At 38.3% G+C, this 288358-nt stretch overlaps 5 protein-coding genes across 6 annotated transcripts; 4 read left to right on the plus strand and 1 right to left on the minus strand.

The window, feature by feature from the left end:
• The first annotated feature begins 22179 nt into the window (after positions 1 to 22179).
• Positions 22180 to 48183, plus strand: rhobtb1 (Rho related BTB domain containing 1). Of its 2 annotated transcripts, none has more exons than XM_065242791.1 (10): positions 22180 to 22431; positions 27277 to 27472; positions 27606 to 27709; positions 33227 to 33412; positions 33573 to 34531; positions 36921 to 37039; positions 42622 to 42772; positions 43389 to 43477; positions 43667 to 43772; positions 43866 to 48183. In XM_065242791.1, the coding sequence occupies exons 2-10, from the start codon at positions 27293 to 27295 to the stop codon at positions 44033 to 44035; spliced, it is 2064 nt and encodes a 687-aa protein (XP_065098863.1). In that variant the 5' UTR covers positions 22180 to 22431; positions 27277 to 27292; the 3' UTR covers positions 44036 to 48183. The 2 variants fall into 2 exon arrangements, with proteins under 2 accessions (XP_065098863.1, XP_065098864.1); XM_065242792.1 differs by lacking the exon at positions 22180 to 22431 and adding an exon at positions 32585 to 32636 and having other exon boundaries at positions 27455 to 27472.
• A 19247-nt stretch (positions 48184 to 67430) lies between these two features.
• Positions 67431 to 72119, minus strand: tmem26b (transmembrane protein 26b). The gene is made up of 6 exons (XM_073816334.1): positions 71932 to 72119; positions 71670 to 71766; positions 71326 to 71409; positions 69676 to 69884; positions 68736 to 68815; positions 67431 to 68578 (listed from the first exon to the last, which is right to left on the minus strand). The coding sequence occupies exons 1-6, from the start codon at positions 72117 to 72119 to the stop codon at positions 68334 to 68336; spliced, it is 903 nt and encodes a 300-aa protein (XP_073672435.1). The 3' UTR covers positions 67431 to 68333.
• Positions 72120 to 79936: 7817 nt separating this feature from the next.
• Positions 79937 to 99728, plus strand: cabcoco1 (ciliary associated calcium binding coiled-coil 1). The gene is made up of 8 exons (XM_065242793.1): positions 79937 to 80022; positions 82194 to 82282; positions 82677 to 82846; positions 82972 to 83122; positions 85000 to 85072; positions 91509 to 91622; positions 92590 to 92718; positions 98522 to 99728. The coding sequence occupies exons 1-8, from the start codon at positions 79951 to 79953 to the stop codon at positions 98666 to 98668; spliced, it is 945 nt and encodes a 314-aa protein (XP_065098865.1). The 5' UTR covers positions 79937 to 79950; the 3' UTR covers positions 98669 to 99728.
• A 13672-nt stretch (positions 99729 to 113400) lies between these two features.
• arid5b (AT-rich interaction domain 5B) lies at positions 113401 to 232449 on the plus strand. Its single transcript, XM_073815854.1, has 10 exons — positions 113401 to 113464; positions 113734 to 113988; positions 127300 to 127534; positions 149332 to 149562; positions 191754 to 191875; positions 197017 to 197227; positions 203914 to 203966; positions 205471 to 205568; positions 223268 to 223463; positions 228920 to 232449. Exons 1-10 carry the CDS (start codon positions 113444 to 113446, stop codon positions 230972 to 230974), a joined length of 3477 nt encoding a protein of 1158 aa, XP_073671955.1. The 5' UTR covers positions 113401 to 113443; the 3' UTR covers positions 230975 to 232449.
• Positions 232450 to 286628: 54179 nt separating this feature from the next.
• adoa (2-aminoethanethiol (cysteamine) dioxygenase a) lies at positions 286629 to 287950 on the plus strand. The gene has a single exon (XM_065257796.2). It carries the CDS (start codon positions 286865 to 286867, stop codon positions 287597 to 287599), a length of 735 nt encoding a protein of 244 aa, XP_065113868.1. The 5' UTR covers positions 286629 to 286864; the 3' UTR covers positions 287600 to 287950.
• Positions 287951 to 288358: the final 408 nt, after the last annotated feature.

A 288358-nucleotide genomic window follows, 5' to 3' on the forward strand; every position in this document is an offset into this window, starting at 1 on the left:
CTCTGTAAGAAGCATATCAAGGTTCTGGCATGGCCTAGCCAGTCTCTAGACCTAAACCCAATAGAGAATCTTTGGAGGGAGCTCAAACTGTGTTTCTCAGCGACAGGCCAGAAACCTGACTGATCTAGAGAAGATCTGTTTGGAGGAGTGGGTGCAAACCTGGTGAAAAACTATAGGAAATGTTTGACCTCTGTAATTGCAAACAAAGGCTACTGTACCAAATAGTAACATTGATTTTCTCAGATGTTCAAATACTTATTTGCAGCTGTATCATACAAATAAATAGTATTATACATTGTGATGTCTGGATTTTTTTTTAGATTATGTCTCTCACAGTGGACATGCACCTACGATGATCATTTCAGACCCCTCCATAGGCCTGTCACGATAACAAATTTTGCTAGACGATAAATTGCCTTGGGATTTATTGCGGTATACGATAGTATTGATGTGTGTGTAATGTATAATCAAGCTCATATAGGGGGTCATGTTTGAACTTGACCACATATCCGTAGTGGCAGAGTAGTGCTGGGCGATAATTTGATAACGATAATTTTACCGATATAAACTTTTTCGATAAACCAATAAGGATATTTCGATAAGTGATCGATAATGTTTACGCACTGTGCGTAATGTTGCACGAGCACTTCCGGATGCGGCACGCGCTCTTGGTTTACAATCACAGTGACAGTTAGACTTGAAGGAGTGGAAGATGAGGCAAGTTATTATTTATTAGTAGAGACCTATGATTTTCGCGATGCGGATAACGCGGACGGAATCACGGAATCCAAATGCGCGGAAACATTTTCTTGTGTGTAATGTTGGACGCGCAAACAGGGTTCGTCAAACACAGCAGACACAATAGGTGCAGTATACTGTACTTTCATTCAGCGTCCGCCTTGCGCACGCACACGTCCGCACAGCTTTAAAAGTATATTTACAGGACATTCACAAATTAAGGAAACTGAGGAAAAGCAGCAGATCCACCACTGCAGTGAATATAGTGTTTGCGTATGTGCGCTCCCACAGCAACGTGACACTCTTGACATCCATTTATCAGCGTGTATAGCTTGTATATGTATAACACACGCTTGATCACTGAACTAAGTTTTCTTTCTTGTTTAAGTGACCATAAACAGCTGTTACTCAGTATATTGAAACTTAAAGCAGTCTGTCTTGGGTGACAGTAGTCTGCTGCTTTTGTGTCAGAAATGTGTTGATTTCATAACAAATAGATTTACATTTAATACAGATGCATTAAAACAAGATTTTAGTATTTGTATTTGTCATGTTCTGAATAAAAACCAGTTTAAAACCATTATTAACTGTCTGGTTTTTACAATTTTCATTCAGGAGCAAAAATCTGCATTTAAATTTGACAGGAGTAAAGATTTGTTATTTATCATGATAATTATCGATATCGACTGATATGGAAAACATTTTCTCGATAATTTTTTGGGTCATATCGCCCAGCCCTATGGCAGAGTAAAATTGGATGTCTTGGATCTCATTTAGGATGTCGTCTTTCACTCTATTGTACAGTTAAGGAATTGCCGTTTGTGACACGTATGTTTTCCCAGGCAGTTTATACTGGCTGTCAAATGTTTGCAGCATTCGTTGAAATGCCGGCTTTTCGACGATACTAAAGGGCAGCATCTCTTTAGCAATGAAGCGAACTACACTGCCTGTGTCTTGTTTGTACTTTGTTTGTCGACTAAAAGCCGCAGTGATTGTGCACTGTGGGGAAGAAGGAGACGGTGTTTTAGGTGCATATGCATGTTTGTCGTGTTGCCACTTTTAAGTGCTATGGTTTTACCACAAATGCAACATAGTGACTCGTTCAAGTTTAGTGGTTCACCTCGGTCATTAGGTTTAAATCTAAAGTACTCCCACACTGCAGCGGTAGCGTTTGGTTTTGAAACTAAATCCATCTTTTTCTCCAACTCTCGTCTCAACCAGTGTTTTCTCCTGCTACACTTACGCTCCTCAGTCCCCCTCCCCACACAGACCATGCGACTGACAAATGACTGACGAGGGTTCACACTTCCTCGCCACTCGTCACACAGGAGTGGTCATCCAGTCTCTTAGGTAGAGAGAGAGACGAGGAAAACAAACAAGCATGCAAATGAAAATTATCACAGCCAAAAAAAGAAAGAAAGATAAAGCTCATTTTATTTATCGTGTGATCAATTGATTTATCATATATCCAAAAGGCCTACCCCTCCATGATTTCTAAGTGGGAGAACTTGCAAAATAGAAGGGTGTTCAAATACTTATTTTCCTCACTGTAGCAGTGGCTCTCAATTCCAGTCCTCTGGCCCCCCTCCCAGAATGTTTTAGATGTCTCATTATGAAAAACGTCTCGGTTACGGATGTAACCCTCGTTCCCTGAAGGAGGGAACGGAGACGTCACGTCGTGACCGACGAATTGGGAACTCGCTTAGAGGGACCAATCTGCTTCGAATACTACTAAAACGCCAATGAACTTGGCATTGAGATATTTGCATAATGCTGGCGCCGCCCCGCCAGGTGCGTATATAAGCAGCAGGTGCAAATAGGGAAATTAGCTTCTTTTTCGCTGAGAAAGCCGGAAAGTGTGACCGGCCGTAACAGCAGGTGGCAGCACCTGTGGCGACGGGACGTGACGTCTCCGTTCCCTCCTTCAGGGAACGAGGGTTACATCCGTAACCGAGACGTTCCCTTTCAGTCGGTCACTACGACGTCACGTCGTGACCGACGAATTGGGAATCCCTACCAAAACGCCACTAGGGGCTGACCTCTTCCAGTGTCTGCAGAAAATCCTCCAAAATCCCCTCGGGGACATGGAGAAATAGGATAGGGCAGAAAGGCCGGGCACTAGATGTTCCTTTAACCCACAGGAGTGCCAGCGACTGGGAAGCGCCCTACCTGAGCGGGATAGGAACGCTGCGGAAGCCACCGCCCCTCTTAAGGGCTAATGGTGGACGATAAGAATAAAGACAGCCGTGGCTGTGTAAGCAAAGCAGTGCTCTGCTAAGGGAAACGTGGGCTGGTAGGATTAACCCCACGGAAAAATACTCACAAAGGAACCCGGTGGGACACAATGTGGAGCCCGAGCCAACACGTAGGTTCGCGAGGATACAGCTAGTGAAGGCTGACAGCCAATGCTCCGCAACAAAGGCTGCCAAGGCAGCGGAGGAAGAACAATTCAAACCATTACGCATTTTTGTTCTGAAGGCCTTCCATACTGACACAGTTATGAAGCATCAGTTGGAGGCTGCAAGCCGACCTGCGAGTCTGCTCTCCGTGCCCTCCCTGGTGAGGAAAGAACACGAGAGGATACAGGCTCGATACGAACACTGTAAAATCTAATGAACGTATTAGGTGTCGCCCAACCAGCAGCTCTACAGATGTCTGTTAGCGAGGAACCACGAGCTAAAGCCCAAGATGAGGCAACACTCCGTGTGGAGTGCGCTCTCAAATTAAAGGGGCAAGGAATACCCTGAAGATTATAAGCCAGGGTGATAGTATCAACTATCCAATGAGACATCCTCTGCTTAGTGACAGCTTTCCCTTTCTGCTGGCCACCATAACAAACAAAGAGCTGGTCTGAGGTCCTGAGGCTTTGCGTGCGATCCACGTAGAGTCGCAGTGCGCGTACGGGGCACAACAAAGCCATGGTTGGGTCTGCGTCCTCCGGAGGCAGCGCTTGCAAGCTCACCACTTGATCTCTGAAAGGAGTGGTGGGAACTTTGGGCACGTAGCCTGGTCTGGGCCTCAATGTTACGCTTGAGGCAGCAGGACCAAACTGAAGGCACGAGTCGTCAACAGAGAATGCATGTAAATCTCCTACTCTCTTCACTGAAGCCAATGCTAGCAGGGTCAGAGCTTTCATTGATAAAAGCTTCAGACTCGCAGACTGCAAAGGCTCGAACGGGGGGGCCTGAAGGGCTTTCAGCACCATGGACAGGTCCCAGGGAGGAATAGAAGGAGAGCGCGAGGGGTTTAGCCTACGAGCGCCTCTTAAAAATCTAATAACTAAATCATGCTGGCCAACTGATCTGCCGTTGATAAGTGAGTGATGAGCAGAAATAGCAGCGATATCAACTTTAATGGTGGAGGGTGACAGCCTACCGTCTAACCTATGTTGAAGATATAAAAGCATGATGTTAATAGGGCATTCTCTGGGGTCCTCGCGTTGCGAAGAGCACCAAGTGACGAAAAGGTTCCATTTAAACGCGTAAGCCCGTCTTGTGGACGGAGCTCGAGCCGCGTCGATTGTGTTAGATACCGCTTGCGGTAAATCACCTAAACCTTGCGCGCGCTCAACGACCACACATGGAGATCCCACAGGTCGGGGCGCGGGTGCCATAATGTGCCCCCTCCTTGAGAAAGAAGGTCCTTCCTCAGGGGAATCCGCCAGGGAGGGGCTGTCGCGAGGAGCATTAACTCTGGAAACCAATTCTTGCTCGTCCAATATGGGGCGATCAGTAAAAGGCTCTCCTCGTCCTGCCTGACTTTGCACAGTGCCTGTGCGATTAAGCTCACTGGGGGGAATGCGTATTTGCGCATCCCCCGAGGCCAGCTGTGTGCCAATGCGTCCACGCCGAGGCTGCCCTCGGTTAGTGAATAAAATAGGCGACAGTGGGTATCGTCCAGCGACGCAAACAGGTCTATCTGCGCACGACCGAACTTCTTCCAAATTAGCTGGACCGTCTGGGGGTGGAGTCGCCATTCGCCGGGGCGCGCAGCTCGAGAAAGCGCGTCCGCCGCTGTATTGAGCGAGCCCGGAATGTGAATGGCACGAAGGGACCTCAGATGCTTCTGACTCCAAAGGAGGAGATGACGAGCGAGATGCGACAGGTGACGGGAGCGCAAACCGCCTTGACGGTTGATATACGCAACGGTCGCAGTGTTGTCGGTGCGTACTAGTACATCCTTCCCTCGCAGCTCCGTAGCGAAGCGTACAAGTCCCAGATATACTGCCCACAACTCTCGGCAATTGATGTGCCAGTGCAACTGGGGTGCTGTCCACACCCCTGAAGCTGTAAGCTCGTCGTACGTGGCACCCCAGCCCGTGTCGGACGCATCTGTGTGTACAACAGCATGCTGAGCGATCTGTCTCATGGACACACCGGACCTGAGAAACGCGGGGTCCGACCACGGGGGGAATGTTAGGCGACACGCAGGTGTAATAGCTACAAGATGGATGCCGGCGCGCCACGCTCTCCTCGGGACTCGATCGTGAAGCCAACGCTGAAGCGGTCTCATATGGAGCAGTCCGAGCGGTGTCACGGCCGCTGCTGCTGCCATATGCCCCAGGAGCTTTTGAAATTGTTTCAGCGGGACCGCATTCTTCCCTCGGAATGAACCGAGGCAAGTCAGAATTGACTGGACGCGCTCTTCTGTCAAACGCGCCGATAAATCGATCGAGTCCAGTTCCATCCCGAGAAAAGAGATCCTCTGCGTGGGGCAGAGTTTTCTCTTTTCCCAGTTGACCCGAAGACCCAAACGGGCGAGATGCCGAAGCGTTAAATCTCTGTGCTCGCACAGCGTCCGTCGAGAATGCGCTATTATAAGCCAATCGTCGAGGTAAGCCAATATGCGAACGGCGCTCTCTCTGAGGGGTTTTAACGCCGCCTCCACTACTTTCGTGAACACACGGGGAGAGAGGGATAGCCCGAACGGTAAAACTTTGTACTGGTATGCCCGTCCCTCGAATGCAAACCGGAGAAACGGTCTGTGACGAGGGATAATGGACACATGAAAGTACGCGTCTTTCAGGTCTATTGCCGCGAACCAATCTTGGGGGCGAATTGAATTGAATATTTGCTTCGGTGTTATCATCCTGAAAGACCTCCTCTGCAGAGATTTGTTCAGAACGCGCAAATCCAAGATCGGTCGCAACCCACCGCCCTTTTTGGGTACTATAAAATACGGGCTGTAGAAACCCGATCTCATCTCGGTTGGAGGGACCGGCTCGATCGCGTCCTTCGCCAGCAGGACTTCGACCTCTGCACGCAGTACGTGTGCATCGGACGCTTTCACCGTGGTGAAACGAATGCCCGAGAATTTGGGTGTGTGCCGGATGAATTGAATTTCGTAACCGAGGCGAACAGTGCGTAAAACCCAACGAGACGGGCTGGGAAGCTGAAGCCAAGCCCCCAGGGACCGTACGAGGGGAATTAACGGCACTGTCGGGGTACCCGCGGTGGGGCGGCTGAGCGGGACAGGTGGTACTGCCGGTACGTCTGCTGGGACAGCATAAGTATCTACAGTATGTGTGTGTGTGACACTGACCTGAGCCCGCTGAGGGTGACGGTCGTCTGGTCTCCTCAGCGGAGAGCACAGACTCCGAGCAGGGTGCTGGTGGTCCCGTCTCCTCAGCGGAGAGCTGGAACTCCTCAGAACACCCGCTGGCGATAGAGGAGAGGAAGGAAGAGCATGTAAATGCCCGCTCACATCTCTCTCGATCCTCTGGAGACCTGGAGAAGGAATAGGAATGCACTCTTTTTGTGGTTTTGTGGGTGCCGGCTGAGAAGCCGGCGGAACAGAAACAAAACGAAACCAAAGATTCTCCACCCGGCCCTCTACCGGTGGAGGGAGCGATGCCATCACCGTCTCCCGTAGAGTGATCCCATCCAAATCCAGGTCGCCCGTCTCAGGGCCGCTTCGATTTCCGTTTACCACGGGAAGCGGGTGGGGCGGGCTGTCGACGGCTGTTCCCCCTCCGTGGCCTGGAAGATGTTCTAGTGGGGGGGGCGGAGGCAGCCGCCGCAGGGCGCCCTCGGCGAGGAGCAGACGGGCCCGCCGGCGCTGGAGGGCGAGATGCAGGTCGCTTGCGCCGGGGCATGATCTGAGCGATCGCCTCCGTCTGCTTCTGGGCGGCGGAGAACTGCTGGGCGAAGGACTCCACCGACTCACCGAAAAGGCCAGCCTGGGACACTGGAGCGTCCAAGAACTTGTTCTTCTCCGCATCCGACATGTCCGCCAGACATAGCCATAAGTGGCGTTCCTGGACCACCATCGTGGACATGGCACGACCAATTGCCTGCGCTGTCACCTTCGTAGCGCGAAGAGCCAGATCAGTGGCAGCCCGGAGCTCCGAAAGGACAGGCGAGTCGTGTCCTCCCTCGTGCAGATCCCTCAAGGCCTTTGCTTGGTGAACCTGCAGCAACGCCATAGCATGCAGGGCTGAAGCCGCCTCTCCACATGCCTGGTGGGCAGCGCCCGTTAAACCGGAGGACTGTCTGCAGGCACGAGAGGGGAGGGTTGGGCGGTCCTTCCAAGAGGGAGCGTTGGCCGGACACAGCTGCATCGCGACCGCACGCTCCACAGGAGGGATCCCCGTATAACCCTTAGCGGCTCCGCTTGTGAGGGAGGTGAGGGGGGAGGGCTGAAACGGCCGTAATCTCATAGAAAACGGCGACTTCCAGGTTCTAGTCAGCTCCTCGTGCACCTCGGGGAAGAAAGGCACCGGTGGAGAGGGTTGTGAAACCCGGGCAGCTCCAAAGAACCAATCATCCAGGCGGGACGGTTCGGGCTGAGGGGGGGGAACCCACTCTAACCCTACGGTCTCCGCCGCTCGAGCGAGCACGGCCACCATCTCTGGATCGAACTCCGGCGTCCCAACCCGACCAGAGGGAGGAAGGGCGTCGGGGTCCACGTCAGGGGGAGGAGGCCCACCCTCGGATGCTGCGGCGTCGGTGGACCCGGAGGGCGGCACGATGGATTCTAGAGTCATCGTAGAACACGACGCTGAAGTTTCCATCGGCACATCAACCGGCTGTGGATGAGGAGGCTGAGAGCTGGAGGACGAATCCCCCGACCGGCTCAGCACAGTGATGCGGAGGTCGTCCTTAGAGAGCTTCACGGCCGCACCATGGCGGCGTTCAGCACTCGCATGACGAGGGTTGCGCTTTTCCCGGAGGAAAGACAACCGTCTCCGCAAATCCACAAGGGACATGTTCTCGCAGTGAGAACACTTACCCCCAGCGAACGCTGCCTCTGCGTGCTCGATGCCCAAACACGAAAGACAACGCTCGTGACCGTCCTTCTGACCCATATATTTGCCGCACCCAAGATCGCACGGACGAAAAGCCATCCTGAAAAGGACGCTGATGTCCGGATATACGAGAGAGTGGCTGCCTTTAACAAGGCACAAAGCTCTCTCGTATCACTCTTTTAGGGAAATTCACTCAGATGCTTAGTTGATGAGCGCACAGGAAGGCAATGCACACACTAAACTCAAAACAATAAACAGATGTAGAGTCGTGGAATTAAGCGAAGCGTCCGCTGTGGTACTGCTAGTCCAACCAACTTCAGCAATCGAATCCCACCAGAGTAGAGTAGCTTCTCAGTAGCAGATACTGCCGGCTTTCGAAGCGATAAAAAGCTAATTTCCCTATTTGCACCTGCTGCTTATATACGCACCTGGCGGGGCGGCGCCAGCATTATGCAAATATCTCAATGCCAAGTTCATTGGCGTTTTAGTAGTATTCGAAGCAGATTGGTCCCTCTAAGCGAGTTCCCAATTCGTCGGTCACGACGTGACGTCGTAGTGACCGACTGAAAGGGAACACCTGATTTCACTCATCAGGCTCATACATTCACTATTAAGGTGAGCCTGCCCTGAAAGCCTTATGTTTATTGGACAGTGATATCACCTTTTTTTTTGTATAAAAGGTTTAACACAAATTAAAGGTAAACATTAATATATTTATAACTCCTTTATTTTTTAAATAGTTTTATAGGAGGGGGTTTCATAGGAAAATTAATTTTTTCAGAGGTTGGTGTTTGGTACAGATATCCATGGTGGGAATTCTTGGCAGTTTTTCCTCAGGCTTTTTTATTTGCATACTGTTATTGGATTTATACCGTATTGACCGAAATGAAGAAGTACATTATAATAAAAATGTTGCCCATATCGTCCAGCCCTAACTATATAAATTCTATTTCGCAAGAAAACAGAATGACCCTAATATAAAAGCATTGATTTAAGAGGAAGTGTGCACAATAATGTAAAGCAGGTTTATAATCTGTCAGGTATTGGTTGGACAGAACCCAGCCGCAGACAACAGATGAACGCAAGAGAGTTTTATTTAAACAAAAACAGGAAAACAAAAACCCACAAGGGGACCAATTACCAACTTTGAAAACAAACACAAGACCGACAAGAATAAACTAAAAATAAACTTGACACTAAACATCGACTGAAGACTTGACAATTTTACTAGATACAACAAGACTTGACATGAATCAGTTTACAATTAATGATAACAATTAATGACATTGTAATCATTAATTACAAAACGAACCGGCACAGGACAGCAAACACAAGGGCATTAAATAAGGGAGCAAATCAAGAGGGGAACAGGTGACAATAAGGAAACGATAATGATGTGATGAACAAGGAGAAAGTCAGGAGACGAGACAGGAAACAGCACATGGCCAAAGTCAAACAAACAACAATGACCTTGTGCTACAGATAGCATACATGGGACTATCACGATCCTGACACAAAACTAGAACAAAAAAAAAAACCTAGGACCATTAAGCCAGGATGGTGACATAATCAGCTCAAAGCGTATCTCTCATGTTTACTATGAGCTCAAATATCAGCAGGCCTTCAAGCATTAAAATGCTTTTGCTTCATTGCCTAAGGCAAACCATACAATAATCACAAACACAACCAACCCATTTCATCACAACAACTACAGGCATACGCTGTAAATGTGAATTATAGTTCTACACATTCAGCAGATGCTTTTATTAACACCCTTCCATACTGTGCTAAAACAATCCACCTGCACCTAGGGTTGCAAAATTCAAGGAATTTTGGAAAGTTTTCATAAAAATATTACTGGAATAAATGGTAATTGTGGCACACGTATAAAGACGAGTCAGATGTCGAGGAATGTTTGTATATCAGTTTGTACAGATTACCCAAAATCTGCAAATAATTTCCATTAATTCCTTAAGCTTCCAACTTGGAATATTTCCATTTCTAGTTCAACTGACTTGCTGTAAAACCTTTCGTTTGATATTTTACTATTCTTTGAATGTTCTATTATTGCACTATAGTGGTGAATAAAGTGACCCTGAAACTGTGAATTCCAATAAAACAGTCAATTCATTGGAAAGTATCAAGGAAACATTTCTGTCCATGTTGAACGATCAGTAGATCTTTCAGACAAGATCATGTTTACATAAAGATACCGCAAATAGAAACACATTACGGTGAAACCATGGTGAGGTTGACACAAAACAGTCAAACTGCAGGTCTGAGCCTCCGAATTGAAGAAGGTCAGGTTTCCAAAAAATTCTGTGGAAATACACAACCAAACTTTATGTCACGTCGTCTTATAACATAAATAAATTTGTGTGTCACTGAATGTGTGACTGTATAATGCAAATGATAATATCAGAACAATAAAGAAATATAACACAAACACACCTGTCAAGCAAATGTTTGTTAGACTTCCAACAGAAAGATTTTTTTTTTAACACTTTTTAGATGTTAAACCCAAAAGTAACTAGTTCGAGTATCACGGCCACCAGGTTGTGATTGTTGTGCCCTTGAGCAAGGCTCACTGGTATGAGTTAAATGTAGGGATGTGCATCTTCATAACTGAGTCCGGTGCGATACGTATCTCAATGCATAGCCTACAATACAATACTTTAAAGATACACATGAAGCAGCTATCGATGTGATTTACCACATAACTATTTTGATTCGTTTCAACACGATGTCATTCAATGTATTATGATGCAATACATTATGATGCCTAGCCCATTCATTCCTTAGGATCCAGGGATAAATTTAGAAGCCACCAAACACTTCCATGTTTTCCCTGTTTAAAAACATTTTACTCATGTTACATGAGTAGTTACACGAGTAGGTATGCTGGCACAAAATAAAACATGGGCTAAATGCTAACACATTCAAGACACGATGTACAAAGATTAAGTGTATGCATTGATTAAAGATAGGTATGTATTTATTTGTCTGAGTTGAGGTAAGAATATAGTAAAATATTGAAAACCGGTGGTGTTTTCCTTTAAAATATTAATCACTTTTTAAATAATACAAGTATAGCGCATCTACTAATAATCATACATAAATAGGGCCCTATAATTTCCGCGATCACGGAATCGCAGACGGAATCGCGGAATTGGCTAATTAACACGGAATCTAGTATTAACGCGGAATTTCGCGGAATTTTACATATTTAGAAAAAATTAAGAAATTCGACGCTAAGCACTTAGTTCCGAGCAGGTCTCACATGACTTTTATGTGACCGGAGAACTGTTATTTTGTAAGTTTTGTCAACACTCTGTTCACGGTGAGCGCAAAGATACATGCACTCTCTCATCCACATCTGTCTCACTGCACCTCTCACACGTGCACGCGCTCATGCATCTGTCCGAAGTGCGAACACAAATCCTCATGTATTTGTTCAGTTTTATGCATTTCAAGCGAGCTGAGGCAAACTAACTATCCCTCGCATTTAAAATATAATCATCTGCATCATGGCGCCGCTCTCTCTCTTTCGCTCGCACGTGCAAAGAGCTGCGTGCTCATGCTGTCATAAGTCAGATCACTATCCTGTGTATGTTTGTAAAGTTATATGCATTTCAAGCGATTGTGTATAAAATATGGATCGCTTTCCGCTGGATTGATGTGTTTAAGGCACTTCTGAAGGCACCACTGCTTTGACACCTTGTTGTAGCCTCCTGCAACAACACTAAACAATGCATTGAATTGAGTTGTGTGTGTGCGCGCGCGCGTGTGTATGTGCGTGTGTAAATGCATTTTTATAATCATTAAGTAATCCTGTTATCCAGTTTTTCCCCAAATCATTTACATTTTAATCATTAACATTAAAGGCATACTCTTTTTATGACTAAAATAACAGTAAAGGGTAAAAAATATAATTGCCAAAAATTAAAACGGATAAAACGGAATTTGCAAAAATTAAAACGGAGAAAACGGAATTTGGGAAAAAATAAAACGGAATTTGGGAAAAAATAAAATGGATTTTATAGGGCCCTACATAAAAAAATACATTTTTAACTGATACAAAATATGTTAGAAACGATGCATCGCAATGCAAATGCTAATTTGTATTTAAACCGATGCATTGCAATGTTAACTTTGTATGCCGATGCACAGAGTGAATTGGGGAATCTTCCCATCCCATTTCGTGTGTGGGTAACACACTTGGCATATAGGTCTTACTTTCACTAAATGATGACAGCATTGTCATTTTCGGGTGAACAACTCTTTAAAGATGCTGTGTAGGTAGTGTTTTACACTACAGCGATAGAAAGCAACATGGCTGCATAGCTATTGTGCAAACATCCACAGCCACTTACTGTAATAGCAGGAAGCATAAACAAACACACAGCAAACAGGATACAGAACAGACAGCTCACAACTCGGAAAGAAAGAAGTGATGAACATCAGCGCTTAAAGAATTTTAGGGCCAAACATCACTCAGATGGGCTGCCTTTTCTCTTTTACGATTTATAGCTGCTGCTGCTGCTTTTGGCTCATGTCATCATCTATTGCACAAAAGACATTTTTTAGCACTTCAAATGGTTGCATAGCAAAAGTCAAAAGAGCCATAGTACTTTCTCTTTTCTCTTTCCCTCTTTAAAAGCTCCAGGCATTTATTTTACTGACTGATATTGTCCTCCCCAGAAATGTTGCCAGATCATTAAATAATTTGTCGGTAAAATACTTGATTGTGCACAAACCTTCAGGATAGACTGACTGTCGAAATAAGCATTTATTAGACACTGAACATTAAGGGTTTAAATCCAGACAACTGTTCACTAAGTTGAGATATTCTTTCAGATAATTGAAATCAAGATGAGTCGAAATGTCTCGTGGTTTCTACATTGGCGATTATTGTGGCATCATTCAAGATAAATTTACACCACAAACTGCACACTTTTAAATACTGACAACAGTTACTGAAAGTTAATGAAAGTGAAGGCAAGATTACAATATTACAGTAAGACATTAATATTGTATCTTTCCTAAATATATTTTTTACATTATTACTTGGCTCTCTAGCATACAGCTGCCTGTCACGAGTGTACGTGTACTAGTGCTGGGTTTCGATTCAAATTTCAAGAATCGATTCTATTCCAATTCTCATGATCTTGAATCGATTATCATTATTCGCTTCGATCCGATCTGATCCGATTTTCAAGATTTAGATAAGTGTTTTTGAAAAAGCATTTTTTCCAGCTGTTACCTGAATTACAGTTTTCAAAACAACCGCTGCTTAACGTTACCGACCGCCAGTGGCGGCTGGTGACTTCTTTTTCTGAGGGCGCACGATGCGAAGTTCGTCACAACATGTATGTAGCCCGTCATGTGTGTGGTACGTAATTTCAAAATATGTGTTCTGCACTTTGAGAGATCGTATGTGCATCACGTGTCCTGCCAAAATAAGTGTCTGCTGCAGACGCGTCAAAGGGTTTATGATAAAAGAGACGCTCGCGTTTGCCAGATACTCGCATAATCTCATGCGTAATCAGAGTTTAATGTTAAGGGAGTGTCTTTTGGAACATGAGCGTCTCTTTTATCATAAACGGTTTTGATGCGTGTGCAGCAGGCACTTATTTTGACAAAACACGTGATGCACACATGATCTCTCAACACGCAGGACACATATTTTGGAAAAGGGAACCACACACATGATACTCCGAACACTTAATTTGAATTCGCGCCCCTCGGATGAGGAGTCACGAGCCGCCACTGCCGACCGCCATGTTCGTTGTTTTAATGTCCTTCCACGCATGCGTGAATTCAATGACGCGGCAAGTTTAAGTTATTTATTATTAAATCGATCCTCTGAGTTACGGATTGATCTTTAGAAATTAATATGAAAATCGATTCAGAATTGATTAATCGATTTTTTCAACACAGCCCTAACGTGAACAGAGCGATCTCTCTAATGTGTGTGGGTGGGTAATTTTAAATTAGGGGGTGAATTTTTTGTGTGACAGTTGAACAGCGACTGCTGTCACTGGAGTTGACCTAGGCGGGCATGGTTTCAGCAACCAGTCAACTCAGCTTCACCCACGTCCCACCTCTTTACCCATTTTTGGATATCTGCGAGTGATGCACAGCCAAGATGGCGACGACGACAGGCATGGCCTACTTTAAGCTTCAAAAATGATCTTCAGAAACCTATGGGTGATGTCACGGACACAACGTCCATCTTTTTTTACAGTCTATGGTGCAAACAGACCTTATGTTTGAGTCTGTATCAGAAGACGATACAGAATTTCAGGAATAATCAATTATTTGAAAATTGTTAATGAACGTTCCTGAGTGGTAAGTTTGTGTTTTTTCAGTATGAACGTGCAAAACGTAGTCTTGGCTTAATATAAACCCTGTCGGAAAACCGACCCTTGATATTTATTTTATCACCTTGCATATTCCTTTGAAGATCTTCCTGAAAGAAATATGCCCTTAACTGAGGCTCCATAAACTTTAATGGATATTAGCAAAATGACGCAAGTTCTCTACATTATAGTGGACACAATAGATAACCTGAGTCCAAAGATTAACGTCTGTGCACTGGGGTGTTGTTTATACGTACATGTGGACATATGCAAATGTAGTTTCACCCTGGGCTGTACTGTCTCATATTTCACAGGCATATAGTTCACCTTTCTTCATTCATTACAACATAGAGCATGTCCTGTTTGTGAAACAAAGGGTACTTATAACTAACATCTACTGACATGCACTGTAATTTAATATATCCCTCCTTAAGTGCCTGAGGAAGTGACCAGGAGGTTGTTCATCTTGACAGATTAAGGTTCCAGAATATACTACCTACAGTAAAATACTGCATCATCCCGTACAGTATGTATTAGTGAACTCTGAGTAAAAAAAAGTACTAACAGTGCATTCACACGGGACGCTTTAACAGCGTTAACGCTTGATGGAAGGTTTGCCTGAAGCATGGCCAACAGCCAATCACAGTGGTCGCAACCTATGCTCTGGTCTTCCATAAACATAACTGGCTGGCTCTGCATAAGGCGATCTAATTGGCTGATGCATGCGTTTCCACTTGAAAAGTTGATAAATGTCCAACTTCTGCCGTGAGCAACGCCACTGACGCTTCGCCGTTGGATCCACAATTCAGTTCGGCAACGCATGGCATCACCCATTAAAAGTGAATGAGAAGCGTTAACGCTTAAGCCCCGTGTGAATTCACCGTGTTTCTTCTGTCCTTTCTAAAATTACCAGAGCTGTGTTGTAGGCTATATGGTATAGATACAAAGGCCTTAAACTAAATTTGATATACAATATGCAATAGAATTAATGTTTGAAGTTTTTTTAATTATAATAAAATATATTTAAAAATTGAATAACCAACATACCTGTTTCACATTCTTTATGAGAAAAGACAGCATCCCTCTCTCTGTCTCGCCACTCTCTCTGCTATCTGCATCCACCAAAATTTTACTACACATTACACAACTTTTTAAAGTAATAAAATTGTTATTGCACACCATTAAATATGTATATTACCTATTATTGGATTTTTGTCTCAACCTATATCCTACTGGGAAAATTACAGACATATTACGAAAACTTAATATATATTTTAGCCCTAATTTAGCCTTCTTTGTGGTAGTTAAAAATCTGACTGGCCTTGCAGAAAAGATAGTTGGGCTCAATTCAACGATTATGGCCCTATGAAATCCATTTTTTCCCAAATCCCATTTTTTTATTCTTACATTTTTTCCGCTTTATTTTTCTTAAATTCCATGTTTTCCGTTTTAATTTTTCTGGATTCTGGTTTTAATGGTTAAATTAAACTTCAGTAATCAAAAAGTTTATATCTTATCAACTGAAAACATTAAACAAATACAATTTAACAACAATTTATTGAAAGTTTTAATAAAAATTACTTATAGACCAAAGTAATTTGCTTTGATGAAACCTGATTGCGCTCTGATAAGGAAACGCTTGTCATTTTTTACAATGCATAACGAGAACTAACCTTTCTTTACGTCCAACATTACACAAAAGGAAAATGTTTCTGCATATTTCCATCATTTGCTGATTAATGAAACAAAAAACTACCATTTGAAAATAAAGGGTTTTATAAAATGACTGAATGCAAAATTTGCATTGGATTCCGTGATTCCATCCGCATTTTCCACATTGCGGAAATCATAGGGCCCTAAATGATCTACTAAGTTTGAATCCAGAAAGTTAGCCAGTCATTTGACAACTGTAAGTTGCTACAAGATCTCATAACCAAGTGCATGATGCAAATGCTAATGACTGCACAACTGGAGTCATCCGCACGTAAGACAAAGCAGGACATGTGGTCTTTTCAACCCTGTCGCTGGAGGTCACTGCTAATAGAGTCTCTCATTCAGCATCTCTGTGTCACTGCCAGCTCACAGTCATAGAGCCAGTGGACGCCTGTGTGTCATGGACCAACACATATATAACGTTTGCATCATCCACGCATCACTGGCTCATTTGTTAAACTCCTCCAGAAGAGTAGACAACTTGAATGGCAATCATAACAGTGCTGCATTCAGATTATCCACTGGAGCTCCGTTGAGGATCTCATAATAACCGCACATGCTGTGTCGCAATGAAATGTGAACAAGTACCAATTGTTCTCATAAAAGAGAAATACATGCAAACTGATCATATTAAGAAATCCCTTACTGGGCCTGTGGAAAGCCTGCATTTGTCAGACTCTTGACCAAGTAAAAGACACGCTCTCTTTCCTTTTCACTTGACACAGATGAGATAATCTCCATACATGGGATGGAAACACAGCCGAACCTCTGTGTTAGCCGATGCATGTTGCTCAAGGACACAAGAAACAAACGCCTGTCAAACTTTACAGGCACAATTTCTTTGCACAACCAGCACTGGACATCTGAATAATCTCCATTTACTTACAGTACGTTCTGCACAAACTGCAGTTAAACAAACCAACCATTTTAAACTACAGTACCAATAGAAACTGCTACTTTATCTGGACAAACATCCACTGTCAACACATTAAGATGACTTCAATAAACTGCAGGTGAATTTAGATTTGGCTACATTAAATAACAGAATAACGTAGCCTAATTTGGCACATGAGAAACTGTTGACTAAGTCAAATACAAACCTTTATGTTAACTTTAAATTAGAGACTGGTAAGCACTTTTTTCAATGGGCATTCATGTAGTTTAAAAAGTCATTTAACAGTGACTGATGTACTTTCATATTCTAGAAAAACTGCTGATCTGTCAAACATGCTGCTGTTACTTACAGTAATAACGCATTCATGAACGTGAATCTATAGAGTCACTACAATCAGGTGGATTGTATGACTAGCCTATATAAGATGTACAATATGTTGTGGTGATGTCATCTAAAAAAATCGTAACACTGCAGGTCTATTAATAACACAATGCACATTCAAATTCAAAGACACACCGACATGCGAATGCGTCAGCGAAAGTATGCAGAAGCGCGCGAACATTAACGAGTTCTTCACGCAAAGTTCGCGACTGAAACTTTATAAATAAAAATGCTGTGATCATTTATTCATCTCAACCAAACTTTACACGTCTATAAACCCATTTAAGACCAGAAGTATGAACAAAAATACAATATGGAAGGTCAACCTTCCGTCGTTTCACAGTCTGTCGTGCAGTCTAACATATGTAGGCTACTAATATAAATATAACATGTGCATTAATATTCCTGTTTGAATGACAGTAAAGGTTCAGGTGTGATGTCTCCTTACCTGTGCCGAATCGTTTTCACCTGTGTTCGCGGTGGCCATGTTGAAGTAAATCCCAAAGCAACTGTACACATTGCAATATCAGCCCCAAACTTCCTGTTCTGTGCGCTCACTCTGTCGCTCTGTGCCAGCATGCAACACCTTTAGTACGCATTCTTGTTTTCTATAAGTAGTGTGTGTGCTTTCTTTTGACAGAAACAAAAAGAAAGAGTCTGGAATGAATAAAAAACGAATTGCTTGTGCTTGTGTTTACTGTACTATAAATGCAATTACCTGCTGCTTTTTCAAGAGTGGTAGCTGAGAGCTGAATATTTGAGATTTGATGTGTAAAGCCAAGTACTGTAATGTTAAGTATACTATTATTCTCATTAAAGTATTGTAGTTTCTAAAAAAGATGTGTGTTTGCATAAGCTATTTGCTTCATAACGTTTATGATAGTCTGTTTCACATTTATCAGGGAAATAAAAATGATTGGGGTCTTCTATTTACTTAGTTGTTGTATTACTAAGTTGCATTGTTGTAGTATTTCTTTTATAAATCTAATAAAACTGATATTTTAAAGTGTGCGTCTTGATTTAAGTTACAGGCTTGGAGTTAATATGTTTCTTTAACACTAGATGGCGCTATTGAATGTATTTTCATTAAGCTCTGTATAACATCTCTCATCTCCTCCAAACTACAATTTATGGAGGAGATCAGATGAAAGATTAATTATGTCATCATGTCTTTGTAATAATTCTTGTTTAAAATCACATTGGTATTAAAAAGTGTCCCACTTCACCCCAATCCACCTTTATAAGTTGATAGACAGCTCAATAGCAAGTCTCATTGTTCTGACTTGTAATGCTCTGCAAAAAAGGTCATGTATATGTTCAAAATCATTGTTGAAGCAAAGATTTTTATAAATATATAGCTATAAAGAAACTGGCTTTGCTCTGGAAAAAAGTCTGATGCCTAGCCTCAGTCAAGTGTAATGTTTGCTGTTTATATAATATAATGGAGTGCTGTCAAAGAACTGTCAGCAGAGTAATACTACTTAAACTTACAGTAAATAAACAGATTAAGATAACATTGTTTGGCATGTGCTATGTAAATACTGAAACTTCTAAAACACTAAGAATGATCTAGTGCTCTCTATTAGCCTATATGTGAATTGTCTGTAGGTCAGAGACATGTCTGAACAGTGCTAGACATTCCTGTCAACTATCTCTGTGCAAGGTGTTGAATTACATCACGTTAATAACAACAAACCCGTCTGTTGTGTGATGGTATTAACTTTGGGGTCTTATAAAAGTATAAAACAATGCAGGTTCTGAAGAGAAACTGAAAGCCTGCAGATGTGAAGAAAAACTGACATGGTCGTGTGTCCCAAGTATTTCATTTCTTTTATGCCAAAGGTTTATTTTTAAGTAATTTTAAAGAATATCCTTTCCACCTTTTCAAGAACTAAAACTACATTGGTGTCAAGCTGTCAAACATCACAATTTACTTTAATTACTTTACTTAAGGGGACATTTCATGAAAATGTGACGTTTTACATGTTTAAGTGAGTGGTTTACTGAGTGGACTTTTATGCATTTTGGGGTGTTATTGGTGGGGTCTAGGTAGCTGCTGGGTGCTTAGGCCCAACCTAAACGTCAGTTTCCCGGACAGGGGTTAGATTAATCTAGCACTAAACCTTAGTTATATTAGGACATTTAAGTAATTTTTTAACAAACATATATAAAAGAAAAACATCTTTGACAAAACATTGCTACTGGTATATGTGAAGATTTGTCACATTTTAACACTCCATTTCTCTGTTGCAGGGATGGTTGGATGGGCCAGAGTGGAGACCAATGCAGAAGAGGAAGGTGGGCGTCTCCCCGGAAGTAGCGAGGAAAGGCCTTGCGTCTAGGCATGCGCTGAGTAAAAGAAGTTGGCCTGCACCCCCGAGATCATGGTTCAATGGGGGAGACAGAAGGGGAGGATTTGCTCCCAGAGCCGGCAGTTTGAGAAGAGTGATTTATCATCAGATGGAAAGAGATTGACTTTAGATAGGCAGCACTTTGACATGGCCCATTGCTGCAAAAAATGTTAAGGGACAGAGGTGAAGGACAGCTATATAGACAAACCTCTTTGCACAGATGGGTTGGAATACATGACCCTCCTGAACTTAGTAAAATAAACTTCATAGATAGATACTACTCCTCACTCCCTTACCAAATGAGACAGTGAGCGCTTTTGGTTTAAATAGATCAAATATTACATGACCCTCCTGAACTTAGTTAAATAAACTTCATAGATAGATACTGCTCCTCACTCCCTTACCAAATGAGACAGTGAGCGCTTTTGGTTCAAATAGATCTGATACAGTCTGAGAAAATACTATCTCACTATTGAGATATGGCAGACACTGAGTTTTGACACTAAGGGTGGAAACTAGTAATGCAAGACTGTCAGTCAATGGCAGTGGGAGGGGCTTTATTAGTGTGACGTCGTATTAACAAGAGAAGGAATACGGCATGTCTAATGAGACTGCTTTGGCTTAATAGGAATTAAAAAAATAAGAAGAGGCTGGATTTTTTGGGTGATTGTATCCACACACTGCCAACACATGTTTATATCCAAACACCTTGTAAAAGTTAATTTTGCATAATGGGTCGTACACACCAAACGTGAAATGCAAAAATACAAAGTCAATGCAAAGATGCAAATAGACGCAAACTTATGTGGGGTTATGCGAATGACGTGAATTGGGCGGCGTAATTGCCACAAAAACACATGCTATAGGCCTCAAACGCTTATTTTCACAAGTTGAAAATATTTAACTCCAGCAAAAAATTGAAGTTAAATCCTAAAAGTAATCTAGAGCGAGTAATGCAATGCTTCGTGTTTGGTGTGTACGCAGGTGTTATTTATTTGGCGCTGCTAGTCACAATTTTTGTATATGCAGTCATAATGAGAGGCTCAGTTTTTAAAGAAATGTAAATGCATTGCAATAAGATCTTTTCTCTGATGCATGAGAATATAATGAATATTTTTTATATAAAACTTTATTTGTGAATAAAATATATATTTAGTACATTAAAGGTAGGCTCTGCATTCATAGTAAATGTGCAGATATTTAACATGAAATATTTCTCTAACTTCACTGTTATGTCATAAGGCAGCAGGTGATGCATTTGAGGGCTAGAGGATAACTAATCCTGTTTACAGAATGTGTCTTAACTTTGCCTCCAGCAAACCAGGAAAAGTGGATCCTGCAGCCCTCCAGCAGTTTTAAATAGCTTATACCAACATCTCACACACACTCGGATGATTTACAAACATCCTTGGGGATCATAAGCAAGGAAAGCACATCTCTTGATGTGGATCAGGCTCTGCTGTCCTGACTTCATTCAAAATCTTTTCTATTGACAAACAAGTGAAGAGAGAAAATAGCCAGTGTTAGGGCAGTCTGTCCATTTTCTAAATTCAAAGGTTTTTGACACACTGACTATGCTGTTATGAAATAATCGGCAAGCCATTGAGGTTTCTCTGATCATATGTACAAGATAATATCGGAAATGAGGGGATGGTAATCTTCTTATATAAATTAAAATGATGTACTGTAGACCACATAGATGTGAGTCATTTAGCCTGTAATAGTAAAGCGTTAATGCTGTGTATGTGTGTCTGTTTGTCTTTACAAAAATAAACACTTTATATGAAGCCAATCTTTATATGGCTATTGACAACAATATAAAGCAATTCAGTTATTTGACAAATAACTAAATCTGCATTGTTAAGAAGTCGTAACTATAATATAATGACATTATAACAATGCAGGCTGCGTCTCTAAAAATACACTCATGGAAGTGTATAACTGTGTAATTGATACTTATAAATCATTGTAGATTATGAGCATGCACATTGGAAAAAAGCAAATGCATCACTTATATTAAGTAATAATAATAATAATATTATAAATGTAACTATTTTTTTATAATAGGGTATGGGTGTTGTTGTGTCTTTATAAATATATTTATAGAATAGAAATTATAACCTATAAACAATTATAAAGAGGGCTATAATTTATTATAAAGATGGGCTTCATAGAAAGTGTACCGATATCTTTATATACAGTCAACTGAAGTGAGAAGACAGATCAAGATAGGCTCGCTGCTTTACTCATGTGTTTATATTTATACATAGGCATGCTTTTCCCAAAGTGACTTCTGTGTATTCGAACCCAAATCATTTGCTCCGCAAACGCACTTATCTACCCACTGAGCTACAAGACCGAGGAGTTGAATGGGTTTTTAGAGAAAAGGGCGGCTGGCTGCTCTGATCTGACGAGCCTTGTTTTCCTGAATGAAACCGTACGCGCGCGCTATAAATAGCAGCGGCTCACTGACGTCACAATGGAAGCTGACTCGCGACGGACGAATGATGATTCTCTCGCGGTCAGCACACACACGCCGCACATCATCGATATATGCGCTCGGAGGTAAATAGAAAATAAGTTTCTGTCACAGCCGGGGACGTTTTACGGATCAGGAGATGCTTTTGCAGCGCTATTCCAGCTAGCGACGAGCGATATTTACCATTAATAACATCAGCAGGCTGCAGTAACTCAACTGACCGATTTCTGCAACATAAACATACGCGCGCGCATCCTATAGGCACGGTAGGTGTGCTATGCATGTATACCTAACACCTTACATGACAGCCGTAGGCTACTTCTTAAAAGCAAACAATGATGTTATTGGTTTTCAGTCATGTTTGAATGTCATTGGTTATAAAACAATGTCTAGAATTACACAGCTGTTCTAAATGCATTACAGTTGGGGTAAAATGCGTCTTGCTGTTTGCATGTTTTGCACAACAATGTTTTGTCAGATAAGCTAAAGCCTTTTTTTATATATAAATTACACAGTATCTTTCAGTGATATGACTGTAGTTTTTTTGTCATCCTCATTCAGTGCTCATGTGCATAGTCATGTCTCTGTCTCTTGGGAGCTGTAGTTAGTTGCCTTTGCAAGTTCAGACTTGAGTGCTATAGACACTTCACTGGATTTGACGTCAGACTATATGCTCTATTTTCTTATAGGTTCCTATACACAGCAATTGATTTTGATTGCACTGTATTAAACTTAAATTGTAAATCTATTATTCTATATAAAGAGATTTGACTGCTGCACGATGGATATGATTTTGTTGTACACTGAAGAGCATGTGCTTTTTAAAGAGACAGCTGGGGTGTGTGAATGTAGGTGCATGAATAAATGAATGAAGTGCTGTCATTATGTATAAAGCATGTGATTTACACCGGTATTTCATTCACAAGTTAACATACCTTTAATGGATTTAAACGTTAGGAAACTGTCAGTATAAAAAGTCTCAATGTGTATTAAGATTTTTTACTACTGTAAATGCTCTCAGCCCACCTTGAAAATGATTTATTTTTAACTTTGTAAGAGGATAGTGTTTTAAATTATTGCATATTAAAATGAGAAATTATTTAAGCTTTTTCCTTCTTTTCTACAGACACTTCATAAGGGTTTATGATAAAAGAGATGCTCGCATTTGCTATAGATACTCACTTAATCTCATCAGAGTTTAGTGTTAAGTAAGTGTCTTGCAAGACCTGAGCGTCTCTTTAATCATTAACCATTCAGACATGTATGCAGCAGTCATGTATTTTGACATGACACGCAATGCACATAGGTTCCCATGACACACCAAATTTTGACATGAAGAGCCACAAACATGACACCCGAAACACATATTTTGTTTTCTTTAGCCGCCACTGTGTAGTTTTAGTTTTATTCTGTAAAGATAAAGACTTTTTAATGTTTAATGTTCATTTATTTTTTAACAAACTGTTGCCAGTAAATATCATACATTTAAAGGGGACATTTCACAAAACCTTTTTAAGATGTAAAATAAATCGTTGGTGTCCCCAGAGTACATATGTGAAGCTTTAGCTCAAAATACCATATAGATAATTTAAAACATGTTAAAAATGCCACAGCTGTCAGTAATACTGTAATTTTAACCAATTTTTTTAAAGAACAACTATACCCCGGTTCATGTATTTACATTTCCTTTGGTGTGTAAGTGTTTATTAGTACATGTTAACATGTTAGCAAAAGGTACAAACGATGATGCGAGTTATCGTCTCCAACACAAATCTCTTTTCTTGGACTACAACAAACACACAGTATCTGGGCCTGTTGTTGACGTGGACAAGACCGACATTATAATAATTCCTCCCCGCTTCGGACTCAGCCTGTATGTTAAAGCAACACCAAAGAGTTATTTTAACCTTAAAATAACGTTTCCAAAAAAGTTTAAGTCGTTCATCCACACGAAACAGGGTGAACGGCACTTTCACATTCGCTTTGCAGCCCTCTATCGGCCAAAACCGCACTAAAGAAGTTACCAAACTTCGGGTCGCGGTCCTGTAATTCGAGTGAAAAGTACAAAAACAGAGCCAGCTTTGCTGCAGTATGCTAAATTATTTACAACAATGGTAATGGATAATTCTGCTTCCAACCTGTAGGGGGAGCAAAGAGCAAAAACTCTTTAGTGTTGCTTTAACTCCTATCAGCATTGCATTTCAAACATGGTAAGGAGCGTCACATTTCCGGCTGACGTCAGAGGTATTTAGGCCAATCACAACGTACAGATTAGCTGGCCAATCAATGACACAGCGCTTTTCAGATCGATGAGTTTTGTACAAAATCAATGCGTTTCAGGAAGGCAGGATATCTGAAGCTACAAAAATGTACGGTATGTGGAAAATAATGTGTTTTTTAACCGTAAACAACCCAAACACATTTTATCATACCAAATACACAAAATAACATTGTTTTTTAGCAATGAAATGAGTGCACTTTAACAGTGAGATTGATTTTAAAAACAAGCTAAATAAATAACCAGTAAATTACCTTAGTTTTTTAATCACGGCTAAAGCATATCAACCATGAATCTATGTTACTGTGTAAAATGAATGTACAGTATACAATGTTATCTACAGATCGTTAAAATCTTGCCTGGCTGCCAACTCCACACAGCGGTGAACCATCCTCACTATCACCCCTCGTCTTTTGTAAATGGAAACCAAAACATTGTTATTTTGCACAAGTATCTTGATCTATTCCTTTTAGAGTAGTTTATTTCTGATAACAAGCAAAATAAATGACAAGTAAATTACCTTCGTTTAGATATTATATCTAACGCATATCAACTACTACACTGAGCTAATGTTGCTGTGTAAAATTAATGTTTACAATCAATGTTAGCTACAGATCCTTCAATTTTTGCTTGGCTGCCAAACCTCTCTTCACAGTGGTGATCTATGCTCGTCATTTTCACTTGTCTTTAGGAAACATAAACATTTTTATTTTCGACAAGGTATTTGTTCCAAAGGTCAGTTTAGCCACTAGCCACACTGATAAACATGTAGTTAACTTCGGGCCAGTCTTGTAACGGCTGCAAAAAACCTGCGTCCAATAAAATTGTTTATAGTGAAGACGCGATTTTGAATCACATCTCGAGGTCCTTTGCTGAATCCGTACCATCAAGTTTTTCGAGCGAATGATGTTGGTTCTGGCAACCTCGTAACCAACAGTAAATAAAACAAGGCACACTGTAAAAAATCCGTAGAATGTTTGTTGAAACTACAATGTTGAAATTACAATGTTATTGTAGCTGGGTTGGCGGTAATTTACCGTAGATTTAAATTTATGCTATTTACTGGCAAGAGTTTGTTCAAAGTTAAATAAATTTTAAATATTAACAAGTCTTTATCTTTACAGAATAAAACTATACAATAACAGCCTCATGCAAAGCATTCTGGGAACCAGAAATCATCATCAACTTTTTTCTTGTTTCCCAGAATGTTTTGCTTGATGCTGTTTTTTAGTTTAACTCTGTAAAGACAAAGATTTGTAAATGTTTAATGTTCATTTAACTTTGAAAAAATATTTGCCAGTAAAAACCATAAATTTAAACCTACGGTAAGTTACCGGCAGCTGCAATTTCTACGGAATTTTTATGGAGACAGTAGTGCATTTGTTTGCGATTTGGCAAGTTATAAATTTACTAGCAGTGCAGCCTGTAATTGCCAAACTGAATGCTGTGCACAAAAGAAATGCAAAATTTTTGATGAGGCACTAGCAGCAAGGGCATTATGACAACATCGAGCTCCATATATAAAGACAACATCAGCTGATCAGCTAGACGATCAGTCACATTGCTTGCTACGTCAGAATTTATCCAACAAATGCATTTCCACCTCCCATTTTTCCCAGTTTACTCTTTTTCGCATAAATCAAAAGCCACCCCAAGCGATGAATACATTTATTTTGCAAATTAAAGGATTTTTATTAGAAATTTGCTGTTTCCATCACTCGTTTCTTATGCGATACTTCAAAATGTGCATAAAATCAGGGTGATGAAAACACAGCTTATGTTTCAGGAGACTTTTAAGAGGAAGCCTATAACTGCAAAGAAAATTGTATGTACACCTCAAACATATTTAACAATTTACATGATGTAAAGTGTGTCACTTTTAATTCTTAATATGGAGAAATAAATGAAAAGTTAACAAAAAGGGTCAGCAAAGGCTATGCTTTCTTAGGAAGATGGTGCCATTTAATGTAAGCTTTCCATTGTAAAAGTGTTTTATAATTCTTGTATTGAAAGTTTTGTATCCGTTGCTGGTTTGGAAATGCTACAGTCGAACAAAAAAGTTTGCTGAGGAAAATCATACGCTTTAGTAAGGCTATGAAAGTTACATTTAATTATATGGACCCATTGCATGATGAGTATAAAATTGTTCCTTCAGGTCAAAGATTTAGGATTGCCAATGTTTCTTAAAAATAGGGGGGAAATCTTTCATACTACAAGCAGTAAAATGCATACATGACAGAGATGTTTATCTTCATTTTTTTACTATTGCATTGTTTTATATGTGAAACGCATGTTGAAACACACTGAATCAGAATTTCCCCAAGGGGATAATAAAAAGTATTACTGCTACTTAGAATAGGCTTTGAAATAGTCCTCATGTAACTATTTGTTCCTCCACAGTTTTCCACTATGTTAGTGATAGCGTCATAATGCTTGGGTCCATCATTGCTGCTTGCAGCTATATTGTAATATTTGATGTGCAAATAGACGATAAGTCAAGCATAATATTAAGCAGAAGTACACAAATGTCTTTACGTTTATGCAGGATCAGAAATGAAACTCATATGGGTTTGGTTTTGTCTAGCTCAGCAGAACCAAGATGCAGCAATAATATAGAGCAACTATTTTAGGAATGTGAAAAAAACTAATCGTCCTGTGTTATATTGAGCTTTCACTGACCGATAGCAAGGTCACTTCTCTCTGTAGCTTCAGATTGAATAGACCTGTAATGAAATACCTCCTTTATTCACTGGGTCTGTGTGTGTGCTGCTTTATGAAAATCCTTTACAGGATACAGTAATAATATTATTCTGACCAGACTTCCCTTGTGTAGGGTGCTCAAGTTTAGTATGGACTACGAAAGACCCAACGTAGAGACCATCAAGTGTGTTGTCGTTGGGGATAACGCCGTAGGAAAGACTCGTCTTATATGTGCCCGGGCCTGCAATACCACCCTTACCCAATACCAGCTGCTCGCCACTCATGTACCTACAGTCTGGGCCATCGACCAGTACAGAGTCTGTCAAGAGGTAAATCTTCTTTCTGTTATGTTTTTCTGACATTTCTTCTGGCCTTATGGTTCAAGAGAAATTTTAGCTAGCGGTGGAGGTAGAGATAACGGATTACACTTTAAAACAGAATAAATGCTTTGATTTCTCACAGGTTTTAGAACGTTCCAGAGATGTTGTGGATGAGGTAAGCGTGTCCCTCCGGCTATGGGACACCTTTGGAGACCATCACAAAGACAGACGCTTCGCCTACGGGAGGTATGAATAGAAACTGTTTGATTTCCACTTCTCGTGTTGTAGTGAGGTGGGTCTTAAAGGGACAGTTCTCACAAAATTATGTAATATTCACCCATGTCAAATGTAACCTGGAAGAACTTTATTATTCTCAAATGGAGAAGTTTAACATATTTTTTAAGCTGCTGTTTTAAATCGTGGTCAAAACGGCACAAAATAAATATTGTATAGATAAAAAATAAGGTCAAAAGAAATCTACATTGCAAACATTGTAAAGCCATAGGGAAGCTTGTAGGGGAATTTTTTAAAAAGGAATTCCATTTTCAAATCTTAAATTCACAGTTTTGAATGTGGTGCATAAAGACACCAGTCTGTCAAGGTCACCTTTTTGACATTAATGATGCCAAATCTATTGATTTCTTTTTCAACACATCATATTGGAATATGTGAATGGCCAAAAAGATCTGAGAGCTATAAAGGACAAGAAAGTGCAATGTTAACATTCAGTAATTTGTATTCCAAAAAAAGTAAAAAAAAAGTTTGGAACAATGCAGAGACTATATATGTACTTTATGTACACACTGAAAAATGCTGAGTTATTTTTAACCCAGCGTTGGGTCAAAAAGGGACAACCCATTGGGTTGTAATTTAAACCAGTAGTTCTCAAACTTTTTTGGCGTATGGCCCCCCTTGTGTACATGCATCCCTTTATGGCCCCCTTAAAGAACATTTGTGACAAAAAGCATTCCAAACAATTTTACAATGTAGTTTTGCTGGTTAGTAGCCTTTTTTTTAAACTGGGCACCATCTTAGGGGCCCCCAGTTTGAAAACCACTAACCTGTGCTTGGTTGTTTCTACCCAAAATGCTGGGTTGTTTGCATTGTTGGGTCAAATCTTACATTTTTCTTTTGTGTTTGTCCCTTTCTGACCCAATGCTGCGTTGAAACAACCAAGCTTTTTTATAGTATATTTACATAAAATATGTACAGTATTTGGGGGGGTATTTAAATTTTTGGGGGAGAACTATCCCTTTAACTGTCCTCATTTCTTCTGACATCAGACACTGAATAATTTGCATTTTAATGCTTGTAAACATGACGGCGGAGTGCTGTCATGTTAACGTATAGCAATTTTGTGTTAATGAGATCTTTATTTGCTTTCATCACACGATCACAGTTCGTTCTGTTCATGCTTATCCTTTTCTTTCTATCATTTTCAATTAGAACAACAGCTTGTGAAGGTTATTATTGCAATAACATAATTAATGTCAGTTACTGTATGTTCATCATTTGTGTTTACAGTATTTACAGCTGGTTTGAATATGAATCTTAAGCCCGTATAGTCTGCTTTTTACGTGTACAAACGTTTGACTTGTACATGTACACAGACATTCAACGCATGTGCATTGCGACAAAATGCAATGCATCTCCTGGGCTACATAGTACATTCTTTTGCAGGGCATGCGTGACCTACGCATACAATGTACACAAAGTTCCAAAAATCCGGCAGTGGGCGTACAGTACTCTTCTGATAGCAAAAATTGCGTCATGCGCACTGTACGCATAAAAATGGACCATACTTTGGCCTTTAGCCTCCAGTATTGAATATCATCTCATTTGCTGCGCATTTTCCCTTAACTGTTAATAAATCTAAGAAATATATCATGTCTTATAACTGGTTAGTGCAGTGGTTGCTAAAATGGCGGGCGGGTCAGTTTTACGGCCTTTTATGAACTCCGTTAATTTATTATAAATTCTGTGTAATCATACCTAAAAATATATATAAAGCCGCCAAGCAACAGCACAACACAGTTTTCGTTGGGGGGAGGGGCCATGCCACTGGGTTAGTGGTTACAAAATATATAAACAATGTTTACTTTTTAATGCGCCTTCCTGGTATTATTGTGCAAACAGAATTTGTTTTAGAGGCGGAGCTAGTGTAATGATTAAAGTAGCCCCACACCCATTTCCATGTGATATCTTATTTTGATAATATTTAATATTTAACATGTCGCCTGGCCCTACGTTGTAAAAAGGGTTAATGTTAGGAAGTCACATAAACAAACTGTAAAACGAGTCTCATCACATCCAAATATTAGTGAAAATGGTAAGGGGAGTATGAACTGATGCCTCTTTTTTTTACATAAATAAAATGAGGTCAGAATGCTGTTTCATGTTGACTTTTAATGCTAGTGTTTTAAACAGCATGAGTCTGACCTGATTCCTGCCAATGAGAAACCTCAAGAATTATTTTAGGATGTCTGCATATGAAGAGATTAGTTCCAAAACGAGATAACTCTGTTTAATAATTTTAAAAAATCTTGTTTTTTGTTTGTGCATTCAAATTAATATCAGTCAAACTGTAGTTGGTTTTGTTTTTATATAAGCCTTAACAACAAAAAATACACAATAAAAACATAATAACAAAATAATAAACATGTTTTGAAAATTTTAAAAACTGAGTTATCTCCTTTTGGAATCAAACTCTTCATATTTACCCTAGATTGAGTGATTTAGCGCATTGATTTGCACTCCATTCAAACGCTGTAGACTGTTCCAATACGAGACACCTGACTTGTTTTTGGCCAGTCAAGTTCAATAGAATTGCCTTTTCAGTCTTCCCTGCTTTATTGTGTCCTTAAAATAAATCAAAGGCACTGAGGCCTGCAGCATGAAGCTCCGAGAGTAACCTCTGAGTGTCTGCTATTCTCTTTAAACCAGATCATTAGACAGTAATGCATTCTGATTCAGGTTCAATGGATTATGCGTGTCTGAAAGCTTTTCAGGTTTATGTTCTGTTGATAAAAGATGTATCTTATACTATAAAAAACGATAGGTTGTAATTTAACCTATATGCTTTGTTGTTTTAACCCAAAATGCTGGGTTGTTTCAACCAATTGTTGTATAAAATAAATATTTTCTATAGTTTACTGAATGTATTTTAGAGAAACTAGAAGAAAATGAGTGCTCCTCTCTTTTCTACTAATTAGCAAGTAAAATTTCTAGGGATGCACCGATGAAACGGCCTATAATCGTCATGGGCCGACATCAGCCGATTGTTTAAAAACAGGGAGGATGATGCTCAAAACACTCAAAAAATGCTGCATTATTTTCAACCAAGCACTGGGTCAAAAAGTGTCAAGCCCAGCCAGCTAGGTTGTAATTTAACCCATGCTGGGTAGTTTTAAATGTTGGGTCAAATCAAAACAGGTTAATTTCAACCCAGCTGCTGGGCTCATCCCTTTTTGACTCAAATAAAAATAACCCAGCATTTTGTACAGTGAGTGTTTCCCAAAAGCATCGTTAGCCAACTACTGTCGTAAGTTTCAACGATTTGGTGTTTCTCAAAATCATAGTTCAAACGAACATTCGCAAACTGCATCGCAAACTTGTGTAGTTTGAATGACAGCTCTTCACCTGTGGTTAGAAGCATAGTTCCTTGTTATTCTAATATTTAGACTTACGTTGATCATGCTTTTGAACAAAATAGGAAAAAAACATGTAGTGCATTCTATATCCATCATTTTAAAGGTGCAGTGTGTAAATTTTAGTGGCATCTTGTGGTGAGGTTGCGAATTGCAACCAATGGCTCAGTCAACTGCTCACCTCTTGCTTTTGAAACACATAAGAGAAGCTACGGTAGCAGCCACCGGTCAAACACGTCATTGTTGGAGAAAACTTGGTAAAAAAATGTGTCCGTTAAGGGCTTCTGTAGAAACATGGCTGCACAAAATGGCGACTTCCATGTAAGGGGACCCTCTGTGTATGTAGATAAAATGTCTCATTCTAAGGCATAAACACATAACGGTTCATTATGAAAGGTCTTTATACACCCCTGATAATTTAGTTTTGTATATTATTTTGCATTTCTGTCAAGAGATCCTTCTAAAAATTACACACTGCACCTTTAAATATATAAAAAATTTAATGTAAACACAATTAAAGCGCTTTATTTGAAAACTTCGCATGTGTGTTTCTATAGGAAAATGAATGGGATTTGTGGCAAGGGAACCAGTGTCCCACTAACTTCCGGGTTGGCCTACAAAAATACATCATCCCTCATTTTATATTTTCTCATTACTCAATATTTTATTAGTGCGTTCGCATGTAAATAACATTTAGGAGTTCCACAAACTGACATTTCAATATATCGTTTCACCACCCAGCTCGACCTGTCAGTTATCGTCTCATTTAGTGATAAACAAAGAGAAACAATGTTGTGAAGCAGCAAGTCATAAATCTGCGTGACTACCTGACATTGTGAGAAAATACAACCTGCAATAAGAACATTCAAATGAACCTGTGTGATTTTTCTGAAGGAGGATGAAAAACCTTTGCATGCATGTTGCAGCTTTACAAATTACTGCTGCTAGTCTTTTAATTAATGACACGCTGAGGGTTTTAATCCCAGGTTAATAACGTCAATTGCTGCTATAATATTGCACTTTGCTCTCATATCCAGGATCAGACAATCACAGTTGTCGAGTTATTGGGAGGGTGAATTGTTTCTGCTTTGCCCCCTAGACATTCTTAACCCAAAGTAAATACTGAATGTCTTACCAGAAGTGCATTGATTCTGGCTTTCGATCAAACAGGCTGGTGAATAGAGCTCAGGATTTGAATGATCTGCCAAAAGCCCCATTTTGACCAGAGATGTTTGGTTTTCAGGAGAGGCTATAGCTCAGCAACTGTTCAGACATCGTCGTTCCATTTCAAAGTGTTAAGATATCATCAACCTCACGTCCCACAAAAACAGCGTGATATCAGACCTCTGTATTAGACTTATGTTTTCATTGTTAGAAGAGATATTGGTTGTAATGTTGTTCCCAAGATGTTTTGCTGACTAAAAAGGCAAATTATTATGTAGCTTTGTTTTTTTTTGCCTCTTTTTGTTTGTAGGGCTCCTACTGTATGATCTTTATGCAAGCCTGTCAATCATAAGAGAGACGCTGTAAGTTTTCAAGCATCTCCATTATTATCTGCACTGTTTGGTGTGGTAGCTGTGACCTTTGCTTGCCTGGTCAGCAAGTAATGCACGATTTTTTTCGTGGACGATGGCAAACCAGTGATGGGACATTATTAACTTTTCTTGTGTGGTGATGGGTGTTGACCCCTTCCCCTCCTGAGGACAGACTTTGTACTTACCAGGAAGGTATGCCAGAATGTCTGCATGCCATCCAATTCATGCTTTTGTTTTGTCTGTTTTGTTGATCATGTATGTTCAGAGAATCTGCCAAAAAAGCATTGCCAATGAAGTGTTGGTCATGAGTCTGTCTAAGAGGGCCTGTATGTAAACCGAAGGCAATCTTTTTGCGTGCTGTTAACTGGTCAATGTCAGGTCGGCATTGAGATTGCAAGTTCTTCTTTTGCATGTCCCGCAACCAACCAATAAAGGTGATGCTATGGATACCGCTTAGCACCTGTCACTGTACAACACTCTTGGCTTCAAATTCTGTTAGCATGGGTGTTACGTGGTGTCTTGTCTTGTGTTGGCCTTATTCAGTCCGTTATTTGATATGCTTCTTACTTTTTACACCGAAGGTCCGATGTTGTGGTCCTCTGCTTCTCCATCGCCAATCCAAACTCTCTACACCATGTTAAAACCATGTGGTACATGGAAATCAAACACTTTTGTCCACGTACACCTGTCATCTTGGTCGGTTGCCAGCTAGACTTGCGCTACGCTGACCTGGAGGCAGTCAATCGAGCCAGGCGACCATTATCAAGGTACAAACTCGAAACTCACGGTACACATACTGATAAAACAATCACTTTGGATTAAAGTGGTGTCAAATACATGCCTCATCTAACATCTGTCCAATCATCTTCAGATGGTGTGTTAGTCCTAATCATGTTAGGGTAAAATTTTAATTGATTTTTTTTACAGGCCCATAAAACCTGGAGATATTTTGCCTCCGGAGAGCGGAAGAGAAGTAGCTAAAGAGCTTGGAATCCCATATTACGAGACAAGCGTGTTTGACCAGTTTGGCATCAAGGATATCTTTGATAATGCCATCCGAGCAGCCCTCATCTCCCGACGTCACCTGCAATTCTGGAAGTCTCACCTGAGGAAGGTCCAGAAGCCGCTGCTCCAGGCACCGTTTTTGCCCCCCAAAGCCCCTCCACCGCTCATTAAGATCCCAGAGTGCTCAGCCAAAAACCGAGATGGGCCGAGACAGCTGCTGGAGACTCCTCTCTGTGCCGATGTTATGTTTGTCATTCAGGAACACATCCACTTATTTGCTCATAGGATCTACCTGTCTACCTCGTCTTCCAAATTCTTCGACCTATTTCAAATGGACTTCTCAGATGACTCCCAGGGCTTGGTGGTAACCGAGCGTCACAGACGGGATCAGCTGATGCGCACCCTCAGTCTGGACACGGAAGAGGAACTGGCAGTTCTGCCCAACCTTTCGCCGTGCTCGCTCAGGACATCGAAAAGCGACGGTACCCTCAAGATGATGAGTTTTAGTGGGATGCACCGATGCACCAGGGTGTCCTTGGCCTCTTGGTGCAAGGCTTTCTACAGCATCCACAAAGAATGCGTGATCAATCCGGTCACGGATTCACCAGCGCTCATGACCGTGGTGAAGATGGATCATTCTATCCACCATGGACCCTTCAGTGCTGTCCTGCGCTTCCTCTACACCGGTGAGCTGGATGAGAAGGAGAAAGACCTAATGAAGATCGCCCAGATTGCAGAGATGCTGGAGGTCTTTGACCTTAGGATGATGGTGGAGAACATCATGAACAACGAAGGCTTCATGAATCAGGAGATCACAAAGGCTTTTCATGTGAGAAAGGCCAACCGAATCAAAGAGTGTCTCGCCAAGAATAATTTTACAGGTACTGGGCAAACCCCATGTTATTTTCCTTTATATTAAATATATTAAATTATCCTTACATCTGCTAGCTTTTAAAAATGTGTTTGTGCTAGTTCATAGTGTTGATAGCTACTCATAGGCTGTGTCCCAATCAAAGGCTGCGACCTATGAGGCTGCATTCTAAGACCGATTGTATTACAGCAACGCGGCTGAAGGTCAAATGGTGTTCACACCAGATGCGGAAGAGGCAGCAAGTGCAAGTGATTTACATTTTAAGTCAATGCAAAGACGCGAATAGGCATGCTGCGTCGTAAGTGCAAATGGGGCGGAAGGCGAGTTCCGAATTGAGCTTTGACGCAGGAAACTTTTGTTGATATTTGTGCTGCGTGAACCAATCTGTTGCTTGCTTTACTAGTGATGTGACTACAGGAAGCAAGCGGAGTCGCAGAAGCCCCTCCCATGACACGAATTTTCATGTGAATGTCTCGAATCACTAGAATTTCACGTGCAACTTTCATGAGCAAAAGAAGCAAGTAAATAAAAAATGTTTCAAGCGTCCAACTATGCACAAACAGCGCAGTTTTGCCGCCTCTACCGCTTCTGGTGTGAATCCACAGTAAGGTCGTCCCAATTCGAAGGCTGCTTACAATGCAACCTCAGAATGTGTCCTTCTTTCTCCAGGCTGCGAAAGATAGAACTAATGGCAGCCTAGGCTATCCCGAGATTCATTGTGGGCCAGCAACAGCTGAATATAGCAGCTGGATATTTTAAAATAAACATTTAAAACCTTTACTAAATAAAAGTGTGTATTTAGCGAAAAAGTTTAGTAAATTTTTTGTATTAATATTATTCTGTGTATGTTGCGTATGTTTTTAAAATTTATTAATTTTATATACTGTTGGTTAGTTTAATCTACATCAATATGTCATATTTTCTAAAATAAAAGAAATATTTTTCTGGTTCCATCGTTATTCTAATGAGTCACAAACGTCTCTGCAGGTGACGCAAATTATAGATTCTCAGAAGACTAGGCCGACTCATTTCAGTTCTCTTCGTGGACTTCGAAGGCTGCGACCTTCAAAGACCGAGTGCTTGCCTTCTGAGGTCACGTCCTTAGAAGGTCGCAGCCTTTCGAAATGGTACACACCTATAGTTTAAAGTAATTCAAGTGGGGTTAAAATTTTTTAATTCTGTCATCATTTGCTCATCCTCGTGTTGTTGTAAACCTGTATGAGTTTCTTTATTCTGTTGAACACAACAAAAAGATATTTTGATAAATTATGGTAAGCACACAGTTGACGGAACCCATTGACTTTTGTAATATTTTGTTTATTCTACTATGGAAGTCAGTGGATGCGGTCAACTGTTTGTTTTGTCTCTTTTTTTAAAGAAAAACATTTTTCAATATTTTATTGAGGTGTTCTTACCTCAACTTAGATCAATTAATACATACCTATCTTTATTCAATGCGTGCACTTAATCTTTGTACAACGCGTCGTGAATGTGTTAGCATTTAGCCTAGCCCCATTCTTTCCTTAGGATCCAAACAGTAGGCCTGGCAAACTCGATTCCTTTTAAGGATCCGGGTTATTGTGAGTCACTCACTAATGTGATCCGGGTTGTGTGAGTCACTTGAGTCAGTATTGCTAAATCGCCAAGGAAACTCAGTACAGACCCACTTGTAACCGGCTGATCCATGCAACTCGAGATTCTCAGAGCCGGAAACATTGCAGACTCGCAGACCATGGGACTCATGAGACTTCACTCGCTCTACAGATCCACTAACCGTCTCCGGCTGGTCCGCGCGAATCAGCCGTTAAGTGGATCTATAGAGCGACTGAAGTCTCCTTAAAAGCAAATCCACAACAAAAGCCTTTCACTTGTGAAATAATATGCTTATAGGTTTTAGGTTTGGTGTGTATGGTCGACCACTTAAAAAAAGGCCTAATAATAATAGCATAATAATATAGAGAAAATATAGAAAAAAACTGTGTCCTGATTATGTAGCCCCCCGAGCCGGAGAGTCTCGACTCGAGTCTGCAATGTTTCCGGCAGATCTGCGAATCTGCAATGTTTCCGGCTCTGATTCGAGAGACAGTTTGCGCGGATCAGCCGGTTACGAGTTGAGAGATTCTCGAGTCAGAGCAGATTCACATGTCTCTCGAGTCTGCATTGTTTCCGGCTCCGAGTGAGAATCTCAGGTCAGTTCAAGGCTAACTTGGATTTAGATCCTAAGGAAAGAAGGGGGATAGGCTAAATGACGCGCCGTACAAAGATGAAGTGCACGCATTGATAAAGATAGGGATGTATTTATTCTTCTAAGTTGAGGTAAGAAAATTGTAAAATAATGAAAAACGGTGGTGTTTTCCATTAAGATCATGTGCTCAGGTGATGTTTGCCTGTGTGTGCAGATGTGGTGTTCAGGTTAGATGATGGGACAATTAATGCCCATAAGCCTCTACTCATCTGCAGCTGTGATTGGATGGCTGCGTTATTTGGAGGATCTTTTATGGAGAGTGCAAACAATGAGGTGAGCTAGAGTTAAATCTATGACAAGTTTACAGAGTATTTTTTATTTTATCCTTAAGCATCAGTGCATAAAGTCTAACAGATGGCTCAAGGTCACTTTGCATAGACATTGACATTCAGTTTAGTGTGCTTTAATACACACACATACACTTTACAAACACACTCATTTTACAACAAATTATCAAGTTCTTGAAATAATTCATTGCTGATTTTTCGACATTGCATAAGGAAAATCCATTTCTGAATGAATTATCTATTGGCCTAATGTTTATTTAAAAGTGTGTTTGGCTTTAAAAACAAACATTATTTGGTGCAATAAATTTTTTTTATTTTTCACACATCGTACATTATTGTAGCTTCTTTCTGCTTTGTCTTTCTAAACGTGACATTTTCTTAAAATGATACATGCATGTGTGTGTATTTATATATACACAATTATTATACACAATACACACACATACATTATGTAAACAAAAACGTTTATTCTACAAACGATTAGTTGCGATTTATTGTTATGTAGCCCTACATTAAATATAACATACTGTATATATCCTTTAATATTCAAACAACAGTTCAGCTAATGAGATTGAAGATGCACTTGTCAAGCAGGGAACAGTTACAGGGTCCTTCTGCTGTGTTTTCATGTCACGTACACAGTTAATCTGGTTTTCACTGTCTATTTCTGAGTGTTTTATTGGTCTAATAGGTTCTTTCATCTTAAGCATGTTTGATTCATTAATTTCCTCACTAACAGGTGGTAAAAGCAGACTGAGTTTCCTCCCTTAGGAGGAAAAGTGGACGTCATTCAGAGACACAGATCTGTTTATCTCTGCGGCTGATCTTTACACAAGAGACTCAAAGCATGATGGCCACTCTTTTTTATTTGCCCATTTCATGCCCATGAAACTTTTGGAACAGCTTTATTTTAGGAAAGATGACGCCCTACTTTCTGACTTGAGTCCATATTGCTTATTCAAATCCAAGCAAGCTTCTTTCCTTTCTCTGTGAGAAACCTCAATGACACACATCTCCTGAACTCGCCCTTAAAGAGCATTATGTAATGGGTTACGTAGCAGCGTGCACCTGTGTCTCCTGCCCAAATGTGCTTAGTAATGCTAGTCAGTGAGTGAGAGATTAGAGGATAGAAAGTCCCGTCTCCAGAGATCAGCTGTCCACATACTGTCAACAGACATTTACTAATGCTCTGAAAATGTCTCTTTTGATTTTTAAAAATTTTGTTTTTAAGGGGCCTTTTACATGGCACTCAAGCAGAACACTTTTTATTTGTTTTGCCATTTCATTAATATAATAACAGCAGTTTGGGGGCCTGAAAATGCAATAGGGGAGAGCAGGGGCGATAGTTCAATTTTTCAGAAGAACGTAATTTTAAAAAGGATATATCATGAGCATCTGACTTTATTCATGTTTAATTGCTATAATTGCATCCCCAGTGCTTCTGTCAACCTAGAAAATGTGAAAAAGAAGTAACTTAGTAACTCTCTGTAAGCATGTTAAAAATAGGTCATTGAAATTTGGCTCCCCTTGTGATGTCACAAGGGGATAATACCGCCCCTTAATCTGCACTAATCCAACCACAGCACTGCCATTTAGTGCAGAGATCAACTCATTTGCATTTAAAGGGACACACCACAAAACGGCAAATTTTTACTCACACTTACAAAGTGGCAATTTTAACATGTTATAATAATAAATTATATGGTATTTTGAGCTAAAACTTCACATATGTACTCTGGGGACACCAAAGATTTATTATACCTCTTACAAAAGTCTTGTGAAATGTCCCCTTTAAAAGATAATGTTTAAGACATAAATAGATTTTTGCTGTGGTCAATAACTTACAAGTGTGCTCTATCAATACCAGGTGAAATGCCAGATTTTAAACAAAATGTAAAACGACTTCAGTATAATTTCACTTTGAAGAAGTAGTGCATTGTTAGGTTTGACCCTGCCAGAACAAGATAGATTTTTGTGTTACACTTGTTTTTAGGAAATATATATATGACTACGACCTTGTTAATATGTAACTGCAAACATATTGGGCCTGATTTTAACGATCTGAAATGCAAGTGCGAAGCGCAATGCGTAAGTGACTTTGTGGGCGGATCTTGGGCGCTGTTGCTATTATTATGACGGATTTACCAGGCGCACGCCAGGAGCGGTTCACAGCCGAGGAGACCCACGTTCTTGTAAGAGCAGTCAAAGACAGAGAAGTTGTTTTGTATGGGTATAGGAGAAACCCGCCCAAATCAGCGTAGGTTAAACAGGCGTGAGAGGAAATAGCCACAATTGTCTCATCAGCTGGCATCCCCATCGTTGCGCCAAGCGCTACAATGATGTCAGGAGACGGGGGAATCCCAAGCTTGCCAGCATAAATCGGGCACGCCGTGTAACGGGAGGTGGATTTGCATCTGCGTCCACCCTCACCGCTGAAAGGGCTTGGGGGCTTTGAAATCGGACCCAAGAAACGCAAGCAAGGTCCAACCCCAAAGAACACTTACAAATCAAGTTCATATACATTAAGGTTTCTTATGAAAACAATTTAATTATTATTTACATAAAATAAACGTAATACAGCCACACAACAAACTTATGAAAATATTTTAATCGTTATTTGCATGATAATTTTTTAACGCAGCCACACAAAATAAATAAAAACTATCACCACAATGCTCACCACTATGATTTCCCTTATCTCATGTGTTAATATTTTTTATTGTAGCAATTTATGATTTGCAAAAATAACTGTTGCATCTGTGTAGATTAGATAAGCAAAGTGTGTGCGTGTTGCACGCTATACATTATGGTCAAGCATGCGCCCTTAAAATAGCATAATGAACCACGCGCAACGCGCCACTGACTTTAGAGTAGTTTTTTTTGGTCAGTGGCGCAATTGTTTTATGAAACTGCAAAATAGCATCAGGGATGGTTTGCGCCGGAACACGCCTCCTTTTTTGCGCTGAACCGCCCAGGGAGCGCAAGTTTATTCCCTAGTTTGCCGACGTGCGTCTATGGAGGGAAAAACCCGCTGTGCGCCGGTGCAAAATACGAATGATACATGCGTCACTGACAAAATCAATTGCACTGGGTGCAAGATAGGGCCCATTTTGTTGTTTATCTTATCATCAAATGTTTTAAAAGCAACCTGACAGTACCAACTTGAAATGTTTAAAATAAAAAATTCAACAGTATGAAATTAAATTAAATTACCATAATATAAATTGTAAACATAATGCAACCGTATTAGCAGTGGGACAAATGTAACAAGTGTTACTTTCATCCCGACAGAAACTCCTGACATTTAAACTCAATTTACTTTAATTTCGAAAAACTCAGAAAATCAAATTTCAGGATGTGTTACATCACTAAATAACCTGTAGATTGATCACTACTGTAACACATTAAACCAGAAACACAATGCATTATAAGAAAAAAATGACCGCTTTATGAATTTACTTATCATGGTCAAAAACGGCTTTCTGGACCTACACGTGGGAAACGATGACAAAATAACACAATATTTTCGGCTTTGTCAAGGGTTGTACTGAAGATGCTGTCATAGTTTGAAATGCAAATGTAGTCAGGGCTCGGAGAAAATCACTTTTTTTCATGTTACTTTCATCCCGCGTTATTTTCGTCCCAGTTCTTCCCTACTTTTGAAAACGGGTTTTGAGGTGCAAGTGAGTGTTCGAAAAAAGATACTGTTATCGTCTCTGTGTAAACTACAGAAACTAGAACTTTTAAAAATGGCGACATCATGCACAGGCCTATTACATGTTGTCATCTATGCACAAGAACACAAAAAAACTTTTTTTTTTATTACATCATCTTGTAAACATTAGAGCCAGACCCATATGTTTTTTTTGGGGGGGGGGGGGCTGATGGCGATACAAATATAAGGGAGTTATAAAGGCAGATAATGATACATATCGGCTATATTATACTATAGTACCGTATTCTTTGTACAGTATCAGTCAAAAGTTTGGGCGCACAAATGGGAAGTGTGTCCAAACGTTTGACTGATGCTGTATATAAGATACAGTACATACAAAAACATACATAAACCAGCCACCAGCCAGTCATCTGTGTGGACGTTAGACTTCAACCTGATCTCACAAAGTTCAGTGGGATAATCACGGAATTTTTTCTTATTTTTCCGTGGCATTCTCACGGATCTCCGCATTTTTCCGTGGCCCTGCTACAGACTGTCTTTTTCCGTGGCATTTTCACGAATTGGTTACTCAACTGCTTTTTCCTATTTCCAAACCATTTTTGCTTCGGTTTAGGGTTATATTTGGTGTCTGCGTTAGTATTTCACTTTAACTATTGGTTTATACTATTTTTTCTGATTTATTCTTTTATATTTTCTAAACTTTAAACAAACGTCACCTGGCATTGGGGTTAGAGTTGGGTTTGGGTAGGGATGCCATTTCATGTAAATCTAACCCTAAACCGAAGCGAAAATGGTAAGAAATAGGACAAAACATTTGAGTAACCAATCCGTGAGAATGCCACGGAAAAAGACAGTCGGTAGCATGGCCACGGAAAAATGCGGAGATCTGTGAGAATGCTACGGAAAAATGAGCAAAAAATTCTGTGACTATTTCACGGAAATTCGTGAGGCTGTTATAAAACTAAAGCATCTTCTCTCAATCTCTTTCATTTTGAGCTATGTTTATACTCGACGCGTCCGCAGAGGCACATTGGTGCACGCGGCAAAAATGACGTCAAAGCGGAGTGGGTGGTTTTTTGTAAACTGCACGCACGGCACCACATCTGAAAATGACCGAACTCGAGGCGATTCTGTCCGAGCAGGCAAGCCTGTGACTTATCTCTTTCATCAATCCATGCAAAACAATGCATATACTATTTATCTGACACTCTGGAAGTAAAGTATGGAAACTTTGCCATTTAAAACATTAATTCTTTTACATATGATTCAGAATTTTTGGCTTATATTTGTATTTAATGAACCACTGGACGAGGAATTAAAATACAATCCTTACGATGTCTGTACTGTTTGTTTAATAAAAAAAATACTTGATTGCTCGTGTCGCACCCTGGCGGTTCAAAGAATAGTGCAACACCGAGCGTGTCAGCTATAAATGCCTTGTCCGTTTGTTGAGGCTCACGTTGCGGAGCAAAGCTTATGTCCATGCTATCCTTTGCAGTGGACAAATGCAGAAGTGGATGTACACCATGTAATATGCTGCTAAGTTATTACGATGACATAAAATTATGTCACAAACAATGATTCATAACCTCATCTGTAACGTTTAGTGAATGCCATACGTCTGTGCATGGTAAAAACAACATCTCGCATAGTTTTACACTACTTCATTACGTCATTAATTTTCGCCTTTGTTATTGTTTTTAAAATGCGACCTCTAGGGGTGAAATACTACATATTGTGCCCTTAAGCCAATGTCTTTGTAAACTGATCAATGCCTCTGCACATAAAAACTGAGAAAAGTCACACATCCCCTTTAAAAAAAACATCACAGGTTTCTCACATATATTTAATCTCTTCTGTTCTGTGTGCGTGTGTGTGTGTGTTGTTGCCAGGTCTCATTCCCCAACACCAGCAGGGTGTGTATGCAGGCTGTGTTGGAGTATCTCTACACCAATCAGCTGTCACCCATGTCAGACCTGGACCCAATGGAGCTAATCGCCCTGGCCAACAGACTGTGCCTTCCTTGCCTCATCGCCCTGACAGGTGAGCCGCACGCAAGCACACGCTTTTCTCGAACACGGGGCAGAGTCGCGTGGCTGCTCCATTCAAAGAGGCTTTTTGCCCTTCACTTCTGTGTTGCCTAGCAACCAGTGATGTCAAGTCTCCTAATAAAAGCGACCGTCTCTGCAGAGCTCTGTGTGGCACGCGCTCCAATCTGTCCGAGGAACGTCATCAAATGACGTTCTGGTAACAGGCTGAAATTCATCTGCGACCTCACAGTTTGCATAGTCTCTGCCACATTCCTATTGTGTGTGTGTGTGTGTTTGTATTATTTGCAGTGTTAAATGAAATGTTATTAGGTTATCAATCAATGAAACATTATAATCAAATTCATTTAACAAATTGGTGACATGATACAGTAATGAATTGATCAAAATGAATCCGTATCAATATTTGCTGCAGATGAAGATCATTCACAACAGCTCCTAATCTTTGTATTTGACTCAATACTACACATTACATTGATAAAATAACGTGCAAACAATGCAAAAAAAATTTCTGGTGGCTTGCTTAAATTAGACTAGAAGCTTTATATTATCAAAACAGATCAAAAGAGAATGATTGGGAGTTAAATATCCATTAATGTTTCTCTCCTCAGAGCAATACGCCGTAAGCGACTTTATCAAAGCATCTAAAGAAGGACAAGATATTGATGGAGAGGTCCTCACATATCTGGAGCTCGCTCAGGTAAACTTAGCTTTCTTTTTAAATTATATTTTTAAAAAATACAATGCAAATAAAAATATTTACATGTATGCATTTGGCATTTTAACATTGTTGCATTCAGCTTAATGGGACTTGATTTACATAAATTTACTCTGCTCATATGGCCTGATGATACATCAGTTAATTTCATGTTGTCTGTTCTGAGAACAGTTTCACAATGCTAATCAGCTGGCAGCATGGTGCTTACATCACATCTGCACCCATTACAACCGGATCTGTGCCAACTACCGCAAGGAGATCAAGTCCAAGTCATCCGGTAAACACATCAGTCCAAAATGTTGAAATGAATGATCTGCATGAATCTTGACTCCTTTAGTAAAGTCTGAGTGTGCCTTTGATCTGTGTGCAGAGAACCAGCTGTATTTCGAGAAGTGCCGCTGGCCTCCGGTCTGGTACCTGAAAGAGGAGGATCACTATCAGAGAGTAAAGAAAGAGCGAGAGAGAGAGGACGTGATGTTGAATAAACATCATTCACGACGTCACTGGTGCTTCTGGAGCTCATCTCCCGCTGTGGCTTGAATCCTTTATGAAGCTGGCCTGTCTGTCTGTCGGTTTGTTTCTTCTGTCTTTCTATCCTGTTAAGATGAAATTGGCAGCACCAAATGAGCAACACTGAATCATTTTTTAAGCACAATCTCTGTGTTCATTCAGTACTGACCAATAAATCACAGATGTCCACTGAACCTCTGGAGGTGATGGAATAAATCCTGTTATTAGTATAATATTTAGTATCGGTTTTGAGTGACAAAGCAACGCTCAATCAGTTTCTATCCAGCCATCAATGATATTTTAACAAATCTTAAACAAATGATTAAATCAAAAATTAAATTTCTGTCTAGCTGTGACGAGAAACTTGACTGCTTGTTGGGTCACAATGTTAACCGGCGTAGTGATCAGCAGTGACGGCCGGTGTCTTCTCTTCAGAGAGGCGGGAATTCAAAATATGTATTCGGTGTGTTATGTGAACCTATGTGCATCATGTGTCATGTCAAAATAAGTGCCTGCTGCACATGCGTCAAAAGGGTTTAAAAGAGACGCTCGCGTTCACAAAATACTCACAAGACACTAACGTAACACTGACTTTGATTACACATGATTAAGCGAGTATCTGGCAAACGTATGAAGCAGGCATGTATTTTGACATGACACATGATGCACATAAGTTTACATGACGCGCTGAACACATATTTTGACATGACAAGCCACACACACGATTGGCTATATACATGTTTTGACGAGAATCGCATTGTGCTGCCTCGAAAAAAGATGTCACAGGCCGCCTGTCTTACTGGGGATCAGTAAGACTGTAAGGGGTGGTTTCCCAGACAGGGATTATTTTAAGCCAGGACTAGACCTGAGTTTAATAAGGAAATATGGCTAGTTTTAACAAACATGCCTTACTAAAAACAGTACTTGTGTGCATTTTGAGGCAAAACAAAGGCCACTGATGTATTTTAAGATAGTGCAAGTTGTTTTCAGTTTGGACAGGTCCTAAATTTTTTTAAGTCTAGGACTAGTCTAATCCCTGTCCAGGAAACCGCCCCATGAGTAAAAATGTAGGCTTCGTCTATTTTTCACTTAGGTGCTACAAGTTTAAATATTTGTGTTAAAATGAATTTTAAACCGTTAAATTATCTAATTGGACACCGATTATAATGGCACTAAATCTGATGTATTAAATTTGCATTGATTTACTGAAATCTTTTAACTACATTTCTGCATTCAGGCGAATTTTGGAAACCGCGATAGGTCCATGTTTGGAGATCAGACCAACACTCGAGGTTTGGGCTCACTGTAAATTGTAATTTAATGGATGTGGTTTGATTGTTGTGTTTGTAAGAGCCTATATAACTGTGTAAACATCAGGGACAGGTACACAACTGGGTCATTCGTGTTCTGCAGTAAAATATTTCTATAAAAGTGTACACCAGAATATAATCTGAGCAAATTCAGGCACTTACAATAAGCTATTCGTTTGATAATAATTGAATGGAATGTTTAAGATTGAGACAAACCAACTAAAACAAAAAAACATCACATGTCCCACAAAAAATGTTCCTCACTCTTAATATTAATATTCCACTTTCATAAAAACAATTCTGGTAATTTACTCACCCCCATGTCATCCAAGATGTTTATATCTTTCTTTGTTCAGTCGAGAAGAAAGTAATCTTTTTGAGGAAAACATTCCAAGAGTTTTGGACCTTGCAGTTTACAGTTTCAATGCAGCTTCAACGGGCTCTAAAGGATCCCAACAGAAACATAAGGGTCTTATCTAGCAAAACAATTGGCATTTTTGCCAAAAATTTATAAATAATTAAAAGTACTTTTAAACACAGCTTCTCGTCTTGCACTAGCCGTGTGATGCCCCAGCGTGACCTTACGTATTATGTAATTGTGTCAAAAGGTCATGCATGATGTATGCGAAACTTCCGCCCCAGTGTTTACAAGTGTGGAGAAAGAGGACATTGTTGTATGTGGAATGATACTAATTAATGTCTTTGTGTGAGTTTATTGGTTAAAATGGTCTGCAAGTGTGCGTTTCACATATGTAACGCAAGACCTTTCCACGTGATTACGTAATACGTAAGGTCACGTTGGTGCATCACACGGCTAATGTAAGATGATAAGTTGTGGTTTAATAGTACTTAATTTTTGGCAAAACATTATGACTGTTTCGCTGGATAAGACCCTTATGCCTCGGTTGGGATTAGAGGCCTTTTAAGCTGCATTGAAACTGTAAACTGCTGAGGTCCAATAAAGTCCACTATATGGAGATAAATCTTGGAATGATGACTAAATGACTAAACAAAGAAAAACATATTGGATGACATGGGGGTGAGTGGCATTTGACATGTTTATGAAAGTGGAGTAAAAATAAAGGTGCTTTATGAAGCCATAGAAAAACGTTATTGCCTAAAAAAAACGTCTGAAGCACCTTTAACATCTGAAGCACCTTTCTGTTCTGAAATTCCCTAAAAATGTTTTTTAAGATTATAAAAAGGTAAGAAAGAAATGGTTCTCCAAAAAACATTTCACTGAATAGTTCCTCTAATGCATCACTGTGAAAAACCTTTTAAGGACATATCTTTTCAAAATTAGTGACTGAAACTAGCTTTAGCTAATTAAATGGGACATTTCACAAGACTATTTTAAGATGTCAAATAAATCTTCGGTGTCCCCAGAGTACATATGTAAAGTTCTAGCTTAGAATACCATAAAGATAATATATAACAACATGTTAAAATTGCCACTTTATAGGTGTGAGCAAAATTGGGTCTTTGGGTGTGTCCTTTAAAATGCAAATGAGCTGATCTCTGCACTAAATGACAGTGCCGTGGTTGGATAATGCAGCTTACGGGGCGGTATTATCCCCTTCTGACATCACAAGGGAAGCCAAATTTCAATGACCTATTTTTTCACATGCTTGCAGAGAATGGTTTACCAAAACTAAGTTACTGGGTTGATCTTTTTCCACATTTTTTAGGTTGATAGAAACACTGGGGACCCAATTATAGCACTTAAACATGGAAAAAATCTGATTATCATGATATGTCTTCTTTAAAGGGATGTCACAAGAAAGAGTGATGGAGATGTTAATGTAACTAAATCTAACAATTAAAAAAATTCACAATATCTGAAACCAAAGCAGTGAATTTTTTTCAAATTTACCAAATTGTGATTTATGCAAAGGACAATAAAAAGGTTTTCACCTTTACAAATCCTGAGCTTAATATTGTATTAAATATCTTTCAACATGCAGGCAAGATGAAAATGTACTGCATAGCACGAATCACTCATTTCTGTTTAAATGGATTAAAGATCCAAGAGATTTCGCAGGAACGAATAAACAATGACATCACGTTCCTCTCACTAGAGTCATCTACTGTACAAGCTCCACTTTATGTTTCTATAGACTCTTTTGTGTCTTGTAGCGTTGTGTAAACCGTTACAAACATACAACACATTGACTATATTAGAAGGGCTTAACACCATGGCTTAATTAGTTCAGGGTAAACCTTAATGAAAAGATATAAATGTAAGCACCTTTCACGTAGATCATATAGTACGTATAATACATTAGCTCCACCATTGTCGTGCTAGAAGATACATATGTACTGTAGTGGATTGTAACTTTATTTACACATCAAAGATTGTCGTGAAAGAAGCGATGATTTAATCAGCTGTGTCCTACAACAGTATAATGAAAACGTATGTAGATGTTTTAAGGTAGGATGAAGAATGTACTGCAGTCTCTGTGAATGTGAGGATGATGGACATGCTGGGTTGGTGTCAATCAATGTATGGTAAATGAGACCAGACGAATGGTTAACTGCCTATTAGTAAAGGATAAATATACATACTTGAAGAAAAACAATAATGTTTAGTCATCAGTATAGTGTAGATTCTCTTTAGTTGACCAAAGCAATATGTAGATGATGGCACTCATAAGATCTCACGATTGTTCTTCTTTAAGTGGTTTGGCGAAATTGTTGTTAACTATCGTTAGCTGCTAAAAACCAAATGGCTGGTTCATTTGGTTCCTGCTGTCTAAATGCCTTTGATCTTGCTGGTCATTATCTTTAATGTTGTCTGTTTGATTATTTATGTAAGTCATTAATTTATTTTTTAAAAATGGAAGATTGTTGAATAAATTATTGATTGTATACTTTGCAGTGAGTTGTTGACTTTTGTCCTGCACCACATCCACATAGGGTTTAGAGTAATCCAGGACTAGGTTATTTTTTAGGACATTTAAGTAGTTTTTACAAAAAAAAAACGTACAAAAAACTATACTGGTGTGCAAAATAATGGCACTGATATATGTTAAGATATTTAAAATGAAAGCAGCTCAAACATGCATTTTAGTCTTGCCCTGTCCAGGAAACCACCGCCCCATAGATTTGGGAAACGCGTTGTTAAATGCATTGCTCAATCACATGTAATAAAAATATTTTATTACATAAAGCTTCAATAATTCTTTATACAAAAATGTGACATCCTTGTGTCTGTGTGGCTCTTTGATCTCAACCTAATCCTTCAACAACACAGGCATCCGTCACAGCGAGATCTCTCCAGAGCTTCAGCTCAAATCTGATTATATAACTTGACTTGTATGGCATGTGTGAAAGCTTTGTGTGTCAGTTTAGGATCCAGCTAATGCTGTTGCCTGACAGACGTGGGATTCGCTGGGTCACAGAGGGCTCGAGTTCAGATCCTGAGGTCAGGACTGCTGCTGAGAGACAAACACATTAGAGATGTTTTACTGGCTAAACTACTACAAATAAACATGTAGTTTTACTGTCCTTAATGTGGACATTTCACTGTAAAAAAAAAAACTGTAGTTGCAGCTGTTTTCTAGAAACTTACTGTAGATTTAAAAGTATGTTATTTAGTGGTAACAGTTTGTTCAAAGTCAAATGAACATTAAAAATGAACAAGGTTAATACAATATCAAGGAAAATAAATCACAATGTGATATTGTGGATATCTATCTATTATGGGCAGATATATAAGCAATATCCACTTTTGGTATATAAACAGAATTTTATTGAATTATTTGTGTTTAATCTAAATTTTCTAGCAGGTGTTACAACAAACCCTCTGTTTGATACAATGAACCCCACCTATGGGTTAAGTTATAACGTTTGCACACCTGTCACTTTCTGTGTAATTGTAGGATAATGGCAGGTGCCACAAACAAACTTTTAAGTGTTCATTTGTTGCCGAGATGTGTGTGTTGATTGTGTAAAAAATTAATAATCTAACTTAAATATTTTAGATATTTTATCTTGTGCCCCGCTTTCCTTCTTATTTTTTATTTGAATTTATATTCATTGCATGTTTCATTGGAACTCTAAAAAATGCTGGATTGTTGCAGACTGCTGCATTGACAATAGAAAGAGATTTACAGAAGTCAGATTCTATTTATGTGAGCTGTGTGGATATTGTTATCCTGGAATATTTAGTTACTGTCACCCCATGCAGGACAATCAATAGATACTTACTGCTGCTATTCATAGACAAGCACAATGTCATATAAAAAACCACTCACACCCACATCTACTTTTTACTCTGTGTATTCGGTAGTGCATAGCTAACTAGTGCATTATATATCATATCCACATGGAGTGTTTAAAAAACTGAGATCATAGATCATTTGTCTTTTACTTAAATTCAAATCAAGCAGCTTCTATGCCAAAGTGCAATCCTTAATGAATGCATTATTTCATATTTGCCTTATTATTAAAAAATGTGTTATTGTTCATTTTTCTACAAGATAATAGAGGTCATGTTTTTGTTTTCTTTTTGATGAAAAATATTAGAAAATTGTAAAGAAAACGTTTTTATATAAAATGTAACAAATTTTACACAATCATGAATAACCTTATTAGAAAACTGCCAGGAGAAGGCTTGGAAAGCAGAAATTAAAATTTACGTTTATGCATTTGGCAGACGCTTTTATTGATACACTGCAAAAAATGATGTGTTAATTTTTTACACATTGTGTGTGTGTCATGCCATTTAAGGCGTTATTTCATGTTAAAGGGATAGTTCGGCCAAAAATGATATTAAACCCATGATTTACTCACCCCCAAGCTGTCCGAGTTGCATATGTCCATCGTTTTTCAGACAAACACATTTTCGGATATTTTAGAAAATGTTTTAGATCTTTCAGTTGATTAAATGTAATGTTACGGGGTCCACGACCTTCAAGTCCAAAAAGGTGCGTCCATCCTTCACAAAATAAATCCAAACGGCTCCAGGATGATAAACAAAAGTCTTCTGAGGGTAATCCGCGCGGTGTTGTTGTAGAAATATCCATACTTGAAACTTAAAGCGTAACTAAACCCCTGGTCAGAGGCTGACTCCACCCACTGGCAATATTTGAAAAATGCAAGAAAAGTGGGCAGATCCCTACGAAGATAGAGGGGACGAACTAAGCTTGTACCAAGTGTGTGGTGAGATCGTAACAAGGGCGTGGTGATCTTGAACCTGCTTACGTCACGAGTCATTTTTTGGACCCAACATCCAATGGGAAAATTCAACTGCAGTAGCCACCGTTCAACCTGAAGAGGGCAGCACTCAGACGTTTTTACACCATATATTGCAGTATTGAAACACTTTATATCCAAATGTCAAAAAAATTACTAAAATCAATAAACAGCACTAATAAAACATAATCCTTACAGATCATTAACTAAAAAAAGTTGGTTTGGGGTTTAGTTACTCTTTAATTAACGTAAATAACTACCTTCCGGTAGCGCGGCCATCTTAGACTCCTCTGTACTCAGGAGAGAGTATTAGCGTAGTGTACGCACTTTTCTTAGTGACGTATGACAAATTTGGAGGACGGGGGCACAGAGCAGCAGCAGAGTAGCCTCCATAGGCTGCGTAAGCTCTCATCCTGAATGCCGACGCGACTAAGATGGCGGCGCTACTGGAAGGTAGTTATTTACGTTAATAAAGTTTTAAATATGGATATTTCTACAACAACACCGCGCGGATTGCCCTCAGAAGACCTTTGTTTATCATCCTGGAGCCGTTTGGATTTATTTTGTGAAGGATGGACGCACTTTTTTTGGACTTGAAGGTCGTGGCCCCTGTAACATTACATTTAATCAACTGAAAGATCTAAAAAAAATTCTAAAATATCCGAAAATGTGTTTGTCTGAAAACCATGGACATATGCAACTCGGACACCTTGGGGGTGAGTAAATCATGGGTTTAATATCAGTTTTGGTCGAACTATCCCTTTAAAATAAATGAAAGGGGCCACACAAGTTGTGTTAAAAATAGTGATGGGAGTAACGCGTTACAAAGTAATTACATTACTGTAATTCCACTACTTTTAGTGGTAATGAAACTGTAACAAAGTATTTTTTTTAAATCAAGTAACACAGTTACAATTACTGAAATTTAAATGAGTTTGTTGCTCGTGTTACTCTATTTTGTGATAAATGAACAGTTGCAGACAAGACATTTCTGATCTAATGTCGCGGGACTGTGGTGGGCAACACACAATGAATAATAATAACACAGAAGGTGTGTTAGTATCGGGACAACACATTAAATTAACTAAGATTAATTAATTAATTAAAAAATTAACACATCATTTTTTTGCAGTGTAGCAATGTAGAGTGAACTGCAAATTATATTTTATTCTGTATGTGTTTTTCTTTGTGTTTTTAAACCCATGACCTTTTGCACTGCTAACACAAAGCTCTATCACTGCGCTATACACATCCCACAGAAAAAGTATTTTTTTAAAATATTTATTTCCCATGTCTTTAATGTTTCAATGTGTTTTAATAATAATTAGTTTGTTTTTAAGTAAATTCTTCTCTTTATTTCTCCTCCTCTGGTCATCTGATGCCCTCTAGTGGAGATTTTTTTACACTGTCAGCAAAATGTACAAAAGCTGTCACTGGGAAAGTACCCTTTAAAAAGTCCTTATATTTAGGTACAAATATGTATACATTTGATTTGGTACTAATATGTACTGTAGCATACCTTTGAGGTATGTGCACTCTTTGCACTCAACAACTTTGGTTGTTTTTAACCCTGGGTAACTATAGGACAGAACACATTTCTGGGTTAAAGTGACCCAAATAATGGGTTGTTTTAATCCAATTTATGGGTTGTTGCAACATGGTTGATTAACAATAACCCAGCAGTTGGTTTAAAACAACCCATTGTTTGGGTCCATTTTAACCCAGAAATGTGTTCTGTCCTAGTTACCTAGCCCTGGGTTAAATATTTTTTAGAGTGTGGGTAACAGCTTTTGTACCCTTTTTCTGAGATTATAATTAAACAATTAAACTAATTTATGCTACACAAAGCTACTTGTACAACATACATAAATATTAGGGATGTCCCGATCAGGTTTTTTTGCCCTCGAGTCTGAGTCCGAGTCATTTGATTTTGAGTTTCTGCCGATACCGAGTCCCGATCCGACTTCTATAATACATAAAAAAAAGAATAAAGAAGAGCGAAAAAACAGAACCAGTCCAGAATGTTCCTTATGTTATGCCGCACGGATTGCTGTTTCTGTGTGGAGTCAAAAGAGTCTAACTCTGTGCCAGCGCATAACTACAGATGTGTTAAAAAATAATGAATATATACTATATATGTTCAGGGGTTAAATTGGGGTTTGTTTTGTGGGGAGGCTCTGTTGGGAGGGAGGGTTCGAGAGGTAACATGTTTAATCCTGATGACAGCAAAGCCACTGGGTGTGTTTCAATGACATTTTGTATCTCTGATAGGATTTTATTAGTTTCAGTTTTAAAGCTGTAACACAGGTTGACCCAAACTTTAAAACCTGAACTTTAAATTATGCAAATCTATAAGTCTGACACCCTATATGCATTTGTTGCACATGTCATTATGCACAATTGATCAAACTTTGAATGAAGTTATAAGACTTAACCTCCTTGACTCATTCTAGGCATAAGATAGGCTACCCCAAAAGACTCAATTAACAAGAAAAACAACATACTGATTCAGCAATATATCTTATAAATTAGCCATAGAGATTCCCTAAGCTGGTCAGCAGTTAGTTATAAAATACCTATAGTTAGGTCGTGATTCATTTGTATAATCAAAATACATTATTTTATTAAACTATACAATCAGTTGTATCCAGTTATCTAGTTAACATTTTGTAATGAGATGAGTGACATGGCTATATACTTTGTTTCTAGACTTCTATTAAGTTTTTTCGACATGGGCACCATTCTTACCTCTCTTCTCTCTCTCTCTCTCTCTCTCTCTCTCTCTCTCTCTCTCTCTCTCTTTCTCTCTCTTTCTCTCTCTCTCTCTCTCATCTCTACAGTAATGTCAAATGATTCTGTGCGAATGCGCGTTCTTGAGGTTCTGAGTGAGACGCGGAACTGCGTCTGAGCACATGTTGACAATAACGATCAACGCGTCGTTTAAATGAGCGGTTAAAACGCGGTTTTGTCGTGGGTTCCTTGCACGCACGAGTGTGAAGCCTATGAATGAAAGCACATCAATAGGCTTGTTCGACTTCAAGCGGCGCCGCAACAATCGACAGCCGGGTGACGTCAAACTACCGCGAGAGTGATCCGCGAAATCATACGGAGGAGTTTGCTTTTAAATCGTTCTCGCGGAACTTTGACGTCATGCAGCACCACAAGAACCGGCAGCCGGATGAAGTCGAACAAGCCTATTCTCTTCAGTTCACACGAACCAGCGCAGCGCGTACACTGGCGCGAAGCAGAGCGATAACTTAATGGATTTTAAACCCTGCATATGTATCCGAGTCCTGATCGGGAGGTAACGTCCGATTCCGATCGAGTCTGAAACCACGTGATCGGGGCCGATTTCCGATCACGTGATCGGATCGGGACATCCCTAATAAATATATATTTATATGTGTAGGCCTACACAAAAAGCCCAAAAATGATTCTAATATAATACAATCTAACATTCAAAGTAACGCTACATTACATACAGTATATTAGTGAACTTATATATATTTTATTATGTATGGTAATCTTACTGTATGTGTGTTAGGTCAAAATAAAAGAAACATGGTGTGTAACATTTCCCTTATTATTTGATTAGATTCTTCCTTGACGTAGTTTCAGATAAGCATTAGTTTAAAGAGGAAGACAATAATTTTCAGCATCCGTTCATTTAAATTTACAGCCTTTAGTTCAGATGGGCTCAATCTGAGTTCTCAATCTCTGTCCAACAGGCAAAGGAAACTTCTTTCATACGCTATTAAGTTCTTTCATATATGACAAACACTTTGCCTGTATAAACATGCTCTTCCCTTAAAGAGCATGAGTGCCAGTAAAGTGTGTTTCCCGACATTTCCCAGCAATCTTTGATTTTGTGTAAAAATAAACAAACTGATTGTCAGGCAGTAGGGAACAGTGGTGAATTGACACAGTAAAGAATTATTATTATATATATACTGTAACATGTAGGGGAGAGCAGGGACGAAAGTACCATTTTTCAGAAAAACATAATTTTTAAATATATATTTTTGCAGTGGTCAATAACCCACAACTGAAATTTTTATCAAATGTAAAACGACTTCAGTATAGTTTCACTTTGAACATAGGGAGTGCAATTGTTACTTTTTAGACCCTGTTAGATGGGATGAAAGTAACACACAGGTGGGTCAAAAGTAACACAACAGAACAAGAAAGATTTTTGTGTTAACACTTGTTTTTAGTAAATATACATGACTATGACCTTGTTAATATCTGCAAATATATTTTGTAATTTATCTTTGCAAAAAAATTATGAAATTATTTTTAATTTCAGTTTCATCAAATGTTTCAAAAGCAACCAAAAAGTACAAACTTAAAGGTGCCATATGTAAAACTGTATTTATCTAGGCATAGATGAATAATAAGAGCTTTGTACATGGTATCATTGTGAGCCTCAAACGTGTTTGTTTTCTAATTTTTATGTAAACCTTGTGCTCAATCTCAACATAACACCGACTGTGACGTTACAGTCAAGATGTACACCCCAACATTAAATTACACATTAAATTAAGTACAAAGTTCTTACAATGCTAAAAAAACCAAAGTTCTGACTGCCAAGTAAGCGCTACATGCTTGCTATACGCTTACATTTAGACTGAAGTTTTACTACTAACGTTACAGTTATTTTGATACAGGCTCAAACATATAAGGTCTGCTCAATATTATTATTCATGACCCTTTCAAATAGGTAAAAATGACTTACTTTCTTAGTATTTTTGTCTTGTTTTCAGTACAAATATCTAAAAATTCTTAAATCAAGACGGATTTTCTTGATAAGCAAAATGACCTAAGAAAACAAGTCTAGTTTTTAGACAAAAAATACACAACTTAAGTAAATATGTGCTTAAAACAAGCAAAACAAAATCTTCCAATGGGGTATAAATAAATAAATAAGTGAAATATGTTTTCCTTTATCTTAAACACTTAATTCAAGAAACATTTTCTTATCCCATTGGCAGACTTGTTTTAAGAACAAATTCACTTAAATTGTACTTATTTTCTTAGGGCATTTTGCTCATCATAAAAATGTAAGAATTTTTTTTATATTTCTACTTAAAGGGATACTTCACCGATTTAGCATTCAGCTTTGTATCTGTAGAAACCCGGCAGTATTACTGAATGACCATGTTTCCCTCCCTCATTTCCCCCTGAGAGGAGAGATATCTGCATTTTGGTTCTGCAAAAAAGTCCTCCGATGATGTAATATGACGATTTTTGCATCATCGGAGGACTTTTTTGCAGAACCAAAATGCAGATATCTCTCCTCTCAGGGGGAAATGATGGAGGGAAACATGGTCATTCAGTAATACTGCCGGGTTTCTACAGATACAAAGCTGAATGCTAAATCGGTGAAGTATCCCTTTAAAGCAAGACAAAAATATTAAGTAAGAAAGTCATTTTTTGCAGTGTATTCAATAGGAAACATGCAGAAAGCGGCAAAGCGCGGGTCAGTCCGCACACATTGCTCGTGCACCTAAAATCCCGCCCCTTCCATGGACACGCCTCTTCATGGCAGTGACCGTTGAAGACAAACATATTTGCACTAAATGCTGCAAAAAATGCTTCCACTACACGAGAAAAGCTGTAGCCACACATCGATTTCGAAGCTTGCCGCAGACCATGTGAAACACCCATTATGCTATTTTGTACCTGCTCAAAATTCTGAAAGAAATAAACATGGCTTGACTGAATAGGAAAAAAATGCATTAGAAATAAATGTAAAATAGAATTTTTTTTTGCTAGTGGTCTTTTTTAATAAAAGCTTCATATTACCATGCAGGACCTGCAAGAGGAAACAAACATGGGGTTTTTCCGAAACCACTCCCTGTCTCCTATTAGTGTACTATATTTGGCATCCACCATTTTGTAGTGTCCAACATTTTTTTTCACAACTTTTTACCCACAATGCACTCTGACTTTAAGATGACCATCGGATGTACACTCACTTACCAACTATTTCGGAAGTGGTCGTTGAAAGATTAATGTATCAGACTGGAAACGCAAGCTCGTGCGATGATGGCTGTGTCTAAAGCTTAGGCAGCTGACTTGTTGCCTCGTTGCCTCATGAGTTCAAGTCTGGTGAACTCTGATCCGCGAATTCGTATCCTTTGGAGCATTGTGACCATTACAAAACTGGTGTGTCATTTTGTGACCTTTCTCTGTAATGAAAAGCACAAATGGACGATGTCAAAGATCATACTGATGAGCTACTCCCATCAGCAACATCTGACAAATACTTGCATGCTCAAAGTTTAGTGGGACCACCGCTTAACTGGAATCAGCTGAAAGATACTGACAATAAACACCATAAATTTAAGTTTTTACATGTTTATTAGTTCTTGTTGTATAAACAAATTAAAAATAAATGAGATATCTTTTATTTAAAATAGAATATGTTTATTAAATATAATAAATAAACAGTAAATAAATATGACAAGCAGATGTTTTGTTGTCTTTATTATCAACTAATACAATAAACATTATAAATATGAAAAACAGTAAGAAAGTAAACTTTACCGTTTTAAAGTACAATCCATAAAGCCACACAGGAGATGAATCTCTGTGACAGCTCTCTGACGTATGATTTTTACGTCAGTGTCAGACTGCTACATGTGCTCTGACACGAGTCACACGACACACAGATGTTCATGTGGGCAATGTGTGTTCGAGTCTGACCCACAAAATTTCCCAAACTATTTCACCTCTTTTCTCCTCATCATATCCTACACTCTCCTATTTTTAAAGTGACCAAAAATAAAATACGGTAAAACCGTAAAGCTATATAGAGTATAATAGCAATACAATAGGTTCCTTCCTTGAAGCTGGGACTAGCCAGACAATTTCCTTTTGAGTCACTTTAGGGCTTCTGTGTAATAATCACATAACCTCTTAAAATGCACTTTCAAAATGAAATATGTAATTTAGGAAAATAATCAGGCTGCCCCTTTTTACACAACAAATACAAAATATTGCAAATGTGCATATGGCAGTATGGATAACTCACTTTAAAATACTTTGTCATGCTTTAAAATACAATGTCATGCTTTTTCCCAGAAATAATGTAAACATGTATGTTAGTTATTTATTTTTCCAGCTTTAAATATATATCATTAATCCAATAATATATAGTTTTATTTAATAATCTCTTGCATTTTTCTTCAGTATTTTGCAGCCGTACAGGACAATATGCCTTTCAAATAACTGCAATTAAGAATTAAGAGACCCTGTAAAGCCCACCTTCTTTACCGCATTTGGATCATAAAATCTAATGCTGTAATTACAAGTATTATTAGTCATTACAAATTATGCAGAGAATAAAATTCCCATTTCTTTTCCCAACAACAAAGTAAAAAACAAACCAACTAATATCGATTCAAGCATGATTGTTTTTAATTTTCTAATTTAACAAACGCTATGTATGGGCATTTAACATGTCTTGCAGTGGAAATTACTAATCGTAAATAAAATATGGCATACAGTATCATTTCTGTAGTATCAGCCCTGGAACGTAACAAAAGAATGTTGCTAAGGAATGACTACTGGACTTTCCCCAAAAACATGCAGACAGTCCAATAGCCAACAAAAACATTTTGACTCAAACCAAGTGTGTACAGAACAGCTACCAAAAACTAAAGGAAGATTCAACAATACAGTAAAAACACAATGAAAAGCCTTAAGCTGACCATCTCTACCAGAAAACTGGCAGGACACAGAATAGTAGCATCACACTTGCGTCGTATGAATTTACCCAGCCAGAACCCAAAAGACAGTGTGGCTGGCTGTGTCCCAGTTCAAAGGCTGCGACCTTCTAAGGACGTATTTTAAGACCGATTGCGTCACAGCAGCAACTTGAGGCTAGAATGGCCCTGTTCCAAATGGCACACTTCATGTGGACTTTCGGTCTCGTGGCCTTAAATTGGGCGTGCTTGCTTAGTCTACGAGTCCGTAGGGTGTCCCATCTGTCATTTTTACGCGTTGAGGGGTGCTCATCAGCGCCTCCTACTGTATGCCTCCTTGATGCGGTCTTCAGCGAAGCCCGCACTGCAGCAGGCTTCGCGCACTTTACTAACCCAGAAGTCCTTGCGAAAGAGCAATCAGACCAATCATATGACGGAAAGGGAAGAGTTCACACTGATGGGCAACTTCTCTACCTATTTCCGGTGTGACGCTCGAGTCTGTCCCAAAATACGACTCCTGTGCACCCATGTGGACTCGCATCAAGGGTCCCCAAAGTCTGGACTACATGATGTCATCAAAGTGTGGACTCTGAGGAGGACCACAAGTCTGGAGTGTGACATTTGGGACAGGGCCTAAGGCCGTCCCAATTCAAAGGATGCTTAGAATGAAGCCTTAAAATGCGTCCCCATTTCTCCGCGCTGTTAAGGATAGAACTAATGGATCCAAAGAGTCATTGCGCATCTGCAACGGCTGCATATAATGGCTGGATATTCTAAAATAAACAATTACAACCTTAATTAAATAAAAGTGTATTTATCAGAAAAAACAATTTCTTGTCACTGTTTTAGTATTATAGTTATGTTTTGTGTTAATATTATTCTTTTTATGTTGCGTATATTTCTAAGGTTGATTAATCTTATATACTGTTGAATAGTTTACTCTACATCAACTTGTCATATTTTCTAAAATAAATTAATATTTTTCTGATTTCATATTTATTTTAATCAGTCAGAAATGTCTCCGCTTTCCAGGGCTGCGTTCAGCCCCGACAAAACGTGGCACATGTTTATAAAACAGAAACGGTGATGTGTTAAACACCCTGTTGTGATGACACAAGAGTTGCAACTACGGTAGCTGAAAGGCCATTCTTTGTGTTCTTTTATAAATGTTTCTGAAGCCTGATGAAATCGTTATAAATGTGTGTTTTAATACTGTAGAATACCCTCAATGTTACAGTCACTGATCTTGCTGTCCAGAATGAAAGACAAAATTCCAACTTGAACCCATTGTGCGAGCTGTCTCTTTAGTACCGCGTGGTTTATATACATCTTGCCGCTGATTGGGACGACATTTCTGACACATCCACCAAACAAGAGAAAACGCATCTAAAACCTGTTGCACACCGTTTCCAGGAAACATGTCGTTTAACCCGGAAACCGTAGCAAAACGTTGCGCACCGGTGTGAGATTGAACGTGCTCCTGCTGACAGGCGCGGTGGGCGCGTGCAGCAGGTGACGCCAATTATGGGTCCTCCGAAGGTTAGACCGTCTCATTTCAGTTCTCTTCGCGAACTTCTGAGGCTTCCACCTTGAGGACCGAGTGCTCACCTTTTAAGGTCTCGTGCTTATAAGGTTGCAGCCCATGAATTGGGACACAGCTTGTGTGTGATAAAAGGAAGGGTGTTGTTGTTCCCACTGTCAGGTTCCCAAATCATAACAAAGGTTAGTAAAATATTCCAGAAAACTCATGCCAGGCAAAGATGAGAATTGTTTGGTGGGGTACAGAATTTTTCAACACATTATGCTCATGGGAACCATACACATGGAATTCAACAGAATAGCACAGTAAAGTGACATTTCCTGGAAGTGCTCATTCTAACTAATGCATGAAAGATAAATTAAAGACAGAAGTGTTATGTTAAACTGAAGCTGTAAATAATGTCACCTGACATCACTCATTTTCATTTGCTTCTCCTCAGTTGTCATTTGCTATCAAGGGCGTAGGTTTGATTCTGGCATTGGTGGGGACATAAATAAAATGGTTGCATTGCAAAAACTGTTTATCACCGTTTACTTGACACAAACAACAGACAACTCAGTATGCACTTTACTCAGTAACATCTGACTCGCCACCCCCGGCCATCCCAAATTTATAATAAACAATTCGTTATGTCCTAGATCCTAATAAACAGTAACTGTTTAAGTCTTTGTCAAAAAAAAAAAAGAAAATCACATTGTAAGATATAACCATATTTACTTTATAACATTGAAGAATATGCAATTAATATTTAATTCTTAATTTAAATTTGCCAAAAAAGTCCCAGTGTTGAAGATGGTATGTATATCATGCTGTTTCCTGAACAACGTTTATTAACGTTTCTGTAGTTCACATTAAATCTTCTTTTCATTAACAGACAGTTAATCAGTGTGAAAAAAAATAATTTTAAGTTTAAAATGCAACCTTACATTATGTCTACATCTGTGCAAGTAATGACCACAGTGCAGTAATGTAAAGTATTCAGCAATCATGACATGAATTCATGTTTTTACCATGTTGGGGATGTTTCAGGGATTAGGGACCCCCTAAATAACCTTGCTACCCCATTTATAAAAGGTTGACACAAGTTTGCAACTCCTCAGGTTAACATGGGATTGTCGTGTATTGGTGAAAATACTTTCCTTGAATCATTATGTGACACAACTTGTTCCGTATTTTGTGAATGAAACAGTTACAGTGGGTATAATAATACTTTCTTCCTCACTTACCTGTAGCCCGAATAATCACGCGCGTCTTGAGTGAACTTTGGCGCGTTGTACAAAGTGAAACCATCCTATCACACGTAGCGAGTAAAGACAAGCCCATAAAGTGATGTGAATTAGAGAGGCGGGACTCAAGAAATGCTAATCCAATCATATTAGCAATAAGATTAGAGAGGCGGGACTCAAGAAATGCAAAGCCAATCATATTAGCGATGTAAGTTACGGAGGCGGGCATTGCAGAGAACGAAAGTTGTTAACCGTTTGTGTACCACATAGAGCGTCATTTTTACAGAACGGGATTGCAAAAGATTTCTAGTCTCATTTAAATGATTCCTGAAAAAAAATATAATAAGTAAAAAATAGAAAACACAAGAATAAGAAGGACATTAGTGGTTATATATAAATACAGATTAATTGTTTGGTCGAAATTATTGCTAGGGACAATTCAGTCTTCCCTGAATATTGCTAGGGACATGTCCCTAGCGTCCCACCCTAAATCTACGCCCATGTTTGCTATATAGGGAATAGTGAATCAGTGAATGAGGGCCGTTTCGGACACTGTGTGGAAGAATGAAATCCTACAAAATGAGCAACTCAGCATAATTAACACTTCACCTAGAAATGATAAACCACAGTCGACTGCTGGGGGCTGAACTCTAACCTCACATTGTTGTTCAAATAAATCAATTCTTTGTCTAGAGATATGCAGTGTAGTCTGAGGTAATATTGATAACCTTAATAGCATGGAAACGTCTGGACGGTCATGTGATAAAACAAATATAATAAATGACACTTAATGATTTAGCCACTGATTTATAACTGGATAGGTAGTTGAAACAGAAAGCATGGGAACGGGGAGGTTAAATCATGTCACAATGACCTTAGTTGACTAGTTCATTTTGAGGTTGTGCATGTCTAAATATGAAGATATGATTGTTTGACAAGTCAGGCAATGACGGTAAGCCTCGTGGTTCGGTACCAGCAGCTGCTTAGGTAGCACGCCGGTTGTGTTCTTGCGCAGCGCAGATGGTGCTTGCCCATGGTTATGTGACGCTTCTGTCCTTTCTCACCCCTCTGTTTTCATCTCTTCCTGGGGGATACGGGAGCCTGGACTCCGGCTTCTCCCACCCTGACTGGGAGTTCTGTGTACTGCTCTAGCTCTGAGGAGTTAGATGTAGTGAGTGTTGAGTGGGAAATAAATGAGTTTAAAGATAATAATTTTTACCCCGGGTATGAAGAGTAATTGGATGTTGTGACCTGAGCGGAAGCCAAACTTGATATTGACTGGCCAGTTGATGAACAAAGAGTAAAAACTGCCAGCAAACTAAATGAGAGATTTCCTGTTTTACACAATCATGGAAAAAAAACACTTTCCTCTCACCTTTAATTTTATATGTCATCCAGTTGCTCCTCTATTTTGGGGTTTAGAGAATATGGGTATGGCACAATGCCCAAAATCGGGTGCAATTTTGCATCTTATCTATTGCCAAAGATAGCAAAATTTTTTAAATCCCCAACGTTACCCACCACTAAATTGTGACGTGTGACCTCCGGCTTGGTAGGCAAAGCATATATGGCTGCGGATTGCGCTGGAGCTTGCCTTCACACAATGGACATCTTCCTAGCATATTAGACAGATTTATTGGGGGAAATCAAAGAGGCTGAAACTGTGAATTCCGATTTATTAGATGAGCTCAGGAGAGCAACAGACCTTTCTCTCCGTGCCAGTAAGGAAACGCTCAACTAGTCAGTCATTCTATGTCAGCCTTAACAGCCATGGAAAGACTTTTGTGGTTGAATTTATCAGGCATTAAAGAAAAAAGCTGTTCTTTTAGATGCGCTGCTCTTCAATACGGGTCTGTTTGTTTTTGACTTCCCACTTTTCCCCCCAGAAAACTGTGTTTAATCAGCCCCCAGTCTTCCACAAGCACATTTAGACAGTAGCAGAAAAGTGTTGCTTCTGATGCCCCCCTCAGAGAGCTTGATTGACGAGACAACAGCCTCAGAATCTGCCCAGACAATTGAAGGCTGAACGTAGAACAGTTATTGTGGCTAACCATAAGGCTGCTTCTGAGGGCGCCCCCTATCGGGGATCAGATAAAGTCTACACCCCTGATGTGCTCTAGTGAATTTTTTTTTTTAACCCACTGTGTTCTGTCTCCTTTGATAGAGAAAATAAAATAAAAAATGTTTTATAGCAGCTTAGCTGTGCCCTGCCGGTCCTCCGCTTCAGGGCAGCGAGCATCACATTTCCAAAGTCAGAGCCTGTTGCACGAAAATGCTACAATGATGGCTAAAGAGCAAATGGTTTTTACCGAGGGGCAACCCGTTCCATACGTTCAGGGTAATGCCCAAAAGCTTTTGTTCCCTAATGGTATGAAAAAAACACTGGTCTGTGAATTAGGGTCTGATGCTGGGGGTGCAGTGTCACAGAAAAACAGTGACAACAGATGCATCCCTCACAAGCTGGGGAGCGGTCATGGAAGGCCACACAGCCAGGGGACTATGGGATCTCCACTGGCATACTTGTCTGGAGATGCCAGCAGTAATTCAAGCCCTCAAACACTTTCTCCCAGTCCTCAGAGGTAATCACGTCCTTGTGAGGACGGACAATACATCGGTGGTCTCTTATCCGCTTGTTAGGTCATGACGTAAGGAATACCGTCAGCTCCAATCCACCACATTTTAACAGCCATTTATGAGCACTATATATTTATAGCACACATTTAAGCAACATTTTTTTTTACTCAAATGTAAACTGAAGTGTCATACTCCCAGAATCAAAGACAGCACAAGATATTAATAATTTATAAAAAAAAATCTGCATTCATAAATCCATGTCTGGTCATCTCGGATTTTGTTATGGAGATAAAAAAAATAGGATTGGGTGTTTTTTTAGATGGTCCTCACTGCGGAACACAACATCCAGGGGGCGGGGTTGGATCTAGATCCAACTCCTCCCACTTTATATACTTTGTTCCGCCAAATGAACCAGTATATTTGCGTTGTTGCAGCCCGCAATTAGTTGCAACCTGTGGTCACCAACATTTGCTCTTATCAATTTAAGTGTACGTTTGATTAATAATATAGTTGAGAAAGATTCATAATTTAGAAAGTATCACAGTTAGGTGTAAGGGGAGGTAAGGACACGTTCCCGACAGTTTGATATCACTGAAGGGATTTATTTGTACATTATCCCACTTATTACACAGCTATTCCTATACGAGTAAATATATAAACTTATTTATTTGATATCTTTTATTAGCAAATTTTAAAAAAAAGTAAACCTGTTTCCTAATGGCTGTAAGCAAAGACGTTAAAACAAGTTCAAAGTCCATACAAGATAAACATTCAATTTATTAATTTCTAAATAACATGCCATAGCCTATATATCTTAATAATTATGCATATTAATACTGTATCCATTAATAGGTCTTAAACTGCATGTGGTAAGATTACTCGTAGTAGGCTTACCCGAAATGTTTTACTCCAAAACATTATAGCAAAAAACTTACATTTCACCCTAAAGGCACTACTTTTATTGTAGTCATAAGTGAAGTTAGTTATTATGTCAAAATAATAACTTAATTTAGTAACGACTAAATGCGGAAATGGTAACGCAGCAACACGTGTATGACGTGTCTTGTGGTAAAACTGGCGACCAATGGGATCTCTGGATCGGGATCCAGCTCCGCCCCTGGATCTAAATCCAACCCCGCCCCCTGGATGTCGTGTTCTGCAGTGAGGCGCTACTGTGTTTTTTGTTGTTTCTCATTATGATACAAGTGTATCCCGGACCCGTTGCATGACGTCAGACTTAACAACCAGATATCAATCACCAGGGAGGCCTGAGGTCGCACCCTCTGTGCAGCCTCGAAAGGGAAGGTCTTGGTTACAACTGTAACCACAGTTCCCTGAGATGGGGAACAAGATGCTGTGTCTCTTTGACATAACTCCTGGTGCCTGTAGCACTCGCTTTATTCTAGCAGAAGCTATTTGACCTACTTTTCACTTCCGCCGGCGTCTATATATAGACCTAGTTTGACACATTTTTCAACACATCATGCTGCATAGTGTTCCCCAAAATGTCATTAACATGACACAGCGTCTCGTTCCCAATCTCAGGAAACCGTGGTTACAGTTGTAACCGAGATGTTTTTAAACAATTTCTGTGTGTCTCAATAAGTAGCTAGTTCGTGAATCAGTCTGTGAATAACAATCGGAAGTGATTATCCCTATGCCACAATCCCTTCGAAGATCAGAGCTCTTGGATGTAAACTTTCAAGGGAGGAGCATTCTGTGAAAAATTAAAATTCACTTGGCGAATAAAGCAATGAAAATAAAGCTTTCTTTTATCTTTATCTGGAGCGTCTGTTTACGCATCTCTCCTGCCCAAAGTGCCCTTAAAAGGAGACTTAAATGCTGTTTGAAACTCACCCTGTATATTATTGTATACAGGGGCTCTTGTACTGGTAAGGTTTGACACTGTCTTACTATACATTGGGACACTTGATATCTTATTTTCCAGTGACGTGATTATTAAAACACGTTGTAAGATATATCCACTGATATTTATAAGCAGCACACAGAAACATCTCTCTGATTTATATAAAAAAAAATGGTTACAATATAAAACTCTCACTCAAAGCACCAAACAACATTCTGGGAACAAAAATCTGAGGTAAAAAAACAGAAAATGTTAATGAGGATTTCTGGTTCTCAGAATGCTTTGCATGGGGTTGTTATTTTATAGTTTTATTCTGTAAAGACAAAGACTTGTTAATGTTTAATGTTTATTTAACTTTGAACAAACTGTTGCCAGTAAATAACATACGGTAAATTTAAATCTACAGTAAGCAGACATGTATAAAGTACCAGGGATCCAGACTTGAGTAAAAGTACAAGTGCTCTATCAAAAAAGTGACTTTTTATTATGTATTAAACATGTGTTGTACTTAAGTATTGCAAGTAGTTTATGTTAAAATATACTACTCAAGTACTGAAAGTAAAAGTACAAGTATTGTGTAATGTAGTTATTAAAGAAAACAGTCAAAAGTTTGAATATAATATTGTTTATATTATTTCAAATGTTTAAGCTAAAGGACACTCACAATTCCTTTGGCTTTAGCAGCAGTACAAGGACAGGAATGTTCAGATCAGTTCAGATGAATTTAACTGATATGGCGATAGAGAAATCAGTATTAATGAAATATTAGTCTATCTAATGGTAAAAGGTAAAGGTACAAAGTGTTTCAATTTATTTAGGTTTCCTTCTTTTGCGCACACTCGCCCTTTCTCGCGCATTCTCTCTCTCACGCGCGTGCGCGTACGCAGACTGCGTCCGAAACCGCATACTGTATAGTAGGTACTGAATTAGATGAAGTACCTACTTACTTGGCATTAAAACAGTAGGTACTGTATAGTATGAATCCTTGTAGTATGAATGAGATTCGGACGTACTACATCCGCCATGTTGCTACATCACGTGACATACGTCGTCATCACGTCATGTCATTTCAGCGCGAAAACAGCCGCGTGCCTCTTCTTCTTCGTTGGATAACTCCTCGTCCGGGGCATCATGGAAATTGAAGCGTCCATCGTATGCACACTGCAAAATCTAACCGGAAGTAGTAGGTCATCCGGGTACTTTTCGCATACTGTTTTTCGAATACTATGTATTCGGACATACTACTCGCCTCGCCTACTGCTTTTCGCGTACTATATAGTATGTAGTAGGCGGTTTCGGGCGCAGCATCTGTCTCTTTCGCGGATGTTGGCTCTGTCTCGCGCACTTTGGCTCTCTCTACGCGTCACATTTGTCCACAACCGCGGCTATACATGGGTTTAAGCTGACGTCACTCACTTGTCTTCCGCCATTTTGAGGACCTGAGGTGGTCGCAAAAGAACTAGAATCTATGCCTTCAATATGTTGTGAGCATCAAAATCGCTATTTTTACAACACTAAGAAGGCTCGACACAACATGATATTTTGCTCGAAGTCTTGTGTCTCTACAAGTGAACTCGAGCATTGAGAACATTGTTTGTGAACAAAGAGTTTACTAAAAAGAAGTTTTGAACAACTGACTTTGGTTGATTTGGCTTCCGCTCGCCGCCATCTTCCCAGTCAAGATGTATCGATCTGCGAATGCAACGTAAGGAGGGAGGAGAGTAAAGATTGATAGCTCCTAAAGCGTAGTTCCATATAAATGCACAGATAATTCGTTGTTTTGTCGCAAGTGAAAAACAATATTGACCTTCTAGTTGAAAAAGGAGCCTTATATGAGATTTTTATTCATTCGCATTCAGAAATCGATTATTTCCGTCTGGCAGAGATGACATGCAGACACCATAACAGCCAAAGTCAGTTGTACAAAACTTTCTTTTTATTAAACTCTGTGTACACAAACAATGTTTTCAATGTTCGCGTTCATGAGTAGAGATCCAGGTGATACTTCGAGCAAAGTTTCATGTTGTGTCGCGCCGCCTTAGTGTTGTAAAATAGTGGTAGTTCGGTAGCAGCGAACAGCGGCTGGAAGAACGTATCAGGGATTGAGTAGGCATCACACCCTAACCAAGATATATTTTTTTAAAGTCGCGTTTCTTTTGAAAACAGTCAAGGTGCGACTTGTTGTCTTTCGTAGCCATTTCCCGTATCCATAAGATTCATAGACAGTAAAAGATAAGAAATCCGTAAATCGTAGCAAGTCAGCCAATGCTTGTCAGTAGCCTACTGGTACTCGGTAGGTCCTCAAGATGGGGCATGACGTAAAAAGTCACATGACTGAAACCCATCTATTTGTGAGTGAGAGGGAGGGAGGGGTCCGCCCCTTACTATCTCCGATTGGTTTGATAATGTGGTTTTGGAATGATTCGTAACATTTTTATAACGAGTGTAACGAGTAACTATGCAGGCTGCAGCACATAAAAAATGTTTCGGAGTAAAAGTATTAAACTCATCGAAAATATGTACTGAAGTTAAAGTGGAAGTAGGAGAAAAAAATAATGCTTCAGTAGAGTACAGATCCGGCCTTTTAGTACTTAAGTACAGTAGTGAAGTAGTTCTACTTACTATACATCTCTGACTGGCAAACAGCTGCATAACTACAGCAAATTTTTAACAGTGTACAGTAACCATGTTTTTAACTGTAGTAAAACCATGGTTGATTTTCGTAAGGGGGGACCCTCTAAATTCTAATAATTGTATAATCTACAAATCCTGGAACTTCACAATAAGACCAAAGGTAAAAATTTGGCATATTACAGGACTGAGACAGGTACAGTGTCTCACAATAACATCAATGACACAAATACTCACTGCATTGGCTGTTTCGCAAGAGACTCTGTTTTGACACGTCAAGATCTGTAATCTATGCAAATGACCCACAGTCTGTAGATGTTAAGCATCACCACCAAAAAGTTCTTAAAGGCAAAAAAGACCAGCATTTGATGAAAAACAGAAAAATGCATCATGACCGTCAGTCGAACAAAAAGGAAGGGGCCGTCTTGAAGAAAAAGACTCTCCACAATGTTGCATATATCTGCCCTGTGTCTGGAGAAGAGAGAGTCTCCAGAGAAGTCCTCTGTTCCACTGTTCACCACTGAAACATCCATACAGAGACAACATGACTGTTAAATACACACATCATATATCATATCATTAATCTACACAGTGACAGCTTGAATGGCAATTGTCGTGCGTACAGTACTTGTGGAGTTTATTGTTGAACATGAAACACACAAACAACAGATACGAACCTGAGATATGAAGAGGAAACTGAAGCATGCTCCATGTCCATACTCCGAGAATAACATACACAAACTGTGGGCTGTTCTCCCTGACAAAATATTACAGATTCAAATTAATCAATATACCATAGTAGGAATATCTGGGAACGTTTGATTGTTTCTATGGGTTGTAATTCATCAATTTCAATGTTTGTTGGTCACAAGAGTCATTTATCCTTATTTTTTTCTGTTTATGACTTACATGCACCAATAAAAAATTCCACGGATAGCTAATTATTCATAGGCTTATGATATCTGCTGGTAGCGATGACTCGATACTGATGACTATACCGATAGTTTGGGGTTATATCAACTTGCATTGCAACTGAATACTGAAGAATAAATTCTGAATGTTATTCATAATGACCATTTATACTGAACATTTAACTAATGATTTTTCTTTACATTTTCTATACACAGAGCTCAAATTGCATTATCCTTTTCTCTTTTGATTGACAAGATATATTGGCCTATGCCGATTATTGGAGGATATATCAGTGCATCTCTAATATGAACCAATTATCAAGTCAAACAAATCAACTGTATGTTTACGTCATGTGAGCAGTATTACTCATACATGTTGGTGTCTGAGTGATTGTTGGGGTGTTGCTAACCAGTCCCTTACGGAAATTGACCATGGTTTTACTAGTTAAAGCAAAAGAAAATCATTAATGTATGGTTTTGCTAATAGTAATCAATACACCAATAAAACATGGTATACACTTTTACCACAAAAAAAAAACATGGTTAATTTTCGTAAGGGGTGTTTTGTAGCATAATGGTTTGCAACTAATCTTTTAAAATATAGTTGTATAAGCGCATTGCAAACATGGGCTAATGAGATCCTTTACCTTCCTTGAGAGACCATTCAGGTTATATAACTTCAAAATAAAATACACACAATACTCACTTGACATCAGACAGCGTTTCACTTATAAACTCGAGAATATCAGCAGCTATGCCCACAAAGATGAGCAATAACTGTGACATTTCATCTCTGGTGACTCCTCCAGCGATTGGCAGCAGCCACTTGCCCACTATCAGAAGGATCAGGAGGATCTGGTGGAGCGCCAGGATCCAGTCATTGGCACAGACTGATGACAACAATTTTAGAGGGTCCTAAAATGGCACCAGAAAATAAAAATGAGTTTTTGAATACGTGGGTCTGCTCAAATGTTTTAATTAATACACTTACTTTTTACCACATAGTAAACCTTTATAGTAAACCTATCTAATGCATAACACAATTGTAACTAAGAATTAAGTTATGCTGTGACTTTGTGATTTATTGAAGCAGCTTCTTAAGATCTAATTCTGAGATGCTTTTACAGTACATTAAAGTTGTTGAATCTGATCTGGATTCATATTGGCTGCTTTTCATTCATTAAATAGTCCAAGCAATCAATTTCATTGTATTTCTTTCATATGGTCACAATTTGTTTTTGTCTACAGGTTATTTCAAGAATTAAAACATATACACCTTCAAATTAAAATATTTTAAAGATTATAAGAAGTGTTTCTAAACTTTTGAATGGTAGAGGTTACAGGGACGAGCAATTTGTGCTTTTGTTCTTTTTCTCTGCATGTGTTTTGGTTTACTTTGAGTGAGTTGGGTGTGTAAGTCACCAAATCCAACCTTATTATTATTTAAGCACGGTCTTAACAAGACACCATTTTGAATCATGCAACTCCTAGTAACTTCTTGATAGCTGGGATTGAAAACATTTTTACACAGCGGGGTTAGTTGTCACACAGCGTTACAATTAAGCCTCAGGTATACAATGATAACAAAATGAAAACAAAGTAAATACTGTTGATCAAAATGATAACTGTTAATACAATATTAATGGAAATAACTCATAATTATGATTTTTTGTCTTAATTGTGCAGCTTTTCAAAAAATCTATTTGTATGCATTGATGCACAACAAGGATGTTTAGATGAAGGATCATGAATGAATGAATGTGTCGCTATCTATCTATGGCAATATCTATCTATTATATAAACAATATCCACCTTTAGTGTATAGACAGAATTTTATTGAATTATTCATGTTTAAACTAAAAATTCTAGCAGGTGTTACAAAAAACCCTTTGTTACAATGAACCCCACCTATGGGGTAAGTTGTAACGTTTGCACTTCTGTCACTTTCGGTGTAATTGTACTATAACGGTCCCTCAAACAAACTTTAAGTGTTCATTTGTTCATTAATAATAGAGCCAAAGCCAAAAAACCATACTTTGTGTCCTGCTCTCCCCTACTGTACATATACTGTAGGGTGTCTGTAAACTGCTTACAGTCTATGAAGGTGTGGTAGTTTATAAATAAATAACGGTACAGTAGTTCTTTCAGAAACCCCTATAAGAACCGTGTGTTATCCTGAACACAGCTGTTTGTGTTAAGGGCTTGAATTGCGTTTGTGTTTACACATCAAGAGAGACAGAAGTTGTTACTAAAAAGCAAACTCTGAAAGGTTTGTAAGGGTCTTTCAGTATTTTCATCTAGACTTTCATGGAAAATGTCTGTAATGTCAAAGATGACGACAGTGTGATGGCAGAACCTGTGGATTCACTGTTCCATTGGTCAGATTTCTCCATTCATCAAAAAACGCTTGAATGCTGTCAGTTGAATCCAGTTTGTTACACTGTAATATGATAAAAGACATTGATCATGACATACATAATGCATTACACAGATTATAAAATCATTATTCAGTCAATATTAAAGATATCAAGATTATTTACAGAATGTTTTTTACATTATGTAGGATGATTTGATGTAGAAAACAATAATCACAAAAAAATTAGTTTAGTTTTCACAGACAGGGATGTGAAATGCATTTAAGGACAAGAAAAAGTGCTTAATTATCACTCTTTTCTTTCCACTTTCTTTTTGACGTATTACCTTTGTTTCATGTGAACTGTTTTGCTGATGGTGCAACTCAAGGATCCATATGGTCGGTATAATACTCATGAGGAAAAACAGAATTGCTGGAGAAAACCTAGGAATAAAAGAGTTACTCAATACATCCCAGCTTTAAGTTCAAATAATTGTTTGACACAAAATCTACTGGTAATATGTCAGAATGGTGCCTCTTCATGAACCCAAAAAATCCATGTTTGGCTGAAGAAATTCTTAGGCGTGCAAAAATTCTCATTGTACTTACCATTTGTAGTCCTTCCCTTTTCTCCTTTTCAGAGTTAAAATCATTTCAGCCACGAGGGGCAGATAAAGAATAGTTAGGAACCAGTATAAAGTGTTATTTTTCACCCACGTCACCCTCCATACTCCGATAAGAGAGACTAAAATGAATAATATCCTGGTGACTACAGCGCAGGTAAATTTGACAAGCATGATTTCTTTTAAACTATTGTTTTTGAATGGTAGGTCATAATCTGATGAACGTAGCTCTCACTCTGAACTGCTCTCTGTCTGAATCAATGAAACCTATTTAATGCTCTTTTTTCATTTCTCACACGAGTAAGGCGGGACTTTTTCTACTGTACAACAACACTGCCCTCTGACTGTTTTTTTTAGGGAAGGATATATGTAAAAGGATAAATAACAACTTGAAAAGAAAATTTTTTTCTGCCCCCAAGGTTTATAATAATTCAAAAATAATTTTTTTATTGTTACACAAATATTTACAGTTATTTTTACAAAATATTGATGTAACATATTTCCTACAAATGATATAGTTAAGTTTTTTTAAAGATTATTAATTAAAGATTGGGGGTTTTTCCTGATATGATTTTTGTCGAAGTCCATATATTTGGCAATATACTGTAGGGGCAGTTTCCCGGACAGGACTTAAAGGGATAGTTTATCCAAAAATTAATTCTGTAATCATTTCCTTACAAACATGTATACATTTCTTTGTTTTGAAAATAAATGTTTTAAACCAAAACCAGTCAGAGGGGCCATGACTTTTATAGTAGGAAAAAAGAATAGTCAATGGAAGTCAATGGGGCCTCAAAGTCAATGGGGTCAGTTTGGTTACCAACATTTCTCGAAATATCTTTCATGTTCATCAGAACAAAGAAATGTATACAGGTTGGTAACAACATGAGAGTGAGTACATGATAACAGAATTTTCATTTTTGGGTGAACTATCCCTTTAAGCGTAGCCCCAGACTAAAATGCATGTCTGGGCAGTCCTAATTATAAAACAACTTGGGCTGACATATCTTAAATCATATCACTGACATTGTTTTGTCTGAAGATGAACACCTGTAATGCTTTCTGTAAGGTACATTTATAAAAAACTACTTAAATGTCAGTATAATCAAGGCCTATTACTGGCGTAAGCTAAACCATTTCCGGGAAATGATAAGGTTACTCACATAACCCTGGTTGCCTGAGATAACGGGAATGAGCATTACGTCAATAACTGAGGCCATGGGGGAAACTTCAGTTTACTCCGTGATTGAAGCCTATTGGTTAAAGGTACAATTTGTAAGATATTTGCAGCAGTAAAATATCCAAAAACTACTAGTCTGGTGTTTCAGTGACACAGGGCAGTGCAATCGCCTGTAAATGACATTAATATCTACGTAACCCTTTGTTACCGCCTTTACTGATGTAAAAACCACATGACAACAGTGTCGTGGACAAATGCGGAATTAATAGTGTCTGTCTGGCCACTCGCCTTTTTTATGGTAAGTTTGTTAATCTGAACACTTAATTCTGTGCTGTGTTAACAAACCATCTTATTGGACTAATACTGTAGCATCTATGACTAACAATTGCATTTTGAACATTACATGAAAGCTTACATAATGAAAAAAAAAAACGATGTCATCAAACACAACATTTATAAAACTTGATTACTTTACCTCATTTGTAACATGATTTCTCATTCCCGTATGATTGTTCGCCATCAGCATTTGAGTTAAAGACAACAAATCCCATCAGTCCACGCTGATTCAGAGCATCATTAATCTAAGTCATTGTTATTGATGTGATCTGGCACCCTCTAGCGGCGCAGATTATACAAATTGCATCTTTAACATCTGTGAAAATAACAGACAAATGGCGTTTGAGCCCGTCGGAATCGACGGGGACTACACCCTATATACGTCTGGGTCGAACATCACACAGTACCTTTTTAGACTGAAGTGCAAAGGCAAAACATACATTGCGTGACGTTAAAGCACCGCCAGCTAAACGATGCCTGTTCACGATATCTCAGGGAACCAGGGTTACGTGAGTAACCTTATTATTCCCTTTCAATACAATTTATTTTGCCCTGGGTCAGTAGCTGACGTTATGGGGAACATATCCGATCATGCTGGGCTCATAATGGACTTGAAGTGCCTTTGCTGCAGAATAGGCGTCAAATAGAGCCCCAATTAAACCAGTTTGAGAAACCGGAAATGTAAAGTAGAAGACTTATGGTTAATGTGTAGATGGGTGGGCCAATAAGGCGCACCGTGTATGCAGACACGTTGTTATTAAGCTGACAGGACCTGAGTTTGTAAGGCAGGAACATCCTGCTTGCCGTCAGCCGAGGGGAGGGGACGTACCCCGCCCTCGGCCTAAGGACCGCTTTGTTATCGTTAAGGCTGAATTCCAAACAGGAAGGGTCTGTAAAGAAAGCATGCAAATCCCCCACTCATTTAACTGACCCAGTGCAAGAAGTAGTGCAATTTTAAACTAGAAGTGCTTTCAGAAATGCAGATCGCAAGACAGGATCACTCAGTCTCCTAGTACCTTTGAGAAATCTAATGACAAAGTTGTGTTTCCCAATAGACTGGCCAGCGACAGGAGCGTGATTTGCTACTATAGCCACCACATAAACCTTGGGTATGGAGGGCGCGTGGACACCATCCAGCAGCTCCAGCAGAAATAAGAGGATTTGCACAACTCCACAGCCCGCGGGTTCTAAGCTCTTCGCTGCACACCAGTTAGAGAAGATCGACCACTTTTGGTGCATAAAGGCACTTTGTGAAAGTTGCCCTAACCTCAGTTATAGTGTAAAATATCTGTCCCAAGAGGTATAAAGGTTGCCGTCGAAACCACGGCGCTGATTTCAGCTTCTGCGTTACATCTGGGAACCATGACTGTTTCTGCCATAGGGGAGTGATCTGCAGCACTGCATGAAAGACCATGTTCATGCCCATGTTTTGTACAGCTGCATGTCATTTTGAGCATTTGCCATCCCGACCGTGATGCTCAGGGTGGGACTCTCGCTTTTAGACAGAATTAAAGAAATAAACAGCAGGCCCAACGGAATGAACGGGGATGCTTTTACCATGAATGGAACGAGTGAACCTGCTTTGAATGAAATCGCTGCACGCCTGACCATTAATGCGCGTTCCGGTGTCAGCCAGGCTTGAGCCCTGTTGGAGTCGAGCGTCATGCCTTAAAATGCAATCTGCTGCGTTGGGGTAGGCAAGCTGTTTTAATTATCTCCTAAATTCTCCAGGTGCTGGTGCAGCTCTGTGTGCACAAATTTTCTGCTTTAATTGAGGGGTGAACACAGCATCTGCTCTTTTGGTAAACGTACGTGGGGCTAGAGATAATCTGAAGGGCAGGACCGTGTATTGGTATACTATCCTGTCAAACACGAATCTCAAGAGCGTCTGTGATAAGTGGCTATCAGGATGTGAAAGTAAGGGTGAACTGACATAAATTAATGTCATAATTTGTCTCTCTGTGAGCATTTTGAACGGCTGTTTTGAGAGAGCACTGTTCAAAACTCATAGGTCCAGGATCTTATTTCGGAATGAGAAAATAGTGGCTGTAAAATCCTGACTTGCTTTGTGCTGTGGGGACCGTCTCTATTGATCAGTGTTCTTTATTTCTGTCAAATTAAGCCACAAGTGCTGTTTCAGCACAGCGAAACTTGCCATGGCACGGCCAATGCCTGGGTGGCGATCTTGGTAGGGTCTTCACCATGTACCTTCACCTTGTGCCTCTGCCGGTCAGGAGGAATGAAACAGAACACTAGTTACAAGCTTTCTCGTGCACACATTTAAGGCGTTCCCTCTCGGGAGCAGGTAGAGTGTTTCACATGTGCGTTTTTTTTTTTTTTTCAAAAAGTGGATGTTCTTTTCAAAAATTCTGGAAAATCTTCCGCTATACCTTTAAATATGACATAATTTCTGTATTGTTAAGTATTGAATCTGTCACAGGGTGACTTATGCCAGTGGAACCAAAATGGCGGAAATAGTTCCGCCCAGACCTTTTTCACTGTAACACCAGGCCGGTTCCGGCCAACTCCGGGCAAACAAATCAAGCGCTATTGTGATCAGGTGTGCTTAGTAAGCGTGGCAATTGGCGATTGGGCATTGCAAAGAAGAGGAGGCACATATATAGGGCGTCAGGAAAACCGAAAGAGTTTATTCCAGCAAGCGCTCTGGGGGAGACAGAAGTGTTTTGGAGAGATGGGTTGATGTGAATTTGCAGGCTGAGCGAAATCAAAACGGAGGATTGGGCTGAAACAGAGACGAAGCTAAGTGTGCAATCATTCATTCTGAAGTAATTGTTACTGAACTGACTGTGTGTCTTGAAGAGATTGAGTACTTTGGAAGGACACAGGAAACGGATCTATGGGGAGAAATTAGCAACGGAAACCATGAAGTCATTTGTGTAAACGAGGCCTCGGATGCATGGGACATCTGCAAGAAAGAGGGGAGTATTCAATAGTTAATGGAACAGTATGTTACGTTGGAATTCGTCTTGCTGTTTGCCTTGCCATTTGCATCATTGTTAATACTGTTACCCCAGTTATTTCTATCTATTGAGTAAGTGTGTGGGCTGCCTCATTTGTGTGGAGGATCTGTGGGTGTGCTGGAACCGGCTGGGAAGAGGAAGGAGGAGCTCAAGGATTGTGGCCTTGACGTTTACATTGGGTTGTCCTCTGCCCTAGTCCCTCGACCATTCAGGACTACAATCCCGGCCCAGCGTTGTGACTCTGACCCTATATCACTGTTAGTGTGTGGAGTGCTGTGGGTGAGTCTTTTTGAAGTGTGTAAACTTGGACATGTAGTGCTGTGCTGTTGTCCGTGTTATCAGTGATCACCTCCTAGGCTGAAGAAAGAGCCCTGTGTTAGAAGAGTGGAATGGTGGCGTTGGGCAGCTGCTTTACATACATACACGACTGAGACCTGTTAACCTCCTTCCCCGCCTGGTGATGGCGCTTCGACCATATGAAATGCCAGCCCCTGTCTAAATCTCTTGCCCTGCTGTCTGAAGGAAAGGAGATCCAAAGCGATTGGCCCCACTCTGGCAGTACGCTGCATGGTACGACTCTTTACCTCCACTTACATACTTCTGTGATACCATCTGTGGGCATGCTAGCCCAAATACAGAAGCAGCATCGACCTGTGTCTCCATTTGCCCTTCCCTGCCTGAAACAAAGAGGTGTTGTATCCCTCCCTGTATGTTCACTGGAGTATTATATTGTTGAAGGAAATGTGTGTGTTCTCTGCTGCCAGTCTGCAGATTTGAGCCAAGGGCTCTGTGTCGTCATGGGACTGTTCCACTATATGCTGGGAAGTCAACGTCCAAGTGTTCATCAGAAGTCTGTCCTTGTGAGGAAGACTAGAAGTTGCTGTGTGCCTATACGTCTTCTCCAACCATCTGAGTCTCAAAGAGCTAAAAGCCCCATGCATGCGCCCATCCACTTGTCTGTAATTCAAATCCATTCAAAGCTAAAAGCCCAGGTACTCCCCTGTGTACCTCTTTGTACGCCCAAAGCTAAGAGCACAGTGTACTCACCTGTGTACCTCCCTGTACGCCCAAAGCTAAAAGCCCAGTGTACTCACCTGTATACCTCCCTGTACGCCCAAAGCTAAAAGCCAGTGTACTCACCTGTATACCTCCCTGTACGCCCAAAGCTAAAAGCCCAGTGTATCCACCTGTATACCTTCTGGACGCCCCAAGCTACAAGCCCAGTGTACTTACCCGTATACCTTCTAGGCGCCCCAAAGCTACAAGCCCAGGTACTTACCTGTATACCTTCGGAATGCCCCAAGTTCCAAACCTAGTGTACTCACCTGTATACCTTCTGGACGTCTCAAGCTCCAAGACCAGGTACGCACCTGTATACCCTCTGGATGCCCAAAGCTCCAAGCCCAGTGTACTCACCTGTATACCTTCTGGACGCTCAAAGCTCCAAGCCCAGTGTACTCACCTGTATACCTCCTGGATGCCCAAAAATCCAAGCTCAGTGTGCCCCCTGCACACCCAAGGCCACCAGTTCAAAGTACTTACCTATCTACTTACCAGTGTGCTTACCTGTATCTGTCCCTTGCGTCCAGGAAGAGAGGCTGAAAGTGTCCACCTGCAGTTCACCTGGGAAACACAAAGAGAGGAAGCTGAGAATACTCACCTGTAATTCACGTGTGGATAAAGAGAAAGAGGAAGCCAGGAAGACTTACCTGCAAGTCCCCGTGAGAGTCAGAAGCGACTCGGACGAACCACAGATCCCCAAGTCCAGAGAGCTTGTTTATTTTAAAAACCCTTTCCCTTTCCCCTCATTTTAAATTTAATATACATTGTTTTATTTTACTTGTCTCGTCCGTCTGGTCATTGGGGTGTTTCTGGGACCTCCTCGGGGTGGAAACTGAGGGAGGAGCGCGACGCACGATAGTGGTGGTCCGCTCCGACCTGTGACAGATTTACTTCATGTAGTTTCAAACAAATCTACTTGCTTTGCTTATTTTGACTTTTACAACAGGTAAATTAAACCACTGGATTACAGATTAAGGCCGTTACTCAATTTGAAGCCTGCCAGCTGCGACCAGGCTGCACGTCATCAAGCCTGGTTTATTAAAGTTAACTGAGCATTACATTCGCAAGTCAGAAACATATTACAACAATGTTAGTCAATTTGTTATGACTAACAAAGGGATTACCTTAAAGGCGCAAAAGAGGATGTTTTTCACCGACTGAGAATCCAAAAACGGTTACTGAGTTTTTTAAATGAGCGCATGCGTAAGAACAGCCTCCCTCCTTCACAGCTCATTTCTAGGGAACGCCTTCCAAAACTCGTGCACGAATATTTGAACACGAGTGTTTGTTTAACACCGGCATATGCTGTGTCGCGTGACTCGCGTCAGTAGATTCATTATGTGAAATGATGATAATAAACAAATAAGACGTTAAAACGTTAGATCAGTCTACGCTTCTCCCATTTCAACTAGCATGTAGCAGACTGGTCACTGCCTTCCAACTACAGTACAAGAACAACATCAATATACTTGAATAACAGTACAACAATAATTATTCCCCAAAGAAAGAATAATCACTGTTACCTGTCGGGAAGAATTTTGCGAACTGCGCGTCTGTCTTGACACCTCTCTGTTCCTTCATTGCTCTCCAGCGTTGAAATGTTTCTCCAATAACGACTCTGTTTACATTACATTCTTCTGACAATTTTCTCCTATTCCCAGCGGCTTAAAGAAGTCTTTCTTTTGCGTCCTCCTTCGAGTTTCTTCTCTACCGTGGTGCAAATTCGAGGAGGAAAGCAGGATCCACAATGAAAACAAAACGAAACTTAAGACGGAGTTTCATGCGCTATGTGCATGCGTCGCCTGTGTTTAGTTACTGGAGCGTGCACGTCTCTCACAAGGATCGTAATGGCAGTGATTGACAAGCCAGAGGGCCAATAGCTTATGCGATGACCGCATGAGCAGTTGGCTGATGTTTTTAAGGCCCTATCTTGTGCACAGATGACGTATATTAATAATATTACTTTCAGTGCAGCTAATAAATAGTCTTTTATCATTTAGTAAAGACAAATTCAAGTAATATTGCAAAAATGTATTAAACAAACATCCTCTTTTCCACCTTTAACAGGACTAGGCCTTAGTTTAATTAGGGAATATAACTAATTTTAACAAACATTTCATGCTAACAACTTTACTTGTGTGCATTTTGAGGCAAAACAAAGGGCACTGATGTATTTTAAGATATGTCAGTGCAAGTAGTTTTCAGTTTGGACAGCTCTTACATTTATTTTAGTCTAGGAATACTCTAATCCCTGTCCGGAAAAACCGCCCCTTAAATGGTTAATATTCTGAAATAAGACGTATGCAGCCTGCAAATGCGACCTCAGGAGGCTGCAGCCTTCAAGTCTTTTGAATGAATCGATCAGACAGACATGCGCAGTTGTGTAACACGCGGGAATGATCACATGCTCCACCTGCTGTTACCTGGGCAACAGCGTTTAAACGACATGTCTGAGGGAGAGAAAGCACGAACTGAAAACTCAAAAAATATAGACGAGGAAGAAAATATGCAGCTCAATGTATGTAAACACGCAATTAGTCATTAACACATTGTTTGGATAAACCGTGGGTTGTTGTCACGCGGGCAATATAATGTGATAACTAGTTCAATTCGCCATGTTGTTAATTCTGTCTTCACACGAAAATAGTTTTGTATTACGTTAACGAATTATTATAATATAGTTTGTAGTACAGTATCTGCTCAGTTTCATGTATTGTTTTGTCATATAACAGGACCGAAGTTAAAATAGAAATGGAGAAATATTCAGTGCAGTAACGGCGTGACAACTTGCGAGTCGGGTCTGTCTGCGTCCTGCAAGACGGAGGCGTCAGTTGTAGTAGGGGTGACTTGTAGTAGGAGGCGTGTCTTGTACTTTTCTAAATCACGGTCCACAACGCAAGATCTTCCTCTTTCACGGTAAAAAAGCTCTTCTAAATCCTCTATTACACACTGCAAACTTTCGGGAGTGACAACCGCATTTAAATGCGGGAGTGAATCCCTTAAATGTTCGTTACATGTCTGTATAAGACTCACTCCCGAAAATGTGATGATTGACCCAGAGATAACCATAGCAACGTTCTGCCGTCTCGCGTCTCAAAGCTTTGACCAAAATAATTTAACAGCATTATGTTTTGCATTAAACCACCGTCTTGGAGTTGTGCATTGCACGCATTTGTAAAACAGCGCGCTGTCATGCAGTGTTGCCAGGTCCTCGGGTTTTTTGTACGTACTGTTTTGGCGCTTAACCGTTTATGGCTTGCTTTTTGCTCATGAAGCGAACAAGTTTTTGGTGCTATTAAAGTGTAAAGGTACCGGGACCCAATATTTTGATATCAGCACTTGGATTTATTTCGGTTTATTATTGGAATTTTCCTGTTCGCTTTTTTTAGTGCAATATGGCAACACTAGTCAGCAAACGCTCTCTGTCAATTTCTGCACCGCACGCAAAAGACTTTTCCCCTTTTAGGAATTTAGTTTTTCAGAAGAGAGACCTGTCATATCCATGATCCACATTTGAACACTTTAGTTGTAATGTACACACTATGCAGAGTTTTTATAAATGCGGTTGTCCCCTGCATTTTGCGGAAGTTAATGCGGTTGTATTATGCGGTTGTCAGAACAGGATTAAGCATTAAAAGGTGAAGTGACAACCGAATTAATAAGTGACAACCATTTTAGTGACAACCCAATTAATATGCAGTGTGTACGGTACATCGCGGTTCACGGATCACGCGAGCTCTCCTATACATCTCGAAAGTTAAGATGATAATCTTTTCCCAAAATTGCCTAATTTGGAGGCTTCAGATGTAATGCAGAGGTCAGGGTGTTATTATTAAAACGGGAGAGAGTTTGTAGTAGGCCTGCAGTATAAGCTTATAATGTTTATAATGTACTTGACTGTGTGCTGTGTATGTATCTCATACGTTTATAAATATACAAAGGATAACATAAAAAATATTCATAAGGCACTTCTTTAATTTATTATAAATTATAATAAAACCCCTGGCTTAGTGTCGTTTTCTTTTTGTTGTAAATATAAACATCTGATGAAAAATGCCATTGTCATCACTTTCAATTATTATTAATCCCTGAACGTGTTAAAATATACATTTTATTAATACGAGTAATTAATAAATTAATTCATTGTATTTTATTTAATTAACCAGCAGAATCACAGTGCCAAAAACATTCCACCCATACGTTTTTTGAAATATGCACATTGCACAAATGTATGCACAAAACGAAATTTACCATTAAAAGGCTTTCATCATATATCCTCAGCTTGTCCTAACCTGACCCGTTTTCAAACAGACTCTAAATCTTATTTAATGACAAATTCACTACAAACACATTGATGCCCAAATTGCTAACATACAAGCTTATTTTTAAAATAAGTATTAAAACTTTCATAATTTCAATTCTGACTTAGAGGTAGATCTCGCGTGGTGGACCGCGATTTAGAAAAGTACAAGACACGCCTCCAACTACTACAAGTCACGCCTACTACAACTCACGCCTCCGTCTTGCAGGACGCAGACAGATACTGTTGCAACTTGCCCCGGTCTTCACTTTACATACACTTTACACAGACGTGTTTGACATTACATAAGAAATGTTATTATTATAAGTAAAACTGAGCTTAAATGACATTGCATCAGGTTGTGATAATTGTATCGTGTCATATTTAAGACAATGAAGATACCATTTCCTCAGTGGAAACTTTTAGACCTCAACCAAATGAAGAACTTGCTTGATCTGCCTGTGGAAGAAGTGCAGTTGTAAGTTTCATCACTATTTTTTTTTTGTCAAATGACTAAAACGTTTGTAAAATAAAAGTTTTGGTTTACATTATATATGTGTGTGCATAATATACAGATGTGTCTATATATTAAGTATTCATATTTATTTATAATATAAATATATAAATATAAAAATGTATATACTGTACATATGTAATTTTCTAAAATATATTAATGCATGTGTGTGTATTTATATTTACATAATTATTTTACACAAGACACACACATATATGATGTAAAAAAGCCTTTTATTCTTCAAACGATTAGTTGTGATTAGTGGTATGCAGCCCTATGTCATATATTAACACACTGTACTAAATCTGTATATAATTTCCACAAATGTATTATACATTGCACTGTCCATCTGTTTCAGACAGTTTAAGGGTATACTTGATTTGAAAAACTACCAGACGTGTATGAAAGATGCTGCTCTGTTGGATTATTTTGTCAATGGATTTTGGTGGGCCAAGGAGATGAACTTCAACTGTCCACAAATCTCATTTATCATGGCACTTTTACAGCAGTTACTGGACAACATATCAAGTGAGCTGAGCTTTGATTTATTAGCAGTTGCTTACATTTTCCCCACGGTGACTGTTTTTATGTTTACCACATTGCTGACTATTCAGTGTGCTTGAGAAAACTAAGTCTGTTTCACTTTGTTTCAGATAAACAGGCATCATTTGCTGATAATGTCAAGGTATTTACTCAGACAATGGATGTCACCGGACACCAGTCATCATCATCAGCAGAGACTGATGCCATTGTTTTATTTGATGCTGTCCAGATCAGATCCATCACAGATTACTTCAGGAATGGGTTTATCTCACATCTTTCCTCATGAATACACTGCAGTTGTGCATGTTTGTATGTTGAATATTGATTAGGTCATTCTCTGTCCTTGATACGTTATAAATAGATGCGATATGCTTTGCTTTGCCATTAGGAACAAGCAACAAGCTCGATCTCTTTTTATGGCCTTCATAATTAATGTTATGTATAATTCATAAAGCAGTGGATTGTGAAGCACGCAGAGACTACAGTACGCTGGTGCATAACAAGCTGTATGGAAATCATCTATCTTTTAGAAAGCAAAAGGAGAAAACACAGATGAACACTGTAATCTGTTAAAATGACACATATTGTGTTTATTGTAGTGTTCACTAGAGCTAAATTCAGGCCACTCATTAGTGTTCAACTTTTATTTGTATTTACACAAAATCAATTCTCATTCAATTTCTAACAGTGTTGATAAATCATTAAAAAAATCACATAAATAGTTTTTACCCTTTTCCTTTTAAAAGAACATAATTTACATTATAATGAAGACTGCTTACAGATTTCTCTATTAGTTTTAAAGGATTACTCCACTTTCATAAAAAAAAGTCAGATAATTTACCCCCATATCATCCAAGATGTTTATGTCTTTTGTTCGATCGAGAAGAAATTGAGTTTTTTGAGGAAAACATTCCAGGATTTTTCTCAATATACAGTAGTGGACTTTAGTGGACCTCAACAGTTTGCAGTTTCATTGCAGTTTCAAAGGACACTGAATGATTCCAACCGAGACAAAAGGGTCTTATCTAGCGAAATAATAATCATTTTTGCCAAAAAAAATTAAGAATATGTACTTTTAACTTGCATGACCTTAATTATTATGTAATCAAGTTGTAAGGTCACTCATGACTTATGCCAAACTACCGCTCCAGTGTTTACAAGTGTGGAGAAAAAGGACCATTCTGACGATGTTGTATTTGGAATGATACTAATTAAAAGTAGTTGTGTCAGTTTATTTTTTTAAATGGTCTGCAAGTGAACATTTCAATTGTGTAACGCATAACCTTTCGACGTGATTACGTAATACGTAAGGCCACGCTGGCGCACCGCATGGCTAGTGGAAGATAAGAAGTTGTGGTTTAAAAGTACTTCTTTTTTATTTCTGGTGAAAATGATGATAATTTGTCTAGATAAGACCCTTATGCCTTGGTTGGGATCATTTGGAGCCCTTTGAAGATACATTAAAACTAGAATTTTAAACTGCATTTAAACTGTAAACTGTTGAGGTCCACTAAATTCCACTATATGGAGAAAAATCATGGAATGTTTTCCTCAAAAAACGTAATTTCTTCTCGACTGAACAAAGAAAAACATAAATATCTTGGAAGACATGGGGGTGTGTAAATTAACAGGATTTTTTTATGAATATGCAGTATTCCTTTAAGTGTGTTTTGAGAAGGGTTAGTTCACACAAAAAATGATAAAGAAAATCTTCATTTACCCTCACAATGTTCCAAACCTGAATTTTTTTGTTGTGCTGAACAAACTCAAAATAAGCTATTTTTAATTAAGCAGGAACCTGGAGATGCACCACTGACTTTTATAGTAAGAAAAAATACTATGAAAGTCAAATGGTGCTCATAAACTTTGGTTGTAAAACAAATATCTTCATTTGTGTTCAGCAGAAAAAAGATATTTATACAGGTTTGAAACAACTTTAGAGTGAGTAAACTTTTTTTGACATTTGTGACCTACAAATTATGTTGGGATTTGGGATTACTGCCAGATACCTAAAGCATCGATCATAACTTCAACATTACAAACTGCATGCACAGGCACATGAAGTCTGTTTGAATATAATCAACAGTTGTGACAGATCTTCTCATGCATGGTTCTGTTTGTCTGTATCATATACACAGTGTTTTCCAGCATTACAGATTATATGAATCACTGTTCACTCACCGAAAACAGCAGCAACTCGTGAGTATAGAGGTAAGATTTGGATTTAACATGACTAGATTTCTGTAAACATGCAAAAAATATTGTATTATTTATTTAATCCATGCATTGGTGGCACAAAAACAGCATTTAATTCCAGGTCAAACTTTGTCTTGTCTAAGTGTGCAGTTCTTGGCTAGCATAAATGTCTGGTTACACTACCAGAAATAAATGGTACAGAAGCTGTCCCTGGGGTAGTACCCTTTCAAAAAGTACACCTTTATACCTAAAGCGTGCATATTGGTACCTCACAGGCACGTATCTATACCTAGATGGTACATATTAGTACAGGGGTGTCAAACTCATTTTAAGTTGAGTGCCGAATGGTAAATAATGTCACCATAAGGGCCGGTTATTTTTTTAAACATAGTTTGCTGATCAGTGCCGCTGCTAGACATTTTGGTGCCCTAAGCATAATTCCTTTATGATGCCCTCTAATCTTAAAAATAAATCTAATCTAATCTAATATAAAAGCATAATAGAATGAGGTTCAATAATGCACACAATTCAACAGTAATGTTTGCTTTATATCATTCATATTAATTTTTTATATATATATATATTAGCCTATATGCACTGCACTGACTGTTCACGTTAACTGTTACTGAAAAAGTATTAACCATGTCACCTCAAAATAAACCAACTGCTGCTCAATATCTAAAGAAAGATAGTAAAGAAACAGCTAGCTGGCATCAGTTCTTTGTGAAAAGCATGCATAGGTAATGTTTAACAGCAAAATCTCAATTTAGCTTGCACCGAAGTTATAAATTATGACAACATAGTTGCTAAAATTAACGTCAGCAAGTTTGAGGTGCATTACGATTAGCAGCAGCGCATACACATTTCCCGTATTTAAGAATGATTAAACATACTGTAGACTTAGCTGCAAGTTATGCACGGGCACCATCTCGCAGTTTCTTTTTCTTTTTTTCTCAGATCCTGACTCCTGCTGTTTTTTTTCGGGGCCATTTCCATAAAAGTTGCCTTCTGTCTGTCAAACTTTGTCAGGCGCCCGCGCGATCAATCGGCACAGACCATCCAAGATGAGGGGGCATAATTTCTAGACTAGAGCAATTAAATTATCTTGTTCCCCCTTTTTTGTTACATATACATGGCTTCAAAGTGCCTAATAATATTTCTATAGGCTTATGAAATAATATCAGCATTATCATTTTTTTTCATTAGGCTATATTTTTGGTGCCCCCTAAGCAATTGGTACCCTACCATGATGCGCGTGGTGGGAGCGGCGGCGCTGTTGCTGATAATTGTGTTAATGTGCCGACCGTATGTTTTACACTCCTTTATTAGGACCTTTCTAAAGGGCAGTGTCCTAGTGACAGCTTCTGTACTTTTTCTGACAGTGAATAAAGCCTGAATAGGAAAGCAGTCCATGAAAACCTTTACTGTTTCTTTAATTTGATTGATGACTATACTGTAGCTGCCTATGATGACACAAGCTGTTATCAGAAGGCCTCACTAAAGTGATTTCAAATAAACTTTCTGTAGCTCAATAGCATAGTGCAGGTTTCCCAAACATGAGGTTCACCAGGGAATTGCAGGGTGTTTGTGAGTTGATGAAAAACAATTAACTAAATATTTACAATGAAATCATAAAATGTAAATAAATAATTTTATTTCAAACGTCTTTTTTATTAAAGCATAGGATTTGACATACAATTCACTTGTACATTCTGAGAGCCTTTTTATAACTAAAAAAAATATAACAACAATAATAATATAAAAGTGGTTAACATAAAAAAAATATATTTTTAAAATTAAAACACTTACCAATAAAAGAAAAATACCAGATGAAGGTCAAATAACAGGCAATAATAACAAAAACTATGTAAAATATTATAAAAAAAACCCTTTAAAATGGATGAAAAGTAAATGTCTTTAAAATTAAACATGCAAATGTGCATTTAAATTATTGAAATATTAACTAACTTCTAGGAAATACACAAGGTTAAAGGGGTTTGGTGTAAAATAAAAGTCTGAAAACCCCTAGCATAGAGTATTGCATTAGGAGTGCACACATACTAATAAAAAAATGTATAACTAAGTCACTAAAAGTGTCTGCCAAATGCATTAATGTCAGTAAATGTAATGTGTGCAAATAATCTCGGCTGAATCAAACAGGTGAATCATTTTGTCAACGTTTCTGAGTGTTTAGTCTAAAACACAAAGCAGTCATTTCTCCAGGTTTCTCAATGGATTCCATTACCTCAGAAGTAAAGTACATAACCCACGGGTGTAGAATAATAGTAACTTTAGCCACAGATTGACGTTCATGTTAGACTGGACCCCAAATGACGCCCTTCCCTTTTCCTCATCTGGGGTATTAAGAATATTTTGTAGTCTCAGAAAAGAAACACATAAACATATAAAAACATCTTAAAGTAATGATAACCTCAGTTATCATAATTCTCAAAATGAAAGATTTTTTCTAAGTTAATTTAAATCCATCATACAAACCGAGTGCTCCGAAAGCCTGGGCAAACTTCACCCTCCACGTCCATCTCTGTTGTGCGGATGCTTGTGTGCGGAGCCGGGCACTGAGAGTGAAAAGTATGCATGGGCCAAGAGTGCTCGATTCGCATGACGGACTGATTGGGAGATTAGAGAATGATGTTTACTCACCACCTACATTCACTAGCTGGCCTCTGTTACAACAGAAAATAACATCTTCTATAGACTTAAAGGAAAACACCACCGTTTTTCAATATTTTACTATGTTCTTCCCTCAACTTGGATGAATTAATACAAACCTCTCTTTCTCAGTGTGTGCACTTAATCGTTGTACAGCGCGTCCATTTAGCCTAGCAACATTCATTCATTAGGATCCAATCAGGGATGAATTTAGAAGCCAGTAAACACTGCATGTTTTTCCTATTTAAAGACTGTTACATGAGTAGAGTGCACTTAGTTTGCAGCATTTCGAACTCGAGCGCAGTAATATCATCACTCCTGACTTCGGAAGTTTGAGCGAGAGGGGCAGTTCTCAGGAGTGATGATTGGATCTGTTTGGATCCTAATGAATGAATGGTGCTAGGCTTAATGGACGCGCTGTACAACAATTAAGTGCATGCATTGAGAAAAGAGAGGTGTGTATTAGTTTGTTTAAGTTGAAGGAAGAACATAGTAAAATATTGAAAAACTGTGGTCTTTTCTTTCAACACATTACTCGTTTGTAGTATATATTGTGTCAACGATCGCAAGGTGATAAAAAGATTAATGAATGTAAAAGTGTATTCGCCCTCATAATCTTTAATCAAAAATGCAAAACTCCTCCCCTCTTCGAAACGATCTCTTTTTACTTCCAGTCATATGGTAAGGCAGGTGGACAGGGTCCGGGAAAAGATTGTAGCGATTAGCAATTATCAACATGATACAACTTAAAATGATCCAATCAGTTCTCGATGGATGAATTCAAGTCCTACTTTTTTTTAAATTTCAAAAGCCATTTCACTCGGATATACATCACCACAGGGAAAATAAGACAATTGCTACTTCCGTTTCATGGCGACTTTAATAAATGTTCAAAAATTGCACTTTCAAACATTCTTACAAACTTCTTATAATTTATCTAGGGCTGTTCCATTCCAGATTTTTTGGAATCGATTCCTGTTTCTAAGAATCGATTCCTTACTGTTATTTTCGATTAATTTTTGTAATGCAAACAATGTGTCCAACATTGGTGCAGCTTTTACCATGCCACACAGTGAGAAACTCGCTACACTGGGCGTAACAAAGCGACCGTTGAGTGCTGCTTGGTCATAAATAGAACGAGGCATTTACTTCGAGGATTTGTAATGTTGTGCTTCTTGCGTCAGGTGTAAACAGTATAGTAAAGACTAGGAATATGTTCATCTTATACATATATGCGGTAGATTCACACATACATTCCTACCTACACACACTTACCTATACATACACTTATGTAATGTGAATAAATCGATTTTTATTTATTTGTTGTAGCTACATATATTTCATCCAGTGTCTTAAAACTATAGCTAAAATTACAGTTAAATTCTAAAAGCATTTTGTTCAGGAACAGACCTTATGCTTACATATACAAACTTTTTAGGCCTTTACACATATACACTTTTTTAGGGCCTTTTCAAAAACTTTGTTTACCTTGGAGGCATTCTTCTACGTGTGAGTGTGTTTGATTGTTGTTGTCGATCGATTTATTCTTCTTGTCCTAAACTACAATGAAGATCAAACCCCGCCCAGCAGTCAATTCTGAAGATTTTATTCAGTCAGTCAGCTGATTGCCTACACAATGCTAAAATAATCAACCTATCCTAAAACATACTCTGTGTCACAACTGAATCCATTTATTTAGTCTGAACTTTATTTCTTTACAGGTGACATGATTGTGTTGACAAATGAAATCGGCTATAGGCCGCAGTTTGTTTAAAAATAATTTTTTTAAAGGAATCGATTCCACTAATGGAATAAAATCCAGCCTTTGGAATCGACTCTCAATTCCCAACGCCTCGGAATCGATTCCCAGCCATAAACTTATCTTATCGTTCTTATTTCTTGTCTTAAGAAAGTTTTTTGAAATCTGGCCCTTCTCGGACAAGAACACCAGTTTTGTATAGACTGTAGATTTTTGAGTAATGGGTTAAAATAAGATTAAATAAATTAACTTCTATCTTAGCCAGAAGCATATATGAAAATTAGATAAAACATGCAATAAATTTAGACGTAGAGAAATGCTTTATGAAAAAGCATAGTGTCGTAGTGTTGAAAGTCTTAGTTTAATTCAGTGAACACATTGTTAAGACATTATTTTGTGATCTGGATCAAACAATTAATCTAAAAAGAAGAATGTTTTGTTTATGAATCCACCATGCTAATCATGTCCATACACGTCTCTTACACTCTCTTACTGTAAATCCTCCATTGCTCTGATAAGAAAACAGTCATGCCGGTTGTCATTTTCTCTCTATTTCAGATCAAGCAGATTGAAATCTGCCTTCCAGCCGATGCGCTCATCTATAATTAACACGTAATGATCATACTGCAGAGAAGACTGAATATCAAACCAGAAGAACAAAACCAATATTTCCATTCCAATTACATCCTCATTTCTGTAGGGCATATTTGCATATCTACATTTTCTCAAATGGGAAAAGGTAATCAAATATCAAAAGGCAGGTTAGTTTAGGATTTAAACGATGCTTTATGCAGTAGCATGACAGCTACTGTTGAGTCTTACTGTAACTGAATGATCAGAAACAAAATCTAGGTCAGAGATACAATGAGTAGCGCACATAATACATCAGAAGCATTTTTATTGGTTTGAAAGGGACTTCAAAGCACCCTTCGAATATTAATGTACTTGTTTTTCCCCCAGCTATTGGAACCATTTTAGTGAATCAAGATGTTTTTACGAATAATTCAAAAGTGAAGCGCAGGACAATGAATTGCAGCGGGCTTTCTATTTTTACTCTTATTAAAATGATACTGTTGGCATTAATTTGTTTATTGCTGGAGATGGAAAACACATGAATCATGTCGGTGGGAATAATGAGGAACAATGCAGTAATGAAAGAGAATTGTTCTTCTTGTCTGCCTCAATTTGGCTTTGTAATTACATTCGGTATATAAAGCACAGAGCTTTTGTTTTGTTGTGCGCTGGTTTTGGATTGTGGTTGAAGGGTTTCCTGCCAAACGAATAGTAACATGTTCCAGTCAGATGAACAGAAAAGTCTGCTGTTAATGCCAACCGTAATCTTTTCAGACACACCTTAATTTTTAACAAAATTAATATGTTTCAAGACTTTTTTAAGATGTCAAATAAATCTTTGGTGTCCCCAGAGTACATAATGTAAAGTTTTAGCTCAAAATACCATTTAAATAATTTATTATAGCATGTTAAAATTGACACTTTGTAAATGTGAACAAACATTTGCTGGTTTGGGTGTGTCCTTTTAAATGCAAATAAACTGATGAAATGCAAACACTGATCGCCATAATGGTGGTTTGTTGAAATGACAACTCAATTGTTCTGTCAATTATTCTCTCTCTTTCTTTTTCTTTCTCTCTTTTTCTCTGTATAGCTGGATAGTGCAGCATAAGGGGTGGTATTATTATAATAAAATCCCCTTTTGACATCACAAGGGGAGCCAAATTTCAATCACCTATTTTTTCATATGCTTCCAGCTACTGGTTGTTCACATTTCACAATTTCTAGGTTGATAGAAGCACTGGGGACTTTATTATAACACATAAACATGGAAAAAATTCGATTTTCATGATATGTCCCCTTACATGGCATATGATGTCATATCATAAGATACAACACATATGTTGTATCTTTATTGAGATTCTATGATAAAATTCTTCTAGCAAACCCATTCCTGACATATAAAACTTCATTATAATTGATTTTAAAATGTGAAGTGTTTTATTTCAGAAATGCATTGAAGTGGTCACTCCGTTTGATTTTGTTCCACCGCTGGAGGAGGGCATGCCCGCTGATCTCTATTTCCAATATGTGGCTCCACCTCGCGTCCAAACGCCCGAGCAGGTAAAGTGTTCTCGATTTTTTCTGTATTAATCCAAAGTTATCTAGCAGTGTTTGGTTTGTATGAAACAGTCCCATTCTTTGTGTGGTGCAAAGTTTTTCCTTGGAATTACCCTTTTAGTATGATGCGTTTCACATGTTATTAATTTCCAAAGGAAACATGAATATGCTTTCAAGTTTGAGTAACGCTTTTCCTGACACTGACACTTCTCTGTTTGAGCTACACAGACACAGACTGTTCTAAACGGGGGAGATTACATCACATCTCTCAGCCCATTATATCTTACACAGAGGACGATTTTTATGCACTTTAACCATTTATTTATTAAGTACAGAAAACGACATTTTACGACATTATAAAAGTTTCCTCTCATACAAACGAGTCCCCAAAGCCATGCAAAACCTTGAAATATTAGTACATTTTTAAATTGTGATTTCAGTGCCTGGAAACCTTTTTTTTTGAAAGATCATGGCAAAGTCATTAAAAATTCTGTTCGGTAAAAATTGTCTGATTATACCGAGCTTTGAACTCAACATAAACTTAAGATTTACCATAAAAGTAAAACAGATGTGCGTGCAAGATCTTTATTAAATGATTTTAGTCAAAAATCATAAACGCAGCTTTACTTTGTTCTTGAGTTCAGTGCTATTCACAAAAAGGCCACATGTAGGTGCTGTGCGACAACTAATGCTTCCCACAAAGTTTCATCCTACTTGAATGCTCTCTAAATTTTCTTATTATTCCTGCAGTGGTACATTAAAGATTATCATAGATAAATCAATCCCCGCATAGTTGGCATATATAACAAAAATTTGTTTCATCCTATAAAAATAAACTTGAAACCTAGTGATTTTTATTGTACTCATTAATTTTCTCCTGTAATAGTCAGCATTTATCTGCAGATGTAACACCTGACAGCAGTGCAAAACATCTGAAGAACATTTATCAAACTGCTCCTCGTTCATGCAGGAATCTCTCGAGCAGAATCCTGGAAAAGCTGAGCTGGAAGAAAATGATGAGGACCAGACAGACTTTAATGTAGGAGATGTACGAGATGTGCTAGAGGAAATTACACAAGAGATGTTAGCACAACTACAGGTACAGTACTGTAAATAGCTGTAAGCAAATAACAACCTCAGCGATACCCGTTGTATGAGAAAAATGCTTTTCATTCGCTTGAGCCAGTTTTGTTTACACAGAAATATTATTCATGACCTGAGGGAAGGAATATTGCAGAAAATATCAAAGGAATACTTCACCTAAAAAATGAAAATTTTTGTAGAACGACGGTTCATATTGATCAAATCTGTCAGTCTGTGCAATTCATAATGAAACATCATAAAATATCATCAAGGTAGTCAAAACAAACCCTATACTGAAGTCCTGCCTGCACAGAATCTGTGAGTTGCCCACCAAAGCACATTCTATTAATAGCCTCGATTTTTATATTTATATATTGTTTATATAATAATTTTTTTTGTGTATGTATGTACTAGGGATGCTAAACAATTAATCGCGATTAATCGTTAGCAGAATAAAAGTTTTTGTTTACATCACATATGTGTGTAAACTGTGTATAATAAATATATATATATATATAAATATGAACACATTCATGTATAATTTTAAGATTTTTTTTTTATATATTAAGTATTATAAATTATACATAAATATACAAATATATATACTCATGTAAACATTTCTAAAACATATACATGCATGTGTGTACATTTATTTATACAAAGTTATTATACACAGTTAACACACATATATGATGTAAACAAAATCTTTTATTCTGCTAACGATTAATCGCGATTAATCGTTAAGCATCCCTAGTATGTACATTTTAAGTAAGGGATAATGTAGAGGCAGCCGGTAGTTATTGGGAAATAAGCCCCGACAGTGTGATCAGGACCCGACGCGAAGCGGAGGGTCTTGTATCACACTGAAGGGGCTTATTTCCCAATAACTACCGGCTGCCTCTACATTATCCCGCTTATTACACGGCTACTTGCCACATAAGAAAAAAAACTGGACATGAATATGAATTTGAAACATTTTATTGGCATATTTGTTTTAAATTAACATTTTTATCCTTCCGCGAAACTTTGCACAGATGCATAAAATGATCGTAATACCTTATTAAGATCCTCTGCTTCATACTTGTCTGTCTCCATTTTTTCCTCTTTAACCAGTCTTTGAGAAGTTTTAATGCCCATTCTGTATTTTTTTTGTGTGTTGGCTTCGTAGCTGTCATGCTCTATTTTGTCAAGTTCAGTGTCAGTAAGCTCTCTGTGTCTTGTCGTGGTTGTCGAGTGTTTGTCACAAGATGGCGCCAAACAGACAGTAATCTTTATTGATCTTTATTGGCGCGGAGCGATTTTACTGGTACAAGTAGTCCGGCTATGCGTTATTATTTTGGAGCGGTTATTATTTGAAAAGAACGAACCTGCAAATGTCTCAACTGACCAATCAGAATCAAGCATTCCAGAGAGCCGTGTAATAAACAACGATAAATCATTAAACAAAAATGTTTTAAGTAGACTATATATTAAAAAAGTATCCATCCAGATTATTTTATGCATTGTGGTAGCCCTTGCTCACAAAAAGGTTGGAGACCCCTGCTGTAGTCTATTATTCAGAGACTTCTGAAGCCATACGATAACTTATGTGAGAAAATGATCAAACTGTAAATCATTATTTAATCATCTTGACCTCCCCAGAAAGACACAGGCAAGAACATGTGAATCAAAAAAAAGCATGAGACTCCCCACTCATAGCTATCATGTGACTTCATCAGACACACACATATTGCTGTACGTTTGGTGTTTTGGTCACTACGAACTGTTGTTGTGTGGCAAGAGTTGCATAACAATCTTTAGTTTTGTGTTCCACAGAAAAAATAACAACTTGCAGGTTTGGAACGACATGAGCGCGAGTAAATAATGACAGAATTATTCCTTCAATAAAAATGACTAACAGACTTTGCTTTGGAAAACTAATTCTGAGAATATCAATGTTTAGCTGATTCTCCCACAAGCCTCCACCCACAGTGTGTGATTATGCCAGGAAATATTAAACCTGGATAACGCTCCCCGTTTCATTTCATCTGTATTCTCGGTGTAATGCAAAGTACATCAGACAGCTGCTGGCAGATATTCTGGCAGAATTGGACGCCAGACTTAAGGTGGAATCGAATTATTGTGACTGCCAGAAAACAATTTGCTTTTTGGATTGCTAAATTGTGTCATCTCTATTGCACGTTTTTACACGCCACGTGTTTCAAAGGTTTCGGGCGGCAAAGGTTGCCGTGCGACGAGACCTGAAGAGAAAGGGCTAGGAAGACATGAGTAATTTTTCACTTTGATGGGATTAATGATTATGGGGTTCATACAATTCATCTGCCATGTTCCATGAAGACCTTTGTCGTTTTTTTGACAAGCTTTTCTTTCAAATAGCAGCTCGGCTGTAATTTGAGAGCCCATTTGTAGTGGCTTGTGTGTGTGCATCTCACATCCGAGCGATACGCCGTTGAGCCGATGCTATTTCCATCAGTTCTCCTGGGCTTTTCCTCTCCGTTTAATGTCGAAGGAAGGTCAATTACATATATCACTTTGCTAAATATAACCTAGTGAAAAACGATTAGTGAAAAGCTTAAATCGGTTGTATCGAGATGTTTTTCTCTATGCTAATTGTAACCAATATCACTCTTGGGAATGGATAAAATCACGTTCAGTCTGAAGTGTTTGCTTCATCCATATTTATTTCCTTCTATTTCTCCCTTGAATATTATTTTAGTTTAAAAAGTTCCCAGGAATGTCAGGCTCTGTAGATCTCATCATACCTAATATGGTAGAAAGACTGAAAATTACTGATGCTGGAATGAAACTTCCTTACCAATGTTGTTACCATTCCAGATGTTCAGAGGAGCCATACGATATGCCTGTGTAGTGTACTGCACACAACAGTTGTGTATTGTTGATTTAAAGCTATAACATTGTGTAAACGTATTCGCAAGTGTATACAGTACATTGATCTTGCTAAGTTCACTCGCTGTCAATTTAAGACTGTACTGTACATGTTCAGGTCACATTTCAACCCAAAGTTCAAAATGATATTTTGCATAAAAAAATGAAACCTATTTTAGGACCACATGCAGTCATGTCACATTGTTTAAATTACAAATCCCACCCATTAAAATACAGTTTAATGAGCTGCTTATAGATTGGTTTTGCTATGTTTGTGTGAGCATTCACACCAGCATGACTCAGCACTGAGTTAACCAATAGTATACAGTAGGTTTGAGGCGTGACTCTGTTTGTCCAACCAATGAGTAGTGTGTTCAGAAAACAATTAGTTTTTCAGCTCATTATGAGGTACTCAGACAAAAATGCCTAAACGGCAAAAATGAGATACTAGCCATGTTTCCATCACCAAAATATTATGCACATTTTGAAGTATCGCATCAAAAATGAGCGATGGAAACGTCAAATTTTGAATAAAAATCTATTAATTCCCCCCAAAAGTTTTTATGCTCGTTTATGCTCGTAGTTTTTGACTTATGCGAAAAAGTAAATGCGAACAATGGGAGATGGAAACGCATTTGTAAAATAAATTCTGACATCGTGAACATTTAACCCACAGGGCTGATCATGTTGCCGTTTCCGCTGTCATTGTCTGTACCATACATGGGGCTCGACATCGTCTTCATGCCCTTGCTGCTAGTGCCTGCATCAAAAATTCTGTATTCCTTCTTCTGTGCACAGCATTTAGTTTGGCAATTACAAGCGGCACTGTTAATAAATGTAGAACTTGCACAATCGTAACTAAATGTAGTCCTGTCTCCATTTTCCAAACATGCCTTGTTTTATTTACTGTTGGTTACAAGGTTACCAATACCCGTCATTGCATAAAAAAGCTTGCATGCAGTTTTTTAGGGAAAGACATTTGTAAAAAATTTTTTTAAATAGCAATAAATTGACTTACGTGACATTTGTGAAAATAAGGCATTTCAATTACTGACTAATAATCTATTTATTGCCTTTAAAGTGAAAATACTGAACATAAACATAAGAGCCTGATAAAAAAATGCTAATTTACAAGAAAACATGTCAGACGCACTTAGAGCATTTTGCATGTTGATGCTAATTGTACAGAAATTTCACTTACATTGGGACATTATTTACATTTATGATAAACACATATTTCTTTTAGCCCCCGCACTTAACTACTGTACAATGATATTTTAATCAACATCAATTAAAGCTGCCGTCGGCAACTCTGGAGGATTGAGCATTTTCCAAATCGACCGCATCTTTAAATGCAGTATGCAATACGCCTTATTCAGCCTGCCGCCATGTTGATTTCAAAACGAGGCTGTAAAGGATGGACATCCAGAGCGTGCGTTTTAAACCTATTATTGGGTTTGTATCGGGATTCTGGTCATTCAGCCATCAAAACACAGAAAATACACCATTTTACAAATTTCCACAGGACAAAGAACCTCAGAAATAATGAATTGTTAAAATTAGAAGGGACATATGACCTAATTTTGAGATAAGAGCAGCACAATGTGTACATAAAATCTGATTTGTATTAGCCTGTTGGCTAATCATTAATTTCTGACATGTTTAATGTTGTAAGCATGCTGACTTTTTTTTCAAAACACTAATATAATTCTTTGTTTAAGTACATATTTCTAATTCGTACAGATTACAAAAAACGGCATGAACACGCTAAAGAGTTTTCTCCGGGAAGTTTTTTAAGCACATTGTCTGGAATCAACAGAAGCAGGATTCATTTCTAACTAAATAACATTTGTACATAACTTTGGGTGCTCATGTGGGGTTTTACATTTAAAAATGAAAATATCATGTAAATAGCTTGTTATCAAGTCAATTACACATTATTAAGTCAATGTTCATGTCTTTAAAAAACATAACGGAGAAAATACATGGAACATACTCTTATGACCTATACAAACTAGAGATGTATACTCAGTTGTTGTCAAAAAATATTGTATTTTTGCACTATATTGGCGTTTTAATGGGGTTATATCATGAAAACATGAGTTTTTCCATGTTTAAGTGGTATAATTGGGTCCCCAGTGCTTCTATCAACTTAGAAAATGTGAAAAAGATCAACCCAGTAACTTAGTTCTGGTAAACCATTCTCTGCAAGCATGTGAAAAAATAGGTCATTGAGATTTGGCTCCCCTTGTGATGTCAGAAGGGGATAATATTGCCTCTTAATCTGCACTATCCAACCAAGGTACTGCCATTTAGTGCAGAGATCAGCTCATTTGCATTTAAAAGGACACACACAAAACTGCACATTTTTGTTCACACCTACAAAGTGGCGATTTAAACATGCTATAATAAATTATCTGTAGGTAATTATTCTACAGAACTTCACATTTGTACTCTGGGGACACCAAAAATGTATTTGACATCTTAAAAAAGTCTTGTGAAATGTAAGAAAAAGTAAACATCTTTCAACATGAAAAACCGCGATTAGCTAACAAGCTAATATCTAAAACAGATATTATGTACACTCAATCTCAAATTAGGTCATATGTCTCTTTTCATTTTAACAACCCACATTTCCTAAGGTTCTTTGTCCTGTGGAAATTTGTCAAATGATGTATTTTCTGTGTTTTGATGGCTGACCAGCATCCTAATACAAAACAATAGGTTTAAAGCGCACACTCTTTATGTCCATCCCTCACAGCCTCGTTTTGACATCAACATGGCGGCGGAATGAATACTGCGTATACACCATTATGTTTAAAAATGGGGGGATGGTTAATGTGAATTCATTGAGTTCATTGAAAAACAACTGTATCATCCAATATCTTTTTCAGTATATATAATGGATCAACAAATTCTTGTGTGTTCAACAGGCGGACTTCACAGAGAAGCTGCAAGCTCATGAGGAGATCTACACCTCGAGGTTAGAGCGACTTCAAGAAGTCCTGCTGAGAGGACCGGACAATTTCCCACCAGTACCCACTCATTCAGTCAGAGGAAAGAAAGTAAACCCAGCATAAGAGCATTGAATCACACAGTCCAAAACTTCCCCCAAGATTTGATTAAGGTCTATATCAAGGGTAATAGCTTGAACAGTTTCTGCAACATTGATAATAAAACGAGTGTTAGGGCGACGCTTTCGATTTATTCAGCGAGATAAAATGATGAATACGAAATGCAGGTTAGTCATGGCAGTCAAGGAGAAAAGTGAATGTGTAATTAAGTTGTTTGTGAAATGTTTTTGTGCACCGTTCCCACAAGTCATTCGCTGTTTAAACGCAGCCCAGCACTATGGCAACACAGTGTAACTCAGACTAAAGAGCTGAGTTGCCATAAAAAGTGATGTATTATTAAAGCTGAATAGTTACTTTTCCAGCGCATTTGAGAAAGCCCACATAAAACTATAAATACACCCTGCAATATATACTATAAAAGAGTGCTGATCGTTTTTTTTTCCATTTCAAAGCACCATTATTTGCACAATGTTGAGTCTGCATATACAGTGCCAGAGATTATTAGTGTTATATCAAATCAGCCTCATAGGAAAACTCACATAACACTTTTGATCTTTATGCTCAAACAGGTTATGATTAATGGTGAAAAACAGGTCTGATTGAATCAGCACAATATTAAATTACAGCAATTTTCCTTTATGTGTCTCTTGTTTTTACGCCCTGTTGATTTAGCTCTTCATTAGCTTGCCGCCCCCATGTTGACTTGTTGCGGTGAAGTTAGCAGCTCAGTTTGCGTGCCTTGAGAAACATGTTTAAACACTTTAAGTGCTCTTTATGTTCCCAAACTGATTGATTCTGTGGCAGGAGTAAGATGACCTTTCAGTACACAAACAATAAACAGTGGTGGATTACAGATGACCTGTATCCTCCTCAAAGTAATGACAACTTTTAAGGAATTGTTGAGTTTCACTTTCATTCATGAAGCATTTCAAAACATGCATGACTGCATTGATTTGTCCTTTAAAGGTGAATTGCGTAATTTCTGTGCTAGCGACAGCATACCAAATAGTGAACATAATTCTTATCCCGGCACACCACAAACTCATAACATTAGTTGAGTCAATGTTTTATAAGTGCATTATTTATATTATATAATCTATAATCTATAAAATATTTACAGCTGTGTATGTATACTAAGCTAGTGGGTATGTTAACTCTTTGTGTTTATTTTTTTTACAGCCAGCACCAGCATTACTTTCACAAAAGTTTAATGCCTTTCAAATATTGTTCTTCATTACATATATAACATACAACATATCACTTGAAAGAACAGACCATCTGCTTAAAAAAACACGGTTTATCCTATCTTCATTTGTTCTCTTTTTATCACTTTTCAAAAATACAAAATTTGGAGCAAAAAGCTAAAAAATTGCATCTTTGTAAAGGAAGTTTGTTAGAGATCAGATTCAGAACAATGATCAAAACATACAGAGATTTTACTGTTTTTGAATTCATTGATGCTATAAGTTGGGTAAAAGCACCACCTAGTGGATAATAGCGGAAATATGGATTGCCGTAAAACTCGTTATTGGCAGGGAAGCTTTTTCTCTTTGATGAGATTGATGAGGTAACTTGTCAAAGGCAGGGAAAGAGTTAACATTCTGTAACAATCAATCACGTTGTTCCTTTTGTCTGCGATACAAAATGTATTACTCTTTGAAATGTTAGCAGTGCGGTTGTCGCGCCTTCAGCGGATATCATCAGCAAACATGTTTTCAGTTGCAATCTGGGCGAGATCTAAATACATGAAAACCTTTTGTTTTACAGTAACAAAGAGCTTACACTTCCAACCAAAGTATTGCAGATCTGTGGTGAATGATTAAAAACATTCCCACTCATTTGATGATGTGATGATTTATAGCTTTAATCGTCCCCAAAATAGCTGGAAGGCGTCTGGTATACTAGCAGCAGATTTTTCCATGGTACTTATTTCACAACAACCCCACTTGAAGCTGAAGAACACATCACAACCCGACCCATCGTGCTTTGCTTTTTATTGAGTTGAGCTGTACACAAATCGAGGACAATAACAAGGTCAGATGTGCTCTGGGCTTTCAGTTGTTCATCTTGTTTTGCTAGCTATTGAATTTGTCACGCCGTGGCAGAACTGAAATACTTTTCCTGCATTTGCCGAAATCCAGCCCCCACCTCTTCTCTTTTCCAGGCTGATTTCATTGGGAATGCTATTAATTGAGATCAAATGCTGTTCGGAGTACGCTCTTGTTGCACATGGCTGAATATTTGTGGTGCCCTGTGAAACCTAATCGGCTTGTTTCTCAAGCAATCAGTCAAGATGACAAGCTCGAGATATGAAGTGATAGGAATGACACACATCTGTTTGTAGATTATACAGGCCTTTTTTAAGCATTAATACTAATTTTAACACTAAAAGTAAAAACTATTACAAAGGTATTTAGGTATATGTCTTTTAAAGCATGGGTCCTGCGGGGACAAAAGAACAAAAAATTATTATTATTATATTATTTCATATATTTGTGACATTATAAAAGGTGTCAAAGCATTATAAAAAGGTGTCTGCTATTAATAAAAATAAATAAAGTCTTACTTTGATACACGTACTGGGGAGTGCTTTCTTCTCCTCTCTGTCCAGTGGGCCCCTGGTGGTTTGTTGGGCAATTGCAGGGGGTTTTGTGAGTTGATGAAATAAATATTAATAGTAATAGTTATAATTAAATCCTAATAAATAAGTAAATTAATAATTGTAGATAAACATATTTACTTACAAAATTATATATTTTATTTGTTTAATCTGCATGTCGTGTGACCATAACAAAATAAATACAACTGAGAAATGGACAGATGCGTTTTATGTAAAGAAAATGACCAGATAAAGGTCCAATAACAGGTAACAACAGCTATGTAAAATACTACTGATAAAAACGTTAAAATGGATGAAAAATAAATGTTTTTGTTAAACATGCATATGTGCTTTTAAATAATTGAAATACAGTACATATAAAATCTCACGGGTTACTTTAAGTAAATAGTTAAGGTCAAGGGGGTTCAAAAGTTTGGGATTAGTAATGAGTTGTCACTCTTCAAAATTAATATGACGTAAAAATATAACAGCATATGGCAGGGCTAGTCAACTGGCGGCCCGCAGGCCAAATGTGGTCCTCCATTCATCTTTATCTGGCCTGTCGGTCATCTCTGTCTGATTTAAGATATCGGATACAATTTGAGCTTTGGATGTATTTAAAAACAACTTGTGCGACTGCACTGCATGTGTATTTGAGTGCGTTCCAAACAAAACAAGGTGAAAATTATTAATCATTTTTTGTTTAACTTTTCTGTAACACTTGATCCTTTAAAAACTATTGATTACTGATAAATAAAATTATTAACCATAAATATATTCATAGATTAAAAAGGCTGGAACGAGCTTCCCTCCCATGTTGGCACGGATTTAAGATTAAACTGAATTTTTATTACGACTGCCACTAGGGGGCGAACTCCGACAGTCGTGTTCAAATGTAGGTACAATGGAAAGGAGGTTTAGCCTATAAATCTTTAAAATATTGAAAAAGAAAACCTGAAGTGCAATTTTAGTCATTAGAAGAAGACTATATTTTGTGAATACTTGAAATGTAACAATTTATGAAAGTTAAAGGAACAGTATGTAGGATTGTGGCCAAAACTGGTATTGCAATCACAAAACTTGTGGCTAAAACTGGTACTGCAATCACACAACTGGTGGCCAATACACAAAATGACAACATAAACTTCAGTTGAGGGCTGCAACTACACTTTTTAAATCACAATATCCTGGCCATACCACTGTTGTCAGTGATATAAGTATTTGAAATGAAAATGATTTCTTAGTTTGTAGTGACATATCAGGGACATTTTATGATTAATTGAAATAAATTTCTTACATACTGTTCCTTTAAACAATAAACAAACAAAAGCAGTTTAAGAGTTCTGCATTACAGTTAGTGCTATACAAAAACTTTTTTTTACACTTGCACTTTTTTGCGCAGTGTTCATAGTTGAACTATTAACATTTGTCTCTTGCAATGTTAAACGGCAATTGTTTTTTAAATATTAAAAATAGTAATTAAAAGGCAAAATACTGAATACAAGATGTGTGATATATAAATAATAGGTAAAAGTGAAAAATTTATAAATGGTAAAAATAGGGTTAAAAGTTTGGCCTGCATCAAATTTACATTTTTAAAATCTGGCCCTCGAAGAATAATAGTTGAAGACCCCTGGCATATGGGTTTAATGCAAGTACACTATGTTTCTCTGAATGCTATAAAATAGGTAAAATACAACAGTAATTCCTATTATGAGGCTTTTATTTTTATTTTGATGCTTTCAATTATCTTAATGTAACGCAGCCCAAGAGCACTAAATTGAATTTTTTTCCCTCTTCTTATTGCCACAAAAATCATGTGAGATGTGAAAAAAGAAACAGCTGTGCGTTGAAGCCAGCTGTCATTACGCTTTTTTGCTTTGCTGTCAGGCCCGGCTAGTTTTGGCATAAAACTCCTCTGGCGATGTAATATGTATCAATTTTGCTGCATTACAGAGAAAAGAAAGACAAAGTAAAACATTTTTACAAGTTAAAAGGATAAATTAGGATGGAAATGATTTAAGAGTCAACATTTGGGCTCGGTCCTGGGACCAGATGTTAGATTTTCCTCCAGTGGAAGAACGTTACAGGGGTTATCCAGAATGCTCGACTGGTAGCCTTCTGGCTTTCCACACATTCCTAAATTGCCATGTAATTTAAGACCTTGTTTTCATTGCAAAATAGTGCGCTGCGTTCAATTCAGTGCGGTTACGGTCAACTTATAGGACGCAAAAATAATGTTTGCATTGTTCAAGGAAGCTGCAGCTTTGGGCGGGTAATAAATGTGCCGAATAGCTGTGTTACGCAGTAAAAGTGAACAGGTTTAGTGTTTTCCCTGGATTTGTCAGCCATACACCCATGCAAATGTTTAAGAGCACCAAGGCTGGTTTGCATTAAAGCTCATGACATTTCAACCGCTTTCCCCTGTATCATTTACATAAGAATCGTTCCTCTTTAGAAACCTGAGACTTAAACATGAACAATGTGGTTCCTCTTTGTTTCAACAGAACTCAATAATAACAGCCCATTATCTTCAGCCATAGTTTATATTCATTTGGAGTCCTGGTGGGCGCCATTAGCGTTGCTTACATAATGAAATTCATTGAGTCTTTAGGGCTCGTCGTATAAATCATTAATTTCCTGTGGCACTGCAAGTAAAGTAAATCAGCCCCACCCTGTTGTTTCATTTTAAAACAAGCATTTTGTTGCTTTATAGTCGATCCTATCTGTGTTTAAAATGAAACAAGACAAGGAAAGAAAAACATTGCAAAAGGTCAGATTTTATTGATATAACATTACCAAACGCTATCCAAAGATCATGATTGTATGAAACGTCATATCCTATCATTCCTGACTGTTGTTCTGAAATTTCCACTGTGTAAATGATTAGATTCAACTGTATTTACACAGTATATTAAGATAAACTTATTTATGAAAAAAAAAAAAGGCGGTGTGTTTGAGTAATAGATGTGATCCATTCATCTGAAGCAAAGTTTTACACCTCATACTTTCTTTCCTGCTACAGTACATCAAAGTTGTGAAACTGTGTGACACATTAATAGTGTAATTGTATATACGGTAAAGCTTGCATACATTGCAGTGTCTCAGGCTTTTCATGCGTGTTGTGAAATCATTGACTTTACTGTACAGTATGTGTGGGTGTTTGTTCATGTCACAACCAGAGATGATAATGAGAAATATTTGCCTTTATACAAACTGGTATTAGCTGCACCTCAAAGGGGCTCTCAGATGCTGTCATGCAACACGATAATTCCTGTATGTGCAGTATAATTCAATCTGAAATTTGATAACCAAGTCCTACAGTAGTACTGCTGGTTTCTCTGCTTTTCTTAGGCTCATACATTGTGTTTCATGCATTCTGGGCGTGATACTGTTAAGTTTCATATAATCCAAAGCATCGTTTTGCTTCTGTTACAGATGAAGCGTGTTGTATAACAGGCTGAATAATGTATTTTTAATATCGCTCCTTAAGGAGTATGAGCTCTATTGTAATGACTTGCATTATTATAGGCAGTAGTGTAAATTATGCACAAGCCTCTGTATTATGTGAACTGTATGGTAATAATTGTATCCACTGGCCTTGACATGAGCGTATTCGCCCTGCGCTCACAACTAAATAACGTTCGATCATTCACTGTCGGATCTTATAAATAAAACAATGTTGCCAATTAGTTGCCTTTCAAAGCCTGAGTCTTTATGCACTGATGTTGTAAAATCCATTAGGTGCTGCTGAAGGAACAGACATGGATATTGATCTCATATTTTCAGTCCAGTGTCATATTCCCCAAGGCACAAATTGATGCTTGCCAGCAAGCAGATTTATCTGACCAAAGTAAACAGAGGGGGCGCTGTTCTACTGAAACATTTGTTCTTTAAAGGGCCGTTTTAAAACAAATAAGGTCTGGGCTGCTCGTTGGAAAACAGGAAAAGTCATTTGATACCACAATTAAGATGTTCAGTTGAATTTAAATGTCAATGAGATGTGAGAGCTCCGGCGGAGTAAATATTCCCAGTGAATAATGACCTCTGTTCATAAAACAAGTCCATGTAAAGTGATATTAAATATGTGTTATGAGTTTTTCACACCACAGAAAATGTGTTACTAATAGGGTTGCAAAATTTTGGGAATTTTCCAGGCTGGAACTTTCCATGGGAATTAACGGGAATATATGGGAAATAATGGGAATATTCTGGGAATTTGACCAAATTGCAGAGTTGCCCTAACAGGAAAATCTTGCAGCATAGTTTTGCTTAAAACAACACGATTTTATGCGATTTCAGTTGAATTTCTACCCTGCACATTCCTCAGTCACATGCACACAGCACACTGCAGGGTCATTGCGGCCACATTCCCTGCATGTACTTGGATTCTTCTATAGCATACACAGATAATTTTTTGAATCCTGCACACAAAATAATAAAAAAATGTCCATCTTTGCATGTATTGACATAAATTTCATAAATTTGTTTAAAACTTCCTTGTGCTGGGTATAAGCTAGTGTGCAACAACATTAAACCACTGTAGAGACAAATACACTGAGAACTTTTAGGTAAAATAATGGTCTAAAAATGACCCTCCCCCTCACACTCACTTCCCTTGAAAAAAAAAAATCCTCCATAAATCACTTAAGGGTATATCACTCCAGGCCTTGACTACCACAGAAGCCACACTTTTTGCTTTTGTGTTACTCCAAAAAAAATCAATTAAATATCTACTTACAATTAAATCGTCAATTTTTAAATTTTTATTACCTGTATGTCTGCTTATGACCGAACAAAATGTTTTTTTTTATGTTTGTATATGATATTTTATAAAAATTTTCAATTTAACTTCCCAAATAATTCCTGTAAATTCCTGTTAAGTTTCCAATTTTTTATATTTCCAAAATTCCCCATGAATAGTTTCCGTAAATTTACCTGAGAACTTTTCACCCCTTTGCAACTCTAATTACTAACCATCCAGCCAAATGTAAATGATAAAAACAGCATGTAAATAAAATAAGTTATCAAAATCTGGGAAAAATCGGCAGGCTGCTTTCAAACACTGGGGGAGTATCTGCTGTGAGTGCTGAAACCACGCCCACTCACAGGAAAGCTGGAGAGTCTCTCAAAACTTTCAAATACAGCTGCAAACTGAATGGATGCTCACGATTATGTTATGGGCGAAGCCATGCTTAGTGGCTCCAGTGCGTAATCAAGCAAGCGTTTTAGCTACGCCCAAATATTCCTGAATATAACAATGGGTAAAAAGGCAGGACATGGGTCCCCGCCCGCCTAGCTCAACTCTAGTGTTAGCAGTGGCTGTTCAACCATCACTCAAGTGGCCATTCCCTTAATTATGCAGAACTTTAAGGCTTAATATAATTTAAAAGGATGAGTTACAAAACAATTCACCCCCCACACAGTTGTCATGAAGGGGAAAATTAGCTATATAGACCAAAAACAATTTTTGTACCAGGCTGTAAACATTTTTTTTTGCTACTGTAAAGTTGGCCATTTTAACATGGAGGTCTATGGGAATTGACTCCCTTTTGGAGCCTAGCGGCCAGCAGTGATGGGAATAACGGCGTTATAAGTAATTGGCGTTAGTAACTGCGTTATTTTTTTCAGTAACGAGTAATCAAATAAATTACTGTTTCCCCCGTTATAACGCCGTTATCGTTACTGACATTAAAATGCTGCGCGTTACTAAAATTGATCTTACTGTAGTGATTTTCAGCCGCGTATGCTCACTCTCTCAGCCAAACACTGTTTTTCTCTTGTGTGTGTTTTGAGAAACATAACGAATGATGATTGGCTTAATTTCCATCGGTAGCCAACCAGAGGCAGAGTTCACAAAAAGGCCCGCCCACACGCGCAGTCCAAGTCACGGCTGCGTCCGAAACCGCATACTGTATAGTAGGTACTGAATAAGATGAAGTACCTACTTACTTGGCGTTAAAACAGTAGGTACTGTATAGTATGAATCCGGGTAGTATGAATGAGATTCGGACGTACTACATCCGCCATGTTGCTACATCACGTGACATACGTCGTCATCACGTCATGTCATTTCAGCGCGAAAACAGCCGCGTGCCTCTTCTTCTTCGTTGGATAACTCCTCGTCCGGGGCATCATGGGATAGTGAAGCGTCCATCGTATGCACACTGCAAAATCTAACCGGAAGTAGTAGGTCATCCGGGTACTTTTCGCATACTGTTTTTCGAATACTATGTATTCGGACATACTACTCGCCTCGCCTACTGCCTTTCGCGTACTATATAGTATGTAGTAGGCGGTTTCGGACGCAGCACAAGTCAGAGGAGCAAGCAGCAGTGTTAAAAAGTCTGAGCAACTTGGTCACTTTGTCGCTAGATTTAGCAACTTTCTATCACTTTAGCGACTTTATTGGACAAATCTAGCTATCTTTTCTGGCGTGGTTGGAGACTTTTGTAGACTGACATGAAAATACGCGTCGTTTTCTCTTCTCAACGAGCAGCGGTGCTGCTGCTGACTGTGCCCCATCTCAAAGCACAGACATGCAGCCCGGTCATCGCGCATCAATCACTCCGAAAACACCGGCGACAGGGCGATGGCAAGTACAACAAGCTCAAAGGTAGCGGTCGCAAACACGAAGTATAAAGCACTACTTTTCCATTGTTGAGGTGAAAGGCAGGAATGTTTGTGTAATGTGCAACTTATGCCCATGAAGAAAAAGTCTCTCCACTGTGGCAAGTAATTCTGATCTAATAAAGCACCTCACATCGTCACATGCTGCCACAAAATTAGTGATTTCTCTTTAGTATTCATTTTATTAATTTAACATATTTAATTTTGTAAGGGGCATTCAAGTTATTTGAAATATTTTTTTTTTTAAGTAACGCAGTAATTACTTTTCCTGGTAATTAATTACTTTTATAATAATGTAACGGAGTTACTAACTCAGTTACTATTTGTGAGAAGTAATTAGTAACTATAACTAATTACTTTTTAAAGTAACGTTCCCAACACTGGCGGCCAGTCAATGAATTGCAGTTTAAATCTTTTCCGTATTGGTTTTATCAGAGAGATTGGAAGGTTGCCCCTCGGGTGTAACTCCACAATTTATATTGTAGTTTACTTTTACGTGTTCCAGCATGCATAATGTTTTTAGAAACTGTGTTTTCTGAATTGACTTTACATGGACTTCAGAAATCACGTAGACTTATTTCATACTTATTGTGTTGAAAAGAGTAACAGGAACCATCTACAAAACATTTCATGTTGTGTTTCACTCCAGAAAGAAAGCCAAACAGGCTTGAGAATATGTAAATCACAAGAAAATTGCATTTTAAGTGGACTTTAACACTTTTAACTCAGTAATAAGTCTCGTGCCTGGCTGATATCTGTGCCATTAAACAACGTTGTATTGTAATCTTTCCAAGCTAAATGAGAAAGGTGAAACCCTTAAAAACATACAAGGTCTGTTTTTTAGAATATCCGTTGTTGATTCAAGCGGATCTCGGCCGCTATTGTACAATTCCCAATTTCCCAACTGAATGATTCAAATGACTCATATAGTAACTGTTGTAATTTGTTGTCATGGTGAAATTCTCTCTAGACCACTACATACAATACCAATGGCATCACCAAGAGTGGAAAAGGATTTGGCAGTGACACAATTCAAATAACAGACATAAACATCTGAAATATGAAAAGGCCACAGAGCTTTTCTGAGAATCCCCCATGTTGTTCTGCAAATTAAAGCCATTCATTCTTGTGTTAATGATAGCCCTCTGTCAAGCTGAGCCGATGACTGTTACTTTCCACGGCCTTGCACCATTAACAGGAAGATATTTATGCTGTACTTATGTATGTTTACATTTGCCTGTTAGCTTCACACATTTTCTCTTTAACAAAGGTGTTGTTCTACACAAGCACCGGTAAACAACAAAGCTTTCTGAGAAATGTGCCAATCAAATTATTTCGAGTGAATACACAAATCTGTGTTTGTCAATTCAAATTAAGTATGCAGCGTAAAGAGAGCATGTGTTTTTCATCTTTTAAGATATACAGCTCTTTCATCTAGTGAAACACAATCTAGCAATAACTGAGATGTGAACTATAGTGTGAAATTAGTCAAAGGTTTCCCATGAACAAGCATTTTAGTCCTCCTGAAACAGTCAAATACAATCAATTAAAATAAATACATGTTCAGTAGGCACCCAAATGTCAGTTGGTAAAAAGGAGCATTTGCAAATATATTTAAATTATCAGTCAGACTCTATTTTCAAAACAAATCTATTTTTAAATACCATGGGGAGATACACAACATTTCCTATTTTTAGTTGAGAATCATATTTGCTTTGTCTGGCTGGTGTTGTCATTTGTGCCCGTTTCATATATCATCCTGCTTTGTATGTATGTATCCAAACAAGGGAACAGATGCACCTGTTAAAATGATTGATAAACACCTCCTCTAACAGAAAATTACATTGAGAGATTAGAAATATTCTGATGGAAAACAACACAAACAAACAACATGAAGATGAATCTTAACTTGTTTGTCTGGTGATTATTTTACTTTCTACATGTCACTCTGCCCGTGTGATGTGAACATATGCTCATTTGTATTTCAACGCGTCCGGTTTAAGCACACCTGACGGTTGTCTTTCTATTACACCATACATCTGTCAGGCTGACAAAATAAAACTTAGGGCATCTAAATCTTACTACTATTATTGTCCTTGAGATTGCAATTATTATAACTTAATATGGTTCGCACTGAATTATTTTAAAGATAGCTGTAAAAGTGATATTATTAAATAAGGCTCTACAGTTTAAAATGTGAAAAAACACTTGTAATGTATTTAATTCACCAGAAGAGGAATATGGGTAAGGATGCACCCTGAGGTAAAATAACCCCCCTTTCATTTTTCTCTTGACCACAGATGGCACTAAATCTCATTCCATATATTTAATATATGACTATGCACTTCATTTTTCATGTGTGCATCAATATTTGTGAGGTTTAATCCATCGTTTTGAAGTCCAGCTTTTTAGTCATTTTATAAAAGGTCAACATTATGTTGTACATAAAAAATGTCTGTTATTTAATGAGGGATTTGTGTAGATAAAAGTGTTATTTGGGTAATTATTTAATGATTCCATGCATTTTCATATCTTTGAAAGAAGAATATTTGTGATATGTATATGTGATTAGTCTGTTATATCATGACATATCTTTTTGTCCTGTAAACGAGATTATAATGTGTGTTATTAAATTAACTTTTTCATATAAATATATTACAATTTATCAGCACTGGGTCTTACTCCATTAGCTCTATCTTGTTTGTTGAACTCTTTGTGTTAGAGGTTGCAGTGTGTGTTTTCTGCCACTGGTGGCAGTGTGGAGTTAATATAGCAATTTGTCATTAATTTATGTGTTATCTCTAAAGAGAGAGAGAGAGAGAGAGAGAGAGAGAGAGAGAGAGAGAGAGAGAGAGAGAGAGAGAGAGAGAGAGAGAGAGAAAAAGTGCTGATGCCATTTTTACTACTCGCCTTGTAAATTACTGACGGTAAAGTGAACATGCCTCAGAGCAATCCTAAGAAATGACTTCACTTCTAATTCAAAATATCTTCTGAAAGCAAAGAGGATAATATATAATTACAGGTATAATTATAGGTAAGAAGAACACTTGTGAACACTTTTCAGTGCATTTTCAGTTTCTAACTTGTAAGTTTTATTCAAATATAGCTTGGATGAACAAAAAATAAAGTACATTTTGTGTTGCATTGTTCTGAAAACAAATATGGGGATTAATGGAGTGCTGAAGAGCGCATAGTCATGCAAAAAACATTGACAGGCAAAGCAGCGCGTTCAGTCTCACGGTGAGAGGGAATTCATTTTTTCCCACATGCTTTCAAACTGCAAATGTTCCTTGCAGCTTTGAGAGTAAGATTAGACTATCAATCTGCTCTGCTCATACTGTCAGCATGCACAAAAATCTATGGTGCAGCAGATACTGAAACAGGCAAATTATTCTTAACATCCTCATCATCATTTATTATTACAGCTCTGAGCAATCAGGAACAGCAGTAAACCGCTTAAAAAGAAGGGGAAATCACCAGAGTTTTGAGGCATACTGAAACTAAAATACAATAAAATACATATCTTATAATTATTGAAGGAACTTAATAATAATAATGACATTTAACCAGACCAAAGCCTTTAAACCGATATGTATTGAACATGTCGTTTCAGCTCTCGTCCACATTCATTTGAGTGTCTTAAGATCTCATGTCAATGTGTGTTACAGTGCACGAGGATGACTGATGGTGTGCTTGAATGCATTTGCTACATACCGTTCACTGTCTCAAATAAAGAAGTTTAATCATAGGCTGACATGACGTCTACAGCTCCACCTTCCTCCAATCACAAGGACGGTCACATACTATCACACTGCGCTGAGATAATATCTGCAGTGTAAACTGACTTATATACTGTATTGGCTCACTACCAATATGATAAGATTTAGGATATTGGTAACATTTTATTACCTTTATTATTCAAATATATATATATATATATATATATATATATATATATTCAATTGCCTCACATTTTAAAGGTCATCAAATTTGTAGTCACATATGTTTGCATTTGATTTCAATATTGAGTTAATGATTAATTAAAGTGATTTTAATAGTGTTACAGGAATAACTTACATTAGTAACATTTTAACTATTATCCTCTTTCAAAATAAGAGAAGTCAGTCGTTTTGTATAAATTATGTTTTGATCCACATTCTTTTCAAGCTGAAATGTGTGTTTTTTATTATTTTGTTTCATCCCCTTTTTCTGAAGAATAACCCCGCCTCCAAATAATGTTTTATGATTCAAATAAACTAAAAATCACATTTAAGTGTCAGTTTATTTGGTTTGAGCTGTTACATGAAGAACAAATGTGATCATATCTATAATCACCAGCTACCCCTCGTGACTGGGGATAAAACATTGCATAAGACATAAAAATAGCTGACGTAAATGTTACATCCTGTAATTTAGGCCATATGCTACAACTTTTTTTTTAAGGGCACCGCCATACATTTTTAAACAAAGCGAATAACTACAAGAGCGAAACCCTATCTGCATCAATAAGCTATGAAATATGCAAGACGCATAAATGTTTATAAATATTTATTAGATTGCTCTTAGATCTGTTTTTTATTCGTCTTTACTGTACAATCCCACCATATTTCTAAAAAAAAGCGCGACTTAAATTATCGGTAAAACAACTGTATTTTCACATGAACACGAATCCTTCAAAGATCGCCTCATATAGCTTTGATTTCTCATCTAATCTAACAAATTCATTTCGTAAGCGACATTTATTCGCTTCTAGCACGAGATAAGGATGTATATTGCATTCGTACGGATCATAAACGAATCACAATACCCATAATGGCATCAATTCATAATGCGATATCACAATGTTTCCATTTGTCGCTACAGCACAAGATACCTTTTAACCGCGCTTGTCATAATAAAGGCGATTCTGCATTGTTACAATCTCAGTTGCATTTCCCATATCCATATACTTGACACACGTTCGCTTTACTGCATTATAATAACGATTATATTAAATGATTATTGTATTTAATGCATTCTCAAAATAAGAGGAAGAATCTCTGCAGGAAATGTTTTTTATTACACATACAAACCTCCTTTCCACAGGACCTGGCAGATACATACAACCACCATTACACATTTTATCACAATATAGCCCTTCGTTTTGTATTTAAAAATTAATGTAATCTATCTTTTAAACTTAAAATATAAGCAGTTTTAAAATAAGTATCAAATTACGTGGTAAGAGACGCTTCGATTTTTTTAATATGACTCCGACATGCTCACCGATTAGAAATAGACGAGCCTCCATATGGATTTACGAATTTAATATGAATACCTCGCGTCAAAAATGTGATAAAACTATAGCACGTGAAAGAAAATAGTGTGTAAAAATATTAGACATCAATCGCCGACATTTTAGGTGAGTTTATTTCGCACTGTGCCGATTTCATATTGAAGGTCGTGACGTGTGTGAGCGCGCTGATATTGTTCCCTTCCAGGACCTTGAGAGATCCATTCAAGCCAACAAGTTTGGAGAGAATGTTTGAGTTTAATCAATTCAGAGCGACGAGATGGAGCCCAACTCACTCCTGGTAATATCATCTACACCGCTTTCATTTCATACCATTAAATGTATTTATTATGCGCGTAAATCCGCTAATATGACGCGAAAGGGAATCAATGGAGGAAACTTTAGAAGAAAAGTTCATATTGAACGATTCATATTACTAATGTAATTTATCATGTGATCAGTGGATATACATCGGTAGCCTCTGATCCCATTATGTAAAATGTGTTTATATGTACAGTTCGGTTTATATGGCGCATATGACATGAATGCACTCTGTTTGTGTTTCCGCAGTGGGTAGGCTCACCTTGTGGTTTGCACGGACCTTATATTTTCTACAAGGCGTTTAGGTTTCACCTTGAAGGCAAAGCGAGAATTTTGTCTCTGGGAGATTTTTTCTTGGTCAGATGTAAACCCGAGGATCCCATCTGCATCGCAGAAGTGCAGCTCCTATGGGAGGAAAGGACGACCAAGCAACTTTTATCCAGCTCCAAACTTTATTTTCTCCCGGATGATACCCCTCAGGGCAGAAATGTCACGCACGGGGAGGTAATTGCACATTATTTCTTATTTCCTGCTTGCTATGACGGGCTCCGTTCCTTGTGTTTATGAAAGTATGAATGTAATACGAGCCGTATGTGGCTTTGCATTTGCTATTCCGCTTTCTGTTCGCGATGCATTTTTTTCCACATCTAATGCATGTACAGAAGATTGCATTGCGATTAATAATAGACGCGCACTCATAGCGCCTTGTTAATTTCGCCTCGGCTCATTTGCATATCGGCGTTTAGCGCATGCATTTCAAATAGCGCGTGAGGATGAGAATGATGCCATTGTGTGAAGTTGTCACATCAGTGTTTGCTTGTTTAATCTGATGTACAATAGTGCGGAAACTGAGAAAGGCAAAGGGGACTGAAGCGCCTCGTTGTGGCGTTGCGTTCTGCTGATTGTTGAAATAACATAGTGGTGATGATGATGATGATGATGATGAGAAACACAGATCAGATCGAGACAAACGTGCATGCGCTAACAATCGCTTTTTGCTTTTGAAACGTGCCTTATGCTTTGGGATATTTGAAATGTGAGATATGTGAAGTACGCAGACGTTTGGCGGGGAATCAATAGGAATTGATTAATAATAGCACGCTGATCAAACAGCTGGTGTGACATTTATGAAGGTTATTACAGTATGTCAAAGTCTTGCACCTTCTGTTCACATTACATATAGACTGTGTATGCCCAAAAGGGTTTAACCCATTTATGCACTAAAGCATGTCTATTTGTTCCTTTGTATTGTGTTGTTTATGGCACTGTGTAATATTAATGAAGTAATTAATATGTAATTATATTCGGATTACACATTGATTATTCATCAAGTCATCAAATAGAATAGCATAATATTTGGTAAAAATTGTATTTAATTTGAGACTTTAACAAAATTACTTGTTTGTTCTTGCACAAGGCATAGTTGTGCCAGTTATTTAGATCTTCAAGCTATACCTTAACAAAACACAGTGTTGTCGACACTTGTGTACAGCATTCATTGTGCTCTGCCAATTGTGTTGCAATTGCTATTTTAACAGAGCAGCACAGCTGCGGTCTTACATGGGTAATGTAACAAGGTCTGTACCTGTTTTATCTTGCACTGCTCATGTAATCACCAATCCCGAATACAGAAAGACAATCGGTTGTGTGTGTTGAAGGGCTACAGCATTGTCCCGCCCCCGTGGAGTGGCTTAAATAGCCTTTTCAAAATAATCAACAGGTTCTGCGTGAACCCCCGGTGGAAATGTCAAGGTTACTTTGCCGAATTATTATCAATATTGGGGGAAACACAAACCGTCGACCTTGAAAGCTCGGTGTTGTTTACACAGTGCAGCGAGGTGTTATTGAGGAGAAAACATTAGTCTTAATGCTCAGTGTGTTTAGTGGATGAGAGCCGAGCCTCCCTCCCCCTCTCAGGCAGAGATGACAATTATTTGCTTTTCAAATTTATTATGCATTCTGCTGATTTCTGAGATAGTGTTATGAGCGGAGAACAATGCCTCCCAGCTCTAACTTGGTTACAGTATTGAGAGAATATGGTGCGCTAGATTCTGACAGCTGTACTTTTTTGGGCCAAGTGCTATTTTAGGAGCAGTAGCATGCACTTACTAACATGCAAGCTTTATTGAGTAATAATAGTCCAGTGTATTAGCAAAGCAGATTGACTGAATGGTATTTTTTTTTTTTGCATCAGTTGAAAACCATCTAGCAACAGCTTTGTGAACAGATACGGTTGAATTTCAGTGTTTTGTGTAAATTCATGCTCTAGATCTAGCCATTGACTATTATAAACTAATATTTCATTTAAGAGTATGAAGTAAAGCTTGTTTTACACATGTCATAACAGGTATTGTGCAAAAAGACTGTGAAGAATGTTTTGTGCATTCCCAGTGTAGATCTTAAATGAGACATGGCGAATTTAAATAACAATGTGATTATGTGTCAGCCAGAGCACCTGCAGTAATGTGAGATTCACAACTGCACAGCCTCGCATGCACTCAGCAGATTGGCCAATTAAATTACATTTGCATTTGCAGCGAATAACCTGAGCGGCCGCTGATAAAGTTAATCGACTATCAGAGAAACTGGCAGCATTTGCAGAGCTTGCACTGTTCTGTGTTAATGATAAAATAACAAACACGGTGAATCTTTAAAATGGAAAAGAGCTGAATCTGCATACATGATTTATAACAGAGGCACAGAATTGATTGACAGGTGTGTTATGATTATACATTTAATGATACGTTTATCAAATCATATTATTCAAAATGATCAATGATGAAACACATGGTTATAAAATAACTAGTTTACGCAAGCCTATCATTAAGTTTTAAAGGGCGTATAAAATGCTTTCCATATCTTTGGTTTTGTCAGTAAAGGCTGTGCATATTACTTAAACTCCACAACATTCATCATCTCCCTAAATTAGACATCCCAAACAGGTTGAGTGACATGAACAAAAACTATGCAAGGTATAACGAAAATACATCCTAGATTATAATATAAATGCATTAAATATGCCATAAATTTGTCACCCTGCCTCCCAGCTGAGGTCATTTTTTTGTGATTTACTGTTCTGTAGATAAAACTATCCTACATAATTTAACCCCTTAACTGGCACAGTCCTTTTACACCTTCAAATTAATATAACTCCTAATATAAAGCCTAATCTTAAAGAAGCACTTTAAAGTTTTTCACAGGAGTGTCTGGAGGTGAAAATATTAAATGAAAAATTGTTATATCAGATTAATTAAAATATATATTTTTTGGACATAAAATTATTAAATTATTATTAAAAATTATTAAAATTATTAAAATGATAAAAAGTAGGTTTGTGTCACACTTTTAGTGGTTTTACCAACATCGACCACTAGGTGTCAACTCAAGACGTACTCTTTTAACAAATTAATAAATTACTGTCACTGCATTATTATTACTGCTAAAATGTCTTTAAATATAAAAATGACATTCTTAGAACTTTCAACGATATATGTTTTTTTGTGATAGATGTCCCGCCCCCCGGGACAGTGCCATTTAAAAGAACATTCTGTGAAAATATAACCTTGATTTCTAATAATAAATGAAGTTAATAATTGAAATTAAACTTTAATGCTTATAAAACTTGAGCCTGAACTTCACAGATAGGGTCACAAATATTTACAGCGAGAAAACAAAATAGTTTATGTGTTTGATTATTGGTTTCTTCAGTTTTTCTATTTAATATTGTACTTGTATCACACATTAACATTGGACGCCAGCCTGTCTTATTAGGCTATTTGAACAAAGAGTCACGATAATAAACTTTTACATAACACGAGAGGCAATGTGCTAATGTTTAGCCAGTGTGTGTATGCAAGCAGGAAGGTATGCAAGAATGATTGTGTGATAAAACAGGGCCACTCTGCGAATGCCTTTTTGTTTCTACACCCATGTGATGTAATTTCCCCTCTGGCTGGGGTTAGTCATTCATTAGAAGGAGAGCAGTGGGTAAAACGGCAAGGCCTGCAGTGATCTCTTCCTGGCAGCCAGCCGATAAAATTTAACACTTAGAGTTTGTGCCTAGAGAGGGCAACCTAACACTCTTCTGAAGACGTGCCGTTTATAACTTTTTAAAAAGTGTTTCTGACAAATCCTACAATCTTACAAGTACTGTCTGCAGTTGGCGCACGTCTTCGATTCTGTATTTCCTAATTAAATTTTTATTTTTGTAATCTTTCCCAAAGCATAAAACTGTTTTCCAGAAATATACGCCCCCTACCACAGCTATGATTGTTTTTCTGAGAAATATGTGTCATTTTAAAGGGAGGACTTGTTTTGGCAAGAGTTTTAGCCCGCTCTCACAGTTTTTCAGGTTTTAATTGGACCCAGTTGTTCTTGAGTCCCATAGCTCATAATATCATTGTTTTAGTGTGTGTGTGTGTGTGTGTGTGTGAGAATGTGTGTGTTTGTGTGTGTGTGAGAGAGAGAGAGAGAGAGGAAGGGGGGGTGTCGACACTGGCAATACTCTTGAATAGCATTTTTAGAGCAGAACTAAATGGGGGTTGCTGCTTTATAAATAGATTCCATATCAGACTCCACCAAGCACTGCGCACTTTGTTTAACAGGCATAGTTTGCATATACATATACGGTACATTTACAACCCTGTGTATGGAAAGATAATGTCAGTGTGTGCAAATACGCTTGCAAATTTCCCCTTTCTGAACGGCAGCTACTTCAAAGGATCCCAGGAATGGTGCTAATGTCGCATTATTGCTGCTGTTTGGATTACAAACCTGAAAATTGGGAGTTGGGACTGTTATGCAGAAAGCACGTGGCTGTGATCCAGACACATCTCTGCTTCTTGGCATCAGTCCATGTTGTTTGACTTTGAATCTCACATTTATAGTTCGAATGAAATCGGCACTCCTCTTGTTGATAACATCCGTAACGTGTTTACTGTATAGTGGCGGGGATGTGCTAAACTACGTATTTTCATAATAAACCAGACAGGGTAGGTGGGTTTTAAAGGGATAGTTTACTCAGTCACTGTTACAATTTACTTACTAAGTATCATGTCACTTTGTCATTTGAGGTTTTGGAGTGATTTAACAGGGTCAGTTGTAAATGAGTGCACTGTCCCTTTAAGTAAATCCTGTATAATTAGGCTTATTTTGGGTCACTTCCAGAATGCACCAATCAGACGAGATTAACATGATGATGCGTATATGATTACATCAGAATGAAGCGCATGTATTTTAATGACATGCCATGCAATGCCTGTCTGCATATTAACAATAAAAAAAGAAATGTCGACTAAATATAACTCTGTATTGCACGAAGCCTGTTCGAATTAGAAATCTTTTTGAACTTCTTAAACCTCAAAGTGTGGTTGACATTGATAGTTGATGTTTTTCTTTAACCCTCATCCATGCATTCAGAAGAACAAACATTTGCATTGTCTCTCAAAGCTCTCGCGTTTCATGACAAATGGCTTTAATTTAGCAAGGCAGCGTCATCATATTTCACAGCGCTGTCCAATCAGTGTGCCGCTCGACACGTTCACACAAACGTTGAAACTGCATTTGATTCAGAAAGGATGTCAGTCGGACATCTGTAAGTTATTTCTGAATCACTTCATGCATCTTTGACGGAGATTCAGCTAATTGCAGCAGGATGGAGCCACAGGTCTCCTCTTTAACCTGAATGTGCTAAACACTATAGTATAGGGGAAAAAATTAAACTGGGACTGGTTTTGTCTGAAGTTGGGTGCTTTGTAAGTGTATTGTTTCTTGTTAAGGATTAACCTTTGCCTCAGTGGCCTTGTTTGTGTAATTTTTGCTGATCTTACAGTAGATGAATGATGTAGTTGTGGTTCAGTGTAAATATGGATTATTTATTATAATAGGGTTTAGGTAGTATCACACGTGTTAATCTGTAAAGATTTGCTGTGTTATATTTTATTAGCAGAATTATGAAAATATTTGCCTGTAATAAATACATTTTTGTCCACTGATATCACAGTTATTTACTTTTAAATCATGTGGTTTGTGTCAGTCAAAATCTATAAATATAAGTGAACATAAAATACAATTAAATAACAAGAGTATTCAAATATTACAGTACAATAATGTTTTTTATTATTAATCTTTATTCATACTTTTTGTTTATATTCACTCTTAGAAAGGATGTGTTAATTTTTTACACGTCATTGTGCGCTAAACTTTTAACACATTATGTGTAATTTTAACACATTATGTGTCATTTTGTGTTGATTTTGTATTCAAGTATAACACATGTTATGTTAAAAGTAACACAAAATGTGTTGTTTCAATAATAACACAGAGATGGGTGGATTCCAGGACAACACAATTAGTGTGTTGTCCCAGAATCAACACTAATGTGTTGTTTTTAACACATTAGTTCTAAGAGTGTTAAAGGGGACGTTTCATGAAAATCTGACTTTTTCATGTTTAAGTGCTATAATTGGTTCCCCAATGCTTGTATCAACCTAGAAAAAATGTGAAAAAGAACAACCCAGTAACTTAGTTTTGGTAAACCATTCTCTGAAAGCATGTGAAGAAAAAATAGGTAATTGAAATCTAGCTCCCCTTTTGATGTCAGAAGGGGATAATAATCTGCACTATCCAACCACGCCACTTCCATTTAGTACAGGGATCAGCTCATTTGCATTTTAAAGGACACACTCAAAAAATAGCACATTTTTGCTCACACCTACAAAGTGGCAATTTTAAAATGCTATACGTAAGGAATAATTGACGACGGGCCATTGAATTTGTAAGAAAATAATGCACACCCAAGGTGCAATGCGGCACGACGCGAAGCGGAGCATTATTTTCAAATATTCAAAGGACCGGAGTCAATTATTCCTCTTATACCACGGTTACCACAAACATTGCTCTGGTGCCTATTTTAAGACATTTGACAAGTTAGGTGTGCGGTTATCAGAAATTAATGCATACCCACGGAACCTTTCTCAGCCAATCAGAATACAGCATTCAACAGACCTGTGGTATACTAAATTATCTATATGATATTTTAAGATAAAACTTCACATACCTACTCTGGGGACACAAAATATTTATTTTACATTGTTTAAAAGTAACAAAGTGCATACGTGTATGCATACAGTACAGTACACAAGTGTTTGTACATGAAACAAACTAATCTACTTATTCATAACTAGTTGTCATCTTCTTAACTGTTGTTTACATACACAGTATTTAGGGACATCTAATATCAAGTGGTATTAGGAGAATCTCGGGATGTTTTATGTAATCGGATAAACAGATTAAGATGAGAGGGCCTCCATATGATCAATTTTAATCCCTTAAACAGAACTGTTATAATATTTTCAGGTATGCGGGAAAATATGTGACCCTACCTATGAAAACCCATCTACAGTCATTTATTTTTGATTTACTGTTTTTTACAATCCGACATTGTGAAGAAATATATGTGAAAGTATATTGAAGACCATGTCAAAGATTGATATCAATGCGTGAAATTAAACTTTGATGCCTCCAATCTCATCATTAGATTATGAGACTTTAAAGGATTACTCCACTTTCACAAAAAATTCTGATTATTTACTCACCCCCCATGTCATCCAAGATGTTAATGTCTTTCTTCAGTCGAAAAGAAATTAGGTTTTTTGAGGAAAACATTCCAGGATTTATCTCCATATAGTGGACTTTAGTGGAGCTCAACAGTTTGCAGTTTCAATGCAGCTTCAAAGGGCTCTAAACGATCCCAACCGAGGCATAAGGGTCTTATCTTGCCAAACCGTCCTCATTTTCACAACAAAAATTACGTAATGACATTGAAAGGTAATGCGTTATATTATACACACTTGCGGACCATTTTAAACAATAAACTGTAATAAACTTTCTCCACACTTGTAAACACTGGAGCGGTAGTTTTGCATATGCCGTGCTAGGGCAAGATGATAAGTTGTGGTTAATAAAGTACTTTTTTTTTTTTGCAAAAATTAGGATGGTTTGCTAGATAAGACCCTTATGCCTCAGTTGGGATCATTTAGAGCCTTTGAAACGGCATTGAAACTGTAAACTTTTCCACTATATGGAGAAAAACCCTAAAATGTTTTACTTAGCGAAAAAAAAAGACAAAAACATGATAAATTGACATTTAGTGGTCTCTGATTTAAAAATCTATTTCAGAGGACTTTATGAACATGTTTTGTAGCTTTATTGCTTTCTACATCCAAGAGGAATACTTGTTTGACACTTGATTTACCTTTGAACTTGTGTTAAAAATAGTTTTTAAAGCTCTGCCAGGGACTGTGTTCATGTTAGCAGGTCAATAATTGAATGGACATGCAAGCAGGTGTACAAATCTGTGTTGACCTGTAGAATTCTTGGGATGACCCCCTGAATCATTGGGGTGAGACAGACCCAGCGTGACGCTGTCGAGGGCCTCTGCTTTCCTCTGCTCATATAATGCTGCTCCTTAAAGACCCTTAATGTCAAATAACAAGGAGGAGATTGTTAGGAACGGCTGAAACACAGAGAGCTTTTAAAGCATTTGATTGATCTTGTTCATAACATCGCTTAATGCATGGTAAATAAAACAAGCAGGAAGCTCTGTTCATTGTTTTATTTGTTTCCTCCTAAATGAATTTGCACAGTGAAGTATATTTCAATCACAGCAATGGGGCAGCACACGTGATCTCATAGTAAAGTTTGCTCTGCCGCCGTCAGGATTAACAGTGTTTGAGCTTTATAGCGGTGTAAAAACAGATGCGTCTGTGCTTGCATGATCATTAGCGTTTCTGCTGAAATCATTTGAAGGGTCACGTGAAACCGTTTCTATTTAAACCCTGCTACTCAGATGGCTTTGCTTTAAGATTACCCAACACACTACTGAAACTGTTTATCAAACAAAAATGCTATCAAACACTGATATGGACTGAAGAGCATACAATTTACATAAACAATATCTGAAAACTGTGTCTAAATCTTGTTATAAGTAAACCTGTAAAAACAAAGTTAAAGTCATTTTTTTGTGATTTACTATTTTTTTAGTGCATAATGATTAATAAAAGTAATTGTTTGCAGAATAAAAGTTTTTGTTGTGTGTTTAATAATTATGTAAACATAAGTACACACACATGCATGTATATATTTCTGAGATTTTCACATTTTAAATTTTATATTTATATATAATTTATATTATATATAAATATAAATACTTAATATAAATTAATATATTTTTTCTTAAAATTATACACGAATGTGCGTGTATTTATATATACATAATCATTATATGTAGTAGTACTCACATATATATGATGTAAACAATTATTGTGCAACAATTAGTTGCAATTAATCCTTATACAACTCTACTGTTTTGTCTTTAAAATCATCCTATATAATGTAAAGAACAGTCTGTAAAAACCTTAACATATTTAATATTGATTGAGGAAGATAATATAAAATATTAAAACCAATGTAAAAAATCAAACTCTGATGCTCCAGATAAAAAAATTAAATTATGAGTCTGGATTTCACAGATGGCTCACAGTTGGCTTTTACAATAAAAGAAGAATTTGCAAGCTTTTTATTTTTACTGAGAAAAAACTATAAGCCTATTATTTTCCTATAACTATGCACGATTATACGGTTAATTACGTTTTATTGGTTGCATTCGAAATTTTTATTCCCTTCTGTCTGTGATTCTGTTAGAAGAGACCTGCAACCAATATTTGGGTCGTGACCCTGCACTTGTGAATTGTTGCTCTAGACTGCAGTGATACTCTGATGTTACTGTGTAAACTGTGAGGAATGCACACATGCACCATTGGAGATTAGATCAAAACTATAGCAAATGCATTCATTAGATGCTTTTATTAAGACTTAACCCCTTTTTAAGTTGTATTTTGTACGTTTTAGAGATGTAACAATTACCAGTTTAATGCTTAACCGCGATAAAATTGTTAGTACTACCGTGTCATTTTTTTATTTCAGTTTAACGTTGCCAGTGTCACAGCTCGAAAACCCTTGTCCAGCATTAACCAATTTAGGCAAAAACATTAGAAAAACACATTAATTCACATGAGAGTCTGCTCCCATGTGTTTGTGATGACAGTGCTTCACTGACTGAATTTAAAACCAAAACATTTTCACATTTAGGGAAATCTAGTTGTACTGTACTGACACATGTTTACTTAAAGGAATATTCCATTTTCTTAAAGGAAAAATCCAGATAACTTACTCACCACCATGTCATCCAAAATGTTGATGTCTTTCTTTGTTCAGTCGAGAAGAAATTATGTAGACACCAACAATTAACAATTAACTTTTTTTCAACAGAGTTTCAAAGGACTCTAAACGATCCCAAACGAGGCATAAGGGTCTTATCTAGCAAAACGATTGCCATTTTTGACAAGAAAAATAAAAAATATACACTTTTAAAGCACAACTTCTCGCCTAGATCCGGTCCAGCGCGACCTAACTTAAATGCGTAGTGACGTAGGGAGGTCACGTGTTACATATATAAAATGCACATTTGCGGACCATTGAAAACAACACAAAGACATTAATTAGTATCAGTTGACATACAACAACATAGGAACGGTCCTCTTTCTCAACACTTGTAAACACTGGGGCAGAGTTTCGCGTTCGTCCTCTGTGACCTCTTGACGTCATGACGTATTGCGTGGGGTCACGCTGACGCATCACGACCGGATCTGGACGAGAAGTTGTGGTTTAAAAGTGTATATTTGTTATTTTTCTTGTCAAAAATGACAATCGTTTTGCTAGATAAGACCCTTATGCCTCGTTTGGGATCGTTTAGAGTCCTTTGAAACTCCGTTGAAAAAAACTGTTACTTGTTGAGTTAAGTGTTAATTGTTGGTGTCTATTAAAAGTCCATTAAAATGAGAAAAATCCTGCAATGTTTTCCTCAAAAAAACATAATTTCTTCTCAACTGAACAAAGAAAGACATCAACATTTTGGATGACATGGTGGTGAGTAAATTTTCTTTTAAGAAAATGGAATATTCCTTTAATATTTCCTAGGACAGATCCATCTTTTCTGTTTATTTTCTATTAAATGATGTGATCTGATGAGTTTAAAGTTCCTTTCTACTCTGTTTGTTTCTTTCGCGATTGCTTTGAGCACAGGTGTCATGCAGCTTACTCCTGGGTCCTAAAGTACACCCGATCTCTCACAGCAAACACAAACAGACTTGCTGATTTTTCCTGTGTTTACATAAAAATCTGATTTACTCACTTGTGTCATCTGAACCAGATAAACATTTATCTCACGACCCTAATGTTCCATGATTAATGGTTATGTTATTTATTTGATGTTTATGCGAACAAAAGTGCACTTACATGTAAGACCAATAAAAAATTTGGTTTGCATCAGTACTTTTTTACATTTCTAGAAATAGTTCAGAAAACTACAATAATATTTATATTTTTATAGGGGTAACTATAACCAAAATGTCATAGCGTTTCATCTCTAGTAACTTTATGAAGCTTTTCATATAGAACAGTTAAGTACGCTGAAGTGAATTTCAGTTTTTGTCCCATTATGCTGTCTGTACAAGAGATAAATGATTTGCTTGACAAAGGAATCTTGTCTATGGAGTAAGAAAAACTAAGAAGATCTTTACTTAAAGAGAAAGTAATTAGACATGGTGTGTTAAGCAGAGCATTGGTGCTGCATACAGATCCATTATAAGACTGTTTTTAACAAAAAGGGTCCTGCTTGTGATCTACGCATTATTTTTTGGAAACTGCAGGCCCTTGTCAATCAGGACATTTGGTGTTCATGTATTCAGTGTGCTTTATATTGTAGTATAGAGTCATTCTGCACAATACTTACTCATCTGTTCCCCAGACTCCTTTTGTAAGCGGGAGCAGTATGTTATCTTGCGCCAGGTCACAAGAAAAGCATTTGCTTTACTTTTATAAACGAATAAGTCCAGCAAGGTTGCTAGAGTCACTTGGCACAGGCATTATAATTCTTCAGTGCTGTGACGCATTACAATTAAAGTGCACTCCAGATTACAACATTTCAGACTTGTGCAACATACAGTACTTACATTATAAAAATAGAGAAATATTCATAGCTGTGTCATGAGTTTCTGCTGATGTTATCACATAGGTTGGTGTGTGTTGCTTACGGCTTACGGTTTGAGAAGTGATGTGTTTGTTTGATTTAGAGATGCTCGCTACTATTTGAGAACCACCATTATTGTGAGATACCCAAATAAACTTAAACCATCTCAGTGAAGATTGAACACTTCTGAAGTGACCTGATGTGTGATCTTATATGATTTAAACAAGTATTAACAAGACACAGCAATTGTACTAGGGGTGTAACAATACATGGATATGGATTGATGCATCAATGACTTTTCTATTGATGTCACACAACATTTTTTGATGTGCGGTACCTTTATTTTGACACTCTCCGCATCCTCATTGCTTGACATAACGTCCATTTATGCATTTCCGCCAAATCGCACCTTTTGGTTTATTTTTGTGTGCTAGTGTCAGCAAGTAACACTAAATACTTTGACTGTCACTATCATAAGCTTGATTTTATGTTACATCTTTTTTTTCTTTCTTTTTTCTTAGTTGTTTGTTGTAAATGTCCCAAATAGAGATTGGACCATTTTCATACTGTAGAGTTAAATTAAATGTTGATGTTATATATATTTTGGTTGCATTCGTGTGTTATTTAAAATGTAACCACTTAACTAGGCACGTAATATTAAAGGAGACATTTCACAAGATGTACAATAAATCTTTGGTGTCCCCAGAGTACATGTGTGAGCACTAAATACCATATAGCTAATTTATTATAGTATTTTAAAATTGCCACTTTGTAGGTGTGAGCAAAAATTTGCCATTTTTGGGTGTGTCCTTTAAAATGCAAATGAGCTGATTTCTGCACTAAATGGCAGTGCTGTGGTTGGATAGTGCAGATTAAGGAGCGGTATTATCCCCTTCTGACATCACAAGGGGAGCCAAATTTCAATTATCTGTTTTTTCACATGCTTACAGAGAATAGTTTACCAAAACTAAGTTATTGGGTTGATCTTTTTCACATTTTCTAGGTTGATAGGAGGAGCCAATTATAGCACTTAAACATGGAAAAGTCACATTTTCATGAAATGTTCCCTTTAAAGTATTAAAAATTGTATCGAATTGAATCGTAATTGCATCGAAGAAATGTTTGATGCATAGGCAAATATTGCATTGCTGGCAAAGATAATCCAATAAACGTGATATTATCCAATATAAAATGTTTAATATTCAGGTTATTGAAACACATATCTTACATTGTTTCAAGGTGTATGTGTTTTATTAGTTTTGCAAACTTGTGCTAAGAACTCTTTGGGTCCAAGTGACATGAATAAAACCAGTAGTTTTCACATCCCTGTCTTCTTTTGGTGGGATAAGCAGAGAGTTCCTCCTTAAACACACAACAATGGTTGAAATAGAGGTGCTGTGCTATGCTACGTACACACCAAACGTGAAGCATAACATTTTTTCGTTCTAGAATCGCTCTTTGTGTCATGGAAATGTTTTGCTTGAGTTGAATATTTTCAACTTGAGGCAAATAGCGCGTGTTTTCACGACAATCGCAACGTCCAATTCGCATCAATCACATTGCCCCACACGAGTTTGCATCTTATTCGTGTCTTCGCATTGACTTTGTATGTAATCTTCTTGTGTGTATGGCCCATTAGACCGGTCAAGAAACTGAAAAAAAAAACTGAGCAATGTTTTTTAAAAATTGAGACAGAAGAGTCTCACATACTGTATTTCACTTTACAGGATGAAGTCATCGCTGTTTCAGAGAAGGTCATAGTAAAGTTGGAAGATCTGGTGAAATGGACGGTGACCGACTTGTCGTGCTGGAAGAAGGGTCTGCGGGCCATACCCCTAAAACCCACCGTCCTGAAAGAGCTCGGGAAGAACGGCCAGAGAGAAGCGCTTCACAGATACAGAGAGTCCACGCTCAACAGCGGCCTCAACTTCAAAGACGTCCTGAAAGAGAAAGCTGAACTCGGTAAATTGCACGATTTCTCATTCCTTTACATTTCTGTATGTCAGGTGACGATTTTGCATATTGACACTGAGTCTGTGCAGTTTATAGTAATGCAAATAGTATTCATGTTTAGTTTAAATATAAACTTGTTTATGTATGTTCAGTTGTGTAAATGTACATTTGTTCTCAAACAGACTTGAGATAAATGAAAATCTGCTCGTCTTCCTTTGCTTAGACAAACAGAAAACCGCGCCGCCCCCACCCTAAATGCATGATATTGGTTCAGCTGGTCTGGATATGCAAACAAAACAAGCAATATTTAGATAACTGAATTTACATATTCATCGTGTGTAAAACAAGTTATCTTGTTAAACATTAAGCTATTTTAAGAGAGTATCATTTATATGAGTTTATGTTTAGGGTCACCACTTCACACTGCAATGTAAAGTGAAACAGTACTGTAGTAAAACTCAAAACTGCATGATGATTGGATTATTGCAGTATGTGCAACTTATTGCCTCTGAATGTCACATGATAGTTTTATGAGAAAACAGACAGACAGATCTTTGATGTGTGATTTGCTTCTGAAGACATCTAATATTAACATTTATTCATACTTATGCCAACAATTTACTTTGCATGTATGTTTAACTAATATGTAAAAAAAGTGGGTTGTTTATCATTGCTAACCACCTGCTGTTCGTGATTATAACACAGCATGCATGTTTCTTTTATCATCATCATCAGAATTTTTTTATGGTAAGCAGAAACTAAATGTTTGTACAGGATACAACAAGTAAAAGTGTAAGTGTGACACTTGTTTAAACAGGCAGGGTGTCGCTCACATTTATCTCCTCCTGTGATTCTTCTTTCATTGGCTGTTTGTGGCTCTCATTAACTGCTGTGTTAAAGATCATTAATCTGAGGACAGATCACACCCGTAGGGTTGCACAGTATTATGAAAGTATTACATCTTTTTAAAAAAGATTTCACTCAGTTTTAACAACAATAACAACATCTTATGCATTATATATACAGTAATAAGTGGCTTTGTTCTGTAAAACACATCAGAGATGCAATAAATATTTCCTTTAGCTACTGACACAGCTTAGGAAAGAGACCAGTGCAGAATTTTACTTTGCTGATGATGAAGAATGAAACAACACTGTAAATACCTCTAAAATATGAATGCATTTGTTATTTTTAAGTGAGCTAAAAGAGTACCGAATTTGACGTGTTTCATGTTGACGATCGTTGGTCTTGTGAGTATAGCATCTCTTATGTATAGTACATTTTTTTGCCTAAAAACGTATGTGCACTGTGTGTAATTGTTTTTATAAATACACGTATGTAAAAAACATTTACATTACATATATATATAAATGTGTGTGTGTATATATACATAATAATTACACACAATACACATGCAAATATATTATGCAAACACATTCTTTTATTTTGTATGCGATTTATCGCGATTAATCTTTTGACGGCCCTACTTTTAAAGGAAAAGTTCATTTTATAAAAAAAAATCCAGATAATTTACTCGCCACCATGTCATCCAAAATGCTGATGTCTTTCTTTGTTCAGTCGAGAAAAAATTATGTTTTTTGAGGAAAACATTGCAGGATTTTTCTCATTTTAATGGACTTTAATAGAGCCCAACATTTAATACTTAACTCAACACTTAACAGTTTTTTTCAGTGGAGTTTCAAAGGACTCTACATGATCAAAAACGAGGCACAAGGATCTAGCAAAACGATTGTCATTTTTGACAAGAAAAATAAAAAATATGCACTTTTAAACCACAACTTCTTGTCTAGGTCCTTTTCTGCGCGACCTAACGTAAATGCGTAGTGACGTAGAGAGGTCACGTGTTACATATATGAAACGCACATTTGCGGACCATTGTAAACAATAAACTGACACAAAGACATTAATTAGTATCATTCCACATACAACAGCGTCGGAACGGTCCTCTTTCTCAACACTTGTAAACACTGGGGCGGAGTTTCGCGTTCGTCCTCTTTGACCTCTTGACGTCATGACGTATTGCGTGGGGTCACGCTGGCGCATCACGACCAGATCTAGACGAGAAATTGTGGTTTAAAAGTGCATATTTTTATTTTTCTTGTCAAAAATGACAATTGTTTCGCTAGATAAGACCATTATGCCTCGTTTGGGATCGTTTATAGTCCTTTGAAACTCAGTTGAAAAAAACTGTTAAGTGTTGAGTTAAGTATTAAATGTTGGGCTCTATTAAAGTCCATTAAAATGAGAAAAATTCTGCAATGTTTTCCTCAAAAAACATAATTTCTTATTGACTGAACAAAGAAAGACATCAACATTTTGGATGACATGGTGGTGAGTAAATTATCTGGATTTTTATTTTAAGAAAATGGAATATTCCTTAAAGAGAACAATAGCATATGCGTGACCTCGAAAGCCACAAAACTCCTGTTTTAATTTCATGTAGGTAATTTAGTAAAAACTGTGTAAAAAGCATACTTTTATTTCTGCCATTTTACTGTATTATTGCTTGCTACTATGAATGCAGCAAAATTTCGGCCACCAAAAATTTTCGGATGAAAATGGCCATATCGGTTTATTATTTCATTGGATTGTAATTATTTGTTTTTAGACCAAATAAAATTAATGAAATTAAGTCTAATATACATATTATAATATATATATATAAGTACATCTAAAAAAAATTTTTCGGCCCAGAATATTTTATTTCGGTGGATTTTTTTATGCTTTTAAACCAGATCAGAACAAATACATAAATATCTAAATATACACTGAATATGGTCAAAAGGCTAGACATGTGATTATATTTCATCTATTTTACTCTACTGCTGGCAGTTAAAGCAACGCCTAACAGGAACTTGTACTACAAATAGGCTTCATTGAAACAGAAAGCAGTTTTTATTCCATAGAATTTGAATCAGGATCAGAAACCATAAAATGATTAAATATCAATTCCTTCAATTCAGCAGATATAACAATTATGCAGTGAATCTTTTTTACTATGCCAGTTACTGGGATTTGCATATGCCTTTATCTAAAAGCACAGAAGCAAACATGCAGTTGAGTTTGCAGAGGTTTCCTATGAGATGCAGAAGAATCAATAATGGATGCATTGTTACTGTAGCTTATGTGCAGGCTACAGCTGCGAATGACAATCAATAGCTAGCCAAAAAGATCTGTGATTTATTTCGCTGTCAGTGTTGTAACCTTATTATTTGTTTGTGTATTGCGAGTATACACTTTTGGAATGTTAATAAGTCGCTTTTAATGACTATATAAAAGTGTTTGTGTGTGTCAGGATGCTAAATGGATTTACTCAGAGTACCTTGAGATCCACTTGGTAAGCAAAATATTCTGGCAGTGCTCCAGGAACCATCTCTCTCTCTCTCTTTCTCTCTTACTCACTCACTCACTCCCTCACTGTTAGGATTATTCAGTATTAGATTTAAAAAGCAACTTTACTGATTGAAGTAAACCATTAGTTGAAACACTCATTTGAATTTAACATCACATAATCTTGGTGTCCAGGGCTGACCTTTGTGCATCTTCTCTGAGTTCCCATTTATCATTGAAAGGTGTAATAAATTATCATAAATTACTGTTCCACAGAGTAAACTAATTTGCCTTTTAATATGAGATCAGAGGCGGTTATGAAATGGATTTAAGCTCAGGAGAAAGATTCCCTGACATGCTGTGCTTTATGTCTTTGACCCGGGGAGCTTTGACGCACCCTTTCTCAGATTTTAAAGGGAACTGTCTGCAGGTGATATGAAAATGGGATTAGTCAGTAATAAAAACAACACTCTGCTTATGTTGAAGTGAAAAAAGACATTTGCTATAATTGATGCAGAATGAGTGTTCACCTGTACAAATAGGGAGTGTTTTAATAATTACAGTGTTTTTTTACCATCTGGTGATGTGTGGACAACAGCCAACAACAGACTGACAAGACTGGCAAGCATTTCACTTAAATTAACAGCTAGGCTGGTTGGTTGTTGCAATAACTATTCAATATGTAAAGGCTTTAACCCCTTAACTAGGGCAGCCTTTTTTGAGTGAAGGGGGGTAAAAAAGGTGATGTACACCTTCAAATTAATATAATTCAGATTTTTTTATCTAACCCTAATCTTGGTCTTGTTTTAAAGAAGACACTTTAAAGTTTTTCATAGAATTTTTTAATTTTTTTAATGTATAAATAAAATGTATACATAAAATACATAAAAATGCATTAAACACTAGGGGCTCTATCTTGCACCCAGCGCAATTGACTTTGTCCGTGACGCATGTATCATTCGTATTTTGCCCCGGCGCACAGCGGGTTTTTCCCGTCACAGAAGCACGTCGGCAAACTAGGGAATGAACTTGCGCTCCCTGGGTGGTTCAGCGCAAAAAAAGAGGCGTGTTCCGGCGCAAACCATCCCTGATGCTATTTTGCAGTTTCAAAAAACAATTGCGCCACTGACCAGAAAAAAAAAGTTTAAAGTCAGTGGCGCGTTGCGCGTTGTTCATTATGCTATTTTAAGGGCGCATGCTTGACCATAATGTATAGAGTGCACAACGCGCATACACTTTGCTTATCTAATCTACACAGATGCAACAGTTATTTTTGCAAATCATAAATTGTTACACTTAAAAATATTAATACACGAAATAAGGGGAATCATAGTGGTGAGCATTGTGGTGATAGTTTTTATTTATTCTCATGCAAATAACGATTAAAATATTTTCATAACTTTGTTGTGTGGCTGTATTACGTTTATTTTATGTAAATAATAATTAAAATGTTTTCATAAGAAACCTTAATGTATATGAACTTGATTTGTAAGAGTACTTTGGGGTTGGACCTTGCTTGCGTTTCTTGGGTCCGATTTCAAAGCCCCCAAACCCTTTCAGCGGTGAGGGTGGACGCAGCGATGTCCTCTGCTGGCGTCAAGTCCTGAGGCAGATCCACCTCCCGTTACACGGCGTGCCCGATTTATGCTGGCAAGCGTGGGATTCCCCCGTACAAGGACGTGGGTCTCCTCGGCTGTGAACCGCTCCTGGCGTGCGCCTGGTAAATCCGTCATAATAATAGCAACCCGCCATGGAACTTGCGCCCTTGCGTTTAAAGGGAATGTTGGATAGCGTTCTGATTGGTTTATTTGACGTTACGCCCAAACCACACCTATGAATAATGAACCTACTTCAGACCAACCCCTTATTGATTTGCGCCCGGTGCAAGAGTTATTTCTCACGCCGGGAAAATAGCAACAGCGCCCAAGATCCGCCCACAAACTCACTTGCGCGTTGCGCTTCGCACTTGCGTTTCAGATCGTTAAAATAGGGCCCTAGGTGTTAATTGTTTTTTTGCATACTCTTGTGACAAATTAACAAATTACTGTCACTGCATTATTATTACTGCTAAAAGGGTTTAAAATATGAAAACTACATTCCTAGACCCTTCCAAAGATATAGGGGTGGTTTCCCGGACAGGGATTAGTCTAGTCCTAGACTAAAATAATTGTAAGAGGTGTCCAAACTGAAAACAACTTGCCCTGACTTATCTTAAAATACACGTGCCCTTTGTTTTGCCTTAAATGCACACAAGGAATGTTTTAGTAAGACATGTTTGTTAAAACTAGTTATATTTCCTATTTAAAATAAGGCCTAGTTCTGGCTTAAGCTAGTCCCTGTCTGGGAAACCACCCCATATAGTTTGTCGTGACAGATAAAAATTTACATGCAAAATATTGAAGTAAACTCCAGTGTCCTCCTCACAGAACGGCACCAGTTAAGGATATAATGTAAACTGATAGCTTGTGTTTTAACCTTAAAGTCCTTTAAAGGTTTCGCCTTGTTGTTTTGCCCCGTCTCGAGAAAAACTATTAGGATTCTGCCATTTTAAGATCGCTACCTTATAATAATGCAGATCTTTACTTGCCCTTGAAAATCCCGTAGATTTTAAGATGTTTCATTTTGGTTCCGCCCCCTCTCAAAAAATAAATAAATGCTCCTTTGTGGCTCTCAGAAATATCATTTTCAAACTGTGATGAGGATGCCAGGTTCATAGCAATGTTTTTGGCAAATACTGAGAAAATCTAATAAGAGCCTAATATATTGCAATATATGTATGCTATCTTATAGCGAGTGCATGTTTAGGTTGCAAAGCAAGTGTCAAGTAGCTGGCGTTGGTTATCAAGTCACATTTGATTTCCACATTTGATTTGCTTTTGCTGGCTCATATTCTGTGTCAGCTGCCAAATTACTGTCTTGAACCGAACTGAGAAAAAAGAAAAAGATAAACAACACTGGAAATTGACTCAATGTTTTTTTTTGATCTCGTATTTAACGGATCTTCCCTCTGGCCTTGATTCTGAATGAAGCATGGAATATATTTTTTTAAATTAATTCTTGATTTCCTGATTTGCCAACATGAAAAAGCATCAGGTGACAGGAAAGAGATGATGTGTATCTGTCTGTAAGAGTATTATATAAGCCTAAAAATGTTGCAAGGTTAAGTGTAGCTTCAATATGATATGTGAAATATGATATTTAAGAGTGAGGTGTTGTTTTTGAACAATACATGTGTGTTATGAAATGCACAGTGTATGAACACACCCTGTCTGTATTATGGAAGATAATGAGTATATGGCAACCGGACGCCGGATGAGAAATGCTTAAGATGATCAGGTGTTGATTCGCACAGAGCGTGAGAAGTGAATGTCTTATATTTTTAAGTGCTTGAGAGATAAAGGGATATAACCTTGAATACAGGTGTGATTGTCTACCTGTGCAACTGAACAATAGAGCTAAAAAAAACAGGGCTTTCGGATGTTATTTTAGCACCCCACAGCATGAGCAATAAAATGAACTTGTAGTGTAATGTAACTGTATTTGTCACGGACTTGCTGTATTTGGCTCTTTGCATGCTGGGAATATTGACAGACTGTGTTTGCTAAATGACATCCATGTCAGATGTGTTAATGCTACAGTACAGATGATTTGTGACAGTAATTCGTGTGATTTTCACATTGTGCTGACACTGAGAGAATGAAACAGATGAAATGTTGGCTTTCAGGCTAATATATTCCACATGAAACACAAATGATGTTGCTACATGGGGATCGTGGGCAGGAAATTGTGTCCTATATTTAGGAGTACATATCAAAGCGGATTATTATGTAGATAGGGCATTTTTCTTCATACATTATTATTATACAGTAACATAGCGGCTCGTTTTTGCATTTGTCGTCAAATTCTGCAGTCAAATTGAATGTAAAAGGCACTTTGATATTAAATTTGCACCAGTTTCATTTGGGTCTGTTTATTTAGCTGTCAGTCATAGTTGATGTTATTTTATTCTTTGTCTTTTTCCCAGCAATCATGTTTCTCATACTGGATCTGATCGTCCAATTCTCTGATCTTTATATCTCATTGTTCTTTGACTGAATCCAGACCAGCGTTTCTAAATCTGTTTAACAGAAATTGAAATGGAAAACACCTGTTGGTTGGCTAATAATGGAGTCGTTTATTGAACACAGGACAGGGAATGCTAATGGGAAGTGATTGCTGGGGGTGTCAGCATTCCTCAGTTAGTCCAAACCTATTTGTTTCTGTAAATCTGACCCGGTTTTGTCATCTGCAGAAGTAGGGCTGTCGCAGTGAAGGAATTTCCCTTGTGGTGATTTTGCGTGGCTCACCAACACGGTATGCGGTTTTACCGCCTTTATTTAATACAATAATTATTTGAAAAAGGGCGTAGCTTCATGATTTTGACGTGAAAAGTTGGCTTGTCAGTAGTGCGGTAATACGCAATTGCGTTTTTTTTATCCAAAAGCAAGACTGTCTGAGCTGAAGTATGTGAGGTGAGATTGCGTCCGTGCCAGGACACACTTCAACAATGTCCACATGTTCCTTTGAGGAAATGAGTACTTTTATTGACAGCCTGAAACAACATTTCAAGTTATTAATGTGGTAAATCCCCCCTCCCTACAATCTGATGTTCACTGATACACACACAAAAAAAAAAGTTACCAACAACAGATGGAAACTAAGTGTTCATTTCAGAGGACTGCATGTTTTGTGTGTGTGTGTGTGTTCCCAAACAGCTGCATTTGTTTCGGAAGAAGGAAATTCAAATAAATGTTAATGCGGTGTGGTGATCTTTTATGAAGTTCATCCCTCCCTCCGGGCAGCTATTGTGAAGTTTTATATTTTAAAGTGAAGGGGCTGACTGCATTTGTCAAGAAAGCACAATGTGGCTTATTGTGGTGTCTGGTGCCGAACCCCAGTCGTTCACGATGACTAATCTGTCATTATCATCAGCCAATCATTTCATGTTGAGTAAGCTTGAGGGAGTTGCGAAATCCAAGAAGGCTTCCTTAAATATTAAACGTCTGGGACATTGTGAGTGTTACATCTCTCAAACTAATGAATGCCTTGTTTGGCTGCAGCGTCCTAATGCCTTTAAGGACAGTAATTCATTTTGCTTAGTCATATGGCTATGAATATTGTGTGCATGAGGGATTTAATTATTTGCTAATCAAATTTGTTGCGCTTGCAGTTTTATCTTAATATCCAGAACATGAGCTGGGGTATGTTGGAAAGTTGACGCCATTTAAAGGAACAGCACAAATTTTAGCATTATATACTCACCTATAGGTTAAAAAAGGACAATATCACAGTGCAATCGTATTTCATAGTCACCAAAAAGTTGTCTGTATGATTCCATACGATGACCAGACCATAATTTCAATCAAACAGGTCTGCCCAAAAGCGGAATAAGACTTCTAGATGCATACAATACGATAATTGCCAAATAATTATTGTATATTGAGGCTACAGAGATATTGCGTAACACCCAGATAACTTTCTCATCTGCGATGCATCGGCGGTTCGTGTAACAGCGCTCATCAGTGACATAAATGTCAAAATAGAGATGCATTCACACCACATCAGAATTACTGTAATTATGAGATTCTGAGTTATATAAAGTCTTAACATCCTCGTATAACTCATGATTAAGTTTGTTCGGAGTTGTACCATCTGTCGGCCGCAATGTCATGCAGATGCACTCAAAATGGTGGTGTCTTTATGAGTAAAATGTTAAGTAGTTATCTTGTACAATGGTCGATAATTCCTGTAATTGACTATTATTAAGATGGGCTCATGTCTTAAAGGGCACATATTATGCAAAATCCTCTTCTACAATGTGTCTGGACATAAATGTGTGTTGGCAGTGTGTGAACACATCTAAGGTACAATGAAAAAATCCACCCACTCCTTCTTATTTAATCCCCATTAAACTAAAGCAGTCTTATTAAGTTGTTTTGATTAATGTGATATCACACTGATAAAGCCCCGCCCCTGGCCAGGATACTGTACATGGTATTAGGGTGAGGTACTTTGTCTTTTTATTTGTTGAATAAAGTTGTGTTGTAAGCTATAAGTTTAGATATTTGAAAATATGTTATACCAGCTTAAAGTGAATTATACGTCAATGTTTTAAAATTGACTACAGTAGCATAGCCGACCCTAAAGTGAACACAAAATTACTACAAGCACACTTTTATTTGAGTCTGTAGGTAGATTTCTTTCTGTGTATTGTCACATTTTTCCCTTTATTGATGTTTTGGTTTTTAAGTGGATGATGTATTGCTCTTGAGGGGAATGGAGGAAGGGGGCTGCTCCCACAATCCCAAAATGTTTGCATAAGCTTGCACAACAAAAGTAAGAGAGTATGTGTTCAAAGCAGAAAGAGCATGTTCTCATAAACAGATATTTTTATTTGACTGATGAAACTCTTTTTTTTCTGCCTAATAAAATAAAGTCATGTTTGCCCCTCGCACCCCCTCTGCTGCAGGGCAGTTGTCAGTTTGACCTTTAACCCTCTAAGTATTGGGGTGGAATAATGACTGCCATTAGTGAACACCAGTGTTTCCTTTCTTCTTTAAACATATTGTGACTCTTTAAACACATATCGCACAGCAGTTTTCAGGTGTTTACAACAAGATAGACTCTTTTGAATTGAAGAATGTCGAGTATGATGAGATGTACTGTGAGATAAAAGATTTAGGTGTTTAGTTTATACAGCTGTAGATATATCTGTGCATGTTTTCAAGAAAAATGCAATAATATAAAAGTACAGAGCGTGTTTTTAAGATTGCAATCTGAAGGCCAAACATTTAGATCTGCGTTTTTGTAGTCGCATAAAGGGTTTCTGGCCTCGGTCTTTCATTTTAACACATAATAGTTTTACCTAACGTGAAGCTGTTTTGGGAAACAGACCAAAATTGGTATATAGCCTATGTGATATAAAATTACTTATCTTAAGATTTTGCTCATACTATGCACATTAAACATTGTGACAGATCAAAATAAATGTGACTCTTGCTGGCAAAATGAGTCGAAATGCGCAGTGTGTAATTTTGAGCTAGAGGCAAAAGAAAGCATAAATGTCAGTTTTGGTCGAAATTGAGGATTTCATAAAATAAGTCCATTAAGCCCTCATCTAGCGATCCCAATTCTCTAAATAGTCATTAGACATCTAAAATTATCTCTTTTTTTGTATGTTTTCTGAGAGGTTTGCTGTCCTAAATGCTTAATCTAATGCATAAATTCATCTCCATCAACATGCACGTCTGACATGTTAGTCTTTGTTTTAAAACATGCAGGAATTAGAAAAGAAAGGGCAAGAATTGCTTGATATTAAAAAAGTAATTAAGACAGATTAAGTTCAGGACCTGATTGATGTTAAAAGAGTTATAAAGAGCGATAAGACATGAAAACAATCTTCCTTGTGCTGACTAACAGATGCGAACCGTACGCGCGAAAGCAGCGAATAAGCGCAACCCCAATATATACACATATACAAAGAATTCGTTTAAAAAAATATCTGTTTTGACAAAAATTCAAGCATATATAATCTGTTATGTCTTAAAGGAATGTTTGGTTAACTGTTGGGATAAATATGAGATGTGTAACATTATATTACATCCTTACATTACAGTAGGTCTCAATGTCAATCAAACAATAAAAGAAAGAAAAAATGTTTTTTTCTTATAGATATTGTTTTTTACTTTATTTGTGCCAAATTTATTAGTTTTACCAGTTATTTTAAGGTATAGATGCAGTGATTTTGCTTTTAAACCACAACCATCTTTAACTTGATTTTTTACAATTGACTTTGCTGACTCTATCAACTTCAAACAGGTGTAGCTCTGTCATTTTTTTGCCAGATTTCAACAAATCATACATCGTTTAAAAGTTTAATAGAGATTATTTTTGAAAATGTGCTCATTCTGACTTAATTTGCCAGCACGGGTCACAAATGATATATGTTTGTTGTTTACGTCTGTACTTCCCTGTAAAGGAATCTGCATCGTCGCAGAGCTCACGGTCGGAGATGGATGGAATTATGCATTCCTGTGTGACAGCTCATAGTATTATGAATGATTAATTCTTTAGACAGTAATTGCAAAGGCGCTTGTCTGCCACCGAGTGCAGCAGATACAGAAATGAGCACAATGGTGCATTGATGGCAAACTATCTTCTTATCCTGTGTCATCTAATCCCTTCTTTTGTGTCACACTCAAAATGCTTTTTAATTAGTTTCATTGGGTAATGCGCTGCTTTGCCTCTGTCTGCGGCTATTGTCGTCAGATTCGGTCACATGAGTAGCGCCATTGTTTCCATCGGGGCTCCCCAGAATACACTTGCCATTTCCCATGAACGTGCACAAGTTAATCGCCTTGACAAACGTGTCACTCGTTTGCTGTGTTTCTTAAATAGAGGTTCATTAAATTAAATCCGTTTGGCTTGTGATGTTGTGTTATGTGGATGTAATGATCTTTACAGTGTTTACAGAGACCAATGCATTATTTGATTTCAATTTCTTCAGATTAAAACTCTCACGCACAATTTATTGAATGACTTTACAGTTATGTATGAGCGATATGCATGGGTATAATTAAGATGTTTTATCAAAATTAGCCACGGTTGGCTTTTTTGTATGTTGCATGAAAGATAGGCGATGTATTAATCTGTAATTTCTATTGTATGAGTGCTTTGAGATGGACTCAACTGGAGATGAATTTAGCTCAAAGGGAGCTTTTTTTGTTAAATATATGGAAATATGTTCAGTGATATTAGGTTAAAAACAATCCATGCAGTTTTGCATTAGACCTTTGTTTGAACCAAATAAAAAACATCTCTTCTTAAGTTAGGAATCATGTTTTTAATAATGTGAAAAGCTTTCTTGCTCATGTTGTGTCCCAGCGCAGACCTTTAGCTCTGAATCATGTGTAAGAAGTGTTCAACAGCTGTAGAAACATTTGCTCTGCATCAGTCGCTCTCTGTATTAGCACTTCTCAAAGAAGCTGTTTATTTTCCTGCGTATGACAGTGGTGTTTTTTCAAAATTTGTTTTGATCTTCCACTTAAAACCAAAAATATTTTCCCGCAATGATAAACAAACATTATAGGTAACAGAATTTCAGACTGATTTAGAAAGAATACATATAGATTGTGTGCGTTAGACATGGACTGTACCTGTATGTTTATTTGTAGTTATTAGTGAGTATTTAATCTTTGAGAGAAACATAAATACAATACACACTCTTAAAATGGTTGTGTTAATCAGTGTTATTTTTGGGACAACACACTAGAGCTGAAGATCTTTGCCCGAACCCGACGGGACCCATCGGGACCCGACGGGTTCGGGCGGGTTCGGCTTTATTTCTAACATTTTACACGGCTCGGGCCGGGCTGGGGCTTGCGCTTCGGCTTTGCGCAGTAAATCAGTGGTCAAGTTCAATGCTGCTGGATGCACTATCAGTAAGCGCAGGACCGCACTGAAGCCATTTACAGTGGATTTAATAATTTTCCTCAAGAAAAACATGTAGCCTAATCTTGGTGAGTAAAGGTTTTTCAATGTATAACTAAATATTAATTGAGTCTTAAATACATAATTTAGACAGAGGATACTAATGTTGGCATTAATGGAGAGAATGTATTATCTTAATTTAATTCGTTAAGAAATAATAATTTTATTGGCATGTTGGCCTATTTATAGTGTATGGCATAGGCCTATTTAGAGTGAGATGTTACAGATTACTTATTTTATTTCTTTGTTTTAACTTCCAAGTTGCGTAGCCTTGTTAGTCATAAATAAATCATGTTAAAACCTGTGTTAATTACTCATTCTTGACAAAGCTGTGTATGTGCGCACATTTAAATAATGTCGGGCTGTAAACGGGTTCGGGGATTTAAAAAGCTGTCAATCAAAATGTACTTTCGGGTTTGGGCCGAATTCTGTCGGGCTTCGGTCATTTCGGGCCTAACTTTTAAGGCCCGATTACAGCTCTACAATACACTAAATGTGTTGTCCCAAACTAGACACATCTCTGTGTTATTACTGGAACAACACATTTCGTTTTACTTTTAAATAAATACATTTGTAAATACTTTTTTCGTATTAAAAAATTACATTTGAAGTTTTCTGAATGACTAACTAGTTTTTCAGACTAGTTTTTCGGATTGGCATCCGCATAAATAACTTAAGTTTGGACAGTTTACTGTATAGTTTAGTGTAAAATGATGGCAATTGACTCAAACCGCGAGGGTGCGAGTGCAGAATTTGCATTGTTGCCAGGTCCCATTGTTAAAGAGTTCCTATTTCATTGCTAAAAAACGACATTATATTGTGTATTTGGTATATTACAATGTGTTCGCGTGGTTAATGGTTCAAAAAATCATTTTTGTTGATCCAGATATCCCTGCCTTCCTCAAACGCTCTGGGTTGCGTTTCCCGAAAGCATCGTTAGCCAACTACTGTCGTAAGTTTCGTCATAACTGACAAAGTTCAACGATTTGGTGTTTCCCGAAACCATAGTTTAAACGAACATTCGCAAGCTACATCGCACACTTGTGTGGTTTGAACGACAGCTCCTTACCTGTCGTTAGAAGCAGCGTTCCTTGTTATTATAATATGTAGACTTATGTTGATCATGCTTTTGAACAAAATAAGCAAAAACATGTAGTACAGTCTATATCCATCATTCTAAATATATGAAAATTTTATTTTACGTCTTTAAGTTTGTAAACAGAATTAAAGGGCTGCATTTGAAAACTTACGAGCTTTAAGACCCTAGGGGAATCCCTGGGAGGAGTGACGTTATAGGGAACTTGCGCATGAATTGAATATCTTGAAAATAAAGAACAGGTAACTAAATCACGTTTACAAAATCGTCTGATGCAATATATGTTATTTAAAGCAATAATCTGACATTAAATCGATTTGCACAGATTAATTAGTACTTCACCTCCCACATGACATCTTCAACTATGTTGTTGAACCAACATGGTTCAAACAACGAATGTCCGACAAAGTTACTATGCTTTCGGGAAACAGTTGTAACAAGGTAGTTCGTTTTCCAACTATGCATCGTACTGTGTTGGTTCAGCAGCGAGTTATGGCGTTGTACAGAAAAGCACCCCTGATTTGTTACAAAGGTCATCGATCTGAAAAACGCTGTGTGCTCGATTGGCCAGCTTACCAATACGTTGTGATAAAAAATGCGTAAAAAATTAACAGTTCTGGATAGCTTTCAAATTAAAGCCTTTGTTCTGAATAACTTTAAAATTAAACCTAAATTAAATTAAGTTTTTTATTTGATGGTTTCTAAAAAAATTGCACATATATTTGCAATGTTATAGCAACATATGATAATAAACGGCAGAAAATATACATAATATTATTTTTAATAACCAGAAAAAATCTAAAACAGATGTTTTTGCCAAAGTTTTCCAAACACTCCCCATGTCTGCCAATGGTGGGCTACCAAATAATCCAGCCGCAGTCTGTTTTAGGTCAGTTATGCAGGTTCTTAATATTCCACAATTACACACATTTGGGAGGTTTTCCAGACAGGGCTTATCCTAGTCCCAAACTAAAATGCATGTATGCGCTGCCTTTATTTAAAAACACTTGCACTGACACATCTTAACATATAGCGATGCCATTGTTTTGTCTCAAGATGCACACCAGTAATGTTTTTTTTTAAGGTTTGTTTGTAAAACTACTTAAATGTCCTAATATAACCAATGCCTAGTCCTGGATTAATCTAAACCCTGTACGGGAAACTGCTCCATTATCTTTAAATCAAGACATATAACAAGTTGGGGCATACAGCTCTGTATATACTGTAAGATAAATAATTTGTAACCGTTTCCTATTTCTGAGCTTTGCAACAATGGTGCCCTTCCTCTCCCTGTAACAATATCTGTGTCTTTTGTATGCGATGACACCTTGTTATTCAGTTCTCTATATAGAGGCATCATTAGAATAATAGGCTGGACGCGTCTCTTTTCAGAGGATAGACCGTTTTGACATAACCAAATTTGTTCTAGGCTGTCATGTTTTACAAGAGCCATTAAATGCAAAGTTTGCAGTCTGGTAATCAATAATACAGACAGTTATATTTGGAGCCGCTCCCTCTGTAGGAATATTACAGCTTAGGCTTGTTGCTAGGGAGCAACACAAAATGTGCTGAAACTGTAGTGAACGCATGCCCACCGCTGTAAAACATCGGCAGGTGCCATAAATCATCAACAAAAGCTTTCATGTTGACATCGGGGGATATCCTGGAAAAATGAGCTCAGGGTAATCGAAGCTCGGACACGCCGGAATCAAATAAAGACTAATATCATGGAAGTATGAGTAGAATTGTGCCACGTTGTGCCGCCCACATCTGTATCCAGTGAATCGCAACATATTGAGTTTAATCATCAAGTGTTTCTTTTGGCAATTATACAAACTCACCAGAGAAACAGGAGTGTTTCTGTAACTGTGTGCAGGAACATTGTGTTGTTAGACGCCCACTAGGAACTGAAGGATTTCTTTTAATTTAGAGAAAATATGATATGTACTGCAGTAGTGTTTATCACCGAATGAAGTAAAGGCTTGTTGTGGTATAATGTTGAAATCTAAGGGGGTCTCTGGCTTTTAAAACAGTCCTTGATCTGGTGGAGGAAGGATTAATAAAGACATTTGACAATAAAAAGCTTTATGTATTAAAAGCCTGGCAGGTGATTGGTTGTCTGGGGATTCCATGCATGTTATTTTACTGTTGTCCTCATATCTTTTGTAGAAAGACAAACAGTTTGAATGCTTGATGCGTCTCACAGAGAACAAAATCATCATCGATAGCTGTGTAGCAGGACCTGAAAATAGTCTTTAAAATCCACCTATTATGCCCATTTTCACAAGATGTAATATAAATCTCAGATGTGTCCAAAATGATTTAGCTCAAAATACCCCTTTTTGGGTGGGAGCGAAAATGCACTGTTTTTTGTGTCTGTTCCTTTAAATGCAAATGAGCTACAGCTCCTCACTCCCTTACCAAATAAGACAGTGAGTGATTTCAGTTTAAATAGACTGATTTCTGTCAATACAGTCTAAGACTATTGAAATATGATGGACAGCCTACAACTTGCTGAGGGCGGAAACTATGATAATGCAAAATTGTCAGTGGGTGTGGGCGGAGCTTTATCAGTGTGACATCACATTAACAAGAGAATCAAAACAGCATGTCTAATAAGACTGCTTTGGTTTAATGGAGATTAAAAAAGCAGTGGGTGGATTTTTTTTTCATTTGTAGGATGGTTGTGTTCACACACTGCCAACACACATTTATATCCAAACACCTTTTTAAAGTAGATTTTGCATAATAGGTGCCCTTTAAAGCTTTAAACTTTGTTATCATTATAACACTGTATTCAAATGTTTCCAAAATGCAGTTGACTGCCAACATATTTTTATAGTAACTATAAATACATTATGCTTTAAACAGGTACTGAAAATAAGCATTTAAATGAAAAGTGTCTTGACACCTTATCAGACGTACAAAAAGAGATCTGAATGTAAAGTCCCAGTACAATGTGAACAAGAAGTGTGTATTAATATGAGAAGCGAGAGATTTGTCTTAAATCAGATTATTTATACACCAAGACCAATCTGCAGTTGGATTTATTTCAAGTCTTTATTTGATTATTTGATCTTGTGTAACTGAGAGTGAACACCGGCAAATGCACAGCGCATCCTGATTTGTGCTATGAATTGGTTTAGATAAAGTGTGAATGTAGATATTTCTGTACATTGATATTCTGCATTTACAACGCTTTGATGGATATTGCTCAGGGTTGCGTTCGCTGTAATCTTTTCAGGCAGTCACATCAGAGATATTGAGGCATCAGAACAGATTTAATGACCCAACAGTCGCTCAGAATCCCAGCAGCTCGCAACATTAATAGATGAATGTTATTTGACTCATTAAAAGGGTCGCGGCTGTGAATAATAATTAGGGGAAGACAGATCAACGCTCAAGCCAACTGTAATAAGACATGCATTAAAGAATTCTCCATAATCTCGGTTTTCACTCCAACGTGAAGCACAAACACGCACACAGGAAATTGATTTGTGGGTTTATGACCGAAATGTAATTTTGTTAACTGTTATTGACGGGGAGTCTTCCATTAAAACAGTTGCCGTGGCGATGACACACATTTTCCTTTCATTATTGTGTTCTGCGGTGCAGAGAGCGCTAATAATAACTCACGCCAATAACTTCAGCATTAATGCACGCTTATTTAATACAGTAACCAGGACAACAAATAAGCAGCTGCTGTCAGGATTCCTGGAGTCTGTTTTTACGGCTCGATCTTCATCCTCATGCTTGAATTGCATATTTTAAAGAGACAGGTAGCTATTAAAGCGTGTTTGTCGAGTCGCTGACGGGGAGATTATATTGGCTAAGGTTTGTTTAGGAAGGTGGAGCTATACAGGAATGCATCTTAAGACCCATGTTTGACTTTCTGGGAATTCACCAGGCTATTTGGTGAAACTCTTGAAGGTTTGACATAATGTATGTGTGTGCAGTGGTTGTTTTTATTGAAGATTAGTCACCCTGGTGTCTGCTGAAGATGTTCGTCTGATAACGAACAATGGCGTACCGAGAGCTTGGCTTTTATTGTGATATAATCAAAGGGGCTTTTGATGTCGTATGCTGGGGTAATGGAAGTTATTTGTAATTGTCGATTGGCAAATAAGCACACGTAAAACCTGCTGACAAGCCATTTGAATATGTGGCCCTGTAAACTCCTATCACAAGCTCAGGCAGGTTTGAGAGTGAACTTGAAACATGCATTATGTTTAAAGGATTTGTGTTTATTTGTCATGTTACTCTTTACACAGAGATAATAGTTCTTGAACTGAAAAAACAGGCTAGGAAAAATGTTAAATAGGCTCAAATTGTTTTCTAGACATGCAAAATATTTTGTCAATCCGAATGTATTTAATCCGATAGTTTACATGTACTCTAAACATTGCAATCTGATTAAAATGTTTGTTTACATGAACATTCTATATAATCCCAACCACAAGACAACCCAAGCGCACAGCCCGGGTTGCCAGATTTGCATATTAAAACCAGCTCAATTGACATTAAAACTAACCCAAAAGCATCCTAATGACAATTCACAGCCCAAATACCAATATCTAATCAACAAAATCCTTCGATCTTACACCAGAGGACTTGGCAACGCAGCACACAGCATCTCTTTTCAAGTTCACGCTTTATCTCTGGATATAGGTACAAAGTCAAGGATGAGTTGGAGAAAGTTGTTCTTAAGAGGTATTCAGGTATAGAGTTAAAGGAACAATATGCAAGAAATTTATATCAATTAATCATAAAATGGCCCTGATATGTCACTAGACATTAAGAAATCATTTTCATTTCAAATACTTATATCACTGGCAACAGCAGTCCTGCCCGGATATTGTCATTTAAAAAATGGAGTTGCAGCCATGATGTTTATGTTGTCATGTTGTGTATTGGCCACCAGTTGGGTGATTGCAGTACCAGTTTTAGCCACAAGTTTTGTTGGTGCAATACCAGTTTTGGCCACAATCCTACATACTGTTCCTTTAACTCGCCAATTAAGATAAAGTTGGGCTCTTACCCAACTTATATAACCCAGAAGTATCCCCTTAGGGCAATCAGTTGAAACTCCGTGTATGTTTTGATCATCGCCCTGAATCTGATCTCTATCAAAAGTCCTTCACAAAAACAAAATTATCTCATATTTTGTATTTTTGAAGAAACCTACACTGTAAAAAAAATTCTGTAGGAATGACAGTTTTACTGGCAGCTGGTTGATAAACGAGTGTGTGATAAAAGAGAACAAAATAAAGGTAGGGTGATTTTTTTGTTAGTTTTTTTTTAAAGCAGAGGGTCTGTTTTTTATTTTATATATTGTTTGTTTATGTATTTAAAAAATAACTCATAAAAAAGCTGCTGCTAGCTGACAACTTTTTTAAAAACGCTGGCGGGGAAAGAGTTAATATTTGGTATTATTATTTGGTTGCATGTAAACAATTGACTCTTAGGAAAAATGAAACGCTACATACAAATTTTTTTATTTACGATTGATTTTAAATATTAAATGTGCAATTATTTAAATGTTTTTAATAGCTGATTTTTGTGTGGTTTCGTTATTTTCTAGCATAAAACATTAAATGAACAAACTTATGAATAAATAAAAAACATGCATACGGGATGGGTAACATGTCAGTAAGGATTAGTTCATTAGGATCCAGGTGTATTGGTAAAGCTTAAATGAGACATGCCATTTGTTTAAGTATCCCTTTAAACTCCTATCACAAGCTCAGACAGGTCTTTGAGTGAACTTTCAACACATATTATGAGGTGTTTATCTGAGCTGCATTATTTTTTGTCATGTTACATGGTAATGGCAGCGTAAAATACGCTACTGATTTTTATTTTGGAAACAGCATGTAATGTAAGGTGTAATTTTCTACACTTTTCCCTAAAGTATCCATCTGCTTTGCCTTTTTGATCTGCCTTGTATCCTGACATACTGTCCCGATGTAAAAATAATGAAGTCATGAGTCAAAATTTTCAATCTTATCAAAACTAAAAAAAGTTTAAAAAACGGCTTCAATCTTTTGATTGATGTCAGAGATCCTCAAGAAAAATAACATGAATTATTAAAACTCGGGGGCATTTTAGCGCATACATACGTCCCGGTTTTATGTTTAATTGGCTCTCTTTGCAGCAGAGGTGTTATGTAAATATATCCCACAGAGGACCATTTGACATTTTTGTGGAGCACTTGAGCCGTAAACTGAGTTCTGTCGCTCTGATCAGATAGGACATGTGAGGATTTTTCATGCCGATTTCAGACCAGTCAGGATGTTGTCCTTCCCCATCTCAAAAGCTTTTTGTCAAGCGTATATAAAGAAATGTACAATGTGATTTTTCAGATTTATCATAGTGTCGTTCTAGCCAATTAAATTGCTAAAGATAAGAAACCTTTTCTTTGGAAAAGGTTAGATTTTATTAACAGTGTGTATGTAAAGCTCATCTTGACCTCTTCTGTAACCCAAAGGAAAATTGAATCAAGAAATTGAACATAAGATTCTGTTTGATTAATGTGAAGGATGTTTTAAAGTCAACTTTGAAAGAAGAATATAATGTCTATATAACGTTTAAGAGAATGATTAAGTTGTTTTTCTCTTCAGCATTGTTCTGTGAATAGAGACACTTTACCTTAAGAGTTCAATCTTACTCCCGTTGACTAGTCCGATGGATGCACAGACGCACAACCCTGATATATACACACATACACAGAATTACAGTTTTAAAAATATCTTATGTGTAACATTATATTAGATCATTACATTATACAGTAGATCTTAAAGCTGTCTGTCTCAATGTCAATTAAACAATAAAAGAAAGAAAAAATATAGATATTGTTTTTGACTTTGTGTGTGCCAAATCTATTCGTTTTACCAGTGATTTTAAGGTATGAATGCAGTGACTTTGTTTTAAGCCTTTAACTCGTTTTTTCTCAAAATTGACTTTGCTGACTCTGTCAACTTCAAACAAGTTTTTGTCAAGATTTCCACAATTATACATTGTTTTTTTAGAGAATGTCAAAATATCAATAACTCATTTTTGAACATTTGCTCATTCCGACTCTGTTTGTCAGCACGGGTCACATATAATATTGATTAATATAGTACAGCTTGTGTTAGTTTAGTGTAACAGTAATTGCCGTAATTTAGGTGACAAGGTTGAATTGTATTTACTAAACAAATCCTTTCAATGACGTAAGGGCTACAGACATGTTGGGAGATTGTGTGTTTTATGGCTCCTGCCAGCTGAATGCTTGCAGTCATTGTGTCTGAATAAAGCAAAGTAGTTCCTTCTCTTTAGGGAACGCCAACCATTGGGCTTTGCGACTTCCACGTCATGTAATATGAGCTCGTATTGCAGGTATTTGAGAATCTTAGATTTTTCAGGTTGGGATGGGAACAGACATACACAGCGTTACTCTGAGCTCTGATCTCCAGGAACTGAATCACATGGCTTCTTGCCCAGAATCTTTTATACTGCCAATCCTAACACAACGCTGTCATGTTAAACCAGGAGTTCAGGCTGTAGTAAAACATAATAGCCCACAGATCTATATCCCAACCCCTGGGAGCAGCTCTACTCCACAATCCTCCATTATACAATGAGATTAACCGTATGAACTCATAGCACTTGCATTTGGATTGAATTATCATTATAGCAAATATAATATTGAAGACGGGCAGATTCATCAATGATCGTTCTGGTGCATCATGACTGATCAATAAATCAATTCTGGCAAACATTGTCTTTACAGTGAACAACGAAGGGAATTTGATCGCGTTAACGTGATGATTTTTTTCTCTGTGGTGTTCAGGTGATGATGTGGAGGATAAAAGAGTTCTGGTGTTGAGTTACCCTCAGTATTGTCGGTATCGCTCCATTATCGTGAGACTTCGGGAGCGACCCACCACTCTGCTTACGGACCAGGTGGTGCTAGCGCTGGGCGGCATCGCCTCCTTGACCAACAACACCCAGATCCTGTACTGCAGGGACACATTTGATCATCCCACGCTGGTGGAGAACGAGAGCGTGTGTGATGAATTCGGTAAGTGCTCGTGTCTGTGACCTTACAGAGGCTGATTATGGCTTATTAGTTTGTTTAAATACTAATAACTTAATAACTTGCATAACACGTCCTGCTCCCCTGTCTGTGTTATAATTGATAGCTGCATTATACTGTAGTTGATGTCATGTGGCTGTTAGTTTTCAGGTTTTTTTTTTTGCATACACATTTTATGCATTTGAAATTTTATCTAAAGTGACCTACAGTCTATTCAATGTATCTTGAGAGGACCCAAGACATATATAGAAAACAAAATAATGTTGGACCAGTAATGGTGCGTTCACACCTGATGCAAATGAATTATGTCTCGTGCAAATCGCGTCATTTTGTGGGAAACATGCTGCAGGATGTTTACCGCGTCTTTGCATTGACTTAACATGTAAATCACTTGCGATTAATGCTTCCTTCGCAAATGCGATTTGCACGAAAGACACGGCACGAATTAAGCGTTTTCCGACGTTTAATGCGCAAGTTGAAAAATCTAAACTTTGGTGGATATTCGCGACACATTTACCAATAAGGAGCTTGCTTTAGTAGTGACGTGATTACAACGTAGCGAGCAGAGGCAGAAATACCAAACAACAATAGAGGACGAAATCGTCTTCACTGTTTGTGGACACCCAGAGCTGTACGACACATCTTTGTACTTTTATAGAAACAGGAATAAAAAGGATCTTGCTTGGAAGAAAGTGAGCAAGGAGGTCGGACAATCTGGAAAGTTTTAAAAAACGCTTTTATTTTAGCTATATATATATATATATATATATATATATATATATATATATATATATATATATATATATATATATATATATATATATATACATATTGAGACTACAAGCTAGCTAAAGCCGACCTTCTCACGCATATTCGTGTCTAAATTTAATGCCCGAATGACGCGAGTTAACTTAAAATGTTAAAGCATTCAAATACGTGCGAATAGCGTGATTTATTCGCTTCATTCGCATCTGGTGTGAACACACAGTAAGCAATCACATAGCAACCATCAGAACATCCCAGAAACTGCTTAGCAACACCCTGGCAACCACCGAGAGCCCTTTAGCACCATGTAAATGTAGTTATTAGCTGGAAGTTAATTTAAAGATGAATTGGTGTAATTGAGTGAGAGATACAAATGAATGAATGAATGAATGAATGAATAATTGGATGATTGATATTAAATGATTCAGTCAGTGAGTGCTATATCTTCATTAGTTAAGAGATGTAGGGTTGTGTATGAGGACAGACAGGGTTATCATTGTTGTGTTCCCTACAAACACGAAGAAATGAGTTGAGCCGGTGATTGAAACGGACACTCTTAGTGTGCGGAGTCAGGAGCTCGCTTCATGATCTAAGCTGAACTGAGAGACTGTATTTACACTGAGGTCTGAGTCCATCATCGCCCGTCTACTCGTCGTGTCAGAAACATATCCCTCCAGAAGAGCTGCTGTGATATTAGAAACAGTAACTCATGCCATCTTAGCTCTGTGCGTTAGCTGGTTGTAAACTGCGGTCAGTCACTGACTGAAATTTAAAGTTTAATTAATAAATGTACACGTTCGTTTGTATCTACTTGTGTATAATGCACGCTAATGGTATCGGCCCCTATACAATGAAAAAGCTGTCAAATGCTTTATTCTGATTGGCTGAGAAATGTTCCATAGGTATGCATTATTTTTCGATAAATGCACACCTGACCTGAAATCAAATACCAGAGCAATGTCATAGCAGTGTTTGTTGGAACCCTTGTATAAGCAGAATAATTGACGATGGGTCGTTGAATTATTTGAAGAAGAAAAAAACGCACACCCACGGTGCACCTAAGCTTTGTATCATACCGCATTTCTAAATTGGGTGTGCATTATTTTCGAATATATCCATTGTCAATTATTCCTTATATAACAAACTGTGCTATTTACATGACGTACAATTAAACTTTTATCCAGAATTTAAAACAGCCAATAGCAATGATATCAGTGTAATATTACTAGATGATTTAGTACTGGGCATCTGTATACTGTACATACCAAATGACATTTTTTTTGTTTTTTGTGATTTACTGTTTTCTACATAAAATCATCCTTCTTTGGATTAAGTAAGATCATGTCAAATGATTGAAATCAAACTTTGATGCTCTTCATCTCATCATTAGATTATGAGACTTCAGACTGGATTTCACAGACAGGGGCACAATCGGTGTTAAGCTTGTGCACAAGACAAGCCTAATGCTGAGAATGTAGAGGTCTTCTTGGGTCCAAAGAAATGAACCTGACCCGAAATGACCGAATCACTTTTTACCTGAACTCGACGTGCATAAATCTTTTTTTATATAAAACCTGACTCTGGTCAAACCTGACAAAATTAGACACACATTTTTTTTAAACCTAACTGGACTTAAATGTAAACGGCACCGGTGTGTGTACAGTCAGACAGAATGAAATCTCTGTGGCCTCGCAGCCCATTTGGCCCACTGCTTCATTTATTTTCATTTGTTATCTGATGATGACACCAATGTAACCAAATGTGTTCTTATAAATCTGCATTCAAAATTGATTGACAGGTCTCGCTTCATGAAAATTAACCTCCCGCCTGTCACATAATGTTACAAGCGCTCTTGGCAAACAGAGATGTTTGGAAAAGACTTAATGCACACACGCGAGATAGATCGGGTCTTCTCAGGTTGTCTTGTTCAGCAACAACACATTCATTTTAATATACTTGACCCGTGTCCGAGGCACACATGAAACTTTTAGACCCGAACACGCTCGGGCACCAGGTTTCGGATCTAAGTAAACCTGCGAAGACCTCTAGTACCATTACATTGGCAGCAGCTCTGAGGGGTGTCCCATAAATCTAAGTCCCAAATCGAAAACTTGAACACAGTTTTGTTTTGTAAGCACAAAAATTGTTCCTTTAGGAAAAGCAAATTGAGTTACACTGTCTTATGGGTTGTAAATCTTTGTGTGACATACACATCTCTTCCAGATCTTGTTTTTGCATTCCAATGGTTTGAAGCTTTCAGCGTGTGAGATGAAAGTGTATTGTCAGTATGATCACTCACACATCAAAGTTTTTTTATTTAATTGTCTGATTGTGATTTAGCTTAAGGTCGTGCTTATGTATTAATTTTAAGCACCCTGCACTTCAGTGTTTGCGTTTATTATTAGATCGGATTTGAAGGTTATTTCAAACAATACAGTGATTCATGTGTGGTGCAGTTTACACTGAGGTCGAGTTACACGCTAGGGGGCCTTTGGTTACAAAATTGGATATTGAATGTGGTTTTGATAGAGATGCTTATGTAACGTCATTTGATGAGAGATCAGAGAACAATCACACACAGTAAAATTGCATAAATGTGCTCCAATGTCTGTAATGGATGTCCATAGGTTCATAAATAAAGAAGAGTTAAACACTGTATCATTCTCAAAAGCATATTTGAATGGGGGCCTACAGGGATTTTCGTGCGCTGATTAAAATGTCTTTGTTCTCACCAGAGTTTTAAACAGAACACTGACATGCTGTATTACAACCCAAAGAAGTCATTTTGTTTAACTTAGTAGGGTGTGTTATTTATTAAGGCTTTAACTCAACGTATGAAGTCATTGTTCACAAACTCTGGAGGAATAGATCTGATTTGCGAAGCCGAGGCAGATGAGAAAATCTGAGAGAGAGAAAATAAAATATTTGAGTGCTTTTTCTGCTCGGAGTGACGGTTACTTGGCGGAAAATGTTCAGCGTTTAGCCTTGTCATTAACTTTTTGAAGCGAATAACAGTGTTTCCAAAGGCTTGGCAATGGAGAGGGGAGTTCTCCAGAATTGAGTTCCAATGCATTACAGAACGAAGATCAGAATGGAAAGCAATGCTATTTAAGGATGAATATGGCAGATGCGATGTTGAATATTTTTATTCATTTGTTCCTCTGATAATGGAAACGACTGTAGGGTTTGGCTTATTTGTATGCCTTTTTAACAACAAGATGTTAAATTGACTGAACTCTCATCCTTTAGTAAGTTATTTCAACCAAGAAAGTCTATAATAACCGAAGATAAAGCACCTTTTAGTTTCAATGACACTTGGGAGACAGAGGAAAATGGCACAGTGACAGCAAAAATGCAACATGCATATATAGAGATAGCGTCAGAAAGTTTATTTCTGTTTCATTGAATGCTTGTTTTGGACTGCGTAGGAAGTTTTTAGATGGAGTTACTAAAGTTACAGTATGTTTTCGTAGTACAGTGAACTCCTTTATCGCAAACATCAAGGAAATTTTGTTTCTTTGTGGTATGACCCACTTATTAAAAAAATACCACTAAAACCTCCTCGAAGAAAACAAAGATAGGAAAACAGCCAGAAATAGGAGGGAAATACTTGAGGATATAACAGGGGTTTGGAGAGGCAGATGTAGGGAGTTAATAGGAATGTGTGTGTATGTATATGTGTGTATGGAGGGATACTGGTGAATTATTGAAGAGAGTTTAGAGGTTGATATCATGTAATGGCCACACTGTTATTTCACTCTTGATTCATTTCCTGTCTCTCAGGTGGTTATTTTTAGGACGTCTGTATTATTATGTGAGCATACACTTATGATCTTAAAGCGTGATAGCTGCATTATGGAAGAAGCGAGAGAAAAATGAGTTAGATTGAGTGTGAGCAAATGTTTCATAAGTTGTTCTGGTCATTGTGACGATCTCATGTTATTTTCCTGTAGTGTCTGTCTACAGTAGCTGCCCTGAGATTAAAATCTGATTCATTTAGCATTGTCACGTAGGCATCACATTATTAAAGCTAACTATATTACGCTGCAGCAATATAATATATTACATATTACATACAAATTACATAATAGCAGAATTAAATTAACCAGCTAAATCAGCATATTTTTATCAGCATAATATTAGTTGTTTTTGAACAGTTATTGTATTTGTTTCTATAAAAGGTTTTACTGGATGGATGTGTGATTATGGGTGCACGTGCGCCACATCCACATTCAGCTCTGGTGTGTGGGTTTTGGTCAAAACAAATGTTTTGTAAAGATTTACTGCGTTTGTACCAGCTATTATGGCAACCCCTAACTGCACAAATTATGCCGGTCTTTCACAAGCCAGTCAAAAAGGCACACTTGTGTCAATCGCAATACAATTACCATTAGCTTTAGTGGCTCACCGAAAGTCTTAAAGGAACAGTATGTAGGATTGTGGCCAAAACGCATGACGACACGCATTAAAAGTAACGCTTTTGCCCCATGTGAATGTACCATTACAGAATAAAAGCTGTCGACACCCACATTTAAGTCAAAAATAGGGTGGATAGGTTACAGTAAAAATGCTATATTTTGGAACATCCCTAACTTCTTAAGTTATTATTCTACCTGGGCAATTCAACATAGCTATTTATATAATTATGGGGTAACACTTTACTTGAAGGGGTGTTCATAAGACTGACATGCACACCTTCATAATAATGACATGACACGTGAAGGAGATTTTATGAACATTTATGGCAAATGTCATTAAATGTCATTTGTTCAATTATGTTGTTTTTTATGCAAAGATGACATTGTCTAAGATGTCTTTGTTATGACAACTTGACATGAACCAATACATCATAACTTCTGTCATAAACATGACATAGCAGAAGAATGATAAAACTTAAGAAAGTACCTATTTTTATGGGTCATTAAATGTCATTAAGTGTAAATACTATGTCAAATCATTTGAAATACCTTAACAAAATGTAACAGGCACGTCAAAACATTACAAATAACTTTATTTAACACTGTAGTTAAGGTCAAGAAAAATATTCGTGACGCTGTTATAAAACTATATGACAGAGTATTAACACTTATGAAATTTTAATGACAAATTCAATTTGTATCACTTTTCCAAAAAAAATGGTCAGTTATGTTTGTCTTGGTAATGTCAAGTTGTCATGACAAGTTATAATGTATTGGTTTATGTCAAGTTGTCATAACAAAGACAATGTCATCTTTGCATTAAAAATGACATAACTGAACAAATGACACTTCATAACAGTTATCATAAACGTGTATAAAATTTCATTCATGTTCATAGCGCGTGTCATGTCAATCTTATGAACACCCTTTCAAGTAAAGTGTTACTAATTATGGCTTAAATATTTGTGCTTACATATGGTCTCTATATATAAAAAGTCACACTTTTCAGGATTTTTTTAGTACTGTAGTTGCCAAAGGATGAAAAAGATCAGAAAATACAGGAAGAGTATACAAACTCCACCACGTTTTAGACGATCATAAGTAATAATTGAGAGGATTTTTTGTGTAACTTTTACTTTCTTTGTTTTCATAAATTCATTGCCACCTTTAAGCTTAAATAAAAGAAAGTATTTAACCATGAAAACATTGGTTAGTTTAACCTTAAAGGAAATGAATACCATTGAAAGTGTTCATGATTCCTGACCCAACGCATCCGTTTAAGGATAAACCAAATGAATGATTAAAAAAGCGACCCTTCTGCTTCTGTGCCAGTCTGAATGGATTTGATGGGCAGGCAGAAAGGATTGTGGGTAATCCAGCAGGGGCCGTGTTGTGATGGGAATGCTGCGTGTATGATTACAGTATGATTGATACCCACTGCTGCGGGGATTTTAATGATAGCTTGTTGTTTTGTGAAAGGATGGGAGCCATTTAAATTTCTCAGTTTAAGCGGTTGAGTGTTAATAATTTGCTCTTAAATAAAACAAATTACAGGCGCCTGTGTGTTTCACCCCCTGTACCATGGTTTCGGCAGAGGGTGTTTGTCCGAGGTGCGTACTGGTTTTGTCCGCCGCTTCATTTAGATGGTGTGTTTACCACGTACGCCGCAATAAAAATGGGTCATTTATTTTGTTTCCCTGCAGATCTCCGCAGCGCCATCGATGAGGCTCGGGGTGGCATGAGGAGAAACCTTAAACAGACCGACGGAAGCGCGAGTGCTCTTAATAAAACATTTGAAGTATTTTATAAGGATTGTGGAGTGGTGTTGAGGGATTGGTTGAGATGTTAGTATAATATTAGGAGTGTTTTCCAGAGCAGGAGCTTTTAGAGCATGAACATGAAGACTTTGGGGAAAAGCGAGCGAGCCATGGTTCTTGGTTTGTGAATGTGGCTTTTCAAAGCTTTAAATAATTGGATGCTGGGAAAGAACTCATCATTCTATGAGCAAGGAAGTGACCCTTTTTTTTTACATTGAGAAACAACAGACACTCCCTTTTTATTCCCACCCATCGAGAGAGAAAAAAAAAACAAGCTGCAAGTGCAGAAGAAATACCTATGACACAGTTCCTGCCTTCAGTCGTACTGCTGAAATAAACAAAGCTGTCTTTATATTGATTCAGCATTTCCAGTGAATTCGTGTCACTTCTCTTTTTTTTATTTATGGCAGCTGGTTCTGTTTAACATTATATGAGGTTCTCTCAACACTGCTCTTCTTCATTAGAGTTGAAAATTTAGTGGTTTGTTTGTTTGACAGTGCACAGTTCACCAAAACATAAGCCTCCACTAAAGCAGGGATGTATCCCACGTTCTCTCTATTTTTTGTATATGCCTCCCACCAGATTTAATGCTAAAGTTATTAATGCCGTCCAGATGTACTTCCATGTGTTTGCGAATGGAAAGCCACTTTCCACTGTGATTCTCTGAAGAGAGATTGTTAATGGAGGTTTGAATAAACAAAATGTTAAAGGATTATTGTTTTCCACACTTAATGGGGTACGATAGTTTATCCAAAAATAAAGATACTGTCATAATTTTAGATGCCTCCTTTTCATCCAAATTCATATGAGGAACATTTATAAAGAATGAGCTTACTGTTCTTTTCCATACAGTATTATAGAAAGTCTGGAGCTTCACACTCAAAAAAAAAAAAAAAAAATGCAGCAAGAAAATATAATGAGATTTAAATATGATAGGATTTTCATTTATGTAACCCATACAGTCTCTCTTTCTCTTTCGATCATTCAATCGCTCTCATTGCAGCAGTTCTGCCATTGTTTAAAATGTATGAGATCATATTGGTAATTTGAAAATGTTTCTTTTCATCTGCTTTATTTGATTCCATTTCTTTCACTTGTTTCACAATCTGGGTTGGATTACTGAAGGTTATGCATTTTTAAAAAGCCCATATGCCTCATCCATGTGTCTTATTAAGTATTCAACGAGAAACTGAAGGGACTTTTTTCCACTTTTCAATTCATATTTTTCATCTGATCTCCTCTCAGATGAGCTCTTGAATCAGAAAGTGTTTTACCTTTGAGGAGAATTTACATAACTGGTTGGTGAGGTATAATATTTCTCATATTTCATAATGAATAACATACAGGCTTACGCCACATGCAGATTATTGCCAGTAATTGTGTGACGTGTACACTGCCTTGAGAAATTCAATGGAGAAGTGTTGTGTATGTGTGTGAACGTCATTTGTTATTTATTCTCTGCTACAGTTGTCAAATCGGTTTAAAAAGATTTTACCGTGGATCAGATTTTAGTATTCATTTGATGACTTATTTATGTTTTGTGGTCCCAGTCCTGAAACACACTTGCATATCGTATGTGAATGAAAAACGTTTATGTAAGCTTGATTTGACTTGTCATGGTTTGTGCGAGTGCAGTTTATAACACATTCTGCATAGTCGTCTTATATATCTGTGCTTATTTTAGACATCAGCATAAACTGTTTTCCTTTAATCCTCATTCTGAGTTTGCATACAGTAATGTGGCATATTTCGTAACTCAGCAATGGTGAAATCACACTTGCATTCCTGTAAGTCCTTGCGATTACATATCATTAAAAAAAAGTGTGGTTGGCTTACCTAAACCCGTTTTTTACACAAATTATGAAAATGCAAGGAAAATGCATCCTGGATTTTTCCAGGAAACGTTCGATTTTGGTTCATTCACACTGCCAATGGCTTTCCGGATTTTGTGCATGCGTTCATACACATCCCATTTAGATCTGCAGCATCTAAAGTTTGCTTATTAACCGCAATTTCTCTATCGAGAAACCACACACACAGGCATTTTTGTTTATTACAAGATCATAAAGGAGTGCACACGCTGTTATTATGCTGGCAAACGATCTCAGCTTTAGCGAGGACCTTATCTCTTCTTCGTTTCAGTGTGTAAACCTTTTTTATCATGAATGACGCATTTAAATCCCCAGTGCCGAAGAGGTTAACAATAACTACAGCACACTTTGTGCGGCATTCCGTAAATGTTACGGCAAGGTCCCTTTTACGAGAACGATCCCAGAATCAATTACGGGACGTTTACCTTGACACAGAAGGCACACTGCAATTTTATGAGACTTTTTCGGGATCAAAGTGTTGCGTGAATTAAGGCTATAAGGATCAAGTTTGCCTTATTTATTAAAGTCTCACAGGTGTGTGTCATTGTCAGGACCACCGTGCCAGCCCACTCTGGTTTTTCCATGCAAGGCTTTTGAAATCAGACTGAGCAGTTTTCTTTTTGCGTCATATTGGGACTGGGTTCAAATTTAGCAGCTGTCCTGTATACATTCATGAATCACACAAAAATTGTCCAAGAACTACTTAAGGTTGAAGCGAAGCAAGGAAAGAAAGGCAACAGTACGTAGTCTCCGAAAGAATTTTCCAGTAAGTGTTTTGTAACACATCACATTAAAGGAAAACCAAATTGCCATTATTTCCACCTAATGCTCCCGGGGGTGTTGGAGGTTTGGCATTCTGACAGCTGAGAGTGGTACAAACTAATTTATTTAAGAGCTGAGATTTACACCCAACCAGCACATACACATTCCTCCGGTCTGTACATTGTGTCATAAATCCTTAGTGAAAATATGATGTCATCAGCATAGGCCAACAATGCTCTGTTGTAGACCCAGCAGAGCGGAAGATAGCCCACAATAGCCAGCTGGATTTATTAATTTGAAGGTAAATGGACCGATCACGTCAATGGGGTTACAGTATCTCCATCCTGTTCTTTAAGGACACTTTGAACATAGTGTCGCTGTATTTTTCCTCCCTACTGAAAGACATAAAGGTTTTGGTCTGTTAGATGTGACATTTGAGGTTTCATTGGTATTTTTAGCATCCTCCGTTGTGATTTGGACTAATTGCTCAGTTGGCTCCCTTTAGTTTTAAAAGCTCATTCTTGGCAATAAATCCTCCGGAGAAGAGTCGACACTTCTCGCTTAGACGAATCGCCTTTTTTTTCTTCTTTCTGTGTTCTGGAAAAGAGCCGTGCGTGTCAACACTTGAATAGCTCTTGTACTGTTGTCGAGTATGTTGAGAAACACAATGATGCGAAATGCTGTGCTGGGAAAGTAAATATTAAGCTTGTTTTTTAGTTGCATGTATTCCCTGCAGATTACTTAACTTAATAATTCATGCCAAATAATGAACTCAACCTTTCAGAGCCAGAGATTATTCATATGAAGTGACTGTTGTACCGGGTGAAAATGACTCTTGACCTGTGGTTTACACACTAAGAGTCACGTGGAAGCTGACCAAAAAAAATGACTGGATGTTCCAGCCTGATCTCACGAGAATTTGTACATATTTTACGAGTTGATTCGTTGGTATGAAGTGAATCGTACAATAACATTTGATTATAATAAAAATTAATAACGAAACCCCACCCCTTACCCCAGCATCACAGGGGCAAAAACAAATCATACAAAATGTACAAATGTAGTCTTATGAATTAATACGAATTAGCCACCTCGCAAAATATGTTCAAATTCCAATGAGATGCGTTGGATGTTAAGAAGTTTTGCAGGATGGGAACTCATCCAGTTGAATTTAATATGGTTCGAAATAGGCTTTAGATGTCATTATCCCATAATTTCTGGTTTCATTTTATAATGTCTGTTTTAGTGGAAAAACCTGTCACAGATTAAGCCTCTAACATTTATTCATAATGAACTTAAGCACCGAAGTGATAATTTTTTTACTTGCAAGTCTATTTAACTAATAGTGTGCATGATTCAGATGCATGTTATTTAAAAACAAGAGCCGATAAAAGATTTTGATTAATCACATACAAAATAAAAGTTTGTGTTTTGCATAATATATGTGTGCACTATGTGTATTATTTTTATATATACACACACAGGTACATGTTTAAGAAATATATATATATATATATATATATATATATATATATATATATATATATATATATATATATATATATAATATGTTGTCTAAGTGAGTTTCTAAAAGTGTTGGGTTTGTTAAAAATATATTGAGTCAGTTTCCCAGAGAGGGTTTAGATTTATGTAAGACTAAATCATAAACATTTAGGTAGTTTTTACAAACTTACATTACATAAAACATTACTAGTGTTAATGGTAGGGTATCAAATTTTGAAAAATGACGTATGATGTCTGTGTGAACAGGCTGCACGGTGGCATTCAAATTACGCTTACGGATGAGGGACAAAAAAGGCAACGTCCGTTCGGACTGAGATCTATGATTGGTTGAAATTTTTTGGGTCCTACGCCTTTCCCAGATAACATAAATTTCTACAAATACATTTAAACAACTTAACACAGTGATTCCTATCAGGATGTGAGGAGACTTTTAACCAGCATAACTAAAAATGTTTTTGGATCAAATCAGATACCCTGCCTTTAAGATATGTCAGTGCAAATTGTTTTTAAATTAATACACCTCAAACATGCATTTTAGTATGGGACTAGGATAAGCCCTCACTCTAAAAAACAAACGGTGCTATATAGCACCAAAACAGTTGCTTTGGATCGTAACGATAGAAGAACCATTTTTATTGCCATATAGCACCGGTGAAGCACCAGTGAAGCACCAGTGAAGCACCTGTGTAGAACCATATAGTGCTATGTAGAACCATATGTGGTGCTATAGTGGTGCTATATGGCCCCTATATGGTTCTACACTGGTGCTTCACTGGTGCTTTACTGGTGCTTCACCGGTGCTATATGGCACTAAAATGGTTCTTCTATCGTTACGATCCAAAGCAACTGTTTTGGTGCTATATAGCACCGTTTGTTTTTTTAGAGTGCTGTCTGGGAAACCTGCCCATAATGTTTCTAAACCATTAGCCTTGTCAATGTGCATTTTTCTGTAAAGGAGATTTTGATTAAACGATTGTTCTTTACATTCAGCACTTACATCTGCTAAAGTCACATACATCTCATTATCATTATTTATATAATATCAGCATTATGTTGCACTCCAGTAACTGCACTCTATAATATCCTACTTTAACAAGGTCATTGGTTTAGTTCCAGGAACTAACACACATAAAATGCACTACAAGGCACTCTTAAAGCCAGATGCATAAAACTAAAATAAATTAAATAGTAAAACGTATGACATGAGCAACTGAAAACAATATTAATATTGATAAACTCTATATATTTGTATAAATGTCATATTGCATATATGTTTGTGTGTGTGTGTGGATATAGTAAATGTTTTATTATAGTACTTTAAAAATGGTATATGGCCTTATTTCTGACATGAAAATAGGCTCTCTAGACAGGTCAGATGGCACTTGGGAGTTTTATTCTCATTTTTCAGCACTGCGTTATGTGGCCTGGATTTACAGGCGACGTTTAGATGCAGCTATTGCTCGTCGTTTGATTTATTACCACGCTAACATCCTCAGTGTATAAACATTTAATGAGAGTAAATACGTGGATGTGAAAGAAAGGCGCATGAAATGTTTCTGATAATAGCTTTAAAGTAAACAGAGCTTCAAGGACTATGTTGCAAGTCCATTGGGAAAACACTGCTTCCTTATTTGTGGAGCGCTCAATTGTATTTTTAGTATTTTAGAGCTACGTAGCCATTTGGTAATGTAAAGCTGTCCAATGTCCCATGACTGCGGTGTGCTTTATCTCATCTATCCTGAGTAAAATGGTTATCTGTGGAATGAATGCACTCTTTTTTTCCCCCTGACTGATGTTTCTCTCTATCATTTTTAGTCGGGCAATTAAAGGGCCGCTGCTCTTAAACAGAGTTTACTGTGGATGCAGATGAAAGCGGTAGTAAATGCCATTTCTCTGATTTGGGTATTTCAGAATGTTAACACATGTTTAGAGATGGATTTATAGGCTTTTTATGATATTGCAACAGAAATGTGTTGTTTTCCCACAGTATTGCCCTATGACCGGTTGCATTGTTATTCTATAGATTTAAACTTCACACTTCATCAATACATTACATCAAAAGCTCTTTGTTTGTCCACTGATATTTTATTTCCTAAAAAATACATTATGAACGCTTGACTGCGCTTGTTATGTAACGTCACACGGCTTTCTATTTGCAGCAGCCTTGAGCTTTTTACATCAAATTAATCCTTAAAAGGCTTTTCCTCCTGTCTAAACAATGACCAATAAACACAGCAGCAGCTCACAGGGAAACTTCAATAACGCGCTCATTACTCAGATGGATATTTATAGTTTCACATACTGCTTAATATCTCTCTCTCTTTCTCTCTATTTCTCTCTCTCTCTCTCTCTCTCTGAATGTCATCAGTAGGGTGCTTACTGTACTGTTCTTCATATATTAAAGTTTTATCAGATTCAAGCTCTTAGCATAGCCAGCAGCAATTGACATATTCAAGATTCATATTTGACCATCTGTACACTTTTGTCATACGGTAAACCAGAAATCATGAGCAACTGTTATTAGCAACAAACCCTATAGATTTTGAACCGATGCATGTTTAAGTACATTTATGATATATATTTCGAGTGTTTATGGGACAAAAAGTACTGCTATCATCCTGAAGCAGGTTTAGGCATTGAAGTTGATGTAAGGGGTAGTGTTAAATGTGGGTTTAGTTGTTTATTTTCTCAATGTAATTTACAATCCTAGTCATATTGTGAAAGACTCATCTGTGCATATTACTCTGTCTTATGTAAAAACTTGCTCCTACTTTTAGTTAAAGACTTCATGACATGTATTGACGAGTGGGGTTTTTGCTTCCTTTGTTGATTCATTTCCTAGAAAATGTGGGTGCTACATAATAAATGGGCCGTCCTTTTGCATGTGCTACAATCTTATGTGTTTTGTTATAGATTTAAGGGATGCACCGATGTATCATACTGTGTGATATTTTAAATTGGGACACAATGACAGGAGTATTGCATTTAGTATGCTACGCACTTCTGGATTTTTATGACAAGGCATACATTTTGTATTGGTGGATCCCTAATGGATTTTTATCGTTGTTTTTTACAGATTTAATAGCTTTAAGATTTAATAGCTTGCCGTGTTTATTCTAAAGGCGTTTTAATGGTGCCGTAGAATGTAAAACTGTATTAACCCTTGTATTGTGTTCGATTTTTGTGACGATTTTGATGGAGCGGGTCAAATTGACCCGCATTGGATTCAATGCAATTCCGTAAATATCACATTATGAAAAACAAGAAGGGATTAGGTATGAACAGAACCATTTTAGTATCAGTCTTTGTCACACATTATAAACACTTTAAATTAAAAAGTAAGATTTAAAAAAAAGCATTTAACCACAATTTTTAACATGTTTGTTTTAACAAATGTTGCACAAAAACTGTTGCAACATTTAACATTTTAAATTTGAATTCAACATGTTTTTTTAACATACCTGTGTTTAAGCCATCCTAAATGAACAATTTAATATTGCTGTGAAATGAAATTAAGCTTTTCTTTTTCTAAACCGGCTCATCTTTTGTTCTTGAGGCTCATTGTACAAATTCAAGAAATCACTGTTTACATGATGTGCACACATCAAGCATGTGCTTTCTGACCTCTTGCATTTTACACAAATGATGCTTATTTTGGTGTCATGTTTTGTGGGGCACAGCTGGCATCACCTGTATTCACATCTGGATTTACTGTGGGTCTGAATTCATCTGCTTTACATAGTATTTCATATACATTGAAAATAGAAATGATAGTTCACATTTACTTTTCTGTGTCTGAGGAAGTCTTTATCAGTACTGAAAATACTGAGGAAAAGCTCAATTTTCCCTTTCCAGGGTAGTAAAACACCAAAATATACGCAATAAATATATTTAATTTGTGTTTATACAGTTGCCTTGGAACAAACAAATATGGGTCAAATTGACCCGCGAACATCAAAATCGTACCAAAAATCATTATTTGTGCTAAAAAAACCACTTCAAAACACATCAGTGTATCCTAACTTTGCATGCATGTTCATGGCCCTAAATGAGAAAAAGTGACAACATTTCTGGAAGAAAACTGAAACTTAAGTAGTATTTCATATACATTGTAAATAGAAATTATAGCTCACTTTTACCATCTCTGTCTGTAAAAGTCTTTTTCAGTACTCAAAATAGTGAGGAGAAGCATTTTTACCCCCATTTCAGGATAGTAAAAAACCAATATAACAACAAACACTAAAAATATATATTTAATTTAGGTCTATGCAGTTGCTTTGGAGCAAAACAAAATGCGGGTCAAATTGACCCGCGAACCTCAAAATCGTTACAAAATTATTTTGGTACACTTCAAAAAATATCAGCATGTCTAAACTTTGCATGCATGTTCATGGCCATAAATGAAAAAAAGTCAGAAAATTTCAAGAATAAAATCACAGGTTAACTGGTTTATCCGACAGCTTAAAAATCAAAACGGGTCAAATTGACCCGGAACATAATATAAGGGTTAAGCTAGGCATAGATGAATAATAAGAGTTGTGTACATGGTATTGACATATCATGAGCCTTAAACACGATTGTTTCATCCTTCTTATGTAAACCCTGTGCTGAAATGCAGGCCAATCTCAACATAACACAGACTGTGACGTTACAGTCGAGATGATACGCTCCCAATATTAAATTATACATTAAATTAATTACAATGTTGTTACAATGCTAAAAACAATGTTGTGACTGCTGAGTTAGCGCTATATGCTAGCTAATGCTATATGCTAGCGTTTAGGCTGAAGTTCTACTATTGACCTTACAGTTACGTTTTGCTGGTCCATACTGAAAAATACACAAACTTACCACTCAGAAACGTCCATTAACAATCTCCAAACAATTGATCATTCCTCAAATACCGTATCTTCGTCTGATACATGCTCAAACATAAGGTCTGTTTACACACACACAGAGCTACTGAACTGAGCCGCTCTGAGAAACAGCCAATCAGAGCAGAGCTCAACATTATTATTCATGACTCTTTCCAATAAGGTAATAACAGACCTTTGATAGATTTTTTGAACTTAATAGTCACATTCTTTTTATGTGTGTATCAGAGAACAATGCAGCATATTAAATCAATGCATTCTTTGGCACCTTGAAATGTTTTTATATATGTGTGTTTATATGTTGTCTCTCGAGAGAAGCTTATAAAACATCCTAAATAAAAAATGTCATTTTGAATATTTCATTTATTGGTCAGTGTAGCTCAGGACTGCGGTATAGTGACTTATGCTCTGTGACTGGAGTCTGGACACATACAGGCATGTGATTGATTACAACTCTGAGAGGCTGACATCAAGTTTTGAGGACTCTGGCTTTTCCGTTATGACCTCGTGTGAACAAATGGAGTGGAGTGATATCGCTGAGTGATTGATGATGCACATGTCCTCTGAGATCAATCTGATTGGCTTAAGTGGATCACGTGGCTAGGCTCTGTAGCAGCCTGAGCCGATTCGAGTCATATTCAGCATGTTTGACTGGCATGGTTTTCTGTAGTCTTCAGAAGGATAATTTTTTATATTTCTAATAATACTGCATGCTTATGTATGGGCAAGTGCATATTTAGTAATTGCATTGTTCTGCGACTCCGTGTCATGCATTGCCCGGCCGTGCTGTAAGTGAAACCCCTGCTGTGAGCTGTTCCAGGTAAAGAGCCAGATCCCGGCAGGTGCTCTCTGAACACTGATCCATCCATATTCATCTTGCTGCATGCAGAGGACGGCCGACTTTCTGCACTTTTTCTCTTTCATTTGACTTTTTCTATTCATTAAGGCATTAAACATCAATGACATCTTGAATAAAAGGCCAGCCATCAACACATTTGACTGCATACTGTTGCTATTATAAATTAAACATGAGATTATCTGGTTATTGCTACACTGTATATTTCAGCCAAATTTAAGTGTAGGCTACTTGCAGTAATTAAACAACATATTTAACAGCAATTAAAATATTTTAATATTATTTTTATTAAATAATATTATATACAATTAATATGTATTATTTTATTCATTAATAAAAAATGTATATATTTTTAAATGCAAAGAAAATAATAAATTAATTTAAAAAATCATTTATTAGTACAGAGTAGATCTCATAACGCAATAATATGAAATTTGTTGTAAAAATTATGCTGCATAGTGGATTGTAGCAGTTTGTCTATCTTTTCATCAACATTATGGCGATTCTTTGTTTGAATTGGAATAGCCAGTGTACTAGTGCAAGAATTAACCCTTACTTGTGCTGTGTTAAATTGAAAATAAGCTTAATGACAGATGATCTGACTGGTGTGTGAAACAACACTCAACGCTGGTGACCAATTTAATTTAAGAAGGAAACATTACAAACTTAAAAGCAGAATATGTCATTTTTGCAGCTAGAGGTTGCTAAGCAACTACAACGGCGTAGCTTGATGACGTGTGAAAGAGCATGGATTGATGGGAGTTGTAGTATTCATCTTTACTCAATAGAAATTGACCCGACAGGACTCACAAATCATGCTTGTGGATGATGTAATGAAATAAAGTTTTCTACCCGTTACATAAAAATGTGAGCCCACAGTGTGGCTTGATAGAATGGAGTCGCATGCTAAAAGCTTTATATACTACTTCTATATAATCTGTGCAGATCGATTGGCTTATGAAATGAAAGTATCACAAGAACGACTCAACAGTGCTACTTTTGAATTGTTCTTAATTGTGCAATGCTTTGATGTCACACGCACAGTGCTACCTAAAATTAAACACACCTGTGGTTTCTATGGTAGCCAAAGCTGAAACCGAGCATAACTTATGACACTATTAACAAGTGACCCTTGCACATTTTCTGAATTTAAACATTGTCGAAATGTGTGATTATTAATAAAGGTACATGTTAACAAAATATATAACACTGTGCAAGTGATTTTTGAATATTTTAATGCATGCATTTGTGCCTTTAAGTGAGATAAACAGAGGATATAGACAACATGATTAAATGGAGAGTACTCTTTTTTTTAGAAAACTCAGTATTTTATAGAAACAATGCTAAGATATTATTTATTAATGCTCTGTTGCATCATGGAAACATCACTTTTACAGATAATATGTGAATAAACAGTAAGTCATTGTAATGCAGATACAGCAATGCTGCTTTTTATTGTAAACCACAGTGTACAATTAACTACAATAAACTGTAGCATATCAAACACAGAACTCCCCTAACGTTCCCATATGGTTATTTTTATGGAGGAACCAAATAAGAATGTTCTAGGAACGTTCCCTGTAGTTTCTTTTTTAATAACCTAAAGCCAACCATCCCAGAACATTCCCTGCAGGTTAGTTTTAGGTTTTTTATAAAGAAAACTTTCCTGGGGAACCAAAAGCAAACCTTAAAAATAACACTACAGTAGTAAAATGTACACTTAGATCTTTTTACCAAATAAAATGATGTTTTACACAACATAACAAATTCCATGTGGCAGCCCTGGATGTACATTAACATGGTTGTGCATAAGCAACGAGTCCTTTTGTTACACTTGTGCACAAGTGAGCATTAGCTCTGTAGTTATGAGGAGGATCAATAATCGAGGTATCTCCTCTGCTTTAAACTTGCAAGTAAAGATATGTTTGTCAAAGCCCTGTTCCTCTGCATTCAACCCCCTCCCACCCCTCCAGGGCTTTAGGGCACAAACATGCTTTGCATAATACACCAACATATCAATGACCCAGGGGACAAATTTCCCTCGCATTGTATTTCACTGTAATTAACTGTCATTACACTGAGTGGTTTTGGCTACTTGGGAAATAAAAAAAGTCAGTTTCTTTACGAAACAAACGAGATAATACCTCCTGCGTTTGTTCTTAAAAAGCTTGCCGTTTATTTGATTATATACAGTCGGTGTTTGACACACATCTCTGAAGCAAACTGCAGGGCCCCGGATGGGATCACATAGCGCGGTATCATTCATGCAGAAATAATGAAGCACCATTGTGAAGAGGTTCTTTAATAGCCCTCCGCTATGCTTAAACAATTAGTTAGCGCAATGCGCCTCCCCTGCCATTTGGAGCACAGAATCGCTCGACGAATCGTACATCATTCCGGGGATGTAAACGTGAGGAGAGAACATGCTGCTTCAACAAGGTCATTGGAAAGCATGCGAGGAATAATTACAACACAAGAAGCTTTTCTTTTTTGAAAGAAACAGCGGCCACTGGCCTAAATTGGATGGTGTTGATGTGAGGGTTAGTCTAAAATGTAAGTCATTCCAAGTAAGTCTGCTCTTTGTCTGGAGAGTATTTTGAGCAGGGGTGTAGGAACAATCCATAAGGGTGGGAGGAGTGTGTCGCATTATAAACCTTTTTTAGCATGGATCATGAATATTAATTAGCTGTCAGTCATTCCTTCAAAGGCAGGCGAGTGTCAGCTGTCATAGAAGATTATAAGTTCACTGCTGAAACAGCCAGTTGACAGCGACTTCTGAAAGCTTGACTACAGGTTTCTTTAAATACAGTATGTGCTTGTTAACTTATAATGGCCTGATTTTGAGGTGTCATAGGCACGGTCTCAACACAATAGCTGTTGCGTGTGAGACAGCAGCAGCATGCTGGTTCTGGACATTTCTCATTCCAGGGCAGTTTTAAGGGAGCACTGCTCGCGTCCCTCAAAGAAAACCCAATCCCAGAATGTATTTCGACAAGCTCTGTGTAAAAAATAATCGGTGGAAATGTCGGGAGTCATCAACTGAAATGGTTTTTCAATTGGCTAATAATGTCAATACCAATAGAGTTCAAATGGATTTTTTAGCATATGCTTTTGGCTAGAGGAATGCTGATGTCAAATATCTATGTGCTAGTAATCGTATGCTTTCTATGTAGAGCTAGGACTGGACATTAATTAAATATCAGTATTTTTCTCGGGGATATGTTTTTTAAACACATTTTCGATATAGATTACAGCACCCCATGGCCGTTCATGTCACGTCTAAAAACGCATGTTAAACGGGGGTCAAGGTGCTTCTTCCTTCCAAAGCGCGCTCCCATGGTGTCTTTCGTAGCTAAGCAACCATCAACCGTGACAAATCATTATCACCATGCGATCAATTTATCTGGTTGGGACTGTTTATTTGACAGTGAGTTTACATTTAATTTTGTAAGAAGGCTTAATACAAATTACAGATGAACATCAATTTATTTAAATAATTTAAATTTTTTTAAATATTATATTGTTTTATAAGAGAAGGCTTCATAGACTTATTTGCAGTTTATTCCAAGTAGAGTGCGGATCGGGCCGCAATTTTTTTTCCGAGCCCGGCCCGCGTCCGAACGGGCAGTAACCGAACCCGACCGTAACCCAACAGGCATTAAGATATTTATGTCCGAGCCCGACCCGAGCCCAAAACAGTTAATAATTGCACTGAGAGAGAAAAAACATGCACAGACAAATCCAAATTAAACCCTGCAGCTCGTGATGACACATCGATGTCCTAAGACACGAAAAGATCAGTTTGTGCAAGAAACCGAACATTATTTATATCATTTTTTACCTCTAATACAACACTCTAAAAAAACAAATGGTGCTATATAGCACCAAAACAATTGCTTTGGATCGTAACGATAGAAGAACCATTTTAGTGCCATATAGCACCGGTGAAGAACCAGTGAAGCACCAGTGAAGCACCAGTGAAGCACCAGTGAAGCACCAGTGTAGAACCATATAGGGGCCATATAGCACCACATATGGTTCTACATAGCACTATATGGTTCTACACAGGTGCTTCACTGGTGCTTCACTGGTTCTTCACCGGTGCTATATGGCACTAAAAATGGTTCTTCTATCGTTACGATCCAAAGCAACTGTTTTGGTGCTATATAGCACCGTTTGTTTTTTAGAGTGAACACTTTCCACAGAGAAACGGGAGTCCCGTATACGCTCTCATGCTGTGCACCCGATACGGCGGTATGCACCTATGAAGTTGTTTTGCAACCTGCTATTAAACATTAGATGAATAAGAAGGTGATGTGAACGCGCGTGTTTCGTTTTAAGATGAATTATCGCTTTAAACAGCGCCTTATTGTGCCGAGCCTGACACAAACCCGAACATAATTCCTAAATATCTATCCGAACCCGGCCCGGCCCGTCGGCTATCGGACTTATAACATATCGACCGAAATTTAGAAGTGTCTAGGTGATAGAAATGCTGGCCATATCGTCCAGCCCAATGTAGAGCTTTCCAAATCAGTCATTCTGAGGTTTAGGAATCTGCCTTGCAAGGTTTAGGAGCAGAGCTATTCTGATATCACGTGGAATAGTTGAAAATATCACAGAGAGCATTGTTAAAATACTCAGGCAGTCTTGCTAGCAATAAAACCTCAACTGTTAACCATAACAAGATGAAGATATAAAATGAATGTGTTTACAAGTGCTGCCTGTTTTTATTGACTGTAACAGAGGGGAAGTTTCCACTTTCCCCCTCAGGATAATTTCATTTAGCAGCGCTGTCGCTGTAGAGCTTCATTATTTAGCGGACGCAACGGAGACGCCCACATTACAAGCAGTTCTGCATAGAGATTTCAAATGTATGCATTGCAGTGGGCACATGCTTCTTACCAACTTGTTTTGGCTTATTTTGTCAAGAACTAGTTTTATATGGGTTCTGCTGAAGCACATTTTACTCTGACAGTGTGAAAGTACATTACAGAAGTAACTACATCACAAGGCGTGTACTGAATGCCAGCGGTCTCTCACCCGCCCTGCTGTTGTTAAATGCTTTATCTATTGAGAGTTTTCCTCTCAATTTCAACCCAGTTCTAGAGACAGTTTGTGTATTGTGAAGCACTGCTTACCACGAAGGCTTACCGAATGAAATACGTTGCTAGTGTACAATGCACTATTGTTACAGTACACTGTGCAGGAGTTTGTGACCCTCAGAGCACACAAGAAGACTTGATCTGTTACTAAACTCAACTGCAGGTAGGTCTATGGATGCTCTTCTGTAGCTGGGTTTTCATCCAAATGTGAAGTGAATCTTTTCAAAATTCCCCCCAAAAATAAAAAAACAAATGCGAAATAGGTGCATTTCCATGAAGTTGTTTGAACTGTGTATGGTGTTTGTATATTTTTCCACACAAGTGCTGCAACTATTTTTGAGAACCGGTCCCAAACATTAGATTTTGCAGCTTGACCTTTTTTCTTTTAATAATGGAAATTCCAGACCTTAATTTCTCCCACACCTCGTCTTTCATCTTGTTTTTTTGTTGTTGTGGCTGGCAGCAGAAGCTGCTTGTTGCTTTAGTGACGTGGGGCCAAAGGTTTATGGACATCACTCAAGTTATGTTGCTACATTGGCCAACATACTGTAACCTTATAAAAGAACATATAAACTATGAAAAATATATTCCCAAATATTTAATATAGGATATAGGATATTGCATGCAACATACATGTTTTTTATTTTGTTTTTAATGACCCGCCCGTCATGTAAAAAAGTGACAATTTCATTACCCGACCTGCGGGTTATGAGACGACCCGTGCATCACTTTTTTGTGATCCTAGTTTTCCCACATGCCTGTAATGCTGTAAAACGACTAACATTGTCAGAATTTTGTGTGTTTGCTGCAAACTTGTGTTGTTGTGGGAGCATTTTGTTTTCTGGAGTAATTGAGCGGTCAGCAGACAATAGTACTTTTACTTGTTTCCTGAAAATACTTTTCCTTTCATTGCTAATAAAAGATATAGTTTCACTACATATACACAATTACTTGTTTTATAAGGGTTAAGCACAACAAACTTCTGTATTCTCTAAAACAGGTTGCACTGCTTCTGGTTAATTTTCGCTTTATTGATGGATTCCAACTTCCCTGAAAATGCACAATGAGGTACAGAAATCACTGTACCTTCTTATACTGTTGAGGTATTTTCTTCTCAATTACTTCAAAATCAAACCTAGTTCCAGAATTGCAAACATAAAATTAACTACTGTAGCTATGTTAGTGCAGTGGTTCCCAAACTGGGGAACGGGGGGCCCGAAATAGTGCCGGGGCCCCAAGTTTTTTGACATTTCATAAGATGCATTAATTTATCATCAATTCTTTGTAAATAAACCTTTAGAAAATATAGCAACCAACCAACAGCACTACATTGTATAATTAAGGGCGTTTTCACATTAGCACTTTTGGTGCGCACCCGGGTTCGATTGACATCAGAGTTCGGTACATTTGGATGATGTGAACGCTGTCTTCCGAACTTGGGTGCGCACCCGCGAAACGTACTCGAGTCCGCTTAAAAAGGGTGGTCTGGGGTCCGGTTCATGTGAACTCCAGATCGGTTCGCTGCTAATGTGAGCGCTGTTTTGTACTTCCATACTATATAATAGGCAAAGAGTACGAGAAGTAGTGCTTTTCGCCTACTATATAGTATGGAAGTATGCGGTTTGGGACGCAGCCCATCTCTTGTCGTCTTCTCGTTTACAGCGGTTACCAAGCAACATGAGAACGCGCCGGCTGCAGCTTGATGATGCAAGCGTACCGCGGTTCGGATGCAAAAATAATATGTGAACACAGTCCATGGGGGGCATGGGGAGGGGGGAGCAATCGAACTCGGGTTCGGACCAGGCAATCGCACCAAATGTGAAACCGTCCTTAATGTTTTTTTTTTCATTCAAATTCTAGGTTTGACATTGTTTTAGGTTATACATTTTTTAGGCAGGACAGGAATGGATACACCCTACACAAGGGGGTCCACATTTTGGGTAACACGTGTTAGCGGATAATGTATAGTTAGGAATGGGCAGTATGACCAAAAAACCATTTTACGGGATGAGTCATTTTATTTCACAGTAACTGTATATATCACAATATACACGTTTTCAGTTTTTGGGAATATAAAAATGTGCATAAATTTGCCACTCACTTTAGCTTTGAATTAGTTTTAAAATATGGGCAAGTTAAAGTTAGTGTTAAAGTGAAAATGCCCAGAAAATAACAACAGATTAAGTCTTGATAGACAGAATCTTGTTTTTAAATCAGTTTTTTTATAGACTATTGAAGCTATATTGTGTTTTGTGCTTATGCATACAGTATATTCAGAATAGGCAATATGTAAAGTATGAGTATATGCACAAACTTACAGACAGGATACGTGTATATGAGAGACAGATCTCTAGATATGGAAAGTATAAATATAACATCTGCTATGAGGTGATGACCATTGAGTCTGTTTTAAGGTTTTGACGCTCTTTACTTTCTATTAGACCTTAGCTGTTGCATCTCTTTCTCATCTTTCACGAGTTTAGTCTTGGCTTGCTTAAAGTTCAGAAAACTTTACAACTATTAGCATTATGTGTGAGAAGTGCTTTCTTTATTTGGCTCGAGAGACCTCTGCACGAGAGAGACCTGCTACGTGAGCATAGAGAGAGAGAGAGAGAGAGAGAGAGAGAGAGAGAGAGACCCATGGTGGAATCATTGGTGCTTATTATGAAATTACAGAAATTACTCATTAATTTGTTATAAGTGGATTATTTTACATGTTTCTCTGTCACATTCAGTCTAACATGCCAGAGTCCCCACTTATTTACATATCGCCATAGGCACGGAATAAAAAATCGTTTTATTTCACGGTAACGGAATATACTGTCATACAGTCAGGCCTAAGTACATGACATGATTTCAAGCTACCCCCTCCAGGCAAGTGGATGTTGTGAGATCAGTTTGGTCATGTAACAATGACTGCATTTTAGTACTAAAGAATAGTTCATTCAAAAAATGAAAAGTTTGTCATCATTTACTTATTAACAGAATTTCCAAGCTGGTGTTATCTGTAAAACTCACACTGAGCTATTGTAAGACATCAGAAGGATTTTTAATATAGCACATGATTTATATGTACTGCTTTTATGATACGTTTATTGTGGGTTTTTGCCCTTTTGAGGCTTAGCCGCATAAATCACCCTCAACATTCCTTTCTGGAATTTCTAAGGAAATTCTGCCTGAGTTCTCCATTTGTGTTCCACGGAAGAAAGAGAGTCATCTGGTTTGTAACAACTCTGCAGTGATGGCAACATCTTTATTTTGCGTGCACTGTTCCTTTAAGTGCTGAGAAGGCAGGCTGTCACTGTTTATTATTCCTTGACCGTAATTAATTCCCCTTTAAACAAAGTCATATCTTAAAGAGGAAGTCAAGCATTGACCCAATGTCCTGCTTATTATTCACTGAGTGACATTTCAAATGTTTTATTTATAGGTTTGCAAATGAATTCAAAATTATGCAAATTCTGCCACTGGCCGTTGGAGCGAATCCATTCCTGAGCAGAGGTTTTGCCTGTGAGACAAACGGCGACTCTCGACCGGTCTGTCAGACAATGTGGACTTCCCCTGTCCAATGCAGGGAACTTGCTGATTCAGATTTTGACAGTGATATGTAAATGATCTTGAGATTGTGAACAGTGATAGAGAGAGGGAGGGGTTACGGACCTTGGGGGAGGAGCCGATGCTGTCTTATTATCGGATTCACCGTTGAGATGATGCGGGATTCAGTAGGGCAGCCCTGAATATAACACAGTTATTGTCTAACAAAGGTTTTGTCTTTAATTGAAAGGCTTCTGTAGATAAAACATAAGTTTAAATAAGGAAAGCTAGGGAGTGTTTACACGGGATCTTGCTGAAGCTAATATCATGGAATGTGATGTAACACAAATGTTTTCAACTGCACGAAATGGGAATTTCCAAGATAAATGTGACATGACACTTAAAATGTACAGCCTGTGTGTGTCTGTACATGCACGTGCTGGCCGTAGATAATTGGATGTAGGATTTTCCAGTCACACACTGGAGGTGTGCAGTGATTTAATGTCCGTAACTCCTACATGACATCATAAAACCACAGCTTAAAGCAAAAAAGTGTGTAATTCAATGCAGCTGTCATCACTGAATGGAGTTGTAAAAAGTTCAAATTAGAAATCAGTTGTTTTTTTAACTTTAAATGTAGAAGTCAAGGTGGTTAAGGGATTGACAGAAACTGGCACACACAGAATTCATGTAGCATTTATTTACGTTCTTAATTTATCTGTATTGTACTCAAGCAGACATAATATAGACCTCTGTTTATAAGTATGCAGCTTTGGCACTGATATTAAAATGCATTTTGGTTGATCGAATCACAAGTGGAGGATGCTAAATACAGGTGTAAACCGGATGTGAAACATCTTTAGCTCGTCCGCTTTAGACAACATTCAAAAAACGCATTCGACCGGATTGCTTTTGTGTAGATGCTCATGTGTTCGAGCTGCCACAAAAGACCACCTACTCTCTGCCTTATGATCTAATGTAATGAACCGAACACAATGTTTTTACATCGGTCCTGACTTCTAGCGTGAACCCACAGTGTTCGACCCGGTCTTTAGACTTTCCTTGATCAAATGAAAGCAGCTGCTCTCGGCTACTGTGTGAAAGTAGCGTGAGCTAATATCAGAGAAAGCTCGTACAAAACTTTGTGCAACATATTTGCTAACAACACAAGCAGCGGACTCTGACCTAATATTAGTGCACATTAACTTCAACCTATCATTTCTCCTTCTCGTGATTTAACGACTTACCCATAGACCATCCCCTCAAAGTAATCAGGAAACATGTGGTCGAAAGTAGACAAAAGAGACAGATTAAAACACCAGGGGTCTCATTTATAAAGCGTGCGTACGCACAAAATGGGTCTGGAAACATGCGTACGACAGTTTCCACGCAAAGGTTGTGATTTATAAAAAACAAACGTAATGGGAGAGTGGGCTTGCTGGGTGGGATCTGAGGATAATACATGTACGCACACTTGCAGATGATCTGTGATTTATAAAGGGAACATTGCTTTGTTTTATAAGTATTAATATTTTTTTGCGTATGCCATTTTTGGCTTTTGTGCGTACGGAGACTTTTAGTAAGGATCCTACGCATAGTTTGATAATTGAGGCCCCAGGTGTGAGCGAACATGTGTGTCTCTCGTCCACATGCTATCCGATCGACCAAAACGCATCTTAATACCAGGCGTGCTCAATGTTTCAGAGCGAAATAATTTTATATCTTTTTAAAAATTAACGATCAAATAGGGCTGCACATTTAATTGAAAAACTAATCGGGATTACAATTACTGGTGAAACAATTACATAATCGCCAAAAGCCTCAATTACAGCTTTCCATTTGTGCTCAATTCTGTGGATTTCAGCAGTATGTTTGAGCACATAAGTAAGTTAACGTGTCGTTTAGCCATTCGTTTGGATGTTTTAGTAATAACATACCTCTCATAATTATTTGTGATTTATATTATATTATTTCATTTTGGATGGTCAGAATTTACCATGCAGCTGCTTCACAGAAAACATGTCAAATCTATTAATCAGCAATAATAATCGCAATATGAAAGTGAATAATCAGCAATCATTATTTTTGTCATAATCATTCAGCCCTACGATCAAAAACATGCTTGAAACCTGAAAACATTAAACAGCTGTTTTTGAAAACTTTTGAATGATTGAAGAAATGCCTAAAAGATTAAATGAATGTCTTGGGTACACGGTGAACCTTGAATGAGAACAGATGACCATAACTCATCATTTCAAAAATCTGAAATATGGCACTTTTACGGATGGCTGGCACGTTGTTACTTTCAAAATGAGGCATTCTTATTTAATCGATCCCATCAAGCCAATTCATATGGCTCACCTATAGCAGGGGGTTCTGACTTCAAAGCCATATTAAAGGAAAACCGTTTTTCAATGTTTTTACCTCACAAATTAACAAATTAGACAAATGAATACATACCTATCTTTTTTCAATGCATGCACTTAAAGAAGCCACCAAACAATTCCATGTTTTCCCTATTTAACTCTTTCGCCACCATTGACGAGATAACTCGTCAATTAGGAGGAAGCGCTTCCCTGCCAATGACGAGAATTTCCGGCTTTCCGCAATACCGCTATTATAACGCTGTTATTCCGCAACTTATACAACCCGGAAGTAGCGCCTCACGTGAAAGAGAAAGAACTCCATGTATGTTTTAAAGATGCCTCTGCATCTGATCTCTATCAAAAAGTCCTTCACAAAAGTGGAATTATGAAGCTTTTTGCTTAAAAATTGATGTTTTTGAAGAAACCTACCCATATTTGAGAGGTGATAAAAAGAGAACTAATGAAGGTAGGATGAAACTTTTTTTGTTTGAAAGCAGATGATCTGTTCTTTCATTTGATATATTGTTTGTTTAAATATTTAAAGAAGAACATTTTGTGGAAGGAATTAAACTTTTGTGAAAATCATGAAAAATGCTGGCACTGGCTGGCAACTTCTTTTAAAAACGCTGGCGGGGAAAGAGTTAAAGGGAAAACATTACAAGAGTAAGTATGGCATCACAAAATAAAACATAACAATTTTTAAGCGTATAAAAACTGAGAACTATATTGTATGGTGAAAGAGCACTTGATTTGCAGCACTTCGACCTCGGCGCGCAGTAATATTGACGTGAGGGGGAGTTGTCACGAGTGATGATGTTACTACGTGTACTAGAACTAAGTGTTCTGCCGCCAAACAATATAGTTCTAATTTTTTATCCCCTTAAAAATGGCCACGTTTTATTTTGTGCTACTATACTTACTCGTGTAACTACCCATGTAACAGTCTTTAAATAGGGAAAACATGAAAGTGTTTGGGGGCTTCATCCCTTTTTGAATCCCTGAAATGAATGAATGGTGCTAGGCTAAATGCAAACACATTCACAAAGATTAAGTGCACTTATAAAAGATAGTTATGTATTAATTAGTCTAAATTAGAGGTAAGAACATAGTAAAATTAAAAGAACGGTGGTGTTTTCCTTCAAATTTCTAACAAATATACATGCTCTGCCGGAAACGAGGTTGTCATGGGAATGTTGTGGTATACGGGGTCTATGGTTGGATGTGTAATGATGATTAGCGGTCGGCTTTGGGCCAGAGTTCTTCAGTCATATGTGCAGATAACAACATTTCTGTGCCAGGAAAGGTCTCTCTACATCTTCAACGTCCAGTCTTTGAAGTTCCTAATAGGTTTGGAGTTAAGTGTTAATTACGAGCGTTTTGTGCGAACACTGGTGTTTATTTAAAAAAAAAAAAAGTGGGCCCGGGAAATCACCTTATGTGATTTCTGAAGAACTGGATTGACCTCGCTTATGCACTGATAAAAATCATTAATGCCGGAGACACGACGTGAGCTTATGAAATAACCCCCTTTTGTGTTGACTTTGACAAAAAGCACACGCTGTGCTGTGTAATTATATTGAGTGGAAATCAAAGTTTCTGAGGCTGGCAGAAGATCTTTTCTATACCGCACTGTCTCCCTGGAAATCACAGTCAGCGTGGAATTCACATTATATCTGCAGCGATGAACAAACAGACAGACTTGGATTCAGCTCGGTCTGTCTCTCGCACGCTGTTGTTCTTTTTCAAGTGGAAATTCAAATTGGATGCACGCAAAGATATTAAACAACAGCTTGATGGACAGTATGATTGTTCAATTTAAAAACATAACTTTCTTTGAATCACCGCTGAATCTGTTTAAGACGTTTTTATGCCAGTACGTACGTGGGGTCACATCTGATCTCAGCTAATGTTGTTATACAAAAGGCTTAAAGTGGTCAATGTAATATTTGAACGCTTCAATATGGCACCGTGAATATTAAGCATCTGGCAAACGTTATAGCGTGGCTTTCATGCGTCTGGTCTGCAGTGCGAGATAATTGATACTGCAACATATGAAGAGCCATCTGTAACTTGCCCTGATACAGTACTGTATCCCCCCACCCATCTCAGGACACCGCAACAACGACAAGCAAAATAAAGAGTTAGCCTTCGTATGCTTAAATAAATGGACTGATCTGACAAACACACAGAGACAGTGTAGGTGAAACGCGCAGTATAGAGAGACTGTCTGTGGCACATGCTGCCCTTTTATTTTCTCCCCCGGGATTCATCTGTCAGTCGGCTGCACTCGCGCTGTGCTGCCGCTAATGTGGTTGCATCAGCAATTCTGATGCAAATTTGCACTGTGCGCTTTACCCTCCCAATGGAACGTGCAATTTAGTTTGATGAATTTACTAGAGGATGCATGAATGCTTTTTTCTCCTCGTTTCTCACATAGATTATTGCATCTTTATCAAAACCAGAAGGTTGTTTACTGTCTAGCTGGGAATAATATGAATAATTACTCAAGTCCCTGCCATGTATTGATTGAATATTTTAAATAATCTTTGCTTAAATATAATCATTTGTAGTACAGTTTATAATACACGTGCAGATTTAAAAGTAAAAAAATGCCCATGGGAAATTATTAGTTATTTAGATACTATTAATCAAATTGAGTTTTCTGGATTTATTTTTGAGCCAAATTGCTCAGCTCACATAAATGGATTATCAGACCACATTACAACTGAAACATAAAGTGCTTAATATATTAAACATCGACACAGATGGTCAGTTCTCCGTCAGATCACAGGGCATGTTAGCATCTTTATTAGACATTCCTGGGTTGGTGTGAGTGTGTCATGACTCTCTCCCTCCATTACTCGCTCATGTACCGTGTCTCTAAATGAGGATGTAAGTCTGCACATGGAAGATACACTAAGTAAACGCAAAGAGGCCGGATCGGGTGACCGTGCATCTGTTGTTCAGCATCCACTGTTAATTTGAAAGTCTATAAATCCCACTTGTAGTGTCTCATTCCACACTCACCGGCCCCCAGGGCCGCGCCAGGACTGAACCCTGTATGGGCAGCCGTGCCAACAGATCTCAGGATGACCAGCTGGCTCTCGGGAGGCATTTATTGGTTAACTAAAGCAGAGTGGATTAATAGACAATGGTTGCTTTTAGCTTCTTTAATATTTTTTTTTCACATCAGATGTCAGATGTGAACAGGTTGGGGTGACTCTGACCTCTGGTATTCATTTTAGTAAGTGCAGGGCGTGGATATTTTATTAAACAACCCTCTTGCTGCCCTTCAAATAGACACCCAAACACCTCCTTCACCTTTCACCCTAATTTGTTAACAGAATTGTGTGTGTTTGTGGTATTCAGTGTGTACTGTGAAATAAAACAACTGTAATTAAAGGCATAGTTTACCTAAAAACCCTTGATATTCTAAACCTGTATGATGAACACAAAATATATTTTTCTAAATGATGGTAAGCACACAGTAGAATGTACCCATTGTCTTTCAAAGTAGGAAAAACAAATAAGATGGAATTCAATGGGTACCATCAACTGTGTGCATACCATTATTCATCAAAATATCTTTTTTTATCATTTATCACAATACTTCTATAATATTTGTTTTCCTACTATAGAAGTCAATGGTTACAATCAGTTGTGTGCTTACTATCATTTATCAAAATGTATTAATACAGGTTTAGAAACAACATGCGGATTTAGAAAATTATTACAGATTTTCATTTTTGGGTGAACTATCAATTTAAATTTATGGCCAAAATTTGTCAAATTTATAGAAATTATCATCATACAGCTTATTTTATAAATATTTTAATTATTTAAATCTCTTAAAAATCACAATATGAGTAGTAATATACATAGCATCTATATAAAATTAGTGATATAATTAGATTATATTATTAAGTAGAAATTATTTTATTTAGTATAAAAATATAATATTATTATTATTATTAATAATTATTATTATTATTATTACATTGTACAGTTAAATACACATGATAGTAGTGTTTGCTCTACTACATTTGCGATACATTTAATTAAAAAAATGCGTCTAGATATGAAATTGGAGTGTATCCATTGAATTGTGAGGTCATGACAGTGTGAGGTTAAAATGCTTCTTCTTGATTGGTTGTATTGACTGCTTGTGTAATAGTGTGTGTGCGTCTGTACAGTTATTCCTGACAGTAACACTAGAGGGCAACTGACTTGCCTCAGTGACTTGACTCTTCTAACACGATGGGTGTAAATAATTCAGTGCAAATCTCCAGCAATATTCTTCAGTCAAATCTCTGTAATAACACAGCATGTGCTCACAGAGGTCTTCTAAGGGAGAATGTGGGATTTTTTTAAGCAAAGATCAAATGACAGTTTGTCAGAATAAAAGAAGCTGAGTTTGCATGTTAAGAGCAGCAATAGGAGCTGCTAATGAGGAAAAACCAGGACAAAAGAACTTTATTCAGTGATGTGTTTGACTTTATCAACCAAGTGACATCATTAGGTGACTACAAAATAAGACTTTTAAATGAAAAATGAATTAATATTTCTAATCATATGAAAAGAAATGAAGCAGTTTTGATTAGTGATATAAACACGTGAATGTGATGTTAATAAAAATCTATATGATTTTCATGTTAGCAGACAATAAAACCGACATATGACCCTATACTGAAAGAGGAACCCAAGTCATATTTACGGACCAGAAAATTATAGGAAGCTGAAGGTGGTTTCCATTGACATAACCAGTGTGTGGCCACCTACCAACCATCCAGGAACACCAAAGCAACTCACTTGCAAACATTAACAATTTACATTTATACATTTGAGAGATGCTTTTATCACTTTATTACTGTGTGTTCCCTAGGTTCAAACCCATGACCTTTTGCGCTGCTATTGCAATGCTCTACCACTGAGCCATCATAGCTACACCCTAGCAACTAACCAAACCTCCTTACCAATTATGAAAAAATGCCCTAGCAACCACTCAGTATACTTTGGCAACCACATAGAAACTAACCATTACAAACCATTCATCTTGAATACCTTAGCAACTGCATCAGGATGCCCTGGCAACCACCCAAATCACACTTACATACTTATCAGAAATTAAAAAGAGCAGTTTATTGAAAAACTGTAAGATCTGTGTGTTGAATAACACATGGTTGCGATGTGATGCAGGAGTGTGTGTTGATGCTGATGCGGCGTTTCCCACGTGCTCACATGACATAACTTCGGATACATAAATAAGAAACACTTGGAACGCTTTTGCCCAGTCGTCCTGCGGCATGCGACTGCGTGTGATTTGCTGTGACTGGACCACTTGCTCTCTCCTGAATTAGCATCTGACCTTGGTGCGCGCATCATCCACGCGCTCGCGTCGCATTCCCCCCCGAGAGCAGACGCGCTGTGACATTGACTCATTGTTTGCTTCAGTCTGTTTGCGGCGTAAAAGCGAAGCAGAAGTCTAATGCTGCTGATTCAGGGACGTCAGCGATTAAAAGACAGAAGCGCTGCTGTTTCAGACGCAGCATTATTTAATGGAGGCGATATCATTTATTCATCGTGTATGTTTTGTTCCGTCTGTACCTCACAGTGCCATCTGCTGTGTAGTACTGTATTAAATCATAGAGAGATGAGATACAGAGAGAGAAAGAGAGAAATAATTAATCCAGACCATCGCAGAAGGAGAATAAAGGGATGTTTACACACACTGTGACTTTTAGTGATATAAAGAGAGCAGAAGTCGTTTGTTTTTAAGGCGGGGATTAATATTTTAGTTCACAATACTGAATAAATATACAGTACACTAACAGTAAGATAAATAACACAAACAGTCCATTAAATAACCAAGTTTTATTTCCAGTAATGAAAGACTTGTAGGTGTGAATATATAAATTCTTCTAAAAACAAATAATCAGACAAAATCGATTACTGCTCTTTTGTCTAATATAATAATATAATTATTGATATTTAAGGGATTTTTACACACTAACTGTAAGCGTTCAGCAACATGAGAGGGCATAAGAGAAAGTCGAGCTGAAAGTGAATTGTAAATCTGAAGTGACAGATCTTTTCGCTTGTGGTTATTGACATTCGCTGGCATTTCTGAATGAAGCTGCAGCTGGGCTGATGATGATAAAAAGATGGGTGGTATTGGGCTGGCGGAGGCAGGCGTACGGCTCCTCCCACTTCCTGTTTATTTAAAGCCTGGAGCAGATGAGAGGTGGATGTGTGCCAGGACACAGGTCCTCTGATCAGTGTGACCTTTCAGCAGAGACAGAGCCATTACGTGGGTTATTCAACAAGAGTCAGACATGTCAAACTCAATGCAGTTAGATGATTCTGTTAAAGTCCAGTTTTGAATACTTACTTGTTGTACAGTTGCTGATAATTAAGGTCAGTGGAACCGTCATATAATTACGGACATTAAAACGTGGGGCTTTTTGAAGGACTGACTAAGCTATACAGTATCACTTAGTCTTTTGACCTGGACAAGTATGCATCCTCCCTAGCAACACCATAGCAACTGTAAGCACTATAAGGGATGCTCTAATCAGGATTTTTGCAACCGAGTACCGATGTGTTGTCTGAATAATCGACCGATACCAATACCCGATACTGATTCTTCAAGCTGATATGCAAGCTCTTTGTTGACGGTAACTGTTAACATGTTTTCTAGATAAAGTATTACCACAGATGTTGCCTTTGTTATATTAGTAGTAGTACTTAGGTATATTATTGTTTTAATAGAGAAACAAATAAATTAGCAAAACAAATATTTCAACTGGAAAAAAAGATTGGTTCATGAGATAAGAAAATTTAGCAAGTACCGATATAGTCATTTAATGCTGTTATCGGGCGATAATGATATAGTCATTTAATGCTGTTATCGGGCGATAATGATCGGCGGCCGATCAATCTGAGCATCCCTAGCATAAATTATATAAATAAAAAGACTGCATCCACATTATTCTTCAACAAATGTTCTGTTTTCCTTTTAAATATATCACAATGTAACAAAACAAGTTAACTAAAGTGCATAGTGGATGTAAATAGACACATGAATCAAGCCATGGAATGTGAGATGTGATAATATTTTTCCCACATTGTACCGTGTGTGTGTGTGTGTGTGTGTGTGTGTGTGTGTGTGTGGAGGTGAAGCTGAGGACTGTATGAGACTCTAGGATCCACTTCATTTTATTTGGCTTCCTCTAAAACTTCAATCCACCACAAATGTTTTAGGCCTAAACTCCAAGAATTCACATATACGCTTCAAACGTATTTGCTCAAAGGAAAAAATCAGGACCACAGGAATGCACAAGCAGATATTTGATCTGTGGGAGACCCCATAGTGCTCACTAATGACTTTTGAAGGTAGGTGGAGAAGATCTGTTCAGCTTCAAAGCTCTGGCCACCCCTCAGACCTCAGCACCACAGTAAATGACCTGTTACAAGTGCTCTTCAAGCCCACAGATTACTGAAAAACAACTGAATGTTAAATGAGATGCGGTAATCTTAGTTTTGACTGTTTTAACTAGAGATTGTTAAGATCGTGTATTTGAGAGAGTTGTGATTTTGTAAAAGTAATGCTTCAGTTAAATAGGGATAGGGGAGAGTCGGGCACAACCTAACGCTTTTCGGTTTTGGCTCAATCATTCAAAACATATTTGAGTGTGATTCATTGTATTTTTACACAAGCAACACACACATCTCTGCTACAAATGAGCATTTGAAGTTTGTTTCTAGTACTTACCATTCTTGGAAAATTACACCAAACGTGACAGAAGTGCAATGTTACAACTTACCCCATAGATGGGGTAAATTGTAACAGGCAGGGGGTTAGTTGTAACACTTGCTAAAAATTAAGTTTGCAGGCCATATTTCAATACTATTTTGTCTATATACTTGAAGTGGATATTGTTTATATATCTGTCTACAATAGACAGCTATCTGTACTATTCATCCTTCATCTAACAATAGTTCGATTATAAATGGATATAAATGTCTAAATATGTGAGAAAAAGCAGCACAATTATATAAAAAAATAATAATTTTATGTGACCCAGTCTGTAAAGACCATACTAAAGTCTCAAAATCAAATTCTGAGATAATGAAAATCAAAGTCTGATTTTAACCATTAATTTCATTATGATTTCAATCTTTGACGTGACCTTAAATCAATATTAAAGATATGAACAAAAATAAATTTGACACGATTTTTGATACGACAGGCACATTTTTTTTGTTGGCGGTAGGGCTGCACGTTTTCAAGTTTTTAATTAACCGTTAACCGACACCCTTAGCGGTTAATACTCGGTTTACCATACTGTATTATGCGCGTCGCAACCCAGAGATACAGACACACGAGAAAGGGGTAGTTAATTTTTAACACCTTTAATAATTGGTTGGACCACATTTAAAACGAAATTAATTTATAGAAATAAAATGCAGTGGTAAGGACAGAGCAGTTTAAGTATGTCACTGACTTTTGCGTTCGCGGGGATGGTAGGCTGGGCGAAGGTACTCGCAGGCTCCGTGGCCGCCTCTCTATGATGCCCGGGTGTTGGCTGGGTTTGTCGCGATAGTCCGTGAAACGGTGATTACCGGTGCTTCAGCCTCTCACCGGTTAGATCACTTGCCCACCTTTTTGTCGTTTTTAAATCATCTAGTTTCATTAGAGAAAGCAAACACTTACAACTGAATGTGTCTGATGCCTGAATTCAGCGGAGCTGAACGCGCATCACGTCACAGAGCAGCCGCAGGTGTCAGATTTCAGAGTTTGCGAGGCGAGCTGAATGACCAAACGATAGCAGAAGCTGCGTGGTTACTTGTTTTTGTTATAATGTACATATATGATGTTTAATATAAGCGAGATCGTTTTGTTGTATTTTTTATCAAGAAAAATAATAAACTTCATTCAAGCAGCGCTTTATGGAGGAGTAGCCGGTTGCTCTGCTTGGGACTGGCGGGTTCTGCGAGAATTTCCTGCCCACATTGACTCAAGCACTTAATTAAACCAGCTGTTGCACTCGCATTGCATGCAAATTCATACGCTATTTAACACAGCTTACGCAAGCGCTGCATTTAAACAGTTGCATAATTCAAAAGTGAAAGTAAAATGTGCACGTCTGCATGCATTAACAGGTGGGAAAATTCTGTCACCTGATACCACTTAACCGAGCAAAATGTTTCACTCGGTTAAACAATTTTTAACGGTTAATCGGTTAACCATGGACACCCCTAGTTGGCAGCCAGCAGTAATTTGTGTGTAGCCTATTTAAAACAACGGCAAGAATTACGCTAACGTTAGCTGTTTTCATATCGTAAGTGCTGAGGGGTTAGTTATAACACACTGCTACAACTAACCCCGCTGGGTAAACATATTTTCAAGTCTACCAAAAAAGTTGCTAAGAGCTGCAGACATATTTCAAAATGATGCTATGTTTTAGTCAACAAGACACTGATTAATATGACATAGCATTGGATTTGGTATCTTACACACCCAACTCAGAAACCGAAAACATATGATGAAAAAAATTACTTACATGCCACCAAAACACTCGTTCATCAATAACTCTCTGAAAAACATTATACCTTTCCATAAATTTGCGCTAGATCGTGTTTTGGCAGCATGAAAACAATACCGGAAAAACGAATTGCTCAACCCTGTGCAACAATGTAAACAGTCCATGTTACAACTAACCCCGGGTTTTTGCCCACGCACCTCTACTCCAGCCAAATATCCAAATTGCCCCATGATTTACTCATCCTTAAACAATCTGAGATAGGCTACATATGTCCATTATTTTTCAGACATACACATTTGGAGTTATTTTAGTAAATATCCTTACTTTTCCAATCTTTCCAATCCAATCTAATAAAGGTCTTTTGCGGGTAATTGATATGATTTTGTAAGAAAAATATCCTTATTTAAAATTTTATAAACTATAATAACTAGCTTCCGGTAACATTGCCATCTTGGACTCATAAAAGTCACTGCGCAACATAACCATGGCAACCAGCGCTCACTAAAACTTCTAAAGATGGCATTGTGAAAATGCTGAAGGCCAACTTTTTTAAAAAAAGGCTGGCGGGAATGGGTTAAGCATTTAGGACAGTAAACATTTTAGAAAACGTACAAATAAAGTTCATTTTAGATGTTTAATGACTATTTAGAGCATTGGGATCAATAGACGAGGGCTTAATGTACCTATTTTTATGAAAACCAAAATCGACATTTATACTTTCTTTTGCCTCTAGCTCAAAATAACAATGTGCACATTTTGCCAGCATGGGTCACAAATGTTTGTTATGGACAGATAACAGATGTCAATTCTCCTCTGCAGCTTTTATTTTACTGCAATTATCTTCTGTTTCTTATAAACGGAGTGAGGTTCACAGCTGTAACATTAGCATTGGTACAATAATAACTCTGAATGTCAATTATTACAAACACACCAGTAATATAACTAGTTATCAACTGCAGTTTTATTCATACAGTGCACATCAATCAAACTTACAGTCAAAAATCTACTTCGTGACGGTTATAGAAAGCAGTTTTACAGATCTCCATTTATCATTGTATAACAAGATTCACATTCAATATGAAGCAGTAATACCTTAGATGTCAGTTATGAGAATTATGTATTTTAGTTTTTTTTTTTAAATCAATCTATTTTTATAGTTTACAGCTTTGCTTTAAGATGGTGCTTTTTATATTATGGATGTCTTTAAAATGGAGCAGCTGTGCTCCTGTCAGACATCTCAGTGCTGGATAACAGGCATAAAGTAAAGGAGTTAATGTACTCTGGCATACATGAGTAATACATTACTCACAGAGACGCAATTCAATTGATTGTGTGATTTTGTCGGTGGTGGAAGGGGGGCATACATGAGCCCTGTTTGAGTGAATCAGTCTTATGAACAAAAGAAAAGCGACATTTAGAGAAGCAGTTCATATCCTCAATAAACGTAAGCCGAGCCCACGGACGTCTGTACAAACGTGTTTGTCATAGGAACAGCGGCCAAGAAAACAACCTGCCTGTTGCCAAGGTGACAAAAAAGGCTTCTTACATAAATGTTTATTTATGAGCAAATGGACTAATTTGATGTGCTGTTTTTCTGACCCTGCTACCGCGAGCTCCAGATTCAATTATTAAGAAGTGTTGTAATGAGAAAAACACCTAAAAATAAAATCAAAAGCGCTCTCTAAGATGATTAGATAATCGCTTTTTTCTTTTCCCAGAACAGATATCAGTTTGCCCGTCTCTAAGCTTTGTTTGAAGATCAAGTGTAGCATTGTAGCCACTGCCTTGGGCCGTGCGTAACCTTGACGATAATTTAATCTTCTGCGCATGGAATGCAGTGCCGGGTGACCTCATTGAACCCACACTCAAAATCGCATTGCCTGCACCTGTCCCGCTCGCTGCTCTCTGTTTGAACTCCTGCATGTTTGTGTCGCTGTAAAGAGTGACACTGTTGCTGGTTCGATGTCACTCATCAGGTGCACAACAAATTCCTGGAAACATGATTTTTCTGACCCTTTAAAAGTCGGCAGGGAGGGCAGTACCACTTATTATTATATCATTATTTACCTGTAGCATGTATACTGTGCCAATTTTTATTTTGGTAGTATGATAACCTTAAAGGGGACATTTCACAAGACTTTTTTTAAGATGTAAAATAAATCGTTAGTGTCCCCGGAGTACATATGTGAAGTTTTAGCTCAAAATACCATATAGATCATTTATTATAACATATTAATATTGCCACGTTGTAGGTGTCAGCAAAAATGTGCAGTTTTTGGGTGTGTCATTTAAAATGCAAATGAGTTGATCTCTGCACTAAATGGAAATGGCGTGGTTGGATAGTGCAGATTAAGGGGTGGTATTATCCCCGCCTGACATCACAAGGGGAGCCAAATTTCAATGTGCTATTTTTTCACATGCTTGCAGAGAATGGTTTACCAAAACTAAGTTACTGGGTTGATCTTTTTCACATTTTCTATGTTGATAGAAGCACTGGGGACCAAATTATAGCACTTAAACATGGAGAAAGTCAGATTTTCATGATATGTCCCCTTTAAGCAATACCAAGGTTTCACAGTGTTGCGGTATTGCCATGATTGTAACACTAAAATGTGTTATTTTCGAATGTCTGCGTATACAAACAAATTTTCAACTGCACACAATACATTTTTTTGTAAAATGTATCAAATGTAAACATAAAATCAATTATGTGACTGCTTTCAATTTGATCCTAACAGTAACTTCTAGGGATGGGCATTTGATAAAAAATTTTTAGTCGATTGTCGGGAGAATTAACGATCGACTATCGATTAATCATTAATATTTTTATGATAAAAAATAATTATTTAACTTTTATAATTCAAAAATGTTGAATACAAAAATACAGCGTGTTTTCCTCCATGAGACCTTTATTACAAGATCAACTTGTGGCAAACAGTTGAACTACATTTAGTTAGACAAACGGAACATATATGCGCTTGAATATGCGGTGCTCTAAAGCAGCGGAACCTGCAGCTGCGAGGCACATTCTTAAACAGAGATCTCATTTGTTTCAAAAAATCATGACCTCTTCATGATTATTTTTTTTAAATCAAAACGGAAGGTCACAGATAACGGAGTATGGCGTCAAATATTGCACCCTGGTGGTAAAATGTTGAATTGCTGCCACACAGTGAAATTCATGTAATTGCTTCAAGACACACGCTACGCTAGGCAACGCAACCTGCATTAGATAAAAAAAGTATTCGATTAATCAATAACAAATTAACGTCATCGACTAAATTCTTAACGATCAATTATCGATCGTCGATTAATCATGCCCATCCCTAGTAACTTCAGTAACAATGACTTAATGGTTTAATTAATTTTGTGTAAATATAGCTCATACCTTGAAATCGGATTCACAGAAAATTTGAGTGGTTTTGAAACTTTGACTCTTTAAAACAGTGGTCTCCAATATACTGCCCGCAGGCACAAAGTGGCCTGTACAGATTCTGTGAGTTGCCCATCAAAGCACATTCTATTAAGAGAATCAGTTGTAATATTTATTTATTTACATATTTTTATATTAGCTTGGCTTCTTTTATGTTAACATTTTAAATAATGATAAAAACATATCAAATACTAAAAATATAAAATAAAAAAATAACATAAAATAAGAGTAAAACAAAAAAAGTTTTGAGTAGACTAAAACAAAAAATTTGCCCTCCAGGTTGTTTTGTGATAGCCCTTTGCTCACAAAAAAGTTGTAGACCCTGCTTTCAAACCTCTGTATACATTCAAACAGGTAACAGGCCCATGCCTATTATATAACAAGATGATGTTTGTATACGCAGACATTTGAAATAACACATTTTAGTGTTACAATGGCAATACCGCAATATCATTTAATTTATACTTTATGTGTGGACCACCTAAATATCTATATAACACTGGCAAAAACAAACAAACAAATAAGTATACTGCATACTTTTGTGTCCCACAATGCTCTCAACTTGATTTCATCATAAGTGTGATTGATGAACTGGAAAAATTAATGCGCAGTTATTTGACTGACATTTTTATTTCAGATCCATGTTTATTGAAGTCATGTGGCAGTAATTTAGGATACGCTTTGTTATTATTAAAATAGTATTCTGTATGTAGTGTAGCATATACTGAGTAGTGTTAAGTATTAGGCTAGTGTTTCATTCCAAACATAGCCAATGTGACCTTGTTATAGTTTTATAATGAAGCCACTGCCTCTCTTTCACCCTCCGCTGTTATTCTGAGCCGTGATGATGATGTATTACAGATTTTTTTCACTTGCCCTTCAGGTTGTGTTTGAGGTCTGTGCTTGTTGACACATTCTGTCATACCTTCAACTGTTTTAACATGACCACAGGTTTTCTCTTACATTGTTGCTTGGGGACAGATATAATGATTTATATCTGTATATTATATAATGACTTCGAACGGATGGTATATTGGACACACCTGTAAAAGTGAGGGACAGAATTTTGACACAGTCTCAGGATAATAATGTCCCACTTATGTCCAAAGTAAAAATATCCATCTCATTGCAATGTAATTCAATGAAATTGCTCCAGGGATCTCTTGTCACACAAGCTTGGCCTTAGTGTATTTGTGTCTTTGGCAGATACAGCGTGTTTCTGTATTTGTGCCCAAAATATATCAGTGCTCTTTATGGGTCTACTGGGTGTCAGTAGCACCTCTAACTGATGTCCTAATGTCCACAGCACCCAACCTGAAGGGTCGGCCCAGGAAGAAGAGGCTTTCTATCTGCCTGAGACGAGACTCACAAGGGCTGGGCGGCAGTGTTAAAGAACCCAGCAACGTGGAAAACAAGTCCCCTGTGAAGGTAATGCACCCAATAGGTAGAGATTATAACATAACTGATTATTCAAATATTGATAGAAAGTACTCACCCTGTACTTAACTATACCGAACCGTACCTGAGTGCTACTGCTCCCACTCACCAAGCTGGTCTGCACTTCCACTAGATCTTGACCTGAGTACGCTTCCATCATTGTGATGTAATTGTTTTGAAGAAGACCAAAAGATATGCGCCCTATCTCATCAGAGAAAGCACAGTGGAGTTCATTGTAATTATAAGTTTGTGGTTTATTAGGTGCGTTTGACTTCATGCAGCATTGCACAAACCAATTGGCATGACATTAAATTATAACAAGAGCGAATCGACAACAGACTGCTCTTATTATGCTTTTAAATCTGTCTCTCTCACGGTTTGTTTAATGATTTAATGTCATAAACAGATCGGTCTTCATGAGTCCGCATGAAGTTGAGCGCTATTGCGCAATTTAATAAAATTGTTATTTGAGCTGTGATGGTTGTAATAACCACCGAACCACCACGGTGCTGAAGTGCGACCTGCAATGGTATGCACGTCACAAACTATGAAGTATATAAAAGTACAATCTCGCGAGATGAATTCAAGTTTGTGTGAACGCAAACAGCCAGCAGACTGAGAGTTATTGCGCTATTTGCAAGGGGAGGCAACTGATCTCAGTGATGATCCGCTGGCTTGGTGGTGGAACAATGAGACAATTTTCTCTTGGTCACTCAAGGTTGCAAAAAAGTATCAAGCTGTGTTACCTGTTAGATGTCTTCTCGGGTCTAAAGAAATATACCCAAACCAGAGGTGCATGAATAATTTTTTTTAAAAGGAAGACCAGACCTGAGACAAACCCAAGAAAATTAGACCCAAATCCGACCTGACCAGATCTTTTTTATCCGACTGGACCTGAATGTAAACGTGTGCACTGTCTGCAGACCGCACGCACCAGCCAGACAGAAAGAAACTCCGGTGGCCTCGCATTTGGTAACTAACATTCAAGATGCATTAAAAAAAAGGCCTGGCTCAATGAAAATTACGCCTTAAGCGCTCTTGGCAAACAGAGAAGGTGTTGGAAAAAGACTCATCATGCACACACGCACGATAGTTCTGGTCTTCTCAGGTCCGTTCGGCAAAAAAGCATTTCATTTTAAATTACTGGAGACCCGATGGCGCTAATACACCCCAATTATACACGACCCGTGTCTGAGCTACACCATCAGAACACGTTTTCAGCGCAGCTGGACATAAGAACCCCAATAAGGTTCCTCACTTGAACCATGTGTTGTTTTACAGATGGAAGTGCTATAATAAACATGGGGCTTGGCTCAAGCATCTCTGTCTAAAACCACATGGAAAATGTGAGCGTAACGCGGCTTTCCTCCTTCTTTTCAAAGTGCTTGCAGGGAGCTCCATAGCATCTGCCGTTGCTAAGTAACCTAAGCATTGCTGGATATTGTGAAGAGCACCCACCGGCGGAAAAAGAAATCTGTACCTATAAACACGAACGTTTGTTAGGAAATGTATATTTGATCCTTGTTTACATTTTTATATTTCGAAATATATGAATGCATTATATATAAACCTATATGCATGCGCCCACACATACACACTATAACCACCGCACCACCACAGTGAATAGGCTTTATGCCCAGCTGCACTACTTCCTGATCTTCAGCCAGCTCCTTGTTTCCTGTCTGCTATTATTGGACAAACTGATTAATCCAGGTGTGTCTGATTATTGTTGTTGTGACTACTGAGGTCAGGCACACCTGGATTAATCAGTTTGTTTGTGACTACTAAGGTCAGGCACACCTGAATTAATCTGTGTGTCCAATAATGGCAGACAGGAAACAAGGAGCTGGCTGAAGTTCAAGAAGTAGTGCAGCTGGGCATAAAGCCTATTGTTGCATTACCATTGCAGTGGTACAATACTGTCACCGTCACAGCCCTGATTGTTATTTGGAGTCATTTGAGATGTGGTATTGAACCATACTAGAGACCATCTCTCCATGTATACCAGGGTATGCTTAAGCTTGCTGCACCCTGGTACAGTACAGAGAGCGATCACAGTAGTCAAACGAACCAGACTTTGGGGGTCAAAAGTACTCGGGTGGGTACTGTGTGGTACGCATAGTGTGAGTACATCCATTACATCTGGTCCACTTTGTATATTTTTCTGACCCCTTAGACATCTTGACATCATCTGACCGAGTTCATTTTGAAAAGCCATTTAAGGCAGGAATTTCTGAAATATTTAACCTAGACTAGCATGAAAAACCTGTTCACATAATTGCTATTGATGTTACAGTGAAGGTTACCAGGATTTATTCACTTACTTATTTGTGTAGATGTCACAAAATTATGCTAATGTAACACATGACCTGCGTTAAATGAACATGATTGCTGTTAAACATGTTTAAATGATCTATTTAAAGTTATTATATATTGAGAACAAAGGGGAATGTATTTCCTCACTCATATACTTGATGTTTTGTGTAACAGAATGCAGATATTTCAAGCTGAATTATTTAGTTTCAGTAATAAACAATGGCAATGAAAGCAAAGGGTTTCATTGTTCATTCTCAAATTCCTCGATGATTCAGAACATGCAGTCGCATATTTCAAAAACCATGTTAAACTGTTTCCAGGGGGTTGTGCTTAACTCATGTCAACATAAACTTTGTTTTGTTTTTTTCATATTAGTTGACACATTCCATTGGCCTTGATAGCTTCTTTTGAAAAATAAGTGCGCTTGATTATCAGGAACAGATGGCCAAACAGACGTGTGTGGGCCAGCTATGACTGCAGTACATGACAGCATGTGGGCCCTGACACTGTAAGACTGACTGTGGAACAGTTCTGAGACACTCACGCCTGGGTCAGAACAGCTATTTTAGGTGTCTGAGTGCTCGCGGTGGTTTCAGAAAAATCATAACAGCTATTTTTACGTCACATCATTTCTCACAGAACTGAAAACAATCAATGTTACCAGTGGTTCTCTACCTGTAGGTTGTGGGTCGCAGGTCTCTTTTGATTGGGTCATACTGCAGACAGCTAAGAAAATGCAAAGCTAAATGCAAATCTTACACAAAATGTGACATTTCATCCTTCTTGAAACTCCACACAAAGAATATGTCACTATGAATCAGACTTTACTAAAAACAGGTTATGACTATGGTAACTTAAGGTTAAAGTATGGTCCTTTTTTTATGCATACGTGAGTGTCAGTGTACAGAATTTTCGGCATCAAGCTGACATCGCATTTTTGTAAAGGACTATCAAAACATACACAGAGTTTTTACTACTTTTAAACCATAGATGCTTTAGTGTTTTATAAGTTGGTAAGACACCACCTAGTGGATGATAGCAGAAATATGGATTGGCATAAAAACTCGTCAATGGCGAGGAAAGAGTTAAACTCAGCATAAGCTCAAGCTGAAACAATCCTGTAGGCCACCATTCCTATTGACTGAATTAATTCATGCGCATGACTTCACCGTTTCGCGTTTACGTAGTGTACCCGGAGACGAAAAGACTTTGTTATCAAAAACTTGCGCATTGAAACCCATCTTTAAAAGTTTGTGTTTTCAGGGCTGCAAAAAATAAAGAAAACCGTAGTTGTGTAAACAGCAAAACCTGTCCGGCAGTGACCCCTCTTTCACAGTTAGCCCCATAGACTGTAAAAAAAGATGGACAACTCCAGTCGCTCTCTTGCATTGATGAGAAGTGAAGCCGCCAGTGTCCCGATGCCGTGCTGACATCTTGGGTCTTGAGTCTGTGCAGTAGCGATTTCGGGACCAGTCCTGCGCAGTAGTGAGCAGGAAGTAAAGCCGCGAAATCAAGGCCCCGCCCTCGCTCTCGCAGAATGCGCATATCACAGCTGTCAATCATGACGTGACACCACTGTTTATCTAGCATTAAATAACTAAAATCAAACTTATTTTTAAAACAAACACTTGAATTTACATCAGTGTGATAAAAACTACAGTAAATGACAGAAACCAGCTTCGGATAAAAGATAATTGAAGTGTAATTCAAATGTGAAGTTGGTCTCAAGTCCCATTGAATAACATGGGGAGGCGGGGTTTATGACCTATACTGGGACCAGTCACTGGGGGGCGATTGAGACGTTTTGGGTTCACTTTTCAGGGCTTATGCGGCACGCTTGGTAAGCCATCTCTAATGGTAAATGCTCTCTTATGGGTAACATTCTTAATCTCTGAATTCATAACGCTTTATTATAACGCCGGTTTCACACTGCAAGCTTAAGCAGCGCGTGAGGAGAACGTTTACCGCACGTCCCATTGTGCTTTCACACCAGCTGCGTTTACTGTGCCATGTAATAACAGTATAAAAATCTCAAGTACTTTATTTTACATGCATTTATGAGCAAAACCTCTTCAAGACGCATTTTGACTGTCACTGTAATTTATATAACTGTGATTTGTTTAATCCACATTGTTTTCCTGCTTTTTTGTTCCGTGCAATGACACAATACACAATTATAGACATAAAAAGCCTTTGGCACATTATTAAATCTGTTTCTCTGAAGTTTACGATAAAATAAAATATTTCACTCAGTGATTGACAGCATAATGCAATCGATTGTGTTTCCCTTCAACAAGATTTAGATTTATAGATGTATCTGTTTTTCTGGAGTTAAGATAAATGAGGATTCATTTAGTGCTGGGCAGAGAGTGAATGACAGCGCAGTCTTCTGGCAACAGAGTGTTTTTAAATATTTTATTGCTTTCTGTTAAATTGCTCAAAGTCATGAGTGTTTAAAACACACTTGGCATCACATTCATGATTTTATGGTAATATGACACTTTCGCATCAATCCACAAGCAAATTAAACCATAAACAAAGCACTTTCACCTTGATTGAGCGTGAGCAGCGCAGCAAAAATAGAGCCGACGCCGAAACGATCGCAGCACTGCTGCTTCAGTGCCGCTCTTGCTATGCGAGCATGCGCTGCTCACGCGTGCGGTGTGCATGCTCTAACTTGTAAACATGGGCGCTGAATATAAAAATGCACCGCTTATGCTTGCGGTGTGAAACTGGAGTGATGAAGCACAACTAGAGAACCACTGGTTCAGAAGATACTCTGACTGATTCTTATGTTCTTACTGTCTTATGTTCAGGTGAAAGTGGAATCAAAAACAGGGGTGTCCAAGACCAGGACAACAGGCAATGGCAACAGCTGTAAAAGGGTCACAGCAGAGGAGAAGCTTCAGGTGGAGACGGCTGAAGAGTGCCGCACAGATGAACAGGCCTTTCTGGTGGCGCTGTACAAGTACATGAAAGAAAGAAAAACGCCCATCGAAAGGATACCATACTTGGGCTTCAAACAGAGTAAGTGTAGCTTATTTAGTCCTCCTGTTTGTTAAAACTCAGAAATGTATCTCTTTTTTAAATGTGAGGGTTAAGCTCAGCTCTTGTCAACACAACACCATCGGCAAATTTTAAACTTTAAAGCAGCTCGTTTTGGTACTGTCTTTTTAAATACACGTCTTACCGTGCCCCCTCTACAGGTTGCAGAGGTGACACTCGGTTAAACTCCACCCCGTTCGGCCATTTTTATAGTTTAATACCAGAGATACGATTATCTAGCGGCACAGAAACTTTTTATTTACTCGTTATTCACAAAATGTCAACAACGGAAGACTTGTCCTTCCAGCCACCGCGCCAGAGTCGGAAATGGAGCGAGATGAAAATGAAGACGACGAACCTGCAGAACAACGTCTTCATATGGAGGTATCGCAATGGTGTGTTAATGCCGGCTGTCTTATTTCAGAATATTAACAATTATAAAGTTGACTATTATTCTTAGTTAATTGTAAGTTGTTGTAATATGCTATAACTTAATCCCGGGTTGATGACCACATGCGACATCCGCAGGCTGTAGCCTTCGGATTGAGAAACAGCACTTCTAAACCATGACCACCGTGTACTTTACTGTTTTTAAAGTAATTTACAGCTTACCGAAGTGCTTTGCTCGTCGTCTCCAAAGATAGAAGTAATTGACCCCTCAATCAGACGAAGTCTATCGGCAAATCCTACTTTATACTGGTGGAGGTTGGTGAAATAGTTATCCTTGAAGTGCTTCGCGCACTAAAAAATGACATTTCTGTGAAAAAAATAAAACTCAACCAGGCACAGGATCAACAACTGAACATTTTGATTTACTCTCTCGTAACTTCTGCATCCTTGAGCTTGGACTACAATATCGCAGCGAGAAATTGAAAATGGCGGATTGCTCGTAGTGTTGGGCTGGGAGTCGATGTCCTTATTTGGCAGTTCCGCTGCAAATACTCTGACGTAATTGTTCAAAAAACGTAACAGATAATAGAAAAATCAGAACAGGTTGGAAAATATGACCAAAACAGAATATAAAGATATCAACAAAGCACCTGAAGAGACTAATTTAAACTTTTATGTACTTCTAAACACTACAAATATACAACAAAATGCATTTAAGAGCTAAGAAAGTGGATTTAGCATGATATGTCTCCTTTAAAGATCCAGAAAAAGAGTTACATCATATCTGCAAGCAAGGATTGCTTTCTTCTAATTGGTTAGAGGTTGCTTAAGTGGGAGGGACATTCTTTATCTAGAGAACATTTTATTGGATAAATATGAATATAAATTGCCTAAATTTGCAGTAGCGCCTCACTGCAGATCACAACATCCAGGGGGTAGGCCTGGTACCAGATCCAGGAGTGAAGCTGGATCTCCTCCTGCTGCATTTTGATTGGTTGGCAGTTTTACCACAAGACTCGGTCTACATATCCGCATTATTTTGTAACTAAATTAAAATATTATTTTGAAGGAAAAACAAACTTTTTTAAATTACTTTAATAAAAGTAGTGCCTAAAACAGAAGGTTTTTGTTGTAATGTTTTAGTAAAAGTAAATAACAATCTGAGTCATTTAACAGATGCAGTTTAATACCTATGAATTAATGCAGTATAAATATGCATAATTAATAACATATATGAGATTTCATTTACAGATGAATGAACTGAATGTTTATCTTGTTTGAACTTGGTTTATCGTCTTTGCTTACAGCCATTAGGAAACAGGTTCCCCTTGCAGAAGGTTTACTTTTCTTACAAATGAGCTAATAAAAGATATAAAATAAAAATAATTCTCTATATATTTACTCGTATAGCAAATAGCAAATGTAATGGGTGGGATAATGTACAGCCAGTCAGGTTGTTATTGCAAATGAATCCCTCCAGGGTGCTGCTGTACATTATCCTTAGAGTGAACTGTGATCATTACTTACAGGGGTACACTAAAGTATTAATATCGACTATGTTATTAATCAAACATAAACTTATATTATATTATATTATATTATATAGATTAGATTAGATTATTATATTATAAGAGCAAACGTTAGCAATTACAGGTTGCAGCTTATTGCGGGCTGCATCATCAAAAATATGCTGGTTCATCTGATGAAGCAAAGTATATAAAGTGGGATGAGTTGGATCCAACCTCGACCCCTGGAGGTCGTGTTCTGCACTGAGGACCATCTCCAATATTTGGAGTAGTTTGTTTTTACTTAGGAGTGCACAAGCAAATGGATGGCCTGACCTAACTAACTAACAGACAGACTAAACTTACAAAAATCTAAGTTTTAGCATCGGAAAAGCAGGGCATTTTGTATAGCTACATACCATTTACTCTAAATACTGCATTTGTCATTGTTTTGCATAGGGAAATGTAACTTTTAAGATTTAAAGTATCCTGCCCTGACCTGCAGTAGATGCCACAAATCAGGATGGAGATCAGTAGTGGTCTCTATCTCCATACATGTAAAACATTATTAAGCTAATGCCGCCTTTTGTCAATAAGTGACTTTATAATGTTAATTGTGTCACCATGGTTGTGAAGAAACATAAAAAACATAAATTGGAGTTAAATTGAATATCTGTTATTTATGAGGTTCAAGGAGAGTTATCATGCTGCTTTGGATTTATTCGATTTATTTACAAGATTAAGATGCACACACAGTGTAGGAGTCGGTGCGCCATAGCACAAATGAGATGTAATCACACAAGACACATTTATCACTTTAAGCCTTTTTTACCTCATCCGATGTGACATGCGTTTCTTGTAGAGGCTGAATCACACTTCTGTGAAATCAGTATGGACGTGAATCAGTCAGTATTGACGTATCAGTCCAAAACAACTCTATGGCAACTGTTTCAATCATAATAATATCATTCTCTAAAATCTTTTCCAGTTTGATAAGGATTGTTAAAATGAAAAAATTATGTATTTTTGTGTTTTGATGGCTGAATAACCAGCCTCCTGATACAAATCAATAGGTTTAAAGCGCACGCTCTGGACATGCATCCCTCACAGGCTCGGTTTGACATATACATGGTGGTGGACAGAATAATGCGTATTTGTTAATGCATTGGTTAATACATTAGCTGACATGAATTAACAGTGAACAATACTTCTACATTTAATGCATTATTAAAGTTTAACTGTTGTATTGACCTGATGATCCATGTTATCCTGACAGATAACGGAGACTGATATCTGCCAATACAGATAGTTCGGTGGTTATATTAACTTGCATTAACTGTAATCTGAAGATTACATTTTTTGAATGTTATTCATTCATATAATGACCAATAATATTGAACATTAAACTGTTTCTTTGCATTTTCTATACACGAGCTCAAATTTATAGCATTTTCCTGTTCTCGTTTAATTGACAGGATATATCGGGCATGTCTATCTTTTATCGACCAATTATAGGCCAATATATTGGTGCATCTCTAGTGTATACTGTATTATACAGTTTTAGTAAAGTGTGTGTCATTAAAGATAATAATAAAATCAAAGCATCTCTCGACTGTAAGTCTAATCCAAATCATTACTATACAGACAAACAGGTCTGTGATAAATACAGCGGCTTTGCATGTATGGAGATCTCTCATTCATTTCTACTGTCTTATTTATAAACATCCAACAGCTCTGCTTCATTAATCTGACACTCATTTATTTAGTTTCATTGTATTGTTTATTCATTATTATTCTGTAGAAGGCCTCTGCGTAACATTAGCATTCATGTGGTGAGAATTAAACAGTGGGGGGTGTATCGCTGACAAGCATTTAAAGTCATTTTCAAATCTTATTTGATGTTTATTTGAATGGTAGATTGTGTTTCCATGGCTATGTTCAGAATAATATAATATATAATATATCAAATTTAATTAAATATACAGCATTCCAGAATACTGGTATTTATAAAACTGTTTGTATTACTCTTCTTTTCTGTTTTGTGGTGCCCCAGTTTTCACAGTCTTTTGGTTATGCTGATTAAATCGGTCTTTCATAGTCAACACAACAACACTATTGCTTGCATATATAACTCAACATATGTTATATATACAGTAAGCAGGATCTTTGCCAATATTCTTAAAAAGCAACAGTAACAATAATTGATTTGTAGAAGTATTGTTTGTTTAATTCAATGAACATTTTAGATGTGAAGAAATTAAATAGAAATGTTGGGATTTAATGTTATTGATTACTTTAACCTCTTCAACCCTGAGGACCCTGTCCCGGGTCCAAAATTTCGTATTTTGACTTAATATAAAAGATTCTTTTAATCTTTAATGCTCCGTCATGGACCCCAGTAACACATATGAGATACTGTTTGAAAGCTTAGAGTCTCTACTTTCTGCAGATATGCATCACTTTGACATATCTTTTACTGTAAGAAAGTTATTTACACTTAATTTACACTATCACCCCCCCAATATTTTTTGATATCATATAATATTCACATATTTCATATTTTTCAAAAATGACAAACATGGGCAAGTCTTATATCAAATGAAAGCTCTGATTCTCAGGAATAAGACTACAGTGTTATTTTTGTTCTATTATCAACACATATCCAACAATCATCGAGTGAATAATAAGGTAAAAAATGGTCTTTTGTAAACATATGTGAAACTTGAGTGTGAGCTGCCTCAGATAGCACATATAGCCACAAATGATACACCATCTTTTATTTTAGGTCCTACTCTAAACAATGAGTCCATTCACAGCATTTTCTTTGGTTGTTTGCATAATTAATCCCTAGCTTTTTATTATATGTGCAAAACAAAAAATTAATATTTTTATGAAAAATGTATTTCCGCACCCTTCAGTAAAATAAGAATATCTTTTGAATGCGACATGCTAATGAGTTCATTCTTTTTTTGGGTGTTTACTGTCTGCTGCTGCTAACAACCAGAACTGTCTGCAGTCTGCTAGAGCACAGAGAACCAGAGTTATACACTATCAAAGACAGTGTTTACAACATAAAAAAGAAAATTTGGTGTTTCATCATATGAAAAACAACATAAATAACAATATTTGTCACAAACAGCAGCTTTTTATGTAACTTCAAAGGGTTTTCTTTAAAATGATATAAAGAAATTGCATTTATTCCACTGTATGTGGTTATGGTAGCACTTCAAATGTTTTTTGGCAGAAATTGTACACCATAAGCGTATTATTCCTCCCATCAGTTGGAGTAAAATAACTTTTGCATATATTATGATAGAGAAAAAATTCCTTTTTCCTCTGTAAGCTGACAATTGCTGGAATCAAACAAAACTGTCTGCAGGGACCTGAGATACCCAGGACCAGAGTTATATACTTTCAAATAAAAACTTTAGAAAAAAAACATAAAAAGCGCCTTTTTATTTTTGTGTTTATTAGAGGCCTGACATCACATACAACCATGTTTAGCACTTTCATCAGTGTTTTATGTAATTTCAAAGGGTTTCCTGTAAAATGATACCAAACTTTTGTATGTAAAGCTCTGCATGTGGGTATGGGAAGCTTTTGAAATTGGGTAGGCCAAATCCAGGCGAAAATCCCATAGCTTCAGGGTGGAAGAAGTTAAAAAAGAAAGTCAAGTGCACTGCATTGTGGGGGACACAGTATTGCATGCAGTTTAGAGCAGTGATTCTCAAACTGGGGGGAGATAGTGCCGGGGACCCCAGTTTTATGACATTTTAAGTTTTACATTAATTTATTATGAAATCTGTGTAATTAAACCAAAAAAAATAAGGCTACTAACTAACAGCACTACTTTGTATAATTGAATGTTTTGTTTAATTAAAATGTTACGTTTTAGAAAAAAAATGGTCATAAATTTTCTTGGGGGGGGGCAAGGAATGCACCGTACACCAGGGGGGCCAGACGCTGGAAAAGTTTGAGAACCACTGGTTTAGAGTATGTGTGTGGATTGGAGCGGTAACAACCCCACCCCCAAAGCATCTTATATTCACTCCAGCTCTGCTCCAGGGTTTCTTCTTTTTCCACTTAATGCTCACTCTATGCTGCTTATTTTCTCCTTGCTTCATTGCAAAAAAATGTACCGTATCACTCAGAGGCAAAATTTAATTAATTTTCAAACAAAAACATTACATTAAAAAACTTGAGCTTGTGATGGAGCGAAATTTTAGATGTGAAGAAATGAAATTGAAATGTAGATTGAATTGGGCCCTAATGTTATTAATTCTGTTAAAAATGTAGTAAAGTGCATTGCATTGTGGGTACACAGTATTCCATGCAGTTCAGAGTATGTGTGTGGATTGGAGCGGTAACAACCCCCTCCAAGCATCTTATAATCACTCCACTCCCGCTCTGCTCCAGGGTTTCTTATTTTTCCAATCCTGCACTCTCTGCTGCTTATTTTCTAAGTACCTTATCACTCACTTGTGATGGAGCGGCAGTGAAATGAGAGAAAAACTGACACTCCGACTTAAAATACCTGCTCCATGCTCATGCTCCCATCACATACTCTTAAGTAGTTTGCTCTGCTGTAAAATGCATATTTTGGCAAATGTATTTGGCCATCAAAGTATTGTAAGACATATAGAAATTTAGCAGACTATGCACAGCATACAGTACTCCTTTCATTCTAAAAATAGTACTGAAGTAGTCTATTCCCAGCATTTTCTTCTTCTTTCCGTTGGGCCTAATCTTTGTTTTTTTGTTTTTTCCCAACAGTAAATCTCTGGACAATGTTTCAAGCAGCCCAGAAACTGGGAGGATACGAGGTGGTGAGTATTTACTCAGTTTGTTTAAAATTCAGTGCCCTTGGCAGTGTGCATTTTCCTTTGGCTCTCAAAGATTCCTAAAAAACAAACCTTTCTTCAGCCTGCCGTGTAATGTGTGTTTACTAGACTCGGGCCTGGACGCGGAGATCCAAATTTGGCCCGATCGCTCGCAGTTGTTGTAAAATCTACAATTGGAAAACACGCGTAACTCTTTTTGCGGTGGAGGAAATTGGCTGGGGTCTGTTCAGTGCCCATGTTAAGACTCTTAAGGGACTAATATTGTGCAACAAGCAAACTGCGCAATAAAGGGAATTTGCTTGGCAGCTTATCTGACATCTGTTCTGCTTAAATATGCTGAAAACATTAAAGTTCCTTCTAAGCAACCGGTTTAGCGATGCCGTACACTGAAGATATTTGTCAGCGCTGAAGGGAGACGGCCAAGCCACTTCGGTTAGCACCGAACAGGAAGCCACTTGTTGCTTATTTTTCCTTCAGCATCTGGGGTATTGATACCGCTGCCCGCCTTTCTCAGGCGTACAGTTACGTTTATGTTCATGTGCCGCTACAGTACAAAGCTCTAGGCTTTAAATGCATCTGACATCTGTAATAAAAAACATTGTGCAGGAGGTACGCTGATGTCATTGGAAACATTTACATCGCTCAGAAAGATCAGATTAAACTCCTCTCCCGGGGTCGAACTCTGCTCGACTGGGTTTTAATACTGCGATTTTAATCCGGACATGAAACCTGCCTCGCACACAATAGCGATTTTTAAACAAAACAGCAGTCGAGTGCTATTATGACCGAGGGAGTTTATAGAAAGCAGTGGCAACCACAGGGGCGAAGTCTGTTCACATGCTGTCGAAACTGCAGGCGGCACATTAAACCCTGTAGGGGACAGCAGATGCCCCCCTCGCAGTCAGAAGTAAAGCGCAGCTCGTGGTCAGCAATGTTTTAATTAAACTTAAATGCAAGGAGTTATAAGTATACTGTGTGAACGCTTGGTCATTTTAATGGAACGCTCTGGGAATATTGTGCATATTTGTGTGGCAACCAGTGTATAGTGAACGCACTGTCTCTGCTGACTAAATTACACATGCATTCATTTCCAGCAATTGAAGCATGTGGTTTTCATATGGAATGTATTTTATTGAAAAAGGCTGCCATTAGCTGCGGGAAACAGCCATTAAAAATCTCTTAACCCTCGTACAATGAATGCACTGAAGGTCTCTCATGAATATTAAAGACTGCGTATATGAATTATGTTAATCGAGTATGTGTTTTCTGTTCGTGTACGAGTACATCAATGTCATTTCAAAACTCGGATCTAATGACCTCGCGTGGGACATAATGTGCTGCATGTAATATAATGCTTTAAGGATCTTTTTAATATGGATCAAGTAACCGTAACATTTTCATTACTCCACATAAAGAACGTATTTAGACAATGCGATGTTACTGTATAAGTGCATTTGCTCATGATTTCATATCACGGCTCTTGTTTCAGATCACGGCTCGCCGACAGTGGAAAAATGTATATGATGAACTTGGCGGCAACCCGGGAAGCACCAGCGCCGCCACATGCACGCGCCGGCATTACGAGAGGTTTGTCTTTCATTTCCTCAGTAGTATATGTAGAGAGGTGTCCACGATGATCAATCACAAAGTTTTGTAATGTAAATCATGATTACATTTTGATAGAAAATAATATAGAAATATCATTGTTTTTAAATTGGGCCCATGTATTGCTGGTTCTATCATTGGCTGGTGCTTCTTTTAAAGGTTTGAAGGGAGGGGAGATAATGTTATTGTATTTGCTCTTAAAACTGTTAAATTTGGCCTTTTAAGATTAATGTGATATCTTTTAAAGCGGTTTAACGGGGCAGGACAAGGTGATGTTGGCAGGGTTTGCATTCCTGGCAGTTCTCCTGGCAGACTTAGTGCTGAGTCAATAGTCACAAATGATGTATATGATGAATAATAGGTTGCCAAATGCCAATGTTATATTCTAGATCAGACAGGATGGGATGTGCTGATTTGTTCACTAGGGCTGCAACTATCGATTATTTTCATAATCGATTATTCGGGTGATTTTTTTTTTAACTAAACGGATAATTGGCTGGCAGATAATCGAATAATCTGCTTTTCATTGAGTGCGTTTACATGCACAGTCTTACACCGATTTTGCTTAATAAACGTGGGGTCATGTAAACGCCTAAACGAATATCTTTTATTGGGGAAAGCCCATAAACGTCGTAAGCAAAAACCGATTTGCACAGGTAGTTTTTTGCTCATTACCCCGATTTCACGTGGTATGTAAACACTTTAACCGGCTTTCTCGCGGTTTCGATCATGTGCGCAAGTAAGTGTTAAGTAGTGCTTAAAAGTCTTCGCTCATCTGAAGCAGTTGGCAGAGAAACTGCGAAAATAAAAGCTGAAGTTATATTTACAACAGATACAACAGTACAGCTTAAGACAGATATGCGGTCGGCTTTTTGAATGACTACTATGTACTATAGGTGGTGACGTCACTACCTGCGAGAAACCTGACAATTCTCCAAGTCCCATGTATAGCTGGTTTACTGATTTGCATGTAAACGATTTTCTATAATAAGCAGATTTTTGATAGTTATCTGCTTATTCTGTGCATGGAAACGCACTCATTGTCTTGTCAGGGTTGCCAGATCCAAGTAATAAAACCAGCCCAACGGCCATTCAAAATTAGTTCCCAATGACTATTCAAAGCCCAAATACCAACAACTAATAAAGCAAATAATTTTATCTCTAACCTGCAGAAAAACATCAACCTGCAGAAACATTTTAAAAGTAGCCCAATTCAGAACTCTGCAGAAAGGCCGAAGACCTGGCTACGCTGCGGTCCGGGCAACGCTGGCTTGCTTTTCAACAAGCTGGCCTTGCCGTAAGAAGAAGCACCTGATAAAAGTGCAACTCGTGTTGTCTGTTGAAAAGTGCTTCACTTTAATTAGAAGCGCACAACTCGTGCTGTACAGTATGAAGCGGACACATGTCCGCACTGTCTGACAGTGGTGCAGGAGCAAGTGATGTCACAGACCAACCAATTGATAATATAATTTGTTAAAAACAAATTTTTTATAATCGATTATTATCGTTTTTATCGATAAGTTGTCGCAAAACAAGCCGAACATGCCTTGATCTCAGTTTTTCTTTCCCTCACTATTTAGGTTAAACCAAGTTCTTAAAAGATTTCTGTTAAGTACTTCCCGTCTCTTTGAAGGGAAACCAGCTGAACTGACTGTTCAATCTTTCTTGATCTGATAGAGATGACTAATCCCAAACAAAGACTGTGTCTGCGTTTTAACAAGATTTAAACATTTGATCTTTATATAGTTACTGCAGACGTGCTTACTGAATTATTGCAGAAAACTAGTCGGCTTACGGCAGATGAAAATAAACCTTAAAGTTTACTTATTATAAAAATTACTCATTTTATACATAATAACACGAGGAATGAGAAAGCGAGACTGTTGTCTGTGAAATCCGGGCTGAAGTCTTATAATCTAATAATGAGATTCGTAACATTTGTAGCAATTACATTATGTAGGATGATTTTAAATCACAAACAGGGTCAAAGTATTACTTTTATACGCATACAGTTCGTTCTTCTGTTGCTAATGATATTTACTTTATTATCTGAGTTGCTTTTGGCTACTATGTATGTTGTAGAGGAAGCGAAACAAATGTAGATTACAAATTAGGTCATAAAATATGATATGATATATCAGTAACCTTGAAAGAGACTGCAGCACTGGCCCTCCCTCCTCTGGTTTTTAATTATGTAGGTCAGTGGCTCTGATCAATCTGGCCGTGGTTATTTATTTAATCTTCCTCTACCCCGAGAGAGATCTTTGTTCCAAAAACAGCAAATGCCTTTGCAGATAACAGCGTTCCTTAAACCTAAGACACCATATGGCTTTGCATAATGTTTGAATAATATTTGCGAGAGCATATACAAATATTATCTTGCTTTTAAAACAGAAATAAATCATTTGATAGGTGCCTTAAAATGATCATACCCAATAAAGAATAACATTACTGCTTTGCATGTGCAGTATGCTTTTTAGTATTATGTGTTAAACGATATACATTATGTGCCCTGCATTGTGAGAATTGAAAGCATTGCATTTTGAAATACTGTGCTGCCTATATTACCAAATGCATACAATGTGCATATGTCTGTATACTTTAAAAAAAATTGTATGTTTGATATATTTATGCTATTCCCTCCATTTCTATCAATGCTTAACTTCATTGTGAGATTTCTAGCACAATGCAAGATCCTCACTGGACTTGATTATTGATTTTTTTATCCCCCTTAGAATTACTGTTAGCTCTAAAGTCACGCCTCACAGAATCCATCCTTGAACCTTTAGCCGCTATGACAGATTTTTAATGCGGCCCTTTAAGTGGAGTTTAATGATCTGTCTTTGAAGGCAGGCTTTTTCCCAAAGAGCATTGCATCAGCTGTTTCTCTCCCCAGAGGGATCCGAGCCTCATTTGAGATTGCAGGTGCAGTAAAACAATAGCAATATGCATTTATTAGCCCTTACGATCATAAACAAGCGCATTGCGTTATTCTTACGGTATCATTAGAGAACAAGCTTTTAAATGTGAGACGATAACAATGTGCATTCATAGAAATGCCAGTCTATTTCTGAGCTCTCTGTATTTACAGCGCTCGTGAAATGTGCCATAGCTGCGGCGGTGCGACATCGGGCTCGTGAAAGCTGACGAAACCTAATTAAATCCCTGATTGATCTAATTCGTTTATCATCGCAATTTGCATGTCGATTTGCAGGCTCATTTGCCCTTCGCCAACACTTTCATTCTTTAACAAGACAAAAGCGTCTGTTTCAAGTAACACCATCGTGAAGGTGATTCAGTATCTGTCAATATTTCTCAGTAAAAATGATTAATACAAAAAGTTCATACAAAAGTAAATAATAAAATGAAACAATCAAGGTGTCTTTGACAACTTAAATAATCGGTAGTGAATACAGACTCTTATTTTGGTACCAGAAGACTACAGATTGACATAACGCATCTGTTCGTGTGACAATATTGATGAGAAAATCACTCATCACTTTTTAATTTCTTGATTATGAAATATTGACTTATATAACTAATCAAAAATTACATGCAAAACGCTTCTCTTTTTGCTTTATAGTGTTGTATAGCAGTGGTTTTCAAACTGGGGGCCGTGAGATGTTGCCAGGGGGGCCCAGTTTTATGACATTTTATGAAATACATTAATTTATCATGAATTCTGTGTAATTAAACCTAAAAAAATAAGGCTACTAACCAAAAGCACTACTTTTTTATAATTTAATGTTTTTTTATTAAAATGTTGAGTTTTAGAACAGTTTTTTGTCACAAATTTTCTTTGGGGGGCCGCGAAGGAATGCACCGTACACAAGGGGGGCCACATGCTGAAAAAGTTTGGGAACCACTGTTGTAGTACAGTGGTTCTCAAACTGGGGGCCCAGAGATTGTGCCAGGGGCCCCAGTTTTGTGACATTTTATAAGATTCATTACTTTATCATAAAATCTGTGTAGTTATGCCTCAGAAAAATAAGGCTACTAACCAGCAGCACTGCATTGTATATTTCAATAAGTTTTGTTAAATTCTACTTTTATGTTTTACAATGTTTTATGTCATAAATTTTCTTTGGGGGGGCACGATGGGCACAAATGGGGCCGCACGCCGAAAAAAGTTTGAGAACCACTGGTATAGTAAATAGATTTACTGTATCAAGCCTCTTATGGCGACTAAAGTCTTTTAAAAATTCCCCTAAACTGTCCCATGTTAGATATTTTTAGGTTTGCTCATCCAGCGCTGTTTCGCGCTCTGTTTCTCAGTGTGTTTATAATGCGGAGATTAAAAGCTTTTTAAGGCTTTGTTATGGAACAACCATAATATTGATGTAGTTTCATTTTCCACATTTGGCTTATTTATGCTCTATCAGTTCAGTTGTATGGGAGAAAAACTGGCGTGTTTATATTGGGCTGAAGTGCGTTCAAAAGAGCTCAGGCCTCTAATTTCATGTCTTTAAATCACTGCCCAGGAATGTGCCTTTCATTTCTGCCTGCATCAAAACCAGTGCCAACAATAAAATATTTTGCGGGGAGGATGTCTCGGTACGATCGACGTACGCTATGAAAACAGGCCGATGGTCGTTGCATTATTTAGTGTTTAATAATTAAAGCTGCCTTTTGAACGTTAATGGCTTTTAGCCTAAAGGGAGTAAGTGAGGTAATTTTGGGTCTTAAGGCCAGGAATGACAAAAGTCTTAATTTGGCATCTCTCCCCCCCACCCATCACCCCTGTGTAGTTGTGTGAATCTGGATTAGTTCAAGGGTCGACTTCTTAACAAAAACCTTTAAGGCGTCACGCAAAGCTTAGGGGACCAATGTCTGTCTTTTTTACACACACACATAGTCTCTCTCTCTCTCTCTCTGTCTCTCTCTCTCTTTCTCTCTCTGTCTCTCTCTCTCTCTCTCTCTCTCTCTATGATTAATTCAACATTTCCCCCTGCGGAGAAAAGCAAAAGGAATACAGATTTTCCTCCAAGTACTTTAAATTGTTTCCCCCTTTTTAAAGGGCTGGAGTTTGATCCCTGCTTGTACAGATGTGATGATGAAAGCCCTGGTTTGAGGTTTTCAGTGTCCTCAGGCCCTGCTGCTCTCTTCTAACCTCCATTATGTCCAATAACAAGCCTGTGGTTGTTTGTTTAAAATTCATTAAGCATCAGAAATCTGCCGAACTGCCATCTAGCTGTGTGTTTGGTTTACTGCGGCCGTGATCTGAATGTACAGTTTGTGGCATTTCGGTACTGTGGATGTAAACTCGAGGCTCCATCAGGCGGCCTGTTTAACATGCAGTAATGTGGGAGCCTGGGCACGTCTCTCCTGCACCAAAGCAGAGGAATGGGATGAATGACAAAATGAAACCGTTAATGTCAACAACCATTTGTCTTAGTTATTATGGTATGTGGCCCGAGGGTTGTTGTGGGAAAACAGAGCGTCTCTTTACCGCTCAATGACAAGCATGCTAAAAATAGACTTGAAACAGTTGTGATGTTTTACTTCCTGTTTCAAGGTCTCCGATGGGGGCTGATTATAGCACCATCTTGTGACAAATACGTGGAAGTTCATCAGGAACGCTGTTGATGATGTACTGTTGAAATACTAATGTTGTAAAATAAAGTTGGAAGAGTTTTCTGGAAAAGTAATGACTGGGAATTAGACAAAGGCATTTTATTTTTTATCAATTATTATGAGGTTTCTACATAATCCCTATTGATTTACATTAACATTTACAGTAAATACTGTAACACTGTAATTAAAAAATTGAAATCATTAAAATTTAAAGCTGTTTAACAAATAGTGTCATAATGTTTAAACACTTTACATAAAAGTCTATTTTTGCATCACAGTCAGAAGAATGCAAGTATTTTGCAATGTGGTGTAATGAGTAGTTTGGGGAAAATGAGCTTAATGTGAAATAATGTCTTAATGGTCCTAAAATAGGCTTCATTTAAAAACAACAACAATGTCATTTCTGATTTTAATCCATGAGATTCACACAACCGTTTGTGTCGTGTCTATTTCAGTGTGGAATTTCCAGAAGTCCGATCACATTAAAATAGATCCGATTCTTGTTCTAAACCTGAAGTCAAGCATCAGTTTACATAACCTGATCCATTGGTTTATTTGTACTCATGTATTCATGAAACATTTCTACTTGAATATTTTTCCGTTACTGTGGCAACATTGGAGATCGTGCAAATGTTATTCTTCAAATGCACGTCTATGGGATTATGTAATGCTTATGTAAATCAACAGAGCTATTTGTGCATGAACTATTTCAGCAGACTGAGGAAACCTGAGTATGGATTGTGTGATGTTGTTCTAATAGCAACACAGGAGTGTCCTGTTAAATATTAGTCATTTGGTGGCATAAAGCCCTACGTGTTGGACAGAGAAGAGAAAAATATCTCGCAGCCTGAATGACTCACTCAGAAAATATATTTAATATTATGGTAATTATTATTAATATAATATGAGATTACATGAAGAATGAATACAGCCTCTTCTAGTCAGAATAAAACTTTTAAAACACCTAAGATGGGCGACCAAGTGGGAATAGCAAGTGCTATATAGCTTTTGGCGCCATATCATTATTCAGCTAAAGCCCGTTCTCACTTTTCAGCTTCATACATTCGTCATTTAAAACTGTGATTTTGATTTAAAAGATAGGCTGGCCATATTCTGATGTGGTCTGGTGATTTTTTGATTCGTGCTATCTGGAAAAGACTGGAAAAGTTAAATACCTATGGAACCAAATATTCCATTTGTAATCGTATCGATGGCTGAATCAGATTGAAAAGCCTTCATGTAAACACCTTAATCAATATTGAGGTCGATCGGATGAAAATTTCAGTCGTATTAAAAGGGTGGTGTAGTCGGATCTGTGATCTGATCATCAAGTGAAATGCGCAGAAGAATTGTGCTCAAGTTCACGCCTTATATTTACCATTTTATTTTTGTATCACATGATTCACGTCACAGAAACATGCAATAACAAGTCAGTGGTAACACACATTATTATTAAAGGCGGGGTGCATGATTTTTGAAAAACACTTTGGAAAAGGGAGTCGGGCCGAGGACCAAAACACACTTGCGTATGTGTGGGGCGGGTCTATCAAAAGAAGGTCCAGATTCTATTGGGGTAGGGATGTGTTTGTTAAGGTGATTTCAAATATCAACATTGGCTTTCAGAGATCATGCACCCCGCCTTTAAGGTAATGGAGTCACACGCTGTACTTTCATAACATAACATAAAGCAATAAAATAGCGTTGTGCCTTTCAAAAATTGTCTTTTCATTACCTATCTAGAAACATCTTAACTCTTTCCCCGCCATTGACGAGATATCTCGTCAATTAAGAGAAAACGCTTCCCTGCCAATGACGAGATTTTCCGTCTTTCCGCAATACCGCTATTATCCACCAGGTGGCGCCCTTCCGCAACTTTTTAAAACCCGGAAGTATTGCCCTATGGCAAGCTGCTGCATGTCCGTGTCTGTTTTAAAGATCGCTCTGAATCAGATCTCTATGAAAAGTCCGTCATAAAAATGGAATTATCCCTGCTTTTTGCTCAAAATATGGTGTTTTTGCAAAAACCTACCCATATTCAAAAGCTGATTGCAAAAGAACCACTAAAGGTAGGATCAAACGGTTTTTTTTGTTTGAAAGCAGAGGGTCTGTTCTTTCATTTGGTATATTGTATGTTTATATATTTAAAGAAGAACATTTTCTGGAAGGCATTAAACTTTTGTGAAAATCATGAAAAACGCTGGCGCTGGCTGGCAACTTTTTTTAAAAACGCTGGCGGTGAAAGAGTTAAGAACAACTTAACTTAAACTCTAATTTATCCAGAAATAAAGCGTGAACTCAACAAGAACGTTGCCAAATCAACATATATTTTTCTGTTACTTTACTAAATTAAGTTAAACAATTTCAACTTGATTTTATAAGTTATGTCAACTTTTCACAAGCCAAAACTTAGTAAGTTGAATTTACTTGCAAAATTACGTTTTTTTACTTCATGCTGCATTTTTACAGTGCGTGATTGTGTTATGGGCGGGGCCATGCTCTGTGGCTCCAGTGCATCATCGAGCCACTGTTTAAGCCCCGCCCAAATAATCCTGTACACAGAAATGTGGAAAAAAGTGTTTAACGGTATAACTCCACAATTTAGTAGTTCACAGTCTTTGTTATGTGTTTAGAAACAATTCTCTGAAATGACTTTACACTGACTTTTAATGAATCATAAATGAGACTCCGACTCTAGAGATATGAAAGAGCAACGTCTGGGCAATAATATTTTCCTTTGGGCCGCTTCACGTTCAGAGCAGCTAACATTTATATTTGCAGTTATTTCGCTCGTTGTTGTAATGAGGTCTGTTTATTACATTATGAAAGGTGTCTCTTCTATATAATTTTTCTTTTTTCCTACATACAGCTGTGCACTTGCTTCAATAATAATTGGTGTCTAAAATCAAACCTCAAGTTTACTATGTCTGTCCACGGACGCAGGCTGGCGGAGTTTTCAGTTCCTCCCTGGTCCTGTGGTTGTGGTTACGGCTTCAGCAGATGAAGTTCTGCTACGGTTCCTCATTACATTCAGCAGTGTCTGTTCTCTATACAGAAAAGCCCCACTGACCTCAGAATATTTTCTTCCTCTGAAATACTACAAATTATCAAGTCCATTGACATATCAGCTGTTCCTTTAAAGTAATAAAAAATGAAGGAATTCACCAAGTCATTTGCTGACGTACAGTAAGTGGTCACATTTAAAACCACATAAGGTCACATAGGTAATCTTGGCAACACTGGGTTTCATCCTGCCTTGGACCGGTCCAATATGGCGGACGATTAACATATAACGGCCCATAGAAACAGCTGCTAATGACGTATCTACTTATACATATCTATGCACAAAACAGTCATAAGTAGCACAAGTATATTTGTGGCATAAGCCAACAAAACATTGTATGGGTCATAGTTAGCTATTTTTTTATGCCTAAAACTAAGTATTCATATTAAAATCACAAATTCAGGTATTCATATTAAAGACTATATAAAGTAGTTGCTTTTGAAATGGTTGTGTTCCCAGGCATGCCTGTCTTTATGATTCATTTGAACAGGCTTAAGGTGTCTCATAAACCATGATTCTGTTGAGGCACTTTGAATGGTAGGGATCCAGATCCGTTTGGCTAACAGTGAATTAATAAGTGGTGTTTGCCATAGCATCACTATTACTATGGACCATGCTTAGGGTTAGAGGTTTGTTCACTTGCCAAACCAAAAGCATTAAACTTTGGCACTTCATTCCTCTCGCACCATTTGTGCTCCAGACATGAATGATCCTTAAATCGTGCCGCAAGTTGTGAAGAGTTGTGCCGTTATTTCCTAACTGATTGATTTCTTACATCGCGAACGATTAGGTGGGCAAAATCACACAGACTTATATTAAAGGAGAGACCCTGCCATATTTAGAGACAGGGATATTATCCATGTGGGCTCTCCAAATTTGATGTCATCAGGGCAACATTATGTTAACCCTGGGACAACATTTCAATCAACCAATCAGATTTAAGAAATAAGTTTACAGTTTGTTTTAAGTTTAAGCTTACAACCAGGATTATCTGCTTCTGGACCATTGTTTTTCACTTATCATGTCCCTTTGATTTTAGGGTTTGGTTATGGATAGGGTTTGGGATGGGTTTAGGTTTTATTTAGAAAAATGTTGTCCATGGGTAAAAACAACATGTTCAAAATGCATATGGTACCCGCAACAGGAGAAACATGTCATCGTCTGAGACTACGTAGGGACGAAACGCGCTCTATAAAGCAGTTTGTTCGTTTAGGGCTACTGTAGAAACATGACGCGGATTTCCATGTAAGGGGACTTGCTGTGTACTGTGTGTAGATAAAAACGACATATTCTAAGGTAATAAAAACAATACAGTTTTTTATGTAAGGTCTTTATACACCACTGTTAACCTCAGGTCGGGGCACCCCGAGCCTGACATGGCTTGTCCCCCGTTTGACCGGTATGTTATATTGCATTTCTGTCAAGAGATCCTTCTAAAAGTTTCACAATGCAACTTTAATCTTTCCATTGACATACTTCATGTAATAGTGTATTTGCAGAATATGTTCATGCCCTTCTCTCAACCCTGATTAGTTTTTCTGGATGGCTTAATAGTTGTGCTGTGGGGTTTGGGTGGGGTATTATGTGTGTCTATAATATAATAATAATAAACTTTATTTTCTATAGCGCCTTTAAATGTAAGTCTCAAAGCGCTGAACAACAACAATATACAAATAATACACACATATATAAAACAATGCAACAACAAATAAAACCATAAATAAAGGAATAAAATACAAATGTTCAATTAAAAGCTAACCTAAAAAAATGAGTTTTAAGGTGTGATTAAAAAATGCTAAGAGTGCCTTATCTCAATAGGTAAGGAGTTCCATAGTTTTGGAGTTAATGAAGAAAAAGCCCTGTCGCCCATTGATCTTAAACGAGTTAAAGGAACAGTTAAATGGCCAGTTTCAGAAGAGCGAAGGTCACGTGATGGAATATATGGAATTAAAAGCTCAGCCAAATATTGAGGTGCCAATCCATGCAAAGCCTTGTAAGTAAGCATCAACATTTTAAAATCAACTTTAAACCATCAGGGAGCCAATGAAAAGACTCCAGAACCGGGGTAATATGGTCACTCATGCTAGTTCTAGTGAGGATTCTAGCAGCTGAATTTTGCACTACCTGCAGTCTGTTTAAGGTAGCTTTAGATGCCCCTGCCAGCAAGGCATTACAATAATCAATCCTGGTAAACACAAAAGTGTTTATCTCTCAGCAACAGGGAAAGACAGCATCGGACATAATCTCGCAATATTTCTAAGATAAAAGAATTATGTTCTAACAGTGTTTTTAATATGAGTTTTAAATGTTAAACTAGAATCGAAAATCACGCCCAGATTCTTCAATTTTGGTTTAAATTCCATAACAGAACCATCAATGGGCAAAGTAACCGACCCAGTTTTACGTAATTGGGGTGGTGTACCAATAAGCATAACCTCAGTTTTAAAACAAAGAAAATTATGTGTCATCCAATCCTGGTAATAAAGTGGTAATAAAATCAACAGGCACATTTTCACTAGGGTAAGTGTGTGTGCATATCTGAGTGTCATCTGCATAAAGGTGAAATTTTAAACCAAGAGATCTCAAAAGCTGACCAAGTGGGTAAATGTAGATGTTAAAAAGCAAGGGTTTATTCACATGCGCAGCCTAAAGCTACTTTCTGAGTTGCTGATGGTGGTTACTTTAGACACCAAGACCCTTATAAACAAGCAGACACCTCTTGCTCTGGCACATAAGCGGGCCACTCCAGAACCAGCTGGCTGATGCCACACAACACCTGAAGTGGACAACATATAGAAATGGACAAAAAATGAAGCACTGCAGTGCACTGAAATAGAGGACTTAATAACCTTAGTGAAGCTCGTGATTACAGACAGCCAGTCGACTGTGACTCCATTCATTTTCTTGACTTTGCCACCGGGCTTTAAAATCCTGAACTTTTTCTACCTTATGTATTTTCAGATGGGTTTTTTTAATCACGCTGCAGCAGGAGCTGTGTAGTTTCTTCAGTGGTTTTGGTTTCTGAAGTATTTCTTAAAGGGATAGTTCACCCAAAAATTTTAATTCTGTCATCATTTACTAACTCTCATCTTGTTACCAACCTGTATAAATGTCTTTGTTTGATGAACACAAAGGATGATATTTTGTGAAATGTTTGTAACCAAACCGTTTGTGGATGCATCAACTGTTTGTGCGGGTTGGTACAACATAGGAGTGAGTAAATGATGACAGAAATTTCATTGTTGGGTGAACTATACCTTTAACCAAACCAATCAGTTTTGAATTGAATCATAACATTTGAAGCCAAAAACTTGGACAAATGATTTCCCGTGAGACATTAATCATTTTATTAAACAGACAAAAAAAACGTACAGTATAAAGCACTGACTATAACAATATTGATTTATAGTCATATTTAAAGTTTAAAGCAATCTTTTTAAAGTTGATAAATGCGATCCTGTCACTGAAATCCAGGTTAAAGTCTCATAATCTAATGATGAGATCTGAAGCATCAAACTTTCACATTGATTTCAATCTTTGATATAATCTTACTCAGTCAATATTAAAGATATCAAGATTATATTTTCACACAATGATCTTTACATGATTTTATGTAGAAAATAATCAATCAAACTTGCAACTTGACTCCCTATAAGGACAATATTTTAAAAAGTATAAAAAATTTTGAATGATTTATGTTATTGTAAAAAATCTATTTCTCTATAGATATAATAGAAAGTTACTTACGGGGCCGTAGCCTTTTTGTATGGAGCTAGAAGAGTCTCAATAAAGATAAATGCACACACTACATTCACATATGCACACACAGGATTCATAAATACACATGCAGGATACACAAATGCACACAAAATTCACAAATGCACACACAAAATTTAAGAAGCACAGAAGATTCACAAATGCACACAAAATTCAGAAATGCACACAAAATTCATAAATACACAACCAATTCAGAAATGCAAACAACATTTACAAATGCACTCAAGATTCACAAATGCACAGGACAAGATTCAGAAATGTATTTCTGATGCACACACAAATATATCTTGATTTACAAACTGTTTTTGGTCTGTGAACTTTACTGCATTTGTGTGTGAATCTTGTCCTGTGCATTTGTGAATCTTGAGTGCATTTGTAAATGTTGTTTGCATTTCTGAATTGGTTGTGTATTTATGAATTTTGTGTGCATTTCTGAATTTTGTGTGCATTTGTGAATCTTCTGTGCTTCTTAAATTTTGTGTGTGCATTTGTGAATTTTGTGTGCATTTGTGTATCCTGCATGTGTATTTATGAATCCTGTGTGTGCATATGTGAATGTAGTGTGTGCATTTATCTTTATTGAGACTCTTCTAGCTCCATATTTTTGAGTCTGATATTAGTTTTTTTTATTTAGCAGAAATATCATTACATGATCACAGTTTGACACAGAACAAACATGATAAAATGAGGAGTCCGATGTCTTCAGAAGCGCTCCATCATCACTGAAGCTTTAGAAATCTCAGCGTGATTCTCACGATATTGCTGGCAGCGATTCTGTAGGTTAAACACGAGCTCACAGATGTCATCAGTTCTTGTGAAGATGTTTGGAAGAGGAATGGGGTTGAGATCTCACTCGTGTTTCCAGCCGCATGAGGAGAAATATTCCTGTTAATGGAGTGAATGCACGTTTAGAGCATCATAAAGGGTCTTGCTTCATTTACCAGGGAAATGTTTCCCAACACAACGTTGGTGACAAAACGGTACATTATACTTTTTTTGAAGGCTGATGATGTCTTTTCTTGCAACACATACTCTGTCCTGTCCTTTGTTTTCCCCTTGATCACTTTTGTACCTGCATGAATAGGATGCAGATGATAGTGACACATTTAAGAGCTACTGATGATCTTTACCAAAATTTCAAGTGATAACTATTGAATGAATATAATGTTAATGGTGTGGGGCAAATCAGCTAAACAACTGCAACACTGCAATGCAAGTAACCCTCTATTTTTTTTTTGTTTCCGCCCAAAATATAGACAGGCACGTAGTCTAAAAAGCACATCACATGTGCACTTAAAGGGACATCCACTATTTTTGAAAATATGCTCATTTTCCAGCTCCCCTAGAGTTAAACATTTGATTCTTACCCTTTTGGAATCCATTCAGCTGATCTCCGGGTCTGGCGCTAGCACTTTTAGCATAGCTTAGCATAATCCAATGAATCTGATTAGACCATTAGCATCGCAGTAAAAAATAACCAACGTGTTTCAAATTTTGTCCTATTTAAAACTTGACTCTTCTGTAGTTACATCGTGTACTAAGATTGCGATTTTCTAGGCTGATATGGCAAGGAACTATACTCTCATTTTGGTGTAATAATCAAAGACTTTGCTGCTGTAACATGGCTGCAGGAGGCACAATGATGTTACGCAGCAGCCGAAAATAGTCCCCTTGGTTACTTTCAATAGCACGGGATTATTTTGGGCCACTGTGTAATATCATTGCGCCTGCTGCATCCATGGTACAACAGCAAAGCCGTTGATTTTGTTCACCTTCTGTAAATATTAAGCTATGCTAAAAGTGGTACCGCCAGACCCGGAGATCAGCTAAATGGATTCCAAAACGGTAAAAATCAAATGTTTAACTCTAGGGGAGCTGGAAAATGAGCATATTTTCCCTTTAAGGTGTGTCCAAATCCAATTTTGCTAGTTAAACAACGGGAAAATGCTATAATGACATATAAGCTGTATAGACACAAAACCTGAAGATCTATATTATTCAGCATGATTTTGAGAATGATACTTGAAGCAAATCTAAGCTTTTAAATACAAAGGTGTTAATATATGTGTCAATATTGTTTTATTAAGCTGTCAAACATTTGGACCCTGCTGTATTTACAGGCAAGGAAAGTTGTGCAAATGTTTGCATATTAGGAACTTTTTAGTTCTCCCTACCAAATATTAAAACCAAATCTATGACCTTGCTTTGCTCTCTCTGTCTCTCTCTCGTTCTCATAAAGAAACATTTAATTGCATATTTCCAGTTCTTGGCATCGCGCCTTTACCGGCTTTATGAAATGAGTTCTGCTGTCTATCTGCCAGCTGCTGAGCTCAATGAAAATAACAAAAATTTAAATCTCACAGACGCCCTCAACCTCTTAAAACGTTTTTCCTCTGAGGAAAACTCCGCAGCCTAACTTGTTCTGAGTTATTCTGTTTTTCTTCTGTGAACTGAAACGGGAAGGAACAGTGACTTGTTATTCCCATAAATGGTCATGTGTAGAGAAAGAGCTGAGATTTATTTTCTGACTTCTCACCTCGCGATGGGATGGGGGGCTCGTTTTCATTCTTAATTAACACTCTCACACAAGCAAATTCCCAAAACGAAATACGCAAAATGAGAGCAAAACATCTGATATTAATTATTCCTCAAATGTAAAAGAGTTTATGATGGGACGTCAGCTTAAAGCTAAGTACGAACTCTCTATGGGATTTGAAAAACACCTTGTTCGTTCCAGACGAGAGAGATTTCTAAGGATTAGCTGTGAACAAGATAAGTCATTGTGTGCATTATTATGCCTCCGTTATGTAAACATGGATTGAAACATTACAGTGGGAATCAGGTATTTGGCAGCTGCCCGCTATTTTGATTCGACTGTGCGGACCGAGCCGTTTTCCACTTTTAGCAGCTGTAACATGTTTAAACTCTTGTGGTAATGGGATCTGAAGATGAATGTTCCCTCTGGGCTCCCGCTTAGCTTTACCACTGGCCGGCCGCCAGACCTCAACCGGCATAGTTTTCCAGCACAGCCCCTGTCTGAGCGTGCTCAGCGCGGTCCGGCTATGAGCAACCCGGACATCTCTGTGTCAAATGAACGTACTGTAGGGGTAAGCGGGGGAAATGGCTTTTTTGTTTTGAGGCTTAGTTGTAAGACTGTGTTACTGTAACAATACCGCTGTGTAAAAAGATGCTTTCAAGTCTAGCTATCAGTTACAAGGAGTTGACATACAGTATGTGTTATGTTTTAGGTAACAAGTCAGGGATTCAAATAATATAAGGTTGGATTTGAAGACTTGCGCACCCAACTCAGAAATCGATAAAAACATAAAAACACTCTTTGGCCATTAATAAAAACACATCAAAACTGGTAACAAATTTACAGGTGAGAAAAAAATAAAGCACAGATTGCCTAGTCATGTGTAACTGTGTAAAATAGCTGTGCTAAAATGAATTAACCCCGTGTTAGTTTGTGAACTGCTCACCCATACAGCTGCAACCTAGCAGAAATGAATGCTGGCAGATCTTATTCAGTCAGAATTAAAAAGAAAGGGCTTGTACAAATGATTGTGAATAGTGATAAATCAGGGGTTCATATGGATTTATCTGCTGCACATTTTTTGAAATTTGGAGGTTGTGATTCGTGAGATCTGCCAGATATTTATAATTCCTCATGCCTCAGTTCCCAGTCGGACTCATTCATCACATGAGACGCATTATAAAAACTTCAGTCTATGAGAGCAGGGAGGCAGATGAGATCCCTGTGTATCCAATTACAAACCAAACTGTGATGTCCTCCAATAAATCATTATTTTAGACTGTATATACAGTACAGTTTGAGTATACTGCCCTGCTGGCTTTGATTTCATTAGTTTTGTTGCTAATTTCTAGTTACGTTTATATTAGGTTCTTGTTTTTCCCTACTTGTCCAAATATCACTTGCATAAGTATATTTGTGTGTGTTTTTAAGTGTTTACTACTGTACAGACATTTTTATTTCCCTGGTGTTGATTTTTAGATTGTTTTTTTATTGGTAATATGAAGTACATATTAAAACAGTCTCAGAAGCTCGGTGTTCATGAAATTTGGTATGGTATTTAAGATCATTTTAAAACCTTTATATATAAGGGTTTTTAAAATGATCATAAATACCATACCAAATATCATGAACACAGAGTTTCTATATATATTAAATGTATATATATGTATTAGTTTACTATTTATTATATGACTATTATTGATATAAATGTTACACTAACGGTACATTCACTCGGAGCATCAGCGTTAACACTTCTCATTTACTTTTAATAGGTGACATCATGCATTGTTGAACTAAATTGTCGATCCATCAACATTGCATTATTTCTCAACTTTTCAAGCGCCAACGCGCGCGTAAGCCAGTCAGATCGCCTTATGCAAAAAAAACATGTGCAGAGCCAGCCAATTACACTTAGGCAAGACCATGCGGCCACTGTGATTGGCTGTTGGCCGCGCTTCAGACATGCCTTCCGCAAGTGTTAACGCTTATGTCCCATGTGAATGTACCGTAATGAGTTGTGGCATCATTTAAACTGCAAACAACATTTCAAAATAAGCATGCTTGGTTATCAAAGACACACCAGTTGTGTGTACTGTTTAAAATGCCCATGATGTTTCACATGTAAATATTGTTTGAAAAGTGTTTTACAGCTACCTATAAGGGCTTGTACAACAAAGCATTATAAAGCGGCTAAAACACCAGACAGACACAACTGTAGGTGCTTGCCAGCTTTTTTCAGCTAAGTGCTTTGGTTTGCTATGATACTTTGTTGGCGTCGTTGAACGATGCGCCATTGATTGTTGTGATATTTGTCCTGCCCCTCTTCCACTGTGATTGGACGGCCGAGTCAGACGTGAAATTGACTAGCTGAGCGTTTCACCCAAAGTTGAACTTTTTTCAAGTCAGAGTGCCGGCGCTTAGCGCAGACAAAACCCGCCAGCTGCTGCCGTTTTTGAAAAGCATGGCACTTCTATTGGAAACAATCAAAAACATTCGCTGGCATAAACACATTGTGTAAGCCCCCAAAGACACATTTCTTTTTTTATCTTTTATGACGTCATGTCTGATTCAGTTACACAGTTTGTCTAAGATAAGACATGAAGTTGACAGGAAACAATGCTATCAGTTATTATTATTATCAGTTCAGGAAGGAAGTCAGTGCTGTGTGAGGTTCAAACAGAAGATGACTCAGCCTCATTTCACTAACCTGTATCTCTTTCCTCTGTTCCTCAGACTCATTCTGCCCTATGAGAGATTTACTAAAGGAGAAGAGGACAAACCTCTGCCCCCCTCCAAACCCCGCAAACAGGAAGTTGGTGGCCCGGAGGGAGCTGTCAAAACAAAGTTAACAGTCTTGAAGCGGCCTAAGGATGAACAAAATCAGAAGTCATGGATTGAAAAAGACCCCACAGCTAAAGTCCCAGAGCAGGTCAGTATCATTCAGCACATTAGAAACGACGCTGATGCTCATCCCAGGACAGGTGCTGTGAACTAAAGTCTTCACGGGTCCACTTAGATCCAAAAAAAGTGTTTCACGTGTGCCTTGGACACGGGTCGGGTATAATATTAGCAACATTGGGTCTCAGGTCATTTGAAAGGAATGTGTTTTTGCCCAAACTATCTCGCCTGTGCATCGAGTCATTTTCCAACCCCCATCTGTTTGCCAAGAGCACTTGTGACATTGTGTGGCTGGCGATAGGTTAATTTACGTTGAGGCAGACCTGTCAATCAATTTTGAATGCACACTCTAGCGGTTACCTTGTTGTCGTCGCTAGAAAACAAATGGAAATAATGAAGCAGCGGGCCAAATGGGTTGCGAGGCCACCGGGGTTTCTTTCTGTCTGACTGGTGCATGTGGGGCTGCAGACTGCACTTACGTCGGTGCCGTTTACATCCGGATCTAGTTGGCTAAATTGGCACTGGGTTGGGTCAGACTCAGATCTAATTTTCCGAGTTCGGGTAAATAGTGATTCGTTCATTTTAAGTCGGGTACATTTCTTTGGACCCGAAAAGACCTCTACTGAACCGCTCTCATGTGCATTTTATCTTACTGAAGTTCCCTTTGTGATGAATTCACGTTTGCTGTCTACATTAATTTTGGGACCTTATTGCCCATAACAGTTCCTGGCTCAAAAACCTCAAGTTTAGGAGCCTGTCAGAACACATTTTTCATGCCAGATAAATATTGGTACTTGATCTAGTACTAGCACCTGTCAATGTGAAAGGGGCAACACATTAAAATGGATGCCTTTCTTTAAAAAAATAAGCTGTCACAAACAAGCCTGTAATAATTTCGTTTGTAAGGAGCAGCTGGATGATTTGGCTGCTTTTAAAGCTCTTACCAATGCACTACAACAGCATGGATATCAAACTGTGTTTCTTTGTCTGACCGACTTCTTTATACGCTGTGCCTGATTCAGTTATTTTCTGTAAATCTGCTGTTTTTCTCTCTCCGTTTCCATAAGCTTCCTCAGAGTTTTCTTCACGAATCAATCTGAGGAGACTGAAATCACTGTTGGTTCTTTTTATCAACAAGACCTTTTGTGCTCACAGCATGTTTTCACATCATATCTGTAACCATAATGCAACGAGCCAATGGATTTCATGTTTCCATTCATTTTTGCAAAAACAGGGCTTATTTTTGTCCCTGAAAGCCAATAAATCCATGGTGATTTGCAAATGTCTCTCCAGTTAAGCATAAATATGAAAAAAAAGAGCACGGCCAGGGAAAGGAATGTAAATTGAGTTATTATTTTCACATGAATAAGCAAATGATTGCAGAGAAGATGAAAGGAGTGTTTGAAAATGTCTGTCAAATTCAGACACATTTCAAAGTCGTTACACGGCACATATTCATTTCTGCCACACATGAAACACGTTAGAGATTGCGGTGGGGAAACACAAAGGGCTGTTGTAGGTTCTTGCCCACCTCATCTGTCTGGTATGTTGTGTCATTTAAAAGACCTCTCCGGATAATTGATTCTACATCGTACAAGACAGAAAATGAAAATCTCTGTTCAAGGCAGAGCTGATATGACAAGACTCGGGCATAGAACGGAGGAAAAACGCTTAAAGCGGAGCTATAGATCCGGAGAGATAAAAAGGACATTTGGAGAGATAGAAGTTGGGAGTTGTCTCGAGGGCCCGCATGTCATTGGAGAATAATCAGGCCGTGCACAAATACAGACGGGCTGCTCTGCTAAGAATCAGATGATTGTAAGCTCTGTTAAATTAAATACTAAATACAATAAGGCTATTGATTGTATTTTGTAGCCCTGTGAAGCCTGCATGTGACCCTAAAGACATAAATTGAGTCCAAAGGGCAGAAGACAGCATGACCCCTCAGGTATACCAATCAGGGTTCTAAATTAACTTTTTTGATCACCAGCCAATGTGGCTGGTAACTTTCTAAAGTTACCAGCCAATCAGCATTTCCACTAGCCAAATTTTTTCCGGTGAAAAAAAAATTATGAATGCATTTGATAATTTTATTAACATTGTTAGTATGAAAAACACACATAAAGTGAGGCTTCTCCAAGCAAGGCTCTCTTCAATAAGACTTGTCTTAACGTTAGACTCTCTGATGACTTTGGGCACTCTCATGGTCCTTTAGCCCTACTGCCTCAACTTTAAAATTATTTGTTCCCACCACAAATTGTTCGTTTCGGTTTTTTCTTTCACGTACATGCATATTTTCAACATTATACAATGATAGCAATGATTAATAACTTATTTTTACAAGAATATTTGTACAATATTTTAAGAAACCAGTCATTTTATGACTGCTATACTAAAATAATCTCAGTCATAGTTACTGCTAACTGTTTATGTATGTCCTAGTTAAACATTAGTAAACTAAATATTAATTTCATACATGTGTTGATTTTCTCAGCAACAATGCAATTCTATAGACTTGACAAGAGGTTCTCCTGAAATGTTTTCCTCTAATGTTTGAGACCTGACAGGGTCTGAGGATGTAGTTTCTCTTACCTCCCTTAAACTCATCATCTCTCCTTTCTGCTTCCATTTCCCTGCTTTGCACAAAACATTTCTGATGTCCACAGAAGCCAATAGTAATCGAGTCAAAATAAGATTAACATTATAATTTAGAAACGTACTTTAGTTTCGTCATGTTTTTATAAGCTAACATAATCGCGTGACGTTGAATGCGGTTGTGCGTGGATAAACGCAATGACGCGCGGACATGGCTTTGAGCGTGTATGCGTCAGTGCGCCTGCTGCATCGCTTATTCGCTTTTACAAGCGCATATAGATCCGTTTTTGCCGCTTTTATCTTTGTAAAGGAATACACTAGTTAACTGCTAAAATCTTAACTTGAGATTTACACCGGGGCACAACAGATTTAGACTATGCCGCCTTCCTTGTGTGTTCTTGTGGATGCGCTCCGTTCGTTTCCATGGTTTGAGTGGTTTCACTGCAAACTGCGCACAGCCAATGGGTGTATGAAACATCATCACGTAGCATTACGGTACAGTGTTCATGGGAAATGTAGGAATACTGCCAGAGGAATAAATGTCCGAGAACAGAGCATTATGTATCATGCATGCAATGCCTCATGCATCACCGGCCAAACTGGCTAGTAAGTTTTTATGAACACCCGCCAAAATTAATTTTAACCCGCATTTGGCGGGTTGGCGGGTGTTAATTTAGAACCCTGATACCAATACCCTGATATATACCAATACTTGATACCAATACCAGATTTATGGTTTTCAATACTAATACAAACACAGCATTAGGTAAAGCATTATTCACGTAAACAGTCATTACGGATGAAAACCATTAAAAACTTGCATGCCAGATATAAATGACTTTCTTTGAAAGTTGTCAGATATTAGATCAAACCAATCATGCTGTTTTTAACAAGCTGTTTGTATCCGCAGCGTGTTATGCGATGTATGAACGTAATTATTCACAAGCGGTTGCACATTTATTCGGGTTGAATGGGGAAATAGAGCAAAATGAACGTGCCAGTCTTTTCTTTGACCCCAGCTGAAGTCAAACATCTGCACATCTTATCCTCCAGTGCTGATGATGAATAGATGGGCGGGTTTGTACCACAGCCCTCGCTCTGAAGTTCCGGTGAGCATATGCTCATTAAAGTCATCTGGAGTTTACCCAGAGTACAACACTTGTGTGATGCTCTGGACTGACAGCAGGTGTCTGTTGCTCTCTCTTATGACCAAACATGCTGACTAAGTTTTTTGCTTTCATTCAATTAGAGTGCATTTGGAGATTCTGTTTAATGAAACAATGCTTTACAGTCTCATCTTTTATTTATTTGTGTTTGGAAGAGGAAAGAAAATATATTTTCTTTTTGGAAAAATATTGTGGTTTACACTTTAAGAAGTTAGACAACCTGACAAACACTTCAGTGCAATTTATACTTCTGCTTTGAGTGTACGGTGTAGCCTACGCATAGTTATGTACCCTACGCCATACCCTGACTCCCCAAAAATGTAACAATGTGTCAATTCTATGCAGACTGCAATGGTCTGCTATAACCCCTCCCTCAGTTCCCAAATAATCTGCAATATATAGTGTTGCATTACCTCATACGCATTTCTGCTTTTTACTTCTTCATTCTGAGTTCTCAGACGTTTTAGCTTACACAACTAAACCAGTCATAACATATAGACTAAGGCCCAGTCCCAATATTATTTTATACCCCTTCAAACAAAGTGGAAAGGGTAAGGGTTAAAAAAGTTTCCCTTAAAGGTATTGCTGAGGATTTTCTTTTTCCGGGTGGATCATCAAGACTATTGGTCTTCCGGGTTGTCAATCAGGAGTGTGGCGCAATTGCATTTTTTAAAAAGGTGGAGAAGGCGGTTCTTTTCTAAAATTCGAGAAAATCTTCCGCTACACCTTTAACTCTTTCCCCGCAATTGACGAGTTAATTTTTCCGTGGCATTCTCACGGATCTCCGCATATTTCCGTGGCCCTGCCACTGACTTTCTTTTCCGTGGCATTCTCACGGATTGGTTACTCAACTGTTTTGTCCTATTTTCTTACCATTTTCTTACCATCGCTTCGGTTTAGGGTTAGATTTACATAAAATGACATCCCTACCCAAACCCAACTCTAACCCCAACACCAGGCAACAATTGATTAAAGTTTAGAAAATATAAAAGAATACATCAGAAAAAATAGTATAAACCAATACTTAAATTGACATACTAACGCAAACACCAAATCTAACCCTAAACCGAAGCGACAATGGTTTGAAAATAGGAAAAAGCAGTTGAGTAACCAATCCGTGAGAATGCCACGGAAAAATTTGCAAAAAAATCCTATCCCACGGAAAAATTAGCAAAAAATTCCTATCCCACGGAACTCTGTGAGATCATGTTGGTTTTGATAATCATTCTGAATCTGATCTCTAACACAATTCCTTTTACAAAAATGCAATTATTTCAGCTTTTGCTATATATTTAAGATTTTTAAGCAGAGAAAAAATATAGATAGTCTGTTCTTTCATTTGATATATTTGTATGTTTATATATTTTTAGAAGAAAATTTTCCTGGAAGGCTTTTTGTAAAACTTTTGTGAAAATCACAAAAAAATGCTGGCGGGCAACTTTTCAAAAAAATGGCTGGCGGGGAATGAGTTAAGAAATGGGACACCACTACTATACCGTCATACGTCATCATATGTTCTACGTAAAGCCACAATTCAGAAATTTGCACTTACTTATCTATGGAAAATAATCTTAAAAAATGCTTTGAAAACTTTCAGAAAGAAAATATTGACATTTGAGATATCTGTACAGTTAAAAACTGTAAAACTGTATTTTTCATAACAAGGTTAACATTTGCATGTAATTTCCCAAATAACTCATTACTACTTCTTTTATTGTGTCTATAGGAACTAGAGGAAAAGGAAAACGTCCAGGAAAAGGGATTGGACAAGCAGGAGAGCCAGCAGTCACAGGGTCAAGCCCAGAAGGAGAGAGAGGAAGAAAGTCCTCTTTCTGAGGATGAGGGAGTGCAGCCACTTGTCAAGGATGAAGAGGAGAAACCAATATTCCGTAACGTATATGAACTGGCAAACGGGAATCCCTCACTTCCACAAGATGGTGCACCACTCAAATCAGAGGATTGTGATGTGTTTCCTGTTTCTACTGCTGCTATGCCACTACGGCATGCCCACTCCCTCCCCATTTCACAAACAGCGGACCAATGGAAGCATGGGATGGTGGAATTCAAGGTACCTCCTGGTGCCCTTGGAAACGTCGAACCAAAGGAAAGCCACAACCAAGTGGGATTGGTGCTCCCCACTCTAAAACAGAAACCACTCACAATTCCTGAAGTCCCTGCTGAAAGTGGCGAACCCTGTAGAAAGGAAGAAGCTTGTTTCAGTTACAATCCTCTCCTCTACCCCAGGGGAAATCCTGGCATTATGTCACCCTTAGCCAAAAAGAAGATGTTGTCCCAAGTCAACGGCACAGGACCTTTTAATAATTACCCATATGGACCACCACCTCCATTAGTCAGCAGGAGATTATCCAGCAGTTGTACAGAAGGGACAACCACTGGACAACAGAGCTCTCAGGCTCCTTCTGCAACTGAAACTAACGTGGTGATCAAACGCCCATCAGTTATCCAGCATGCTCAGAGCTTTAAGCCCAGAAGTAATGAGGAAAGGCGGTCCTTAACAGAAGCCCGTCAGAAAGAGGGATGTAGTGAAGGAGAACCTCTATCTCAACCACAGCCTACGCAGATAAGAGAACCATATCTAATGAAGGCTGACCTCCACTCCAGCATGGAGAAGTCTGCTGAGATGCCTCGTCCTGGCCAGGCTCCCAGCTTCCTGAGTGACTTTTATTCTTCACCGCACCTGCACGACCTCTGCCGACAAACCGAGCACCACCTGAGCAAGGAGCAGATAAGCAAGTATCTCAGCAGAGATGTTTACCCTTTGGATTGTAAGACCGCGCAGGGCTTTCCTCCAAGCCAACATCCTGATAATGTGGGTTTGAGTTACTCTGCCCGACTCAGTCAGAAAGATAAGAACTCACCTTCAGAAAGGGTCACAGAGGAGCAACCGACTGACTTGAGCCTCCCCAAGCCCTCTCCTCACAAACCATCCCTTTCAACGTTCCCACATCCCACAATGCATCAGGACATTAAAAACTCTTCTTTATATCAATCCGGCAGTGGTCATAGCTCGAGCATAGATTATCATCCCAGGGCCTGCCGGGTTCCTCCCATGACCGTGTCCACACCTAAAAAGGTAGCTGAATCTCACTCAAGGGTCATGGAGAAAGTTCACAATGGCAGAGTAGAAGATGCATTAGGCTACAAGATTGATGAGCTGACTCGGCCCGCTCTGAACACCAAAAGCAGCCCACAGAATATCTGCACTACACGGCCACTGAAAAGGAACCTCGAAGAGCTGGAGAACGGACCACCGGAGAAAAAGATTAGGGCTGTGACACCCCTGCACTGCTCCACGCAAAGAGATGGCCCAGGGAAGGTTCGTACTCCGGAAGCTGACGGAGAGTCCGTGAAGCTGGTAGAACCTGCACGCATGGTGCATAGTTACACTACAGAGGGCCACAAGTTCCCCTTGCACTCCCACCTTTTCCAAGGACTGTATCCAGGGGCATTTGTATCTCAAGTGCAGGACATGTGTGACAGCCTGGGCTCCCACGTCACCCCGAGTTACTCTCATCCTTTGCAGTACTTGAAGAACCAGGCTGTGCTGTCACCGCTTATGCCCCCCTTCGCAATTCATTCCTTAATGATGCAGAGACAATTCCTGGCCCCCAACCCTGCCCACATGTACAGGCACCAGGTGGGGACTTCATATGGGGACATTCTGCACCCCGGTCTCTACCCCATGTCGGCCCTCCACCCCCAGCCGGCTTTCAGCCCCCCTCAGCTCTCCTCGGTGCACCCCAGCACCAAACTATCCTAGGTGATGTGGTCTGATGTTCCCATCCCACACCTAACTCTGACTCGATGCCCCTCGAAAAAACCCATGAAGCATGGTCACGCTATGTATCTAACGAAGTGTTTTATAAATGCTTTAACGCGGGAGCCATTGTTTCCGTTTTCACCTTCTTGCCACTAAAGTTTATAATTTGCACATTTCATCGAACAGGGGCCAGCTGGGCCAATGGTGACTTACACACCGCGCTGTTCGAAAGTGTCCGTTTTCTCGTTGGAAAACATGTTGCCTTGGCACAGGTGCTCAAGTGGAGATTGATGTACTGTAATGTCAGTGGCGGAGGTGTCCAAAAGAATGTCGAGTGACAAATCAGTGCAATGCAGCGGTGCTTTTTCTGTCCATTCTGAGCTCTTTTGTCTAAAACACTACGACAGGACAATTCAAGAGCTGCCTGGTTAGCGTTGGACATTTTTACATTACTCTTGACTGTGTGTGTTGCTTCGTTGTTGTTATTTTTTTATTGTAACAGTGTGGTAGTTTCACGTTTATTTTTCAATCCTATGAGGGTTAAGCAATGAGATATCACATTTGATAATGCAAAAAAGCGAACAGAGTATTGCGGTTTGGCTCGTTACACGGTTACATGTAAATAAAATGAACTTTCCTTGAAGGAATGGATAAGGTCAGTGAGGAAACGTAAGATGGCTTTACAAGCTTCTCTGACCACTGCCTGCAGCCGGCCAACCTTTCAGCTCCTCGCACACCCAGCCAAACCTGCTCCCGTTCGCCAGGGCAATGTGGAATGTGTTTGTCAAATGTAGGACTGAGGTGCTTGTAAATAACCTACATTGTTCATAAACTCTACACGTTTTGTATCACACTCACCCGCTACTGTATTTTCTGATTGCTCTGAACTGTGGAGCTGGAGAGCGATTTTGGACTTTGCTCACAAGAGGAAACAATGCAGTGTGTACAGAACTACTTAACGGTCAGAAAGCAAGTTTTGTATTTGCTGGTGTACACTTGCGATCGCTTACTCAGAGGACTTTTTTATCAGGAGAGATGTATGAAATTTAAAATTACGGTTGGGGAAAAACACTTTAGGAGCACTTAGTTAAGCACACACGCAGGCTTTTCCATCTGTTTCAGTTTATGGATAGCTAGTCCAAATTGGTTTCGATATAATGTTTAAGTTTAAGTCTGGCAGCGATTAAATTTGCGTATTAAATGAAGTGTAACATTTGCTGGGAAAGTTTTGAATTGAAAACGGCATGATTTCTTTTGCACAAAAAGATTTTGGGGAAAGAGTACCAAGTGACAATTTGAAAACAACACAATACTCCTAGGGGTAATCAATTGTATTTTTCTTTCTTTTTTTATTTGATGTACCGGTAGTAGAAACTAAACTTTAAGAAACGTATTTACTCCAACAGTGTTTGGAGTAACACTCAAGGTTGCTATGTAACATTTTGTAATAAGTAATAAACAGTTTTATAACTTAAGAGACTGCAGTTCATCCAGACAAGGTTTTGCTAAATTTGTATTGTATTTACTTTTTAAAAACGCAACTATTTATAGGACTTTCTTCATTCACTCACCCTCATGTTGTTTCATACAAAATATCATCAAACTACCATTGAAGTACTATTAAAGGTATAGTTCCCGAAAAATGTAAATCCTGTCATCATTTACTCACCCACGTGTTGTTGAAAACCTGTATGAGCTTCTTTATTCTGTTAACCACGAGAAGATAAATGATGGTAACTGCACAGTTGATGGTACGCATTGACTTCCATAGTAAGAAGATAAAAAAATGCAGTTGGTAACATCAACTTGCCGTCATTTTTTAAAATATCATCTTTTGTTCAACAGAATAAAGAAACTCGTACAGGTTTACAGCAACATGTCGGTAAGTAAATGATGACAGAATTTTCATTTTTAGGTGCACTATCCATTTAAAGTATAATTACGAGAAATTAAGCAGTATATTCTGTCTTCTGTAGCTAAAAATAGATTTGTGTGATTAGATTTTGTGTGTGCAAAACATTTTGCCTCAGTAGGAGTTACAGAACACCTATCGTCCGATTCACGTTTTTAAATTTCCTTTGATGTGTATGTGTGTATTAGTACATGTTAACGATACGCAAAAGGTACAAACCCCAAAGTAAATGATGATGCGAGTTATCTTCTGCAACGTAGATCTCTTTTCTTGGACTACAACAAACACACTGGCTGTAGGCAACAGTTTACTTCCTGGGATTGGGGATGTGGACATAACCGACATTATAATATTTTTTCCCGCTTCAGACTCACAGCCTGTAAGTTAACTCCTGTTAGCATTACATTGTGAGCGAAACATTCCGGCTGACGTCATAGGTATCAGGCCAATCACAACGTACAGATTAGCTGGCAGTGACCATAAACCATGCAAACACATTGTATTATACCAATAATATTTTTTAGCAATGAAATAGGTGCTCTTTAAATCACATTCACTTTATTCAAACGTAACAGAATAGGTTTTGTTTCACTGTTGCCACATGCCATTGGTCCGCATGCGTTCTTTTTGTAGCCAGACAGTAGCTGAAGTGTGACTGTCCCCAATTTTTGGAAGATAAACAAATTTTCTGTCTGTTCACAATGCTATTTGTGATTTTGTCTCTAAAATCCAGACTAAAGTCTCATAATCTAAGGATGAGATGAGCATCAAAGTTCACTCATTGATGTCAATTAAAGTTATTAAAGAAATCATGGTTATTTTTCACTGAATGTTCTTAACATTATGTAGGATGATATTATGTAGAAAACACCAGATCACAAAAAATGACTTAAAGGGCACATATTATGCACATTTTTCTAGATGTATTAAAAATCTCAGGTGTGGCTAGAATGTGTCTGTAAAGTTTCAGCTCAAAATACCCCACAGATCATTTATTATAGCATGTCCAAAATGCCCCTGTTCACAGCAAATTCACCAGTGTTAAATGTATGGTGGTACCCATATAAACACCAGCAGTGTAGATTTAACACAGCAAAAGAGCACTGTTTTTATGTGTGTACCTTAAAATGCAAATGAGCTACAGCTACTCAGTCCTTTACCAATAGACAGTAAGCGCTTTCAGTTTAAAAACTGCTGCTGCGTCCGAAACCGCCTACTTCATACTATATAGTACGCGAAAAGCAGTAGGTGAGCCGACTAGTATGTCCGAATACATAGTATTCGAAGAAACAGTACGCGAAAAGTACCCGGATGACCTACTACTTCCGGTTATGCCTTAAAGTTCTGCATAATTAAGGGCGGGCCACTTGAGTCGAGCTAGGCGGGGTTTCAGCAACCAGCCACCTCACCTCTACCCACGTCCCACCTCTTCACTCATTTTTGGATATGCGCCTACTATTGGGTTCAAAAAACGATCTTCAGAAACCTATGGGTGACGTCACGGACACTATGTCCATCTTTTTACAGTATATGAAGAGTTTGGTTCCAAAACGCAATAAATCCATTTTGACAAATTTCGGTAAAAACGTGTTTTCTATACCAAGAAAGTGTCAAGATGAAAACCACTATTTTCTGTTACAAACTTTCACAGTTTTCAAGTTTTTATTCAAAATGCTATAAATCTATTGAATCAATAGCCTATATAAATGTGCATTCATCTTTGCCATGTTATATCCATTTAGTTGACTAGTTGTACACACTAATTAAAAATATAAACATTAATGTCATTAATCAAAACACTTACTTTGTGATATTAAGAACACTGTCATTGCTGCGGTTATACTTGACGTCGTCGCTTAACGTTTTTCACAGCGATCAGCTGTAAAATGTTTTGGTTCTGCTCGATTTTCGTTGACTTTGAGTAAAATTATGGAAAGTTTTTCATAAGATCCCCTGGGGTCAATGTGTTAGCGTGACAGAAACTTGATGCTGTGGGCCCGGGCAAACAAGCACCCGTCTCCCGAGTGCCTCTTGCGTAAATTATTAGATGTTGATGACTTTACGTTTCTTTCCCGTCACAGAAAACCATCACAGGTTTATCAATGCCATCAAAAGTATTATTTTGTTTTTGTTTGTTTGTTGATCACGAAGTACAAAGTAGATGAGGAAAACTAGGACTCTGTGTACTCCGCCATTGTTTGTTTACATTGCGTGGAATAGTGCGCTGTAATTCTGAAACGGATTTATTGCGTTCTGTAAAAAAGGAGGAGTGGCGTTTATTGCGTTTTGGGAAAAAGGGAGAAAAGATGACAGAATAACACGGCGGATATTGGATTTTGCGTAAAATTAAGAATTTACTTTTAAATACTGACCTGATATAATACTGATTCTGGCAGTAACTCATTTTTTTAAAAATGGCGTTTATTGCGTTTTGGAACCAAACTCTTCATATGTTCTTGTCAATTGTATCTTTAATCGCATTAGCCTAACAAACACATTCAGAACAGCTTTTGGGAAAAAAAAATCAGTCAGTGGCTGTGGGCAGAACTTTATCAGTGTGACATCACATTAACAAGTGAATCAAAACAGCATCTCCAATGAGACTGCTTTGGTTTAACAGGGATTAAAAATATGTAGGGTTTTAGGTTGGATGTGTTCACGTACTGCCATCACATATTTATGTCCAAATACCTTGCAAAAGTGAATATGTGCGCTTTAACTGGATTTTTATAGACTGGGTCACATTTTACGATATATATGTACGAGTCATGTGGACATTAAGTGGTAGTTTTAGCATCTGATCACTGTTAGATTTCATTGTATTAGAAAGAGCAGTTTAGAAATTCACAAAATTAAGTCATATGGGACGGGAATGACATGACATTGAGTACATGATTAAAAAGTTTTCATGTTGAACTAGATTGAACTATTCCCTTAATTTAAATCTATCACTGTTTCTCTGCCCTACTTTAAGTATCATTCTTAATTTACGCCATAGAAACAAAAGCATGCAAAGATGTGTGTTAAAAATACAATGCTATTTATGAAAGAAAGAGTATGACCTATTTGAGTTAGTTTATATTTATGGAGATTCAGCATGAAGCCCATCAGGCCTGCTTTAGGACATTGAGAAGACACTGTACCAGGACACATCTGCTCTAGTTTACTCTGTTCATTATAATTGTAATGAGCACTGGGAATTTCCAGGCCCCATAATTAGAGGGTTTGTCGTGAGCACTTAAAGTGTCTCTTTCAGTGGAAGATTATCACAGCCAGCTGCTCATCTGAGCTTAGACTTCACACTTGACCATTTAAACCTGGCCTAAATCTGATTCAAGTTTTTAAAAGAAATCTGACTATGTCATCGTCTTCTAGTAAAGTTAGAAACTGTCTATTTAAAGTCTGTTTTTACACAAGATGTATATATGAACCATGCTGTGGTTAAAATAAGCAAATGATTCACTTTATAGTTTACAACTTTACTATATGTTTTATGAAGCATTTTAATAGATGGCAATATACTAGTTTATTTGACCCGCAGCTGGACTTTGCTTACGGAAGAATCATAGGATTAAATAGTTCGTGGTACAGCAAACACTTGAATTACCACTTAAAACGCTCACTAATAAATATTTTAGGGAGAACAAGCTCACCATGAAACAACTGCAATTCATTATGATGTACTCCAATGTTCCCTTTCAGTCGGTCACTACGACGTCACGTCGTGACCGACGAATTGGGAACTCGCTTAGAGAGACCAATCTGCTTCGAATACTACTAAAACGCCAATGAACTTGGCATTGAGATATTTGCATAATGCTGGCGCCGCCCCGCCAGGTGCGTATATAAGCAGCAGGTGCAAATGAGGAAATTAGCTTTTTATCGCTTCGAAAGCCGGCAGTATCTGCTACTGAGAAGCTACTCTACTCTGGTGGGATTCGATTGCTGAAGTTGGTTGGACTAGCAGTACCACAGCGGACGCTTCGCTTAATTCCACGACTCCACATCTTTATTTTGTTTTGAGTTTTGTGTGTGCGTTGCCTTCCTGTGCGCTCATCAACTAAGCATCTGAGTGAATTTCCCTAAAAGAGTGATACGAGAGAGCTTTGTGCCTTGTTAAAGGCAGCCACTCTCTCGTATATCCGGACATCAGCGTCCTTTTCAGGATGGCTTTTCGTCCGTGCGATCTTGGGTGCGGCAAGTACATGGGTCCGAAGGACGGTCACGAGCGTTGTCTTTCGTGTTTGGGCATCGAGCACGCAGAGGCAGCGTTCGCTGGGGGTAAGTGTTCTCACTGCGAGAACATGTCCCTTGTGGATTTGCGCAGACGGTTGTCTTTCCTCCGGGAAAAACGCAACCCTCGTCATGCGAGTGCTGAACGCCGCCACGGTGCGGCTGTGAAGCTCTCAAAGGACGACCTGCGCATCACTGTGCTGAGCCGAGCGGGGGATTCGTCCTCAGGCTCTCAGCCTCCTCATCCACAGCCGGTTGATGTGCCGATGGAGACTTCAGCATCGTGTTCTACGATGTCTCTAGAATCCATCGTGCCGCCCTCCGGGTCCACCGACGCCGCAGCATCCGAGGGTGGGCCTCCTCCCCCTGACGTGGACCCCGACGCCCTTCCTCCCTCTGGTCGGGTTGGGACGCCGGAGTTCGATCCAGAGATGGTGGCCGTGCTCGCTCGAGCGGCGGAGACCGTAGGGTTAGAGTGGGTTCCCCCCCCTCAGCCCGAACCGTCCCGCCTGGATGATTGGTTCTTTGGAGCTGCCCGGGTTTCACAACCCTCTCCACCGGTGCCTTTCTTCCCCGAGGTGCACGAGGAGCTGACTAGAACCTGGAAGTCGCCGTTTTCCATGAGATTACGGCCGTTTCAGCCCTCCCCCCTCACCTCCCTCACCAGCGGAGCCGCTAAGGGTTATACGGGGATCCCTCCCGTGGAGCGTGCTGTCGCGATGCAGCTGTGTCCGGCACACGCTCCCTCTTGGAAGGACCGCCCAACCCTCCCCTCTCGTGCCTGCAGACAGTCCTCCGGTTTAACGGGCGCTGCCCACCAGGCATGTGGAGAGGCGGCCTCAGCCCTGCACGCAATGGCGTTGCTGCAGGTTCACCAAGCCAAGGCCTTGAGGGATCTGCACGAGGGAGGACACGACTCGCCTGTCCTTTCGGAGCTCCGGGCTGCCACTGACCTGGCTCTTCGCGCTACGAAGGTGACAGCGCAGGCGATTGGTCGTGCCATGTCCACGATGGTGGTCCAGGAACGCCACTTATGGCTATGTCTGGCTGACATGTCGGAAGCGGACAAGAACAAGTTTTTGGACGCTCCAGTGTCACAGGCTGGCCTCTTCGGTGAGTCGGTGGAGTCTTTTGCCCAGCAGTTCTCCGCCGCCCAGAAGCAGACAGAGGCGATCGCACAGATCATGCCCCGGCGCAAGCGACCTGCATCTCGCCCTCCAGCGCCGGCGGGCCCGTCTGCTCCTCGCCGAGGGCGCCCTGCGGCGGCTGCCTCCGCCCCCCCCACTAGAACATCTTCCAGGCCACGGAGGGGGAACAGCCGTCGACAGCCCGCCCCGCCCGCCCCACCCGCTTCCCGTGGTAAACGGAAGACGAAGCGGCCCTGAGACGGGCGACCTGGATTGGGATGGGATCACTCTACGGGAGACGGTGATGGCATCGCTCCCTCCACCGGTAGAGGGCCGGGTGGAGAATCTTGGTTTCCTTTTGTTTCTGTTCCGCCGGCTTTTCAGCCGGTACCCACAAAACCACAAAAAGAGTGCATTCCTATTCCTTCTCCAGGTCTTCAGAGGATCGAGAGAGATGTGAGCGGGCATTCACATGCTCTTCCTCCCTCTCCTCTATCGCCAGCGGGTGTTCTGAGGAGTTCCAGCTCTCCGCTGAGGAGACGGGACCACCAGCACCCTCTTCGGAGTCTGTGCTCTCCGCTGAGGAGACCAGACGACCGTCACCCTCAGCGGGCTCAGGTCAGTGTCACAAACACACATACTGTAGATACTTATGCTGTCCCAGCAGACGTACCGGCAGTACCACCTGTCCCGCTCAGCCGCCCCACCGCGGGTACCCCGACAGTGCCGTTAATTCCCCTCGTACGGTCCCTGGGGGCGTGGCTTCAGCTTCCCAGCCCGTCTCGTTGGGTTTTACGCACTGTTCGCCTCGGTTACGAAATTCAATTCATCCGGCACACACCCAAATTCTCGGGCATTCGTTTCACCACGGTGAAAGCGTCCGATGCACATGTACTGCGTGCAGAGGTCGAAGTCCTGTTGGCGAAGGACGCGATCGAGCCGGTCCCTCCAACCGAGATGAGATCGGGCTTCTACAGCCCGTATTTTATAGTACCCAAAAAAGGCGGTGGGTTGCGACCGATCTTGGATTTGCGCGTTCTGAACAGATCTCTGCAGAAGAGGTCCTTCAGAATGATAACACCGAAGCAAATATTCAATTCAATTCGCCCCCAAGATTGGTTTGCGGCAATAGACCTGAAAGACGCGTACTTTCATGTGTCCATAATCCCTCGTCACAGACCGTTTCTCCGGTTTGCGTTCGAGGGACGGGCATACCAGTACAAAGTTTTACCGTTCGGGCTATCCCTCTCTCCCCGTGTGTTCACGAAAGTAGTGGAGGCGGCGTTAAAACCCCTCAGAGAGAGCGGCGTTCGCATATTGGCTTACCTCGACGATTGGCTTATAATAGCGCATTCTCGACGGACGCTGTGCGAGCACAGAGATTTAACGCTTCGGCATCTCGCCCGTTTGGGTCTTCGGGTCAACTGGGAAAAGAGCAAACTCTGCCCCACGCAGAGGATCTCTTTTCTCGGGATGGAACTGGACTCGATCGATTTATCGGCGCGTTTGACAGAAGAGCGCGTCCAGTCAATTCTGACTTGCCTCGGTTCATTCCGAGGGAAGAATGCGGTCCCGCTGAAACAATTTCAGAAGCTCCTGGGGCATATGGCTGCAGCAGCGGCCGTGACACCGCTCGGACTGCTCCATATGAGACCGCTTCAGCGTTGGCTTCACGATCGAGTCCCGAGGAGAGCGTGGCGCGCCGGCATCCATCGTGTAACCATTACACCTGCGTGTCGCCTAACATTCCCCCCGTGGTCGGACCCCGCGTTTCTCAGGTCCGGTGTGTCCATGAGACAGATCGCTCAGCATGCTGTTGTACACACAGATGCGTCCGACACGGGCTGGGGTGCCACGTACGACGAGCTTACAGCTTCAGGGGTGTGGACAGCACCCCAGTTGCACTGGCATATCAATTGCCGAGAGTTGTGGGCAGTATATCTGGGACTCGTACGCTTCGCTACGGAGCTGCGAGGGAAGGATGTACTAGTACGCACCGACAACACTGCGACCGTTGCGTATATCAACCGTCAGGGCGGTTTGCGCTCCCGTCACCTGTCGCATCTCGCTCGTCATCTCCTCCTTTGGAGTCAGAAGCATCTGAGGTCCCTTCGTGCCATTCACATTCCGGGCTCGCTCAATACAGCGGCGGACGCGCTTTCTCGAGCTGCGCGCCCCGGCGAATGGCGACTCCACCCCCAGACGGTCCAGCTAATTTGGAAGAAGTTCGGTCGTGCGCAGATAGATCTGTTTGCGTCGCCGGACGATACCCACTGTCGCCTATTTTATTCACTAACCGAGGGCAGCCTCGGCGTGGACGCATTGGCACACAGCTGGCCTCGGGGGATGCGCAAATACGCATTCCCCCCAGTGAGCTTAATCGCACAGACACTGTGCAAGGTCAGGCAGGACGAGGAGAGCCTTTTACTGATCGCCCCATATTGGACGAGCAAGAATTGGTTTCCAGAGCTAATGCTCCTCGCGACAGCCCCTCCCTGGCGGATTCCCCTGAGGAAGGACCTTCTTTCTCAAGGAGGGGGCACATTATGGCACCCGCGCCCCGACCTGTGGGATCTCCATGTATGGTCGTTGAGCGCGCGCAAGGTTTAGGTGATTTACCACAAACGGTATCTAACACAATCAACGCGGCACGAGCTCCGTCTACGAGACGGGCTTACGCGTTTAAATGGAACCTTTTCGTCACCTGGTGCTCTTCGCAACGCGAGGACCCCAGAGAATGCCCTATTAACACCGTGCTTTTATATCTTCAACATAGGTTAGACGGTAGGCTGTCACCCTCCACCATTAAAGTTGATATCGCCGCTATTTCTGCTCATCACTCACTTATTAACGGCAGAACAGTTGGCCAGCATGATTTGGTTGTTAGATTTCTAAGAGGCGCTCGCAGGCTAAACCCCTCGCGCCCTCCTTCTATTCCTCCCTGGGACCTGTCCATGGTGCTGAAAGCCCTTCAGGCCCCCCCGTTCGAGCCTTTGCAGTCTGCGAGTCTGAAGCTTTTATCAATGAAAGCTCTGACCCTGCTAGCATTGGCCTCAGTGAAGAGAGTAGGGGATTTACATGCATTCTCTGTTGACGACTCGTGCCTTCAGTTTGGTCCTGCTGCCTCGAGTGTAACATTGAGGCCCAGACCAGGCTACGTGCCCAAAGTTCCCACCACTCCTTTCAGAGACCAGGTGGTGAGCTTGCAAGCGCTGCCCCCGGAGGACGCAGACCCAACCATGGCTTTGTTGTGCCCCGTACGCGCACTGCGCCTCTACGTGGATCGCACGCAAAGCCTCAGGACCTCAGACCAGCTCTTTGTTTGTTATGGTGGCCAGCAGAAAGGGAAAGCTGTCACTAAGCAGAGGATGTCTCATTGGATAGTTGATACTATCACCCTGGCTTATAATCTTCAGGGTATTCCTTGCCCCTTTAATTTGAGAGCGCACTCCACACGGAGCGTTGCCTCATCTTGGGCTCTAGCTCGTGGTTCCTCGCTAACAGACATCTGTAGAGCTGCTGGTTGGGCGACACCTAATACGTTCATTAGATTTTACAGTGTTCGTATTGAGCCTGTATCCTCTCGTGTTCTTTCCTCACCAGGGGGAGCACGGAGAACAGTCTCACAGGTCGGCTTGCAGCCTCCATCTGATGCTTCATAACTGTATCAGTATGGAAGGCCTTCAGAACAAAAATGCGTAATGGTTTGAATTGTTCTTCCTCCGCTGCCTTGGCAGCCTTTGTTGCGGAGCATTGGCTGTCAGCCTTCACTAGCTGCATCCTCGCGAACCTACGTGTTGGCTCGGGCTCCACATTGGGTCCCACCGGGTTCCTTTGTGAGTATTTTCCGTGGGGTTAATCCTACTAGCCCACGTTTCCCTTAGCAGAGCATTGCTTTGCTTACACAGCCACGGCTGTTATTTTTACCTCAACTACGGTTGACTTTCGCCCACCATTAGCCCTTAAGACGGGCGGTGGCTTCCGCAGCGTTCCTATCCCGCTCAGGTAGGGCGCTTCCCAGTCGCTGGCACTTCCGTGGGTTAAAGGAACATCTAGTGCCCGGCCTTCTGCCTTAAAACCTAATTCTCCTTATCCTTAAGTGGAACCGGAGGGCTTTACGCAGACACTGGAAGAGGTCAGCCCCTAGTGGCGTTTTGATAGGGATTCCCAATTCGTCGGTCACGACGTGACGTCGTAGTGACCGACTGAAAGGGAACGTCTCGGTTACGTATGTAACCCTCGTTCCCTGAAGGAGGGAACGGAGACGTCACGTCCCGTCGCCACAGGTGCTGCCACCTGCTGTTACGGCCGGTCACACTTTCCGGCTTTCTCAGCGAAAAAGAAGCTAATTTCCTCATTTGCACCTGCTGCTTATATACGCACCTGGCGGGGCGGCGCCAGCATTATGCAAATATCTCAATGCCAAGTTCATTGGCGTTTTAGTAGTATTCGAAGCAGATTGGTCTCTCTAAGCGAGTTCCCAATTCGTCGGTCACGACGTGACGTCTCCGTTCCCTCCTTCAGGGAACGAGGGTTACATACGTAACCGAGACGTTTCCCAAGCTTTGAATGCTCCCTCTGGTGGTTGAATTAAATACATGGTGACATAATTATAGAGCTCTGCATAAAAGCTTTGGTTTGTGGAATTCAGAAAAACTCTTTAAACGACATGATATTGCACACGAGCAATCATCTCGCTGGTGACACGTGAAGTTATTTGATTACACAGCGACCAACTTTCTTCTGGAAATACGATTTAGGATTTGGTTTGGGGTTAAAGTGTGTGATTATGATCGCTGCTGCAAACCACCATATGAGATGAACAAAGCTAGTAAATGTTTCTCAGATTCACTCAGACACAATCGGCTGTTGACTCAGAAGGAAATTGATGTTTCCTGATTTTGAATGCTCTTCGTGGGATTTAAATACACATTTTGTGCAAAAGGTGGAAGGGCTTGGACGTGCCACAAATTATTTCCAGTTTCCACACTGGAATTTTTACAGACACACACAAACAGAGAGATGCTACTGAGCTGCAAAAACTTGATTTATAATGTTATTATAATAGTGTCTATTAATATTCAACCAAAAAAAAAAGATGAATCATATTGATTTATTGGCAAAGTTCCCAATCAATGTTACAATATTAGCGTTCCAATGTGCAATAGGAGGAATTCTGCATTATTTAAAAGAAAATTTTATGACATACATACAACTTAAAAACAAAAAGCTTAACATGCCACATATCTTTGGAAAGCTGAGATTCTTGTTATTTGAAAAATGCAAACCCTAACACAGCAGGTACAATAAGTGTCCTTTTTCAAGAATGCTAAGGGGTTAAAATGTTCTCAAGGGGTTTTATAAAGTCTATAAAAAGCTGTTGACTCCAAAATAAAATTGAAATGCTTGAGTGAATCTGACCAGACTTCGGGTTAAAAACATCAGCAGGTTTTTGTCTGCGGGTGTGGACACAAGAGTTCTCATCAGCTGTGTTATTAAACCATTAAAGCCGAAGCAAATGTTTTCTCAAACTGATGTAAAGTCAGCATAAACCTCTGTGATCCTATTTTGACAAATAATTTGTGCAGGCTTAGACTCATAATAACCTCACCATAAAACAGAGAATTTATGTATAATGTCATACAAGAATCCAATAAACAAAATAACCTGCATATTTTCTCATCTGCCTCAGGCATTGACAATGCAACAACTCTGAGTCTGAGTATAGAGCCCCCTCTGTCTGTCAAACAACAATATTTACAAGCACTAACATGCAGATAAAGGTATACAGCACTTGGTCGACATTAAAAGGCCGAATCCAAACCAGGGCTTTAATGCAACACTTTAATGTTGGACATGAATTACACTAGTCAACATTTGTGGATCAAAAAACAAGACAAGAACAAGTATTGGGTAATGGTTTTAAGAAAGCTTTTATGAAAGGGTTTGATTCACTTTAAATGTTGACTACTGTAATTATTCCAGTGTTACTGTGTTTGCACTGACACAATTAACGTTCTGTTGTAGTTTAATACTATTAATATTAATGTATTCAAATGTATTACCCTGTGGGAGCTAGAGGCAGTTCATTGTTTGTCCATTGTGATGACACCGTGCTTTATGAAAGAAGCTGAGCAAGCTATTTATCTTTTCTACTGCAGTTTACTGTTTCACTTACAGTTATTTTACCCAGTCAAATAAACAACTATAATCTTGAGATATCCTTTAGGTGAAGCCCAGAGAGATGTTACCATTTTGAACAGATACTTTTTAAGATGTAAAACAAAACCCAGAGTACATATGTGAAGTTCTAGGTCAAATACCATATTATAACATGTAAAAATGGCCACTTTGTAGGTGTGAGCAAAAATGTGCCATTTTTGGGTGTGTGCTTTTCAATGCAAATTAGTTGCACTATCTCTGCACTTAATGCCAGTGCTGTGGTTGGATAGTGCAGATTAAGGGGGGGGGGGGTATTATCCCCTTCTGACATAACATGGGGAGCCAAATTTTAAATGACCTATTTTTTCACATGCTATCAGAGAATGGTTTACCAAAACGAAGTTACTGGGTTGATCTTTTTCACATTTTCTAGGTTGATAGAAGGACTGAGGACACAATTATAGCACTTAAACATGGAAAAAAGTCAGATTTTCATGAACTGTCCTCTTTAAGACCAAGCTGTGGCAATGACATACCAATGCAAATACAATAATAATACGTTACATATATAGAGCTTTTCTGCAGACCTCAAAGCGCTTTACATATGAATGGGGGAATCTCCTCAACCACCGCCAATGTGCAGCATCCACCTGGATGATACAATAGTAACACTTAATAAGGTTGTATTTGTTAACATTAGTAAATGCGTTAGCTAACATAGAGTAATGAACAGTACTACAGCATTGTAAATTCCAGCATTTACTAATACATTTTTAAAATCAAAAGTTTAAAACATTTGTTGATGTTTAATGAAGTACTGTATCATGAGCAATTGTTTGGCATTAACAAAACAACTCATTCCTCATTGTTACAGTAGTTTAGGTATGCATTTAATTTAAAAAATGCACAAAAATGGTCCAAATAGCTCCTAGTTGTCACAGTTTTTTTTTTTTTTTTTTTTGCATTTTCCTTTATTCAACATGTTTAATAGTTAATTCGCTTGTTAAATACCTCCTCTGTTTACTTGGTTACTCATTATGTTCACATGTGTCTTGTTTAGCTCACTCATTATGGCTCACTGTATTAAAGGTCCCGTTCTTGCTGTGTTTTGAAGCTTTGATTTTTATTCTGCTCCCTGAAGTGTACATATGAAGTAGAGGGTCTGTCCTTACAAACTTCCCTTGTCCACTTGACAAAGTGGAACGCACTTCAAAATGTGTATACATTTGGCACCAATTTGTACCTTTTGATGTACTAATATGCCCTCTTTGGTCTTAATATATAGCACTGAGGTATCATTTTTTCTCACAGGGTGCTTGTGAAACTGTAATAGTAACGGTTATTTTTTTAGCTTGTGAAAGAGGTTACTGTACTTAATAATCGGTTCTCTAAGCCAACTACAAGAAAACCACCATCAAAATGTGACAGAGGAAAAAATAAATACATTGGAAAGAAAATCATTCTGAGTCGGAGTCATTTCCATATACTGACTCCATTATGCTGAGATTTGAATCATAATGTTAAGTGTTTATGAATAAATAAAGCCCTGGGTGTATTGTAATATTAAATCATTAAATCCCCTACAGTCATTCACACCATCCTTAATCATTTGTAGGGATTGTTTTAAAAATGTTATTCAGGGGTGCATTTCCCAAAAGCAACTATATGGTCGCAACTTACCAATAGAGTTCAATGGTAAGAGCAACCATGCTTTTGTGAAACATACCCCAGATTGTTGTTTTCCTTTTTTCTTAAAAACGTGTAATATTAAATGCAACAGTGTTCAATAACTCCTCTGCATCACAACATTATTGATGGCTTGATGGTTGACTGCACTGAAAATTGATTATTTGCCCTCCAGCAAAATCACTCAGATTCATATTGCAAACCAGTATCAGAGAAAAGAGCGTCAAGGCAAAGTGAAGTGGTGTGTTTAATCTTTAACACGCTCCTTGGATCAAACCAAGGCTGTATGAGTGATACTGGTAAAAGATTTATCCCATAAAATAAACATTTGTGTTGAGCATGAGCGGGAGCCAGCGGTTTTAAACTTGAACTTGAAAACTTTCACTATACCCAGCTGTTAAAATGTGTTGGAGGGTTTATAAGTGGAGGAACCAGACCTTACCCTTCATCAATAACAGCAGAGCTACCATTGCACACTTAAAAAAAAAAAAGTGTACAGGTTTAGTGGTGGAATGGTGTATAAGGCTGGAAATGCCATTCAAATACACTTCATATAATAAAGATTGTTGTCTGGAATTGTGGAAGCCCAGTTGGCAGATCTCAAAAATATACAACAAATATGCTATCAGCACTGTTTTGTTTATATGGACATCGATGTAACACTGTTTATTGATGCAAAACCTTTGCTTATATTTCTGTCACTTTTAGTGCATCTATAATGCAATATCTAGCAGGCAAAAACAATGTATTAATAGGTTTGTCTAGAAAGCTCTGGCTGCTTTATTAGGATTTAATATAAGGAAGTTGACTAACAGACTGACTGAAGAACGCAGTGAACGCAGGTGTTTAATAAACAAACCATTAGCTCAGAGAACAGAAGGATTGTATGTGTGTGTATACCCGAAACTGAATACAACAATAAACCTGCTGATTTAGGATCAGTCTTATCCAGACCTTCCATGAGCCTGATGACATCACACATAACCTTCTGCCAATCTGGCTGTTTGAACAAAAAGCTCAGTGATGTAATTACATAAAAGAAACAACCCAAAGCAATCTATTTTTAAATATCACATGCACATTTAGATTTGGAAATAATTAAATATATATCATTACATTCTATAATCTGCAAACCCAACTATAATGATTAAATTGTTTATCTATTTCCACCCACTTTTTGTGATGCCTGTCCCAGGGTCTGCTAATTTGCGAGATGTATTTTTAAAGTAGTCTTTCTTATTTATTTAAAGGATTACTCCACTTTCATAAAAAAATTTGATAATTTACTCACCTCCATGTCATCCAAGATGTTTATGTCTTTCTTTGTTCAGTCGATAAAAAATTAAGTTTTTTAAGGAAACCATTCAAAAAAATTTCTTCATATAGTGCACTTTAGGTTTACAGTTTGAATGCAGTTAAAAATTGCAGTTTTAGTGCCGCTTCACTTCAAGGGCTCTAAACGTTCCCAACCAAGGTATTAGGGTCTTATCTAGCAAAAACAAACGTTATTTCCCACCCAAAAAATTATTACTTTTAAACCACAACTTCCCATCTTGCACTAGCCGTGTGACCCGCCAGCACGACCTTACATATTACATAATCGCATTGAATGGTCACGAAAGGTCAATGGTAGTATGTGAAACTAGCCTACTGCTCCAGTGTTTACAAGTATGGAGAAAGAGGACCGTTCTGGCATTGTTGTGCGTGGAATGATACTAAATAATGTCATTGTGTCAGTTTATTGTTAAAAATGGTCCGCTAGTGTGCCTTTCACATAATGTAACGCGTGACCAGGCACGTGCACACATAGACATCAAAGGGGGCTTGAGCACCTGCCCTTTTTATTCCTGGAGAGAAAGTGCCCTTTTTTTCTGGGGTGCTTTTAAAAAAATAATAATAATATGATCTTTATTCATATAACAACTGATGTCTGTCTGTTTCTTGTGTTTTTTACTTGTTTCTTATTTTAATTTAACATGAATTTATTCAGAAATCATTTAAATGAGATTTAAACTCTTATATAAAGAAAAATAGCGCTATTTGTGGCACACAAACGGTTAACAGATGAGTCCCGCCTCCAAAATTCAAATCGCTAATATGATTGGCTTTACCTTTCCTTAGTCCCGCCTCTCTAACTTACTTCGCTTTATGATTGGTCTGTCTACACTCGTGCTGCATCATTCGCGCTTCAAGCGCCAAAGCTCAGCCTGAACGAGACGCGATCATGTGCATGATATGCAGGCAGCTACCGGTAAGTGTGTGAGGAAGAAAGCATTCTTATATTAACAGTTTTATGGACAAAATATGGAACACGTTGTTACACATAACGATTCAGGGACATTGTTTTCCATGGCAATCCCATATTAACCTGAAGAGTTGCAAACTTGTAACATAGTGTATGTAGTTTAAACAGACTGCTCATAAAATAATAAAGCACAAACAATAAACTAATTGCTAACTGCAGTAGTAAGCTTTTTTGTTTGCGTTTTTTGTAATGGCTGTTAAATAAGTATAATGTGTTATACTGGAGTGCTGGAGTAGATTGGGAAGAAATCTGATGGTTCAGTATTTTACTTGCCCAGTCTGAATTTTCACTGACATCACAAAAAAGTAAAATATATAATACAAATTAAATAGGCCTAATCTATATTTGTTGTTTCTGACATGTGTAACCCTAATAAATATGAAACCTAAGATTAAAGGTGCCATAGGATGTGTTGTCATAATATGTTAAATTGTTCTTTGACAATTACATATAAGGTATGTTGCTTTATTAAGTGCAAAAATGATCCAGACACGTTTTTACATGTCAATTTACAACCCTAGAATTTGTCATTTGAATGAAATGGTCTATTTTTGCCCTATTTGAAAGGGTCATGAATAATAATGTTGAGCTCTGCTCTGATTGCTCTGCTCTGAGGCTCATGCCAGAAGGTCACATTAGTAAACAGACCTTATATTTTGAGCCCTTATCAGACAAAAATACATTTTGAGTAACAACTAATCAGCTAAACGCTAGCATATGATATAGCATTTATTGGCATGTAAGCGCTAACTCAGCAGTCACAACTTTGTTTTTAGCATTTTAACAAATTTGTAATTAATGTGTAATTTAATGTTTTCAAAACATGCACATTGTGTAATGGCTTCCTTTCCTGCTCTATAAACCTAGACTACTAAGGAGACCATGCATGGTGTCTGTGTGAACAACTGATTATTTTGTAGACATCTTTTGAAAATTAAACAATTGCGTGAGTTTGAGGAAGAAAAATTAATTAACTTTTTTGATATTTTTTAAAAAAGGAAGTCAGAATTGCGTTAATATATATACTTTTTTATACATAATTATGAGAAGTGCCCTTTATTTCACTTGAGCCCCTGCCCCTCAAAATGTCTGTGCACGTCCCTGCGCGTGACCTTTCCACGTGATTATGTAATTAATACATAAGGTCGCGCTGGCACATCACACGGTTAGTGCAAGATGAGAAGTTGTGGTTTAACTCTTTCCCCGCCACTGACGAGTTATCTTGTCAATTAAGAGAAAACATTTGCATACTTTTTTTAATGTTAATCTGTAATTCTGTGATCATCCACTAGTGCACTTTCCCAATTTTTATAAAAATTGAAGCAAAAAAGTTATTTACTAATTTTAAACTCTGTGTATGTTTTGATAATCGTTCTGAATCTAATCTAACAAAATTTCTTCACAAAAATGCAATTATTTCAGCTTTTTGCTAAAAAAATATTTTTAAATAAAAAATACACATATTTAAGAAATTATAAGCAGAGAAAAAATATAGATAAAATGTTTTTTTTTCCACGTATTGTTTGTTTGTTTGTTTATTGTTTGTTTGAAAGCAGACGGTCTGTTTTTTCATTTGATATATTTGTATGTTTATTTATTTTTAGAAGAAAATTTTCAAAAAAAAGGCAGGCGGGGAATGAGTTAAAAGTTCACTATATGGAGAAAAATCATGAAATATATTTCTCAAACATAAGGATAAACATCTAACATCAAAACATCGAAAGACATAAACATCTTGGATGATTTTCAGAATTTAATTTTTATGAAAGTGGAGTAATATTTTAAGTATTGGTTCCTCTCCAGGTTTGTCCATTTAGAGAATTTTATAGCACTAAAAACAATTATATGTCAATAATTGATAACATTAAAGACATTAAAACAATAGTATTAACTAATTTAGGGGAAATATAGTGACCATGAAACTTTTTTAAATTTTTTCAGAAATATTTAATGTTTACATATTCTGTTGGAGATGAGACTGTCTGAAATAATGTATTTAATACAGAACAACAGAAGATGCTGTCTGTATTCCCATCACTGTAACCTGTTCATTCAACTTAAAAGTATTAGTCAACTCAAAAACTTTAAGTTGAACCAACTTTTTTACATTGTATAACCTGAAGCGTTAATGCAGAGATCAAAAGACATGACATGAATAATGTGTGACTTCTCCTGATGTTGCCATTAATTTTACATTGTATTGTATTGTCTTCTCAAACTCAAAGACATGAATGCTGATCATGATTTATATCTGTTAACCCTGTGTTTCCTCAAATATAAAGTCCAGTTTACAATATGGGTGTGTATACTGGTATGTGCTCTTTATAGTCTACTACGTGCTTCTGTTTTGCACATCAATTTACCCATGGAGACCAATAGAGCGTGTTTATGCTTGTTAGCTGTCTTGGCTTTCAGCTGTTGTCTTTAGTAAATCATCCGTTGATGGCTGAATATCAAAAATGACAACGAAAACCAACACCTTTATCTGTATCTGTCTGATGAATTTTGCAGCTGTTGAATTGAGTCCATACAAAATGTGTGCAAACCTAAGGTCTCTTACAGTATTTCACCCTTCAGTCTCTTCTGTTCTCATAATATCATTTAGCCTTTCAAAATACAATAACATTTTTTTGATGACATTATCTCCAGCTTAATCCACATGACACCTTCAGACACAATGTGGTCAGCAGGGCCTGTTTTGTTTACTTTTGTTACCACAAAAGCTAAAGCAGGATCAAATGTTTGTTTATGAGAGTGATGTAAAGAGTGCAACATTCCAGTGCTCTTAAAAAACCTCTTATCAAATCAGATGAGTGTACTGGAACTATCTGTAACTATTGTAGAAACATTAGATGTGTGCTTCTTTTAAACATTTTTATATGACATAGGCATGTTTACTGTAGCTTCAAGAACAGCAACTGTAGCAATACAAGAAAAATACTGCATATGGATTATAACACCTGGATATTTTTTTAAGTCAACGCTTAAGTCATTTAACATTTATTTATATAGTGCTTTTTGCATTGTTTAAATGCAGCTTATGTAGCTTTAGATAAAAGATGAAGAGTATTAAATGTAAGTTTATAGAATAGAAGATATACACTGCAAAAAAGGACTTTATTAGTATTTTTGTATTTATGTTTTTAGTAAAAATAATCTTTAAAAAATTTTTTTTATTTATTTAAGTACATTTGTACTTAAAACAATAAAAAAACATATTTTCTTTCCCCATTGTTTTTTTTTCTTAAATTTTATGTTTTGTTTTGTTTTGTTTAAAAAACTAAATGTATTTTCTATGATTGTTTTGCTAATCAAGAAAATGCATCTTAATTTAAGAATTTTTAGTTCCCTTTCAGTCGGTCACTACGACGTCACGTCGTGACCGACGAATTGGGAACCGCTTCGCGGGTGACCTATCTGCTTCGAGAAACCTTTAAAACGCCAATGAACTTGGCATGCAGATAATTGCATCTGCCGGCGCCGCCCCGCCGCGCAGGTATTTAATGAGCGGCAGGTGCAGTTATCAAATCAGCTTTTTTAGCTTCGAAAGCTGGCAGTGACACTGCTCACGAGAAGCTGCTCTTCAGGAATAGATCTCGGCGTGCTAGTTGGTTGGGCGAAGGCACCACAGCGGGGCTCGCGAGTGTTTCCACCTCTTTATCTTTTTTTGTGATCTCTTTCACATTTTTTAGTTGAGTGTGTGCGTTCTCCTCCCTGTGTGCTTCATCAACTACACAGCTAAAAGAGTGATTTCCCCTAAAAGAGCTGCAGTTGAACTTGCGTCTTTTTAAAGACAGCCGTTCACTGCTCACGGGCGTTAAGCGTCTTTTTAAAGATGTCTTTTCGTCCGTGTTCAACTCCTGGATGCGATAAATACATGATTCCTCGTGATGGACACGATCGCTGTCTCTCGTGTTTGGGTCTCCAGCACGCTGAGGCGGCTTTCGTGGGAGGGACATGCTCCGCTTGCGAGAGCCTGACTCTTGCGGATCTGCGGGGTCGTGTGGCGTTTCTCCGGGAACGCCGCCCTCCGTTGCTGATCGCCCCTAAGAAGGCGGCTGTGAAGCTACGGAGAGACGACCTCTGCCTCACGGTGCTGAATCGGCGAGCTGGTCCGTCCAGCAGCCCTCAGCCACCGGATCCGCAACCATCCGAGGTCCCGATGGAGACGGAGAGCGCGCGTTCTGCGTCGCTTTCTACCTCTGCCGGGCCTCCCGAGGATTCGGTATCTATCGTAACATCGGAGGGGGGGCCGTCATTTTCGGACGTTGATCCGGATCCTCTCCCTCCTTCGGGAAGGGTTGCGGTTCCCAATCTCGATCCGGAGATGACTGCCATGCTCGCTCGGGCTGCGGAGATGGTCGGGTTGGAGTGGAGAGCTCCTCCCCCTCCCGTACCGTCCCGCCTAGATGATTGGTACTTTGGGGCTGCACGGGCTTCACAGTCTTCCCCTCCAGTACCTTTCTTTCCCGAGGTGCATGATGAGCTGACTCGGTCGTGGAAAACCCCGTTTTCCTCCCGGAACCGGCCGCATCAGCCATCACCCCTCACCTCCCTCGATGGCGGGGCTGCTAAAGGGTATGCCGGTATCCCGACAGTGGAGCGTTCGGTAGCGATGCAGTTGTGTCCTGCCGGCGTTTCCTACTGGAAGGACCGTCCTACCCTTCCCTCACAGGCCTGCAGACATTCGTCAGCTCTGACGGAGTCTGCATACCGGGCTTGTGGGGAGGCAGCCTCAGCCATACATGCCATGGCTTTGTTGCAGGTTCATCAGGCTAAGGCTCTGAAGGACCTGCACGAGGGAGGTCACGATTCGGCGGTCTTTAAAGACCTACGTGCGGCTACGGATCTGGCGCTACGTGCGACTAAGACCACCGCACAGGCCGTCGGTCGTGCTATGTCCACTTTGGTGGTCCAGGAGCGCCACCTCTGGCTGTGTCTGGCGGACATGAGAGACGCCGATAAAACCCGGCTCTTGAATGCTCCGGTGTCCCAGACCGGCCTGTTCGGCGAGGCAGTTGAAGACTTCGCACAACAAGTCTCAGCCACCCAGAAGCAGACTGAGGCCCTTGCCAACATCATGCCGCGTCGGAAGAGACCAACACCTGCCCCGTCGACGTCGGCACCTCAGTCTGCCCCTCGCCGAGGGCGTCCTGCAGCGGCGGCCGCCTCCGTTTCTCATCGGGGCCCTCCTAGGAAGCGAGGAACCGGCCGTCAGCAGCCCGCCCCGCCCTCTCAGCCCGCTAAGCCTGGTGGAAAGCGTAAATCCAAGCGGCCCTGAGACGGGCGACCTGGAGGTGGAGGGGATCGCTCTTCGGGGGATGGTGAACGCACCACTCCCCCCCCCGGAGGAGGACCGGGTGGGGAATCCTTGGTTTTCTTTAATTTCCGTTCCGCCGGCTTTTCAGCCGGCACCCACAAAACCACAAAAAGAGCGAATTCCTCTTCCTCCTCCAGGTCTTCAGAGGCAGCCGGGGGTGACGGATGGGCTCATAACCCTACGTCCTCCCTCTCCTCTTTCGCCAGCGGATGTGTCGAGCGCACCGAGACATCTTCATCAGAGTCTTCTCCGCGCAGCCATCCATCAGCGGAGTCTGGTGAGTGCTCATTTACACAATATACATATCAACGCAGCCCAAGAGAGCGCGTCATCGAGCACCCCTGTTCCGCTCGCCGCGGGTACTGCGATCGTGCCGTTAATTCCCCTCGCTCGGTATCTGGAAGCTTGGCAGCAACTTCCCAGTCCGTCGCGTTGGCTTTTACGCACGATCCGTCTCGGCTATGCGATACAATTCGCCCGGCGACCTCCCAAATTTACAAGCATTCGTTTCACTTTAGTGAAACCCGTCGATGCGCACGTACTACGTGCAGAGATTGCCGTCCTATTGGCGAAGGATGCGATCGAGCCGGTTCCTCCAGCCGAGATGAGGTCAGGGTTTTACAGCCCTTACTTTATTGTACCCAAGAAAAGCGGCGGGTTGCGACCGATCCTGGATCTGCGCGTTCTGAATCGAGCACTTCACAAGATGCCGTTCAAAATGCTTACGCAGAAAAACATATTTCAATGCATTCGCCCACAGGATTGGTTTGCAGCCATCGACCTGAAGGACGCGTACTTTCATGTCTCAATACTTCCCCGACACAGGCCGTTTCTCCGCTTTGCGTTCGAGGGTCAGGCATACCAGTACAAAGTCTTACCGTTCGGGCTCTCTCTCTCTCCCCACGTCTTCACGAAAGTCGCAGAGGGGGCTTTAAAGCCCCTCAGAGAGAGCGGTGTTCGCATCCTGGCATACCTCGACGATTGGCTTATTAAAGCACAGTCGCGTCAGATGCTTTGCACCCATCTGGATCGGGTGCTCAAACACCTCGCCCGTCTCGGTCTTCAGGTCAACCGAGAAAAGAGCAAACTGTGCCCTACACAGAAGATCTCTTTTCTCGGCATGGAGTTGGATTCGGTCAATCTTACAGCACGTCTCACGGAGGCGCGCGTTCAGTCGATTCTGGCTTGCTTGAATACATTTTCGGGCAGGACTGCGGTCCCTCTGAAACAATTTCAGAAACTCCTGGGGCATATGGCAGCAGCCGCAGCTGTAACACCGCTCGGTTTGCTACATATGAGACCGCTTCAGCATTGGCTTCACGACCGATTCCCGAGGAGAGCGTGGCTCACCGGCTTTCACCGTGTCACGATTACACCGAAATGCCGTCTCACTTTCACCCCGTGGTCAGACCCAGCGTTTCTCAGGGCGGGGGTGCCACTGAGACAGGTCTCCAGACATGCAATAGTATGCACAGATGCCTCCAACACGGGGTGGGGAGCCACGTACGGCGAGCTTGCAGCTTCAGGAGTGTGGACGTCACCCCAGCTGCATTGGCACATAAATTGCCGAGAACTGTGGGCTGTATATCTTGCGCTCGTCCGCTTCAGCAGCGAGTTGAGAGGCAAAGATGTATTAGTTCGCACAGACAACATTGCGACTGTTGCGTATATCAATCGCCAAGGCGGAGTGCGCTCTCGTCACATGTCGCATCTCGCCCGCCATCTCCTCTTTTGGAGTCAGAAGAATCTGAGGTCTCTTCGTGCCATCCACCCTCAGTCGGTCCAGCTGATTTGGAGACGTTTCGGCAGAGCGCAGATAGATCTGTTTGCATCTCCAGAAACAACCCACTGTCGCCTATTTTATTCACTGAACGAGGGAACACTCGGCGTGGATGCATTGGCACACAGCTGGCCGAGAGGTCTTCGCAAATACGCATTTCCCCCAGTGAGCCTCATTGCGCAAACATTGTGCAAAGTCAGGGAGGACGAGGAGAAAATTATTTTAGTTGCTCCATATTGGGCCACCAGGAGTTGGTTTCCAGAGCTCACTCTCCTCGCGACAGCCCCTCCCTGGAGGATTCCCCTGAAGAGGGACCTTCTGTCTCAAGAAGTGGGCACATTATGGCACCCCCGTCCCGATCTGTGGAACCTCCATGTGTGGTCTCTGGACGGGGCGCGGAGGTTCTAGGTGATTTACCCCAGGCGGTATCTAACACCATAGCTGCAGCACGAGCGCCGTCCACGAGACAGGCGTATACGCTGAAATGGAACCTGTTTGTTGTGTGGTGTACCTCTCAACGAGAGGACCCCCGAGAATGCTCGATCAGTATTGTGCTTTCATATCTCCAGCACCGCTTGGAGAAGAGGCTGTCACCATCTACTATTAAAGTAGATATCGCGGCAATATCCGCGCATCACGCACCCATAGACTGTAGATCTGTAGGTCAGCACGATCTGGTCATTAGGTTTTTAAGAGGTGCGCGGAGGCTGAATCCTTCACGCCCTCCCTCTATTCCTCCGTGGGACTTGTCCATGGTGCTGAAAGCCCTTCAGCACTGCCCTTTCGAGCCTCTGCTCACGGTGAGCGTCAAGTTTCTCACTATGAAGACTTTGACGCTCCTCGCATTGGCTTCTATTAAAAGGATAGGGGATCTTCATGCATTTTCGGTCAACGATTCGTGCCTTCAGTTCGGGCCGGCTGAATCCAGCGTTACACTGAGACCCCGGCCGGGCTACGTGCCTAAAATTCCCACCACTCCCTTTAGAGATCAGGTGGTGAATTTACAAGCGCTGCCTTTGGAGCAGGCAGACCCAGCCATGGCTTTGTTATGTCCTGTTCGTGCACTACGTGTGTATGTGGATCGTACTCAAAGCTTTCGGACCTCAGAACAGCTCTTTGTCTGCTACGGTGGTCAGCAGAAAGGGAAAGCTGTCACTAAACAGAGGATGTCTCATTGGATTGTAGACACAATCGCCCTGGCGTATGAGAAACAGGGCATTCCTTGCCCCTTTGGTTTGAGAGCCCATTCAACCAGAAGCGTGGCTTCATCTTGGGCTTTGGCTCGTGGTTCCTCACTTGCAGATATTTGTAGAGCTGCTGGCTGGGCGACACCTAATACGTTCACTAGATTTTACAGTGTTCGTGTTGAGCCGGTATCCTCTCGAGTTCTCTCGTCAGATCAGTGAGAGCATCGAGGGACGGCTCCTGTGTCGGCTTGGTGCCTTTCTTTTCGGTGCTGCACGACCGCACCATTATGGAAGGCAGTTAAGGCAAAAACGTTACAAAAAACTGTTTTTTGTCTCCTCCACCGCTTGGTGGCCGATGTTGCGGAGCATCGGCTGCCAGCCTCTCACTAGGTGTATCCTTGACTATCTGGGTGAGGCTAGCGCCCACATTGCGCCCCTAGTGGGTTCTTTGTGAGTATTTCCGTGGGAAGTTCTGATTTACCACGTTTCCCTTAGCGGAGTTCATTCCGCGCCTCTCTAGTGTACTAAGAGAGAGTATTTTTCATATAGACCTCGTGTCTTTTTATCCATCACCTTAGTGGTAGACCCCTAGAGGGTTTTCTTTCCGCAGCGATCTTAGTCCCGCCTGACGAGTTCGCTTCCCAGTTCGCCTAGTCACTATCGTGGGTTAAGGAACAAGTAGTGACCGGCCTCTGCGTCAACCCCATTTCCGTTCCCTTAAGAGGAGAGTCGGAGGGTTTACGCAGGCACTGGAAGGGTCAGCTTCAGTGGCGCTTTGGTAGGGATTCCCAATTCGTCGGTCACGACGTGACGTCGTAGTGACCGACTGAAAGGGAACGTCTCGGTTACATATGTAACCCTCGTTCCCTGAAGGAAGGGAACGGAGACGTCACGTCCCGTCGCCACAGTTTGCTGTTCCACTGCTGATACCGGCCGGACCCTTTCCTTCTGTCCAGCTTTCTCAGCAAAAAAATAGCTGATTTGATAACTGCACCTGCCGCTCATTAAATACCTGCGCGGCGGGGCGGCGCCGGCAGATGCAATTATCTGCATGCCAAGTTCATTGGCGTTTTAAAGGTTTCTCGAAGCAGATAGGTCACCCGCGAAGCGGTTCCCAATTCGTCGGTCACGACGTGACGTCTCCGTTCCCTTCCTTCAGGGAACGAGGGTTACATATGTAACCGAGACGATATTTGGATAAATGTATGCTTTCTTTGACTATAAATTAATGTGCTAAATGACATCTCTTTCCATCTTACATCTTAAAAAATACAAAATTATGTAAGAGCAAGGGTTTGCATTACATAAAGAATTTGGATTATAAGTTTCAAGTTTATTTTACTGTATATTAAAAGAAAGAAAAGAACATATAAAAAAATAAAATGATTGAATTAATTATCAAAATATACTATATAGAATAGAATATATGTGACCCTGAACCACAAAACCAGTCTTAAAGGAATATTCCATTTTCTTAAAAGAAAAATCCAGATAATTTACTCACCACCATGTCATCCAAAATGTTGATGTCCTTCTTTGATCAGTCGAGAAGAAATAATGTTTTTTGAGGAAAACATTGCAGGATTTTTCTCATTTTAATGGACTTTAATGGACACCACCACTTAATACTTAACTCAACACTTAACAGTTTTTTCAACGGAGTTTCAAAGGACTCTAAACGATCCCAAACGAGGCATAAGGGTCTTATCTAGCAAAACGATTTTCATTTTTGACAATAAAAATAACAAATATCCACTTTTAAAGCACAACTTCTCGTTTAGATCCGGTCGTCATGCGCTAGCGTGACTCGACGCAATACGTCATCACGTCAAGAGGTCACAGAGGACGAACGCGAAACTCCGCCCCAGTGTTTACAAATGTGGTGAAAGAGGACCGTTCCTACGTTGTTGTATGTCAACTGATACTAATTAATGTCTTTGTGTCAGTTTATTGTTTAAAATAGTCAGCAAACGTGAGTTTTATATATGTAACACGTGACCTCCCTACGTCACTACGCAATTACGTTAGGTCGCGCTGGACCGGACCTAAACGAAAAGTTGTGCTTTAATTAAAAGTGTATATTTGTTATTTTTCTTGTCAAAAATGACAATCGTTTTGCTAGATAAGACCCTTTTGCCTCGTTTGGGATCGTTTTTAGTCCTTTGAAACTCCGTTGAAAAAAACTGTTAAGTGTTGAATTAAGTGTTAATTGTTGGTGTCTATTAAAGTCCATTAAAATGAGAAAAATCCTGCAATGTTTTCCTCAAAAAACATAATTTCATCTCGACTGAACAAAGAAAGACATCAACATTTTGGATGACATTGTGGTGAGTAAATTATCTGGATTTTTCTTTTAAGAAAATGGAATATTCCTTTAAGTAGCACAAATATTTGTAGCAAAACTATTTTTTTCTTTTATGCAAGAAATTATTAGGATATTATGTAAAGATCATGTTCAATAATTTTTTTTTATTCCTACGGCAAAAAAAAACTTTTTTATATCAAAACACTATATATAAGTAAATACAGTTGCTAACGACTTTAACTTTAAAGATGATTTTCTCCAAATTTTGAATTTTTTGCACCCTCAGATTCCAGATTTTTGAATAGTTGTGTCTTCACCAAATATTGTCCTATCATAACAAACCATACATCAATGGAAAACTTATTTATTCAGCTTTCAGATGATATACATTTTAATTCAAACAGACTCAAACATAAGGTCTGTTTACACACACACAGAGAGAGCTACTGAAATGAGCTGCTCTGTGAAACAGCCAATCAGAGCAGAGCTCAACATTATTATTCATGACCCTTTCAAATAAGGTAATAATAGACCATTTCATTCTAAAGGAAAATCATAGGGTTGTAAATGGACATGTAAAAACGTTTATGGATAATTTTTGCACTTAATAAAATTACATACTATGTCTATTTAAAATTTTATCTCAATGCATTCTTAGTGTAATATCTTTATTATTGTAAATTCATCCAGTTTTGAGATATATTTAACTACAAATACATAGAGATTATTAATCTGCTCAAAACAACCTTAAGCCACAGAAATATAATGATTTGTGTTGGTATTTCCCTCTGACTGCACTGCATGTGTAAGATCCTGAAATACATGCAGAGTTATGTCAGATAATCTCATCCAGCGTTATTACCAAACTCATAAACATTTTTATTCCAACTGTGCTGCCTGCCGTCTGTTGTAAATCAAACTCTGGATTTAGTTTAATCATTACAAACAGCCGACAGGAAATACCAATGCTTGAGATCTACGCATACATTACTAACAGTGTACAGTACTTTATATGTTGTGTATGAAATTTCTCACGCACATTCATTCAAACATTCATAAATATTTAGGTAATGGCATATGAAAGAGTTATAGGCAATCCTAAGGCTCGCAATTTTGCCTATAAAAAATCATATAATATGAAAATATAAAAGGAGTGTGTGAAACATTTTGTTTTTACAGATCATGCCACCAATCTGTAATGAAAAGAATGTTTCCCTTACAAACTACACAGTTCCAATACAGCGTATCAGATGATCTGTAAAGGAAAAATGTCCTGTTGTTGTAAATTTTTCCATGCACATATTATGCAGCATGCACACAGAGGGGTAACGTGGGAAGACATATGGATACAATCAAGACAGAGGTCCCACGAGGGCCGCGCATGCTCGGAATCACTTCAACAAAAACACCGGCCCACATGTTTGAAAGTGAACATCGGAAATCCTAGACTGTGAAATGTGTAGGATTGGACCGAGCTTCTCTCTGGGTATAAATATTGTCACGCTCCACCCCAAATACCCACAATCCTCAAATGCAGGTTTTTACCATTGAGTCATTGGAGCTCATTTGAGAGTCGCATGGGAGTTGACCATAGCACTGTTACAGCTATAAGCTATATTTTTTCCAGCTTGATGGATTAATTCAGTGTTGGAGAACTTTCAGTCTCCTAAAATGCCAAAGGTTTAGCTTTCACCACCAGGTGGCATTATTTACCATTTAAAATCTGAGCAACCACACACCATACAGAGATCCTGTACAATACTGCAGAATTCATCTGCACATCTCACATGCTTGCCAGCAACATACATAACTCAAACCCAGTCATATTAAGCAAAAACCCAGAACTGGTAACTGGAACCTGTTAGGAAAAATATCACTGTGTAATTACAGTTATTTTTGTAATTGCCCTGGATGCTTTGGGATTTGGAATCTTGGATCTAACGCACGTGTTTTGGAAAGCCTGCTTTGTTCATTCATTTGGACTCATGGAATATTTCAGACAGCCAAAAACATTTTTTTCCTCATTATTAGCCTCCCTTCTATCCGGCCTCTTTTTGGCTGTAAACTTCATTCTTTACATTAATAACTGTGGGTTCATAGGAGATTTTTGCTGCTTATTGATTTATATATAATTTATTAGTTATATAAGAGATCGTTCTGTAAGGATTATTTATTTTTTTAGGACTAAATATGACAATATTGTTTCTGATTTGTTTTCTTGTGCTGTTGGATCCTTTAAATGAACAGTATGTAAGAAATTTATATCAATGAATCATAAAATGTCCCTAATATGTCACTAGACATTAAGAAATCATTTTCATTACAAATACTTATATCACTGACAACAGTGGTCTGGCCAGGATATTTGTCATTTAAAAAGTGAAGTTGCAGCCCTCAACTGATGTTTATGTTGTCGTGTTGTGTATTGGCCACCAGTTGTGTGATTGCAGTACCAGTTTTGGCCACAATCCTACATACTGTTCCTTTAAAATGAATTAAAGGGAATTATCAAAATAAAACGTGCTCTAAACAAAATGTTTACAGGGACCACATCTGTCATACACATAAAGTGAGTCCATTTAAGCACCATGTGACTATCTTTTAAAGAAATACATCAAACAAAGATCCAACCAGAAGAAATATTAGAAAATAAATATTTACTAAAATCTTTTCTTTCATTGCCTTCAAAATTAAAGTCAAGTCAGATCATATCTATGTGTAAAGCACTTTTTTTACTATGTTTCAATATTTCAAAGCAGCTTTACAAGAAAGGCGAAGACAAAACAAAAAACATAGAAAATTATTAAAGTTGCCATATCATGAAATTTTGACTTTTTCCATGTTTAAGGGATATAATAATCAGCTTATTTGCATTTAAAAGGACACCCACATTTTTGCTCACACCTACGAAGTGGCAATTGTGTCATGCTATATTAAATCTGTATGGTATTTTGAGCTAAAACTTTACATATGTACTCTGGGGACACCAAAGATTTATTTTACATTGAAAAAGTAAAGTAAGGGATTACTCTTATTTTTCCAGTAATTTAATTACAGTTACTTCTGATTCGATTGAAATAAATACTATGTATGGACTGTAAAACAATTATAATACAATAGTGGATTTAACATCAAAATGTAAAGTCTAAGGTTAAAATGCATGTTTTATGTGTATCTTTCTCACTTTGAATACTTTGGTGAGTTAAAGAGAATAATCAAGTTCTTTCCAATTCTCACTATAAACTGGTTGTTTATTAGCATTAATATTACTGAGATATTGACTGCTTATTAATACTTTAAAGGGAACATATCATGAAAATCTGACTTTTTCCATGCTTAAGTGTTATTATTGGGTTCCAAGAGCTTCTATTAACATAGAAAATGTGAATGAGATCAACCCAGTAACTTAGTTTTGGTAAACCATTCTCTGCAAGCATGTAAAAAATAGGTATTTGAAATTTGGCTGGTGAGGGGATCTTATTATAATAATACCGCCCCTTAATCTGCACTATCCAACCACGGCACTGCCATTTAGTGCAGATATCAGCTCATTTGCATTTAAAAGGACACACAAAAAATTGCACATTTTTGCACAAACCTACAAAGTGTCAATTTTAACATGCTATAATAAATTATCTAGATAGTATTTTGAGCTAAAACTTCACATATGTACTCTGAGGACACCAACGATTTATTTGACATCTTAAAAAAGTCTTGAGAAATGTCCCCTTTAAAAGCACATATTAATGACTGATTCTGTAAAACCTTAATCTATATCCTTAATTCCTACTATAACTTAAACTAATCAACTACTTTACCAAGTATTAATAAGGAGTATATTGAGGCAAAAGTAGTTAATAGCGAGAATTGCACCTTAAAAAGTGTGACGATAATAATATCTGTACTTCTATATGATTTATTTGAGCCATTTCAAGCTTTGTATCATTTACTAAATAGGATTTAGAAAGTAAATAGTAAAACGTAATAAAATACTTTTTGGAGAAAGTAATTTGTGCAGAAATCTAATTGCAGTACATGATTGAAGATGTAATTAGTAGCTAGAAATTCTTTACTTTTTGAAGTAACTTGCCCAACACTGATGGTACAGTATATTTATGTTAGGATATAGTGCACCACACACTTTAGGATTGTAGCCAGATCATTACAATAAAAGCTATATTAACAGAATTTACAAAGCCCTAAGCTCCTTGAAGGTCTGCAGTCTCCCAGTAAGCAAGGCAACAATGCGACAACAGCAAGAAACCAAAACCATGTGAGAAAGCAGGCTCTCCTACAGTATGGCACGTCATACTAGGTTTTAATTTAACTTTTTATTCTGAATAATATCTCAGCACTTTATCAGTGAATGTGTTGCATGAATTAGATCTAGTTCCAATTTGACCAGTGTGGTCTCTATAATATTATAAAATCCTAGTTAGATTTCTAGATTTCGCATGGATGTAGAGTGAATCTCTGAGTGATGTTTTATTTGGTTTTGTCATACAGTATATTAACTGTGTGTGTCCAGGTGGGCTCAGCTGTATGTACATACAGGCCTCACCACACTTTTACTGCTGTCTGCTTCTCTCACACAGTACATGACATGAAGTGCTTTCCCACACTGTACACTACAATGTCTGCCTTTATCACATCTGCCTTTGATTGGACATCTAAGAGACGCAGCGTCTGCAGATGTTAAGGTACATTGCTGTCTGTCCCTAAAGGTTTTGTACCTCTTACAAAGGGTCACTCTCAAAAATGTGATTTTCCGAACCCCTGCCACAAAGAGTCTGTCACATCCACGGCTGTGTCTCAGCGGAGAGTTTTAAAGTATAAATGTGAAGCACTTAACAGAAATGGCATTGAGATTGACTGCCTGGAAAACGACTGCTTCACAATGAAATAAGTGTGTTTGTTATTTGTGGTCTTTCATACAGGCTTGGCAGAACATCAGAAGGAATTCTGGAAAATGCTCGATCTAAGCGTCTCTGCTTCGGGAGGCTTTAACAATGATCCATGCTGTAATGGCCTCTCTTTAGTGTCGGGTCAGCCTCTTTATATCCCAAAATCCCTCTCGTTGTTTATTGTTTCCACATAAGATATCAGAAAACATGTAAGGTTGCCTGACAGCACTGCTTGGCATTTCAAAAGTGCATGCACTTGCTGTAAATGATTGCTCTTTTATATGCAGTCTTCATATTTATGTTATGTAAAAATGGCTACTATGGTCAGAAAATTATTTATCAGCCATAATCACACGCCCTTGCCTTGGGCTTATACAAGTGTAGGAAGATTTTTTGTGAGGTAACATTTATTTTCTTAGGTTTTCTGTTGGCTAAATATTGATTTTATTGAGTCTATCTGCTCTTTCACTTTTAACACATTCAATGGCATTTCAAAGGGATAGTCGCCCAAAAATGAAAATTCTGTCTTTATTTACCCTCATGTTGTTCTAAACCTGTATGAGTTTTTTTATTTTATTTTCATGAATACAAAAGAAGATATTTTGATAAATTATGGTAAACACACAGCTGATTTAAACCATTGACTTCCATAGTAGGAAAACAAATATTATGGAAGTATTGTGATAAATCATGAAGAAGATATTTTGATAAATGATAGTAAGCACACAGTTGACAGTACCCACTGAATTCCATCATATTTGTTTTCCTACTATGGAAGTCAAATGGTTACCATCAGCTGTATGATACCACCATTTATCAAAATATCTTTTTTTTGTGTTTATCAGAAAAAGAAATTCATACAGGTTTGTAACAACATGAGGATGAAAAAATAATGACAGAATTTTCATTTCTGTGTAAACTATCCCTTTAAAGCACACTTTAAAAAAGATGTGTACATTTTGACACATCGTTTGTGTTATGCTTTTTAACAAAAAATGTGACATTTATGTTAATCTTGGGTGAAAATGAATAAAAGTGATTGCACAAGCTGTGTAAAAAGTAACACAAAACGAGTTGTCCCAATGATAACAGAGATGTGTCTGGTTAGGGACAGTGCATTTGTGATTGTTTTTAACCCAGACGTTTTTAGAGTTCAGTGTTATTTAGGGCAGTGGTTCCCAAACTTTTTCAGCTTGCGGCCCCCCTTGTAAACAGTGCATTCCTTTGTGGCCCCCCAAAGAAAATTTGTGACTTAAACTCTAAAATTATACAAAAAAGTAGTGCGTTTGGTTAGTAGCCTTATTGTTTTAGGTTTAATTACACAGAATTCATGATAAATTAATGTATTTCATAAAATGTCATAGAACTGGGGCCCCCCTGGCACCATCTCGCGGCCCCTCTGGGGGCCCCGGCCCCCAGTTTGAAAACCCCTGATTTAGGGAAGCATTAATATTATTGTAGCTTTTATTAATACTTCGGCTGCTTAAAGGGGAAGATCACCCCCAAAATAAAAATGTATCATATCATTCAAACCCTTCATTCTGTGGGACAAAAGAAGAAATTTTGAGAAAAGTGTTAAATTGTGTATATACCTTGAGGGCAAGAATTGTTTTGTTACCAACTACAAGATATGATCTTTATTATCTTTTGTGCAGAAGAAAATTATCAAATCTAGCCAAGGAAATTCTGTGGAAAATTAATACTGAAGAAGCCTTATCCAGCTATCAGAATATTATAGAGCAGGAAGGAAGTGAAGTTATAAACAACCATCTGGCAACCACACAGAACACCTTAACCTTAAGGCCAAATCACACCAATCCAACAAACTCCAACCAACATCAACATTTTTTAATTTATAATGAATTAGTTTGCTGGTGTTGTTTGTTGGATTAGTGTGAATCAGTCTGTACTAGTAACCCTGGTGCAATGTGCGATGAGAATATAAACATACAAGCACTACTGACATTTCACTCCAGAAAATGATAAACTCTCTTTTTATATTATATTTATATTTAAAGCCAATTATGTCTTTTCTGTGTGTCTGTCTGACATCACATCCAGTATTCACTGATGCTCACCGTATAGTGCACATTTGCCTAAGTTAGCTTTGTTTTATATTTTTAACTTTTATGCCCTTTTGACTTTAATACGCAAATGTTTTTGGTGTGGTTTTAATTTTGAGTGTGATGCTATGGTATGCATCATTGTAACTACATCATGGTAATTTTGATAATTTCCAGTGATGTCAGGGGTGTGACAATGAGTATAAGGATATCACGTATAATGACCTCACTGACCACAAACAGACAGACAGACAGACAGACAGACAGACAGGTTATATCAACTATGACTCTTGTTTATAGATAGATATATATACATTTCCTGCATTTCCTCATAAGGCTTTGATAGACATCACCAGTATGTGTTTATGACCTTAAACAGCCACTAGGTGTCATCCTATAAACACAGATTCTATCATAAGAAATCTTCCACAGTTTGTTATTCCTCTCACAGTTCACTTTAAAAATTATATTCTAATATTAAATTAAAGAGTTTTTCCAATGTACCTTTTGGGGTACATTACTATAACTATTGTGTACAATAACATTTAACTGGTACACAATGGGGCAGTTTCCTGGACAGGGATCAGCTTAAGCCAGGACTAGGCCTTGGTTTAATTAGGAAATATAACTTGTTTTAACAAACATGCCTTACTGTCGGAGCCGATGGTGTAGTGGACAATGCTCCGACACATGGTGCAGACGCACTTTCGGCGACCCGAGTTTGAATTCCGGCTCGAGGTCCTTTGCCGATCCCATACCCCTCTCTCCACCCTGTACTTTCCTGTCATCTCTCTAATTACTGTCTATCAAATAAAGGCAAAATGGGCCAAAAACAAACAAACAAACATGCCTTACTAAAAACATTACCTGCACTGTCAAAAAAAAAGTACAAAAGCTGTCACTGGGGCAGTACCCTTTGAAAAAGGACCTAATATGTACCATTTAGGTACAAATATCTTTGAACTACCAATATATACCTTTGAAGTACTAATATGCACTCTTTGGGTACGAAAGTGTACCTTTTTAAAAGGGTACTGTCCCAGTGACAACATGTGGCAAAAGCCATCAATACAAGATTCAAATAGTTTGTAGCTTTGTGTGAAGATTAGGTTTTCTCCAGACATCTGCTTTAGTGATCACTGTTTTACTGTATTTGGTTTTACGTTGTTCTGTATCAAAGATGCTTTAAGTGGTTTCAACTAAATTTAAGCCCTGCCCCAAATGGTGTGGTCTTTCTCCAGGCCACCATAGAGCTCATCTCATGACAGGACCACTACAAGTGAAACGTCAAGCAGTCTCATAATTTTCATGTCAGTCTGAATGCACACAAACAACAGACAGAGAGCATTTCAACTTTGGCCACATTTTTGGGCCTCATTTATTAACAGTGCGTATAGATGTTTATAGGAATGTGTGTAAATATAAACACACATATGAGCATGCTTATACAGAGAATCTAGTGGTAGATGGTGATGCTACAAAAAGAAAATGCAGCCGCATGTGGTTGGCCTTGGGTTGGGTTACCGTTTGTCTTCCTCCAGTAGCAGATATTTCCGTTTGTATGTTTTATGACACCTTTTTTTTGCAGCAATTTTATAAATATCAAACCACTTCTTTTTTTATTTCTGGCTGTGTTCTTTCCTCTGACCTAACAGAATTAACACCACCTATTATTTTCTCCCCTGTACAATTTTTTGCTTTTGTTAGTTACACCTAAAATGAGTGAACCAAATAACATAATTCACGTGATTTATAAACAGAGGTGTTGTCACCATATTTAGTTCATTGGAGGTGTCGCTGAATGCAAATGAATGTGACCAAGCATTGTGCTTAAGAACATGTGGGATTTATCAGCGATTACTGGTGTGCGTAAAGGACCGGTCACATGAAACTTTTCGTTCCATTGACTTCCATTCACAGGCATGCGATCGAGTCAGACCGGAAACACAAGCTCATGCGACAAATGTTGTGTCCGAAAGCTTCATGAGGCAGCTCTGGGAAACACATTCGGACAGCCTTTTATAGGCAGCGTAATGTAATTCTGTTTGAAATATAAACAGAAAGCGCTTTTGTGATAACTAATCCCATATTTGAAAACAACAATATTAATTTCTCGCTTGAAATGGAATCATAAAGTGTAAAAAGTAAAAATATAACTTTATTACAAAAGTAATGGAAATGACTATTGCAAAACCAGTATATCACTGTGTGACCTTTCTCTCTACTGAAAATCACAAATGGACAAAGCTAAGATCATATTGATGAGCTATTACCGCAGCAATGTCCGACAAACACTTGCATGCTGAAAGTCTACTGGGACCGCGGCTTAAGAACCACGTGCACAGATTTTATGCATATGCTAAATTGATAAACTAATAAATATATTCACCATTGATAAAGGAAGCCCAAGGATACACTGATATATATTTCTGTTAGTTGGGTAAATAATATTATTTTATGTACTATTGGGCATTTCATTGGTATTCTGCAGTAGGTATTGTTTAGGAAAACAGATGAGGTCAGCGCTGTTACATACATGACCAAAAGGTTTTCTTCATCGGTTTCCTCACCAAAATCTTCTCATGAGCATGTGAGCTGTGTGGAGAGGCGACAGGCGGGTGGTTTGTCCTCTGAAGATCTTGCACCCTTCTCACAATCTCCTTAGCACATGCCAAGTGGACACTGCGATTATGTCCTATCCAGAAATGTTTTTGTCAGGACATGAAGAGAGTCGATCTCATCTCTAAAGAGGACATTAGATTATTAGCATTAATGTGGCTAATTGGAAGTGAACCAGTGCACAAAAGGCCCATGTGCGTCATATAGCGGCTGCTAAAAACTACAAGAGAAGTGGACTACATTATTGACACATACATGATAACATCTTCATACAGCAAAAAAAATCACCTTCTGTTGCATACAGTAAATACATTTTTTGTAAACTTTAATATTTCTGCTTATGTTGTGCCAGCTTGTAAATCGGGGCAATTAGACAAAAATATTTTATTAATATGGCATATTTTTATTTTATATTCTATCATACATATAAAACTAATAACTGTTGACTGTATATTATATTTTTATATTTTGACACATCAGTGTCAGGTACATTGACAACGACAAATTCTGCATTCATTTGAAAATACATACAGTATAATACAATAACAGAGAGAAAAACTACAAACAATGAAAGTATAATGCATAAAATAGTTGACTATGTAATATGAGTCCATTTTTACAGCAATGTAGTAGACAATGATATCTGTGTCTATAGTGTAGTGTAAAAACAATGGACACAAATTATCCGTTTAAAAAAACTCAATTAAAATGTTTTGTTTACTTTGAGTTTCATCAGTTAAAAGCCAAACATTGTCATAAGATGCAGGGACACGAGACAGATGAAAGGTAATTCACACTGTGTTATAATTTCATCATTTATTCATGTGTATAGTTTACATCATTAGGCCTGCTGTTGATCCGCTATTGTCACATGACCTCACAGTGAATGATGTCAATCATTACATCAGTACAGGATGCAAGTATAGTTTGAGAAACATAGGCTGAGCCCGAAATAACTCTCTATACGCTTACATTTTTAGCGATGTCCAAAATTATAGAGAACATTACTTAATGCACTAATTCAATGATGATGAGTATACCACCGATTCTGGAGGATGGTACCCGCAGCGCTTTTGGCAAGTTCAAGTGTCCGAATTCACTCACTCGTTTTAATTCAAGTGAACTATAAGTGAACTAATTGAGGGAATAGTGAACAAAGCGATATTGGGGGCTTTTTTGGACACAGGCACAGCCATATCATCATTTCCTCTAGACATGAATGAGAGAAAATAGAAAGGTTTGCTTATGTGTCTTGAGTCATATGTTCCTGAAAATACCCAGAAATTTCACAATTTCTCAGTTAGAATTTTAGATGACATCTCAACAATTTCACAGACTGAGCTCAGATTTTGCAATTAAAAGTCAATATTACTGAAGATTTCAATATTAACTCAAATATTTATCATCAAATTACACAAATCTAGATTATTTTACTTAAACAATCTAAAGCTACATACTTTTAATGCATTTTAACATTTGTCTCATTTGTTTTCATTCTTATCTCCTGCAGTTTTGCTCCAACCCTAATCAACCAAACCTGAACCAACTAATCAAGAGTTGTTGTTGAGTTCATGCGGCACTACACAGACCGATCGGCCGTAAGGTTTGCCGCTTGCAGTCGAGGGAGGAGTTGAAGACGGAGCCTTCTTTCATTTTTACTACATGCCACAATATAACATATTACGGTTAACATATTACCTCTTATAAAACTCGTTAATATAGTCGAACGGGTTGGATTAAACATGAAACGCACGTCGTTGTCATCAGTGAGGTGACCAATCACGTCATCAGAAACTGTGTAACTATTAGCTGCTCGGGAGAAGATGCGCCGGCTGTTCTCAAATTGCTCTGGCGGTACTTTAATGCCATGTCACATTATGCCAGCTCAAGTCGGACAAAATTTCTAATAGCATGCACTGCTTCAAAACTTCTGAGATTATGTTTATACTAAAAGGTGCTGTGTGTGGGTTTTAGCGGCATCTAGTGGTGAGATTGCAAATTGTAACCAATGGCTCACTCCACAGCTCACCCCCTCAGTGTTAAAATGCATAGAGAAGCTACGATAGTCGACTCAACATCAGACAAACATGTTGTCGTCTGAGACGATGTAGTGACAAAACATGCTCTATTATGGTCAGTGATTCTAAAACTTTTTCTTCCATTCCCCACTTCGGAGGTAGGAAAGTTCAGAGCCCCACCTGTCCCCAATCGCCCCAACAAAATGGTAATCAACTAGAATTTTTTTGTGTTTAATTACATCATTTTCCAAAACATAACAGCATTAAACACTTTTAAAAAAGAAAATAAAAGTGCAAATATCACTTTGCATGAAATAAGACTTTTAAGTAAATATTAATGCAACTGTATTTAGGGTGACCATATGTGCCATTCTTCCCAGATGCATCCCGTCCAGGATTTCGGTGCGTCTTCCGGAAGTCGTATTTGTTGACCCCATACGCCATTCATTTTAAAACATAAGATATACAATCGTAGTTTCATTCTTACCTTAAAATGTAACGGTTGCTTTTCTGTAATAATAATAATAATCCTCTATGACGTATGCGGTCGACAAATACGGCTTTCAGAAGACGAACACAAAATCCTGGACGGGATGCGTCCGGGAAGAATGGCACGTATGGTCACCCTACTGTATTTGCATTTTATCTCTGACTAAAGTCATCATACTTTCTTTTTGGCTGTCTTTTTGGTTGATTAGGTTCACTGTCTGTTTTGGTTTTCTCTGCGGGTGCCGAATCTTCAGTTTCTCTTTTCATTCCGTATCACAAACGTATCCATTGTTAACTTTTATAGCCGCTACCGCCTATACCGCCTATCCACATTAAAGTCTTTGTTCCGCTTCATTTAACATTCCAACGTTAATTCATTCTTGTAGTCTATGGTTACACATGACAAGTTAGGCTTATATTTAAATGTGTAGTTTTAGGTGTAGGGTCAATAAATAAAGGAATTAATAGAGATTGGCACAAAAATTACCAAGTTTCCTCCTGTAATGTTCCTATTCCCCACCAGTGGGGGCTTCCCCACACTTTGAGAAATGCTGGTTTAGGGCTACTGTAGAAACATATGGGTGCAAAATGATGTCTTCCATGTAAGAAGGATCGGCTGTGTAAAGCAGCTCATTCTAAGGTAATTAAAACATAACAGTTTATTATGTAAGGTCTTTATACACTACTGATAATATAGTTATGTAGATTATATTTCATTTCTGTCAAGAGATCTTTCTAAAAGTTATACAATGCACCTTTAAATGAAACAGATCTGAGAACTCTTTTAAGAGCATCCACTGAGCTGTTACACATTCTGGCAGGGTCATAGGGTAACATTAAATGCTTTAAACCTCACATCTCAAACTTGTCTTCCGCCATTTTGAGTACCTGAAGTGGTAACAAAATAACTAGAAGCTATGCCTTCAATATGTTGTGAGCATCAAAATCGCTATTTTTACAACACTAAGAAGGCTCCAAACAACATGATAGCCTACTTTGCTCGAAGTATCACCTGTGTCTCTACAAATGACCGCGAGCATTGAGAACATTGTTTGTGTACACAGAGCTTACCAAAAAGAAGGTTTTGACTGACATTGGTTGTTTTGGTTTCCGCTCGCTCCAACTTGCCTCAGCACACCTGCCTAAATGTTTCTAGTATGCCTAGTAGGATCTTAATTGCCTGCTTCAGGTGTGTTCAATTATGGTTGGAGCTAAACTCTGCAGGACACCGGCCCTCCAGGACCGAAGTTGCCCATCCCTTTCTAGTTAAAAAAGAGCCTCATAGGAGATTCATTCATTCGCATTCGGAAATTGATTCTTTATGTCTGGCAAAGATGACCAGTGGACACCATAACAGCCAAAGTCAGTTGTTCAAAACCTTTCTTTTTAGTAAACTCTGTGTACACAAACAATGTTCTCAATGCTCGCGTTCATGTGTAGAGATCCAGATGATACTTCGAGCAAAGTTTCATGTTGTGTCGTGCCTTCTTAGTGTTGTAAAAATAGTGGTAGTTTGTCAGCAGCGGACAGAGGCTGGAAGAACGCATCAGGGATCGAGTAGCCATCACACCCTTACCAAGATGTTTTTTTTTAAAATAAGCGTTTCTTTTCATGACAGTCGAGGTGCAAAATGTTATCTTTCATAGCCATTTCCCCGTATCCGTAAGAATCATAGACAGTAAAAGATAAGAAATACGTAAATCGTAGCAAGCTAGCCAATGCTTGTCTTACTGTAGGGTGACCATACGTGCCATTCTTCCCGGACGCATCCCGTCCAGGATTTTGTGTTCGTTTTCCGGAAGTCGTATTTGTCGACCGCACATGTCATATTATTATTATTATTACAGAAAAGCAACCGTTACATTTTAAGGTAAGAATGAAACTACGATTGTATATCTTATGTTTTTAACTGAATGGCGTATGCGGTCAACAAATACGACTTCTGGAAGACGCACTGAAATCCTGGACGGAATGCGTCCGGGAAGAATGGCACATATGGTCACCCTAGCCTACTGGTACTCTGTAGGTACTCAAGATGGCGGCAGGAAACTGAAATGACGAAAAAGGTCACACACTGATATTCATGAATATAACATAAATTAACATTAAAACTGATAATAAATTTCTGAGGTTGATGAATTCTGAAGTTTAGGCTTCTCCTTTCACCATTTAAGCATTTGTTAGAAAAAATGGGCCCCAGTTTATTTCAATATGTGGTTGGTGTCTGATATTATTCATTGTATTATCAATATGAATAATCTTCTATGATGAATAAAATACTTACTGCAGTTATACTTCATGTGTGACCGCTCTGGTTCCACATTCATTGGTCCTTAAAAACACTGTTGACCTCACATACAGTACAGTATATCAGTTCTTTCTCTGTTAAACATGTTTAGTTTAGTTTAGCTATGTCATCATCATATACTGTTAGCATTAAAGTTTGATTAACACATAAAACGTTTGATGAGATTCTGAGGCAATAGACAAAAGATTCTGTTAGACAAATGCTTTGAGTGTTTTGGAAAAAAACAAATGGGTAATTCTGTGGACCTTGGGGACATCAGCAGTCAGCTCTTCTAAAACAGTTCAGTTTCCTGCATATACCCAGAGGACCCAGAGAGAGGACACGTCTGAAGATTTCACAACAGATTCTCTCACACTGCAGCTTAACCCAGCTAAGGACTAAAAAATACAGCTACATTTAGGCTTTACATATTTTCATGACTCATTCTTAAAGGTGGGGTGCACAATTTCTGAAAAACACAAGGGAGTCGGGCCAAAGTACCAAAACACACTTGTAGCCAATCAGCAGTAAGGGGCGTGTCTACTAACCAACATCTTTGCTTGGGTTGCATATGTGTGGGGTGGGTCTATCAAAAGAAGGTCCAGATTCTATTGGGTTAGGGGTGTGTTTGTTTAGGTGATTTCAAATATCAACATTGGCTTTTAGAGATCATGCACCTCGCAGAAAAATTGGGTGGACATATGCAGCAGAGTACAACGGCTAAGATTAAACCGTACAAGCGAGCATAGTCATAATGTAACGTAGAAAAGGGTGCTAGGTTAAGCCAATGTCAGCTGACTCCCCGGGGGTTGAAAAAACTAGTCTAGAAGGTAAAATAATAGGTAGAATAAACTCATCCACCATCTCTAACTCTAATTTGGCTTATAGATAACCAGTCTAAACCTCATACCAACTGTTTACCATTGTGGCAAGTTTTCTTTGCAGAAGACAAACTTCATAGATGATAGATTCATAGTGATTATATTTAATGTGTGTGACATCACTAATTTATGTGTTAATGGTTTTTGAAATTTTTTAAAAATAATTTTTCTAAAAGCTGATCAATCTGGCATAGTGAAAGTAAAAGTGAAATAGTCTGCAGTTTAGAAGGAAGGAAGCAATGCACAGCGTGAGTTTATATAGACTGATGTTGTCGTTTATGTCCTTTGTATCCTGTTTGAGAATGTATTAAGAGTTTTGTTTTTTGTTTCAGCCACAGGGTAACATGCCGCAGTGATATACTATTCCCAAGTGACAGAGCTAATAGGCTTACAAACGACCTGAGAAGACTCGAGAAAACAGCACCCATATATCAAACTCCCATTTGGGGGAGGATCAAACCATTTTGTCACGGAAAAGAAAGTCGGTCTGCCTCTAGTCCCCTGTGTTCACACCTCCACGCTGAACTAAAACTATAAACGTGGCCTGATGAATGGAGCTGCTTTCACCACAGTAGTGGTCTCAGGTTGAATGAACGCTCGTTTTAAAATGACGACCAAAGCTCATCAGATACACACTCGGCTTGAGATGGATGTGATGGTTTCCACCTCACTGACTCTGTATTTGGGGTCTGATGAATGTGACCAGAGTTCAAACTTAGAGCAATTTACAAGGTGGTGGAGAAAGACATTTTTTGAGCATACTGTGTTTGCTTTTGTAAACTCCCTGTTTAATATGCTGATATCATACAGTTTTACAGACATGCAAAGGTCATTTCTTAATTGAACTATTGCACATACAGTCTGAAGGCAGATGACGTTAAAGAAGGGGTCTCCAACCTTTTGTTGATCAAGGTTTACCACAATGGATAAAACAATCTGGAGGGCTACTTTTTTGATATAGTCTACTTAAAACTTCTTTTTGATTTTATTTTACTTGTTGGTATGTTTTATCATTGTATAAATTTAGCTAATAAAACATATATGTAGTAAATAAATAATAAAATTGAGGCAATTAATAGAATATACTTTGGCGGGCAACTCACAGACTCCATGGGGGCAACCTGGTGCCCGCAGGGCATCATGTTGGAGACCACTGCATTAGAGTATATTGCTAACTCAACCTGCATTGATTGTGCTGTGGACATGGATGTGACAAGCTGAGTGACTTTTTTCATATATATTATACTTTTGATTTCACCCTGAAATAGGAAAATTACTTGAATCAAGGTTGTAACCCAAGAGTTGCTGCTTTGAGGCAACAGTATCTCACAGAGAGTCGTGTTATAGTCACGAAAAATTTGATTAATTTATTTGTGTCCATGGCACAAAATTCAGCTTTTATTTGTGTCTTGCGCACTAATGTCTTTTTCGTGTCACTCACACAAATTTCTATTAAAGGAACACACAACCAATTTGGGAATTCTCATCTCCATGTGTGCTATAACTCTGACGCAGCCCCCGCTAGCTTAGCTTAGCACAAAGACTGTAAGTGAATGGCTTTAGCTAGCATACTGCTCCCAATAAGTGACAAAATAATGCCAACATTTTCCTATTTATGTGTTGTGATTTGTATAGTCACACCGTGTACAAATAACAAGGTCATATGAGACACAGCGATCTTTTAACAGTATACATACAGGGAACTATATTCTCTGAAGGTGAAGCACTGCTATTTAGGCGGAGTGATTCACTTCCACTCTTTGTGCTAAGCTAAGCTAACGGGGGCTGCGTCAGACAGAGTTACAGCACACACAGAGATGAGAAAGGTATGTATGGACTTATCTAACTCTGGGGGATACGGCGAATAAGCTAATTCCCCAAAATGTGGGCGTGTTCCTTTAACATTTTTTTCATGTCTGTGTCACAAGTTTCCTCATTGTTTTTTTCCTATTTTTAAATCATTGTCGCTTGGGGTTAGATTAAGGGTTTGGATTAGGATATACTTTCATGTTTTGGTTTCTACATGTTTTTCTTCCGCTTTTCAAACTATTCCGCCTGTAGTTGGGTTTGGGTTAGGATGTCTAAAATGTATCAGAAAGTGATTCTAACCCCAAGCGACAATGGTAAGAAAATAGGAAAAAAACTATGAGAAAACAATACATAAAATTCCACGAAAAAGAATGTTGTGCAACGGACAAGAAAAACTATTTATAGAAATTTGTGCATGTGACACAAAAAAGACATTCGAAGGCATGAAATAATAAATTGAAAAAAGGCATAATTTTTCAAATAAATTAATCACATTTTTCGTGACTATAACGCGACTTTCCATGAGATCAGTCTGTTCAAGGCTCACGAATCGCGGGTTGCAACTGTGGTGCCCTTGACCAAGGCACCTTAACCCCAGTTGCTTGGGCGCTGCAGTGAGTGTGTGTGTGCGCGCGTGTGTGTGTGTGTGTGTGTGTGTGTGTTCACGACTTCCAGTAAGTGTGTTCACTGGATGGGTTAAATGCAGAGGTCACATTCCAAGTATGGGTTACCATACACTTGCAAGTACTTTATTTTCACTTCACTTATTGATGAAGGAATCAAAATAGCACACTGATTTTTCACTTGGGTCTTACAACCACACATCAATGCTTTGGATAGCCATCAAGGCAATCCAGACCACTTATGCAATAACCTCAAAGCATTGCGTTTACACAGAGAACCTTAGCAACCACAAAGTCCCGCCAATCACTCTGCACCTTCTTCAGAAAAATCTACTTCGGTTTTATACTTCCCTACTAAACGAGACAGAATTATTGTGCATCTGTTTTGCACGTTGCACCTCACAGCCACTTGTTTGTTTGATTTGCTTTGCATCACATCCTGTGATTCTCACTGTTGTGTGCAGTTAGTCCCTCATTAAAATAATGATGTAAATGAATAAGTGCCGAACAAGTCTTAAAGGGCAAAGTGTGACCTTTTGAATGAAGGATATATGGCAGACAGTTTTCAGATCCTTATTTAGAGATCTGTGTATTCCCCTAACAGTCTTGAGCCTCTCTGCTGTCTTTAGATGCTAAACAAGCTCTTTCTTTTTCTCTCTAATAAGGAAAGAGTTTATGTTTGTTCCATAATACTATTTTCATAGCTATTTCGGTGTCGAACCTTTGCACTCTTTAGACTTCAAATTAAAGAAGTGAAAAGATAAAACGGATTCAACAGAGCACAAATAAATGTGAAACAGATACAGTCTGGCTTCACAACCTTGTTCCCAGAATGCTTTGCATGAGGTCGTTATTTTAGTTATATTTTTTAAAGACAAAGACTTGTTTAGAGGAGATGTTTAATGTTCAACAAACTTTTGCCAGTATATAACATATATTTAAATCTACAATAAGTTACTGCATAACTACAGCATATTTTTACAGTAAATCGTGTAATCTTTTCTTGTTTCATGTCATGCTTGATCCTGGCTACACTCTAAAAAAACAAACGGTGCTATATAGCACCAAAACTGTTGATTTGAATCGTAACCATAGAAGAACCGTTTTTAGTGCCATATAGCACCGGTGAAGAACCGGTGAAGCACCTGTGTAGAACCATATAAGGGCCATATAGCACCACATTTGGTTCTACATAGCACTATATGGTTCTACACAGGTGCTTCACCGGTTCTTCACCGGTGCTATATGGCACTAAAAACGGTTCTTCTATGATTACGAGCAAAGAACCACTTTTGGTGCTATATAGCACCGTTTGTTTATAGAGTGTTATGGGTTTCTGTGTACAGACCATTTTGTCCAATGAACCACTAAACTGTATATTTTAAATTGCCACTTAACTAATATAGCAAATCTATGCTTCATTTATGTAATTAATAAATGCACCATATGCTGTCAAAAACAAATGATCCCTAACTTTCCCTGGGGCAGTACCCTTTCATAAAGCACTTCTTTGAACCTAAAGTTCCATTGGTTAGTACAGCCCAGTATGGTACCACATGGCTGGGCTCAGCTCACTTTACTTTTCCATTGTACATTCATATTTATGCATTTGGAAGATGCTTTTATCCAAAGCAACTTACAGTGCATTTATTGCAAGGTATACATTTTTTATCAGTATGTGTGTTCCCTGGGATCGAACCCATGACCTTTTGTGACGCTAATGCAATGCTTTAGCACTGAGCTATACCATGAATAACATTGGAGTTTAGTGTCGTTTCAGATTGTGTGAGATTATAGACGTATCGTTACAGTTGCGCCGCCTCTACTGCTGTGACATCATCGTAAAATAGAAATATAAAACAAACAAACGCTTAACACTGGAGCAACGGAGCATATCAATGGAGTGGTGTTCTTGATTCTCAGCTTAAAGGCTCGTATAACAAAGCGCAGAAGACGACATCACTGAGTTTCCTCAATGGCACACGTGGGTAAACTAATCTAGCATTTAGCAATGACGTTGGTAGTGATGATTTCTCCAATCAGTGATCTGCAGTGTTTGCACATCACCTTTTAGTATCAGTACGGCTCGCTTGAACCTCAATCGAGGTGGTACTAAAAAGGTATTATTAAGTATTAGATACTGTACACATAAGAAAACCCCCAAAAGTGAGCTGTACTGAACTGTACCAGGCTGTACTATCAGATGAAAGAGTGCCATTAGTACCTTAAAGCAGTGGTTCTCAAACTGGGGTCCTGGGCCCCCAGGGGGGCCACGAGATGGTGCCAGGGGGGCCCCAGTTTTATGACATTTTATAAAATACATTCATTTATCATGAATTCTGTGTAATTAAACCTAAAAAAATAAGGCTACTAACCAACAGCACTACTTTGTATAAATTAATATGTTTTGTTTAATTAAAATATTAAATTTTAGAACAGTTTTTGTCATAAATTTTCTTTGGGGGGGCCGCGAAGGAATGCACCGTACACAAGGGGGGCCGCACGCAGAAAAAGTTTGAGAACCATTGCCTTAAAGGTACATACTGGTACCAAAATCTTCTTTAAGGAAGTTGCGTCACTGCGACGCCATGTTTGCAACACCTCCGGAGGTGCTCTGTCAGATATTGCATGTGCACAAACAATCGGCAGAGCAAAAAAATATATTTTCAAATATAATATTAAATATATTTTAAAATATACAACAAATGGTCCAAAAATATATGTGCTGAAATATGTTAACAAAAATGTTTTCACCAATTTTTGGCATATTTATCTATACAATTAAAAAAATTAAATAAATATATTTTAAAGCATTTATTTTCATGTTGCATTGAAAAAACTTTTGTTTTAACATAACAGGTTTAAAAAGGTTCAAATTAAATATATATCCAATTGCAAAATGTTATATTTTATACAGACTTATACATTTTTGTGCTTTATTCATTTAATACAAACTATATATTTTGGCCAGAAAAAAAAAAAATTTTTTAGCCGTATGGGTTGTAAAATTAGAAATTTATTTGTTGCCCCTAAAATAAATTTTGAAATATAATGGTATTTTAATAAAAGCTTTTCAAATTCAAAAATATATTAAATTAAGCTTTACTTTCTACATAATGTATTAAGCATATATTAAAAAATATTTTTGGCCAGAGAAATTAATAATTTTTACGTATGGGTGTCGCAAAGAACGGGCGAGTTTGTACAGAGCCCCTCCCGCAGAATATGTCATTCTTTAACAGCTGACAATTGGCTCTTTTTACTGGAAGGCGGGACTGCCTATGCTAGAGCGGCCATATTGACCATAGGGATCTCTCCAATTCAAAGCAACACCAGTGAGGCATGTTGGGTAAAATATCTTTACTGCTACCAAATCTATACATATCTGGACCTAAATGGTACATATTATGACAGATTGGGATAATTTTTTTCTGACAGTGTACACTTTTAAAAATAAAGGTGCTTCATGATGCCATAAAAGAACCATTTTTGGATGAATTGTTCCATTAAAAACCTCTAACAAAATAACCTTTCTGTTTCACAAAAGTTCTCTGTGGAAAAAACGTTTCTTCAGATTATATAACGGTATGAAAGAAATGGTTCTTCTATGGCATCACTGTGAAGAGCACCTGTGAAGAGTGTAGATTGTCTTTTACTCAACTATTTTATAGTTATCATATTTTAACAGTATACAGTTTTTATTAACCGATTTAATACATTTAGTTCTATAAGAAATTTGTTTTTTAAAATATGTATTATACAGATTAAAATGTACAGTACACTTATGCTCATGCAAGGCTTGTTTGAAAGCTTTATACCTGCTCATACATCACAGAATGTGCAGTATATAATAAATAGTTATTAGGAATTCAGCACATCAATCAAGAGATGAGTGTGATATACAGAATAAATTACAGGACGTTATTGTAAATGTGATAAAGCACACATATATATTGTATATTTTGGCAATAACTGGAACACTGTATTCAGCATTTAGTATCCAGAAGTTATATTACGAGTTGATTCTTTAGATGCATATGGCAAAAGGGCATAAGATTTCAATCAAACCTATTCAGAGAAGTTCAACATTGATTTTTAGTTGGTAGCGATGCATCTCCTTGGAAAAGGCAGGATATGATTCATCACTTCAACCTTTTCTTTAAAACATACTGTGCCGCGATAATAACTAATGTTTTTGCACATAGTGAAACCTCAGTGGTTAAATCAGAGTCACGAATCAGTCTATTGCATTGTTAGAAACCCATAACACTTCCCTGGTAAACATCTATTATTCTTTTACACACGCACGTCTGATGCTGCTGTCACAAAGAGGAAGTCAAATCTCACAAACAGCACAGACTGACACGTCACCGTATATCCTTCATTCCATCCTGAGACTTTTCCCGATATGGATACAATGCAAGGAAAATGCAAGGAATGCCTCTCAATGTCATGGAAGAATCAGAGCCTCAGAGTGGCTGTCAGTTTCAGGAGCTCTGGATGGGAGGCCACTGGCGAAGGCAGCGTGCCCAGCAGACGTAAACCGCCAGCTGGATGAGGTACCTCATACGAAGGGCCCGCTTCAATCTTGATCCCCAACAAAAACAGGGAGACAGGACAAGGCTATCAGTCACCATTATGAAGACAGTGTTTTTTCTCAAATTACCCTCACTGTTGTGTTCTCCGCAGCATCTATAGGAGCGGCTGTCTCGTGCATCATTTCGCTCACAAAGCTTGAAAGCCCCCTGGAGGGGAGAGAGAGCTCCTTCCTGCCCCGCTGGTCCCTCCCTGTATGTCCGTCCACCTTGACGGGACGGCCTCTGCCGACAAGGGGGGAAATTAGCATAGCAATGCAGACCCTCTCGTGGCTGACAGGGGTGGACATTGTAAGTGACTCTACCACTGTCCACCCCCCAGCCTCGTTCCCACCTCAGCAAAAACTCAGACCCTCTTAACAAGTCGTGAATTAAAGCAAGGCCCCTAGCTCACCTTACAGACCTACCTTACAGAAAATCCAGACAGAGTCGAGCGGTAGCTTAAACCAGGACCCTAAAATGACTTGTAGATCTGATTGAAAAATACTTAAGAAATGCTTTCTGTAACTTGCATGTGAATCATTTTACTTATTGTCAGCCTTATGCAGTCTTATGTGATAATCATTTATCACAGCATGTTATTGTATATAACTTTTGTACGCCAAGCAGTTTGGTGCTGTGTTGAGTGTTCGAAGCACTAGCTAAAGTAAACCAACATCTCTGCTGCAGCTATACGATAAAACAATGCTTGGAGGCTATGCATTTTCAGATGTTCTCCCTCCCATTTGTAATGTAAACAAACACAGACCATATAGGCTAGTCAGCGGAGAAGCACTTTGACGTAACCGATGCAGATGAATCAACATGTATTCAGAAACGTCACATACATACAGTCACGCAGGTGCATGGATTCAGTGTTTGTGTTTTGTCTACCTCAGAGAAACTCAAGAGCTCCACTTCTCACTCATCTAATAACAACATCTGTAAGAAAGGAGATAATAACAGATGAAATTATCATCTCCATATAAATGATCCCTTATGAACGCTTTCATATGCTTCAATAGTGATTTTTAAAGTGCTCCATTACTTGAAAAAAATACAACAAAGAATTTTTGTTATCATTAAGTCTTTAATTAAAGCTTGTGCAACAAAATTTACAATATAATGACAAGTGTAGTGACAATTTCTCATTGTATTGTGAATGCAGTCATTTTGTTTTGGTGTTATTTGTGACCATAGACCACAAAGCCAGTCATAAGGTTTTTTTTTTAAGTTATATTTTGCGGCCTTTATTTAGACAGAATAGAATAGAGTCGACAGGAAAGTCTTGGGTAGAGATAGGGGAGCGGGATCGGAAAAGGACCTCAGGAATCAAACTCCGGTCACCGTAAGCACACTGTCTGCAGCTGCCAACACACTAACCACGGGGCTATTGCCGCCGACATAAGGGTCATGTTTATTCATCATAAATAAGCTTTCCATTGATGTATGGTTTGTTATGATAGGACAATATTTAGTCGAGATAAAACTTTTTGAAACTCTGGATTCCGAGGGTGCAAAACAAATATTGAGAAAATCACCTTTAAAGTTTGTCCAAATGAAGTCCTTGGCAACATATATTACTAATGATAAATATATTTTTGATACATAACTAGGGTAGAAATTTAGAAAATATCTTAATGGAAGTTGATATTTACTTAATATTCTTATGACTCGGCACTGAAAAGATCAATAATTTTGAGCCGCATATATACCCGTGTGACTCATTACTGGTTTTGTGGTTCAGGGTCACATATTGTCTTTTTGCTGTTTTATTTGTATAATTTAATATTGTTTCATTTTATATTAATGTTGAAGGCTACCATCTTTTGAAGTTGATGAGTAAGGGCAATGCTTCTCAAAATTAAGAACTAATTTTATTTCCTTTAAGCGTGAAGTTCATTGTATTAACCTCTCAGTTAAAGCCCTTGTGCTTCGACACAGAAGACTTTCTCATCCGTCTTGTTGCAGAAGTGTCGCCTCAATGATCCAGCAGGTGATAAGTCCTCATTCTTTCTACTTCAGACTGCATCTGAACCCTGTTCCAGTTCAGAGGTCAAGAATATCAGACCATCAAACACTTTAGTGATATATAGGGTCTTACTTTTCTTGTCAGGACCTGTTGCTCAAAACCCACAGTTTCTGTAAAGAGATTCATTTCAGTCCATGACAGCCATGGATATAGTTGATATATCAATTTTTCTTTGCTGTGTGTGTTTATTTCTCATAATGGACCATTTAATCACTATTTGGTGATCAAATAGAGCTACAATACTTTTTTTTAAACATTGTAAAAAGTGAAAAGTTGGTTCAACTTAAAAAGTTACTTAAATTGGTAATACCTAAAAAAATTAAGTTTATTCAACTTAATTTAACCTAAAGTGAAATTTTAAGTAATTTTTTAAGTTCATCCAACTTTTCACTTTTTACGGTGTACATTATTTAAACCTAAAACATCAAACCTTAAACGCTTTGCGTCATCCGCTCATTTAATAAACAAAATGCTTACATGCATATTATTCAATTTGTTTTATTTGCATGATAACTACACCATGTATTGAGTAACATGTGAACACATGTTCTGCTTGTGTTCATGTGAATCAGCTGTGTGTTGCTGGAATTTGATCTAATTGAGCAATGACGAAAACAGTTTACGTATATGCCGCTGTATGACAGGCTCTCATTCACAGAACGCACAGATAATCAAAGCAATGCATTCAACAGGACAGACCCTTCAGCACATAAAGAACAACAACAGTTTTACTGCCCTTTGCCTCTTAAGCATGCAGATATTTTCTGCAGAGAACAGCCAAAGCATGAATTTTTATGATCTGAGGGAATGGTTCACATATCTAAAAGGAGTAGTTGCTCCAGAATCTCGAAGAAATCAATGGGCTCGCATTTATGAAGGAATAAAGGACTTTCCACTGACAAAGGCATGCGTGTACCAACAATCATAACAGAACAGACTGCAGATTCACTGCAACAATGGCGACGTTCACCACAAGATGTCTGAGCAATTAGAAAGTCTTTTTGTCCTCTGCTCTCCTCATTCAAGATTCTTGGCTGGAATTAACCAGCGATGCTTGAACTCCATTCTGTTTGACCTCTGTGCAATGTTAGACATGCACATTTTAAACATCGGCGAATAATGTTGCCTTTATGTGGTCTTGCTGAGAACGACTGCATCTCTCTTGCTTATTCTGAACTAATGTACACATACAAATCTGGGGAATTATCTTTAACAGTACAGGGATTGTAAGAAAATATGGATGTTTTCTACCACATTATGGTTTTCGAAACAGAGAAACACGGTTTTAAGAGATGAATTCAAATCTAAATGCTTTGTTGATTTGTTTTTTATGGAGTGGATTGTGGTTTGACCTTTCCCAAAGCTTGCCATTTTACACTGTTCAAAAGATATTCAGCATGTATTCACCTTATGTTGACTAAACCCCAGTGCTGTAAGTGAGGATACATACATGTATTAGGCCTATAGTGATTTCTGTAGAATAGAAAACAATAATGAAATATCTGTGCATTAAAAATGTCTTCTGGCTACTTATCTTACACACTCATGAGACACACAGATTATTTAACTGCAGAAAATGCAAACACAAGTCAATAAAAATCTGGCAGCAGTTTGCCAGTAACTTACTGTAAATTTACATTTGTTAGTTTGTTTAAAGATCAATGAACATCAAACATTAATAAGACTTTATCTTTACAGAAAAAAAACTTTAAAATGACAGCATTATGGTAACCAAACATCAGAAAAAAACTGAATAATGTTGATAAGGATTTCTGTTTCCCAGAATGCTTTGCATGAGGCTGTTTTTTATTTTCATTTGTGCTTAATGTTTAATGTTCAATTTTCTTTGAAAAAACGGTTCCGATAAATTATAAACATTAATCTACAGGTTACTGGCAAACTGCTGCATAACTACAGCATTTTTTTTTACAGTGCCAATAATTCTTCTATTTGTTCTTAAATATGTAAAACTTGCAATTTAATAAATGTTAAATGTTTCATACACAATAAAAATTGTAAACATTTCACCATACAAAGATGATGGCTTAACGTCACAACCAGATTTTAAGATTATTATAGTCTTAGAACTTTCACTGAGAACATTTCCCCATGATTGAGGTCAAAACTAAAGAACAAAGAAACTTTGTTGTGTCTCCAGCATAAGCCCTTTAAAACTTTAAAGGCATGGCCACTTTATCATTAATATAAGTAAATATTTAAATTAACAAATTTTGCATTGGTGTTGATAAATGGGTACACGCTCTAATAACAGATTTTAAGACCAGGAAAGCTCTTTTTTATGGATCTGATCTCCATATTCCAGCTGTTGAGAGAAGATCTAATTGAACGGAAGTGATATTTGGATGTGCCTGTAAATGAGTGGGTCTAATTATTTCTCAAGAGGGTGGTCTTTGTTGTGCTCATACACAAAGGTACATGTACTGAGTACGCACTTTACTGAGTCAGAGCCGCTCTTGGTCCATGCACGCTTCCGGTCTCTGCACTATCAACACCAGTCTGACAAAAGCTCATCAGCAGCTTTGATTACTGGGGTGTAGCTAAAGGGTTTAGAGGGACTACATGTACCCACACAAACATACTTTCAACTCCTCGTGAGCTGTACTCCAGCATGTCTGTACTGATCAATTTAAAAAAAATCTTTAAACCTATATGTCTGTATGTCTATCTATCATTTTTATATTGTAAAATGCTAATGCAAACGAATAACAATAATAACCATGTTAACAACAACAACAATAATTAATGTAATACAATAATAAAAACAACAGTTAAATAAATAAAAAATAATAATAATACATTATTAAATTATTATAAGTTATTTTCCCATTGTAACAATGTTATTACTAAGATCTGAAGATAGCTGTGCTCATAACAAATAAAAAAGCAAATTTCATGTTCACTGAAGAAGTATGTATTTTTATTTTGACTGAGGGTCAGTTATCTCTGTCGAATCTGTTTCTGGACCAACTCACTATCAAATCTGTGCTCCCATTGCACCCTAAATCACGGGCACTGATGTGATTTGTGTTGTTGTGGTTTTGTAAAGCTGTGGGGGAAGGGACAGAGTTGAATGGCCCGACGGGCAAATATGAAGGGATTGCTGGGCATTGTAGTAGTATTAAAACGCTAAATTAAACAGTTAAAAAACGGTACGAAGGTTAAAAACATACAAATTAAATTTAAGTTGTTAAAAATGCACCTGGATGTGTCATTTCATTATCTTCTTACATTTTAACTTATTTAAACAAAGCATAATATTCAAATCGCAATCAAAGAAACTACAGCTCCCATCATGTTGGCCTTGTCTTCGCGCATGCGCAGGTGCTGCTTACGTGTAGATCCGCTAGTCATGAATGGGGTGGCGAAGATGCGTGTCTGTGGGTTTTATCCTGATGCTAAAATTTATGTTTATACGGTAATGAGGTTTTATCGTAACTTTTAGCATAACTAGATCTGATCGTTTTAAAGTATTTTTCGTTCGGGTAATCAGTTTTCCGGCGGCACGAAGAAATAACGGTGACGTTTGTTTGCATTTGGGTTTTTTGTAATCATAATGCCGAAGAACAGCAAGACATCACTGATCCAGACGATCGCGAGCCATGCTTATCAGACCTTTCATAACGGCGCTTCGTCTGGTTTTGGGGAGAATAATGCGTTCCTAGAGCATCAGGCAGTCCTCGTAACTCTCCTTTCTAAATTAACGGCCGCGGATCTGAATATTGCGTCACCGAAGAAAGTCTCCAGGAAATCTGCAGAAGCTCCAGTCACATACATGCACATATGCGAGACTGATGCTTTCAGCATGGGCGTGTTTCTCCTAAAGCCCGGAGCATCCATACCTCTGCACGATCACCCAGGAATGAATGGAATGTTGAAGGTCCTGTACGGCAAGGTCAACATCAGATGCTATGACAAGCTGGAAATTGCTGTTGGTGCTGATGCTAAAGATGAAAGCCGATTTGAACCTCCGCAGGGTGATGCTGTGAGCAGAGCTCTGCTCAGGACTTCTGGACAGTTTACTGTACAAAGTGCTCCTTGTGTCCTGAGCCCTGCCAAAGACAACCTGCACGAAATAGATGCTGTGGATGGACCAGCTGCGTTTCTTGACATACTGGCACCCCCCTATGACCCTAATGATGGGAGAGATTGTCACTACTACAAAGTTATACAGACTGCTGGGAGAAAGGAGCAGGGGGGTGAGGATGAAGTCTGGCTTTTGGAGATCCCCCAGCCGGATGATTTCTGGTGCGGAGGGGAGCCCTACCCCGGTCCTAATGTTTCCGTGTAGAGATGCACACTGGAATGGACTTGTATGGTTGCTCCAATTCAGCTGCGTCAACGTGTATTTTCTAGGACCTCAAAACAGCACTACATCATTTTAATGTCCATTTCATAGCATTTCTCGGTCAATGCTATTTTTTTGGATGTGCCTCATTTGCTACATCACCTCTCTGTGGCCTTTCTTGTGAATAATGAATGTATACATGCTTGAAAAGCATTTACTCTTGTATAAGTGCACACATATATATCTATATATTACTTGTGTTTAATTTATTGTAAAAGATTGTACACAAACACTTATTCAAATTTATTGTTTATATTTTTGCTTTTGAAATACTATTAAAATATTCGTAATACATTTTTCATTTCGTCTAGTCTTGGCTAGTTGAAGAACATGTTTTTTTTTAATTGCCCCTATTAAGGTTTTTAATAGTTTTTATATTGTATTATAATTATTATTATTATTTGCCAGTTAAAGTATAAATATTTTGTAAGTTTTGCAAAAATACATTGTGCACTGTAAATTAAGTTATTCAATTAACTTTGCATTATTTTTAATAATTAGAATATTTGTTCAATTTAAAGTGCACTCTTCAAAATATAGGTGATTTAGGATGCCATAGAACAGGGGTTTTCAAACTCTATGATGCCAAGGGCCCCCAAATATGATTAACTTTTTGTGAGGGACCCCCTCTCTAAAACATATGACAACATACATATTTTTATGTATAATGAATATATCATTGGCTGGACTTAAAGTAAAGCT

The sequence above is a fragment of the Paramisgurnus dabryanus genome, chromosome 1 (genome assembly GCF_030506205.2).
Source record: "Paramisgurnus dabryanus chromosome 1, PD_genome_1.1, whole genome shotgun sequence".
NCBI classification, from domain to species: Eukaryota; Metazoa; Chordata; class Actinopteri; order Cypriniformes; family Cobitidae; genus Paramisgurnus; species Paramisgurnus dabryanus.

Bases quoted from the DNA above. Each gene is read 5' to 3' on its own strand.
- rhobtb1 (XM_065242791.1), top strand. From the start codon at position 27,293: ATGGACTACGAAAGACCCAACGTAGAGACCATCAAGTGTGTTGTCGTT. The intron at 27,473-27,605 runs GTAAATCTTCTT...GATTTCTCACAG, and splicing joins AGTACAGAGTCTGTCAAGAG to GTTTTAGAACGTTCCAGAGA. The intron at 27,710-33,226 runs GTATGAATAGAA...TTTACACCGAAG, and splicing joins AGACGCTTCGCCTACGGGAG to GTCCGATGTTGTGGTCCTCT.
- tmem26b (XM_073816334.1), bottom strand. From the start codon at position 72,119: ATGCTTGTCAAATTTACCTGCGCTGTAGTCACCAGGATATTATTCATT. The intron at 71,767-71,931 runs GTAAGTACAATG...TTTTATTCCTAG, and splicing joins AAAGGGAAGGACTACAAATG to GTTTTCTCCAGCAATTCTGT. The intron at 71,410-71,669 runs GTAATACGTCAA...ATCATATTACAG, and splicing joins ACAGTTCACATGAAACAAAG to TGTAACAAACTGGATTCAAC.
- cabcoco1 (XM_065242793.1), top strand. From the start codon at position 79,951: ATGTCTGAGGGAGAGAAAGCACGAACTGAAAACTCAAAAAATATAGAC. The intron at 83,123-84,999 runs GTTTATCTCACA...TCATATACACAG, and splicing joins ACAGATTACTTCAGGAATGG to TGTTTTCCAGCATTACAGAT. The intron at 92,719-98,521 runs GTACAGTACTGT...TGTGTTCAACAG, and splicing joins AGATGTTAGCACAACTACAG to GCGGACTTCACAGAGAAGCT.
- arid5b (XM_073815854.1), top strand. From the start codon at position 113,444: ATGGAGCCCAACTCACTCCTG. The intron at 113,989-127,299 runs GTAATTGCACAT...TTCACTTTACAG, and splicing joins GAAATGTCACGCACGGGGAG to GATGAAGTCATCGCTGTTTC. The intron at 205,569-223,267 runs GTTTGTCTTTCA...TCTGTTCCTCAG, and splicing joins ACGCGCCGGCATTACGAGAG to ACTCATTCTGCCCTATGAGA.
- adoa (XM_065257796.2), top strand. From the start codon at position 286,865: ATGCCGAAGAACAGCAAGACATCACTGATCCAGACGATCGCGAGCCAT.